Source organism: Candoia aspera, chromosome 1, assembly GCF_035149785.1.
Source record: "Candoia aspera isolate rCanAsp1 chromosome 1, rCanAsp1.hap2, whole genome shotgun sequence".
Lineage (NCBI taxonomy): Eukaryota > Metazoa > Chordata > Lepidosauria > Squamata > Boidae > Candoia > Candoia aspera.
Window position 1 is genome coordinate 333,155,258 of NC_086153.1, and position 288,358 is coordinate 333,443,615.

The following is a 288,358-nucleotide window of genomic DNA, read 5'->3' on the forward strand; positions in this document are numbered from 1 at the left end:
GCCAGGAGGATGCTAAGAGAAGGTTCTGCAGGCATAATTTGGGGGATTCCAGCCCTAAGACCACACCTTGAGGAAACTGCACAGTTACACACCCCAGCAGGACCCTCACCCGCACCACAGACCCCCTCCTGCCACCATCACTGTCCAGTCTTCAAGGGCAGAGATGGATATCAGCATAACTCAGCCGCATAATCACAGAGTTTGCTTGACAGCCCAAGACATCTTGAGTCATGTGCATGTTTAGAAGACAAATCCATGGTGAGCGGAGGTTGACCCACAGATGTCCACCGTGATAGATTAGTGGAGCTTCCTTGTCTAGTACAAACAACAAGGGAAAGATTGTTTATTTCTACACAAAAACTGTACTTGCACCCTATTTCTGGGTTTTCTGGAAACATCTCACTGGCCTGGCCACTCATAGAAACCAGATCTTGGAGGATTGAGGCCATAGCATGACCCAGCTTGCCTTAATGTATTTCCAGCCCCTCCTCCTCCTCCTCTTCCTCCTCCTCTTCTTCTCCTCTTCTACCTCCTTCTACCTCCTTCTCCCTCTTCTCCTCCTTTTCTTCCTCCTCCTCCTCCTCCTTCTCTTTCTCTCCTCCTCCTCTTCCCCTCCTCCTCCTTGTCCTCCTCTTCCTCCTCTTCCTGCTCTTCCTCCTTCCTCCTCATCCTCTTCCTTCTCCTTTCTCCTTCTCCTCTTCTTCCTCCTTCTTCTCCTCCTTTTCCTTTTCCTTCTTCCTCCTTCTCTTCTACTTCTTCTCCTCCTCCTCCTCTTCTCCTCCTCCTCCTTCTTCCTCCTCCCCCTCCTCCTCCCACTTCTCTGTCAAAAGTCACAAGCTTCCAATGGAGTGGGAGGCCGAGAGGAGAGAGTGGTGCCTGTTATCTGGTGCCTCTTTCTTTTCAGAGCCAGTCAGACAGATCCTTTAAATAGATCTGAAGGAGTCCCAGCGCCTGGGGTGAATCGATCGTCCGCACTTGATAGAAGATCGTTTCCAGCCACATACAGGAGATGCACCAGTCGGGCGAGAGCCACTTTCGCCTCTACTCTGCATTCATCACACGTTGCTCTCGTTTTAGTGATTTCTTCATCCTTTCCACACTTCCATCTTATTTTCATCCCCCACTTCTTCCTTCTGACAGCCAAAAGGGTCCTTCCCCAAAATTGGCTGGATGGAATCTTAAGATATTATTGTACCATATTTCTGTGAGTTTTTTTTTTACATTTCATGTATGCGAAGGCGTCAAAACATCAAATCAAGCAATGCACCATTTTCATTAGATTGCCTTAATTGGGTATGTGGATATGTTCAAGCATTTTCTGTTGCGTCATTGTCAATGTTGCTGTCTTTATTATCTAATAAACATGATATAGAATGCTTTATAATATGCAGGTGTATATAGAACAATTCACTCTGATTATTTTAAGCATATATAACCCATCCATCTGATCTGATACTTCAGAAGAACCCAGCATTCGATACATAGATTTGCATTCTGTTTGCTTTCTTTAATTTCCATGTAAGAGCTATCTTTTACCATTGTTGCACAATCCAGAATGCTTGTTCCTTTTGTCCTCTTATTCTCTCGTGCAAAATGTTTCTTTTGTCATTTGCCATACAATCGTCTTTCTGCATCTCAAATGGTTCAAAAAGAGCAGGTGGGTAGGAACAGGCTTCAAATCTGCATTGAAATGTAACATGTCCATTGGACATCTTTGTACTGGTCATTACAACTCATCCTAACCTACCTAACAGGGCTGTTGTGAAGATAAAAGTAGGGAATTGTGTACTCTGCCTTAAACTCAAGGAAGGAGAGAAAGAAGGGTAGAACAATGGGATTTTATACATGATTTCCTTTCTTTCCCATCTTTGGTCATGAGTTGTGCAAAATTTTTCAAAGCCAGATCAGCATTAGCTTGACACAAGAGAAAGGCTTGTCAAAGCCACAGATTAATAGGAACAAAGACTGTGCCCAAAGAAGGCTAATTCGTTGTTTCTGAAGATAGAAAACCAGGTGAGAGGGAATTGTAATGGAATATCCAGGAAAGGAACATGGTTTGATGGCTAAAATCCTGAGCAGAAGCAAGTTCAGGTGTATGCATGTACGTAAATATAGGTGGACAGACAGACAGACAGATGTCCTTCTTCATCCTTGTCTGGGTTGATATACTTCTTTTGCTGTATTTAGGCACTCTTGAATTGAAGACAATCATGAAAAAGATAAAGCAGAAAGAAAAAGCAGTGTTCATCTCCTCTGTCAAAGGATCATAGAGTTGAAAGGTATCTTAGAGGTCATCCAGTCCAACCCCACGTTTGGTGGAGGATCTGCTAAACCAGTTTGAACAAATGGCTCTCCAGCTTCTCTTTGAAAACCTTGAGTGAAGGTGAATATGCCACTCACAAAACAGCCTGCTCCATTGGTTTACAACTCTTATTGTCAGGAAATTCCTCAAAGTATCTGACCTAAATCTACTTCCCTGTGGTTTCAACTAATTGGATGTGGTGTTGCACTCCAGGACAACAGAGAGCAAATACATTATTTCCTTTTCACCAATTTATTTTTGGCTTAGCTACTGTACAGAATGAACTTCTCTGACACCAGTTTTTACTTGGAAATGCTGCAGTTCTGTAGAGCCAGGGGATGGAAACTCATACCTCAATCCTCTTCCAGGGTCCTGTGCTTCTGCCATCCCAGTAAGTCCTGTAAGGGGAATGATATCTTGACAGCTCTGCAGCTCCCTCTCATAACCCAGTTGAAACAGCTCTGGTCAAAGTACACATCTCTTTTCTCAATCATGTAGATTGGGGAGATTTGTCTTGCTGCAGATTGATGAAAACTCAGGACAGGTAAATGATTATTTGGATGATTATCTTTTCCTTGCTTTTGGTGCTATTTAGTCAGAAGCAGTGAAGACAACTATGGTTTATTTTCCAATCATTTTGGAAAATCTAGTTGGAGTGGAAACAGGGTTAATTTAGATGTGCTTGTATTCTCAGCAGATCAAAGCCAACCCTCACACATTCAAGGTAAATTATTTGAAAAAAAATCTCCTCTTTTTAGGTAAATATGATAATAATTATGTGGAATACTGATATTAAAATTACAGAAATGCTATTACTTCATGATAATAATGTCAGTGATAGGCTAGTGTCCAAATTCCACTAAAAGAAAGCAAGTAGCAGCCCATTATGCTTGATTCCACCTTGATGGTCTTCAGAACTTCTAGAGAAGGTTTTTGTTTTCTGCCCTCCCAATCACTTTTCCTCTCCTGTTATGACTTTCTAAGAATTATTTATTTGTTTGTTTAAATGTATTAGCCATCCAACTCCAATGAACTCTAGAATGTTAATTGGTTGTTTCTAGAGATTCTAACTTTGAGAGCAAAACCTGTGTGTGGATATGTGAATATAACATCCAAATGTTAAGCAATGGATTTGGATCCATATGGAGGTCAGCTTAAATCTCCATCTCAGTTCTGCATCCTGTTGTTCACTCTTTAGCCTCTGATACTCAGAAGTATATTGCTTCAAAAAATGGTTCTAAAATTGGTTTTAAAAAAGGTTTTAACCATCTTGTATACTATGTAATCTTGGCAACCTTCTTTTTTAATTTATCCTTTTACTTAATGCTACTATATACACTGTATGTTTCCCCCCTTTCCTCATTTTGTGTACAGGCTACTTTTAAAAAAAAAGAATATCCCTCTTCATACTACATTTTCTAACATTACATCAATTACCCTTGGATATTTGCAACTATTAAGTAGGTTTCCTTGCTTAACCATAACAGCTCTGTAAATTGTTAAGCTGTCTTCAAGAACATGGCACAAGGAATCTGACCATTTTAATATGCATAACAGACACATAAATGCTGCCGCTTCCACAGAGCGATGTATTTGGGAACTGAGACCATATTCCCTGGAAAATCTGGAGTAAATCACTCTGTCAACCCAGCCTACCTTGCCAAGCTGTTGAAAGCATGCCTGCATGTACTGTATGCCTCAGAGAGAAGGGAATGTGCCTTTTTAAAATGAATGCTCACACAAAAGTCTTCAATATACTTCATTTTTCCCTTAAATGGAATATTTCAGTGCCAGTATCTCTGGGGGTTTCATTCTCTTGCAATATTGTTGTTGCTGTTATCGTGGTCATTATTATTTCTACTTGGTATGGCATTCGCAGGGTTCCCAGACTTCCATCCTCCCCCCCCCCACAACTCCAATGTGCACCTGTCATCATGGCTTCTCAACAACCTTCCCTTTCATCCCCCCCCCCCACTTCCTTCATACAACTTGCGAGCTGAGCGGATCAATACATTTTTATGTTACATTAAAGGGAGGGGGGGAATGAGGTGCATGGCTGCGTTGAGCAACAGACCAATTGCCGATAATTGCTTCCAAATATCTTTGGCTCAGATTTTTTTTTTTCAAAACTCCTTTGTCTCATGGCCCAGTCGCACAATCCCTCGATCACTCAGTGGCATGAAAACACCAGGATCTCTTTGCTCTTGTTCTGGTTACAGTTGTCATGTAGGGTCCCTGTGCACCAGCTGGAGAACTTTCTCCAGACATCCCTCTTTCTATTTTCTAACTCTCTGCAGAAACAGCACATGCCCTCATCCAGACATGTATATGTGCATGCACCCACTCCACACACACTCACACACACATACACTGTATATTTCCTTTTTCTCATCCTCTCCATCCATAGAGGCACTACTTTACACCCCTCTCTCCTGTATTGATCTGGCTTTGCTTCACAGACGAGCCAGGAGAGGTTCAGTACAGAAAGGAAGATGTACCCCCATTGTATTCAAGGTCAAAGCCTTCTATTTTTTTTTTTTTGTAAAAATCTTGATGCTGAGGTGGGGGGTGGGGGTGGCAGTTAATGGGAAGGAAAGTGCTGCTTTTGAAAGGCACTTGCTAAATGCAGGTAATCATCCCAGCATCTGGGATTAGACAAGCCTGGCTGGTTGTGTGTGTGTGTGTGTGTGTGGGTCTAATTTTACTACTCTCCCTCCGCCTCAGTAGATGGGGATGAACATCAAATCTCTCAACATGAATGTGATGTCGGTGATATCTGGTTGTGAACTGGGAGCTTCAGCTTCTGAAACTGGGACATTATGGAGAAACCAGACTGGGGTGTAGAGCAGACTTTGGCACCAGTGCCGAAGACAGACGGGAATGACTGCAAATGGTTGACAAGAAGAGGTTACTGCATTTGCCAGGTTTAGAATAAATAACCCAGATCTGTTCAGATCAGTTCCAAAATTCCCATTTTGCCCAGGTCAGGTCCTGTGCATCCTCTTGTTTATTAAGTTCGTCTGATTTTAGGGGAAGGATTAATTAAGGTGCTTTTTTTCCCCTCCCAAGTATAGACACATCCTGGGCTTTAATTTCAGTGGCTCAATTTACTCTCCCCAAATGTTGCATGTCTCTGAAGAGATTATTTCAAGGACAATGGCCATGGGTCTTCTCGGGGGTTGGCCCCTAACTCACGAGGGGCAAAGGTAGGGCCAAATCAACCAACAGATATTGGTGTTCACCAATAAGAATAATGACACAGAGATAGTGGGTATCACCTCACTTAATTATGCCATAGAAATGATGGTTCATATGCAAGAGCTTGGAACTCCAGTAAGATTTGCAATAAATGCTTAGACCCAGAATTCTTTAATTCTAGGACTGCATTCACAGGGAGAAAGAAGATAAGTGACATCATATGTCTCATGATATTATTGCATAAATGAATTGCATCATTGTAGCTCCCACCAGACCTCTGCTGGCCTCAGACAACCAGACACTGAGCCATTTTGGGGTTGGTTCAGAATGGGATCCTATAGTGGTCGACTCGGCCTTCCATCCTTCCAAGGTTGGTAAAATGAGTACCCGGCTTGCTGGGGAAGGTGACGACTGGGGACGGCAATGGCAAACCACCCCGCTCTATAGTCTGCCAAGAAAACATCGCAAAAGCAGCATCCCCCAAAGAGTCAGAAAATCTCGGGGACCTTTTTTCTTCTTCTTCAATATGGGATCAGTGTATTGTGTAGTTATAACCCATGGCTGATGCCTTATTATTTCATGTAAACTCAGTCAGTTGTGGATTATTCAGTCAATCATGATTAGATCATACCATGGCTTGGGACAGAGGTAGGCAACTTTCTGCCAGCAGGGCACAGATTTCTATTCTTATTATTATTATTATTATTACTATTACTATTACTATTACTATTACTATTACTATTACTATTACTATTACTATTACTATTACTATTACTATTATCCCCATCATTTGCCTGAGAGCATGCATGGCCATATAAAGACGTAAAAACAAAAATTGTGAGCTCTCATTGTTAAAGGTTTTGAAGGCCTGGAGATATGAATGTCAATGGCAAAAGTCTTACACAGTCATTTTCTATGATTTTCAGCAGAGCAAAACTGAATTTGGGCAGCAGTATCTTCGGATATTTTGGATTCTGTAGTCCGCTATATCCAGCCCTGCCTTTACATCATGTGTGAACACAGCCATTGTATTTCTGATATGAGGCGCCAATGGATGGAACTGAGCATTCTAATAAAAATGTCAACCCCACTAGGTAGACCAGACCAAAAAATCAATTCCTTAGGAAGACTAGAACTCTATTTGAGATGGGCTATAAACACAGAATCTTGTGAGCCTGATCGTGCTTTACCTCCTTCCCACTCTTATAATCCAGTGGATCAGGGAAGGATTTGCCTGAGCCACTTCTAAATATTATCTTGCTTCCTAGGACTTAGAGAATGTTTCCACCCTCTTTGCCTAGGCAATGTTCTTGCATATTTCTGCAAGGGTCATCTCCCTTACTCTCTACAAAAGAAAAAAGAAAAGAAAATAGGTAGATCCAAAGATTTCACACCTGTCAGAAGACCATTCTCAGTGGTCTCCTAAAATGTGATCTTGAGGTAAACAAGGCAGGGAAGGTTGCAGAACATAACAGCAACTCTGCTCTGGGTCATAAAACCAGGATGAAGGGTCTCTTAGAATGTTGCTGCCCAACTGCCTCTCCCATCAGGATATTTTTTCTGGATTTTTTTTCTCCACAGTCTCAGGCCTAATCCAGCCTATTTTGGAATCTGGTTTTTCTTTGACCAGCTTCTATAGCAATTTTGGTTCTATTCTGCTCAGTTTTCAGAGAGTTATCCTGCTGAAGGCCAGACCGAATCCTGAGCCTCGTTCCACATATAAGTAGGTTGCAGTTAGTGCAAGTTCAAACAGTGCAAAATTCAATTTAGTGCTGTTTATAAATTGATACCAGGTTGCGTTTAATGTGAGCCAAAATTCAGGTAGTGCGAGGCCAGTTGAGGCTAACGGATGTTCAGTTGCCATTGGGTCTCAGATGCAGCTAATCTTCATGTTCGTAAAATGGAGAAAAGGAAAGTCCCATTTGAGGAAAGCTCAAAAAAGAAGACACTCATTTTGAAGAACTACAGCAGAATACAGGAGACAGCAGGTGCGCTTTGCATAAGGATTTATCCTCTTCTACTGTTATACAGTATTTCATTAATAAATATGTAAACGTTTATGTTTAAATTTTTTAATTGCTTATTTCCATCAAGCTGGAACCAATTACTCGATTGTCCGTAGAAATATCACTTTGAATAGTGTGAATTCAAACAATGCAACCATTTGTGGAATTCATTAATCACACTAATCAAGACCTACCTGTATCCCACTGGGTTGGAAAGAATAAAAAGCATCAAGAGCCATTTGATTTTGAGGTTCTCCCTCAAAGGTTAGTGCCAGGCCCTTCCTCCCCAGGTTAATGGCTGGGTACCACAATCATGCTAAACTATAACAGGTTTTGTTTGATTTTGGCTCTGTAAACCATGCTTCAGAGCTTAGCAGGTTGTGTGAACTCAGCCAGTTGTGGTTTATCGAGCAAACCATAGTTAAACTGTTTTCACTGTGATATATATGAAGTGGTCATAATGTAAAACTATTTAAATGATAGTGTATCATTCTACATTTTTCTCTATATTAAATTACACTTGCCCTCTTTGGAATAATTTTGTTCTTTTTTTCCCCCCTCTTTCTGAGAAGCAATAGAAAGACATGAAGATTGCAAGTACAAGACCACAGTATCTTGATTTCAATGTTATGCACAGTAAAAGGGTCACCTGCAAAACTCAGAAGCAAAGAAGAAATTACCTGGAATTTTGGAGGGTTTTTTTTTTAATCGTATGGCATAGCAGTTCGGTGTTCATGCTGCTTTTTTTCTTGCTGGGAAATCCTTGTGCCGTCCAGCAGCCAGATGTGTAGACTATTTAGCTGTGACAGGTCATGTTGCCCAGGGTGCACCACAAGGAGGCTAGTCTGCATTGCACCGAGTTGGGCTGAGAGGGAGGAACTGGCCCAAGGTCACCCAGCTGGCTTTCATGCCTAAGGCAGGACTAGAACTCACAGACTCCTGATTTCTAGCCCAGAGCAAAAGAGATACAACCTCAAGTATAATTTGCCCATAATCTGTATCTTGAAAAATGACTGCATTCACCCGAGAGGCTTCACCAGATCAGCTGCAAAACCAGGACTTGCATTTGTTTTGTTGTTTATTCGTTCAGTCGCTTCCGACTCTTCGTGACTTCATGGACCAGCCCAAGCCAGAGCTTCCTGTCCGTCACCTTCCTGTCCGTCAACACCCCCAGCTCCCCCAGGGTCAAGTCCGTCACCTCTAGAATATCATCCATCCATCTTATCCTTGGTTGGCCCCTCTTCCTTTTGCCTTCCACTCTCCCTAGCATCAGCATCTTCTCCAGGGTATCCAGGACTTGCATTTGTACAGCAGTGCTAAGCCTGGTTTGGTTTAACTTTAGTTAGTTCTGGCTTAGTGTGTAGGATGAACCTGGGCCCTTTGGTGAGTTTATGGTTCAACCAATTGTGCAAATTCAGGGACCAGGTTCTACATGTTACCTGAACAAAGCCATCAGCTTCTCTGGAAAGTGCCATCTTTGAGTATATGTTATTTATTACCCGTTCCTTCTCTTCTCCCTTTCTCTTCTTTATTGCCCATTTCTAAAAAGTTTGCATGAGTTATTATGGGTCCCCAGAAGTTTGAATGAACCAGTGAACTTGCTTTCTTTCCTTCTGTAATATCAATGTGGGTTTTTCCCTTCCCTTCTTCTCTAGTCTTCCTCACACACACATACACACACAACCGCTTGTGGACAGACTCCAGGCTTCCTCCTCCCTTTTCTCCATTAAATGACATACCACAAACCCCTTCCAACCCTGAGACCCTCTGCAGGGAGCCGGTTTACAAGAAGAGCCCAACTGCTTTCCCAAACAAGGCACCCAAAGCACCACACATTTCCAGCTATACATAATCTAATATACGTTACCATAGCGCCAATCAATAACTCAGCAGGCCAATGCCGAAAATTTTTTCTCTTAAAGGAACAGCTTTCCTCAGCCAGCTTCCCAGCTTTTCCAAGCTGACTCTTGCAGAACAGCCCCAAGTACCTGGAGGGAACAAAACGGCAGCGTTTTCTGGTTGCTCATGGCCAACTCCAACCCAACGTCCTGTGACAGTGGATGGTGGCCTTTGGTGACTCTTCAAGCTGAGCATGAAAGCAAAACCCTTCTCCTGATATTCCTCCCAAGCATATCAAATCATAGAACGGTACAGCTGGAGAAGACCATGAGGATTATCTATTCCAGTGTTTTCCAAATTTGGCAAGGTTAAGATGTGTAGACTTCAACTCCCAGAATCCCCCAGCCAGCAGGGCTGGCTGGGGAATTCTGGGAGTTGAAGTCCACACATCTTAACCTTGCCAAGTTTGAAAAACACTGATCTAGTCCAACCCTCAGCAACAGACAGACAGTAACATAGAGATAGACTGCTCCTGTATCTGATCTGATTAGCTATTTAATTATTGAGACCTCTGGAATCAGAGCAAGGATCCATCTGCCTTTCACAGAGTCCTGCCAGACGCACGGGTGAAGTTGCAAGCTGGACAGGAGGCCTTGGAAAACATGGGAGATGCCAATGCATGAGAAGCCATTTTTTCTCCAGTAGCACCCGATTGGCTGCATCCTGTGAGAGCTGTGAAACATAAACACTTGTGCATTTCAGACATGCAAAGAGACTCCGCCGTAACAAAGGTTGAAAATTCCTTTTGCAGCTTCCAAGATTCTGTACTTCAATACTAGCATTAAAGACACCTTCTTAAAGCTGCTGCAGTTTTTGCCATTTTTGCTTCCTTGAACTTGTCCAGCTGGGTGGGGCTTGCTTGAGCCTTTCATCACACGGTCACTCATGCCCTGGTCATCTCCCATATAGACTAGGGCAATGTGCTCTATGTGGGGCTACCCTTGAAGAGTATCCAGAAGCTACAGCTGGTCCAAAATGCAGCCGTGAGGGCTATCCTTGGTGCCCCAAGATCAGCACACGTAACACCATTGCTTTATGAGCTGCGCTGGGTACCAGTTTGTTTCCAGGTCCAATTCAAGGTGTTGGTTATCACCTTTAAAGCCCTACATGGAATGGGGCCAGGCTACCTGAGGGACCGTCTCACACCCATTACATCGACCCATCCCACCCGATCATGCAGAGAGGGCATGTTGCAGGCCTCGTCTGTAAGAGAATTTCATCTGGTGGGGCCAGGAAGCGGGCCTTCTCTGCAGCAGCTCCTACGCTCTGGAATATCCTCTCCCCAGAGTTATGGCAGGCGCCATCTCTGGTGGCCTTCCAAAAACAACTGAAGACCTGGTTTTGCCAGCTCGCTTGGGGTGGGAGGGAAAGTAGTCACTCCTGGGGATGGCTGGTGCCCTAAGATGGCCTTAGAGATATATTAGCGGCATTAAAACTGTCATCGCCATCTGAATTTTATCTTATCTTTTTTACTCTGTATTTATATTTGTATTTGATACTTATTTGTGTATTATTATTATTATATTTTAATGTTTTGTTTTTATTGTAAACTGCCCAGAGTCCCCCCTTAGGGGGAGATGGGCGGTGGCAAAGTTTGACAGACAAATAAATAAATAAATCCAACCCATTTAACCCAATCAGCCATTAACCCAATTTTAGCTCCTTGTTATTGGCTCTGGCAGGACACTCACACTGACCAGATCAAGGATCATCTTTTGAGGAACAAGAGCCTGGTATCCCCTGAGCCCTTGTACCAGCTGAGTGCCAACCAGACACCATTATTTCAATCACCTTCCCCCTTTGGTCAAGTGAAGAGCAGTGTTTAATTCTTGTTGACTTATTCTATTTATTGTCGAATTTATACACCACCTTCCTTTTTATTCCAATATTCAAGGGGACTTACAGCAATTTAAAAAATACAAAGCACAATAATACAGAATGTCATGTAATTATAACCAAAATGAAAATGCTTTTGTTGATGTTGCTTATTATTAATGGGGGGGGGGGGTTTCCTTATGACTGTCAGGTTTTTAGACTGTCCTGTGGATGTTTTAACTGTTATTATTTATTCTATATAAGCCACTGAGAGTCTTTTTTGGAACTGCAGTGGGATAATGCAATTTGATAAATAAAATTAGAATGGCCCTTAAAATTTATAAAAGCTTGATGAAACAGCGATATTTTACCATCCTCCTAAATCAGTTTTTCTCAACCCTGGCAACTTTAAGATGTGTGGACTTCAACTCCCAGAATTCCTCAGCCAGCCATGCTGGTTGGGGAATTCTGGGAGTTGAAGTCCACACATCTTAAAGTTGCCAAGGTTGAGAAACACTGTCCTAAATACTGGCAGGATGGGATCTATAAACTGGAAGGCATATGAAAGACCCCACTTGGCTTCATGCCCAATAGTCAAGCTTCTGGTAGTGAGGGCAATTTCAGAAAGTCTTCTTCTGCTGATCCAAGTAACTGGGCAGGTTCATAGTGGGAAAGGTGGTTCCACAGATCATCCAGTATTAAGCCATGGAGAGCCTTAAAGGTGAACCTCAGCACCTTAAACTGTGCCTAGTGGGCTACTGCTCACCAGGGGAGAGCTTCCAATGCAAATACTATATGAACCCTGTGCTTTGTAACCCATGGCTGTCACATTTTGCACGAGTTGTGTTTGCTGACACTTTCCAAAGATAATCCCATGTAAAGGTAATTGCAGTAGTTATGGGTTGTAGATGTCATTAAGTCCAGCCAGCTCAGAAATGAATGGCTCTAATTAGGCAAGCTTCCAGCCTCCATCTCCAAAACTAGTGAGAATTGTGGGCCAAAAGGCACTCCACACTACCAACCTGTTTTTTCTGGGGCAGTGCAGGGCCACCCAGAACAAGATTTGCCTGAATCTTAGAGTCCACCTGTTTTTTTACCAACAGTACCTCCACCTTGTCTGGATTTAATTTCAGCTTCTTCTTCCTCATCAAGGTTGGAATCATCAGGAGGTCAACTCAGCATTGTCTGATACTATGTCTCAGGGTTTTTTTTCTAGTAAACACATCTCTATTGTGCTTGTGGGCTGTCACATGGGTCACCTGATTTCCACTTCCTCCTTCTTCTTGGATTTGGGGATTAACGATCTCCATTACCTTTTGCCACACCTGCAAGCAGGAGGTGCTGCAGAATGCAGCTCTCGTCCTTTCATCTCGCTTGCACGCAGACACTTCTATTTCCATAGAAAATGTCTACAAAGAACCAGGGATGAATAAGTGCTTTCTACTATGAAGCTACTTGTATCCAGATCTACTGAATAAATGTAAGCTACCTTCTTTTTCTCTTCTGTGTGAAGACTGAATTCTTTTCTGAACGTAATTAAGCTTAATGTGCAAGTTTCTTTTTTGGTTCACGCTTCTACTTTGCAAGATTGTTGTTTGATGCTTGGAACTCTTTTATTAACCTTTAAAAACTCCACTACTAAGATAGGACAACCTTCAAGAGTACCAATTGCTTTACTGGAGCTGGAAGATAGAGAGATTGATGGCATCCCACTCCAGAGCTCCCATGACTTGTTAAAGAAAACAGGAGACAAAATAAGACCCAGTGGAACACAAAAAGTCAATGTCAAATAGCACTCCTGCACCACCACCTTCTTTATATATCCCAACAGAAAGGACTGGAGCCACTGAAAAACAGTGACCCCCAGGTCCAACCCTGCCACAAGGATACCACAGTAGATAGTATCAAAGGCCACCGAAAAATTCAAGATAAGCAGTAGGGTCACGCTCCTTCGATCCAGTTTTCAGTGTATACCGAGATCACCAAAGCAGTCTCAGTTCCTTATCCTGGATGAAATTAACTACAATGGGTACAGAAACCCAGTTTTATCCAGATGGCTCTGGAGCTGTGGAGCCACCACCTTCTTAATTACCTTACTCCAGGATGGAATATAATTAGAAAGATCTTCTGTAATGAGGGAGAGGTTTTTCAATAAAGGTCGTATAACTGCCTGCCTCATGGGCCTGTTCTCTGCACAGTGGAAACAAAGAAGTAAAGAATAGGATTTGATATGGGTCTGAAAGCAAGCCCTGTTCTGTGCTTGGTCTGATTCATGGAGTTCTTCCATTTGGTCTCCCATCTTCTACCTATCCACTTCATCACTTTCAGTCTCCTGGTAAATCAAGGTGCCGATTGCTACAAGAAAGAGCAGACTTACAACTGATAGTGTCAACCACTCACCCTTTCTCTCTATTGCTGAGACTAGACTTCAGCAGCATCACCATGTTTTACAAGCTGAACTCTTAAGACCCTCTACTCCCAAGGCTGGGTTATACAGAATTGACATTCCCATTATAATAGAACTCTAAGACTGTACTAAAAAGGGAAAGGGGAGCCTTAAGAATCTGAATCTCAGTAAAATAAGAGAATTAGTAAAGTATTATATTTGCATCTTTCCAGGTACCAGGAATGAGCCAACAGTATTGCAGTGCCCTGTCTTATAAATGTTCACACCACATTATCATTCCATGCTCATAAGAGACATGCCATTACAGGTGGTTTTCAATTTTTCCAGCCCCCTCCAAACAACAGAGGCAGACTCCAATCCCTAAGGAGAATACAAGGCATCCAGAATTCAGCCCTGACTTTTATTCTAAAATCTCCATGTTTAAAGCAATCACTCACTTCATAGGTTTTACATTTTCTTCTCCATCCCATTTGAGAAAATAGGAGTGGAGTTACCAGACCTTGTCACATAAAATTATGACTATTCCATTTTCTTCTGATATTTCTGCATTCCAGGGGAAAAGTTGTATTCTGAACAACTCTGATTCTCTGGCTGGCTGGCTGGCTGGCTGGCAGATAGATGATAGATAGATAGATAGATAGATAGATAGATAGATAGATAGATAGATAGATAGATAGATAGATAGATAGATAGCCAACTTGGTCCCCTCCAATTGTATTGACTAGAACTTCAATCATCCCAACCCAATTGCCTGGGCAGGATGGGAGTTGTAGACTGCCAGATCTAATTCGAGAAAGCCATTCAAAATATATCTATACATGGACACACAAATTCCTTGACCAACTGGATGTACAACCCCACATGGCAGTCTTCCTAATATTTGTAAGAGATGAGGCAACTCTGCTCATGCTCAAGAACCCTCTTGTTATGCGTTCTGCTCCTCAGTTGTCTGGGGGCCTTTAAGTGAGGGTGTGGCCCAAACATAGTCCCATGCAGAGAGAGATGAGCACATAAGATGGGAAAGTGATATTTTGCTGGCTAATGGAAGTCCTTGCAAGGTGGATGGACTCTGTTACAGTGGCGATGGGGGCTCCATTGGAAGAGCTGAAGGACCAGGTAAGGAACAGATCATCATGGAGAAAATCTATCTATGTGGTCACTAAGAGTTGACAACGACTTGATGGCATGTAATCAATCAATCAATGGAAGTCTTCATGGTAACTACAGCTAACCCAGTTATGCTAGCATATGAAGAGGAACCCTCCAAGCACTTTCTCTCATCCATGGCAAGAATAATATAACAAACGGATGGGTGCACAAGGATACCCAATTTGATGGCCTGTAAGAACACCAAAATGACTCCTTCCACAGTAAAATGGAACAAGGTGTAGCAAGACTCATTCCCACAGTGAGGTCACTGTGGAAACCCCTCCTCGACGGCCCTGCATTATGATGCTACTGAGAGACAAGTACATTACACAACAATGTCACTGCACCTGCTCAGCTGCCCCCAAAGCACATCTTATTCTTTGCTTGCTGGCAAAAAACAGACCACCCAGACCAACTGGCTTGTTTTTGGCCTGTAATTGCCAATTACCAGCAAGAGCAGAGTGGCAGCATTCACTGCTGCTGGCCTGCATTTTTGCCAGCCAACGATAATAAAAGGACCATTTTAAAAAAAATGCCATCCTCTGTTTGATTATTTTTTTAAAGCTTTTCTGGGAATCAAGTTATGTCCACTGACTTCACTGGCCATAATGCAGGTGCCCCTCTTGAAATTGGTGGAGAAACGAATGTCTCCGTGTTTGGTTTGGCAGACCTCCTAGTTGGATTGGAAGTGGCCACATCTAAGTCCCACAGGAACCCCCTTGCCTCTTCATCCCAACATCCATGACTTCCATTAATTCGCTTCACACCCAGCGCATTGATCCTAACTATTCATCTCTCTCTGTCTCTCTCGCTCCCACTTCCTACCCCCGCCGTCCCTCACCACACCACAGCCCCCAGCCTTGCTGGCTTCTGTCCATGCAGTCTGCTTTGCCCAACGGACATCCCATCCTCCCTGCTGAATGATCCATGCAAACTCATTTACTCGAAGAAAATCGATGCTTGAGAAATAGCGCACGAGGCAAGGCAAGGAATCTGTCTGAGGATCGACCGGGCAGGCAAAGAGACGCAGAGAAACCACAGCAAGAATTGCCCTGACAGGCACCCCCATGGAGAGTGTGCGGATGGCAAAACAAGGAAAAGAAGTCCTTCGGAAGAAGAAGATACACAGAAGACAGAAATCCAGAGATCCCCTCATCTTTGCGATAATAAAAAAGTAGAATTAACATAGGTCTCAAAAGAAAGCATTTTCACATGCTGAGGATGGTTCACAGAGTTGTACTGTTTGGGGTGGTCCAGGAATCCTGTAAATGAATTAAATTGCACAGTAAACCCAGTGTAACAAGCCACAAATACCAGCATGTTGTGCCCAAGCAAATAAACCATGGCTTAACAGGATCAGCTGGTTCTCACAGCATGCTGAGACAACGGCTTGGATTCCTGTAATTAGGCAGAACAACAAACTGCCTAACCCCAGTTCCTGGCATTCTAATGTTGTAAAAACCCAAGCAGGGAAACCTGTGGAACTCAGGGCCACAGGATCAGTGGTAGCACATCCTGCTTTCCTTTCAGCTGAAGACTTGTCCCAGAGTCCCCAGATATAATAGAAGTTCAGGTGGAATGTGATGGGAAGGACTGAATAACAGAGCTGCAGCCAGAAGAAACAGAATGGGACTGCAGGGACCAAGAGTAAGGTAGCTGTCAGTGTTTCTATAGAGATTCAAAATATTTATGGAATCACAGAATTGTAGAGTTGGAAGGGACCACAAGGATCATCTAGTCCAATCCTCTGCATTGTGCAGGAAAATCAATTAAATCATCCATCAGAGGTGGCTGTCCCAGCTCCTCAAAAATTTCCAGTGATGGAAAACCCACAAGCTCCATATAGACTGTTCAACTGCTGTACAGACCTTTCCCATAGTCCATTCTATTGACAGCTGCTCCCACTTCTGCTGGTGTTGGCACAATCTTTGCTCAGGAGCCAGCAACTGCTACTGGACCTACTCTTAACATGCCATCTTCTTATTTGTGTTAGCTCCCAGTACTAAGTTCAGCCTAGTTCTGGTGCCCTGTAAGGTATGGTTAGAAGAGGCCATGGAGAGGGGTCCTCTGCTTAGCACAGGAATCCAAATCAAGGGATCCTTCACAGATGGCTTCCTGCTTCTGCTTGAAGCCATCTAGTGAAGGGCATTTGCTATCTCCTTCACTAAGTGGTCCCATTAAATGAACTCCTCTTGCAGTAAAAAAATTTCAGCTAACTTCCCACCAGGAATACAGGACACATCAGTCAAGCACACAAACTACAGCCCCAAAATGCAAGTGCAGTTTTAATATTATTTCTGCTACAAATTTACTATATGCTGATTTTAGGCAAGCTGAAAATCAGGTAGGAAAACTGGCTCTCCAAATGTTGTGAGATCCCAATTTCTCTCGGCCTTAACCAATACCACCAGCATGCCAGATGACTTGCTGTGTTCTTGCTGTGGAGAAAGGTCATTTGGGCATGCAGCTTAGCAAGAGACAGAGCTGGGCGAGACCAAAGGCCATCCTGTTCTGATTATAGTTGACCAGAATTCAGTTCTTACAGTAGGAACTGAATGTTGCCTCTCAGCTCTCCTGAGGAATAACAAGATCGTTCCTAAGAAGAAGTCTTGCTGAAGGAACCAGAGGCAGAGCATGGTTGCTGATCTTCAGAGTTAGACTGCCCCAGGATGTGGTCAAGAGACATGGAGGGACTGTTGTGCAGGGACCCGGGGAAAACCAGACCAGCTCAAATGTTTGATTGGCCTAAGGAGACCTGGCCCAGATCTCTGAACTCCTTCACCTTTGACCAACCGTTTCAGAATCGCAGCTTTGTAAGGAAGTCCACCTCAAATCCCTCAACCCCTCTCTCCATTTGCTTTCTCTTACCAAGCTGTCGGGCCTTTTCCTTTGCTTCCTTCCACGTATGCATAGGCCCATCGATCCGAGTTCTGCAGTGACCTTTTTCATTTGAATGCAATCAATTGACCTTTCTGAACCCTGGCAGGGAAAAGGTCTCTTCTGAGTATCAGAGGTCACTAAGATGCTGACCAGCTCCCGTTGCCAAGGCAACCTCCATCCATTTCCCCCCTTGTACTCCTGAATCAGGAGCTGTGGAGAGAAGCCATCAGGACTGACCAACATGTCAGGGGCTCTTGAGCAGCAAACCACAGAGACCCTTCCTCATAATGTTGTAGTTATAGACTACCTTGGTGACTTTAGATACCTTTCTCTCTCGCTCACCCTGAATCAGTTGCTCCATCTATAATATGGGGATAACTGTCTTGAAAACATCTCTTCAACTGTGCCAGTTTAGCAATCCCCCTTCAGTGCAATTTGCCCAAGATGGCTTACCTCTTTTATTTCAGACATTTATATATTGCCCTACATAACATTTATCTCAGAGCATTTTGTCAGCACCAAGGGAAGGCCATTTTTTAACTGCATAATTAAGATCATCCAAGTTATGAAGCAAAGGAACCCTCCACCCATCTAAACTACCATTGCACAGAACAGCCTGGATGAAGACCCCATCTTGACATAAAACATGCCCAGATGCAATTCTGCAGAATGATGTATGAAACTATTTGGAAACAGCATGCACCGATCTGATTGTCCCGTCTCCCAAAAGATACTGCAGAGCTGGGAAAAATGCAAAGAAAGGCAACCCAATTAATTAGAGAAGCAAGGTGCCCCTAATTAAAGGCATTTTTCCTCATTAATAGAGACTCCCAGATAAATCTTTGACTGTGCATTCTCCCCCCACCCCCGTTCATAGAATTGCCTGGGCCAGGATGATAACTTAGTGCAAGCAGGAAACAGCATGCCTCCTCACGCTGATTTCCTTGTATATACTTTTAATTTTGACAAATGCTGTAGAAAGCTGGCACACTACAAAGCAGAACACCAACCATTAACCTCATCTTTCTTTCCAAGGGTATCTTTGGGCCCCACACGGACCCCACAGACATTCACAGAAAAAAATGGAAAATACTAAATTGCTATAGATCTATATTCTGTTGGAAGTGTGCCTACCTACCTATGTATCTAATGTAACAAAACACAAGTTGGTAGAAAGCATTGCAAGACAAAGGAATGGGGACCCCCCTCCCCCTCCCCCCCACAAGTTTGCTTTCTGGGAAAACAAATGTTTTATAAAGGACCTTGCCCACTCTACCAGCCATTTTGTGAAAAGACAAAATGTGGCAGCCATTTTGTGTGTGCATCCCTGCCCTCCATCAGTACCCTAAATATCTCAAAACATTTGTCTACCCTTTTCCTGGGTTCTCAATATGTTGTCCTCTATTTGTGACCCTCCCCTGTTTCCTCAGCCCTGTTTCTGACTTTTTTTTCCAGCTAGTGAAGAAAACCCCCTGGAGCCCAAAAAAACCAGAATGATGCAATGCATTTTGATGAGTTTTGATGATAGAAACCATGAGTCTCAGTGCAAGCAAAGTGAGCATTCACTGGATATTTGAGGAGAGCTCAGAGATCAAGGGAGATCTGTTTATGGAAAGATCCTGCTTTCTCCCACAAATGGTGCTCCAGTAGAGGTGGGATCAAGAATCAGGTTCTTTGAGAAGGTCCAGGAGAGATCGAATGCAGCTGGGAAGCCAATTTTCTAGAGCAGTATTTCTCAACCTTTCCAAAGCTGGAAGGACATATTGGATTATCTCTAGAACAGTATTTCTCAACCTTGGCAATGTTAAGATGTACGAACTTCAACTCCTGGAATTCCCCAGCCAGCTTGAATGTGTGGACTTCAACTCCCAGAATTCCCCAGCCAGCTTGCTGGTTGGGAATTCTGGGAGTTGAAGTCCACATATTCAAGTTGCAGTTGAGAAACACTGGTCTAGAGGTTCTCCAATATGCCCTTCCAGTTTTGGAAACCATGCCAAGCCAGATGTGGAAACATTTCTTCTCCTTCAATATTGGAACAATGGGAAGAACAAAAGAAGCCCCCCAATTTCTTACCACGACCCCAATCCTGACCAATGCAGGTTTAAATTTTTCCCACCAAGAGGGAAGACCATTCAGGGCTCTGACGGAGCAAATTCATTTTCTGTTTCTCCAGCTGGAAGGAGCAAAACCAGCAGGTCCAGAGACAAGGAAAAAAATTAAGAGGCAGTATTCTCTACTAGAGAAGAGACAGTGAGATAATAATGATACATTAAACTTGTACACCACCTGATTCTGGATGACTGGGTGGGTTATAACAATTTAAACAAAGACATTACTATAAAATCAATATAGGTAATCCTTGTTTAGTGACCACAGTTGGGACTGGCAACTTGGTCATAAAGCAAAGCAGTCACTAAATGAGACTGTGACTGTCCTTACGATCTTACTTCAGCTTTCCTTTGCTTTACAGGCCTGCGAAGGTCGTAAATGCGAGGATTGGTCAAAAAGTTACTTTTTCATCACCATCATAACTGAATAGTCACTAAACAAGGTAGTCGCTAAAAGAGGACTACCTGTAAAACATAAAAAATGAAGATAAAAGATATAAAATATAAAATGTGCCCTGGAAAAGGGTAATCTCTCCTTCTTTGCACATTAAGCTGAGGCTAGGTAGCTGTTTTAAGCACTAGAAAGGGCTGGATTAGATGGAGTCTGAGATCCCTTCCATTTCTATTTATTTTATTTATTTTATTTATCATATTTCTACCCTGCCCATCTCATATTACAACGACTCTTTTCTGTTATTGCAGCTAAAGCTTAGGAGGGATGAATGACAGAGGTTTGTAAAATGATGGTAAGGAGTTTTAAGTAAAGTGTCAGACTAGATCAGGTTAAAATTTTTCACAGAGGAAGGTACCAAGACAATCACCTTCTTCTAATCTCACCCTCCCCACAGGCAAGGGAAAAACTATATACACTGCCTCGAACTCCCTGGAAGAAAGATGGGATATGACTGTAATGGAAAATGTGGGTGAGGAGTGAACAGAGAGAAGATTAATGACATCTTTTTGAACACTGAGTTGATGATAATATGCAGCCCCAGATCCATAACAGAGAAAGGAAAGCAGTTCCTCACACTGCGCAGGATTAATCTGTGGAACTCACCGCCACAGGATGCAATGGTTGCCCCTAATCTAGATGGCTTTCTAAAGCAAGATCAGAAAAAAGACTAGATCTACCAATGACTATCAGTCAGGATAGCAAAACTCTACTCCCATATCCAGTGGCAGTAGGGTCGTGAACACCTGGATTCACTTTGCAAGTATTCCAACATCTGTTCTCTCATAAAAGTCTACACCAGCATTTTAGTGACTTGCTCCCATTTTACAGATGGGGAAGGAAACTAAGGCTGGAAGGAAGAGTTTAGCAAAGGGAATCTAAGGCCACTTAATTTCTGGCTAAAGTTAGGTTTTAAATTCTGTTCTACAAGTTTGAATCAATTATGCTGCGGATCCTTTTAAAATATGCCCATTTTAATTTGCTGAATTTCATAAACAATGGTGCCACATCGGCAGGTATTCCTTCTCACAGAGCAGCGGCTTTTGCGTTGCCAAAGAAGGGGACAAAGGAAGAGAATGACTTTGCAGTTGTGCATGCTGATTTAAACTCACAGAAGTCGACGGAGGACTATGTAATGTCTAATCTAACTAAGTAAATGGCTAATCTAAAAGTAATAGAAAGAAATCTCACGCTGCTGGGGGAGAAAGGGACCAGTTGAGCTGTGTGACCATCTGCACGCTATGCGCTCTTTAGGATGGGTCAGCATCCTCAATGCCTCTGCTGACCTCCCTTTTTAGACCTCCCCACACACCCACAAACCTACTTCCCAAAATTATGGAGGGTTTTTACATCTGCGGTTGGATCCAGGAGACTACGCTGCTGCGCCCTCTAGTGTTGAATGGGTGCAGTATCCCTTAACATCCCTAGCCTCCATGAAACAGCCCCAAAGGTTCGCATTCAGCGCCCTTCTTTCAAGAGCGTCTCAGCAGAGGCCTCCAGGATGTTTGCAAGGGAGGCCTGAAGGCGGTTTGGTTGTTTGCTCACAGTAGTCAGAGGCAGACTGCCCCTGCCCATGGAGGATCCATTTGGCTATCAAGTTCCACTAACCGTCATCCTGCTAAAGTAGCTTCTGCTAAACACTACTTATGGATGCACACAAACTTCCTCTCCTACACTTCCCACCAGTGTTTCTTTGAAATAAAAAATCAGAAGGGATGAAGCCAGGTGGAAAACTATACTCTGCATCCTTCCAGCATCGACCAACACCAGCTCTAAACATCTCAGAAATGAGGTGTTTGCAAGTTCAAGGCCAGAACTTGACTGCAATCGTGCCATTTGGCCCTTTGGCCCATTGCACGCTCACACTTTTTACATTTCAGCCCTGTCGCACAGCCCCTTTCCCTCGCTCAAAAGCTCTCCCCAGACACATCCTACGGGTCATTTTTAAAGAATGAGATCTAGAAGCTCAAAGGGGGAAACGGGTTTTCCATGAATACCATGAAGGGTTCTTGATCTTTGGCCTGAAAAAAACTCTGGGTGGGGATCACAGGCCACAGCGCATCTTCAAGGGACAGACCAGTTCCACCTCTGAAGTCCTGCTGCTTGAAATGGTGCCTTGCAAACAAAGCAGACCCCTCTTTTCCTCAGGGTCTACATGCAGACTCGTGCACACTCTCCACGTGGCTTCTCCCCCCCACCCCCACCCCCAACAACTTGCTGGCATCTGGCATCCTCCCATGTCACCACCTCTGACCTTTCAGCCTGACCTCCCTGGTGACCTTGCCATTCAGACCCTTGCTCCTTTCGGAAATCAGATGCTCCAAAGGGGTCATTTAGAAGGAAGTAATTCAGCCACCGTTTTCAGGCACGAGGCCATGTTCGCCTGCAGGGCGTGGGCCGGGGGAGGGAGGGGAGAGAAGAAGTCAGAAATGGCTGAAATGGAGGCCTGAGGAGGGTCCCAGACATCGGTGAGGTTGTGCAGCTCTCCTTGAGTCACAGTGCCACCTAGCCAACCGGAACATGGCATCTCTTTCTTTCTGTTTAGCCCTAGGAACGGGCAGAGCCATCTCAGCCACAATACGTGAAGTCCCACATCCTGTCTTTGGGTCTCCAGTTTGCAGCAGGAGAAAAGAAAGCACTCGTATCTGAACATTTTCTTCTCCAACTCAAGGTTCTCTGCATCAGCCTATGGCTGGGAAACTGTCAGCCTTCTCAAGTAGACCAGACAGGAAACACAACTACATTAGCTCATTCTACTGTATTGCAAAGCTGCATTGACAGCATCTTGCAAGTCTGAAAGGACAAGTCTCCCGCTGTCTCCTTTACAGCCTGGGAAGCTAGGGAGGGTCCCTTCTGATCCTCTTTCTCCATCCATTATGCAGCTGCGGGCTCTGCCCTCTCTTATCTGGCCTAGGCAGCTTCTCTTCACCCCGTCGCTCAAGGTCTTTCTCACATACCATTACAGAAACAGGGTAGGACAAAATGTATAATGGCTGCATTCTCACTACACACTCTGTGTCTTTGCTGAATTACCCTCTTTTCTCAGTTTGCCCAAGACATTAAGCCAGGAATAACTAACCAAGATTTACCCTAAGCAGGTTTTGCATGTTGTGAGACCGCCATCTGCTACACCTGACTTGGTTAAGAGTGGTGTGTAAAGTGGAATCTGTGTTTAGGGCTTGGAGGGAACAAGCCTGGATGTCCAGACAGAGGGGCTTGGGGTGTTCACTGGGTCCCTGGGATGCAATTCCCTACAGGTTCAATTCTTTCCAATAGAAAGAGTCAAAACAATGGCCTGCAGCTACTCTGTGTGAGTTCCTGCTCTGGATTAACTTCTTTCCTATCAAGGGGTCCAGGTAATTCATGTATGTACAGCTGATGGGTTTGACCCTTTCCCTGACATACTCCCAAAGGCCATATTCACACAACAAGCCTGGTTCAGTTACGTACCAACTGCTGCACAGGGAGTATCATAGAATCACAGGGTTGGAAGGACCTTGAAGGTCTTCTAGTCCAACCCAGGGCCGCAACTAGGGTCTGTGTCACCCGGGGCAAACATGGATTCCACGCCCATTTTGGTGCCCCCCCCAGCACTCTTTTTGGCGCCCCCCCACCACTCATTTTGGCGCCCCCCCCCCCAGTGCGGCGCCCAGGAAGGCTATCATTTCCCTGTGTCCCTACCCACACCCCTTTAAAAAAAATCCATAATGGGCAAATCACAGTGTATCACTGCTTACTTACCCCCACTGTAGCCACAGGCAGGTAATTTATTAAAATTGCAACAGGCAGGAGTGTCTGTGTGTGTGTGTGTGTGTGTGTGTGTGAGAGAGAGAGAGAAGTCAATTTGACTGTCACAACCATGTGATCAAAGCCTCCCTCCTTTTTTATGCTGCAATTCATTTTTAAACTATGTTAAATTGTTTTAATTGTATTATATTGTTTTATAATTGCTTATTTGATTGTTTTATTGTACACTGCCCAGAGTTATGTACGTGAGATGGGCAGCTATATAAATTTTATTATTATTATTAATAATAATAATAATAATAATAATAATAATAGGGCAGGGCTTGAATCACACAGTTTCAATTGGCATCTTAACTTTTTTGACCCCACCTACGGAGATCCCTGGCAACAGCTCCCTTTTTGCAAGAACTTGTCTAAGAGGAGGAATTCACTCTGACTATGCTATTCACACAACATGCTAATCGTCAAAATTACTTTCACCTCAAAAGCCTCCTGGGTTATTTCAGGCTAAACGTATTCCTCTCTGGAATAGTGGTCTGGACTGGCTGCCTGGGTTTGGGTGTCCAGATGGCATTCCAAGCCCTCTCTATGACTCAGTTAAGCGTGGCCTGCAAACAGGGCCAAACAGAACTTTTACAACTAAAATTGCAGAGTGTCCTTTCATGTTTCTTTGGTGGTCGGCTGAAGAGTGTGCATCTTCTCTTAAAACTCACAATCTGAATCCAACACAGGAGTTTACGCTTTGGGGAGTTTTATTTGCCCCCTAAGATCTGTGGTAGGTAATTAGAGCAGCAAGGAGTTAAGGAAAATCACTCCAGCACCTATTAGTTTTAACCCTAATTGATCAATTGTGTGCCATCAAGATGTTCTTGACTCCTAGCGCCCACATTGATAGATTTTCTCCCCTAACTTTTCTTTCAGGTCTCTTAAACCTAATGCCTTCTTAAATTTCTTGGTAGCCATTGCCACCTTGTGGCAAGGCTATGCACCTTGTTTTCCATAGTTTTACCCCCAGATACAAGTTACTGCACAGCAGTGTTTCTCAACCTTGACAACTTTAAGATGTGAGGACTTCAACTGCCAGAATTCCCCAGCCAGCCATGCTGGCTGGGGAATTCTGGCAGTTGAAGTCCTCACATCTTAAAGTTGTCAAGGCTGAGACACACTGCTGTGCAGTATTGAACCTCACCTCTTCTTGCAGAAAAAAAAAATCAAACAAGCTTATTGTGCAATTAACAAGTCATTCTTTCTCAATCCAACCTACCTTACAGGGATGCTGGGGGTATAGGGCGGGGAGCATTATGTACAATACCATGAGTTCCTGAACAACAGATAGAATATACATCTAATAAATAAATCTTTCTTAAATGTGGTTTCAGACTAGGTGGTTGCAGCAGCCACTGCCTGAAAAGGAAGATACTTTTTAAAAGGTAGACTATTTTTTGCAGTCATTTGCTAGCTGCAAGATTTAATTTATTGATCAACAATTTAATGATAGGATTCAGTCTTCCAGAGTTGAGAGTAATGTAACGGGAATTTCTTCTGAGTGGATAATCAGAAAACTGCAGTCTAAACATTTTTGGTCAATTAAAAAGATGGCCTGACCACAGTTTTTTTAGGTGACCAGCAATATTTATCTTTGAAAACGTTACAGTCTATGTTTACTCAGAACTAAGTTCTATTAATTCCTTGGGACTTATTTGAAGGGAAACTAAATATAATATTCACCTAATATTTGTGTGTTTGTGCGTGCGCACATGCCTCCAAGTCAGTGTTGACCTCCAGCAACTGCCTGCCCTGCAATTTGATCTAGGCTAAATGGGATTAGGTAGTTTGTAATTTGGAATATTGTGAATATCCATCCTTGGCCTTAGCAAGTTGTGTAAATCAGGCCATCGCCTTAAGCTATGATATGATCTCTTTATTTGGGCATAGCAGCTTAAATGAAGTGCTTCGTTCACCTGGGTTTTGGATTTAGCAAGTTTTGGGTATCAAGCCAGCAGGTAAGGAATTCAGTGAGTTCAAAATAAGTACTTATCAAACATCTTATTAAACTTAATGCTAACCAAGCTTCCTTAGCATTTTGGGCAAGTGCATCTTCTACGTCCTTATCCGTCCTGGGTTAAACATGTGGTGTGAACACAGCCAATGTAAAATAGTTAGAATTCGTTTAGAAATGGATAAACAGTAGATAAAATCATCATCAATCCCACTGAAAGGTTTTGCTGAAAAGGAAGACCTAAACACGGAAGGAGGTGGAATCAATGGAAGGGAAAGGAAAAGGGCTGCACTCAATGTGAAGTGCTGCCATCCAAGGAATCACAAATGGTTGGGAGGAGCATGGGAAACATGGGAGGTTTTTTTCCCTGCACTGTTCACACCCCACCCCACACTCCACCCCTTCTGAACACTCCACCGTCAGAATGTTCCACCAGCCTCTTGGAACACTTTTTATCTTGAGTTCCACCAACCTAATGGGGCTTTAGCTAAGCCTATGAGCCCTCAACCAGAACATTCAAAAACAGAAGACCTTTGGGTTTCGTTTTACTTGAACCAGGGGAAGATGCATGAAAAGTTGCTAATGGAAGCTGTTTTGGGGAAAGCTGAGAAGATCCTTTTCCATAGAGGGATGGAAGTACAAGTTAGAATAAGAAGGTATGGATTTATCCTGAGTTTCCCCTAACCACATCTCAAACACGCCTTGGTACCTTTTCCTATTACGTGTCTTCATCTCATGCACAGCCCACACTGAGGCAGCTTAAAGATATCTTTTGACGTTCCTGGTTGAAAGGATTGTTTCCTCTTGTCTTCCAATACGATTTCTGCCATGGATACGATTTGGCATGATTCACCATCAGGATGGTGTCTGAGGTTACCAAGGGTTGGGATCTGCTAAGCTCTTAATGGCCACCTTAGGCTGCTACAGGCATGCCCCCTTCCCTCCTGCCACCGGGCACTGCCTTCTATGGCTATGTACCGCAGGAGAGACTGGGCACCTGGCTTCTACAGAGACATTTGCCCATGCGAAACCTGGCCGGTTCTTTCTGAAGTGTTTGTCAGGTCGTATGAAGCCTCCTTATATACATACGTACATGTTTGACACTTTTTTGAAATAGCACTAGGTCTGTTTTTTCAACATGGTTTAGCAGTTGCTATCCTGACACATCAGAAGAGCTGCCAGGCCATGCTTCTCCTCTGCACCCTGCCAGCCAAGCTATATTTGCATGTTGGTTTAGCACTCTTAGAAGAACGTTAGACTTGAATTCAGAATTAGCATCTCCACACCTGTGACCTGCTTCTCAGGCGACTTGACAAGTGGCTAAATCTATCATTTAAAGCCCCTGCCTAAACCACCCAGCCCATCCTAGCCCTATCATGCATTAAGGATACATGTACACCTCACTTAACAACTGCCCTAGTGACTATTCAAAGTTACAACAGCACTGAAAAAGCACATTTACGATCAGTCCTCACATTTATGACCATCGCAGCATTCCCTGCATCCCCTGATTGAGATTCCAGTGCTTTGCAACTGGCAGCATTTACCACGGTTGCAGCATCCCTGTGATCGCCATTTGTGCGCTTCACAGCCAGCTCCAAACAAGCAGAGTCAAAGGAGAAGTCAGCAGTAAAATTGCAAATTGCATTCATATAAGATGTCTTGCTTAATGACCTGTGGTGACTCACTTAACAACCAAATGGGAAGTGACATCATAAGTCCATCGCAGTCACTTGATGTTTCGCTTAGCGACTGGGTTGCTCAGCGACTGAGTTGCCAGTCCCAACTGTGGTCGCTAAGCAAGGACTGCCTGTACTGATGAGTGTTTGTTTGGGGGAGGGGAAATGAAGCCAGGGAAATCTACCAATCACTTTCTCTTAAGTTGCCTGACTTCAGAACTGTAAAGACTGGAGCACTCGCTATCCTAGTTACTGACACAGCACAGGGATCAGCCATCAGGCAGCAAATGTTATGCTGGCATATATTTTTCTGCCAGCTCAAGGACTGGTGGATTGCACTTTAACACAGCCATCTGCTGTACCCAGAGGGAAATCCTATCAGCTAACATCCGTAGTTAGCTAATAACTTTATTTAAACAAGATAAAGATGCCCTTCGGTCAAAGCGGGCTCCTGGTTACAGCATCCTGCTTTCTTGGCAGCACAGTCCTGGCTGTTTTATCCTGGAAGTTGTTAGGCACGGGCATTAAGGCAGGGAGGCGAGCAATGACACGTGAGCCATTATGCAAACAACGCGTCTTTGAAACTTGTATCGAACACCGTAACACAAGTACATAATTGTATCGCTGGTGTGAGAATGACATTTTGACACTATTATGGCTTGTTACTGGCACAGCTAGTCTTAGGACCAACCCAACTAGCACAAAGGAGTTTTGTTGTCAGCCCTGTGAGGTAGGCCAGGCCAAGAAACAGATACTGCAAGAATTCCAGGAATGCTACTTTTTTGTTGTAAGGTACAGTATAGGAACCTTGAGAGTCTGTCCAAATTCTTCTCTGTGGCAACTTATATTAAACATAATCAAGGCGGGGTTATTTTGAGTCTTTTTCTCACACTAGCTTCAATCTCTGGACCAGTGTTTCTCAACCTTGGCAACTTGAAGATGTGTGGACTTTAACTCCCAAAATTCTGGCTGGGGAATTCTGGGAGTTGAAGTCCACACAGCTTCAAGTTGCCAAGGTTGAGAAACACTTTTCTGGACTGTGCAATCACTTCTCCAATTCCTCCTTAATGCCTCTCTCCTTCCTTCCTTCCTTCCTTCCTTCCTTCCTTCCTTCCTTCCTTCCCTCCCTCCTTCCCTCCCTCCTCAAGGTCAGCTCTGAATTCCTTTACATTTCCAGAACTCTTCATCAGGCAAGAGGTTATTAAAAATAGGTGAGAGGAAGTAGCACACCAGAATCCATAGGGTGGGTCAAAAAAGTCAAGATGGTGGTTGAAACCACACAATAAAAGCCCCTTCCTCTTTTGCTATGTATTGTTACAAAGGACAGAGCTTTGATCACATGGTTGTGATGTCATCTTGACGTTTTAGACCCCCCTTCCCATGGATGCTCCTGAAGCAGCAAGCCAAAATCTAGGCCAGGTGTTTTGACTGTAAGGTCTGCAGATAGTCGTCAGTCCCGAGATGATTGGTGATAGCGAACTGAATGCAAACTTAGAATTAGCCATACGGGAATCTGGTTCCTTCTAACATTCAGGGACATAGAAGAGAGTTGTTTTCCCCATCCCTTGTTAGTTTTTTTACATGTTTTGCCTGATGAGAATAGCGGAAGAACTGCACCACCCTTTTGTGCCATTTGAGTTGATAAAGTATTATCCTCCATTGTGAATTTTGGATTTCTCCCTCTTGTGAACAGCTATGATGGTTTCCCCTCAGTTGAAAAGGGCATCATTTCTCATCATGGCCAGCAGGGGGAACCCCAAGCCTTCTCAGACATCAAGAGGTCTAGATTCATTTGTCCATCGGTCGGTGCAGGAGGTCCTAAAAGACAATTCTCTTGAGATGCCCCTTCATCTGCCCTAAATAAATGGATATTTAGCATATAGATTAAGTTTTCTGCCTGTTTCTTCCTTGTTTAAGCCCCACTTTTTCACAAAGGGGTTGAGGCCCAGGGCCTTTTGATTTATTTATTAACTAGGGTCATAAGGCCAGCCAACTCAAAGGATATGACTCTGAATGGCATACAACAATAACAAACATTAATACACCGAAAAATCCACTTTGCTGTACATTAAAGCAGGTGCAATATATAAATACATGATAGAGGCAGTTTGGTCTAGTGGTTAAGGTGCTGGGCTAGAAACTGGGAGTCTGTGAGTTCCAGTCCCACCTTAGGCATGAAAGCCAGCTGGGTGACCTTGGGCCAGTCCCTCTTTCTCAGCCCAACTCATCTCACAGGGTTGTTGTTGCGGGGAAAATAGGAGGAGGAGGAGGGAGTATTGGGTATGTTCTCCGCCTTGAGTTATTTATAAAAATAATAAAGGTGGGATAAAAATTAAATACATAAATACATAAATAAATTTTGACAGATTGGGTCCCTTTAGTGGTCCTTTGGAGCCTGAGGTGTCCACAGGGTGTGGTCAAAAAGGTCAAGATGGCAGCCAGAGAACAACTGAAGCTGCACCTGCTTTATATATGGTTTGCATGTGCAGGCAATAAATAAATAAATAAAGCACATAAAACAGGAACGAGAAGGCTTTTTTGACCCTACCCCATGAATATCCCTGCATGGAGCCAACCCTGGCCCACTTAGAGGTATTGGCACTACTGCTAGCCCACATTTTTTCTCTTTCAAAAGGCTGCTCCTCTCTCCCCAAATGGCAGTTGTGATTGTCTTCATCCCAACAGAAAAGAAAAAGTTGATTAGAGTGAGGTTTGGTGAGAATTGAGGTGACTTCAAACTTCTAGTGCAGGGAATTCTGGGAGTTGAAGTCCACACAACTTAAAGTTCTGGAGTTTGAGAAACACTGTTCTAGTGTTTCTAAACCTTGGCAACTTTAAGATGTGTGGACTTCAACTCCCAGAATTCCCCAGCCAGCAATCAGCAATTTTTGTAGAATTTGTCAGGTCTTAGGCAGCTCCACATAACCATGGGCATACAGGTAGTCCTCGCTTAATGACCACAATTGGGACCAGAATTTTGGTTGCTAGGCGAAGCGGTCATTAAGCAAATCTGACCCAATTTTACGACCTTTTTGCAGCAGTTGTTAAATGAATCATTGTGGGCATTAAGCGAATCATGTGGTTGTTAAGTGAATCATGCAGTTCCCTGTTGATTTTGCTTGCCAGAAGCCAGCTGGGAAGGTCAAAAATGGTGATCATGTGACCATGAGACACTGCGACGGTCATAAATGTGAAACTGGTTGCCAAGGGCCCAAATCGTGATCATGTGACTGTGGGGATGTTGCAACGATCGTAAGTGTGAGGACTGGTCATAAATCGGTTTTTTCAGCACTGTCGTAAGCCCGAACCAGCACTAAATGAATGGCTTTTAAGCAAGGACTACCTGTAGCGTGCTTTCAAAAGAGCACTAGACTGATACAGGAGATGGCACAAAATCTGATGCACTGAAGCTCGATGGGAAAGACAGCTGGGTTCTGCCAGCTGTGCACTGTTGGAATGGACTACAATTTCTCCACTGCTTATGTGGGCCAAGGATTTTGTAGGGCCAGATTTAGCATTGTTTTTATGACTGCTGACCCCACTCTAGGTTGGCAGTGTTAGCTGCCCTCAGAACACAAAGCCTGAACTGGACACCTTCATCACTCACGGCCGATACGGCCATACTTTTGCATCCCTGGTTGGGTACAGAGTTTGCTGGTTGTCACTGTTGTCTTCTTCTCCCTTTTTAGAAAACTTTCACTGTTCTTTCATTCAATCCAAGAAGACTTATCCTCAGTGTCAGGATTAGTTTAGCAGTCTCTTCAGACTAAGCCTTCAGACTAAGCATCATTATCCAACTTCATTTGAGCACACGAGAATCCCAGAATAATATCTTCTCGGAGATCTTGGGTCAGAACATCAAGATCACATGACATCTATCTACCAAGGGTTTGGTGTCCTCCTCTATGATCTCACAAGATTTGGCTATCAGGTGTTTTTTTATTATTATTATTATTATTAGTTAGTTGTGGTCCTTGAATATTATCTATGGATGATGCAGGAACCTCTTCTCAGCAGTTGCCATGTGGCCCAGCTCTGATAAAATCCTTCAGTCTGCTTCACACTTTTATCTGCTCTATTATTATGGTCGTCTAATATTAGTCATTAGCACTGCATTGCATTTTATTGTATTAGATTGATTTATAGCCTACGTTGGCCGGCCTTCCTTCCTTCCTTCCTTCCTTCCTTCCTTCCTCCCTTGGATGTATATGGTTGCCCAACTTGAACAATTGTAACACTGCGCAGCATATAATCAGTAAACAGCTAAACAAAATACAGTTAAAAATAACAACCAAAATTAGTAGGCAGTTGGAACCCCAAATTCTATTAGAGCTCTGCAGGTGGCAATGACAATAAAAGTGGCACTGGTGAAGGCCAGCAGGATTAGGCCAACTTTATATCCTCCATTTGTAATGTGACCCAAACACCTTGAACCAGCCCATCTGGATGGCAGCAGGGCAGAGAAGCTAATCTCAGTTGATTAGCTTTAGAAGGCATAAACTCTGGTCACAAAACCTTGAGAAATATATAGTAGAGAAGGGAGACATGCTAGTAAGCGTGGTCATATGAGCATCCACAGGATCTTGCTACTTCCATCAAAATTATTAAAGGATCTTTGCACCATGGTTAAGCGAGCTTCACCCCTTTTGTACATACATACATACATGGCATGATGTGTGTACAAAAGGCACAGGGTTTACTTCACAATGGTATAATCCTGCTTTCATCATTCTATCTCCCCTCCCCTTCTTTCTGTGTGGTTGTCACTAGGCGGCCTAAATTACTATGAGCCTAGAACATATTTCTTGAGAAGCAAAATTAAAATGTTTGTGGGGGAACATGATAGAGGTATACAAAATTAAACACGTCAGGGAAAATGCAGACAGAAAAATATTGCTCTTCCTTTCTCCCAATGTTAATTTTTTTTCATCTATTCAGCCTAAACGGTGGGAAATTTAGGAGCTGTTTCTTTACACAACATATATCCAGGGGAAATCTTGATTTACCGGATCTGGACAGAACCAGCTTCATAGGCAACACACCACATTTCCATTGTGGTTTACATCATTTGTGTAATACTGCCCTCAAATAAATAATATAAATTGACACAGATGGCATAAATTGATGTAAATCTCTGTTATAACATTCTGTCTGATTTACTGGACACTTGTGAATAATGGACCCTGCCTCCCTCCATTTAGTTCAATGAAACAGGCATGAGGCGGTTTGGCAGCAGTCTGAAACCAAAAGTGATTCTTTCTGAGCAAGATTCTCACCAAGTTCTCTTTAACAAGATTTATTGAGATGAAAGGGGTAGAGTTACAAGAATTCCAGCAACTGAAGTATTTCCTTTTTAGAACCAACATGTCTCCTTGCATATTAGGATAGAGACATTCTGATTTCTTTTCTATCCGCCTTCCTATGATCCAACTAGAAGGTGGGTTTCTTTGTTATTAATTAGAAAGTCTTCAGAACCATTATCAGCCTGGGAAATGACTCTTACAACGAAGTGTTAATGGATTGTATTCACTGCCTCCAGATATGGAGAAGGCCACCGATTTACATGGCAGCAGGCTGCCGCCTTCCAGATGTTCTGGCCAGAAATTCAAGTGTTTGAGTCACAATACATGGGGGATACTATGTTGGGAAAGCCAATAGAGATGATAAATTTACTTTAGTGCAATGCAATACAATGCAAAAGACTGAGTTTCCCAAACTGGGATGTATACCAACTTTGGGGAGGTGTAGACAGAGCCCAGGGGAGGTGTGAAGAACCTTTGCTTTCACTGTATTGCTTTCATTGTTCATTTGTGTTCATTTGGTGTTTGCATTTTTAGGGGAGGTGTGATGGCAAAAAGTTTAGGAACCCCTGGCTTAGATGGTTTGAAAGCGAGCGAGATGTATTCATGGAGGATCAGGCCATCTTGATCTTGGCTGAAACAAAGAGACATACTTTAAATCAGGGTTTCTCAGCCTGGGCCACTTTAACATGTGTGGACTGCAACTCCCAGAATTCCCCCAGGCAGCAACGCTGGCTGGGGAATTCTGGGAGTTGAAGTCTAAACCTCTTGAAGTGGCCCAGGTTGAGAAACCCTGATTTAAATACAAGCTGCTAGGAAGTGACAGCGGAAGAGGGCAATTACTCATCTGACCTGTTTAAATCCACCCCACTGGTCACTGTAGCACACAGAATGCTGGACTAGATAGACTTGTTCCTCTAAATGCAAAGGTTTCTCTGGATCTTTTAAAGAAGAGTGTGTGCTCATGACATCTATAAAACGACAATTTTTCTCCCCAATAAATAAATACATGCATCTCAGATGTTCCCAGGTGCACCCTTCAGTGGAACGAGGTTGCAAGAAATAAGTGTTTTGGGCTGTGTCTCAAAAAGGCTGCTGCAAATCAGTCTCAAGAGTATCAGGCTGGATGGATCAAGACTCTGGCTTGTCTTGCTGTGTCCCCTGAGGCTGCAACTGTGGAATTAGTTATAATCCATGCATGGGATTAGGGAAGAGTTTGAGGTGGCTCTAACCTTCACGCCCAACATTTTTGATGCAGTTCTAGGTTGGGATAAGGGGGCTGAGGGAAGAGATGGGGGCAAAGAAGAGTCATAGAGTGAGGAAGGCGGCCATCGCGTCCTCCGCTTTGGGACCCATTGTTTGGCAAGCCATCTTTTCAGCTGGTTTGTCACACTATGTTATTTCCACTACACCAACCCCAACTGCAACCTTCAGAGAGACAGATGCTTGTATGATGGGTAGAGGGGAGGAGAAACTTTAACTGAGTTTGACAACAACAGAAAACCTGATGGTAGGGAACAAGGGAGGATGGGTGGAGGGTGGAGAGTTATGTTTGTTGGTTTCCTGCTCCTTCTAGTAAAAAAAAATCAGGAGGAGTCGGGTAGCACCTTTTCCGACTGACCAATTTTATTAAAAGGCATCAGCTTCCATGTGCTGTGGCTCACTTCATCAGGTGCATCCGTGCATCTTTTGCATAGATCTATGCATCAGATTTATGACATCACCACCTACCACAGTGTTTCTCATCTTAGCAACTTTAAGATGTGTGGACTTCAACTCCCAGAATTCCCCAACCAGCCATGCTCCTTACAGCTATCAATCCACATCCAGTAAGGTTTCAATTCATGCTGGAACAAGCTCAGTCTTCCAACTTCTTGAAAGCTTCCTTCCCTTGCAAAAAAAAAGGTCCCTATTGTTAAACCCCGCTCTCAGGGTGTTTTGGAATTTCTTCTGAATGTTTCTGGATGGTGTCTTTGAGTTGACTTTATCGTTGGTGACACCAGAGGGTGCTACTTCACATGCTTTGTTTTCTGCTACACACCTTTCCATTCCTTAGGGGCCTCCCTAGGAGCAAACACTTCCCAGACTGAAAACTTCCCTGGGGAAATGCGTAGTGATGGTTTCCTCTGGAATTTAATGGCAGCATGAGAAGCCAGGGAGACTGTAGGCTACTGGGGAGAAATGGATACAGTAAGAGGCAGATCACAGATGGACACCCGTTCTTAGCTAAAGAAGTTCCAGAACAATAGACTCCATCCATAGAATTCATTCAACACTCGTTTCTCCTTTGAAGGAGATCTTCAAAAGCAAATCCTCTTTCATCAGACTGAGAACTGTTAGAAAAAAATGTGTAAGAGATTTTTTTATTTCAGGGCCCTAGTTTCAATAACACCATTGTGCAGTATGAAACATGAATTGCCTCCAACCACAGACTAGAGCAGTGTTTCTCAACCTTGGCCAATTTAAGACATGTGGACTTCAACTCCCAGAATTCCCTGGCCAGCATGGTTGGCTGGGGTACTCTGGTAGTGGAAGTCCACATGTCTTAAAGTGGCCAAGGTTGAGAAACACTGGACTACAGAGTGAATTAAGCATGGGCACCCACCAGGGAGGGCCCAAAAAGTGAAGAGAGAGGCTACAACTGTGCTATCAAAGCTCCAGCTCTTTTTTACATGTGTTGCATGCACAACACACTTAAAAAACAGGCAGAGCTTTGTGCAGTTGTGGCCAACATCTTGACATTTGGACTCTTCCCTCTGTGGATGCCCCTGGAATTAATCCATTTTCTGTGTTCTCAGAATGCGCTGAGATATATATACATATATACATATATACACACACACACACACACACACACACTGTACACTATACGCCAAGCCATACACACACAGACAAAACTGACTGAGGTTAACTCTAACCAAGCTTAGCATGCCATGCACAGGCCGCTGTTGGGACTAACTTGCCTGGTTAAGCATACTGTAGGATCGCAACTGTAAGGTTTCTGTGAAAAGAAGGACTCCCTGAAAGGAAATGGGGTTTGTCCATTTCTGCTCCCCTGCTACACTGCCATCTGCTTGGGGGCAGATTGAACAGCACTCTCTTGAACAACCCTTTCTTTGAAAAAAGCCAAGAAAAAGGATTTGCTCCTGTTCTCCTTGCCAGCAAAGCTCATGAATGACTCTTCTCTTTCTCTGCCATATACTTGGAAGCCCCTCCTGTATCTCTGTAAAAGATTCTGACGTTTTTCACCAAGGACTAGCACCCCAGGGTGCTTAGCATTTGCTACAGCATGGAGAACCTCTAGCCAAGGGTTTGTTCCATCAGAACTGGAACCCAAGACCCTTTATTGGAAACCAGCTGCCTCGGCCAGGCTCCTCCCCGTTTTGGAAATGTGGAGAACCTTAATGGGTTAATTGCTCTGGTCTGGAGAGTCTGCAGTCCACTGTTCAATGTGGGTTGCTGCTTTGTTGTTTGAACTGGTGGGCTAATCTGGGGACTTCAAGGCAGTGGATGGAGGTTGATCTAATCCCTTGTGAGAACTTGGCCAGAAGTTACTGACTCTCCAGCTCAAGGATTCTGCTGATGGGTATCTACACCAGCTTCCTGATGGTTCCCAAGTTGGGCTGAATACATCTTGCCCCTGCAGCTAGTTCCTTTGTTACAGCTGCTGCTCAGGGTCCGACCCCTGATACCTTCCTCTCTAGCTGCCTCTTATGCCTGCAGTTTTCTCCCTCCAAGTCTGTAGATATCTCCATTCTTGGTTGCTGTTGCTAAAAATCTCTACATACAAAGCATGCCTTTTCCAAGAAGCCACGGCCTTCCTGTTAAAGACAAAAAGCCTTGGGTGCGGTTCTCCATGGGAATCTCAAGACCTGAGTTCTGGAAAGGTATTGAAAACATATGGAGCACCAGAAAGGGGAGCAACAGATACCCTAGCAGTAGGATAATGTTCGGAACGTGGATTACCGAGAGAACTGCAAGGAATTGATGAAATTGGGGAGAGTTCTAGGCATCACAGGCATCCTTCAAGATGCAGATTTCTGGAGCATACAGAACAAGAAGGATTTTTAAGTGTAAGGAGCAGTGAAGAGAAGTGTTTGGGAGAATTAGAGGCAAGGCCTCTGGAAGAAATGGCCAGCTGTATCAGGCCACAAAAACGGAAGAAGCAATATCATTTACACAAATGGGAGACTTGAGGACCATAATATTGGAAAGGTGAAGGCCAAGAACTTCAGGGCAAATTTTTCTATTGTCCAGAAACTAGCCATTGTGCATATATCTAACCATCCATCCATCCATTCTACATTTTTGTCATTAGGATGGTTCAGAGGGAGCATCATCTGTGGAGCAGGAAGGAGAAGAAAATGGAGGACATCAAGACAAGAACTCAGCTGAAGACTCCCCTTCTTCATTGTCTTCCTCTTCTTTCGCTCTCTTTCTTTAATCTCCCCCTCTGCCTTGGAAAAACACTGCAGCAAAAAAAAAAAAATTAGCAGCACTGCAATCATTAATATGCAAAAATGCAAATGAAGAGGTAATTAAGCCACCGTCCTCAGGAGGATATTTCCATCATAATGAATTCTATTGTCAGGGAAAAGCAGCCAGGCGCACTGATGGTAGCTTGGAGGAATATAAACTACAAAGATCCAAACAGGGTGCCCTCAACCCCCATTTTTGGAAATGGGCTGGAAGCCGGGATGAGGGGCTGAGACTGTGTGGGGGCACTACTGTTTCATTCCCTACCGCAAGGATGGTTTGCCTCCTGGGCCAGGGGGGCAGTACAGGCAAAAAAGGTTGGGGGTGCTCCTAAAACAGGATGAGAAAAACAGAGCACTCTGCCCCCTCCCTGCAGCTAGGCGCCATATCTCTGCCACTCATATACAAGAAAGCTCACATATGGGGAACATCTTCATGCTGGCATGCATGGCGCACTGGTGCAACATTCCAGCGAGGGTTTTGCAGGGCACAGCAACATGTGAGAAAATGTGGGACCTTTCTGCTAACCTGGCCAGGATGAGCATCGCAGGAAGCTCAGTTACCCCAGATGTCCTTCCAGCTTTTCACGCATTGACACTGGAGCCAGGGCCATATCTGTGCGAAGGGGGTTCCAAATGGCCGTTGGTTCAAAAGCTGGACAAAACAGTGTAAATCAAAGACACACCATATTTCCTGGAGATCTTTGGTGTAGGTTGAAGGGAACCCCTAGAAACATGAGAGGGGGGTGCTGCCCCCCTTTCTCAAGAGGCCATCCTTGGACCCAACAGTGTTGGACAACTTTGGCTCAGTCTGCAACCTTCCCTTTTTCAGGGAAGATTGTCCAGACAGTGGTTGGCACAAGCTGCAGAGGGTCTTGGATGAAGTGGATCATCTGAATGCTTTTCAGCCTGGGTTCAGGCTGGGGTTCAGTACTGAGATGGCATTGGTGGTGCTTGCTGATGACCTTTGGAGGGCTCAGGATGGGGGTGGTGCAACCGTCCTGGCCCTCCTGGATCTCTGGCAGCTTTCAATACCATCACGGTATCCTTCTGGACTGGCTCCAGGGGTTGGGAGTAGGAGGCACTGTTCACAGTTTTTCTCCTTTCTCTGTGGCCGGTTCCAGGCAGTGTTGTTGGGGAGAGGTTGAGCCCTAGGCCTTTGCAATGTGGGGTGCCTCAGGGTCTCTCTTGAGTCTCTCACCTCTCCTCTTTAACAACTGCATGTAACAGCTGGGTGAAGTCATCCGATGGCCCAGAGCGCAGTATCATTGGTATGTTGACGATACCCAGTTATACATCTCCACCATGGGCCAGGCGATGCTGGCAAGATGGAGTGGCTTTGGGTTTTTGGCTCCCCCAGGATATGGTGATATGTCACCTTTGCCTCTAGATCAGTGTTTCTGAACCTTGGCAACTTTAAGCTGTGTGGACTTCAACGTTTTCAGGCTGCTGTTGAAGGAGATGAGAACAGTGTCCACCTGGACAACATAAGAATTGAAATTTTAAGATTTGGTTCCAGGGTCTGCTTTTTCCTTTCCCCCCCCCCCTCCATTTTTCCTTTCGTGTCATAATTATAATCCTGCATGGACAGAGGCTATCTTATTTAATATTCTGTAGAAGCCCCAAGTTCTTTTTCAGCTAAAGAGCAGGTTAAAAACTCTTCCAAGAGGGGCCTGATACTGAATAATATACAGCCATCATAGCAGGATGGCTGTAGATGTCTTTTCCATCAGTATGTCTGACCCCTTTGAAAATTCAAAAATCACTAGAAGTTGCTTTATTCTAACTATGTAAATATAGAAATACAACACAGATAAAATGAAAATTTGAAAACTGAATCTGCTATGGATCCTGCTAAGAACAGATTTAGAAAATTCACTGTAGTAGATCCATGGTAGGTTAAATACTAACGAGAACTAAGTCCAGTTAATGTTTGTCCTTTCTCAGAAAATATTTGGGAAGAGAGAAGAAGTAACACATTTTAAACGTTATGAGGTGGCTGAGATGTTTCTTCTCTTTGAAAAAAGAAACTGTTGCAAACCTCAGTGCACTTAAAACAGTCCTAAATTCTTTGAAGTGTAAAGATTTCCTCTCTGACGTTTCCAGAGTTGGTCACATGATCATGCAAAACTGTGTCCTTTTTTGCAATTACTTTTCTTAAAGATGAAATAGGCTGTTTGGGGCAACATGTCAGGATTAGGACACAAACACAATCTCCATCCAGCTCTGGGTCATTCTACCAAATTTTCCTAGGAATTCTTAACTTAAAAAAAAAGATTGCTGGATTAGAAATTTCTCCTCAAAAACACAGTGAAATAGAACTGATCTATCCCCTATTTGGGAATGATGCATGCTCAGTGGGCTTTTCCCCCACTTTAAATACCATTCAGTGGGGGGAAGAATCCGGGTTGAGAGGGAGGAAGCCATGATATGATTAATTTTCGCTTCACTCCAGGCTTCCTCTCACTTCTCTCTAAAAGAGGTCTTCTGCTGATATTTTGTCAATATGGTCTTTTCTTTTCTTTTCCATTAATTAATTGATTGACTGGGGGTTAGAGGTAGAGAATGATTCAGCTGAATGGCCCCTCGGTGGATAGTGGAACTCCATCCAGGATGCTCTTTCAGCTAAAGAGCAGGTTAAAAACTCTTTCAAGAGGTCCCCGATACTGAATAATACACACCCATCCTGATTAGCCAGGATGTCTATAGATGTCTTTTCCATCAGTAAGTCTGACCCCTCTGAAAATTCAAAAGTCACTGGGAGTTGCTTTGTTCTAAATATGTAAATATAGACATACAGATAAAATGAAAATCTATGGTTAGAGTTCCTGAAGATGCAGAAACAGTTTTACACTCCAAGGAGGGGACACATAAATCATTCCCCGGGCTGGGCAATTCTGGGAAGTTATGTATTCAGTTTCAACCATTTGGGGGGATGTTCACTTTTCATGGACTCTGACAGCCCTCAAATTTTTTAGCAGCTGTGTCAATAGGGACAGAGGGAGGGTAACATATATGATGTGTAGAGAAAGGAAGTGACAGGTGTGTGGCAAGGGGCCATGTGTGTATGTCTGTGTGTGTTGAGGTTAGTAAGTAGAAGTTTCTCTGTGATGCCCCCTACCCCCATCCCTTCCTTGGCCTCCTGCCACATCCAGTATAAAACCCCTGGTTATATTATTATTGCTATTTTTTATGGATTTTATATATGAGATGTTTAACCTGCACACCAACCCACCCCCAGGCCTGAATGCTGACTCTTCCCCCCCAACATTGCTGCCAAAGTGAAGTGGGAAATCCTTAAACTCCAGGAAGTAATCTTTAATTCATTTGATTCAACTTGTATTCCGTTGCTACTACTTAATGCAATCCAACAGGGTCATCCGTGGGGGGGAAGGGGGCAGAAAGTAAAGATGGTTACCACAACTGTGCAGTTGAAATCCTGCCTGTTTCTTATGGGTCTCATGACGCATGTAAAACAGGGTGGGCTCTGGCCACCATCTTGCCTTTTTTCACCCACTCCTTGCCCCCAAGGACACTCCCACAATCCGATGCCATTTCCCCCTCGGCCATAGCCACTCCATGTCTCACCCCATCCATTTTGGAAGGGCGCCCCGAAAGTCGTTCAAAGGTTCAGCTCTTGGTCAACAAAAAGTCATCCACCCTCCCTGGGTCCTTCCTGATTTTCCTTTTCCGCATCCCTCTATTTCCGATCTTCCCTTCCCTTCAATAATTCCTCCCATTGTATCTCTGTTATTTTGAAATGGGTACTCACGCCTCAACATTTATTTATTAGCTGCTGAGCTTGCTGATCGGAAGGTCGGCGGTTCAAATCTGCGTGACGGGGTGAACTCCTGTTGCTAGTCCCAGCTCCTGCCAACTTAGCAGTTCGAAAACATGCAAATGTGAGTAGATTAATAGGTACTGCTTTGGCGGGCAGGTAACGGCATTCCGTTTAGTCATGCCAGCCACATGACCATGGAAGTGTCTACAGACAAACACCGGCTCTTCGGCTTTGAAACAGAGATGAGCACCACCCCCTAGAATCGGACACGATTGGACTTAATTTCAAGGAAACCTTTACCTTTACCTTTTCCATAACTTAGATCAATGTTTCTTAACCTGGGGTAGGTTATGGATAGGTTAGAAGAAACACAGAAGTAAAGTGAATGGGGTGCTTAAGTAATGTATGTGATAAAACAAGAAGAGAGCAGGTCAAGAGCGGATGGGCGCTGAATGAATGTGGGATGCAAACAAATGTGAGGGGCCTACAGACAGGGTTTTCTGTAGGATATAGTCAAAAAAGGTCAACATGGTGGCCTCAATGGTGCAATCAAAGCTCCACCCCCTTTTCATGTACATCGTGATGTGATCATATAGAGCAGTGCTTCTCAACCTTGGCAACTTTGGCTGGCTGGGGAATTCTGGGAGTTGAAGTCCACACACCTTAAAGCCTCCAGGGTTGAGAAACACTGGCTTAGATCCTACTCAAATTACATAAACTCTGGGCAGTTTGCATATATGATAATACCATAGAGCAATAATTTTAAAGGCCCACAATAAAAACCCTAATTAAAAGTGGTCCCACAAGTCAAAGATCTCAGGTCCCAAATGCTCAGCAGAAAAGCAAGACCCACACCACCTTCCTGAATATTAGTAAGGTAAGAGCCATCTAGATTTCTGGGGAGTCAGCTGTTCCAGAGAACTGGTGATGCCACAGAGAAAGCCCATTTCCAGGTACCTCTAACCTGCTGAGGAGAGGGGTCCCAGAGCATCCCTTCCCAGGCAGAAAGAGATGGTACCCAAAGGTAGGCATAATCCACGACAAAAAGGGCTTTCTAGGTGAGAACCAAAACTTGGTTCTGATGGTATTGGCAACCACTGCATGTATTGGCATGCAGTATTGGCATGTATTGGCAACCAGTGCAGCATCCATAATAAAAGTGTCTCATGGCTGAAGTGACTTTTGCCTACCAGCATACAGTCTGCACTAATTGATGGTTCTGGGTAGTCTTCAAGGGCAGCCCCATGAAGAGCTTGTTGCAGTAATTCAGTCTCAAGGTAATGAAGGCATGAATCGTTGTCATTAGGGCCTCCACCCTCCCTGCAAAGAGTCCCAACCAGCATAAGGGCTTCTCTGCCCATTAAGTCTATCAAATAATCAACTAGGAGCCATGAATCCAGAGGAACAGTCAAGTCTAAACCAAGGGGGGACATGATCCCCTCCAGAGGCAGCATAAGAGCCCCTGGAATGCCAGATGGTTTTTGTATACACCATTTTCCTGGGATGCAATTTCAACTTGCTTTGACCCTCCAATTGCATGGAGTCTTCAGATATTAAGTAAGGACATCTCCTGCATCTCCTGCTCAGCTTGGGATGGAGGTATGTAATTGGGTACATTCAGCAAACAAAGGACATCTCTCAGTGGTTTCACATAAGAAATTTCCTGTTTGCATGCAACAATCTTTCCATTCTCCCATTCTGTCCCTTCCAGCCTTTCTCAACCTTTTGACCCTGGAGGAACCCTTGAAATATTTTCCTGGCCTCGGGGAACCCCTGTGCATTCAGGCTCAAATAGAGGCCAGAAGTTACAAAATTATTATATTCATTTCATGTGTAGGCCTGTCTATAGGCATTAACAGTGTTCTTAAACTAAAAATAAAGAATGAAACCTACCTCTTTAATGTGAAGTTGTCCAAATTTGGAGTAAATTTTAAAATAAATCGTGATCTCCCAGGGAACCCCTAGTGACCTCTCACAGAACCCTGATCTAGACTCTCCCCAGGCCCTCCGTAGATACACTTGTCACTTAAATGATTCCTCCTCCCTCCATGCTGGCACTAATGCCCAACACCCCTCCCAAAGTCTCAGAGTATCCCATTGACCTAAAATGTTCCTCCTCTCACCCATCCCCTTATTGGGACAGACCCCTCTCAAAGCTTCGTTAGATGATTCTCCTCTTCCTGCTGTTGCTTTCCTTTATGGCTAGGCTGACCAGATGTCCAGTTTTGAACAGGACAGTCCCGTTTTTTTTAACATTTCCAGACCGTCCTGTCATTTTAATATAAATGTCCATTTTGTCCCATTTTCTTAAAAACCTTTCTTAAAAATTTGAAAGTTCCCACAAACCTGTCAGAATGCAGTCTGACTTTGAGAGGAAGGAGGGGGAGCTCAGCAGAAATGGCAGAGAAAAAGCCGCAGAGCTCAACCCAGCGGGAAACCTAAAAAGGAAAAAACAGGACCAGCTGATAGGCGGTGATCAAAGGGCGAGCCGATTGGCTCCTGCCTTGAAATGGCGGGAAGAAAAGAACGTAAAAGCACAGCCAGAGGAGGAACGGCTTGTTGGGGACAACCATTCACTAGACTCTCCAGCCCAGCCTTGCTCTTGCAAATGAAGGAATCCGAAGATTCCCAGCCCGAGAAAACCGGAGAAGTTCCTGCCTGCCGATCCAGCCCGTCGCCCAGCCCTGCCCCGTTTTGCCATCCCAATGTCCCGTTTTTGTCTCAAGGAAATATGATCAGCCTACTTATGGTAGAACCTGTCCTACAAGACTCATGTGCTACCTTTATTTCTTTTTCTCAACCTTTCTTCACATCCTTCCTCCACACTTGCCATTTCCTATCATTACAATTCTTTCCACCTTCTGATTCTTGAAACAATCCCACAAGAACAGGTAACTTCTTCAACAGGTCTTCAACAGGTAACTGAGAATCTGTAAGCACCAATGGTGCCATTTAGGAAAGAGAGAAAGGGCAGGGAAGGGGGAAAGTTGCAGAGAAAAAGAGAGAGAGGAGGGGAGGTTAAAACTTTTTTTAAAAAACTACCACAGCTTTTAGTTAATGGGAAGGCTAAATATGCCTCCTTCATGGCTTTGGGTACTTGTTGGAAGAACCCAAAGAAGCTGCCTGCAGGAATGAGTGCTGAAGAAAGATGTGCAGGCAGATTGTGTCCTACTAAAGGAGGCAGGAACATGGATGACAAAAGCTATGGCTGCAAGGAAGGAAGTAAATTGGAGTGAGGAAGACTGATGCAATTTTATTGAACTCATTGAACTAGGACTGCCTGCCTTGGGCAGGGGGTTGGACTAGAAGACCTCCAAGGTCCCTTCCAACCCTAAGGTTCTAAGATTCTAAGGTTCTAAGGTTCTAAGATTCTAAGGTTCTAAGGTTCTAAGGTTCTAAGATTCTAAGATTCTAAGATTCTAAGATTCTAAGAATCTAAGGTTCTAAGGTTCTAAGATTCTAAGATTCTAAGATTCTATCTAAGATTCTAAGGTTCTAAGGTTCTAAGGTTCTAAGGTTCTAAGGTTCTAAGATTCTAAGATTCTAAGATTCTAAGAATCTAAGAATCTAAGATTCTAAGTTTCTAAGATTCTAAGAATCTAAGATTCTAAGATTCTAAGAATCTAAGATTCTAAGATTCTAAGAAGATTCTGAGACTATAGCTCAGTGTTTCTCAACCTCAACAACTTTAAGATGTGTGGACTTCAACTCCCAGAATTCCCCCGTTACCATAGCTGGCTGGGGAATTCTGGGAGTTTAAGTCCACACATCTTGAAGTTGCTGAGGTTGAGAAACACTGCTCTACACTCCTATTTGTAAAAATATTCTCTCAGTGGCAAGACATGAAGTAGAGCCTCTTTTTGACAATCCAAACACATAAACAACAACAGCCTCCCCTTCAGATGTGTAGACTTCAGAATTCCCAGCAACAGCTATTGACTGGGGAATGCTTGGAATTAGAGAGCGAGCTCTGTTTAGGGAGAGCTGGGCAAGACAATATGGAAAGCGGCATTTCTTCAGGTAGGTAAGACCAAAGCCATTTAAGGCTTCAAGGTACGGCTTTTAAGACTTGGTAGCAAAGAAGTCACCAATGGAATTCCTTCAGAATGGGTGTTGAGTTCTAACCCAAATTTAGAAGCAAAGCCCTGTTGTACTTGCAGTGTCAAAATTGTTGCCAAGAACTGCCCAGAAATCAAGACACTACAGTAAAGCAGAGACCCTCAAGGGTTTGGGGACTAGTGGGTGTATTTAAAGGAAGGGGCATTTCATGATCATTTTTCCCAAACGGTTGCTGTGATGAGTGCTTCAGTCCCAAAACACCTCCTTGTCAACCTGTTATTATTTGCCAGATTTATATCTCACCCTTCCCAAATAAAACCATCCAGTCAGATGCATTGGGTTGAGGCAGAATTATTGGTCCCCAGATCATCTATTGAGCTTCTGGAGCTGAGGGTGGACTTGAACCCAACCCTTCCTTGGTGCTAGTCTAAAACCTTAACCATTAGACTACTCTGCCATTGAGTCTTCTCCTCAAGTCCATCAGGGTCCTTCCTAGCAGCACTTGCATTACCTTTGTCCAAGACCTATTCTCCCTGCTATCTATAAGTAGCCAATTTTACTTTGTAAGAGCAGAATTTCTCAACCTTGGCAACTTTAAGACACAGGGACTTCAACTCCCAGAATTCCCCAGTCAGCCAGAATGGGAGAATGAATTCTGGGAGTTGAAATCCATGCATCTTAAAGTTGTCAAGGTTGAGAAACTCTGGTAAGAGTGTCCAAAGTCATATTAGGAAACAAACATGATCTGTCAGGTCAATATTTTTTTTTGCTACAGAGCACAGTCTCGTTCGTTCATTCATTCATTCATTCATTCATTCATTCATTCATTCATTCATTCATTCAAAACAATATATTTTCTTAAAAGGCAGGTAGGGCATGGGATTTGATGGATGACAAGGGAACTTTCTGGGTATGTAGGGGCCCATGGGTGCCATGTTGGGGATCTTAACAGTAATCCAGTTTGGTTGGAAATTACATGATGTTGCAGAAATCGATTGCCATATATGTAGAAATCATCCCCTCTCTGTGTATTCTCCTACTTTGACAAGGCATCAGTCTTAGAACAGAATTGATCAGATACAAGATTGACTCTGGCACATACATGTGTGTGTAAATACACATACACACAAAGAGCTCTTCCTGATGTGTACAGAAGTGAGGAAGCAGATAAGAAAAATGGAGAAGGATCTCCTATTATAGTACACCATTGAGCCAGGCTGGGGTTTCTTCTTTTGAAAGGCTGAGGGACTAGCAACTTAAGATTGCTGCTGGTTTTAGGTTGAACATCGATTCCCAGATTCGGCCTCAGTTGAATATTCCCTTTTTGCTTTCCATCTCCGCTGAAAAGCAAAGCCTCACTCAAAATGAACGGGGTTGGCTTGATGCCACCTTGCAGCTGGTGTCTCGCATCTTAAGCCTGTCGTTTTTCAAATGTCAGCCAGCGAGAGAACCCAGGCAAGGGTTGTGAGGGTGCCTCAGCCCTGGGATGGGGGGGGGGGATGAAAAATCACACTTGAGGGAGGAAGAAAGGGGGGGCAAAGAAGGGAAATGGTGTGGTGAGGGGGGGGAACTCCATGAGTCTGCAGCTGTTACCAGCAGAGGTGGCAAGGGGGGCCAGTGGGGGTGGGGGAAGTATCAGCGAGAAGCAAGGGCTCGGAGACCCCCTCCATTTTCTTAGCACTTTTGTGGTCATTAAGCAAGAGAAGAGCTGGAGACGGAAGAGCTAAACAGTTGCTTCTACAGTTCTTGTCCCCCCCCCTCCATCGTGCTACAACCATGCTTGATCTCGCCCAGCACGCGTTCCAGCTGTCCCAATACAAGAGGGAAGGCCCCTTCTTTTGTGGAACTCATCCCTGTTCAAACTCTGCCCTTATTTTCTTTGGGGGCAAAGCCTTCAAAAGCAACAACAACAACAAAAAAGGTTCATATGCATGCGAGGCGGCCTAACATTTGCATCCGCTCCACCCAATCTCTAGTGGTTCAATCTTGGGTGCGAAAAGGTGTAAGGCCTCTTGATTGAGCCAAAGAGGGCATGCAAAACTTTTGGGGGCTAGTTTTTCAATGGCAGGCTGGGGCTGCCCTCCACAAGAACTGGGGGGGGGGGCAAGAAAGCAGGAGAGGTTTAATGGAGGTCCCAGGGTACGGAAGGGAGAAACGGGAGACGCTCTGCAGGGTTTCGAGTGCAAGTGTCAACTCTACGAGGTAGCAAGAGAAAACGGAGTAGTCTGCTCCTGAGTTATAGTTTCCCCACAGGGCAAAATAAAAGGTAATAAACATGCCTATTGCCAGTGAGGTAGTGAACTGAGGCTGAATGCATTGCAATGATCTACAAATCTTCTGTCTGAATCAGGCACACCTTGCTATTTAATGAGATGTTGAGTAAGACTAAATGCTCTACTTTTAGGAAACTGTTCTGTGCTGTTTCCCAACATGTTCCTTGCTTCAGAAGCTGATGCTGCACAACAGGTGGGGAAACTCCAACAGTCTCCCGGATCACTAGGTCTGCCCCTATTTTTGTCCATGAAATATTGAAGGATATATACACAATAAGTAAAGGAATGAAGGGGGAGGAAACTAGATCTAAACAACAGCCAACAGTGCTAGCAAAATCCATCACTTGTGGTAGCTGCAGACTTCTGGGGAAGAAATGGCAAACTGAAGATGGGTCCCCTAAAAGTGGAGCCAATGACTGTGGCAGAATAAAGAGGCGGCAAGTAGACCAGCTCTTCATAATTCCTCTCCAGACAAGGAGAGGACTTGAGATCGCCTACAAGTGCTCCATACAGTTGCTCCTCATAAGGAGACCACAAGACAGCAGTCTCCAGTGAGTTTAGAGCTCTGAGAGGTGAGATGCTACACTGGACATACAAACGAAACCGGCTGATGTCTCAATAATTAAAAGAGATATACAAATAACAAGCCAAAAGAGTGACCTGGATAACTTTCCTATATTGGATTTACAAAAGAGACTTGTTAAAGCTTTGAAGAATTTTGTGAGAAGGGACAAAGAAAAAATGAAAAGAAATCAAGTTCTAGGACATTATCTGACTAAAGACCAAGATTGTTAAAAGTAAAAGGAAGGAATATAAAGTTGGTTTATTTGATCAAGGTTAAAATACATATGTTGTTATCTCTGGTAACCCTTAACGGACTTTTGCTGATCAGAACTGAACAACAAGGCTTTAAGGATTTGTTTGTAGATAAGAGATGGGATACAGGAAGAAGAGATCATTTGTTGTATTTTAAGAGAAGGTGATAAGTTGCTAAAATTGTTTATACTTGTTGTGATGAAAGGGGAAGCCATTTCTTCATTTCTTTTCTTTTTCTTTACTATATTCTTATTCTTTCTTTTCCATTTTTCTATTTTTTCTTTTTTTAGTTTTTATTAGTTTTTACCTTTTTCATTGTAATTTTTAATAAAATAAAAATAAAAAAACCTAGTGGTAGCTGCAGATTTAAAGGGAAACTTTCCTGTATTGAGGCTCCTCCTCTTTCTTGTAAAACTTCTCCTACTATTGCCCAAACTCCTCCTCTTCTGGTGAAACTATGTAAATTAGAATGGTGGTAGCCTTGAAGAAGATTTGGAAAACATGAATGTAGCCTAGAAAAATGGCATGGGTTGAGGAAGAAACTCAAGATTGACTCATCTCGACTCTCTTTGGTATAAAAGGGAGGAAGGGAGGGAAAGAGAAAGAGAGAGTTCTGTCCAGCTTTCAAGATACTGTTATGATACCTTATAACAGTGTTTCTCAACCATGGCAACTTTAAGATATGTGGACTTCAATGCTGGCTGAGGAATTCTGGGAGTTGAAGTCCACATATCTGAACATGGCCGAGGTTGAGAAACACTGCCTTATAGCAATAAAGTTCCAGCTGTTCATCTGGTGTCTGCTTCCTGACCTGGCCTATCTCAAAGGGCTGATAAACTCCTTCCATGTCTACCACAATCTCTTCAGAAACCTTTTCCTGTGTCTCCTTCATAGGCTAAACATCCCAGTTCCTTTAACCTTCCTTTTAGGCTTGGCTGTCAGACATCTCATCAAGCTGGTAGCCCTTGTCTGCACTTGGGCCTCTTCCCATTTTTCCCCACAACAGCAACCATGTGAAGTAGGTTGGGCAGGGAGAGACAGCAATTGTCCCCAAATCACCCAGTGAGATGATTCTCTGGCTTCTGTGTATGAGGGGAATAGACCCCAGGTCTTTCTGCTCCTAGTCCATCACTTTCATCACTACCCTGGACTGGCTCTTAGGCTGAAAGAGAGGGGCTGGCCCAAAGTCCCCCAGGGAGCTCCTGTGGGTGAGGGGAGACTAGAACCTGGTCTCCCCATTCCTAGTCCAATGCCCTAACATGACACCCCACTGGTTTATGGATGACCCACCCAGCACCCTAGCAAATCATCCATATGAGGTTAAACCACCATTTCAGTTTTAAACCTAGTAACTTGCTTTTGGAAGAAAATAACTAGAATTGGTTGTGATAAGACTTGAATGGTGAGGAGCAAGGGCCTCCAACTAGCAGCCAAGCTTTGCACACACACAGACACAGACACAAGCACACCCCATGTACAGGAAATTCTGTTCCCTCAAAGATCCTACTTTGTATTAATTACATATTTTTGAAGCTTACTTCTAAAGCCATGAGGCCTAGAGACTTGCTTTTTAAAAGGAAGGAAGAGCATAAAGGGGTAATCTTGTATGTAATATCAGAGGAAAAATGCTGGAGGAAGATTCCATGGTTGTTATTGGTGAATCTCACCCTGCAGGATAGAGGCCCACCCTTAGTCTCCAGCTACAGCTACAGAAGAAGGTCACAGATGATGCCCCTTGTGCAGGATGATGGTCCTGCATCTATGTCTATTTAAAATGCATCTGTGTCTATTTAAAATGGGTGAAATGACACATCAGCAGTAGCCAAAAAGGACTTGGAGAAAAGGAGAGCTGGGATGGATCCATAAAGAGCAGAGACAGCTTTGGAGCCGTGGATAAAAACATTTGCAGTCTTGCAATGAATGAATCTGTTCTTATTCTGAGGCAGATCATCCTCTCATTCTTTTGCAGATCAATCAGAGGTAGACTTTTCTTTCTCATGGGACTTAATTCCAGTATTTGGTTCAGACAGCATTTGATCACTGACATGTGATATTCTTCACCGCCTTGGTCTGTAGCATTTAACAGGAACCCACAGTGACCAACAACAGCCTCTAATATTAGTATTACAGAAACAGGAATAAAAATATGTTAAAATCAACAGACTATGAACTCTCAAATCACCTTACATAATGTATAAAGCAAATGAGCTTTCATATTTGTCAGCTGGTGAGACCTTTGGCTTGATAGTACAAATGGCGAAGCACATCAACACATTGAAAACAAGATTTTTAAAATAAATATGAAGTGCCCTATGCAGATTTCAAAGTTGGGATTCCACAATTCCCTTCTGAGTATTTGTTTTGGTTACCCCCAACTGGCGAACAAGCTAAAGAGAAAGAGCTACCCATCTTCTCCATCAGCATCCTGACCTGCTTCTTCTTTCCTTTCGGGTGAAGTAGAACCTACTGCAAAGTAGGTTACCCACACCTAAATTTAGAGTTAGCCCTGTGCCGTTGGTCCCCTCACCCACCACCCCATGCAACCCCACTCCCCCATTCCTGAAACAGCAGAGAAGCGAAACAGATGGGCCGGGGGGAACTAGTAGAAGCTGCCCTTGCCACCTGCAAAGGGTTGTGGGATTTCTAATTACAGCTGGCCCATCTTTACCCACAAGGAGAATGTTGTTTCCATTCTGGGCTAACCACAGCGCTACCTCTCCCCGCTTTGCCTTCAGCAGAGTTTGAGTTCCCCCCGCCCTCTGACAACACAAACCTGCACCCTTGTAACTTGTGCGTTCAGAGGCCAGAAAGACCTACATTGGACTTGGGGGAGGGGGATGAGCAATTTTGAACAATTTATTCTATGTTAGGAAGGAAGGAAGGAAGGAAGGAAGGAAGGAAGGAAGGAAGGAAGGAAGGAAGGAAGGAAGGAAGGAAGGAAGGAAAAACAAGGACATTTACAAAATGTTTTCCTCATAAGCACAAAGGCAGAGCACTTTCCTCTCTGCCCAAGCTACAGGTCTGGAATTAGGCAGCTGGGCTTTGCCAGGTTTCCAAAACCTTTGACTATAACCATTAGTCATAGCTGCCCTTGTGCAGGGTAGCATTCCCAGTGCAATTTGGGGTCAGATCCAAATGTGTCATCCTTGGCCAAGGAGGCTAAGAAAACAGGGGCATTGCCAGGGCTGGCCCATTCCAGTAAGTATTTCAGCCTGGCTTTCAAGCAGGACCTAGAAAAGATGAACCTGCTTTGGTGGATGTCCCTTTACAAATCCACCAATGTCAGGAACAGGACCTGGGAGATTCAGGTAGAAATCTTCACACAGGTTTGCAGGGGATTTCGGGCTAGTCAGTCTTTTTCAGCCTGACCGGCCTTGTCGCTATGGAAGAGAGACCCTACTTCTAAGCTGCCTTGAGCTCTCGAGAGTTTTTTTAAAAATTAACTTGACAAATAAATAAATAACAAGCAGCTTGGAGGGAGCAGGGACAGGGCCCACCAATCATGATAATACACCAAAACGGTCCTTCTCAGCACAGACTCCTTCACTTCTTGTATCTAATCTTAGTAAAACTCTGAGCCAAGTTTTTGGTATGAGGAGGAGGCACCTGGGGTACCTTTTACTCATGCCCAACTGGTACCTGGGCTCCTGTCTCCCTTTATGTATCTCTTAGGAACAGCTTTGTCCAGCATGGTGCCCTCCAAATGGATCGCACTCAACCCACCAACCCACCCATTTCAGACTAGGCTGAAATGATGTTGGGTCGTCTGGGACCCAATTAGTGTGCTATGCGGATCAAGCCACCAAACCGAGCTGTAATACGGTTTCTTTGTTGGAGCATAATGTGATATATGAACACGGGGATTATAGTGTGTTCAGTGAGGATTTAACACATTGTGTGAAACCAGCCAAAGAGCTGGAAGGACCGTTTAAACCAACTTCCTGCTGAAGAAAGGAATCTAGAACAATAGCATCCTTGACAGGTGGCCGCCCAGCTTTTGTTTGAACATATCCAGCAAACAAAACCTTTCCCTAGAGCAGTGTTTCTCAACCTCAGCAACTTTAAGATGTGTGGACTTCAGCTCCCACAATTCCCCAGCCAGCACGCTGGCTGCGGAATTGTGGGAGCTGAAGTCCACACATCTTAAAGTTGCTGAGGTTGAGAAACACTGCCCTGGAGATTGGGTTCCACTTGCTGAGTTATCGTCACTGTCCAGATTTTTTTGCCCTAACTTTGACACCGAACCCGCCTGCTTGTAATGAAAGAGTGCTATTCTGTGTCCTGCATCCTGGGGCAACAAAGAAGAGGTTCCAATCTCCTGTATCACACCCTTTCAGAGACTTATTGTGATGTGTGTTTGTGTGTATTCATAAAAGTTATTAGTGGGGTCTGCAGCAAAATATTACCAAATGAAGTATTTAGAACGCTAGCCATTCCATACCCACATCTGGAATTCTCGCCAATCATACTGTGGCCACAAGGGAAGTTCAAACCTCATTTAGTCATTTGGTGATATTTATTTATTTATTTATTATTCAAATTTTGTTACCGCCCATCTCCCACAAAACAGGGACTCTTGCCCCCTCTGATTTTTTCCCCCTAAATATGCTTTTGTACATATGTAAATTTTGGGGCTCTCCCAAGCCTGTGGCTACCCTCTTCTTGTGTGCAGATGGTGCCACGTTTCCACCCTGTGTGATCAGTGTCCCGAGCTAAACATTAGAATGAGAAGAAATGAATGTATTTCACCTTGTCGTTATACAACACTCGGTTTGTTCAACACATTAGCCACCATGTTAGTGCATGATGTGAAACCCACCCCAAGGGTGTGAGGGATGTGGGGTTGTAGTTAGATGTGTTAAATTCTGCAGTACACATGTATATCTGTCCAAAGGGCATGCAGTCCAGGGACAACAATCACCAGGGGACCAAAAGCAGATCCATCACAATGTTTGTGAATTTGAAGGAGGGGGTGGTTGTAAGAGCGGGCAACAGAGCCAACTCTCCTGGGAAAGCCAAGTTTGAAAGGGCAGGGCCCATTTCTGTGGCGTGATAACAGTCAGCCTTCTGTGTCTCTTTGTGTGTTAGGAGTTTCTCTCGTTTTTCAATTTTCCATTGAGAGGGCAATCCCCCGTTCACTGCACTCATACAGCAAAGTACAAAAGGTTTCCTGAGTCTGTAGGCGGATTCTATATTCAGCGTGCCTGCAGAAAGGGGAGTGCCACCTGAAACTAACAGCAAAGGGTTCCCTTCTCTCTTCTTTAAAGAGAGAAACTTTCCAGCCAATCACCGGTGAGGCTTCCCCATTTCCTCCGAACACCATCTACGCTTTCTACGCTCACCCTTATGCCACCCATCCAGAGAGGGCTCTGAAATTATTGCCATCCACATTTCTTTGTGGATTAATTCCCAGTTAACTAGTCTTGCCTCCATTGGCTAACAGGCACATTTTTAATGGAATGCTCTGCTGTGCTCTAATTGTAATATTCAGAAGCTTTCCAGCCCCAATCCTGCCTTGGTGTCTTTTACAACCACTTTTAACAACAAAAAACTATTTTTAAGCAGGCCTTTTAAATTATACTTGGAGTTCTTGATGTTCTCTGAGCTTGGTTGTTTGCTTGTCGACATTTCATGGCCCAATTAGGCAACATCGTCACTGCAAATCTTCAAGCAAACAACCAAGCTCAGAGAGCACCAAGAACTCCACAGTTCAACCCTGAGCAACTTATATTCTTTTCTATCAAAAATTGTGCTTGGCTGAGCTTGTTTAAGCTTGGAAGCTAAGCAGGGTTGGATGTGGGGAATACCTGGATGGGAGACCTCCAGGGAATTTTAGGGCTGTAGGGAAGTCAAAAACCATTCCGGAAGAAGGGAATGGAGATCCTTGTTGCCAGGATCAGAGCTTGACTCAAGGGAGTCCACTTTCCAAGTCTGCACAAGTGGGAAAAGGTGAATAGGCTCAACCAGATTCACTTTATGGGGAAAAAAAACATCCTGGAAGCCTGTAATGAGAACTCGTTTCTATTTTACTGCCAAGGAAAATACATAGATGTATCCATGCCAGGAGATGAGCTCAACTGGAAGGAGATTTTACCTTAATAATAATTTTATTATTTTTTTAAAAAGTGGGAGAGCTTTAATGTTGTGATCTGGTTCTCTGGAGAAGGCTCTGATGCTGGGAAATGTGGAAGGAAAGAGAAGAAGAGGATGACCAGCAGCGAGGTGGGGTGGACTCAGTTACAGCTGTGATGGGTGTACTGTTAGAAGACCTGAAGGACCAGGTTGGGTACAGGTTGCCCTGGAGGAGGTCTATGGGTTGCTAAGAATCAACACCAACTTGATGGCACATAATCAGTCAAAATCTCCAGGAACTCCATATGGTCAGAAAGGCTGGAGGATTTTAGTGGGGAGATAATCTCCCCTTGGGGGAGATGGGCGGTGACAGAAATTTGAAATATAAATAAATAAATAAATAAATTGTTGCTGTTGTTGTTGGTTGCACAGTCAGCCAGATGTTTAGACTGCATTTGGCATTGTTGTCCACCTATTGAGTCCTTCCCAAGGACCTGGGATAGGCACATGTTGTTGTTCAATAATATTAAAGGTACTGTTGCAGAGTGTAAGCTATTTCGAGTAAAGCTGATGGTGATTTTGTCAATGCTGATGTTGTTGTTGTTATTTACTGCTATTACTATTTTGTCTGAAAATCCACTTTTTATGGCCTTCTTCCATGTAAATAATTTATTTTTCCTTACTTCAAATAACTGGAAATTGCCTTTAAGTGTTAAGGCTCTCTTTGTATCAAGAGGGTCTCAAGTTAAATTCCGTTGCATCTTCAGCTACAGGAGAATCTTCTGTAATAAGAGACAGAAAAGGCTCTGACTGAGATGGCAGAAAGCAGCTGCCATCCAAACAAATAATGCAGGCTAAGTGTCTGGTTCATTTAGGACCTTTTTTTGTGCAGTTGAACAGGCCTTGTTAACATTTGATGGGAAGTGTCACAACTATTCAAAATAAACAGTAAAGGAGGTAGCCACCTTCAGCTGATCTTGAGAAGCTAAGCAGAGTCAGATCTAGCTAGTCCTTGGGAAATCATCAGGAAATCTAGGGCTGTAAATTAGACTGGAAAGTCAAAAAGAATCTTGAAGATTTCTTTGTGTGTCCAAGAAAACTACGTGGATGTTCTCATGTAGTCACCAGGAGTCAAGCTTGACTCAAAGGGATATATTTCATTTTTGTTTAACTGGCACCACATTGTGTTTAAATAGCAGTCATTTTCTGCATTTGCACAAGATATAAAACTATATAGTAGTCCAGTGTTTCTCAACCTTGGCCACTTTAAGGTATGTAGACTTCAGGTCCCAAAATTCCCCAGCCAGCTTCTAGGAGTTGAAGTCCATACATCTGAAAGTTGCTAAGGTTAAGAAACATTGGACTAGTCAAATAAGCTGGGTTCACATAATGTGCTAAACCACAAAGAAATGACAGTTTAATGTTTGCCAGGCTTAGCATGTTATACAAATGCAGCTATGTGGTCTTTACCTATCCATGTTAATCATCCTGTGTGAACACAGCCAATACAAGGCAACAGACACTTCTGCACTGGTGGTAGAAGACCTCCTTTGTGAGGAGAATTTCAATCCTAGCATCTCCTGTGAGAGGCCCTTCTTTCTTAGAAGAATGTTGGTTGCTGGAGAAGGTAAGGACCTTTTCCTGGAGGTCTTCAGAAGCGCCATCACTCTGAGAAGACTTGGCTAGATGGAGAGACAGCCAGATTCCAAATAAAGCTGGCTACAATCCTTGGCTAGAGCTACTATATTTGGGTGGCAGAAATCCAGATGGCCACTTCTTGCAGTAGGCAGGAGGTGGGACTAGATGGTCTCCAAATCTCACATTCTATCTTAGATGGCAGCAAAAGATGCAGAACACTGTAACTCTGGGCTGCCATTCAGTGATGGTCTGGATTTTTCCATCCCAGATCTGGAAGCATTATCTTTAATGGAGTTGTGTTCTTATTAAGAATTGGGCCATTAGGTATTTGTAGTAAAAAAAAATTTTTCCCACACCTTTGGTTACAAATTAGTGCCACACTTTAACAAAAGTCAGCAGCAGAGTTTCTCTCTCTTGTTTGGCTTCCCCCCAACCCCAGAGTCCCTGTGCTGAAACAAAGCTATTGGAGACAACAGTTTGGTTTTGCAGCACAAAGTCAAGGAGAAGGAGAAGGAGGAGGAGAAGGAGGAGGAGGAGGGGGAGGGGGAACAACAACAACAACAACAACAACCAGGGCTCAAGCCTATTAAACAGATGCAGAGAGAAGGAGCAGAGAAGTTGGGTTGGGTTCACAGCATATACTAAACTCTCAAACCAAGTGAATAAAAGCCCATTGCTCTGTTTGCATAACATGCAATACCCAAATGACACCAAAATATGGATTCTAAAATGTGACAGGCTCCCACTGGGGAAGAGAGACACAGAAAAAATGACATAGTAGGGAAAGGAAGAGTGTCAGAAGGAGAGGAATGGGGGTTGGTGTTGAAAAGAGTATAAGGCTGTTCATGTAACACACGAAGTCCACAGCCTCTGCCTTCATCTAGAATGTTATTCCCAAATGATAGTATGGCTGAACACAATAACCCAGTTGAGGAGGTCTGAAAGGAGGGTCAAAAAAATCAGAGTAGTGGCCCCAACCATGTGTTCTAAGTCCTGCCCCTTTTTAACATGCGATGCACATGTTTAAACAGGTGGGGCTTTGATCGCATGATTGTGGTCACCCTGTTGATTTTTTTTACCACTCCTGCATGTCCCCCCAAGCCAGTTCCTTCAACAAAGACAATGACTGTATTTCCACAACACAGACACCCACAGCTATTCCACCCTGTTTTAGTCTACTCTACAGGTTTTGTGAACCAAGAAGGGGAAAGCGAGACCAGGATAGCAGAGAAACTGGAAGGGATGGAAAATCTCAGCCATGGGAAGAAGGCTTTCCACTCTGCCTTGATGCCCTCACAACTTAGAAGGTTCAGGGTTACTTGTTTGCATGTTTTCTTGATCATCAGGTGGATACATAGAGGTGGAGGAGATGGGAGCAAAGGGAGGTCTGCATTCCACAGAAGTGGCCAGCTTAGCAGCAATTCCAGCCAAGTGGAGTAGCACCTTCAGAAGTCATCTCCTTGGCAGGCAGATGCATAGCTTGCTTGTTGGCTTCCTCCTTGCAGTTTCCATCTGCAGATGTCAAAGATGGGACCACCTGCATGCAGAGCAACCGTTCTGCAAGATGCCTTGCTCCGATTTCTGGGCATCTCCAGTGATGGCTGAAACCCAAGGGAAGTCCTGCTGCCAGAAGGAATAAGGTCAGAGCTCATTGCTTGGCATTTGACAAGGCGCTTGTAGCTCATTGGCTTGTGTGTCTAGTTCAGCCTTTCTCAACCTTTTGATCCTGGAGGAACCCTTGAAATATTTTTCAGGCCTCAGGGAACCCCTGCACATTCAGGCTCAAATACAGGCCAGAAGTTACAAAATGATTATATTCATTTCATGGGTAGGCCTGTCTATATGCATTCACAGTGTTCTTAAACTATAAAGAATGAAACTTACCTCTTTAATGTGAAGTTGCCTGAATTTGAAATAATTACTTAAATAAATCGTGATCTCCCCGGGAACCCCTACTGACCTCTCGTGGAACCCAAGGGTGCCCTGGAACCCTGGTTGAGAAACCCTGGTCTAGTTCAGTCCCAGGATGTCCAATGTAAAAGATCCAAAGGACCAAGGGAAGGCAGGCAGTGGCAGCGCACCTACGATAGGCTCAACCGGTTTGGCTAAAAACCTAGCAACTGACTAATGTTTTTGGACAGAGTTTGGTGTGGGTGTGTTACATGAACCCAGCCTGTTTTGCTAGTTAGCTTAAAGTCCTCCAGGGAATTTCTTTGGCTGAGGGGGAGTGGAACCTGGTCTCTCTGCTCCTAGTCCGGTGCCTTCACCAATACAACATCCTGGCTTTAAGGCTGAGGAGAAGGGACTGGCCAAAAATCTCCCTGGGAACTTTCTTAGCTGAGAGGGAGTTGAACCGATCTCTCCCCACCTCTAGTCGAACCTTTTTCTCACTACGCCGTTTGAGACCTCATGTATACCCGTCATGGAAAGCGGGTTATAGAATCTATGAACCCAGCAAATTACAGACCTGCAGCTCCATCCTTCCAGGACCTTTTCCCACCCCCAGCTCTTGCACAGTGGACCCCCTGGAATCACTCTGACATCTCTCTTAAAAACGCTTTATAACCTCTCACTTTCGATTGCAACGGCCATCATTCTGCCAGTTTCTCTTTCCAAAGGATCATTAATTTTGCTGGGTGGATGTTTCCTTTGGGGGCTATTCATTATCAACGACAGACACTGACAGGCTCTAGGAGCATTTTGAGGCAGCCTCGGCATGATTATAATTCTATCAGCTGAATTATGACAGTAAATATCTCCCTGTGGGGGAAAGGAGAGGACGGGGAGAACCGCAACTATTGATCCAAACAGAGTCCAGTTGTGCTTGGCTCGGCCGGGGTTCCTGTCGGAGAACGATCGCCAGCATTGCTCTTGCGAAATTAAGATGCATGCTGCCTGCCAGCAGAGCAATCAAGATGGGAAGACGCGCTCTGCAAGCCCATGGAGGACAGAGGCTGGAAACGAGGAAGATTGAGAGATACGAAGGCGCAGAAGAAGGACCACAGTACAAGGAGAACTGTGCTTCCTAGGGAAAAGTTTTCAGACTGGGCCCAGCCATCTCCCACTAAGCTAGTGGGAATCTTCCTGATTATATCCATAAGGGCAGATTAGGAAGCAAAGATCAGAATCCCCCAAAGTATAGCATTATAGAAGTGGAAGGGGGCACGGAGGGGCCCAACCCCCTCGATCAGTGCTGTAAATAATCCTATTGTAGGAGAGCCAGTTTGGTGTCATGGTTAAGGCACCAGGCCAGAAACCAGGAGTTCTAGTCCTGCCTTGGGCACAAAGCCAGCTGGGGGATTTGGGGCCAGTCACTCTCTCCCAGCCCTGGGAAGGAGGCAATGGCAAGATGCTTCTGAAAAACCTTGCCAAGAAAACTGCAGGGACAGTCCTGGCAGTCACCAGGAGTCAAAAACTGACTCGAAGGCACACAGAGAGAGAGAGAGAGATGACCTTGGAGAAACTATGCAGAAATGGTTACAGAAATAAAAGCATGTTTTCTCTGCATGGGAAACAGAGAAAGCATAAGAAAGAAGCTCAGGCTGGATCCACCCTCATTTCACTGGGTTATAAGAGGGAGGGAGGGAGGGAGGGAGGGAGAAACACAGTCAGGCTTTCAAGATTCGGGTATGATAACCTCTGTCAATAAAGTAGAGTTCCTGTCAAACTTGTAGAGTCTGTTTCCTGACCTGGCCTACCTTGAAGGGCTGACCCCTGTTGAAAACACACACACCCCAAAGATGGCAGGGCAGCCTCCTTTCGAACAAGGGGCATCTGTAGGAGAGCGGATCAAAAAAGTCAACTTGGCAGTCACAACCATGTGACTCGTTTTTAGTCCCCTGGTCAGTTTAGCTGTCCTACTTTGCACCTGTTCCCGTTTGTCTGACCCCTTTGTCATGCGTTCAGTGTCTTACATTTTCCAAGGAAGGAAGGAAGGAAAAAGGAGGGAGGGAGGGAGACTGGTTCTTTGTAGAAATGCAGATGCTGGGAACAACTGCAGCTTTACTCTATAATCCAGTGTTTCTCAACCTTGGCCACTTTAAGACGTGTGGACTTCTAACTCACAGAATTCCCCAACCAGCATGGCTGGCTGGGGAATTCTGGAAGTTGAAGTCCACACATCTTAAAGTGGCCAAGGCTGAGAAACCCTGCTATAATCGATCCAAAGAACAGGTGTCATCTTTGCTGCTTAGTACGAGATAAGATGAAGAAGACATTAGAGACAGAGAAATTGGGGATGGAAATTCTAAGGAGAAAACACAGTAAATCCTAAATCCAGTTTTTAAAAGAAGAGGTTTCCTGAGTACATGTAACATGCTCTGCCAGGAGCATCCAGAGTCAAAAAAGTCAGGATGGCAGCTGCAACCACATGATCAAATTCAAACTCCTGCCGTTTTCTATGTGTACTGTGTCCCTGTGCCTGCCTTAAAGAGTTGAGCCAAAAATGAATTATGGCTTAACATGATAACCTGGTTCACACTTCATGATATTTTGAAAAACAGGCTCATTCTCACAAAACACTGAACTACAAATCATATACAGGTAGTCCTCGCTTAATGATCACAACTGGGACCAGAATTTTGGTTGCTAAGCAAAGCAGTCATTAAGTGAATCTGACCTGATTTTACGACCTTTTTTGCAGCAGTTGTTAAGTGAATCACCACGGGCATTAGGTGAACCACATGGTCCTTAAGTGGTTCCTCATTGATTTTGCTTGCCAGAAGTCAGCTGCAAAAATGGCGATAGCGTGACCATGGGATGCTGCAACAGTCATAAATGCGAACTGGTTGCCAAGCACCTGAATTGTGATCATGTGACCGCGGGGATGCCATGGTGGTCATAAGTGTGAGGACCAGTCATAAGTCGTTTTTTTCAGCACCACTGTAAGTCAGAACCGTCACTAAACAAATGCTCATTAAGTGAGAACTACCTGTCATTGCATTTTAGCCTAGTCTAGCATATTCTGTGAACCTAGTCAGCGGCTGTATCCACACCAAATACTTCTCAGAGACCAAGGTGGTTGTGTTAGAAAGTGAAAATGAATGAACAATTGCAAAGTAAAGGGCAAACATTTAGAGCAAGTAGATAAATTTATGGTAGAATGCTTAGCAATGATGGGGAAATGGAGAAATAAGCAAAAGCTTCTAGAAAGGTGGAGGAAGTGTGCCATCTTTATGAGGAATGAATGTTGGAAGAAGTGAAAATGTTTGTGCATGAGAGCATGTTTCCGCTCACTTTGTTACCTGGAAGCCAGAGTATTTGGGGGGAAACAAAAGTAAGTAGAGATGGTAGAAATGTAGGAACGACGTGTGGTAAAATAAGGAAGAGATCAGGTCAAAAGAAAGGAATTTGGACAGAATACAAAAGTGAGCGGCCTGTACAGAAGAGCTACACTGAAGTGGTGTGCATATATTTGAAAAACAAATATAGAAAGGAAGAGAGAATGGTCAAAAGGAAGAGGAAGATTGAGGAAGTCATGGTGGGATGGAGTTGGTGAAGCTCTCAAAAGAGGCAGGCGAGAACTCTAATGAATGAAAGACAGTGGATGAAGCAGGAGGCGGATGTGATGGAAGCAAGTATGAAAAGATGAGAAATGAATGGTGTTGGTGTGAACTGAATTTTGCCTTATTTCCTTTTCTTTTGCTTATCACAGGCCTACGCGACACCCTATTCCCTTTCAGAGTAACAGCAAGTGAGGAAACGTGTAAGAAATACACCGAACCATAAACTAACCAAGCAAGTTGAGTTCACACAAGCTGCAAAGTCACAAGAAAACCTAACCAAAGTGAATGCTAACCAAGCTCAGCATATTGTGCAACTACATCCACTGAGTCTTGACCTGAACAGGCTGTGTTGTGTTGTTTGCACATAGGATTGGATAGGCTCAAAGACACCGTCCTGCCAGGACCCTTTCATACCTCGAAGTATTACTCTGAAGTGGTACTTTTCAAACAAAGTAGGACTGCTAGAATGCCTTCGGGGAATTGAAGTTCCAGAAACTTTTCAAAACCAAAATAATTACAGTACACAGTAGATTTTATTATTTTGTCATCCTAAGGTTGTCCTGTGGATATCCTATAATATTATTTTGTGTTGGTTTTTTTGGCCACCAAGACTCAGTTAACTGAGGTAGATACAGCCCTAATCAACAAAACGTCACTCGACAGAATGCTGGGGACGAATCTTTCTCACCCTGAGACAAGAGAGCCCTGCTGTTGAATGACTGAACCACCACAGGCCTGTAGTTCTACTTTATGGAGGCCAGCCCTCAGTTTGAAAGCATCAGAACTACAGTTCCCATTTAAAGACCAAGAAAGCGGAGAAGATAAGATACCACCAACAGTCTGAGACCCAGAGATCTCAGGGGGGATGTCGAAAATATGAAGATGGCAGCCATGACTACATAATTGAAGCCCCACACTTTTTATACATGCGTTGCATGTCAGAGGTCAAGGTTCACTCATGATGGCTGCATGGACACAATAGGGTAGTCTTCTTGCCCGCCCTATGAGATGTTTTCCAACTTCCCAGTATAATATATAATTCTCATACAACTATTAAGCAGCCCAAATAACCCTGCTTAGCTTCCAAGCCCAGATATATAAATTTCCCTTTTTTAATTTGATCCACTTCCTCTCTTGGACAATTTCTAAGGCACTAGTGGGTGATATCTAGATGATGATAATGATGACATTTCAAAAGACTCATAAATACCCATTGCACAATATCAGCCTTGCTTATGTGTCTTCCAAATGCGATGGACTTCATCTTCCCTAATTTCAAGTCATCCTTCTCTGCGGCTGTGATCTCTCTGCAGCCTGCCTCTGCTCAAATGATACCCACAAAATGATGGGAAAGAATGACAGGCGTCCAGCAGATCTGATCAGAAGGAGGCAATGCCAGAACAGAGGCCCAGACAGAGACAGGCAATTGCTCCTGAGAGTAGCTAACCCTTCTGCATCTATTCACTGGGAAGGAGCGCATGATCCAAATATATCTGATGTTAAGGAACAGCAGAATCGTTCATACTGAGTAGGCTATTTCAGAGCACTGAAACTGACTCACGCAGAGATGCCACAGAGAAGCTCCTTGCAAACTTATCCAGTTTGGGATATCTTTTGATCTTCAGACTTGGCTTTTTGGAACAGCTTCTGCACAGCCTTTGGCTTTTAAAGAACACAAAACATAAGAACCTAGATATTGTTTTTATATCCATTTAAGAAATAATTCAAGGAGTTTTTTTAAAAAATCCAGTTGGAGCTTTATTAGCCAAGATAAATGATGGTGTTAAGATTGAAGGGAAGTTTTTCCAATCGGGGGGTTCCACTAGATGTTTGAACTTAACTACCTTCACAAGTTGGACCATCATTCCGTGATCTGTCAACGCCCTGTCAATGCCACTGCTGTGGGGAAGAAGGCAAATTTCATGTTAGGAACTGTTAGAAAAAGGTTTGAAAATAAAGCATCCATTGCCATAATACCTCTGTTTAAAAACTATGGCGAGGCCACATTTCAACATACTGTGTAGGGTTCCAGATGCCCCTATTTTTTTCTTTTCTTTTTTTAAAAAAGTAGAACTGAGAAATTTGCAGGAAATAACCACCCCAAACAAGCCAACAGTCGGAAGAAACACCTTTCCTGGAGAAAATGCTTCTAGCAAGAGGTAGGATTTATAAAATGATGAATAGCAAGGAGCAAGTGATGAGTGAGAACTTTTCCCCCTTCCCAATAATTCTAGATCTCCAGAGATTCTTCAGTCTTGTATCCATAATGTACCTGGGAAGATAGTTCATGAAATAATGCATATTTTCTTTGGACCAGATGCTGCCAGAATAATGGAGCTGGCTGTAGATTCAGGGCGGACAAGAAAAAGCATTTCTTCACACAGTGGCTGCATTCACATGTCATGCTAAGCCAGCATTTATTCATGGTTTGCTGAATAAACCCTAGTGGCCTGATTCATATATCGCATAATGCTAAGCCATAATGAGCATGCTAACAACAATAGTTTAGTAGTATATGTGAATCCAGCCATAATGTGATTAACTTAAAATCATAAAATCATAGGGTTGGAAGGCACATTGGAGTTCTTCTAGTCCAACCCTTTCTCATCCCAAGATTCCTGCCCCGGGCAGAGGGTTGGACCAGAAGAACTTGATGGAGATTTATAAAAGTATACTTGTTGCTGTCTTTCTTAATGTTTGTTCTGCATGGCTGCAGAATCTGTGTTTCCTCTGCACTTGTCTAATTCTTACAGCAAAGCTCCCAATGCCTGATGTGATAAGTTTGCTTAATCAGCTAGCTTGTTACAGAGCCTGACACTGATTAGAGTTGAAATGGAATGACTGGCACAAGGTCACCTGGTGGCTTCCATGCCTAAAGGAGGACTAGAACCTGGCTCTCTCCTTTCTGAGTCTAGCACCTTCACCACTGAACCATCCTAGCTTTCCGATGAAAGCACACTTGATGTGCAGAATATTAGGTGTCCCTGTAATGGTATGTGGGAATGACCTTGGGAGACAGGGCAAGGAAACACAGCCAAGGGACTGGCCAGATAAAAGGCAACTTAGCCCACAGCAGGAATGTAGATGGGACAAGAGGCTCAGAAGAGACCCTCCCTAGTTTCTTGGGCTGTAAAGGGGACGGGGGGGGGGGGAGATGTATACTCCAGACTTGCAAGGTTCTGCTAACGTAAACTTAGAATAAAGTAGAATTAGTTCATCTGGCAGTGTTTCCTGGCAGTTCCTCCCCTTACTCACTACTGAAATCATTCCCAAGAAGACTTCAACACATACCACTCAAGGCAGTTTCTTCTCACCGTAAATAACATCTTAGGATATTCAGTTCCATCAGCATAGATCACTTTATAAGAGGTTGGACAAAGGAACAGAGATTAAGCCTAGCAATCTAGACATTCTCTTTCTCACATAATTAGCCTTCCCAGCCTGGCTCCATCCAGATGTGTCCGAACTGCAGTTCCAAGAATGTCCGACTAGCAGGACCAAAGGGATTCTGGGAGTTGCAGTTCCAACATACAGTATCTAGAGCAGTGTTTCTCAACCTTGGCAATTGGTGGGTGGGGAATTCTGGGAGTTGAAGTCCAGACACCTTAAAGTTGACAAGGTTGAGAAACACTGCTCTAGAGAAAGCCAAGTTGAAGAAGATGGGGAAAGATAAACATTTGAGGGGCGGGGGAGTGATTCTGATTAAGGAGGGGAACAGAAAGAAGGCCAAGAAGCAAAACAGAGGCCACCTGTGTCAAGAAGGGAGAAGTCAGTGCTGACATCTTTTGGCCACAAAAGTTTTGGGATGCCTGGCTCATTGTATAATCAATACTATATTATTATGCAGAGTTTCTGGAGAGGGAAGCTGGCATGCAAAAACTGAGCAGGGGATAAACCTCTTCTGCCATCCATGGTTTCAAAGTGGTCAGCTGCCTCTGAGAGACTATAAGGATGAATGTGAGTTTGCTTTATTATAGGAAGACCCTCAGACTTTTACATTCTCTTCTCCTTTTTCTTAACAATGACATCACAGTAGGTCAGCCAGTAGATTTAGGCATTGACTGTCATGAGTTTGGATGGGAGCCCCCTGCTCGCCATCCTTACTCATGACATCGACAGACATACTAAATCTCAGCTATTGACTCCTGAGTCTTTCAAACAAATAAACATCAAACGCTGTTGTTTTGCCATTCAAATGTTCTTGCAAATTTCCATCACAGATCAGCTGCTACATGTGCTAGACAGGTAACTAATAGCCAGATAAGGAGGTGGGCAGACAGATAGACACTTCCACCTCTTTTAACTAGACTGAGCAAAATGTAGGGGAAGTTTCACCCTTTCCTGGTGGAATATCAATTGAAATAATTTTGCTCTGTTCTTGGAAAATATCTTGGCTGCCAGCTTGAGCTTCAGAGTTTCAGAAGAATGATTTCATGCTCATGTAGGAATTTGAATTGAATTGTCATTCAGCTTTTCACCGGTGAATTTCTGTTGTAGTTGCTGGGGTTCTTTTCAGTTTTAATTTAAAATGTTTGGGTGGGTGGATGGAGAGAGCCCCCACAAAATAGGTCAGATATGAACTGAATGAAACTGATTGATTGATTATGTGTCATCAAGTCATTGTCAACTCTTAGCGGCCGCATAGATAGATTTTCTCCATGGTGATCTATCTCTAAACTGTTCTTTCAGGTCTCCCAATGGTGCACCCATTGCGGCTGTAACTGAGTCCTGCCACCTTGCACAACAGAAATTCACTGGCATCTCTTTTTCCATGAAGGGCTCTAATCTGTGTTGGATGATCCTAAGCATTATTTTGCTAGCATGTGAAATTAAGGATATTGTATGAGAGCTTGCACATTCTGTTAAGTCTCCTCTTTTTGGGGGGGTGGAATTGGAATGTGGATTGACCTCTTCTTTCTCCTTGAAAATGCTGGGTGTATGTTCAAGATCATATCGTGGAAACTGACTGGCTTTCTTCTTCTTCCTTAGCTTAACTTGGAGCTTGGACATGAGCAGTTCATTAACTGTTTTACAGTCAGCACCTGGCCATGTCTTCGATGCTATAATTGAGCTTCTCCATTTCCTTTTAGCAATAAGGTAGTCCTCGCTTACTGACTGCCTTGTTTAGCGACCATTCAAAGTTACAATAGTTGGGAAAAAAACAGCTTTGCAACCAATCCTTGCATTTATGGCCACCACAGCATCCCATGGTCACCATTCAGGCACTTTGCAACTGGCAAGCATTTATGACATTGCAGTGTCCTGCGGTCACGTGATCACCAGTGTGAGCTTCACAAGCAGCTTCCAACAAGCAGAATTAATGAAGAATGTGGAAGTGAAATTACAAGTCATGCTCACTTGATGTCTCACTTAGCGACCACGGTGATTCATTTAACAATGGAAGTAGAAGTGAAGTTGTAAGTCTGGTGTGGTCATGTGATTTTTCACTTAGCAACCGCAGCACTTAGCGAGTTGCCAGTCCCAATTGTGATCAATAAGTGAGGACTACCTGTATAGTCAGTTTAATTTCTACATATTCTATATATTCCATCTGACCATGTCCATGTATAGAGGCATTGTTTTAGTTATTTGAAGGCATTGTTAGCTATGAAGAAATCACTGGAGTAGCAGAAATTGGTAAATCAGTTTCCTGCTTCATTTTGATGTCCTAACCCATACAGTCCAACTGCATTTCCCTTTTTCATGTTTCCAACTTTGGCATTCCAGTCTCCAATCACAAGCAGCATATCTAGCTTGCATGTTCTATCAATTTCAAACTGAACTTAATCATAAAAGTTATCAACTTCCTCTTCCTCTGCATCGGTGGTTGCAGCATCAACTTGAATGATCATCCCATTAAAGGGTTGTCCCCGAAGTCTAATCAATATTATCTGGTCATTGATTGCACTGTTCTTGCTATACCCTTCCTAGCTATAAAAGCAACACAGTTTCTTCTTCGTTTCTCAGGTCCTGAGTTATAAGCAGTGTGATCTTCTGACTAAAAGTATCTGATCCCAGTCCATCTCAATTTGCTGATGCCTAAGATGTCAGTTTGTAGTCGCTTCATCTTTCACTGTGTTGAGCTTTCCTATGTTCATGCTTCTTACATTCCATGTTCCTATTATAATTCTGTCTTTGCAGCTTCGGATTTTCTTTTCCTGTAGGGCAACATCAGCAACTAGACGTCATGAAGGTTTTAATCTAGCCACGTCGTAAACCCCATTAGTACTCCGAAAGATCCTCAGCTCTCCCTCAGTAGCACGGTGAGTGCCATCCGACCTGAGGGGCCCATCATCCGGCACTATATAGTCAACCGTTTCATATTGTCTATCCATGTGGTTTTCTTAGTAAAAATACAGGAGTGGTTTGTCATTGCTTTCTCCCGCACAGTGTGACATGATGCCTTTGCTGTTGCCACTAAAGTGATCATCTGCCTCCAGCATCTTCCTGTGTGGCTGCTGCCTGAAATAGGTGCCTGCCTGGTTTAGGTGGGCAGCTGGGATGACCTTCGTGCTGTGGGTGACCCTGCTGGGAATATATACTCTGGGCATACACACCCAACATTCTTCATTCATCCCTCCCAGGAACACACACACACACACACACACACACAGATACCCTGCCACAATGAGGCACCACAACAGGACTTGGGGGTTGGCGAATGAAACTAGATTTATATAAATATTTTTGTCAGTTATACGATGAAATTATTAACATGTAAGTCCGTTTACTTCAGAATGGGGAGGAAAAGGAAACTACCTTACAAACTAGTATATGCAAATCAGATTTCTAAATAACTCAGCAGTAAAATGCCTGTTCAAATATAGAAGTGAGGCCGGTTCCTCAATCATCATCTCCTCCTGCCATTCCCACTGGACTTTCATTTACAATAGCTTTATCGATGGTTTATTGCTGCCTGCCAGGGCTATGAATCACAGGATTGAGTTACACAGCTCCATCTCCACAGCAAGCGACAAAGGTCTTGCCGAAAGATGGATTTGGATTTGCATCCGTGAAATATCATTCCGTGCTCACGGCCTGAAGCCATCTCTTAATTCAAATAAATAAATAAAATAAATGAATAATTCAGGTTACTTAGGGGCATGGTGGGGGCTTCAGGTTAGAACCTTAACTCCTCCCCTGGATGGTACAGCCCGTGAGATCACTGCAAGTTAACCAATGGCAGCTTGGAGGGGCCATAAGCACCATGCATGGGAGCATAATTGAAACAAAGGCTTCATTTTGTTAGGCTTCCTTTTTTCGGCCCAGAGTAAGTCAGCCTCTTTTCAAAATGGTAGCTGAACAGCCTGGTGGGAACTTCTTCAAAGGAGTAGTAGGGGCAACTGGCTAGGCACTGATATCCTGAGGTGCTTTTTTGGCCCCAGGCCTGCACTCTGATATAGTAAACTCTACAGCAGAGAATATATCTTGCATTCCACCTCTCACTTTGCACTAGTTCTCCTTAGTCCTTGGTTAACGACAATAATTGGGACCAACAACTCCGTCACTAAGCAGTGCAGTCATAAAGTGGAAAATCACACGACTACGCCAACTTACAACAACAGTTCCGGTTGCGGTCACTATGCAAATTACACATGGTCGTTAAGCAAGATGTCACATGACCGCAACTTGCAACTTGCAACCTCCTGCCGGCTTCCCCATTGACTTTGCTTGTCGGAAGCCGGCTGTGAAGGTCACAAACGGCAATCACATGACCACGGGACACTGCAACCATCGTAAACGCGAGCCAGTTGCCAAGTGCCCAAATCGTGGTCACGTGACCGTGGGGATGCTGGAACAGCCACAACTTCAAGGGCTGGTCGTAAGCCGCCTCATTCAGTGCTGTCATAACTTTGAATGATCACTGAACAAGTGGTTGTTAAGCGAGGACTACCTGTATTTGATGAAAGTAGTGTCAAAGTACTTTCAAAGGAGAACATAATTTTAGAGAAATGGTTATAGGTGGAATGAGGTATTCTTTAACTTCTTTGGTTGTAAGGTAGCCCAGCTAGGGGTATGCATGAAAGTCATAGCAGAATTATCTGTCAACTTGCAGATTCCTTGCCTTCTCTCACTTCAATTGTGCCCCAAGGCAAAAAACTCTTCTTCTGGAGTGTTTTGAGTATAGATGGTCTTGGTATTCTTAAAGGGAGTCCTATCCTTGAGAAATACTTGGAGAATTTCTCCTTCATCTGGACAGTGTTGGAAGAGAGTCGTGTTAATCTATGGTAGCAAAAAATCAGAAGGAATCTGGTAGCACCTTTTTTTTATTAAAAGGCATGCATAAGCTTTTGTGAACTGCTGCTCAGGAAAGCTTCTGTCTTTTAATAAAACGTGCTAGTTGGAAAAAGTGGTACCAGACTCATCCTTCCCTGGAGAAATTCCAAAAAATTGTCTAATTTCTCTGCTCATAAAGGTTTGGGGAGAATTTCACCAAGTCATTTGCCCCCAACCTCCACTTTAAATAGTGTGGCGGGGAGAGAAAGGGAAGACAAAATGTGAATTATATAAATCTTGCCAGCTTGCAGTGAGCCTTCTGAGCAGGAGCAATCTATCTGATCAGTAGAGACTAGGCATTTCCAGAAACAGATCCATGATTCATCCTTAAGCTAGTTTTTTAGCTTAGGGGTGTGAGGGAAGTTGTATATTTCATGGCCTATGTTGGGAAAGTAGACTTAGGGGAAAAAAAGTTGACTGTCTTCTTTGGTCATAGGTAGAGGAACGATGACATGTTCAGCTCTAATGGGAACAGGACGTGAATAGGGGAATACCATAACTGTGCATTTAGCTCAGGAAGATACTTACTAAATGACCATGTTTCTAATCATATCCTAAAGTTTCAGAAGGGTTTGTCATGGGTGTGAGTGAAAACATTTTAAATATTTCTCAGGCGGTGCTCATCTAAAATCGAGATACTCTCGCTTCCCCCCTCTGTTCTGTGCCAAGGAAATGGAACTATAACAAAGTTAAAATTGGGGGTGGGGGGGAGAGAACAAGCCAGCCCATTAATTTTTCCGAATGAAGGCAGAGCCTTCAGTACTTAAAAAGAAAAACTCAGCTCTCCTCCCTTCCCTTTCACAGGGAAAGGGTAATTCAAAAGGAAATGCATCCTTCCAAGTTCCGTGTGAAATAAATGTAAGGAATAAATAGCAGGCATGAGGAAAGCAGCTTCTCCCTTTGGACGGCTGAACATTTTGACCTGCTTCTGATAAGGACATGGAGGCAATTCATTTCAGGCCTCTATTAGCTATTTCAGAGCATCAGAAACCTTAACTGCTTCTAACACAAGGTTGCCTGCAGTGGCTCCGGATGAGTTCCTGTCTGGTACGGCTGCATTCTACCAAAGGAGTCTAACGTCCTTTGCGTGCATCGGGTATGACTCCATTATTCAGGTGCTTCAGATGAGAGGATGGACCAGGATTATCAACCCTCGAAAGAGTTCTTTGCGGTTACCCTGTTGGATTCTCTTCCAAATCTTTCTTTGGAGAATGACCCTTTCCAGTCTCAATAGTTTACACATAAGAAGGGATGTGGAGGGCACCCAAATTCTTTTTCCTACCGATTCGAGAAATCCAGTTGGTCCCTGTGTCACTGTCTCTAGGAGTTCTCTAGTTGAGAACATGCCCCAGCAATCAGATATTTGGAAGAACTCAGATAAGAAAGCAGATCCAGTCCAAACTTTACACAACTCCCTCAGCTTTGAGGGACTATGTGCGTTTTTCTCTATAACCATGGCAGACTCTTTTTTGCAGCACAGAATCCCCAGCAATTCTAACTCTTCGTTAGTTCGAGAATCAACTATAGTAAAGTGTGGTTTGGGGATTTGAGGGGGTGGGAAATGCTACTACAACTTTAACAAACCTAGCTTCCCCTCCCCCTCTCTATTTTTCTCCAAAGTGATCCTATTTCTCCCCCCCTTTTTTTTTTCTTTCATTCTTTCTTTTCGCTCAACCACTGGTCTATGAATCAGCCCAGAAAAGCCAGACAGATTGATTTCTTGTTTGCTACTAGGAGCCTCGTAAAGAAAGAAGGGGTAGGGCAAGAGAGTAAACATTAAAACTTTTAAGCCGGTGGTTCAACGCTTATTTGCCCATAGGAACCATTAAACTCGGCCTTACTTCTGAGTAGACACCCTTAAGATGGGGTTGCAAGTCCTGTCCACTGCTTCCATGTAACAGGATGCCTATCCTACAAGCTTACAACAGCTCATAAGTTTGGAAAAAGTACGTAAGAATGCAATCCCCAGTCCAAGTCGCAATACATTTTGGGACTGGATTCTTAAATGGGGGGGACTAATTCTGTCCCATCCTGGCATCAGATGTGATTTAATAGTGCAAAGAGAAAACAAAGCTATCTCAATCCTGCATTTAAAAAAAGCCTATCATACCTTACTTTGCACATGCAATTCTAAATACTGGAATGCAAGCCAATTACAGAAGTGTATCAGTGGTTCAAGCTATTACAAAATACATGATGCCAGGAACCATCAGTGATTAAAAAAAAAACCCACCATACAGCTCTATAAAGACACTTTATATAAATGTTATTAGTAGCATAAGTCTATGCAGGTCTACCCAGAGAACCTGACTGAATTCAATGGGATTTACTCTAATATGGCAATCCTATGGTCCTTTCTTTAAAAGTCAAAGGCCCCATTAAATTTAATGCACCTTGCTTCTGAATAGTCGTATTTGCACTGTTACTTGCTTCTGAACACGTGTTTTGAACACTTCCTGAGGAATTGAAGTTTTAAAACACTTGTTAAATACTTTTTTAAAAGTATAAAAAAATCCCCGTTCTAAACGTATTTATTTACTTTTCATACCTCCATTACTTGTTTTAATAAGCAAGGTTTTAAACAAGAAAATAACCAAATAAAAGCAAAATTATGCCCATCTGTTTTAAACTATTATTTTAAAAAACATCACTCTCGTTTCAACACTTGTTTTACATTCGTTTCGTTTCAATTTCTCCTTCCCATTCTTATTTTAATAAGCAAAATTGCTAAACGAAAAAATTCACAAATATAACTCGGGCGAGACCCGTCAAACAAAACATCACGGCAGCTGCCTGCACGCCCTCCCCCTTGCTCAGTGGGCGAAAAAGGGCTCGCAGGGTTAGGCAGACAGTCAGATGGAGGGATGAAGAGGAAAGAGAGCGGAGGCTGGCTCTGATTGGTCAGTCTTCTTGCTACTCCACGGCATCGTGCCCTTCCATTGGATCCTACCCCGCGGCCTTATCATTCCATCTCTCCGGTGCTCCCATTTCGTCACGCTGCTCTCGTTTTCCTATTACAATTTACTTTGTGTCACTCCGCCTTGAAAAATAGTTCGTATTCGTCCACCTTCCGGCATGGCTCCTCCCAGTTCCACCCATTCCAGAGAAGCCCCTCCCACCCTACCTTTTCTCCGATGTGTTTTTGACATGTGTGTTGCTTCCACACGCTAATAATAATAAATATGTAAATATATGCCTCATAATGAACTGTATTTTGGTCAGAGAAAGTTATGCCACGAAGAATAATGTTAAGCATAGCAAAGCAAGTGTTGATTACAGTATAACAGAAAATTCCAAAATCTTCATTCAAATCTTGATTTGACCAACTCAATTTTTTTTTTTAAAAAGTGTTCAATTTCTCCAGAGTTTTTCATCAGGCAGAAGAAATAAAGCACAAAAAAATGGAATAAGGGAAAATGAAAAAACCTGCCTCATCTTCATGTTGCGGCAACTGCATTTAGATAAACAACTTGGAAGAACCTAGTTTTGAAAGACGTTATACATATGTTAAAATAAAAACTTCATAATCATAGACTGTAGATATTCAAATTAGGGTCAATAATAGAATTTAGAGCTTCTTTAAACAAAACACTTCGTATGTGCTCCAGAAAGGTCACATGGACGTATACACCTCAAATAGTAATATTTTTCCTTGTTTATTTCGATTATTTATTTGTGCAATTTACCTACCACCTCAGTAGTCTCACAGTCTCTAAGGTTAGGGGTCGTCAGCTTGTGGAACTCCTTGCTACAAGGTTAAACAGTCCAGATTTGAGAGTTTGTTTTTTTAACCAGACAAGAAGAAAGGGTTAATTCTGAGCCAGCAAGGAAACCCCCTGTTTTTAGAGCAGTGTTTCTCAACCTCAGCAACTTTCAGATGTGTGGACTTCAACTCCCAGAATTCCCCAGCCAGCCATGGCTGGGGAATTCTGGGAGTTGAAGTCCACACATCTGAAAGTTGCTGAGGTTGAGAAACACTGGTATAGAAACTGTTCAGCTTTGAAAGTGAGATGCTGTGGACCAACCGCCAAGGGATGGTGGACAACTTTAGTGCAGAGTGGAGGATCTGTCTGGTAGTTTTTAAAAATAAGACTTTGTTACTTGAGCCTTTGCTTTGACTGAGCTTAGATCTTATGCCTTCTTAACTAAAGAGAGCATCCATTGTCAGACACAGACAATTTTTAGGAGCACGGTGCGAGGATTAAGCAACAGAGGAAGGCTGAACCTCTGAACTTAGGTGTTGGTTACAGAGCAGTTTACTATTACTGCTGAGAGCAGCCAACAGGATTTTATCCTCTCAGGTCATTGGAGAATCCCATTTAATGGACTCAGAATCAAATCCTTACATTCTCCTTCCATCTCACTAGGCCTCCAGATGTAGCATCTGGAACACAGCAACTTGCAGCTGGGAAGTACTGGGTGCAAGGCTCCTCCTGATGTCATTCTGCAAATCATCCAGTGACATCACATGCCATTGTGATTAGTACTGGGTATCTGTGGGCTGTCGTCTAGGCTTGGGGCACTCCAGGGAGGCTGGTGGTGGGAGGTGCTTCAAAAATATCAAGATGGCGGCTTTAGGCAGGACTTCAATCAAGCAGAGGCAGAGCCACCTTGACGGTTTTGAACACACACACACACACACACACACACCCGCAGTTGCCTCTGGGCTCCATCTTTGATAAAACAGTATCAGTCTAAGAAACTGGACACAACAAATGGTTCACACATTGTGCTAAGCCACTGTTTGTTTACCCATGGTTTTATTGCAGTCTTCCCCAACCAGGGCCCTACCATGATATTGGTCTGTAATTCTCCCAATCTCCAGCTAGCACACTAGCTAATAATTCTAGGGCTGAGTTGACTGTTTCTGGAGGGCAACAGTTTGGGGATGTCTGATTCATGGACTCAGCTCCAATTAGTTGGTTTCATACCATGCACTAAGATATAAACCATGGTTCACACACCATCATGGGTAGATTCACACAATATGCTAAGCCAATACCAAATAAACCTCATTATGATTTAGTATAATATATAAATACGAGCCAGTTTGGTGTAGCGGTTAAGGCACCAGGCTAGAAACCAGGAAACCATGAGTTCCAGTCCTGCCTTAGGCACAAAGCCAGCTGGGTGACATTGGGCCAGTCACTCTCTCTCAACCCTAGGAAGGAGGCAATGGCAAACCACTTCTGAAAAACCTTGCCAAGAAAACTGCAGGGAATTGTCCAGGCAGCCTCTGAGAATCAGATACAATTGTATATTGGTGTGGGGTCCATTCAGTAATGATCAGATCTCCCCAAATAAGACAGTTTGACTGCTTGGTGGAGTGGGAGAACATTTGCTTATTGTTGTTTTAAAGATATCCTAACATTTCCTGCAAGTTGAGCCTGATTCCTGATGGTCTGTGGACACACATCCCAGCACTTTTCTTTGCAACAATGTGGAAGTGGTTTGCCAGCACTTTCTTCCAGAACCTTTTTGTGATTTCCCAGCCTAGCTCTGGGAGTCTCCTTTCCATCTGTGAGCAAGGTCCAACCCTGCTTAGCTTAAGAGTTCAGACAAGGACCTATAACAGGGTTTCTCAACCCTAGGGTTCTGTGGCACCCTAGGATTCCGTGAGAGGTCAGTAGGGGTTCCCTGGGAGATCATGATTTATTCAAAAACTAAATCAAATTATACTTCAAATTCAGGCAACTTCACATCAAAGAGGTAAGTTTCGTTCTTTATTTTCATTTTAAGAATACTGTTGATGCATATATACAGGCCTACCCATGAAACGAATATAATCATTTGGTAACTTCTGGCCTGTGTCTGAGCCTGAATGTGCAGGGGTTCCTGAGGCCTGAAAAATATTTCAAGGGTTCCTCCAGCGTCAAAGGTTGAGAAAGGCTGACCTATAAGATGGCTGAAGCCACTTCTTAAGATCAGTCAATTCCTCAAACTTAAGATGGTTCTATATTTTTGATGGGGGAGGGACAGATGCTGTGGTTTGCATATTTGCTGGATCACTAATGTGTTTTGCATGGGATTTTAATTGAATTGGACAGCCGGGCAATGACGTTTTCATTTCATAAAAAGAGGCAAGCAAGTTGGGGGGAAGCAGGAAGATGTGCTCTAGACCTGGGGCAGTGGTTGTGTGGAATAATGTGTTCATGAGACATGCCGTGCCCCCCAAATTATGGCATAACATGATGCTCTGGTTCATACATGTTAAAATAATTGCTGGGTTCCTATAACCTATCCATCCACAAACTAGCAACCCATTTATCCCAACATTTTGTTAATAATTATTTGGGGTGGGTCTTAATATTATTGGATCCCTACAAAAGCAACGGGGACCATCATTTGGCCACTGCCTTCCTTCCTCTGCCACACCCTGAGAATGGGGAGTGGTAGCTGTAATTCCTTGACTTTACACTATGAAACTATGAAAGCAACTTGGCTATTGGATCTGGGTTGCAAAAACTTCAGACTATCAGTGGAGGGCAGCAGAGTGCCTGGGGGCAGGGTGGGGGTGGGGTCTGAATCTCTCTGCTCCCATCTAAAGTTTGCCTGGAGTTTTGCAGGCAAGATCTACTAGTCGTAGACCACAGCCACTCAACATCCCCCACGCTTCTTTTCCACTTTCCCCCAAATATTTTTTTGTTGGTTGATTGTTAAATAAAATTAGGAAAAAACATTATCCCATTGGGAAGGATCCAGTGGGCTTCCCATTCTTTTCCCAACTACTTGGGAGCGCGGAAAGGAAAAGAGCCTTGTGGGCAAAATCAGCCGTCCTCCCTCCCTCCTTCCTCCACCCCCCCTCTTTTTGGGGGGACTTGTGCAGCTGGTAGTGATGGTGGCTGCTGCGGCGGAAGGATACGCCAGAGAAGGAGGGGGAAGGTCTTGATGCGTGTGTCTGTGTGTGTGCATGTGTGTGTGGATGTGTGGAAGCAAAGGAGGAGGAGAAGGCGGCGAAGGAGAAGGGGGCGCCCGTCCGCTGCCCCAGCGAGCAGGGGGGTGAAAAACGCAGAGAGAAAGAGCTCAGCTATCATGAGCCAGCGAAGCAAGCGCTAAGCGGGGTCCGGAGCCGGAGGATCAGAAGCACTTTTATCTTCCAGGCGCGGATGGAACGTTGAAGAGGCCACATCAAAAGCTCCTGGCGGGGGGCAAAACACCCGATCGAACGTCGGGACAAACATTCGATCGAACGTCGGGGCGGCCGAACGAACGGCCCGAGGGGCGCCGGCAGACCGAACGTTCGGGGAAGCGCCTTTTCCCCGTCCTCCCTAATTTATTTTCCCACTCTCGCTTTTTTTCTTTTCCTTTCCTTTTTTTAAAAAAGCCTCCCTCCCTCGTTTTGCTACATTGTAGCCATTTCCGTTGGCTTGGACATTGTTAAAGCTGCCTCCACCGTCTCCGTCGCCGCCGGGAGAACAATAGGAAGGCAGGAGGGGCGACCGGGGCGCCCACCCCGGCTGCGCCCCGGGAATCTTCAGCCATACTTGTGGATGTAACCCTCCCCCACCACAAAGCTGAGCAGGTAAGCCTAGGGAAGGGGGGTGGGTTAAGCAACTGGGGGAGGGCCTCTGCTTTTAATTTGGGGGGTTCGTTTTTGACTCCTCCCCCTCCACGGAACTATTTTATTTTCGGAGGGGGCAGATCTGACTTAGGTCTGAGTCTTTCTTCTCTTTCTGAGGGTCTGTAGATTTAACTTCGTTACTTTCCTCGGCTCTGTCCCTTACTTAGTAATTACTGTTTCTCTCTGTGTGTGTTTGTTATTATTTAGGTGTGTTTTTTTATTATAATTCTTTCCCCACACGAACGCACACTTGTCCTTTCTTTCTCTCTTTCTCCCCCCCCCCGGAAGTGGCATTAAACTTCATGGGGCGGGAAGTTGGCTGAAGCAGAGGGGGGGGGTCGAAGAAGGAGGTCTACTTAACTCCTCTTGTTTTGGGGGTGGGGGAGAAAGGCAACAAGCTTTTTACTGTATTGAGATTTCCCTTGGACCTGCTGGGGTGTTCAGCTTTTGGGGGTAATCTAATCCAAAAGGGAGCTGTCCTCTCTCCCCCCACCCCCCGCTCATTTTCTTGCCTCGTGAAGTTTACTGTCGTTAAAGAAAGAAACCCAGTTGCATTGGGAAGTGATGTTTTAATTTCCCACAGAGTACAGATGGGTCTTTCAATTGCATAGTTTGTCCATTTTATGGAAGGGACCCAGAATTCACTCATAGGTACACACACGTACAAGAGTCTGCACATACACACACACTTCTCCCTCCGATTATGGGAAGAGAGTTGCTGGGGAGATGGGCGGTGTAGAAATATGAGAAATAAATAAATAAATAAATAAAGTTTTTATCATGCCTCGTCTGGCACTAAAACTTGGTGTGTCGGCTATTGTTATGTAGTGTGCAAGGAACAAGACCGTCTGGATGAAGGCAGAGTCCAGAAGATGTTGGGGTGGGGGGGGGAGATTGTGTTCCAGACTGTCCCATTTTTGCAGGTGCCCTTTCTGAAGAGTTTTTAATGTTCTTTCTTCAGCACTTTCACTCCATCTCACTACAGAGAGGAAAGCGCACGCCAGTCTGATGCACACGATTACAGTGTAATCTCCCCCTTTAAATCCCAGTTTGCCATTCTTTTCCTTTCATCCCACTGCTGCCCACCATAATTTCTAATTTACCAGTATAGGGCCCTCCATTGCTTAAAAACCAAAAAAAAAAAAAAAGCCACACGAATGGAAGTGAGAAACTTTTAAAACTGGAATAGACAGTACTGGTATCACTGCTTGCCTGGATTATTCTTCTCCAGCCTCCATTTACAGATTCTCCCTCCCCCTCGCTAACCTCCATCCCTTTTGTAACTCATATTTCCACAGCAGGTTTGATGCACGAAACCCCATGTTTGCCACCCTCCTCCCCACTGCCTTATTATTAGATCTTCTGCACAAAGGAAACCGGGGAAATACAAGCTCTGGGCGATGGGTGAAATTGTGCAAAGGGTCGGATTAAACGCCTTGTTTGTTTGTTTGTTTGTTTGTTTCAGCGTCTTGGTTTTATTCAAGAGGGAGACACCCCCCCCTTCAGCAATTTGCTTGGGAAGTTTATTGTGATAGCAATCTGGGCCTACTTTTAAAATATCTCAGAGTTTAAGGGCAACCACTAGGTCTTTGGGGCTCTGTGGGGAGAACTCTTTGTGAGAACTTTGTCTACAGGCGACACTCTTTCTTCTGAGATTGGTGTCTGTATGTATAAAGCAGTTGTCTCAGTCTTGTTGGTTTGTCGTTGCTGTTTTCCCACTGAACGGGCATAAACCTCTGCTTTTTTATTTTGGAGAAAGATGACAAATAGCCCCAAAGTTCTTGTGCAAGTTTGGAATAATGCTTCAGTGAAACTGTTCCCTGGGCCTTAAATAAAATGAACCATTGTTTATGCTGAGTTGTATATGGATCTTATACTTACCTGTCTAGATGGTGTTTTCTTTGATTGTTTGTTCCTGTAGGTATATATATTACATGGGCAAAATCTATATGTTTATCTGTGTAAAACCATATTCTATATAGGTGTATATGTAATGTTCTCATGGCAACCCGTAGCAGCAGATAATATTAATTCTTATTGTGGAATATCTTGGGCAAGTTCTTCATGGCTGTAAAATATGTTAAGCCTCAATTACTGAAAGAGAAAGGGGGGACCCCAAGTACACCCTCAGATAGAGCATTTCTCCTCTAGTAATATGGGTGCTGCTGCATTTGAGGAGGGGGGTGAGGCCCCAGATGGCAGCTGCTTGCATATAAGAGATTCCTTGTCTGCTGCATTAAACCAAATTGGAAAGGGAGAAAACATAATGTGGATTTCCCCCCCCCCCCCAGTAGTTGAAAAAGAAATTCTAAAAAGCTGTGTGCGAATGTGTGAAGGAACTGCTGGGAACCTTTGTGTGTATTGCAAACTTTTCTTTTTAATGCACGAGGCAAGACCTCCCCCTCAATACACACACACACACACTTTGCTTTGTGTTAGATTTGTTTTCCCCTCGCTCTCCACCCCACACACCCCTCTGTCTTTTGATCTGTTTGTGACTGCATTAAGTTTCCTAAGATGGAAGACTTAGAAAGCAGAAGAGTTCTAGCGAATATCAATAAACCTGCCTGGATTTTTATTTTTATTTTTTTAGAATTTTTATGGTAATAGGGGAGGGGAGGAGGAGCAGGAGGAGGAGGGGCCTGGGGGATGGGGGAGGGTCCGGGCGAGCTGGTTTGAAGTCTTTGTCCTGCAGGAAAAAAAAGTGCTTCACTTCAGGCGAAAGGAGCCCCAAATGAGTCAGGTTGAAGGGCAGCGGGGTGGGGGAACCGTTTGGAATGGGGGAGCAGGTTGCGGGACGCCCATCAGCTGGGGAAGGCCACTTTCTCCTGCTGGGGCGGGGAGGGAAAATGTTTGGAGAATATTTTGGGGAGGGGAAAACTGAATGCGGCCTTGCCTGCCTGGAGTCCAGCCGCCTTAAATTTGCCCTTGTGGTCTGTTGGTGCATATCTTTGCTGGGTTGAGAGCAGGGAGGGCACCAGCCAACTTGCAGGGTTGAATCCCTGTCTCTCCTGGCATATCCACGTCTGGAGAGAGGACCCGGTTCATCGGCCGGATCTGCGGAGCGCTCCTACCGATAGCACGTGCAGGGATTCTGCTGTACCTTGGCTTGAGAATGGCAAGTGCCCTCAGCGGAGAAGGGCTGAAAAGCCCTTTAAGGGGGTGCTTTTTCACCCCCCCCATACACACACACACACACAAATGGAGCAGGTGGACGTTTCTGTAAAAAAAAGAAGAGATTGACGAAGGGGTGGATTGGTAGGTACCAATCCTTTCTACCACCCTTCTCTGTCCCTCACCCCACAGTACATCTTTTCAAGGAACTCTAGAGATACGCTACAGCTTTTGGCTTGTTTTTATTCCATTGCCACCGTTCCTCCAGGAGCACTGGACTCCAACACAGCAATCCCCTTTTTCCAGATTTTCTTCACAACAGTCCTGTGAGGTAGGCTGAGCTGAGAGGGCAAGACAGGCCCAATGAGTTTCCCTAACTGAGTGTGGAGTTGAATCTAGGTCTCCCTGGATGCAATCTGGCCTTCTGGGTGAATGATCCAAAGTTTTATTTTCCACCTTCGCATTTGGTCCTTATTACAAGGAGTTTCTGGAAACACGCTTAGCAACTTTCAGATAAAAAGTAATTGCCAGATAGTTTGCTGAAATTAAAGGCTCTATTGCACCATTACTCAATTGCCTTCACTAAGTTCATAGAGAAAGTGAGTGGGTGTGAGTCTTTTCCATTCTAAATTATAGACTGAGATGGATTTGCTCCACAATCTTGTAACCTCGTAGGGTTCAGTGGGCCTTACTACCCATTACATGGCGAAACCTGAAAGGTTTGGATTGCAATCTTAACTGTTTTCTGTGGAGTAAGTCCCATTGGCAATCATGAAGCTTACTCTCCAGTAGACATACCTAGAATGCCCCTGGAGTTTCTACCCACCCACCCACCTATCTAGCAGCAAAGATAAAGACTGCTGTTCCCAGTGTGTCTCTTATGTAATATCAACAATGAATATTCAAGGCATAGTTAAGAGTTTTTAATTTAGAGGGGGCAAGTGGGGGCTGGTGGGGGGGGCAGAAAAGGAAGAGAAGAACTGGTGAAGGAATCTCACAGGCAAACAGAGCAATTAAATTTGTTGAGCTGTCAAATGCCTGAGCAAGCATTATAGAAGGTGTGCTGTGGCGATTTGGGGTGAACCCCACTTCTGCAGTTCTCTGGGGGTCTCCTGTTTTCATCGAGCAGAAATATGAGCATTGGGCAGGAGAGTGGATGATTGGCTCTGTCCTTTCTTCCAAGTCTGTGATTCCGTGTAAGCGTATGTGCAAAGTGTCTTTCTGTTCACGAGCCTCCAAGAAATGAAGAATTCTAGCGTTTGTTTTGTGCCCTGACATGTCCCATTTGGGATCAAAGGGGTGTGTGGAAATTAAATCCCACTTTCGTGCTTAAGAAGTACTAAGAGATCTTTCATTTGTCCTCTTGTCTAATTTGAACTCCTTTTTTATATAATGAATGGCCCACGCCACATCTTGTGGCAGTGAGTTATACATCCTTTTGTTTGTTCTTTTCAGTGGTGGGTGACCATAAGCTCTAGTCTTATGAGGGGGATTTAAATAAAATATTCCTTATAGTAATAATTATGTGTTGCAGTTCCTGAGCCTTGAAGTTGCTCTGATCTGTAGCTTTTACCAACGAGCGAGATTAAACATGAGGACATCTCACATCACAGCACGAAATAATTTTTTCTGAAGACTGCAGATTTAAAGCTGTTATCTGACTGATTCCCCAGGCTGCATCCCCACTGATGGGATTCACACAACCAGGACCAAAAAAAAAATGCTTTACAAGCAGCCTTACCTTGTTGACTAGGGATCATGGAAGTTGTGGTTGTCACATCTGGGGCTCCAGATGCAGAAAACTGTTCTGTGCTAAGGTTGCTTAGGACTGTAGCAGGTTTACTCTGAAGTAGGTCCTACTGCGTTGTGTAATGTTTACTCACTTGCAAGTACAATAAGAACCAGTTTTCTCACAGTGCAAGTCTACAACTAGGTTCTTGCAACCTGCAAGTAATTTGGGTCTTAATTTTGTATTCTTGCACTGAGCAGGGGGTTGGACTTGATGACCTCTGTGGCCTCTTCCGAGGCAAGAAGCTGTTAGTAGCTGTTGTTTATTTTTCACATTTGCATGCCACCCACTCCCAAATGATTCTGGGCAGCTTGCAAAAAGACAGACATTAAAAACCACACAGTCAGCAGCATGTGGCAGGCGAAAGGAAATTAAGAAAGGCTCCCTGCCCCAAGGACACTACAGTCTATTTTTTTATGTGGGGAGGAAGAGACTGAAAGCTGGGAAGGGTTGGCGGTAATCAAATGAAGCTGTTGATGAGAGAGAACTTTTCCTGAGAGAGAACTTTTCCTCTTCAATACAACTAGCTCTTTCTCAGATAAAGCAAAGTCTCTTTGTTTGCAAGAGATGGCAATTTTTGTATTCACTGCTAACCTGAATTTTGGCACATAAGAAATGCTGTCTTGTATATTTCTGCCTAGAAGTTCAGGCAGATCAGCAGGGCTTATTCTCAGGTTAGCACTGTATGAGATTGCAACTTTAAGTATAACCGCCGTTTGGGGGTTGGGTCACATATTGATTTTTAGGTTTTAGAGACAGAATTCAAATTCAGAGTTTGATTAAGTATTTACTTCTTACTGTGTCTTTTAAGGGTGCAGGGAATGAAACTCTTGCTTCACTGTTTGCAAGAAAACAACAACAAATCCTCTAGCCCTGCATCAAGAAAACGAGAGCGGGGAATTGTGATTGATGGATTTGTAAATAAATGTAGCATTAGCATTAAGTGCAGAATTACTTTGGAAAACTTAAAATCAATGATCAGCAACTTTTCCAAGTGAAATTTAGATCGGGAACTGGAGCAACAGGTGATCTTGGAATAGAATGGGCTATAACCTTTAGATTTCTGCTGTCTCCCCATTCCTGCATTACTGGTAGATTTTTTATTTTATTTTAATTTTTGGTTTTGAAGTGGCTCCAAGTCAAGAAATTGGCACTTCAAGAAACTGTGTGTGCACGTGCCTGTGAGTGCAAGAGAGAGTTTTAACTACTGCTTGCTAGAGAGTTTTCACCCCGGAGGATTTATAATTCTGAGAAATACTTGCATATTGCATGGAACATTGAATAACATGAGTTTATTTTGAGGTGCTTCCATTCCATTTAAAAAAAAATCTTTCTCTTCTCCACTCCTCCAATCCCATTCCCTTTCTCTTTCATCTCTCCCCGCCCCCGCCCCCACCCCCACCCCCACCCCCATTTTCTTTTTCTAAAAAAGACAGACACCATTTGAATCGGTGGGAATATGAACCAGCAACAAAGAATGGCTGCGGCAGGAACGGATAAAGAACTAAGTGACCTCCTGGATTTCAGTATGGTAAGTGAGATGGCGGGGGCTTGGTGGGGCCCCGAATGTATGTATGTATGTATGTATGTATGTATGTATTCATTCATTCATTCATTCATTCATTCATTCATTCATTCATTCAATTTATATAGCCACCCATCTCAAACCAGTGACTCTGGTTTGGTTGTGTTTCGGGGGTGGGGGGAGATGTGTAAAAGAGCAGCAGCTCCATTTTGTTCCCAGCATGCTCTGGGCTGCAAGGGAGGGGTGGAGGAAACCCCTGGCAGCGGGGAGGGGGGTGTTAACTGGGAGTCACAAACTGCAGGCTTCAACTTGTTTGTTCTCTGTACTTAAGAGTATCAAGGGGGAGCAATAATTGCACAGTCTCCTTGTTGTGAAGGCTTAAGGAGGTAGTTGGCCGGGTGGGAAGAAAACAAAACAGGTAATCAGTCAGAGGTGTTCCACCCTTTACAGTTTTCCCCCAGCAGATAAAAGTGCAAGGTTCTCGTAACTGTGCAAAATGCTACCAAGATTAATTGTTTATTCGTCCTGAGCCCGCCCCTCCCTGGCCGTTTTCTGGCCAAGCCCAGAATTTTAATTTGTGTTTACTGTATGGGGAAGTAAGCCCTGCCGGCTGAATTTCTTGCGAAGGATCTGAAATTTCCAGTGAAGGCAGCATTGGGCAGATGGGGGCTCTTGGGGAGATGAATAGTGACGGTTGCCTGGAGCAGGAATTCAGAGGGATGTGTCGGAGCACACACGGAGCTCTGAAATGGGTGCTCTTTGGGTCTCCCCTCCTGCCCCGATATTTTTCATTCTTCCAAAGAGAGGGGCTATTAATTGATTGGGATGACTTCTCGGTTGCATTTTTCCATGGTGTTTTGGTTAATACCCGTATTAACCACAAAGTACCAAGGATGAGAGAAATAATTGAGGGCACTTCCTTTGCCCGAGATCAGCGTTTCTCAACCGTGGCAACTTGAAGATGGGTGGACTTCAACTCTCAGAATTCTCCAGCCAGCCAGTACCTCCCAGGAGGACCACTACCACCTCTTCCTCCTTCTCAAGGAAGGCACCTCTTTCGAGCCTTCACTGACAGGAATAGATGCAGCTGGAAAACTGTCATTCAAGTTGTACTTCAAGGGGAGGGAGACCTTGGCTTTTTAAGATAAGAGCCTTTTTAAGATAAGAGCCTCTCTGGAAGGAAGCTGGCAGAGACTCAGGACCACATCGTGGAGGGAGATAAAGAGATAACTGTAGAGCAAAGGATGACTACGGGCGATCCTTGCTCTTCTCCTGGTTGGTTTTTGGCCTGTTCAAATGGGGCATATCCAGGCGCTGCAGCACTGTCTCTTCTGCACACAGTGTATGGTTTCTTCTCCAATTTTTGTGGCCCACGGGAGGACCAGTGGGCAGATTGTGTATCTTCTGTTCTGGTTAGTTCCCTTTGCTGTATTAATGATTTGCTAGTACAGGTAGTCCTCACTTAGTGACCACAATGGGACTGGAATTTCATTCACTAAGCAATGTGGTTGTTAAACGAATCACATGATCGTTAAGTGAACCACATGGTTCCCCACTGATTTTGCTTGCCAGAAGCCAGCTGGGAAGGTCACAAATGGCGATCACGTGACCGTGGGATGCTGTGATGGTCATAAATGTGAATCAGTCGCCAAGTGACTGAATCATGTTTGTGTGACTGCAGGGACACTGTGACAGTCATAAGTGTGAGGACCATTCATAAGTCGTTTTTTTTAGTGTTATTGTCAGTCCAAACGGTCACTAAATGAATAGCCGTTAAGTGAGAACTGCCTGTATTCTCTCCCAGTTATGAATGGTTGGGGGCATCATGCAATGTATCACGGAGGGCGGTTGGCAAGGCCAGTTTGCTTCACTTGGAAGATTGTTTGTTTGTTTGTTTATTATTCAAATTTTGCTACCGCCAAAATGATTTATGATTGTTCCACATTGCCAGGAAAAAGTTTCTGCTTAAAAAGAGCTGCCACCCTCTTTGTGGTCCATCCTCATCCCTCATCTTTCTCATTCTCTAATTCTTATTCTATGCAAATCCCTTCCACTCCGCTTAACATGGTGGTGGGGGGAATACACATTTTCAGAGTCTTTTGAATTAACTATTTCCTACATTAATGTAGACAGCCAGTTTGGTGTTGTGGCTAAAAGCAGTGGACTAGAAGCAAGGAGACTGAGCTGTAAATCCTACCTTAGGCACAGAAGCCAGCTGGGAGACCTTGTGCCAAGCAGTCTTTCCCAGCCCTAGGAAGAAGGAAATGGCAAACCACTTCTGAAATCTTGCCAAGAAAACTGTAGGAACTTGTCCATGTAGTTACCAGGAATCGAGACTGCTTTGAAGGTATATAAATACATACATACGCTATATAATACACAGAAACACACACACACACACACTAATATATGAGTTTTTTGTGAGGACCAATCAAGCTTTAGGACTTAGAAACAACCTAGGGACTTTCCATCTTCAAGATGTGAAACTGGGTTAAGACTGAAATTTGGACTGTCACTCACTGTGCATCTAAGGGCTCAACTAGGGTGTGCAGAAGGTGAGGTGGTCCTGTATTCTCACTGGAATAGTGCTAAATTTTCCCAACCTGGGTTCCATCCATGCCCTTTGGATCAGCCCAGAACTCTGTAGCCTGTCGTCATCCCCACCGCACTCCCCCTCAGTGCACCTGCTAAAATGGCCCTGCCCCCTGGGCAACAGCTGACCCAACACAAGCCCCATCCAGACAATTCCCAGAAAAGAGCATTCTTCCATAGGAAGAGAGGAAGAACTCAACTTTCCTTTTAGAGAGGGTGGTTCCCTTAGAGCAGTGTTTCTGAACCTTGCCAACTTTAAGATGGGTAGACGTCAACTCCCAGAATTCCCCAGCCAGCCTTGGCTAGGAAATTCTGGGAGTTGAAAGTCCACCCATCTTAAAGTTGGCAAGGTTCAGAAACACTGTCTTAGAGCAACAGTATGAAGTGCCAGATGCCGGAAAACAACAGGGGAGGGTGGTTGTGTTCTTGCTCCCTTGTAAGCTTCTCAGAGGTTATTGTGAGAAAAAAGTGTCAGTGCCTCCCTGCTAAGGGACGCGGTGGCGCTGCGGGTTAAACCGCTGAGCTGCTGAGCTTGCCGATCGAAAGGTCGGTGGTTCGAATCCGCTCGGCGGGGTGAGCTCCCGTTGCTAGTCCCAGTTGCACACCAAGCAGTTCGAAAACATGCAAATGTGAGTAGATTAATTGGTACCGCTTCGGCGGGAAGGTAACGGCATTCCATGCAGTCATGCCGGCCACATGACCACGGACGGGTCCTTACGGACAACGCCGGCTCCAAGGCTTAGAAACGGAGATGAGCACCGCCCCCTAGAGTCAGACACGACTGGACTTTACGTCAAGGGAAACCTTTACCTTTACCTACCTCCCTGCTAGTGACCCTAACATTCATTGCAGAGAATGGTCTGGTTGGTAACGTACCACCTTCTGTTACAGTGTGGTATAAGTGTCCATCATCACAGCTATCCTGGACTGTATACAGTTGAGTTTGATCAAGCAGAGATTATCTGTCCTAAAACTAATAAGCCACAGAGAAAGCCACCTGGCATGTTAACTTTCTGCATGCAAGTTTCTCAATATTCCATCTCATGGTTTATACACAGAAGATCACATCTCGCATCTCCAGGGCTGGAGAAAAGTCTTGTCTGGAAGAGCAGTTGGTGGTTTGTGTAGACATATAGACCATCTTGGCTTGATGTATCTTTCTAGGCATCTTTTTTTTTCTCAATTGAAGGAGCATTCAGCTCCATGAGCTATCTCTAAAGTGGTCCACTCCAGTTAGACATTGGCCATCTCTGCAGGAACTAACCTCTATTCCCACAAGGTTTTTCCAGAGCCTTGGCTAATCCCTTCTCTGGATTGAGCGTACATCTTAAAATAGGATCCATCCTTCTTTACAAGTAGCAGGATTTTCTGACATAGGCTTCAAGATCTTATAAGCGGGCATTTTTACTGGCAGAGGAGCTCCTTGGCGGATAGGTGGCTTGAAAAGCAATCTACGTGGATGAAGCCCAGTGATGGGTACAGGCCTTACTGGAGCTGAATCAAAAGCCATAAATTGATAGCATGCAGCACAGTAGAACTGGGAAGCCAGTAATTGGATAAACAGATGTATCTAAGTAGCTCTTTTGGCATTTTGAAAGTAGTGTTCACCATCTCACTTGAAAGCAAGCAATAGCAGATACAAGATTGCTATTATAATAGCTGGCACTTGAAAACATACCGGCTTTTAATATATGTTATCAGTTTGGGACATAGATATAATTTTGTATATGTGATTTTATAAACATGTCTCTTTTGAAGCCTTCCCATTGCTGGATTGATGGGTATTTTCACAGGCCTTCCTGTGAGGTACAAGCAGGAAGATTTTTATTTGGAAGGAAGTTTCCAGCTGGAGTGATACTGTGAATGTGTGTTGAGCAAGGGTAAAATGAGTTTTTGGAGTGATAAATGTGGGGATCTTGCCACTTTTATGATCTTTTGCATCATGTAAATGTTTTTGAACTGGTCTGAGGTTTAATCTGCCTTCCTTCCTCTCTTTCCCTCTTGGCCCAAAAGAGAACATTTCCCAGACAGATGGGATTAATTTTGTCATGTTTTGCAGGTCACTGCAAGGGCTGGCTGTTTTACTGTTGCTATTGTTCTTAAGATTTGTCATTTGTTATCTTTTTTTCAGCGGCAGCCTGTCACATTTGAGGTTGAGCAGGAAATAGAACCCCCAAGGATTTTGTAGGGGTGGGGCTATGCAAATAAGGCCAAGATGGGTATTTGTTTTTTTTATCCATATGTTTATTGTTGAAATATTGAAATTCAAAGTAAGTTTAAAACAAAAAGCAAGATGATTCCTCCCCCCACAAAAAAAAGACTTCTACTTTTGAATTAAAATAGAAGGTCGGCGGTTCGAAACCGCACGGCAGGGTGAGCTCCCGTTGCTAGTCCCAGCTCCTGCTCACCTAGCAGTTCAAAAACATGCAAATGTGAGTAGATCAATAGGTACCGCTTCGGCGGGAAGGTAACGGCGTTCCGAGTCGTCATGCTGGCCACATGACCCGGAAGTGTCTATGACAATGCCGGCTCCAAGGCTTAGAAACGGAGATGAGCACCGCCCCCTAGAGTCGGATTCGACTGGACTTTACGTCAAGGGAAACCTTTACCTTTTATTGAGCAAAAAACCTCTATCTTCCCTTTCTAAACAAGAGCTAAGTTAGAGGCCTTAGTCAATCACTTCACTTGTTAGGCTAATTTTTTTTAAAGCAAGAAGCATCTTTCCTTTGTTTTATACATGAAGCACATGTATACTGCAGCCATCACTCTAAAAAGAGCATTCTCGCTTGCCCCACACTAAAAAATGATAAACTGCCCATATTCCCTATTCCTCAGAATACGTGGAAATACCTTTCAAAGAAGCATTCAATTTTTGAGAAGCAGAAAAGAAACTCTTAGATCAGAGGAGGCATTATGTGGGTGCCTGGCTGGAGCAAGACAGGAATGCTTAAGACAGGGCCTGACAACTTGCATTTTGCTGGTAATACTCATATTGAAAATGTGAGTAATACCTTGTAGCCCAGTTCCTTGGGGAGCATTTTTAATAGATTAAGCATTTTTCAGTGGAACCAGTTAATTGGACAGCTGTAGTCTTACCCTAAGTTTGTCTTTAGCTGTTGACTGGTTCAGAGTTAGCCCACAAAGTTGCTAATTGCTGACCCCTAATGCATACAGCTTTCAGAATTATCTTTAGTTCAGTTCCTGGCATGTCCATGTAAAAGTGTTAGAATTGCAGACGCTATTTCCCTCTAGCAGGATATTGGCCTCTAGCTGTCTTACGGAGAAGACAGAATAGTTGGGTTCACACAACATGCTCTCCCCTAAACCCAGCCTAACAAAACAAAGCACCATTTCTATGTTTCCATAATATATTATGTTGGAAGAAAAGAGCTATATATGGGCTTAATGTGGCCTGGTTTCAACAAAATGTTAAGCCAGAGACTACTCACCCCCCTTCTAACCTAGTTAAGTATGTTGTGTGAATCCAGTCTGCAGTCCTTCCAGATGTTTCCAGACTGCAACCCATATTATCCCTGGTCATTGGCCAGACTGGCTGGGAATAGAGGGATGGAAATTACAGTTGGATAGACCCAGAATGCTGAACAGAAATAGGCCATCAGGAGCATTCTTCCTTCAACCCAAGACCTTGGTGTGGCTTTCAGATTGGTCAGCCTTCCCCAGTCTGAAGCTCTTCAGATGTGCTGGGTCTCATCCTAACACATCTGGAGGGTACCTGGCAGGAGTGTTGTCTAGCAAGTCTGGTTTGTGCGAACCATTCCATTATTTTCTAGGATGGGGTGCTTCTCTGTTCGGCCTTTTGCAGGACGTGGTGGGCAGCACACTTAGAAGGGTGAAGAGGCTCCAAAGATGTCCACGCAGAAGGACCAATATAAGGCAGGCTGTATGGGAGGAGGGGTGAACACATACACACCCGCTGCTGGAAGTTATTTCTGAGCATGTCGGTCCTCCCGCCCTCTTCCCACTGCTCAGGTTACTCTGCCCCTTACCTGCTCAGGAACTGGTTGTCGCCTAATTTAGATAACATCCCTGATAGCAGGTTGGGGAAGGCTATGCTAACAGCTGTGCTGCCCGCTTCTACCTGTCCTTTGGACAAAATCTGCCTTGTACTTTCTGCAAGGATTCCTAAGTGAACATAGCTGAGTCTTTTTAGAAGTGCATTTTTAAGGTAACAGAAATGCATTTCTAAGTGTTCATCTACATTCCCTTCAGCACCTATTTCTTTAACTCATACGGGATCAGGCCTCCTCTGTCAAATGCCATCCCTAGAGATGCCCAACTGGCCCCTCTATTATGAAATTTTTGATACCAGGTGAAGACCTTTTTACTTCCTAGAAATTTTAAGAACCATTTCAGAATGTCAGAACCTTTGCTGCTTTACTCTGATTTTTATGCTGTAATTTACTGTCTTGATTATTGGTGCTCCTGGTTTTTATTTTATTAATGCATTGTTCTCTGGGTGGGTTTTTTGCATTCTGGTTTTTAATTAGCAAGCAGAACTGGGATAGGCGGACCAATAATCTAGCCCCGCATAAGATTAACTGCCTGTCCAGCAATTGCAAAAACAGCAGCAGTTTGAAGAGCTCACTGATCAAATATTAGAGATTTGTTTCATTTTGGATCTTGGCTAGATAGCTAAATCTGTGGTGTTATCTCTCAGAATGTTTTTAATTGCTGAATTTCTTTCCTTCCCCCCCACACCCCTTTTCTTCTGTGTTTAATCTTGTTATTGTTTGCTTTTTTTTTTCCTAGATGTTTCCCTTGCCAGTGACTAATGGAAAAAACAGACCCACAACTCTTGGTAGCACGCAGTTTGGTGGATCAGGTATTTCTCAACTTTCTCTTCCCTTTGAGGAGGAAAGGCCCAAGCTCTTTGATATATATATATAGGTGTAACATGTTTTCTGATATCAAGACCATGGTTAAAAATCTGTCCCAGTGACTTAGACCTCCCCTCCCCTCTCCCCTTCCCAGTCTTAACATCACCTTTTTTTTTTTTTTGCCTTGCTCTCATTTGCAGGGCTGTTGTTCACATAAAAGGCAATCTGGGGCAGGGCTCCACAAGGCGATTTCTCAGAGAAAAAGCTTGATGTTAAAAGGGGAAACCCATAAGTCTGTTTTTGATTGTCCTGCATCAAGCTGTGAATGGAGGGTCACATCTTGAGATTCTCTGCATCCCTCCCCTCAAAATCTCTGCATTGAACAAACTAGTATGCCAGGGAGGAGGCTTGTTAACCTGCTAGTTTTCAGTGTTTGGGGATTTTTCCATTTTTTTTTAATGGAGAAGGTGGCCATCATTTAAGTCCAATCCCGCTACAGGTAGTCCCTGACTTATGATCACAATTGGGACTGTAACTTCTGTTGCTAAGCAAGGCGGTTGTTAAGTAAGTCACACCTGATTTTATGACCTTTTTGCCATGGTCGTTAAGTGAATCACCATGGTCATTAAGCAAATCCGGCTTCCCCCATTGACTTTGCTTGTCAGAAGCCAGCTGGGAAGGCTGCAGATCGCAATCACATGACCCCGGAATGCTGTAATCATCGTAAGTGTGAGCCAGTTGCCAAGCACCTGAATTTTGATCATGACCTCAGGGACACTGCAACGGCCGGAGGTGCAAGGACTGGTTGTAAGTCACTTCTCCCAGCACCTTTGTAACTAAACAAATGGTCGTAAGTCAAGGACTACCTGTACTGTATATCTACAGCCTGAGGTAATGAAGTAGTTTGCTGATCTGGGGCTCTGTGGCCATGGTTTACCTCAGCTGTGTTTCCTTTGAAGCTTCTTGTTGCTGCACACAATGGTTTTAGAGGAAACCAAGGTTAACAAGGTGTGGAAAACTGTTATGCAACCCTGGTTTCAGTAGCACCATAGTTATGCTGGAGTAATACTGCCTTTTGTTCATACTGAAGAGGGAAGGGATTTAAGGAGAAAGATGACATCCTGGCATTTTGCCTGTGCTATGGTTTTTTTAAATGTTGGCTTTTTAAAAAATGCACTTACTCATTCAGCAAAGTGTTGGTTATATTTTATAGGCTAACTGACAGGCTTCTATTTTTTTGCCTTTTGCTTTTTAAAAGAAATTCTGAACATTTAAGTAAGTTTTTCTTAACCATGGCAACTTTAAGATGTGTGGACTTCAGCTTCCAGAATTCCATGCTGGCTGGGGAATTCTGGGAGTTGAAGTCCATACATCTTAAAGTGGCCAAGATTGAAAAACACTGATTTAAGCAATAAAGGAATCTGTCTGTCAGGTCTGTATATGCTATGCCAAGACTGGCAGGTTGGTACCTTCAGGAAACCAGAGTGCCACAGCTCTCAGCCCTGGCTTCCCAGCCAGGGGCAAGTGATTGGAGAGTCATAGTCCCAAACACCTGGAAGGTCCTCTCTGGTGAGTGAAGAGCCAAACAAAGTTCAAAGTGCAGGGAAATTCCCATCCTTTCTATTTCTTGGTGTATAAAGCTACAGAGTGCTCCCTTTTCTTCTTGGGCTTGTCCTTTCGCATGAAAGTGAAAAACCGAACTCCATTGTCAAAGGGAATTGCTTTGATTTGGGGCGTGTGTTCGAGAAACCTTTTTTTTCTGTCAGCGGGCGATACAAGTTTGTGCAAGTGTTGAATGCTGAAGCTACAGGCAGTAAGAACAAAGCAAAATTCCCTGCCACATGCCCTGTGCCTGAAGGTTGTTGTGTCTGCTGTGTTTCCCTCTTTTGATGCTCTTTTTAACAAAAAATGTTTCAAAGCGGAGATATTTGCAGCAGTAACCCTTATGGAATATATTTCCCTGGGGGAGGGGGTTGTTCTTTGGCTCCATACCCAAGGAGTCATGCTTGGGGAATGGGTCCATAAGTCTGCACTCCACCTCTGCCTGAGTACCATTCTCTAGGACTGGAGGAAAATCCACCTCTTTTGTGTCAGCTCCTTTTGACTCAGGCTGCCTGCTTTGTATTTAAAAGATGAGCAGGGTAAAATGGCGGGGATGTGTCTAAGGAAAAGAAGGGCAGAACTTTGGTCCATCTAGCCCAATATTGCCACAGGGTCTTTCTAGGGTCTCTGAAACAGTCAGCCTTCTTCCATCACCTGCTGTTTCCCAATCTTTTTGAACTGGAAGTGCCCAAGTGTTAAACTTAGGAAATTTTGCAGGCAAACTTGATGTTCCATCTCAGAGCAACTGTTTTGCTGATTTATCTCTGAATGATCCGCCCATCACTTACACCCATCCAGGCATGTTCCCAGGATTTCATATCAGTTCTGTGTGTGAATTCCAGAGGCCAGAAGCGTCAATCAGCCGCTCAAATCAGTTGTGCGGCCTGTAAATTGGCCCAGGCCGGCTCTGCCCCATCATTCAGTGGTTTTAATGTCCCCAATCATTATGGTGTTTTCTCCACCCTCCTCCTGCCAAGCCCATCAGCTACACCTTCGCACATGCAAGAAATGCCAACAGCAAGTATGGGATCTGCCATTCTGGAGAGAGCGTGTTACAGACCCAGAAGGATATTTTTCTCTCTTAAACAACAAGGCTGAGGTTTTGTTCATGCATTGTGCTAAGCCACGGTCTATTTTAACCATACTTTATTGAACAAGCCATACTTGCCCAAGTTTGCACAAGAAAGCAAGCTTTTGTTTGCTGGATACACACATCACACAAAACCCAAACCAATAATCTAATGAATTAGTGTGCTGTACTAGGAACCAGGTCTGACTCTTCACCTACCCTGTCCCAAGTTCTTTTATTTTTATTTTATTTTATTTTATTTTATTTATTTTATTTTATTTTATTTTATTTTATTTTATTTTATTTTATTTTATTTTATTTTATTTTATTTTATTTTATTTTATTTTATTTTATTTTATTTTATTTTATTTCTATAGCTATCCATCTCAACAAGTGACTCTGGGCGGCCTACAATCATAAAAACCCTAAAACAGTTAAAATAATTAAAAACAATTAAACAGTACAAAATAAATATATATTTCTGCTCTCTGGTGCTGCTTCAGAGCAATTCCAACCAATCACCTATACTATGGACATCTTGTCTAGATGCAGAGAAGTAAATTTGCAAAAATATCCTCTTTTCTAGGACTTACTTATTCAATGCCCTGTCCTCAGGATCCTCCCATTACCCCCTCCCAGCCTGGTTAGTGCTGGTAAGGATTGATGGGAGTTGTAGTCAAAAACTACCTTCATGTTAATCATGGCGTTGTAGTTTGGGCCAAATTTCACTATGAAGCTGGATGTCCTAGAAAAAGTTAGCAAAACTCAACTCCCTCCCAGAGTGCAAGATTTTTCCTTTCTCTGATGCACTGATGGGTGATGGATAATTTATAATCCCAGTTTAATTTGATTTTATGCCAGCGTTGTTATGGGTAGATTTGAGCTGCTGCCACTGCTGCTTTGAGAGTTTATACACACACACACCTTTTCTAACGGCATGCGATGACTATCCCATGTGTATATAATCTGTGTATAGGTAGATAGAGAAGAAGAAGGCGAGAGAAAGAGATCATGGGAGTCGGCGGGGAGGGGGGCAAAAGCCACAATGGTGGACACAGCTGCACAATCAGAACTCCTCCCCTTTTTATGTACATGTGGGATGCCCTGCAGAGAGTTAGGGTTCTAAGACAAAGTGGTGTCCTATGGAAAGTGCTGGACTAGGACTGGGGAAACCCAGGTTCACAATCCCTCCTCAGCTGTGGAAGCTCATTGGCTGATTTTGGGCCAGTCCCTCCCTCTCAGCCCAAGAGCCAATCAGGTCTAGTGGGGAAGGGGCTGGATTTGGAGAGAGGGAGACCCAGGTTCTAGTCCCTCCTTGGCCACAGAAGCTCATTGGCTGATTTTGGGCCAGTCCCTCCCTCTCAGCCCAAGAGCCAATCAGGTCTAGTGGGGAAGGGGCTGGATTTGGAGAGAGGGAGACCCAGGTTCTAGTCCCTCCTTGGCCACAGAAGCTCATTGGCTGATTTTGGGCCAGTCCCTCCCTCTCAGCCCAAGAACCAGTCAGCTGCAGTGGTAAAGGGACTGGACTAGGAGTGATGAGGCCTGGGTTCTAGTTCCGCAGCAGCCATGGAAGCATATTGGCTGACTTTGGGTCAGTCCGTTTTCTCAGTCCAACCTGGGAGGGTTGTTGTTGTGGGGAAAACTAGGAGGATGGTGCACTACATACGCTGCCTTGCACTTCTCTACAAAAGGCTGTATAGAACTCAAATAAATAAATAAATAAGAATTTTTATGGTGAAAACAGCTTGCTGTTCTAGAATGGCTCAGGACCTCCCAAATCATCTGAGATAAGAAATAGGGCTTCTTTTGTCTGTGCATGTGTGTGGGGGGTGGGGTGGGGATTTTGCAAAACATAGCTTTTGGCCTTTTTTTTTTTTTAAGCCTTTCCTCTGTATTTTTAAGGCAGCTTGCAGCAATATCAAAAACACAGCAGACATGACCTTTTTGAAAAGAAAGAGGGAGGGAGGAAAGCTTCAGTGTAATTGCTCACAGCATGGCAAAGAAGCTTCTACTGTGTTTTTAGCCTTAGTTTGGGGACATGGGGATGGAAGTGTGACATTTGTGGGCAAATGGGCTGCGTGGGTAGGATTTTGGAATGGCCCCAGAGGACAGCAGAAAAGTGTGTGGTCTGGCTTTGTTTTGGCAAGAGGCCTGCCCTTCTGTAGAGTCCCAGGTTGGACTGGCTGGCTGGCTGGAGAATTCTGGGAGTTGAAGCCCACCCATCTTAAAGTTGACAAGGCTAAGAAACACTGCCCTCTTCCATGGATAGAAAAGATGTCGTTCCATGGAGCGCCATCATCACAGAGGGGTTGCAGCCTCTGTTCTTCCATGTGAATTCTTGTCATGCTGGCTCTTGGAGATGCTGGCTGGGGTATCTTTGACCAGAGGTCAACTGATAACATTTCCAAAGCCTTGTGTATCCCCTCACCCTAAGCCTTCCACAGGTTGCCTCTGAATTGTGATTGTTTTTAAAGTGAGAAGGGGCAAGAAGATTAAATGCATGGGGATTAAATTTACCTGCATTTAGTTTATGTAATTAAATTATATCAACTCTATTATTTCCCCTGGCCTAACTTATTTATTTACTTATTTGGATCCCACTTCTGGTCTTTGGGGGGTATATCAGCCTATTGGCCCAAGAAAAGTGATGCCAAGCACAGTATAAAAATAATTTCTCCAGTGTCTTGCCTAAAAGTGAAAGCTTATGGTATGGCCCACATTTTACATGCACAAGGGCTGAGATTTAGTTCTTATTTCCCTTCTCTAGAAGGTTAAACTGGCAAATACCCGGGCCAGGTTACTGGTCAGAAGAAACAGTGGCCTGGTCCTCCCAACATGATAAACCATAATGTGGCTTGTTTGAGAGTTGTGTGAATCCAACCATCATGCTTTTTGAGCTACAGTTTATGATTTAGCAGAAGTCATAACCCAGCCAAGAAAGAAACATGGCTTGGTCCAATGAGCTAGACCAAGGTGGGAATCTAAGAAGACTTTATAAATCCTTTTTCTAAAAGGTCATCTGGTCTTTGTCTCTTCTGGTAGTGATTTGTCAAGTTGTGCTTCCCTTTTTGCCCTGATTCTTCAAGAAACCATTTTCTGGGGTAACTCCCACATTCTCCCCTCATGCAGATGTCCCTAAACTTGGGGCCTCCAGAGGTTTTTCTCACCACACCTGCAGAGTATCAGGTTGAGCAAAGCTGTGCTAACCTAGTGAGAGAGGAAAGGGGGAAAATGATGTATCTTCCCTGCTGTTTGCACAGAAGAGTTTATACCTTCATCAAGTCTGCCTGCTGCTTTAATGCCTGATGTTTTTGTTTTGTTTCTTTGGAAAGTTGGGAATCTGCTCTTTTTCCCATGGGTGTGTTGACAGTGCTCAGGGTCACCACGCCTCAATCTGGGGGTGTCTTGCTGGGTTTTCCTCTTGCATTCTCCCACCTTGTTTGGATTTGAGCACGCCCCCGACCTGGAGCATCTTCAACAGTAGCAGGCTGGGCCTCTTACAGCCTCCTGGAGCATCTGTGGCAGGTAGAATATGTGCTGAGATGGCACAAGAGCATGAGAAACATGGGACAGAATTCAACCTTTCATTTAGAAAAAAGAAGAAAAAGAATGAAGTCCCAAGTCTGTCTCAAAGTGTGTATGTAATGGATGGTTAAATAAGAATAGCAGCTATTAGGGATAATCTGTCTGTCTGTCTGTCAGTCAGTCATAAGGCCACCTGACTCCAGACAACCCTGGATGTCATACAGGAATAAAGTTTGCCAGTTAACAAAAGCCAATGGTTAACCCAGAGGGAATGCCCCATATTCTCTGAACAGAGTCACATTCTCAAGGAGCCCCACACCCCTATCCTTAGCCAGAGCCTGGGAGAAAACCTCTGGGGTGGGGGTGGGGATGCTGCTCCAGAGGCAGGTGCCACAACAGAGAAAACCCACTTCCTGGGTCCCCTCAGATTGCATTGTTTCATGGACGGGGCCCAGAGCATGCCATCTTCCTCTGACTGCACAGGTAGAGCCCTGTGTGGCTCCTAACCCACAGCCAGGGAAGCCACACTTCATCTGGAGAGAATAGGGAACAGTGTCCTGGTGCTTGTATCCCGTGTATGCATAGGTAAGAGTGTTCTTTCAGTTTAACTGAGTTTCCAAAGACACACACAGTCATTTGGGCAAGGAAGGTGGGGGTGCCTGAACTTTCACAGTCCAAAGCTTTCAGGTCTCTGGAGAAGGACTTTGATTTTAGGACAAGGTGCCAGCATTGAACAGCCCATTTTTCTCCTTGAGCTGGTGAGCCACTTTAGTTACGAGTTCTGCTATTTATTGCCCGTTATTTTCCAAGCTGTAGGACAGGGGTAGAGTCCCAGTCTTGCATACAGAAGATCCTAGGTTCAATTCCAAGTGGAAGAATAAGGCCTGAGACACTGGGGAGACAAGGAGTGGGTTCATAAAACATACTTACCTTTATTGCTAAATTAACTCATTTTTCTGGGTTTACATAACACATTGCAGTATAGACCAACCAAACAGGCTGGATTCATTCATGCATTCAAGTTAAGCCAAAAAAAAAAAAGGAGGCAGGTTGAACACTTAACCAGCCTTCAACACATTGCTCCAGTGCAGCCATTAGGTCTCTAAATGATCCAGTTTAAGTGACTTGTGTGAGTGTAGCTGCTGGTGGTTAGAACAGACAGTACTGAACTGGATGCATAAATGGCCTTACTTGCTGTAAATTAGCTTCCTATGTTTGTCTGTGATGCTAAACAGAAAATCAGAGGATATCCCAGTAAATGCCAGTATCCTTCCTCTCTTAAAAATAAAACAGCACATACGGTTGACAGGCACTGAATGAGTGCCAACGTGGTGCAGGGGTTAAGGAGCTGGACTGCGAGTGTGGAGACCTGGGATTTGGTTCCCCCCCTTGCAGCCATGGAAGCTCATTGGCTGACTTTGGGCCAGTCCTTCCCTCTCAGCCCAGGAGCCAATCAAGAGCAGTGAAGGGGATGAACTAGGAGCAGGAGAGCCAGGTTCTCATCCCCTCTCAGCCATGGAAGCTTATTGGTTGACTTTGGGCCAGTCTCTCCCTCTCAGCCCAACAGCCAACCAGGTGTAGCAGTAAGGAGCTGGACTAGGAGCAGGAGATCCAGGTTCTAGTCCCGCGTCAGCTATGGAAGTTCCCAGGACTGGTTGTTTGCTTTCAACCCAGTCTACCTCACAGGGTTGATGTGAGCAAGTGATACTATACACCGCCTTGTGCTCCTGGAAGAAAGGTGGGATATAAATCAATATGTAAACTTCCTTCCTGTCTTGGCATTCATGCTTTGGCAACTGCATGCACAAAGCTAAGCATGCAATTTTGGGGACAAGAGTGGCACCAGGGAGTGGGGGCATATTTTGAAAAGTAAACAGGGCTGGGAAAACAAGCCCTATGTAGGATCGGTTTTCTTGTGCACATCAATGTCATTAAAATTAAGCGGAGTGTGGTTTGCATGGTTAACTCTCTTAAAAATTAGAATGTGGTAGCCACTTTTGCAGTTTCTGGAACATCAGACTATACATTCCTGGCCTAGAGGAGGTATGTACATGGAAGGTGAAACTTGGATGCTCAACCACACATATTCGGCAGTGCCAGAGAAGGAGGTGTGAGACCCAGGACTCAGCTTCCCCCAATCTTTTTAAGTTCTTAGTCCTCAAGATTGAGACGATATCTCAAAAGAATGAGAGCTGAAGTCTCAGGGGGAAGTCTGAGAAAGCTTTCTAAAGGCTGGGGGTATGATGGCAGTGCATCATGTTCTTTCTTGGACCCTCCCTGTGCCCCATAACTCCTCCTGCCACACAGAATAGCAAGGGCAAAATAAGAGAAGATTGACAAAATTGGCTCAAGCTTCTAACATTTTTTGGGCGCAACTTTTAGAGGTTTCTGGGCACCACATCTGAGGCTTTAAGCTGCCCTAGGAAAACTAGGTTTTGAGGGATGAAATACAGTACAGATTTTAAAAATAAAGCTGTATATAGCCCTGGGCTGAAGTGTTGCTCATACCCCCATTGCGTGATTTCTGTGCTTCTCAAATATCTCCAGGCCCACCCAACCCATCTCCCAACTCTTGACCCAGTAATCCCCTAGCTGCCTTTTTAGCTACCTTTTTGGCAAAAAAAAAAGTATTGGGGACGGCTCTGAATTTTCTTCTTCATTGTTAACCTGGCATGCTTTGATCTCTTTCCAAAGGAGAAAGAAAGGAAGGTGTTGGCAGGGCTTCTGAGAGCTCAACGTCCCTGCAACAAGCCTCGCTCCCTCCTCCATCTCCCAAACAAAGAATCAAACTGCTAACCTGGATAGGAAAAAAAAAGTCTCCACCTTTTATTGTAGAGCCGAGGATGATACCAGCCTTTCTATTTACCTGCTTAAAATAAAAATTTGGCAGTGGTGTTTTGTAGAGCTGTCCCCCCTGGGTTTAAAGGAGTTCAAATTTCCGTGCAAGATTTTATAAAGAGATACACAAATGTCAAGGAAAGCTCTAATAAGCACAATATCTTTACATCCATGTTTTCCAACCCTGCCCGCAGCCTTTCTAGAACAAGGTGGCTAGCCGCTCTCAGAAACAAGGTGCCAGTCTAACAAATCCTTGGCTCAGTCTGGCAAAGCACTTTTGAGGCGCGTGATTCTTCTCAGTCTCTTCCAAGCCCAATAATGCAAGGTAAAATGAGATCTCCCCCAAAAAGCAGTCCTAACTTGCCTTCAGCAGTAAGATCCTCCACGCATTGCTGGTGCACCTTGTTTGACAGGCATCCAATTTGGATTTCAGCGCCTGCTGCAAGAGTGTGACACACACACACACACACACCATTTTTGCCCAGTAACCTTACTGGAAGTAAACAAGTTGTGGTTTTTTAACTGAGTGGTGCAAGGTGTCTGGAGGTTCTCCAGGTTGCTTTATCTCTTGTGCATACAGAAAACTTAAATTCCAGTTTCTGTCTTAATAGTTATACAAACCTCACCAACCTGCTCAATCTTGTGACAAAAGCCTTTGAATCCTGCTGCCCCAGGTTTTGAGGGTGGAGGTTAGTAGCAATTGGCACCATCAAAGCATCTGCTTCAGGTTCTAGCCAGGCTGTAGTGAAGTAATGTGGTGCGCATGACCAGAAAACAAAAAAGGAGCTGGATCTCATTTAAAACAATACCAAATCAAATGCTCTTGGCCCCTGGCTTGGCTTTGAAGGTGTTCCGGTGGCATGTCAGTCTTCTGAATTTCCCAGGTCTTCACCAGGAAATGTGCTACCTTTGTAACAATGGCTTTTAGACTTATTTCCCAATGGGTAATTCTGTGATCTGCTCCAGTGGAAGTAGCAAGGAATTCTGAGCAGTAATATCCAGAGAGCAGTGGAGAAGAAAATGTGCTTTGGATTCACAAATCACAGCCATTTCACCTAAATTGTCCTATTACTATAATGCCCTTGATACAGTTTCCAGTGAAGACTGACTAAATCCAGTAGCTGGGACAAAACCCTCTTGAGGGGTATGTATGTGTGTCAAAAATCAGAAGGAGTCCGATAGCACCTTTTCAGACCAACAAATTTTATTAGAAGGCATAACTCACTTTCATACGTTATGCCTTTTGATATAATTTGTTAGTCTGATAAAGTGCTGTTGGGCTCCTGAATTTTGGCCACACAGCTCTCTTATAATGTCTGTATCAAAAGATAGATCTTGGGTCAAACCCAGAATTATGCACCAAGGATGGGTCCTGTTTCCCCAAATTTATCCTTGTCTGCTATTTGTTCCCAAGGTAGAAACGAGAGCTCCAGCTTGCTTGCTTCTGCTAAAACCAGAATCGAAAAAAAGGAACTTTAAGTCTGTTAAATATTATATAAGGAAAAGAAATGGGTGTGTGTTTCTCTCTGGGTTTGCAAACCAGGGTATTAAAGACCATATATGATTACACTAAAGATGCACAGGTTAAGGCCACATGGCCTCCCTCCTTTAAAAGCTTTGAATGCAGCCCTAGACTTCCAAAAGCTGTTACCAAATTGTAATTTAAACATGACCTAAGGGGAAAATTATAAATACATGACTGGAGAGTAATCGCATTATAAGTATATAACGTTAATGAAACTAACATGTCATTGAGATTAAATTCAATTCGATTTTGCCCCACGTATTACATTTTGGTGTGTAACCCCCAACACATTACTCAAATGCCTTTGTAACCTTTGATCTTTCATATTCCTGTCTTATACACTGTACACCTTAATGAGGTTTGCCTGGTGTTTTACTTAGCGTAATGTGTGAGTCTTGCCACTGCAATTTTGTAAAGCATAGAGGAGGGCTTAGCATTATGTGTGAGTCGGGCTATTTTGGCTCATTCCACAAAACCAGAATTAAAACAAACCGTGGGTTAGCATGATGTCTGAATCCAGCCACAGTCAAGATCATGGCATTGGATGACTAGTTTGGCATAGTTGGAAAGTCAGATCTGAATTAGGGCCGTCCAATGTGGTGGCGGCGGCGGCGGTGAGTTCATTTTGTGACCAATGTTGGTTTGTGCGTGAAGTGAGTTGACTCTGCACTTGTGCCAGTCTGTGCAAGACACGGGCAAGAGAAAAGCAGTTGGCAACTGAGCTAAGAAATCTCTACCAATCTCTGAATTTGGCTGGCAAACTTAACTCTTCGTTTGCCTCTGGGTTCCTTCCTCTCCCCATCTTGTTTTCACGAATCCCCTGGGAGAGAGGACATTCCCAGAGAGAAAATCAGCCGGGGGGTGGTTGGCTGGGTGGGTGGGTGGTAAACTAGCTTCTCTCCTAAAAATCATGCCCTCCATTTGTGGGCCCCCCAAGGAAGGATTTGCCATCACAACTGTAGATTAACCCCTAGGCTTTTGGAAAATGGCATTTGGAAAATCCAAACCCTATCATTTGGGCAAGCAGAGAGCCTTGTGTTGAGGGTCCCTCTCTCTAGTTGAGGGACCCCTTCTTGCTGCTACTGCTTCTTCCTCCCACCCCCACCCAATGCTACTGGGAATGTGCTAATGGAAAAGGTTGGTGTCGCAGAGTGATCAGGGCTCCCTTTTTTCTCCAGCTCTTGCCAATCAATTTCCCCTTCTTTTTTCTTGACAATCACAGTGGTCTCCTTTCCAAAAGCTTGCAAATACCCTATTAACATTGTTATACGAAACAGCAGTACACCATTTAATTAGGAAAAATAAGAGCTAACCCCCACCATATGTTATGCTTCTGTCGGTATTTGCATTTGAAAGTCCAACTGCATTTCAGAGCGGAGCTGGGATTTTCGCCATATGAGCAGCCTCCAAGTTTGGGTTGCTATGGGGGAGAGAGAAGGAGGGGGGAATTCAGTGTACTTTCCTGATGGAATTGGAATCTGTTTATTTTTCTGGAGTGCGTTTTCCTTTTTTAAGAGGTGAAAGATTTTTTTTCCCTTTTCTTATAGAAGATGATCTCTTGTGCAAATTATCAGCAAAGAGTGGGTTTTGGCATATGTTTTTGTGCAAGGAAGGTCTTTCCAGTTGACTTAGCTTTTTAGAGCATAGTGAGATTAGAGTTCTTTTGGACTCAGGAGATGCAGGTTCAAATCCCTCTCACCTCCCAAAATGGCCATGGGAGACATTGGACTAATCAAATGACTTTCACTACCGGCATAGAGCTGCTGGAGGGATATTTATTTGTCAATGCATATATAGAGCCTTTCTTGCTCACTCACTCACCAACCTGTCCTGATAATTTGCCTTTAAAAAAAAAATTAAAGAGCTTCTTGTTATTAAGCTGTAGTGGGGAAGATGCTGGACAATGACCGGGAGACCTGGGTTCTACCCCCTCACCCCAAGTGACTTTGGGCCCTACCTCATAGGGTTCTTGTGGAGAAAAATGGCAGAGGAACACTGTTAAAGACAGGATATTATTATTATTATTATTATTATCATCATCATCATCATCATCAACAACAATGTGAGAGAGAGCCAGTTTGGTGTAGTGGTTAAGGCACCGGGCTAGAAACCAGGAGACTGTGAGTTCTAGTTCCGCCTTAGGCACAAAGCCAGCTGGGGGACCTCTGGCCAGTCACTTTCTCTCAGCCCTGGGAAGGAAGCAATGGCAAACCACTTCTCAAAAACCTTGTCAAGAAAACTGCAGGGACTTGTCCAGGCACTCTCCGAGAATCAGACATGATTGAATGAGTTAAAAAAAAGAAAGTGAGAATGAAGCATCTGTAGATGTAATTGAACCCAAATCCCACCAGCCGTTGCGGTTGGGGCTGATAAGAAGTGGAGTCTAAACACATCTGGAAGGTGGCGGGTGCCTCCAGCCCGGCTTAAAAGTTGGTAACTCCCTTTGGTCATTAATTTGGTGTGGCTTAGATTTGTTGGCCATGTATGCCACATCTTCCCCAGCTGACCAACAGGTCATTTGAAGCTGTGGCTTGGCCAAGCCAAGCATGCATCATCGCTCAAGCAAGTGAAACCTTTCCCCTGCTCTGGGTTTGCCCTCCGTTTCAAGAATGGTCTGCAAGGAGCCTGGGAAGATGGTTCATCCCTCCCGGAAGGTGTCCAGATCCTCCAGGATCTGTTTCCTAATCCTGGACAGCACTCTCTTCCCCAGGAGAGGCCAAGAAGATTTAAACTAAAGGCTCTCATAACTTCGCCACAGAGGAAGGCTTGCATAGTTAGCATGCCAGGTCTTTTATATCCCTGATGACAATTCCAGATCTGGGGAATAGCGCTTCAGGCCAGGAAGTGGGCCTGAAAAACTAATTTTAACTCCATTTGACATGCTATTTTAAATTGGCTTGGGAATTTCTTCTGTCTTGGCCTCTCTTTCCCTTCATCCTGGCTTCTCGATGGTGAAGGTCACTTTCCTGAGATTGTGATATTTCTCCTAGGAGAGCAGCACTGAGCCTTTGGCTTCAGCAGAAGGAGGATTTGGCTCAGACCCTCATTGATAAGTGGGGAGGGTGAGATCTTACCAGACTGGCTCAAGTTTGAATGAGTCTACCTTTTAACACTTTTGCAGTTCAGCAAACCATATTTGATTTTCTTTTAGGGTACTTTTAGGCTTTCGTGTAAGATTTGTTGTGTTTCTGGCCATGAGATGTCTCTGGACAGTGCTCAGGCAGAGCAGAAAGGCCTTACCCTTCTGCTGTTTACTGCTCAGTGGTAGACTGCCACTGTACATGGAGGCTGTTAGTTGTGGTGGCTGCTGGGCCTTCAGGAAAACCTACCCAACATAGACTGAGATCTGAGAATTAGAAAAATAGAAACTCTTTTATGCCGTTTCCTGTTGCTGTTTCTTATGGTATTAACTTCTACATTTTATACTTCGTGTGTGTGTGTGTGCACGTATGTGTGTATACACACACACACACACACTGTCATTTGCTGGAATTTTTATTATGAGAATGAGAAGAATGAAATCTTTCTTAAATGGTTGTACAGCCTGTGATTTAGATTTGTGTGTGTGGTGTGTGTGTAATTTTGAAATGCAGAATGATTATATAATCTGAATCCTACCTTTGCACATGGTTGTATCTGTGGTCTGGGCCACTGCTGTTCTGAGTTCCTGTGTCCTGTTTACTAGGTTTGTGTATTCTGAGATTCACTTACTGCATACAAGACATTGAGAACAAGTTTAGGGCTCACCCTGTTTGGTCTAGTGGTTAAGATGCTGGGCTAGAAACCAGGAGCCTGGGAGTTCTAGTCCCACCTTGGGCATGAAAGCTGGCTGGATGACCTTGGGCCAGTCCCTCTCTCTCAGCCCAACTCACCTCACAGGGTTGCTGTTGTGGGGATAATAGGAGGAGGAGGAAGGAGTATTAGGTATGTTGGCTGCCTTGAGTTATTTATAAAAATAATGAAGGTGGGATGGATGGATGGATGGATGGATGGATGGATGAAGTACAAAGGGCATTGAACCAGCTAAAATGCTTGCATTTTCCAAGTTAGTGTGGCATTTTCCAAGTTAGCGTGGCAGCACCACGACTTGGAGAGGCGGCAGGTGGTATCATAGCTACCAACTCACCTGGAATCACAGGATACAAGAGGGCTTACTCAAGTACAGCTGAACTAGAAATGTTCTAGAGTGCAAGTGTTAATTTGGCTTATCATTGATGAAAGCCAGCTTTTGGGCTGGATTCACAATATTGGTTGGTTTTATCCATGGTTTGTTGAAAATAGTGGCCTGATTCATACATCTCACTAAGCCATGAACCATGATTTATATCCCACAATTGCTCAGTTCACAGATCACCTGAACCCAAATGCAAGCAATCAACATTATGATTGTGCAATACACAAACCGGTCTTGCTTTCATCCAGCAAGATATTTGGGAGTCTCTTTCTAGATTACTTTTGAAGATTTGTTCTGTGGACCTCTTAATCTGGAAGATTTTGCCATCGTTTGATACAAGCTGATGCCACAACAAAGTTGCTTGAATATCCTGTTTTGGGGGTTTGATCCAAGTCAGTCAGGAATGGAATCTCTTAAGGCTTAGACTTGGAACACTGTGTGGCTGGTTTTCCTTACGCGAATTCTCCCGGTGACACTTGCAAAATACTTCGGCTGCTTTTCTTGTTGTTTTTTCTTGTTTGCTTTCTTGCTTTCTTTATTTTGACACAAGCTGCCCAAAGTCATTTTGAAGGTGGGCGGCCTCTAAAGCTCAGAAATAAATAAATAAATACATTCGAATAAAAGCAAAGAGCTTCTGAAAAACAGCATTAAGTTTTCCTGCCTCTGAAGGAAGTGCGTTGCACTCTAAACATGCGTCCATAGGTCCAGGACATGGGCTTATGCTTCCAGGCGTAGCAAGTAGGCTTTTAAACATTAGTTTAAAAAAAAACAAACAGGGTGTCCCCAAGAAAAGAAAGCAATCATTCCCTTTGTTGTGGCAACTGGAGTTGAAACAACAGCCTCTAACAAAAGGTTGCCAGCAGAAGGAGTTCCCCCCAGTTTTTAAAGCGGCAGGTGATGGTGCAGGAACACTTTGTTTTAAGGAAGAAGGGGGGGCATGATTGTTTGTTTTTTGGTACATAAAGAATTGTCCTGCCTTGAGCTGAACAATTCTTCTTATCTCTTTCCGGCACCGTGAGTCACTGTCTGGCTTGTGAGCAATTTACTTGCCGGAAGCGACCCTTGGATCATGACTCCTTCTTATATTTCCTGAGCCCTTACTTGCTCTCTAGTGCTGAAAAATAAGATGGATGCTGGGCCATGTGTTACACATTTTCTTGCATCCAGGTTCATCGCCTGAGACTATCCTGCTACAACTGTTGTTCATTGTTTTACTGCTTTATTATAACTGTTCCTTTAAGTTATTTTGGTTTGGAGCTGAAAGGGATTTTTTTTTTTTTTAAAGGAAAAGTTAATTTTTTATTGCAATTATTAGCTGGGGTTTATCCCAGCCTTCCTTCGAAGAACTTGCGGTGATACAAGAAAGCACCAGTCAGTTTATCCTTGCAAGCATAAGAACATAAGCATAGCCTTGCTGGATCAGAAGCCCTGGCCCATCTAGTCCAGCAGTCTGTTCTCATAGTGGCCCACCAACTGCACAAGGAAGCCCACTAGCCTCCCAGCAGATGACCCTTAGGGCCATCCCATAACCGTTTATGCCCATCACTTCCACGAAATAGTCCCAACACTTTTTTGAAGCTAGCCAAATGGGTAGCCAGCACCACATCTCGTGGTCACAAATCCCGAAGTTGAATTATTATTTGAATTAAATTATTGAAAAGTTGAATTTTGCAGTGTGTAAAACAGTATTGTCTGTTCTGATTCTTCCAGGATGGAATTTCATTGGGTGACCTCTAGTTCTTGTACCTGAGGAATGGGAAAATAGCTTCTCCTTGTCCACTTCATCCCCACCATGCATAATTTTGTGCACCTCAATCATGTCCTCTCTCGTTCACTCCCTTTCTAGACAAAAAAGGCCCAGGTGTCATAACCACTCCCCATAGGGAAGCTGTTCGAGCCCCTTAACAGTTGCCCCCTTTCCTCCATGTTTATTAGGCTGAGAGGAAGTGACTGTTCTGTGGTCGCTTTAAGATTCTCACTGCTGAGCAGGGATTTGAACCCAGGATAGAAATTTAACACCTTCAAATCTCACATCTCACATCCAACAGATGTCTCCTTTCTGAATTTTATGTATTTCATCAGTTTTCACTGCTGTGGCACAGTATGAATTAGTAAAATGGACTGGAATGCTCTATAGATTTAAGCAAACAAAAAATTATTGTTTAATAGAACACTTACTTTTCTCTTAGCCTGGGTTAACACAGCATGTTAAACCTGGGTGAACCTAATCCAATTCCTGCGTTCATGTAATTTGCTGTGCCTGAACAAATAAACCGCATCATGACATAATATGAAACCTGATTCACACACCCACTATCCACCCCCTTTTAGTCCAGCGCAGTGTTTCTCAACCTTGGCAACTTTAAGATAGGTGGACTTCAACTCCCAGAATTCCCCAGCCAGCATGACTGGCTGGGGAATTCTGGGAGTTGAAGTCCACCTATCTGAAAGTTGCCATGGTTGAGGAACACTGGTTTAGCATGTTGTGCAATCTCAATATCAGAATATCTGCTGCTCCCAAGATGTGAGCTAATGCAGTACGGTCCTGATAACTGGGTTACAATCAGGCAAGTGAACCTCAACGTATACTAGCGCCTTGCATCCATGAATTTGCACGTATTTAATGTTGGAAGATCCGTTTCGTTGCCTCCATCCCTTGTAACAAAAATCTCTCCCACTGAAGACACTTGACCCAAGGAAGGGCTGATGAAACAAGAGGGAGGTTGGGAACTTTTGCCACTCTGACCATCTCTAGTTGCAAAACAAGCAGGTTGCAGAGGATGTCACAGCACCATCCATAATTGTCTGCGTGTTGCCCCGTACACATTTCATAGCTTGTTCTGCTTCAGTGTGTTATTTTAAAATCTGATTTTATTGTATGGACTCCCCTCCCTTTTTTTTTCCCCTCAGTGCTGTTCCTTTTGGACTCCTTTGTTTGCACAATTGTTTTTACAGCTGCCGGGAAGTGTTTAGGGCACTGGATTTACTTCTCCACTCTCCCCAGGTGCCGCTCTTCTCTCCTCCCCCCTCCCTAGCTGAATTGATTACATACATATTTTCTGTTTCTTCTGAAAATGTTCAAAGCCAGGTTCTCCCACCTCCTTGCCTCCACAAAATGCTTCTTTTGCTCCCTCCGGGATCAGCGAAAACGATCTTCTCCAGCCCGTCATCTTGCAGATATGTTCCACCACAGAACTCACTGCTCCCAGCCATGCTGCCCATATTGTTTGAGAGCGACGAAATCCATCCTCTACTACATCCAGACTGGAGCACCAGATTGGGAGGAGCTGCTCCAAAAATTTCTAGTATTCCAACCCCATTCAGGAAAGGCTCTAAAATGAGTTTGCAGCAGGACAGCAGTGTTTGTGGACTCTTAACAACTGTCTGTCTTGAGCATGAAAACTCAGCAGTATCTTGCAGCCATCTTGTCTGGATGGGCAAAAAGATGGCTCTCGTCCCCCATGTTTGTTTATTTATTAAAGAGATTTATAGGAGATTTAAAGGAGCCAGTTTGGCCTAGTGGTTAAGGTGCTGGGCTAGAAACCAGGAGGCTGTGAGTTCTAGTCCCGCCTCAGGCATGAAAGCCGGCTGGGTGACCTTGGGCCAGTCCCTCTCTCTCAGCCCAACCCACCTCACAGGGTTGCTGTTGTGGGGAAAATAGGAGGAGGAGGGAGTATTGGGTATGTTGGCCGCCTTGAGTTATTTATAAAAATAATAAAAGCAAGATATAAAATAAAATATAAATAAATAAATATGGCTGCTCAACTCACTCATGGTGACTCCAGGCAGCCTACAGAAATCCCCAAATACAAAACCCACTGCACCTCCACACCTCTGGCGGCAACAGTACATTCAAACAAACCACTTGATGGGCTCTGCATCAACCTGGGATCCCCAGGCCCACATATCTTCAGGGCCTTTCGGAAGAGTATGAAGGTGGGGGCCAATCTTATCTCTGCAGGGATGATGTTCCACAGGGAGGGAGCCACCATGGAGAAGGCCCATGTTCCTTTGCTTTGAGCAGGAAATAGCAGTGGCCGGTCTGACCCATGCTTTCTCTCCTTGACCGAAGGCCCTGTTCTCAAATCTGTACTTTGGTCCTCCAGGGCAGTGAGGTGATTCCCAATATGGCCTTTTGGTCTGCGGCATACTGTTTACTTGAGGCAAGGACGTCTAGGATGATAATTTCATTGCAGCAGGGTGCTGACTGGAGTGAAACAGTTGTAATTTGCGGCAGTTGCTGGACAATATTGAAAAATGAGCACAGCCAGAGGTTTAATGAAAGAATAAACAATTACGGCTAGGTGGTGGGGCCAACAGTGCAGTGGTGTTGGATGCTAAATGAGCAAGTGGTGAGAAAGGGGGGACAGTGGGAGGGGGTCTCTACATCTGTCCTTTTCATGAACTGGTCCCACAAACTTGGTGGGAAATCCCCTTTCACTCTCCCCTCTCCCCAACAGGATTTGGCCTACATGGGGGAACTACCCCTTCAAGCTTAAAAAAGCACTTCCTCTGCTCACAAATCCCCAGCCCCATGCGACATTGTCATGCAAGCGTGAGCCAAGATGTGTTGTGTCTGTGGCTGGGCATGCACGCAATATGCATAACATTAAGTGCATTCTGCAGAGCAGCTTCCACATCTTGGCATCATGGTAGAGCTCAAGATAGAGAATATAGAGAACAGAAATCAGACCTGTGGAGATCAATCCTTGGCCGATTCTGTCCAAGTTGATGTGACCAAATGTTTATTGAGATATAATGGGGGGGGAAATAACATAACTTTACTGCCTCTCCAAGTGAAATGACATGACAGCAGTCTTCCAGTACTTGAAGGGCTGCCCCAGGGAAGAGGGCATCGATGTATTCTCCATAGCTCTTGAGGGTAGGACAAGAAGCAATGGGTGGAAGCTCGTCAGAGGGAGATCCAACCTGGAAATGAGGAGGAATTTCCTGACAGTGGGAACTATTAAGCAGTGGAACAGCTTGCCTCCTGGAGTTGTGGGTTCTCCATCATGGGGGATTTTCAAGAAAAGATTGGACAACCATTTGTCTGAGATGGTCAGAGGAGTCCTGCCTTGGGCAAGGGGTTGGACTAGAAGACCTCCAAGGTCCCTTCCAACCCTATGATTCTATGAAATGGTCATGTTTAGCCTCCCCTCCTTTATTTCTCCAAGGAGTGTATCCCTTAGTCGTGCCTATAAAAGTACCTGATGTACTTCAAAAGTCAGTTTGCCAGACATCCACCCCCACCCCCCGCCCTGCATTCAGTCCTCTTCTCATGAGAGATCTATATTTCTCTTTGGCTGATCTACAGAAAAAAGGTGGTGTTTTTGCCTCAGTCAATAAGTAGCCTGTTGATATTATATGGAGTTTTCCTATCTGCATGTAAAAGATTGCCTCTTGCCTCAAAGTACAGTTATTTAGACAGGAAAACAGTTTCTCTGGCATTTGCCACACAGATGAAGTTTGATTTTCCTATCCATGGTGCTGGGCTGCAGAAAGTGATACATCATGGTGGTATCCTTGTATTGGCTGACTAGCTTATGTTAAACTCCCTCAGACTGTCTAGTCTACATTGTTCAACTAGGGAGGATGAATTGAATTTAAAAATAAAAAAGAAACGGCCAGTGAAAGAAACTAGAGGCAATTTTGAGGGTAGAAATCCAGTTTGGGGCTGATGACGTAGATCCCGGATGGAGGGATGAATCTGGTACGCAGAAGGCAGGGCCAGCAGAAAATTACATTTCCTGACTCTCCTGCATGTATATGCATGCACATACCTAGCACCAGCTATAAGGTTTATTCATTTCCAGTTTGGAGGCAGAAATATTTAACAGTCAGGTGAAGCACCTGATAATTCAATCCATCTGGATTTGTGAGCTGTTCGGTTTCTCCTCTTTCTTGCTCTTTCTTTTACATGCAACGCCCATTTACTTCTTCCACTGCGCTTTTTCCTTTAAAATGTTTTTTAGCTTGGATGAGTGAGATATATAGAAAAGTATCCTGGCCAAGATTTTGGTGGAAGGCACAGCAGTGGATGAGCCACAGCCGAAGGAAAGAACTCTGATTTTTCTTTTTTCTTTTTTTTAATTTCCCTTCCAGAAATTATGTCTTGGGAGATGTGACAGAAAATAGATTTGCCACCCTTAATGGCCTGGAAGATGCACCCACAGCTGGTGGATATTCTGGCCCCCTGCCCACCACCCTATACAGTCAACCAATCCTTCTGGAATATGTTTCTCCCGAGGGGTTTCCTCAAATATCTTAGCCTCAGCAGTTCCTAGATGCCATAAATCAAGAAAGAGAGGAAATGTTTCCTTAAAGGCTGTTCATTCTGGCTTATTCTATAGTAAGGCACTATATCTCTGTCGAGGCTGCGCTACTGCAGATGGTAGGAATGGATGGATTGCTTCGCTGTGATTATATTTAAACACCCAGTATATAAAAACAAATGTGCTTGTTTTCTGCATGCGGGAATTTTATCATGTGGAAGGACTCAGCCCTATGAGACTCTTCCCACATACTGAAATGAGACAGCACAGACTTAAATTGTCTGCCTCTGTATGAAGTCGGCTTATTTATTTAAATCAGCTTATTTATTTATTTGGGTCTGAACTGGTCGCCCATGGGCTTGCTCATAATCATGTTCCAGTTTATTTTCCAAGCAGACAGGGAGAAGTATCCACATTAGATAGGTAGGTAGGTGGACAGACAGACTCTTTTTAGAAGTACTGTATTTTATTCTCTTTTACAAGAATGTTCTTAAAAGGCACCACAAAAGCCTTTTAAGAGAAAAAAAAACCAAAATCTTGTGAGATTTCAGTTTTTTCACATGAGTTAGTTCAAGATCCATGGTCGAGATCACAACAAATCTCATGAGATTTGAGCATTTTAATTCATTAATTTGTTTGCTTAATACGTTTATGTCCCACTTTTTTTTTCAGGAGCTCCAAGTGTCATAAATAGCATTCCCTCCCCTTTTTCCTCACAGCCACCATCCTGTGAGGTAGATGGGCTGGAGAGGGACTGGCCCAATGTCAGCCAATGAGTTTCTGTGGCCAATGGGGGGACTTGAAGCTGGGTCTCTCTGCTCCTATTCCAGCATCTTCACCAGTACCCTACACTGTACTTTAAGACTGCACAATGGCACCCAGTCCCTGGAAAAAAAATTTGATACACCCACGACGCCCATGGATGTCCCTGTGCTCTGCCCAAACTGTCTTACAAGGTTCTTCTGCAAATAAAATAAGAAACCCTCATGTGCACTCCCTTGAGCTAGAAAAGGCAGGACATAATTTCACAAATAAGTAAATAAAGTCATAATAAATAAACTATAAGTCAAACCCATCACATTATGGGTTAACCCAGGGGGGCAACCTGCAGAGTGGTTGAGACCGACATTTGGGGCCCATTTGGGGAGTGTTTTGAAAGGGCGAAAGAGGTACCTTAGGCATTACCAAGGCTTAAGGGACACGTTTCACCCTTAAAAAGCCCCAACCCACCACTACCGCTTTTCAACAATTTTCAAAACATTTGGGAATTTTAAACTGGGTTTTGTTTCTTAAAACACCCTCAGTCTCTGTCCCATCAAAATATAGGTAGAAATGTTTGACCACCCTCTCCAATTACATCATGGCACCACTAATTGTATCCCCATGACCCTCAGACACCCCTTTAAAAACTGGCCAATCAAAAATTGCCCTTCCCTAGCTTATCACAGGTTGAACCCCAGTCTGTAGAGGTGATAGTCGCATGTTTGGCCTGCAGTTCAGTAACACTGAGGCCTGAGCCTGGATATAGAAGTACCACTTTTCATTGATCATAGGGAGTTTTAAAAATATACTTTATATGTTGAAGTGCTTTAAATGTAGGCTATCCTTTTAATTCTGTTCTTGGTTATCTTGTTGACCGCTAGGGATCCTTTTTAAATAGAAAAGTGGGGTAAACAGGTTTAAACTAAATAAATGTGAGCAAACAGCATGAAGCAGCTGCAATAAAAGCTTATGCTCCATTAAAAGCATAATATCCAGATCAGAGGAATTAAACACAGCAGAGGCATCTCACCTCTAAATTCTCCCTCTGCAAAGAGTCTCTCTGTGGTGTTCCCACCCCACCCCACCCTTCACCAAAAGATTGAAAGGAGCAGAACCAGTTGGAAAACCATTTGTGTATATGTATGTATGCACACATGTACATCTGTGTTCATTTTTCAGGTGTGGATTAGTAGCAGATACTATAGTAGTGGATTAGCATGTGCAGATGCTCTCTCTGCAAGGCCTCCAAATTCATGTCCCTACAATGGAAACAGGCATGAATATTCACAGCATGGAAGAGGGTAATTTGAGCCTCCTGGCTGCAAGTCTTCACATCTTCTCACTCCCGGCTTTGATTTGAAAGATATTTTCCAGTGTTCTATAAGTATCTAGTATTTATTTAGATATTATTTCACCCTATATGCCACTCCATTTCCAAGGATTCCAGGCAGCTTAGAATTAACATCATAAAATTTAGGTATAGAATCAATAGCAAGGTGTCTCTGACATGTCACCATTCAGGCCTCAAAATCTTATGGCTTAGACTGGGATTCTTATTTTACTGCTTTTGAATTTCTGCATACTGCCTTGGTGGTTCTCAGAAAGCCCTGATAAAAATATACCTACCAAGAAGTTTAAAAGCAGGGGGGAATTTACTCCCCGTCTGTGTGCCCGTAATCGGATGTGTTTTCCTCTTTTGCAAAGCATGGTTCAGAGGAATAGTTATCCTTAGCTATCTGTGGAAAAATGACATTCCTATTGTGAGCCGGGTAGCTAGTGGGAAAACAACTTTGCCATGATCATTAAAGCTAATTATCAGTCAACTAATTTCATTGATTTTCCAAATCTCATTCAGCAGTCTGCTTGTCCCAGCCCAATTCTCAGGCTGATTAGGCAGCAAAAGCGGCTTATTATGAAAGTGTTTATCGTGGCAGCCGTCTGCCACCTCTTTTTCAAATCAAATTACTGCATTAGCAATTCTACCCCCTTACCCACTCCCCAAGAAGGGGCTAGGTAGTGCATCCTGACACCAGAAGGATACTAATATTGGGTCTCATCTCCTCCCTTCCGTGAGCATTTAAGGTGTGGCTTCTGGTTTTGTAACATCCAAGCACATCATGTTTTGCATGCTGAGTTTGGGTGTGCACGCATAGGGAAAATGAGTGAAAAACTGCACTTCCTTCTCCCCAAGAGGTAAAGGATTTTGAGACACCAGCACAGACTTGGGTGCTGCTAGGTTTCATGGGTTGTTTTGCTCAGGTGGAGTGGAATGGGGACAAATAGCTAGAAGAGCATTTGACCTTTGCGGGAGGCAAGAATCAGAAAGGATGGTCCATGATGGAGCAATGATGCAAAATGGGCCTCCTATGTGAAATTGGGATTTCTAAGGAGGCCTTCTCTTCCCCTTCCTTCCTTCCTTCCTTCCTTCCTTCCTTCCTTCCTTCCTTCCTTCCCCCTTCCTTCTTCCTCCTCCTCCTCCTCCTCTTCCTCCTCCTCCTCTTCTTCCTTCTCCTTCTCCTTCTCCTCCTTCTCCTTCTCCTTCTCCCTTTTCTTTTTCTCTCAAGTCTCCTTTATAGATTAATTAAAAATATTCAAATTATTTTTAAAAAGTCTCCTTTATAGTTTATTCAGCCAATTTTGTGCATTTCCTTCGCCCAAAGGCAAGAAAACCTCACCCCTGGTGTTCAATCAGTGAGGGTTCTTGGGAGATTTGGGGCCACTTAAAGTTGTGGGGCTTCAAGTTTTATGCCTCTGGCTCCCTGGTCACCCTGTTTATGATGGTTCACAGTTGGGGGGTGGGTTGGGGGGGTAGGCAGCTGGTTTACTGTAGCAGCCTGCTTTCTTACATGTCTGAGTAACCAACTTGCATCCTCTCTGCCTCCCTGTGCAGTTGGGTGCCACCTCTTGGGTTCCGTGCAAGTAGACTGGTTGAATCAGTCTACCATCTGAACTTTGAAAAACGACCAAAATCAAGGATGGAGAATGAAGTGTTCTCCCTCCCTCAGAGTCACCAAACCTTACTTTGTACAGTTCATTTTCATTTTGTTGCAAATTTTAGCAGAGGAACTGTATCATGTGAAACAGGTTTTCTCTGTGGCTGCAAATAGTGACAACCACTTGACCCTGATCCTTTCTGTGGGATCACAGGCAGCTACTACTCCTTTTATTTTTTAAAAATAGCGTGTGCGTGTGCGTGCACATTTGCCTACTGCCTACATTTTCCTAGTCGCCCTGCCTAAAAATGTTGGTAATGTTGAACTTTGGTGAAGTGTTTTTATCTGTGCAGTGGGCCACTGGGTAAAGTTAAGTCAGTGTGTGTACGCGTCCACTCCAGCATAAAAATCCTTAAGTGAAGTTGGTGGTGGCAGCCAGTGGTGATGGTGGGAATATTCTCTCTTTCTAACAGCTACATCTTATACTATTAGTATATTTTAATTAGAACATGAGCACAGAATGCTTCATGAATATTCATGATTGGGGTTATTAAAATGCATAATTAATCTATAGAGTTTCTATCTCCACCCCCCATTTTAATAACTCTATTAATGGAATGGGGATGTGCGAGGCCAGGGGCAGAGAGAGAAACGGAGTATTTTCTTATCCCTTCCAGGCTGGGAAATAACATGTGATATTGGGAAGTTTTGGCAAGCTAAAAGCATTATCTGCTGCTTATTTTCCTGTTTCTTTTATTTTTATTCCAGTTAATGCTCTCCTTTTCCTCCCTATATAAGCATTGCCCCCAATCATTTCTGAGCTTCATGACTAAATGAGAATTTGAATGTAAATCTCCTGTTTTTAATCTAGTACTCTAATCTGTCGTCCATCTTGATGTGTTTCAGATATGTTAAACCACAGTTGAACATGTCTGTGCTGGCTAAGGATGATGGAAAGTGTAGTAAAATAAGCCTAGAGGTTGGGAAAAGCTTCTGTAACTGGAAAAATATATGTGTATATTATGTGTGTTGCATTATATTACATTAATTGCATTAGATATTGCATTGAATTGCATGAAGATACAATGTGTGTATGTATGTGGCTGCATAGAGTGTACATAGCAGCACATATGTTTTTAGTCTATTTAGGGCTTGGAGGGCTCTTTGTGAACATCTCCCCATTGGGCCCTATAGTACAGGGGGGGCTGTTTTTTTTTTTTAATGAAGGGGCGCCCACAAAACATCAAACCATTTTGGAATGGATTGAGTTCTCAGGCCCCAGTCTAATGGGACAAACCATCTCCTTCAGCTGGTGCTCTTCCCTCCTGAACTGTGAAATTTGAACAGTATATTTTACACTTCAATATCGTTGGCCATCCTAAGAAGTGGAAATGGCACAATTTAAGGCAGTTTAAATTTAAGGAAGAATTTATTTAATTTTAAATAAAGATTTTTATTTAAATTTAAGGAAGATTTTATTTTAAGGAAACTTATTATAAGGGGAAACAGCCATGAAATGGTTCTGAATTTATTTGAGATGACCATTTAGATCTGGCTCTACCCACCAGGTGCATCCATGTTATTTGTGACTTTGTAAGTCCTCCAGGGGGCACCAGGTTGGGGAACAGTGATTTATGGTAATCAAAAGAAGAGTAGGTTTATTCACTGTTGAAAAGTTCAGTAGGAGTGTGGAGATCTTGGCCTTCACCAGACATGCCCCCATAATACCTGGCCACCTGTCTACTTTCAGTTATGCTTATGCTTTCCAGCAGTGTTTCTCAACCTCGGCAACTTTAAGATGTGTGGACTTCAACTCCCAGAATTCCCCAGCCAGCCATGCTGGCTGGGGAATTCTGGGAGTTGAAGTCCACACATCTTAAAGTTGCCAGGGTTGAGAAACACTGCTTTGCTGGGACAGGTTGATATTTCTAACATGGGAGAAGTCAGTCGCCTGGGCTTAGATTCATAAGGAGTCTCCACTGATGCCAAGAATCAACCTCTTCTCCTTGCAGAAGAACCCTGCATTAACTCCTAGTTAGCTCCTACGTATTTTTCACTTAAAAAAAAAGTTAAGTGAATATAAAAATGGGCTTTTGTGTTCTTTTTAAACATCCCCTCTTAGGTTTCCCTAGGCATTGTGTTACATTGTTTTTAAACTTGAGTACTTCATTTGTAAGAGCCTCACGTGGCGCAGAGGGGTAGGCGGCAGTATTGCAACCGAAACTCTCCCCGCGACCCGAGTTCGATCCCAGCGGAAGCTGGATTCCCAGGTAGCCGGCTCAGCTCGACTCGGCCTCCCATCCTTCCGAGGTCGGTAAAATGAGCACCCGGCTTGCTGGGGAAGGTGGCGACTGGGGAAGGCAATGGCAAACCACCCCGCTCTATAGTCTGCCAAGAAAACGTTGTGAAAGTGGCGTCCCCCCAAAGGGTCAGGCATGACTCGGTGCTGGCACAGGGCACCTTTCGCCTTTCACCGCTTCGTTTGTACACAGTGGCTAATTATACATTCATTCTGTAAAAAGTTATCTGGATCACAGCTGCCCCTTCCTTTCTTGTGACTTTCATTTCTGTATTTCCTCCCCGTGCTGCGAACTTTGCAACTCCTTGGGGCAGGGTCCTTTTGCTAACAGAAGACCCAGGCAGGTGGGAAAGTAATAAATAATTTTGCAAACTGTCTTTGAACGCTATAACCTTTTCTGCCTTTTAAATTTTGTCTTTATGTGTGTGCCACATGCTTGGGTTTGATCCCCCTCCTCACTACCAGTTCCAGAAAATACAGCTGAAATTATTCTGGAAAGGAGAGGAAGGGAGGAAAGCCGCGAAACATTAGTAAAGCAAAAGCTACAGTACTGTATTGTCAACACTGGAAAGAATAGGTAGTGCTTTAGTGTTATTCTGAGTTGCATTGAGCATCTCATCCCACCACCACCGTCAATTCTGCAACGTAATCACATCGGAAAATTTTTTATTAGAAAACAAATTCTAAATAAGAGTTATGAATATTCATTAGGAGTGGAGATTAATATGCATAATTATGCAAATTAGACAGCAATTAAACACCAATTCTCTGGGGAAATGATTAACACAAAAGGCTTTGGAATGGAAGCATGTAATTTTGAAAGAAATTTCTGGTTAAATGAACAGTAGGGAGAGGGAAAGGGAGACAAAGATGGTGTGTTTCTCATAATAATATGCTTTAAAAAATACACGTATACAAACATAGTAGAGTTGGACTTAACAGCCTCCTTGTTATGATAGAGCTCTAGTTACTATCTGAGCATGAGATGGAAATCAAGGAATCGTTTCAAGATGAACACAAGCCCCAAATGAAACTGGTTTGCCATCTTGGTCTTGGCTGATTTCCAGATCCCATTCCAGCATCAGTCAAAGAGTGGAAATATCCTACTGGAAATGAAAGATATCTTCACACACACACGACGTTGCCTGCCAGGAATCTTTTGGACACGGAAGGGGACAGTCTTGATTCCAGGCACTGTTGATTTGCAGTCCTCTCGGAGCAGGACTGAAAATGGTCCTTCTGAGATACTCTGAAATGGCTGCAGCTGTTCAAAGGGAGGAGACCAGCGAAGGGTTGCCGTGCTATTTTTTAGTGGCTTTGTTTGTTTATTTGCAGAATTTATCCTGCTCCCATACAAGAACACTGGGCAGCTTGATGGTGGGGGGCTAATCTAAGGACACCAAAAAATGGTGGAAAAGCTTCTCCAAAAGGCAGTTAGCTCATCTCAAGCCATCTTCCTCTGCAGGGAAGCCAGGCGTACATTCTTGAACCTTCTTGTACTTTATGTCAGTATGTGAGTTGGACCTTCCCCAACTTGGCAGTCTCAAGATGCGTTGGGACTAACATTCCCAGAATTTTCAGTTGGAATGGACAATTCATAGTGTTCATGAATGTATATGATACAACAGTGGGACCTACTAAGTGGATGTCCATAACCATTTCCCAGAATCTCTAATCTGCAGCTGTACTGCTACTTCCATAACAAACACCAGGAACTAAATCTCCATATGGATGAGAAATAAAGAAATCTATTTTGCTGCAACATTTCTTCAGACTTCTGGGGAAGGAGATTTGCATTTTGCAGTCCTCATTCCCTGCCTGGGAGCAGGTGAAGTTCAGTCCGTGCTTAAATGGAATGGAGATGTCAACAAAAGAGGAAGTCTTTCTTCTTTCTGATGCCCCCTTTTGGCTTCTTTTTTTCTTTTTAGAACACAAGTGGTGGACAAGTTAGGTTTGGCTAAGAGGGGAAAGTAATTGATTTCATTAACTGTTTCCTCCCCACCCCACCCCCCACTTCACAGTTTGAGCACACTGTTTCTTTCCCCCCTCTGGTCCTGTAATGTTCTCCTGGCCATAGCAGCCACGGGGAAGATAAGTCGTGCGTGCTACAGCTCCCTTGAGATGTTCCCAACATTAAATAAAACTTGCCCTCTTACGGTTCTGCCAAACATATCAACTGAGGTTCCTTTGAAGCTGAATCGGTGTGGAAAATTTGCAAAACAGGAAAGGTCAGTGTTGGTTTGGGATTTTCATCCAAATATTTTTGTATTTGTGAAAGGAAGAGTTAACTTTGAGAAAGCCTGTCTTTTGAAGATCCTGTGGATCAAAGTAATCTTTCTTTCTTTCTTCTTTCTCTCCCCTTTCCATGGAAGGTTTGGATGAGCGACCAACCTCAGGTTCTTGGGCAACAGGAGATCAGAACAACTCCACGTTTGACCAAGTCAGGGTAAGGATTGGGAAGATCTGTTCACTGCGAGATGCAAATGGATCTTCGGGGGGGTTGTCCCCACATGTATCTTTTGAGATGGGAAGGTGAACAACCCTTTTTCCTGAAACCATAGGAAAAGTAGCCTTCCTCTTACCCTAGTTCTTACTGAGCTATTTAATTTTGAGGAATCTGTACACCTTGCCAGTTATTCTTCAGAGAGCATCCAGTCAGATGTCCTCTTAGGAAACCCATCCACAAGCAGGGGGTGAAAACAACAACAGCCTTCCCATTCTTACATGCTTAGCAGGTCATGTTCAAAGGATTTTTACCTTACTCTTCAGCTCCAAAAGCTCCCAGATCTGCTTACATACAATAATGCAAGATCAGTGCTGCTCCTTCAGGCTTATAGTCTAACACAATAAAAAAAGGATGAAGAAGGAAGTGGGAATTGACAGGCTCGAGCATCAGTTCTTAAAGTTCTATGGTAGTTCAGCTCATCAAATCAAATCAAATCTTGTATTACGGTCAAAGACTGGCACAAAGGTCATAAAATGGTCTGCTGGAATGGAAATAGTTGAGAGAGAAGAAGACCCTGATGGAACTGGTATTTTAACAGAGCTGAGGGATATTCCATGGAGCCTAACGGAATGGCTGATGCCCTCTAAGAGATAGTCCGTGGGCATTAAGGTTCTGCTTAGTTGAATGAGTTAATAATTGTTTGGTCATCTTGCTTTTGAATCTGATCTGTCTCCCAACATTAACCATCCATTGTTTGGAGCTACACTAGACTTCTTTTCTTCCCCAAGATAACAGCAGGTGAAGAGAATGGTTTAACCAGCCTCTTCTGGAGAGTACCAGATTGGGTTCTATCTCCTATGATGGAGACTTGCTGCATGTGCTGAGTTGCTGGAGCTGTTGTGATTTCCTCACCTCCCTCCATAACCCAAGTGCAGCACGGCTTCGGGGAAGAGTGTTTATTCATTGAACTTTTGTTCACTTCAGTTACAGGAGACTTGAAGCAATATGTAAGAATTTCAGCACTTCTGCTGAACTGGCTGAATCTGAGATGGACTAAAAAAGCCATCCTGGCACACATCTTTGAAAATTTACTTGTTGCAAGCCTTTGTCTACATTTACTTGGAAAATGAGGGTATAGGAATGGTTTGATGGTCAGCTGGAGTCGATCTGACCCACCCCAAGATAGCTACTCTTTACAAGACCCAACTAAATTAGATTTTGAAGGTGTATTTTGATTAGAAAATGGTTGGTTCTGGGATGCCTACCCCTTAGCCTGGTTGGTTGAGATGGGAGTGGATAGGCAGTGTGCTTCATAACTTTGTGCATATGGATGCTATTTTTTTTCCTTGTAGCAGGGTTATGGCGAAGGTTCACACTACAGTGAACACAGGGACCTGCCATCCCATAACAGCATATCTTCGTCATCATTCCTGGGGTCTGGAATAGTAGGTAAGTGTCACTGTTTGGAACAAATTTTGATGTTGTAAAATGTTGCTCATCTAGAGCTCTACCCACCTGCTGTAGTTTGGTGGGGCAGGCCCAGTTTGACTTTAGTGGAGAGAACAGATGATAGCAGAAATTACCTGAATTCTTCCTTGGTAATCTCATCAGCCTTCTGATGATGCTTTCTCAGCCTCCTCTGTTGTTGGCTCTTCTTTGACTTGTCTCTCAGCCATAACCATTTCTTAAATTTTTTTTTATCCTGCCTTTATTATTTTTATAAATAACTCAAGGCCCTAATATTCCTTCCTCCTCCTATTTTCCCCACAACAACAACCCTGTGAGGTGGGTTGGGCTGAGAGAGAGGGACTGGCCCAAGGTCACCCAGCCGGCTTTCGTGCCTCAGGCGGGACTAGAACTCTCATACTGCGCCTGATTGGCTCTTGGGCTGAGAGGGAGGGACTGGCCCAAGGTCACCCAGCCGTCTTTCATGCCTGTGGCAGGCCTAGAACTCATGGCCTCCTGGTGTCTAGCATGGAGCTTTCACCACTAGACCAAACTGGCTCTTTTCCCAATTTCCTTGTCTCATGTGTGGGAAGAAGGGAATAAGTAGGTCTTGCTCTGGGTCAAGAGAATCCTTATATTCTTAGGAATTGTTGCAGGGCTTTTTAACAAGACTGGGTGCTTCCCCCCTGCCCCCAGTGGCCTGACTGAATGGAACCAGGCAGCATCACTTTTCTTGCAGGGCTATTTCTCAAGGTCTTGTTTTTTGCTCTATTTATTGTTGTTTTAATATTTTTTATTATTATTCTTGCCCTTCTATCTCCTCCCCTCTCCCATCCATCATCGAATCCACTCCTGCATTGGTGGGCTTCAGCAAGTCGGTGGTGGTCCTCAACACCCTTTCCCTTTCATAGAAACCCAAGCCTGATCTTGTAGGTTTTTGGGGCTAAAAAAAAAAAAAGTTCTACAGGTCAGAGAGGATCATAATCTACCAAATAAATGGTAGGACTGGAGAAGAATGTACAGGTAGTCCTCGCTTAATGACCACATTTGGGACCAGAATTTTGGTTGCTAAGTGAAGTGGTCATTAAGCGAATCACTGTAGGCATTAAGCAAACCACGTGGTTGTTATGCGAATCAGGCAGCTCCCCATTGATTTTGCTTGCCAGAAGCTGGCCGGGAAGGTAAAAAATGGCGATCACTTTATAGAATTCTGGGAGTTGAAGTCCACACATCTTAAAGTTGCCAAGGTTGAGAAACACTAATATAAGGCAACATGGTGCACATTTTTGAGGTACAGTAACTGATTTTTCTCCCCCACATCTCCTAAGAGCATTTGTGAATTAATCAGTAGTAAGGAAGGAAAGCAAAGGGGTTGGTGGGAATTATTTAACTGTTAGGAAGGAAACTGAACTGCCTGAGTAGATCTCTTTCAAGTAATTATTTCTAGCAATTAACTCCTTTTCAGGGCTAAGCTTGCTAATCTAGCCAGCATTGTAACTGGTGAGCATCCTGGACAATGGTTTTTAATCTGTTCACAGTGTTCTGCTCCTCCCTCCCAACTGCCTTTAATCTCAACATGTTATCTTTCCTCCTCTGTTCCCTGGCTAGGAATTATATACTTAATAGAATGATTGGTTTTGAAAATCTCATTTTTCTCGCATATGCCATAGTCAAAAGGAAACCCTTTGTGTTCCTTGAACCATAGCCTTAAATATTCAGATGTTCGTGTTGGGCCCCAAGCTGAGTCATGTTAGCCATTTGGGGGGCAGGAGGTACAAAAGTTAACATTGCATCTTTTCTCCTGACTCTGCCAATCTTGCTGCCCTGGGGTGATCTGGCATTGTTTCTGGAAGTTAATCCTCTGAACCGGAAGCTGTTTGGGGTGTTCAGGCAAGGTCTGGCCTCTGTCCAGAATATTCAATCCTGGAATGTTGGGTTTTGCTCATGCCTATTATTACATTGGCTGTGTCCTCGCATAATGCTAAGCCAGAATTTTTCAAACATTGTATGTTGAAAGATCCAGAGTGCCTTCATTGACACAGCATGCTAAATAATAGATAGGTTCATCGATCATGGAAAGCCAAGTGCCAACCAAATAACATTTTGTGTAGATGAGCCAATGAATGCCAAACATAGTTAAACATTCTACAGGTAGTCTTCGACTTACAACCATTCGTTTAGTGACCTTTTGAAGTTACGACGGTGCTGGGAAAAGTGACTTTTGACCAGTCCTCACACTTACGATCATTGCAGAGTCCCCACAGTCATGTGTTCAAAATTTGGGCACTTGGCAACCGGCATGTATTTATGATGGTTGCGGTGTCCCGGGGTCACGTGATCACCCTTTGCAATCTTCCCAGCTGGCTTCCAACAAGCAAAAGCAATGTGGGGAGCTGAATTCACTTAATGACCATGTGATTCATTTAATGACCATGGCAAAAAGGTAGAAAATTGGGCATGGTCAAGTGATGCCTCACTTAACAACCGCTTTGCTTAGTGACCAAAGTTCCAGTCCCAGTTGTGGTCGTAAGTCAAGGTTTGCCTATTTTGACTTTTGAAAAATCCCCACGCATAATCTCCTCTCTGATGGAGAGCTAATAAGTTGTATCTTTGCATACATAGTCTTTAGTGTGAGCAGCGTACTGGGCAGAGCAAGCTAAACCATAGTTTCCATGATACATTTAAAGCTTTACCTTAGGGTAAAGGCAACAAAACCATGGTTATTGCTAACCCAAATTAAGCTTCTGTTTGGATAGTGACTCTACTTTTGCTGGAGTTAGACCAAAAAGTTCACAAATGTATGTCTGCGCAAGGCCTGTGATGAGTAGATCTGGAATTCTTAGTTTTTCCAACCTACTTATTGGATTAATTGCCTTCTCTCCTCCCCCCCACCCCCACAACCAATCTGTCCCCTTATTAAGAATTCTTAACCCTTTCAGAAACTGACATCCTTTAGTTTAGAGATGCAATCAAGATTCAGCATTGCCTTCTTCCTGCTAAGGCAACCTGCTTCCAAGCCAAAATGCAGTGTTTCTCAACCTTGGCCACTTTAAGATGTGTGGACTTCAACTCCCAGAGTTCCCCAGCCAGCCTTGGGGAACACTGCCATAATGTGTTAGTTCCATGCACAGAGCCAAACACATTTTCCGTTTTATGCGTACCTCTTACTGACCACCCTTACAGGCCTAGCAGCGTAGAGTTCATCATACTTCCCTGAAGTTGCTGTAGCAGCGGTGCATTTAAAATTAAATGGGCAAATATAAGAGTTGCCTGATGGGAAGAAAGATACTGGGACTGTACCAGTATTCCAGAACAAGCTGGTTGCGGGGGGGGGGGGGCGGCAAGGAAGGAAGAATGGCTGCAGTTCTCTCCTCCCACCATCCCCACTTCATGTCTAAGCCGCAGCCCTGATTTAAAGGCATCCGTGTGTGAACTCCCAGTGGGCGTAGCAAATTGCCTGTGCTGAGCACACCTGTTCTCCACTGATGAAATCCATTGTCAAATGGAGGAAGATCCTAAAGCTCTGCTGTCATTGGTGTTTCTATCTGCAGCTTTACTTTAATTTGGTCCATTGGTTGCAGCTCCAAATGTTTTGTGTGTATGTGTGTGCAAGCATGCATGCATGCAGCTAGGGCCATTACCTCGATCGTATTGCAACTCTGCAGAAACGATTCGTGGCAATTCATCGTTGCCGTGTGCCAAAATCAAGAAATGCCTACATGCAAAGCCCCATAGAATTTCCATTTTGACTGCCTCTTTGTAATAATGACCCAGCTATGATCCGTCATTTGCATCCTAATGGCCCTTACATGGTTCAGATTTCTTATTTAACAACGATCAGTCGTTGGGCTAGCCCTTTGTTATTTCCGTTTCATTTCTATTTGAAAAAATAAATATATTTGTATTTTAATTCAGCTCCCAAAGGCTTTGAAAAGGAGCCAAAGGTACTAATGAGAGAATCTGACAATTTCCATTTCGCTCAGCTGTTTATTTTCCCAGTCTTAAGATTATTTTGCCTGGTTTCCTCCCCAGTTTATGAATTTTCAAGAGAATCTGCATAAAAATTTGCATGCATTTTGTGCAGTTTTTCCTCATATATCTACTTTTGTATGCAATTTTCCAATACGTGCATTCTTTAGGAGCGATTTCTCACTAAGGGTTGGCTTTACCCAAATAGCCCAATTTTTTAAATTCACAATTTCAGTGTGTGATTGTTGTCTAGTTTGTACAGAACTTAAAGATGTAAGAATTATATAATCCTTTTATATAATGCAGTTGATTATATAATTCTATTAACTCAGTTAAAATGTTTGCCATACAAATGTTCTTCCCCATTTCCAGCCAAAAGAGAACTTATGAGACCCAATGGGCATAAGGTTGTGGGTAGATTATGGGCATCCCCTCCCCATGTTGTAGCCGCAGGGAGTCACCAAAATTGTACTTCTGAAATTGGGCTGCAAAAACATTGATTTTCAGGGATACAAAGTGCCCTCTCCTTTTTTTTTTCCTTTTTGCTAAAATACGGGGTGAAATGAGTACATTTGAAGTACTTGGTGTATCTGTTTTGTCTCCCCAAACTGGGTGAACATTTCACCTTCACTCCTTTCAGGAACATCATTCAGTCACCCACCATGTCCCCTGCAGCACTCGGAGGCCAAGGGGGAAAAAATAACATTAAATTAAAAATTAAAGTACAAATGCCCAGCCAGAAAGATAATATTAACTTGGACTTACTAGCAAATACATGCCAATTTATTTTTTTAAAAAATGGACTCGCTCCGAGCCAGGAACTAATTTCTAAAGTGCTTTATTTCCTGGGCTAGGAGAGTTGAGAAAGAGGAATATTTTCCCCCGCTCATTTTCTGCCACTCTTATCCTGATCTTGTCAGGATTAGTTCCTGCGCACAGCTAAAGAAACACCAGCCTGGAAGGAAGAATGTTTCCATTTGCTTTTCGAATGCTCCTGAACTTCTCTGTTGTGTTTTTACCCCAGTCAGCAGAGTGGCAAAAACCACCAGGGCTATTTTTGTGCTGGGAGGGGGGGAGGAGAATGAGGGCAGTCATATGGCAAAATTAGTTCCTAAACCGCTTTTAAAAAATTAGGTCAGTTAAAAGATTTCGCCCTACAACCTTTTGACCTCCCATTTACTTAAAGCTAAGCCTCTCAAATGAATGGGAATGTGGGTGGCATAATGCCCTTTGGTTGATGAATAGCGTCCTACCACCCCCGGGTCTTCCAACCAGCACGTTTTGGGAAAGGCACTTTCAGCCTTGATGGCAGGGTGACTGCTCTGAAGACCATCTTCTGCGACACTGGTGGGCTTCCTGGTGCAGCTGGTGGGCCATGGTGAGAACACGCTGCTGGACAAGATGGGCCAGGGGTCCAGTCCAGCAGAGCACCATTTAGGTCTACGTGAATGACATCTATTTTAGTGTGAGTTTTCAACATGGGAGAAGTAGCTGGAATCATCTGAGCTCCAAGACATGTCGTTGGTCATGTGTAAAAGTCCAACAGCCTCTAAGTCTTGAAACAAATGCCATGAAGCTGGGGGGAAAGGTGCAGAAAGCAGGTCCTGAAAGACAGAGTGGTCTTCCCCAAGGCTCTGATAATTCAATGGAACCTCCTCTATGAAGGCAGTTAAGAGAGTTAGTTGCTCCTGCTCTGGCAGGAGCAACCAGTGAAGGTTGGGTCCTGCTTCTGAGCCCCCTCTCCCCACCAACACAGGCTGGCTCTCCATGAAAAACAAACTTTGAATTAGATGGAATGAAGGGGTTCAGCCAGCAAATGGTTAGGAGATTGCAATGTACAGTAATAGCAAGATCATCGGACAGGGAAAAAGCTGGGTTTGAATCCTTATGATATCTTTGGCCAGCACTCCATCTTACCCTGATTAGATTACTTGGAGGATCAAAACCTTAGAAGTGGGGAGAGATATCAACTACTGCAGCCTAATTTGTGGGGGGGGGGAGTGGGAGACTAACAAGCAAAAAAGAAGGCAGATCCTGTGAAGATTTTGGAAAGTGGTGAAAGCAGTCTCTGAGCTGTCCTGACTTTCTTGCCTTTTAAAGATGGTAACTGACACTAAACTTCTTGATTCTTATCTCCATATGTTAGAAGTGCAATCTGAGGTTTGTACCTGTGTGTATACATCAGTGAGAGTGTGATTTCGGCATGCACTCTTTCCTGTGGGTGTAAAATGGATGTTTAATGTTACATCTATGCCCTGTAAATACCCTGTCTGTGTAGAAAACATCGCTCCTGTTTCTAGAATAAAGGGGCCCACAGAAAGATGTTTTATTTCATTTCCTTACAAGATTTGGCATAGAAGGAACTGGGAGTTTTTAGCAGAGGGAGTAAGTGTGGTTATAGATGCTTCATCCATGTCTCAAATAAGGTTTAGCCCAGGGCCACAGAAATAATAATACTTTATTGATGCAATATGCAGTAGCACAGAAGAGTTCTCAGAAGAAATGGAGAAGATGGGGTCTTCTCAGCTAGAATATGGAAAAGGGGTCTTTTCTGCTAAAGTCTGGAGAAGATGGGGTCTTCTCAGCTAGAATATGGAAAAGGGGTCTTTTCTGCTAAAGTCTGGAGAAGATGGGGTCTTCTCAGCTAGAATATGGAAAAGGGGTCTTTTCTGCTAAAGTCTGGAGAAGATGGGGTCTTCTCAGCTAGAATATGGAAAAGGGGTCTTTTCTGCTAAAGTCTGGAGAAGATGGGGTCTTCTCAGCTAGAAATTTGTACTGTAGGAATAAAGGTGTTACCTCTTGTGTGTTCCTGGAATATGGTTAGAAAGCACCCTTAATGCTGGTTTGAGAAGGTCTGTTTTGGTTGTTGGTAGGGAAGTGCAATTATTTGGATCCAGAACTGAAAAGGTGCCACAGATATACGGCTGCTACACATACCAGCACCTCCTCTCAGAAGCTGTGTCTTTTTCTGGGCTCACGTAGAGCCAGGAAAATACCCTTTTGAGTTATGGAGGCGCCCAGATGATGCAACAAGCTGCTCCAGAGCAGGCAGGGGTGTGCTATTGATACCTCCTTAACTCAAATGTATATTTTCCTGCAATCCTGCAGCAACAACGCAAGCCTGTGAAAATGTGGACTTCTTTAAGGATGCGCCAACTGTTGCAATGCTCCCACCTCCATAGCAGCTTTCTGGCTTCAGATCCAAAGGGTTTTGCATCCCTCGATGCTGGTGTTCCAACAAGATTATCACACGTCTTCCCTGCAGGGCCGCAGCAGATGAGCAAATTCTTTGTTTTCTTACTGTATTCTGACTTACGTGGCCATTTGTGATAATTTTCCCCCAGCACTTCCCATTTCCTCCCAGCAGATTGGACGTGAAAATAAATGCAGAATTCTCCTTATCAGCACCTGTTGGGAAACTATTGGGGAACCCCCGTGTACATAAATAGGCTGCCTTGAGGTATTCTTGAATTATGTCTATTTTTAACCCTGACTTGAGTTTTAGAACGTTGCATTTGGTTTTGAGAGTGTCTGATTAAAAAGATGCAACAGAATTGGAAGATGCTTTCAAGGACGCTTAGTCCCCCCACAAGGAGACACATGTGCTGCCAGTTTTGGGATACAACTATCCTAATATTTCCCCAGACAGACTTTTTTCCCTTGTTTCTTGATCTCTAGGAAAAGGTACAGAAAGAGGCACCTACCCATTTGGAAGAGATGCCGGCATGCCAGCTATCAATCAGGTAAGCAGTGCTACTTATTTATCTTAATTAATTAATTAATTAATTAATTAATTTCAAACATGTTTCAATAAAAGATTTATTCTGCAAAGTTTTGATCTCTTAGAGCTCACAAGCAGAACAAGGAAGCTTCACTTTTCCTCTATGGTGCATTATAAACTTATGAATTGGAAAGGACCTTATAGGTCATCTAGTCCAACCCCCTGCTCATTTTGGAAAACACCACGGGAGGCTATTTAACCCCCATTTGAAAAGGGGGAGTCACTATCCAAGCCTCCTACAAGGGGGAATCCACCATTCACCTGTTGGCTGTCCAGCTTTCAAATCTAGACTAGCTCTGGCCTTCCACACTGTTTATCCAAGAGAAATCTGCTAGACCAGACCAAGTCCAGCTAATCCAGCATCCATTTTTCTCAACTCTGATCAGGATCTGGGGAGTTTCACAAGCAGGATCTGAAGGGAACAGCCCTTATTTTGACTGTCCTGAGATCTGCTACTAGTTTATACTGTCCCTGCAAATGGAGTTTGCATTACATTCTCATGTCCGAATACCTTTGGGCTTCACTTCTTTGTGTTTGCCTGCCCCTCCTTTAAAAAGCGAGTCTCTTTTGCTGCAGCATAAAAATGCAATGAGAGCCAGTTTGGTGTTAAGGTACCAGGGTAGAAACCAGGAGACTGTGAGTTCTAGTCCTGCCTTAGGAACGAAGCCAGCTGGGTGATCACTCTCTCTCAGCCCCAGGAAGGAGGCAATGGCAAACCACTTTGGAAAAACCTTGCCAAGAAAACTTCAGGGACTCGTCCAGGCAGAATCAGACACGATTTAACGGATTAAATAAATAAATATGCAATAAATAAAATTAAAATATGCGTATCAAGCTGCTAGCCATCCCAGCCAGACAAAGAGTGCATAAATTAATTGTGTTGAAAGAATGATTTCATCTTGAAAGAATTTTGTATTTAGCTCGATTGAGCTTCTGTGTTCAAGAGCTGTCTGTCTCTGAGCATTGTAAGCTGGTACCTCCTTGGTCTCCTTGTGGGTTTCTTACAGTCAGCCCAGGGTGCTGGGTTAAATGAACCTGGAGACTCACCCTTCATGGTTTATGTTACAATCTGTGGACACAGGGATGAGGTTCAGGCAAAAGACTTGTTGAAAGGATCGGGCGCTACACTAGTAATTATTTGCAACTTGATGTTCTCTAAATATTTTGGGTGATAACTCTCATCATTCCCAATGGGTATGTCAGCTGGGAATTACAGCTGTTATCCCCAACCAACACATTTGGCGGGTGCTAGGTTGGGGAAGGGAGTCTGCGGTGAGTAATGGCTCCATTTTATACACATCAGCTTCTTGCTCTCCCATCTCATCCCCACCTGTTCCTGTCTGAGCAGAGCTGTGCGGCAGGCAGACACGCTTGCATCTAAATCCTTCCTTTCTTCTAAAGGAAAAATCAGTTAACATCATAAAATGGTGGCAGGAGAAAGAAGAGGGTTTTTCAAAATGTTAGACCAATTTTTCCAAAACTTCTGAGACAGGAGGATTTTTTTTTTTTTTTTTTTGGCTTCTGCATTTCAAAGCAGATGTGCGAGGACCGCTATGAGTGCCAAAGTGGAAATAATTTTAAAAACAGAACAGGAGACTTGCCAGCCGGCCATGTGTTTAAATAGTGTGGGCTTGGAGTTGCCTTTTTTTTTTTTTAATTCGTTTTCTGGTAGGAGGAGAGAGGCATAATTGAAAGGGTGACGTCATGAATGGAATAGTCAGTGGGGAAAGCAAAGCTCTTGCTGGGCTGCAATGATGCAGACCATAAATCAGGGCCAAGGAACCATAGTGTAAGTTGCTTAGGCGAATGGTCTGCCAAGTCCAACATTATTGGCGAGACACAGTATAAACATCTGCAGCATCAGCTCCTCAATGGTAGACTGCTTCTGAACAGGGAGTTTTCATCCCCCCCCCTTACTGGTTACTGGTCATGTAAGAACTGATAGAGGTAAGCATTCTGATGAGACCAACCGGGTGTCTCTCAGATTGTCCTCAAGCAAGACACTAAAAAGGAACAGTTGCCCTTTACTGTTTGTCTCCCAATTTCTAACATTTAGAGTAGAAATGAGCCCCTGGCATCCTATTTGTGACATTCCAAGGCCTTGCTGCCAAATCTTAAGTAATGCCTTTTTTTCTTTTTCGAAATTAAAAGAGGAAGTCCCACCTCTTGCTTGCTTGCTTATGTATTTATTTGGAAAACTTATATGGCTACCTGTCTTATGCATGATAACCCTAGGTAGCTCACATCAACATGCAATAAAAAGAAAACCCCACCAGAGACATTATACTTCCCACCACAGTCCCACAAGATCCCCCCAAATCTACATTTGAGCTCACTTCTATCCTAGACCAGTGCTTGGGTGAAAAGCCAGGTCTTCATGACCCTCTGGATGGCTAAGATAGTGGGAACCCTCTGAACCTTTAATTGCCCCCATCAATTCCTTCCTTCCTTCCTTCCTTCCTTCCTTCCTTCCTTCCTTCCTTCCTTCCTTCCTTCCTTCCTTCCTTCCTTCCTATGTACCTACATGACAGCAGACAATCTCTAAACCATTTACATTTCCTCTTAAGCCCTCCCCCACCCCAAAAAAATACAGCCTGGCCTTTGGCAGAGGGTTTCCTGTGGCTTTCTGGATGGTCAAGTTGTATCTGAACACCACAAAAGATACCTATCCTGGTTTGGAGAACTGCTGTGCCAGCGGAACAGGGAGGTGCCACACTTAAGTAGCACGGCTAAGAAGGCTATCAGAAAAGCCGAGTTGCTGTAACCAAGCAGATTTGTCTAGCCCGATATTCTGTTTCCAGGAGGGGCTGGATAAGATACCCAAGGGGTTCAAGATGTGGTGATCAGGTTCAGCACCACTGAGTATGGAATGTGCACTTTCTAATCATACCAGTTTTGTATCTGAGCTCTGAAAATACAGTAAATGTAATAAGCCACTTTTTTGAGGAAAGACTAAAGGCCCATTTGGCTTGGTGTCCTGTCTCCAGCCCCACCAGGCCAAATGTCTTGGGAAGCATCATAAACAGAGCAAAGATTTAGTTGCTGTTCTGTTTGTTCCCAGCATCTGGTAAACAAGACTTTTGCAGCTAATACACAAATCAGTGGAACCTCCATGTTCAGAGGCATCTAACTGAGGCCACTCTTCAGACAAGCTGTATGTTTGGTCAGAACTAGCAAGGTTCAGCCATATCTGTTTTACATGGGTCTGCAAATGAATGGTCCTCACCAGCCACAGAAGTTTTCCTTTTTAACTTCTCTTTAGCTATAAAAGCCAGACTCTGGAGACTATAGTGGTAGGAATTATAGTCCCCAAGCTGGAGAGTACCATTTGTCCAAAGGTGAGGAACCTGTGGCCTACCAGATGTTGCTAAACTACAACTGCCAGCATCCTTTCCTATTGGCCATGCTGGATGGGACTGTATGTCTTGGACTGCAACCCCTGTGCTCCTGCAGAGGTTGAGTCCATCATACCTGGAGGCTATGATTGGGGAAGGTTGCTATGGATTTCTGCCAAATTAGCAAAGGTGTGAAAGCACTAGACTAGCCAAACAGGAATATAAACCTAGCAATGTCTCTCACATGTGTCCACACCTGGCGCTTGGCTTCTCCTCGTTTTGAAAAACCATGTTCTGCAGGAGATTTGGGTTTTGTTCAGGCTGTGATGGTGCACTCTCATTTTTCTTGTTTCTGCAGCCTGGCTTTCTGCCTAGTGAAATGGGGATTTCGAGTCCCAGCACGCTTTCCCCAACGGGGGTGAAGGGAAGCTCGCAATACTACCCATATACCAACAACCCTCGCAGGAGAGTTGCAGACAGCAACATAGGTATGTGGCCTTGGTGGAGGGTGTTGGCTGGAGCAGTTGCCCTTGTGGGGTGTGCATTGCAGAAGCTTTTAGTTGCAAGGGAGGAAGGCAACACATGCCTTCTGCCAGGGTCTCACTGCAGCCCTTCCATAAAATGCCTTTGTGGTTTAACATGTAGCGTGAAAACCCAACCACAGGAACATCTGCAGGATGGGGTAGTGGTGGTGGGATGGTCAAAAAAGTCAAGATAACGTCCACGACCATGTGGTTGCAGCCCCATCCCTTTTTTGAAAAAGGGCAGAGCATGGATTGCACAGATGTAGCCACCACCTTGAGTCCCCCCCAGACATGTGTGTGGCTGCTATGCTTGGTGGACGACATGCTGAAATGCCGTCTTCTCTGCGCTAACTTGGCATTCCCCAGCCTGGGAGTCGAAAGAAAGTCGGCTGTCTCAGGATAAGCCTTGGCTGCACAGAAGAAACATTGCCAGCATGATAATGCCCCCTGCTTTTGCTGGGCTTTTGGTGGGACGGTGCAGAGCTCCTCAAAGACCCACAGCTTCCCTGCCCTACAGAACAGCAGCTCCTCCCAGCCTGTAGGACCCTGTAGAAGAGAGTTTGCATTCCACATCCAAGTGACCAGAGAAAATTGTGTCTTAAAAGAATTTGGTAAAGGATGCTTTTGGCTTGAAACATCTTGTGCTGGCTGGGGTGCACTTTTACCTAAGGGGAGCAGTGATCCCAGTGCAGTGGATGAGGGCAGAAGGGCCTTTATAAAGTTCCTTCCCACAACTTGTATGCAAGGGTACGTTACCTCTAGACAATGAGCCTCCTTTGAATCCTTGTGGCCGAGAGCCATGAATAGACCAAAGTATGAATTTGTCTAGTCACTTTTTAAAGCCAGTGGACAGTGAGTTCCCATAATATCATTAGAAGCTGTATTGAGACGTTGGGGATATATTCTCTTTCAGATGATTGTTTTGCTGCCATTGGATGACCCAAGGTTCTAATATTTTGAGACAGAGAGAGAGAGAAAAATATATTCACACTGTAGATCAGCTCTCCCCAAACTGGTGTCCCTCTCGATGTGCTGTGACCACAAGTCTTAAGAAAGTGAAGGTCATGCTGGTTGGGAATTTGGGGAGTTAGGGCCCCGACACACCTGGAGAGGTACCAGTATAGAAAGAAAGGCTCTAACCAGTTTGGTGATGCTAACTTGTAGGGTCTGTGTCCCAAACCCTACAAGGTATGTTTCCCTGTCCAGTGATTCTACCAGGTATGGTCCTGGGTCTCCAAAACAGGTGTTGCCTTACCACTGAGGCATGGCGTGTCATTGATGCTATGTAATAACAGCAGCAGCAGCAATATTTATTTTACAGAGGGAAATAGCCATGTACACTTGTTAAAACAGAAACAATCATTTTGTGACCCTGTAAAGCAGGGTTTCCTAAACTGTGAGGTGCAGACAGAGTCCAGGGGAGGTGTGAAGAACCTTTTAGTATATTGTTGCTCTAAATCCACCTTTCCGAGTTTCATTGCTTTGTTTCCATTGTTGGTTTGTGTTCATTTTGGTGTTTGGAATTTTAGGGGAGGTGTATACATTAAGATTACACTAAAGGGAGGTGCGATGGCAAAAGGTTTAGAAACCCCTGCTGTAAAGTTTTCAGTGGAATCCATGAGTCCCAGAAACCTTTGCCTTATTAAAGAGTAACAACATTATTGTCATTTTAACAACAGTACTACTGTACAATGAAAACACAGTAGTCCAAATGTCATTATTACTACATCCCATCTTTCCCATCAAGAAACTGAAGCTGGCAGGTATGGTCCCTCCTTCCAGTTTTATTCACCTACTGGCTTTGCAAGGTGGGTTCTGCTGAGAGAAGGGGGCCATCGTAAGGCAGTACACAGAGCTTTACTAATCAAGATGGGATTTGAATCCAGATCTCTTCATATTCCTCCATCCACTTCATCATGCGGGGCATGAAACAAATGGAGAGGGCCAGAAGATAAGTGAGCTGGGTGGGACCACTTCCTGAAAGAAACATCTTCAGGTGCTCTGGGCTTTGGGAAGCTCAGCCAGCTGCCTGGAATCCTGCAGCCCCATTGCTTTGAGGTCAGTCCCCAAGAAAGCTACAAGCAACATCAACTAGAGAAGCTTGACTTGACAAAAAATGAATTGGAGTCTCATAGGAATGTTTTGAGAGACCTTCCAGCAGACCCAAGTCCAAGCTCCATGTAAATATTCCCTTTGTTCTCCCCCACCTGCTGGATGGGTGCCTTGGCCGATTCAGCCACGCACAGGGCGGGTGCTTGGAGATCTTTCTTTAAAAAGCCAACCTCCCAAATCTTTTCAAGCCCCCCGCCTGCTCTTTATGAGGTGGAATGGAGGTAGTTGCTCGGTTTTGCCTTCAGGAGAACTCGGACATCTGGCATTCATTGATGGAAAAGAATCTCAGGAATGGAGACCTTTTAGTGAATGCAGCCGTGTGGCTTTCTCTCCGCCACTCAGCTGCAAGGGCCAAAGGTGGGGGAGAAATCAGGCGTTTGCAGTCATTATTAATGTATATAATGCTGTCTGGGTAGGTGGTGTTTCTCAAAGAGCAGGTGTGCAAGTCCCTAACCCCTCCCCCTGGGCATACCATTTAAAATGGACCCAGGAAACAGAGATGGAAATGGGAGAAATGGAGACAGGAGCAGGCAGCAGCAGAGTGCAAGGCCATACTAGCCAGGGATGAAGATGGACTGGAAGGATGAAAACCTTAATTACCATGACAGTGAAAAACTAATAATTAGAGGTGTGCAGGAATCTGGCCCAAAGAGGGAGCAATGTTTCAGATCTGGCATAAGCATGATAAACAAGTGCACCCATCCTAGATCCAAACCACCTTTCCTGCTTCAGATCTGCATGCTTTGAATAATTATTATTATAATAATCCAGTCCAAATCCTGCTTCAGTCTGAGCCTTTTAGGGAGATTGCTAGTCAGCCTTTTAAGCCTTATGCTTGCCTCCTTTGGAGAGTATATTCTCAGCATCGGGCCCCAAGAACATTCAGAAAATAAAGAATCTGAGATTCTGAGAGCGTGGAGTCCTGAGCCTCACAGCTCATCAGTGATATTTGTGTGACACACCCAACCAGGATAAACAATCCCCCCAAGTAAAGGCTTATCTGCATTCATTAGCATTGCGTACTCACTGATTTTTTTTGTCACTGATTTTGCAAATCCACTTTAGGACTCTGCATCTATTCCTGCAGCATAGAAAAAAGCCTTCTCAACCCAGTCTGGATGACACAACTAACCCTTGCACTGTCTTGGTTGCCATGTTTGCACACATGTTAGCACTCCCTTTGATACAGCTTGTTCTATGAGCTTGTTCCTTCTAGGGAATTGCAAAATATGCCTGGTTCTGCAGATGATTTTTCATCTCTCATCCATCTGGGGGGATGGTGTTCCAAAGGGTGAGTGCCATGGTAGAAAATGCTCTCATCCTGGGTCCCATCAGATGAAACTCCTTAGTAGACAGGACCTGTAACATGCCCCTTCTGTTGGATCTGATGGGACAGTAGATGAATATAACTCTTGATGGCTAACAACCATCGAACAACTATGAACATGCAAAAAAATAAAAACCAGGAACCCCCCACCATTTTTTAAAATGCGTCAAATCACAGAGTAACAGAATCATAGAGTTAGAAGGTATCTTTGAGAATGTCTAGTCCAATCCCCTGCTCAGTACAGGATCCTTCAAAGTGTCTCTGTCAGATGACCCTCCATCCTTGGTTTGAAGACCTCCATGGAAGGAGAACTTGCCACTTCTGGGGGCTCATACAGTCAAGAAGTTCCGCCTGAGATCTTTCTTTGTAGCTTCAACCCACTGGATCTGGTGCTGCTCTCCCCACCCCCCACTTTAAGGGCAGCGGGGGGAATGGAAGCAGAAGGATTTGTCCAGGTAAACCTCTTCCATTTGCACGTTTAACCACCACCACCCACCCATCCATGTGATTTTCTAGGCCAGAAGATCCCAGTCTCAGGGCCCAAAGTAGCACATTGCCCCCAAAGCCATAGGGGCAGTTTTCAGAGACTTTCCAACTTTCACTACAGTACCAAACTGGGGAATTATCAAATATATAGGATTAGAAAACTATCATTTATCGTATGTGGTTTTTGTGCCCCTGAAATTCAGAAGCTAAATGGTGAAATTTCACTGTTAGATCATTTAAAGAGTTGAATGGGGGGGGGGGTTGGAGGGGGGGTCACTTAGGAGGTAAACCTCTCCTATTTCCTCCCTCAGAGCCCCTCTCCCAATGTGGAAAATCGTGAAGCTGAATTTTGGCAACCAAATTCAAGCCACGTTATTTCACGCGCTTTAAGGGGGCATTCAAAGGGGTTCACTTTCTGGAGGCCGCCTGCTCCCATTTCTAGCTTATCTCCATACTCCCATCTCCCCAAAGGTCCAGGGAACTCTGTTCCGCCCCTTCTCATGGGGAGATCAGCTCCCTGGAAGGCCTCCTGTGGTCTTGGGGAGGTGAGATGCAGCCCCCAGCCCACAAAAGTCTGCCTACCCCCACTTTCACCTAACTGGTGGCATCTGTTTGCTGGCTGTTCTGATGGCAGAACAGGCCAGATGGGGCCAGCCTGTTCTTCACTTAATATAAAGCTAAGGAAGCATGATGTGAAAAACAGCCAAGGAGGGACTTTCTCTTTTGCACTATAAAAATGAAATGTTTACCTCCAGTATGCAGGTATAACAGGTGAGTTGAATTGGGGGTCAGAATATTTCCCCCCAGTTAGAAATTTGATAAAAAGTTATCTTGAAGGTTTGGAAGTTAACAAATGCCCAAAGGTGAACAGTTTAGTCTGAAAGAGCAAGGGGAGGGTCAGGATGACCCACCACCACCATATTCTTCTCTTTTCCTCTCTTCCTGCAGAATAGATCTTTTAAAAGAGCTGTTTTCTTGCTTCTGAGAAAAACCCCAAAAGGAGAACCATGTTTTAAACCTAAAAAGGTTTAGGTCATAATATTCACCCTTATTCTTCTGTTTTTGCCGGTGGGGTAGAGGCAAAAGTAGCCTTGCACAAGTGAGTTAAACCCTAGCAATTTTTTTCCTTGATCAGTTTTTCTTTCCTCTTCATTTATGAAGATACTTGGGAAAAAAATGCTTGCTTCATTCAGTGATTCAATTTGTTCCTCTTATTTGCATGTCACCAATGTTCTCACGTAGAAAATATCCTCAATGAGCATTCAGAAGTCCTCTTCAGCCCAGTGCTCTCTAGGTACACTGAATTACAAAAGCCAACATCCTTAGCTAGGGAGTTACAAAAGTGTAGTCCAGCAGATTTTGGAATTGCTGAGTAGAGGACAATGAGCCTAGAAGGTTTGAAAGAATATATCACGATTGCAAAGGCAGTTCATATTTTATGAACATTTAAGACAGACACGTCTGTCTCCTGTCGTGACTGCCTTATACAATTGAACAGAGCTGGCATGCTTTGAGTCTCAGTCCCATTAATTAACAGAGCCACACCGGGCCCCAGAGAGTGGACCTTCTCTGTCACAGCATCTGCCCTCTAGCACAGTATCTACAGTGGTTCAAATGGTCCCTAACCTGACCTTGTTTAAGCAAGTCTTGAAGAACTGGTTCTTCCCCCAGTCCATGGGTTAGGGAGTACATCAATCCCCTTTTAGGAATATGTGGGGGCAAGGGTTACAGTTTTACTGCTCTCCCTGGATGTCTATTATTATTTTTGCTGGCTATAATGGTTTTCCATTGCTTTTAATATCGTACGTGGCTCAGAGTCATTATGGAGTCAGGTGGCTTTAGAAATTTAACAAATAAGTATCACTGGAAGTGCAAGCTTCACAAATAATGGTATGTAATAACAAGAACGAAAGGAAGACGAAACGGTGTGAAACTGTGAATGCCAAAAATACATACCCCATAGATCTCAAAACGTCAAGTTCGGCAGTCATAAGCAGAGCCCTGTTAGATAGCCCAGTATTCTGTCCTTAGTAAGGGTGTGAAAAGAGTGAAAAGATGGAATCACTCCTTTGTTACTTTTTTCTTCCAGGAGTTAAGGATGGACCCTGTTTAGCTGCCCCTGGCTGATGAATGCTGATAGGTGGTCCAATTCTCCTTGATGAGTTTGTCTTGCCCCATTTTAGAGCCATCTAAATCTGTGGCTTAAAATCAATAGGCTCCTTGTGCTTCCTTGGATGAACTTCTTTATTGGTTCCAAATTTTCTGCGTCTTGATTTCATGGGAACTCCACTTCTGCTTCCCTTTTGGCTGTGAAACCCATCAGTGCAGACCAGAGTCCCAACAGGCATAGGGTTGGTCTTTCGAGTTGAAGTCAAGGAGACTAGGATTCCAATCCTTGCTGAGCGACCCTGGCTGAGCTGAGATTTCTCATGTTAACCTTCCATACAAGACTGTTGTCAGGATGGTGTGTGTGTTGTGGGGAGCATATATGCTGTCCTAAGCTTTATGGAAGAAGGTGAAAAATAAACATGAAACCAAAATTTACATTGATGCAGGGTTATTTCATTTCTCTGTTTTAGTTGAGTTTTATTTCCCCAAAAATGGATTTACAAGGTGGAAAAATGCATCGATTTATTTTAAAGTTGGTGATTTTTACCAGCAGTTATTCCAAATGCTTTCAGTTGCATATTTTGAGGGTGATTTTTTTTTTAAAAAAATTCTCCATTCACATAGAAGGGTACGGCGCTGTACAAATTCTTAAATAAATGCGGCTATTGTTGTTGTCGGGCTTTTTTTTAAGCTCTGCTGATAGAAAATACATTTCTCTGGTTAAGCATCCAATACAGTACAAATAAAACCATGGCGCTCTCATTTTACAGTTGAGAAAAACAAGGTAACTATCCTGCAAAGTGAGTTCTGAAATCTGGATCTAAATCTTCCTACTATACAGTACTGTTCCTAACGCTCTCTCTAACTAGCTTTGTGTTTGTTTGTTTGTTTGTTTGTTTGTTTGTTATTTTTTTATCTCCTTCCACTCCAAATTCAGATGGACAGCCGAAAAAAGTTCGAAAGGTGCCTCCCGGTCTCCCCTCTTCAGTAAGTCACTGTTTTCTCTACCCACCTATCAGAGCTGATAAGGAACCCAGCTGTTATTACATTGAAGGAAGATCCTGATCTTTTCCTCTTTCCTATTGGTGGAACTTCTGTGATGTCAGAGAACGTTTGAGAGCCACTGGTGGGAAGAAGGCTGCTGGCAGAGTGCCAAAATGGTTTGCAACTAGTATAAGCAGAGCACAAGGCCAGTTTAGCTGTAAGAGGTTCCTTGCACCAGCCCTAGACTTCAGAAGAGCCCGTGAGTGATTTAGGTAAAGGGGAGGAAGCTTGTGGTATGGGGAGGAAGGGGCCAGAATTGGGTGTGGATGAGTCAATAAAAAAGCGGTGGGAGGATATGAGGGAGTGTGGGAAAGGGAACAACTTCACTCAGCAATACACTGTAATGAGGCAGAGAGTGGAGGTGGAGGACAGCAGATGGAATCAGAGAGGTGGGGGGCATCTTAAAAATCATCTAGCTCAGCCCGTTGCCAGGGCAGAAAGTCTACTAGAAAATATTGGATAGGTGTCCACGCAATCCCTGGTTTAAAGAGTTTTAACCAAGAACAGCCAAGCAGCTTTTTATATCAGGGGCTGGATGGGGGTGGAGGCCAGGATCCTGAATACAGATTATAGACGGGGTTATAATCATTTCAGCTCTATTCTTGATCGAGCCAGGTCAAATTTTTTGGGATACCTGTATTTGCGTAACCATACTTTGCATCATTCTGGCAGTCCACACGTGTGTGATCATTTGCTCATGGTACCTCTGTTTCAACTACAAATAAGTGGCGACAGAGCCGAGGGGAAGAACCCCTGAGCCGTTCTGATGATGGGGGTGGTAGTCCAACAGACCCAAAGTACTGGTGTTCAGAGAAAGCAGCTTTGGAAAAGCCTTCTAATGCTGCCTGGGAATTTATGTGCCTCTGCTTATATAAGAGGCTGGAATAAGAAAAGTTGTATTCCATCAGGATATGAATCACTGCCTTCTCACTCTAACCAAATCAAAGGCTTGTAATGGAATCATTTTTATTATTGCGTTGTTGTGTTACACATCCTTTTGATGCAAGTTCCTTGGGTTATTTATTTTTTAGGAGGAAAATGGGTTATAATATTAAACTAAAGTTTTCCACCTGTCTGTTTTGTTGCCTCCAGTAAGCCAGTTGCAGTCCCCAAGCTTCTAAAATCCTGCAACAGCTGAATTCCCTGCCTACATGAAGTTACACAGATATGACCCTCTTATTAACATGTTCTTCTGGTTAAGGTGGAGGCTAAGAGTTGTCATCTGGACTGCCCACTTCTGTTCCTCTGCTCAACTACTAGAGCTGTTTTCCAGCTGCCCCTTTAGCTCCCCGTTGTGCATTACCATATCTGTTTCTGAGGTGTATCCATAATCATCAGGACTAGTAACTTTTAGATTAAACTGAGATTTTGAGATAATAGAATCCCACATGCCTCTGTTGTTGTTTTTCTATGACTTCTAGAATCCATGGGGCTTGGGCTTGTCAGGAAAAGCACTACAGGTAGTCCTCGACTTACAACCATTCATTTAGCGATCATTCAGAGTTCCAACGGCACTGAAAAAAGTGACTTTATGACCTGTTCTGGCACTTACGACTGTCACAGCATCCCTGCGGTCACATGATCAAAATTCAGGCACTTGGCAACCAGCTCACAAATAACAATGGGTACAGCATTCCAGGGTCACGTGATCACCATTTGTAACCTTCCCAGCCAGCTTCCGACAAGCAAAGTCAATGTGGGAAGCCGGATTCACTTGACCACGGTGATTCGCTTAACAACTGCGGCAAAAATGGTTGTAAAATCAGGTGTGACTCACTTAACAACCACCTCGCTTAGCAATGGAGGTTCCAGTCCCAATTGTGGTCGCAAGTCGAGAACTGCCTGTATAAAAGCAGTACTGTTCATAAAACTGATAATGCATTGCCGTGAAAATCTTGCTTCCTGAATCAGACTTTCCAATTATTGGTAGCCTCTCTTGTACCCAATATTTATGTTCTTTTTCCTCCAACCTTCCCTCTTATATTTTGGGGCAGGAAGACTCTTCCTCTTCTCCCCCCCCCCCCCCCGCCTCTTCCCACACCATTCTCTTGCTCCAAAGGTCCTGCTTTTTGCTGCAGGATCTTTTTCGCTCCCTAGATGCGAATGCCCTGACCTGATAATGTTTTCCCATTTCCCTAGTGAGGGTTGTGCATTTACACCCAGATGGAGGCAGCCAACTGAGGGGGTGCATAAAATTTTAGATGCAAGCTGACTTTCTTTTTTTTTTAAGGGTGTGTGTGGTTTGTGAGGTGGGACAGCCCTTCCCGTTCTCTGCTCTTCAGATGAGTAGTTTTTAACGGCAGGCAGGAATCTTGTCTGCAAAACCTGGAGGTGTCTCCACTTCCTCCTCCCCCTCCTTCTTGCTGACAGAGGCATAAAGTCTGAGTTGGAGAGGATGGGTGGGTCTGTGGGGGGTGGGGGGAATAGGGGTGGGATTGAATAACACTCACCCAGGGGAGATAGACTTTGATTTAGTGTTTCCTGTTTGGGTAAGATTCTGTCCTTGCCCCTTTTCAGAAGTGGATCTGGCTAAGGAAACACTCCCCTTCTGCACCCGCTCTGCATCTGATGTTTTGGGGTTCAGTCTGTGGCCCCCATTCCTTAGTTTCACTCCAGAGGGAAGAAGGCAGACATGGCATGCTTTTTCCTGGGATTCACTCTTTCTCTCCACTCTTTGATAGTAGCGCAAACCCCATGTTTTATTTGGCACTCCTGTATCATCTTCCCATCTCAGGCTGATTGATGGAGGTTTTAATTCATAGATCGGGAGTGTGTGTGTGTTGGGGGGAGAACTTAAGATTTTTCACACCAGTCCCAGACCTTCTCTGCACGCCCATAAATTAGATGTGCGCTTGGAAATCCTATCAGGGATTAGAAAAATTCTTTAATTGAGAAAGTGCATAGATGAGAATCAAGATTTCCTATCTCTTTCGGTTATATTTTATTATTTTACCTTACAACAAATCTGTTGTTTGCTGCTTTTTTCATATTTTTCAGACTGACCTTTTTTTTTCATACCGGACATATTTTTCATACCCAACTTTTTTAAAAAATATATACACTTAAGTATATACGCTGGCCAATCATCATTTTTATGCATGAGTTCGTTCTCTCTGTTTCTTTCTTTCTCTTTTCATTTTCCTTCTCTTTTTTATTGTTATTTAAAGTCACCACCACCGCCGCCGCCAGCTCCTCCCTTGCTTTGCAAATAAAGCCTTGATAGAAATAAGGTGGCAGAAAACTCTGTTTGGGTGGATTGGTGCTAGAGATTGGAGCACACTGCTGTCAGTAAATGAAGGGCTTCAGACTTCAAATGTTTTTGAGGAAAGGTGGTGGTGGGGAGAATGTTTGATGCAACTCACAAACTTTCCTATCTCAGATGAACCCCCAGTTTTAGCCACCTTCCCCACAGATGGTTGTTAAAGAGGCTGGTGCAGAAGTAAGGAACTTGCTCCCCCCCTCCCTGTTTTCCAATATGAGAAGTTGGAAATGCCTTGAATTTTAAGCTGCATTTCCCCCTTCCCTGCCCCCACCTTCCTTCCTTTCTTTCTTTCTTTCTTTTTTTTTTTTTTTGTCTCTCCTCCCCTCCTCCCAACCCAGCACCACACAGCTGCCTGCAGAACTGGCCAGGTGCCAGGCACTGGCAGATGGCGCACGGCTATTATTCCTCCTTCGCTTGAGAGTCCCAGTCCCAGCTCCTGCTATTTAATCAAATTATAGGAAAAGGCAATTTACTGGATTTCTTATTCTTTGCAGCGAGTTTCATTCCCCCGCATTGCCTTCCCCAAGTCTCTCCAGTGCTTTTCTTCTCCCCCCCCAACTCCCCTGCTTTGTTTCCCACCCCCACCTCTTGCTTTAGTATACATCTCTCTCTCTCCCCTACACACACACACACACACACACACACACACACGGAGACGTGCACACTGCAGAAGGTAAAGATTTGAAATTGTCAGTGAAGTTGGTTTCTTCGATCCAATCCTTCCACCTTTGATAGTATGTTGGAAGAGATAATTCAAGGGGCTTTAAGATGTACAAGCCAACATATGGGGAGAAAAATCCTTGAAAAATACGTGGCCCAAACACACTGCCCCTGTGATATGCAAATGAAGCAGAAATCCACACCATTTTTTTTAAAAGCCTGAGAATCTTTCGAGAGGCCTAATTTTGCAAGTCGTGCTCATTCTGAAACTCCCTGACCAGTATCAAGAGAGGGCACAAGTGATGCTTGCTTTTTTTTTTCATTCCTTTGATTAGTCATATTTATGCTCAGGGCTGATCCCCTGGTTCCAGTGCCCCAGCTAAGCCTTAAAATGGCATCACATGACATTACTGCCTTATATCATGGGATAGGTTGGACAGCAGCCGCCATCATCCTTCTCCACCATGCTGATGGAGGATGTTGTGGAATCAGGCCAGCGTATCTGAAGAGTGCCAGATATTGAGAGACCGGTATCTTGAGCCGTGTTTCTCAACCTCTGCAACTTTAAGCTGTGTGGACTTCAACTCCCAGAATTCCCTCAGCCAGCTGGGAATTGAAGTCCGCATGGCTTAAAGTTGTAGAGGTTGAGAAATACTGTCCCTGAGCGTGAGCAACTTTCCAAGGTATCCTTCCCCAGTGAGATGCCCGCCAGATACGTATGTCAGAATTGCAAACCCCATAATTCCCATCATGGTTGGGGAATTCTGGGAGTATGTCCCCACAGAAGGCTAGTAAGCTTGCCCACAGCTTTTCAGCTCAGGGTGGTAAGCTTCAGATTTTCAGGTGGAAAATCAGTTTCCAGTTCCTGGTGGATTAGAGATAGAAAAACAGTAATAAAAATGTGTGGCCAGTGGGCAGTGATGCCTGGAAGTGTCATTCAACGTATCTGGGGGATGCTCTAGGGTTTTAAGCAGAGAGAGGTCTTCCCCACTGCACTAGAAATGCACAGACTGATGCAGAAACTCTTGTACCCAAATCAGATGACCCTTTTGAGATTAGTATTCCAGCCAAAAGTCCAGCTTTTTCTCTACCTAGAAGCAATTCTGCAAGAAATTCACCAGTTCCTGCTGTCTAGTCGAGTTGCCTGCTGCTCACTCCACCCCCATCTCCCCATCTCTTGATGTTGAGTGTTTTTGACTGTGCCTCCGAGCGAACCAAAGCCTTGCCTTTTACTTGCCATTTTCAGCACAGGCTTACTCTGTTCTTAAAAGACAAGTTACAGTATTTATTTAACTGACATGATTTGAATCTTGCTTAACTACTTGGGCATTTCATCAGGGCAAGGATGCCTCTCCTGAATTTTCAAGGTTTTTTAGCTGCCATCTTAATTTCTTCAGGGAAGGAAGGAAAAGATGCTAGAATCAAGCTGGTAGGATACTACTTCCTGCTAAGCTTGAATATTGATGGCTACTAGCTTCACGTAACAGTGATGGGGATCTTCAGAGGTCTAAATTTTTTAAAACACACTCACACACTCATCCATCACAAAAAGGTTGCCTGCCTTTGCTGTTTGCAGAATCAAACCAAAAGCCAATCTAGTCTCTGATCCTGCTTCCAACCACCCCCTTGCCAGTCTTTGGAGCAATGGCCACAATTGCCAGCTGTTACCTGGCTCTCTTACATTAGAGCCAAGTTGTGTGTAACCCCTGTATTTCTTTTTCTGCATCTGCTGGAGTCTGCTCCGACCAGAACTGCCAAAAATTGACATCACGGGTTCCTGTCATTTTGAATTGTTAGACACAAAAGCCTAAAATAGATTTAATCCAGCTAAACAAAGACTCATGCACACACACACACACACACACACAGAAAACCCAGAGGGTGAAAAACAACAAAGTTTTGACCTGCCTACCTTGCATCATTGGTCCTGCCCACTCAGTCCTTGCCTTCCCAAAAAATGTTGATTGGCTCTTAGCCATCAAAAGTTGCCTACTCTGTCTTACATGATCGTAGCCAGTTGTACATTGTATAGAACAAGCCTTTTTCCTTATCAAGATGACTGCTCCTGCCCCCACCCCCACCCCCAAAAGGGGAATTCCAGCATTTACACCAGGAAAGCTAGACGTGGCAATTTGAATGCATTGCCCCTGTACGTTTGCCTGTATTTGCAAATGAAACACGAATTTAAAATGTTTTCAGCTTTTTACCCTTCAGAGGCTAAAAACTATAATTGTAGCTCCACAGATAAAATCTCTCCCAAACACATAGATGCAGCAGCACCCAAAACAGAACAGGGGAGACACCCTGTTACAGAGGTGTGCCACTCCTTCAAACCAGCCAGAATGAAGAGATTAAACAAGAACATCGTCTTGTGAAATTTTGATGTGGGGGGGAGATAACGTTTGTTTTGACCTGATACCCAATGTCCAAGGAGGGTGGTGTGAGTTTTGTCCCCTTTGGCAGGAAGACACAGAAATGTAGTTTCCCAGCAACCGGGAACATGCAAGTCTCTCTCTATCCTTGAGGACTAGAAAGTTGAGTTATAAAACAGGAACCAGCATTTTCCCGCTGTAAAAGTTTGTGTGCTCAGCTCTGTCTTTAGGCATTGTTGCAGTTTGGTACTCGATAGCTGGATTGGAAGCTATTAAAGGGTAATTTCCTTGATATGGTGGGAGGGCTCAGTAGTCTAATGAACCTCAGAGCAGCATTGATTGGGACCCCTGATAGAATCACTCTTGCCAATGGGATCAAGAAGGAAGGGGGGAGACTAAGAGAGCATTACTCAAACCTGGTTGGGTGAGGGCAACAACATTGCACTCTCAGAGATCTAACCATCTTGGTTTGGGATCTTGCATCAGCTACAATCCCAGGATGGTGTGGAAGAGTGGTGATGGTCCTCAGAGGAAGTTTGGTGACTAAGGACCCTGCTTCAGAGGTGGTGGGCTGTGAATGTCTATATGTGTCCTTGGGCTGCAGAGACATGCTAGGGCAGCGTCTCAACCTTGGCCACTTTAAGACGTGTGGACATGGCTGGCTGGGGAATTCTGGGAGTTGAAGTCCACACGTCTTAAAGTGGCCAAGGTTGAGAAACACTTTTTTAGGGATTCTGCTTATATAACATCCAGCTTTCCTCAACTCCTGGGCCTCAGTTCAGGGCTGGTTTTGGAGTCTCCCTGGCTTATCGTGTTGGGGTACTTTGATTTCCATGCCTTTGGGTGGGATCCTGAGAAAACTCAGGAATTCAGTTTCCGTGGCAGCCATGAACGTGTCCCCTGAACTTCTCCTCGGAGCAGTTGGTATGTACTCTAAAGATGGAGGACATTTCAGTGAGACTTTGCTGTGATTGGATCCCTTCCTGGTTCACCTGAGATTAGTCACTGTCCCTGACCCTTGCAGGATAGAAGACGCTTAAAAGTTGGCTTGCCCCAGGAGGCTTATGGATCTGAGCAGATCCCAGCAAGTGCAAGGATAGCTCCCAGAAATTCGGGAGGCAATTCTACCAAGCACCTGGTCCAGCTCTGGAATATGGAAGTGACCACAGTGCTTGGTAAGGTGATCGTGATCAGCCTTTCCCTGCTTGCTGATCCTGAGGAATTTGTGGAGATGAAGTAGCAAAGAGACACCTCAAGCATTGTTGGAGGAAGACCAGAAGGGAACTTGTATGAACTCATGCTTGAGTCTATACTGTGGCAATAAAGGTGGTGAAGCACTTGAATTTCTCCAGTGTTGTTGGGTTGGTAGACTGTGCCCCAGTAGCTTGTTGGGAGTAACCTACCCTGTTGCATAGTGAGTCAGCAAGATCTGCCAACAGGCCTCTGTGAGGTTTTAGGGCAACAATTTGCCAGTAAATTTGCTCAGTTTCACCCAAGTGTGAACTCCACGTGGGTTGCATTGGTGGAGATGACTGAGTTCCCATGGGAAGACCTCTCTTCATCAAAGCTGATCTATTGCTTCCATTGGGCTTTACTGAATAATCCACAATTGGCTGGACTCACACAGCACCCTAAACAAAGCATATTATGGGACAGTGCATTGAGTAAACCCAGAGTCAAGCTGTGTGGTTTTCATTGCTTAATCAACAGGTAGTGTTTTACACAGAGGGACTTCAGATGAATGATCCATGTGTTTGGGGAAGAGTATTTAGGTTATTTTGTTTTCAGTGGGTCAATTGATAACAAGGAATGGAGAGCAAGTGCAGAGTTCTAGGTTTATCAAGTTATCTGTCAGCTAAAGCTCACTGGGAGCCCTTCAGATTTGTTGAGACTCCTTTACATTTGGTCAACATGGCTGATGGTCAGAGATGATGGGAAACAGAGGTCTAAAATACCTGCAGGAACCTTGATGTGACAGACTGGATCAAGCAGTTGGCTGTAAATCTGCTAATTAGTCCTAACATGCTTCCACTTTTAATATCTTTCTTTCTTTCTTTCTTTCTTTCTTTCTTTCTTTCTTTCTTTCTTTCTTTCTTTTTTATTTATTTATTTATTTTCTATCCCAGCTTTATTTTTATAAATAACTCAAGGTGGCGAACATACCTACAGTAATACTCCTTCCTCCTCCTCTTTTCCCCACAGCAACAACCCCGTGAGGTGGGTTGGGCTGAGAGAGAGCGACTGGCCCAAGGTCACCCAGCCGGCTTTCATGCCTAAGGCGGGACTAGAACTCTCAGTCTCCTGGTTTCTAGCCCAGCACCTTAACCACTAGACCAGACTGGCTCTAGCTTTCATATGTAAAGAAGATCTCTAACACTTTTAAATGTTGTACTGATTTTGGGCATAGGGAGGGATCTCTTGAATTTATAACCACCTCATTGTTCATCTTTCTTGGAATGGAAAGATGGACTGTAAGGGCTTTAAATAAAGAAACCAGAGAAACCAGAAGGAAGCAGCCCTCCTTAAAAAAACAAAAACGAAAAGGAACAAACTACTGGAAACAACATAATTTGGAAAAAGGTAATTCTCCTTTCTCTTCCTGTATTCCCCCCAGGTGTATCCACCCAACTCAGGTGACGAATACAGCAGGGAATCAGCCAGCTACGCACCCTCCAAGCCTCCCAGCACTGTCTACCCTGGAGCCTTCTACATGCCAGGTCAGCAACCTAGAGCAAAACAGTTCAACTGTTGCAGCCATCCCCAGCCTGCATGTCCTCCAGAGGGGTTGACCGGCTGCCAGAATTCTCCACAATGGCCATGCTAGCTGGGGAATTCTGGGATTTGGAATTGATAGCTCTGGAGAGGGCTGGGTTGGAAAAAGCTGGGCTTTTGGGAAAGTAGGGTGGGGAGGGATTTTTTGTAATTTTTGTCAGGCAGCAGTCACCTTTATGCAACATCTCACCATATGATAGGTACTTAAAAATAAATAATTAAAACCATCGCTGGTGAATTCTGAGAGTTGCAGTCCAGCATGACTGGTGGGTTCCAGATTGGGGAAGACTACCCAAAGGGCTTCTGATGGAAAAGAAGATGCTGGACTGAAGGTTCAGCTGAACGATCCTCAGCTGAACCCACGTCAGCATTTCTTTTGGCTTCCTGGCTACCGGAAGGCTTTGAACATCTTCTCTTGGGCTTTGAGATCTCTGGTGCCTGTGTGTCCAAAAGTGGATTTATGGATTCCAGCTATGAAAACTTCCCTTACCTGCAAGGGTGTTAGGTGGAATGGGAAGCTGACTCCTTTTCTTCCACCCCAAAATCACCGAAGTTTCTGATTCTCATCTTCCTGCCTTGCAGATGGGCTTCACAACTCAGCAGATCTGTGGAGTTCCTCCAGCAGCATGAGCCAGTCCAATTATGGGGCCATCCTGGGTGCTTCTTCCTCCCCGCTTCCCCAGTCCAGCAACTTCAGCAGTCTTCACCAGCATGAGCGCATGGTAAGAGAGGCCACGTCTCTGGCATGTTATGGGTACATGTAGAAATTGGTAGATTCTATGCAGGCACATGTAACTACCCAAAATTAAGGATGTGTGATTTTTTTTACAAAAAACTTTACGCTTTCATGTTATTTTTTTACTTTCTTATTGTGTCTGGAATCACAACAGTTTACAACATACAGGTAATCCTTGCTTAATGACCATTCGTTTAACGTTGGTTTGGAGATACGATGAGGCTAAAAAAGTTACTTGCAACCTGTCCTCGATATTACGACCGTTGAACCACCCCCATGGTCACCCAGTTGCAGTGTCCTGTGGTCACGTGATCATGATTTGCAACCTTCCCAGCTGGCTTCCAACAAGCCAAATCAATAGGGAACCATTGATCCGCTTAATAGCCAGCACAATTCACTTAACCACGTGATTTGCTTAACGGCAACAGTAAAAATGGTCATAAAATCGGGTCCAGTCACGTGATGCCTTGCTTATCGACTGCATCACTTAGCGACTGAAATTCCAGTCCCAGTTGCAGTTATTAAGTGAGGACTACCTGTAAAATAAAACAAATACACAATTAAAATTGTCCATCGAGGGCAACAAAAAACAATAAAATCGGTAAATAACAACTAAGTTGCCGATGCAGTTAATTGCAGCCACATAACATCAGATCGTAAATGCCTTGCAAAAGAGTCCTTTTGGAACCACAGTTTTCAGTTCACCCTCAGCTGGGATGAGCACACAGCATGGCTTCGTTCTGCCTTTAGAAACAGTCCTGAAGATACTTGAGAGCGAAGCCATTTAGGGCTTGAAAATGTAGAAATAGCAGTTTTGAGTTGTACTTGGAAACTTACTGGAAGCCAAGGCTGGGCCCTCAGTATAGGCGTTAGATATCTGTAGTCGCTTTTACCTGCCGCATGTGGGCTGCTGCATTCTGCACAAATTGCAGTTTTTAAATAGTCTTCAAAGGCAGCCCCACGTACAGCACATTGCAGTAGTCCAGTCTGGTGGTGATGAAGGCATACAGTACTGTTTCCATAGCTGCCTGCTTTAAGTCAGGCCACATCTGGCACACCAGCCACAGCTGGTGAAGCTCTCCCCCCCTCAACTCCATCTGCAAATCCTGCAGTAGCTGTGAGTTCCTTTTTTATTATTTTTTAATATAATTGTTATTGACAGTTTTAACAACAATAATAAGAACTAATACGAAGTAAAATAGAATGAAAAAGAAGAAGGAGAAAGGAAGAAATAAAATAAAAAGCTAAAAGGGCAAAAAGAAGAAAAGTAGAAAAAAAGAAGTGGCTTCCTATCTTCTTCACAGCAATTATGCTTTAACCTCTCTCTCTAAAGTTACATCAAGATTCTCTTTCTATCATCTATCCCGTCTAGTGATCAAAACCATAAATCGCAAGTTCGTTGACCTCTCAGCAGCATTCTGGTCCTAGTTGACCTCTCAGCAGCATTCTGTACCACTGGCTGTGGCATTTTTCTTGACTGCCTGGGAGGGCTGGGGATTGAAGGCAAGGTTCGTAATGATTCCACTCGCTCCTGGGCACAATCAGGAGGTGATATGGGAGAGGTGAAGTGCTCTGGGGGATGCTCCCTTTGGGTCCCACAGGGAATGGTCCTCTCCCCACTGATTTTTAACAACTACATGAGATCACTGGAAGAAGTTATACATCAGTTTGAAGTGAGGTACCATCAATATGCTGATGACATCTCTTGGCCTCCACCCTGAATGGGGTGAGAAATTCTTGGATAAACATACAGTATTGAATGGAGAGGAACAGCAGCCTTTGGAGCAGAGGAACAGCCCCCCTCCCCCCCCAGCAGAGTGTTTGCAGCCTGATTTCCCAGGAGACGCTCATAAGCTCAGTAGCTGAAAGCATTTATTCTTTACCACTGACATCTTCAGACATACATTGGCCCAGAAAAGTTTCATTTAGCCAGAACTGTTAACAGGCATACAGTAGAGGTAGTTCTCGCTTAACAACCATTTGTTTAGCGAAGGTTCGGACTTATGACGGTGCTGAAAAAAATTATTTACAACCGGTCCTCACACTTAAGACTGTTGCAGCATCCCCGCAGTCACATGATCAAAATCCAGACACTTGGCATGTATTTACAATGGTTGCAGCATCCTGAGGTCATATGATCACCATTTGCAACCTTCCCAGCCAGCTTCTGACGAGCAACGTCAATGGGGAACCCCGTGAATCACTTAATGACCACATGCTTCACTTAATGGTCAGAGTGATTCGCTTAACAGCCTTCGCCAAAAATGTCATAAAATAGGGGGTGGTCACATGACGGTTTGCTTAACAACCGCACTGCTTAACAGTGATTTTTCGGTTCCTATTGTGGTCGAAGTTGAGGACTACCTGTAATCCACTTCCTCTAGGCACTCTGTAGGTGAAACTCCACCACCTTCTCAACAACTTTCTTTAGACAGAGAAAGTTGAAGACAGGTTGTCCAATATAGCCAGATCCAAGGAAGACCCTTCAGAAATAGCTGCACTTTGTTAAAGGTATCTGGTGCAGTCCCCTCAAAGAGGCATTGACCACTTCCCAGATTCAGCTATTCACACTGCACCCACCCTTTGAAGAAGCTACAAAAGGCTTGGTTCTAAGTCATAGGTGATGGAGCTCATGCCAGGGAGCATCTATCCACTTCATCTGAGCTGAAATGAATCACTTATACTACATTTCATTGCCCTAATCACTGCTTCAGACTCCACCCATGAAGAGTCAAGACTCTGGCAAATTTGAGCAACTTTATCAACAAAATGTAGTATAAATGCATCACTGAGGCCCACCAACAGGACTTTGCACTCTTTTCTTCCCAGCAGGGAGTGGTTGCTTTAAACAGGGTTTTGGAAGACAACCTGCTGATGCAATAAAGATAGAGAAGTACTGGCGCTTCACCTCCCTTGAGGCTAAAACATGAGCTCATACCTGTGCTTGGTCAAGTTCATTTCAGTTTCCATCTTCCTCACCAATACTCCAGGTGTTGCTTCCTGGACAATCACATCAAAAGCACTGGCCATCTCCTGGTTCCCCAGTTCGACCAGGCATTCGATAGTATTGCCTGTCTGGTCACTGGGAAAGTCTCCCAGCATTCATTGGATTCCATCAGGCTCCATAAGGCACCTGAGTGGATCATCTAATCAGTCCTCCCATCCTGTTGAGGTCCCAGGTGGTGATCAAGCTCATCTCAACCAGGAAGTGATCTGGCCACAGCAACAGACTCAGAGGAACGTCCTCCATCTTTAGATCAAACGTCAACTGCTCTGGGGCAAAAGGAAGGTCCAGCATGTGCCTACCTGTTTGCATCAGACCAGAGATACCTGAGATAAGCACACGGTTGCCATGAAGGCTATGAACTTCCGAGCCTGCCTAGACCTTGCCCACAGGACGTGGAAGATGACCATGTGCGAAAGCAACTGAATGAATACAAAATTACTTATTCGTGTGTAACGGAGGTGATTGTTTGGAGTTCACGGGGGCTAGGGAAAAGTTAAAACACCTCGCACAACTGGAACAGTTCTGAAATGCGCAGAGATTCCAGGGGAGATAACCCATTCTGTCAAAAGTTTATTGATAATTTGTGCCCACTGGTGAGGAGCAAATCACCACCACTCTTGTATGCACATAGAGTTCCCACTTCCCGGCAAAATATCTTCTTATCTTAGTTACCCAGTTCTCCACTGATAATGAAAAGAACAGGTGCTGCAAGTAGAAAAAATGTGATTTTATCAAATGAATAATAAACAAATGGGACAGTGTAACAAAAACAAAGGAAATAATGGTTTGGAGAGAATGTTCTTTCCCAACTCAGAGAGAAAAAGAGAAGGAAATGGTGCCTGGGCAGGATTAGAATTGCTCGGTCTTTGCATAAGATGAATCAGTTCTGTACAAACTTGAAGGGTATTGTAATGAGCAGAAGGGATAAGCCTGAGGAACAGAAGGGGGTGCTGCAATCAAAATAACATTCAGATAAGAGAAACCTGAGTCCAGGGCAGAAACGTAATCTGAGAAAACGTCTCAGACAAGCCCCTCCCTAGTTCTTGTGAAGATAAAGGGGAGTGGGGGGGACAGGGGAAGTGCATTCAGACTTGCAAGATTCTGTAACTATAGCCTTATAATAAAAGTAGTATTAGCATGTATATCTTTAGTTTCCAAGTCCGTTCTACCTTGGAGGGCTGACACGCATTTTGCCCCAACCTCCTCCTCTTTCCAGTTCCTCTTTTAAGAGCTGGTTTAGATGTTCACAGGAAGTGGGAACCAAGTTGTTCCTAGGGACCAGTAGTCTACGGAGTAGAAGGACGTGTGAGGATGTGCTTCAGTACTCCTTTCTCCCTTTTCCCAGAAAAACTGAATCAAGAGGGAACATACCATTTTGCTCTGATGTGGTAGTTTGGCACTTGTGCCAGGGATGGGTTTGGTGTTCAGGCTTTAGGAGGTGGCTGGCAGGGTGGAATGTTCTGGCAAGAAAACTAGTATGGCAGGAAGATTCCCCCCCCCCGCCCCCCATGATGGGCCATGACCTGTTTCTCTGCCATCATAAGGAGATCATACCAGCTTCCTGAGGTTCATGTTGGGAGTTGAAAGAATAAGTCAAGAAGTTTTGTCCCCTAAAATTCTAAAGTGAGTTTGAAAGAGTGAATGTGAATGGAAGATCCTCACCACGTACACCCTTCCTCCCTTTGTAAATGGCTTTCTTTGTTCCCTACCACCCCTTCTAGAATTATCAGATGCATTCGGGCGAAGTCAATGGTGGGCTCCCAGCTGTCCCTGGATTTTCTTCAGCCTCCACTCAGTATGGAGTGTCCAGCCACACACCCCCAATTGGTGGGACAGAAAATGTTATGGGTAAGTATTTTGTCTTTTTCTCCAAAGCCATGAAAACACATTTAAGTGCTTTTTTTTTCATTTTAAGGGTAGAGGTGCCACAGGAACTTGCAAAGTTTGGGAATCCAGATTGGAGATTTCTACAAAGACTGGATATTTTCAAGAGCAGATAGCTAGCCAAAACCCCCACCCCACCTCTCTGATTTAAGCCAAGGGTGCTTAATAAAATATGTCTTGATATTTTGATTTCTTGATCTCTGTTTAATTTCATGGCAGATGGGGTGGGAGGGGTCAAAATAGCAGCCGCAACCATGTGTTGGAAGCCAACATCTTGACTTTTTGAACCCATCACCACCTCTGGAAACATACTTGGTCACAAACCTACTTACGATTGAAAGCAGTAGTTCCAATAAGATTAAAAGAAGTATACCAGGTTTTTTTTCCGTGATCTTTATGCAAAACACAACAGGGACACCTATTTTTCCCATTCTTTAAGTCACAGTGAATGAAACAAAGTCTGTGTGTGTGAAAATTTCACCTTCTCCCACTCTGGTGATTTCACTAGCCATGTTCCTTTCTTCCAGATGGGGCACAAAGGTGATGTGTAGTTCCCAAGGAAAACAATTTTGCCCACCTCTGTGGTAGAGGTTGAGGTTTTTGATAGTCCTGCTGTCTCCAAAATCAGAGGAAGTGTACTTCCAAAGGATCAGCAGCAGGGGAAGACTGTTACAGTCATGTCAGCTTGTGATTAACCCACTAGGGCACCTCATTGGCCTCTAGGGCAGCAGGTGCTGGAGCAGCAAGATGTTTCAGCTGCTCTGACAGAGCCTTCTGTCCCTTACCCCATCCAACTTGTGGGTTTTCACAGAGACGAGACAGACCTGGGCATGTTCTTAAGTGAGACTGTTGAAGTCCATAGGAGTTCCAAGCACTTGAGTGGATTTAAGCACTTAGAAGCATGCTGTGGGGCACCAACTGTGGCAGGAGGGAGAAGGATGGGGCAGGCGTAACTGTGGGCATGTCTGCCTCCTAATCTTACTCCCACATAACCTGCTTTGGGTGCTCTGCCACCCTCCTAATGCAGCGTCCTCCCCTTCTCGTGTCTTCCTGGCACATGAAGGTTAATCCCTGGGGAGTGGCTTGGGTCCATGGGAGCCAAGCAGGCGGAAATAGATCTGTTTAGCTTTAAGCCCCTGTCTGGGGAAGTACTCAGTAATGCCCCCATCTTTGACAGCCAGACCGAGACTTCATCCCTCACACGTCTATTACATGTAGACTTGGAGCCTTTTTTTTTTATCCTCCTGCCCTCCCCCACATACTGCTGCTCAGGGAGGGGAGGGAAGAGACAAAATCTCGCCTAGATTCATCCACAAGATAACTCAAAATCGTTTTTACACAGGGCGGTGGAAGTTGCTTTACTTTAAGGGAGCACACTTTTTTAATTTAATCAACTTCAGCCATGGAGGTACATCGAATCATAGAGGCAACGAGGTGGCACAAATACAGAGGTCCCTGGGAGTTGCTCTTACTAAACAAGGATTAGAAAGTGGGGATAATGAGGATCAGGGGAGAGGAGCCGGGATGGGGGGGCGGTATGGTGGTTTCAGATCCAGGTGGGAAAAAGCTGGGGGCTCAGGTTGAATCCAGCACTCTAGTCGCCTCATGCTCTCGAGAACCTGTTACAAACCCTTTTTCTTAGGGTTAATTTCCCAGCAATCAAGTTAAATCAAGAACTGCAATTCCTTTGAAACAGTCTCAAACTCCTACAGATTTTGGGAAAGCCGGTGGTGGAAAGTCAGTGAGGGCTTGTAGGTCATCAGTTTGCCTGGAAAAGTGATTTGGCACTGGGTGCTAAGTCACCAAGCATCATTGGCACCCCCTCACACATCCTGTCCACCCTGGTCATTGAATCCGAGCAGAAAGGGGCCAGTTCGAGCATCATCCAGCTCCTTGTACAGGAAGGAGGTTTTAGCTAAAGAATGAAAAAGAGCACATTTCTCTCATGTTTTGCCTAAGGCATTTGCACCCATCCCTGTTAATATGTTTTCTACTACAGATTAAGGTTACTATGGTAACTAATCATTTTGGCCGGGTGAAGAGGTTGAATTTACTTGTCCCCTTTTCACGTGTTAATGGTTGCATTGCCTAAGGGAGGAACTTGCCTGAACTTGTTTTAGTTTCAGTTTCCCTTCTGTGTAGGCTTGCAGAGAGTATGCAGCTGAGAGAAATCTCTCCCCTCAGCAAACAGCCTTTAAATGTGTTTTGCTTTCTGTAAATAAAATTATTTTTATAGAAATGCCTGGTGTGTGACTTTTCTGATCTCTCCTGGGCCAAAGGCTTTCTAGCACTCTGCCAACAATCCCATCCCAGCACACAATAACTACGTAAGTTAGGAGGGCATATAACTGACAGAAATGCCTGTAGGTTTTTGGGGTGATAAGCAGGCACTTCCTGTGCATCTTTGCAGTCATTAGGACTAGCAATTTAGTTATGTTTGAATGCCACTGAAGTTCTTGTGAAGCTGAATCCTTGTCCCTATGTCGCATGAGAACACTCCTAGCTTTCTGCCACTTGAGGGGGCAAAAGGACAGCCTGAACTTGAGGCATGGAATTGATCGCAAATACTTCCTCATTCAACGTTTTAGGGATACAGGTAGTGCTCTCTTACCAACCATTCGTTCAGCGACTGTTCAAAGTTACGATGGGGCTGGAAAAATAACTTTGCGGCCCGTTTATGACCATTTACAACCGTAGCAGCATCCCTCAGTCACATGATCGCCATTACAGTCAGTATGTGTTGTCTTGGGCCTGACCTGTGGTTTTTTTTCTTCCCCACCACCCCACCCTGCAGAGCAGATTGACGGGAGAGAAAGGAATTGCAAGAAAGTAAGCTGCTTGCTCTTCTACCCATTGAGAGCAATGAGATCTCACTGGCAGCCTGGGACTGGGAGCCACAGGCGTGCTGCGTAAACAGCTTACAGTACCCTTGAAATCTCTTCCTCTCCAATCTCTCTGCTCTGCAGGGGGTGGGAGGAAGCAAGTGATAACTGTAGGCAATCTCTCCTTTGCCTGACCCTTGGGACAAAACACTTCCCAACTTTTGGATAAAATAGAACATTTGAGTGTACTTTCTTATATAAAAATGGGAGCTTGAAACAAGTCTTGGCCCTTAAAGTTATTTCCTTTAGTCATAATGTTTGGGAGTTGGTAGTCAATGCTACATAACACTCAACTTATAAAAACCTATAAAAAATGGAATACAGTAATACTTAGTTTTTAAAAAGTTAAAATTCCCAGCAGGAGCAACAATTAAGCCAAAATGTACTTTTTGCATCCTACCTTAACGATGTTTTGTGTTTCTTTATAAATTAAAAATAATTTCTTTGGTAAGTTTTTCTGTATGTTGGGTGATAGGTAGCACTCAATGTCTACTTTGGCATACCTTCAACAAGAATGGATGATCAAAGGGCTTCTTTAAAATTCTGCATGCAGAATACTCAGCATGTTTCTAGTACCAACAAAACAAATTTATTCCTGAGGTTTTTAAAGAAACTTTCCAGCGGGGATGTTCCAAACTTAGAATTTCTCTTTGCTGTTTCATTCATAGTTCTAACATTTCTGGGTTTGATATTCCATTTGTTTATTCTTCCTTCCTGATTTCATATTTTCTTCCTTCAGGTAATCGAGGAACCACCGCTGGCAGTTCAGGGGATGCACTTGGAAAAGCATTAGCTTCAGTGAGTCTCACTATAATTTCTCATTCTAAAAACCACTGATTTTAGCTGCAGGTCTTTGTACATCCTTTAGGGAAGACTACCACAATTAGCTTTTATTTAGATTGGTTGGAACTACAGCTACTAAAAGTGTTTGTTTATTATGCACTTCCACCTAAGGCAGTGTTTCTCAACCTTGGCAACTTGAAGCTGTGTGGACTTCAACTCCCAGAATTCCTCAGACAGCATGGCTGGCTGGGGAATTCTGGGAGTTAAAGTCCACACAGCTTCAAGTTGCCAAGGTTGAGAAACATTGATCTAAGAAGCTCAAGGCAGTTTTTAAAGGGTCCTCCCTCTTTCTATCGTCATAACAACAACTCTGTCAGATAGGGCGGACTGAGAGAAAGTGAGTCGCCTAAGTTCATTCAGTGTTTTGAAGTCCTGAGCCTGGGCCTTTCCATTCCCAGTCTAGTGTGTGAGCCACAAAATCCCACTGACCTTTCAGTGTTGGGAATACTGAAAGTTGATGTACAACCCATCTGGAAGGTACTTGTTTAAGGAAGCCTTCTTTACCATGAAGTCTCACTGTGAGGTGGGTGTGACAAGTGTGTACCCTGTTATCTCCCTATTCCCCCCTGCCCCAAAATAAAAGTGACAGAGGTTCAGGAACATGAGAAATGATTGCCTTGAACTTTGCTCTGTTTTTACCGGGGCTTTTCATCATGTCTCAGGGTCTTCAGGGGCAGCAGCAGGGATCATAAGCACCTATTGTGAATTATGGTGATTTAGGAGGGGACAGAGCCTCCTCCCAGAGGGTTTTGGCCTTGAAAGGGACCTGGCCCAAGTATTCTGGGCGTGGTGAGGTTAGGTCATTTCCAGAATGCTCCGAATGATCTATTTTGGAATCAGACTGCCCTGTGAGAGAACATTGTGCCAACTTATAATAAATAAAAATGACTTCTGTTAAAATGTCTAGAAAGAATTCAACCTCCAACATCCATTTGGGATATGGATTCATGGCTAGATATTTCTTGTCTTTCAACATCAAGCAAAGAAGAGGGCTTTGTTTTTTCAGGAGTGTTTAGGTGCTATATTTTCCCCTCTGTTCCCTTCTCCCAAACACTTTTTTTTCCCTTCCCTCCAGATCTACTCTCCAGATCATTCTAGCAATAATTTCTCTTCGAACCCATCCACTCCGGTGGGCTCCCCTCAGGGAATAACAGGTAAGCCGTAAAACTGCCTGTGGAAAAGCGGTACAAATCAAGCACGTGCAAACTGGGTGCAGAAGTCTCAGAGGAGGAGCTGGAGGGGTTGACATTTCAGCAATGAGTCCTTCAAGACAGACAACCTTTCTGCTTCTGAACTCAGCCCAGTGGTAGTCCCGTGATCAGATTTGGGGCCTGTAACAGGCACAATATGGGGCTGTCCATGAACAGGTAGTCCTCACTTAATGACCATTCATTTAGTAATAGTTCAGAGTTACAACAGTGCTGAAGAAAACAGCTTATAACTGGTGCTCACGCTTACGGCCATTGCAGAGTCCCTATGGTCACATGATCACAATTTGGGCACTTGGCAACTGGTTCGCATTTATGACCATTGCAGGATCCCATGGTCACATGATTGCCATTTTCAACCTTCCCAGCCGGCTTCTGGCAAGCAAAATGAATGGGGAACGACGTGATTTGCTTAACAACCACGTGGTCTGCTTAACTACCGTGGTGATTCACTTAATGACCACCACAAAAGGTCGTAAAATTGGTTCAGATTCGCTTAATGACCGCTTTGCTTAGCAACCAAACTTCTGATCTCCGTTGTGGTCATTATGCAAGGACTACCTGTAGACAGTTTAAAATCTCCATCTGTGCCAAATGTCTGGATACAGCAGAGTGAGGGAAGTGTTCCATTTGAAGATCACCCCTTACAGGCTATTGAGCAAGATCTAGATCAGTGTTTTTCCAACTTGGCAACTTTTAAGATGTTGGCTGGGGAATTCTGGGACTCGAAGTGCACAGATCTTAAAGTTGCCAAGTTGGAAAAACACTGGTCTAGAGACTCACTTGGTTCCTCTGGGTTACAATTGAGATAGGATTCTGTTGGGGCCAATATATGTACACTGTGTGAGCATCCTGAAGGCTGCATCCCACCCCGCAAAGATCACACCGCCACAATCCAGCACCGAAATGGCTGGATTTCAGCATTACTAATATTGTTGTGGCTGCAAATTAAGAATCAGACAGGGAGTGGGAAGCTTCTGGGAACAGACCGTGCCTGCTCCTATCCTAAACCCCCACCTGAAAAAGAAAAAAAAAACTGCTGAAATTGTGCCAATGAAATGTAGCCATTTGGGCACCAAACATGGATATGATTTGGGGGCCATTTTTTAAAAAGTTTGTTTGTTTGTTTATTAAACCAGTTTATGTAGCCGCCCATCTCACAAACAAGACTCTGGACAGCGTACAGCAAAGCTAAAAATAGTCAATAAATACATTAAAAGGTATTAAAAAACCAAACTAAAACGAAGAATAGTAGACAAAGGGATGTTTAAAAATAACAAAAAAAAGCGTGCTTTGTTTTAGCATGTTTAATAACAAGAATAGAAACATTTTGCTTCAGAAGCCTCCCACCTTTGTCCCCCAGAAATGCAAAAAACTGGAGGGGGGTGAAGATTGGCCTGCCCCTTCCTGGGCGATCATCATGCCTTTCATAGCCCCAAGAAAGGTTGGGAGGCCAAACTATGGTATCCATATTACTCTCAGCTTAAGCATTTTAATACGATTTTCTGTTCCATTCTGCTCGGTTATATGCTGCTTCAGGGGGGTTTACTCTTAAAATAGGGTTGGGCAACAGGGTCTCCCATTCCTGCAAAGTTGTGAAGTGTTCTGCGAATACATCCAAGTCTTGTGATTTATTTTTTTTTAAAAAACAGGAGAAAACTCCCAGGCCATTATGTGAGATTACACAAGGTCCTCGGGGTTGGGAATGATCTGCCCTAAGAAGGAATTTGGAATGTTTAATAAAATAACATGCTGCAGTTAAAATCCATCTTTTCCCATTCCCCCCAAAGTGTTAGTGGTCCAAACTTCAGCCAAATGTCTACCCACCCGAGCTGGTCACCTATGAATTTCTCTTTCCTCTTCCTTAAGATATGGTGAAAAATATGCTCTTTAATTCTTTTGCATATGAATAGGACTCAGAAGAGGTAGGAATAACACAGATAAGTTCTTGTGGGTTTAACTAAGGCTAACAGAAGATTTTGCTGAGAATGATTTAAAATTCTTGCTTTTGTACTGGGCTGAAAAGTGTTGTGTGGAAATACAGTTTTCTATACTGCCAATTTCCCTATTTCCAAAGACTCAAGGTGATGTGTAATAACTACAACAGAAGAGTAAAACACCAATGAATTTTCTTCAGAACTATTAGCTAAAGGCAGCCCTTTCTCCACAAAATGTCCTGTTAACCTGAGACTGAGACATCCTTAACTTGAGATTTATTAAGGCTTTGTTGCTCTGTCACAGTTAGAGCTCCAAGGCTTATGTGTGAATCAACAGATCTGAAGTTTGTGAATTGTTGGCCCCACCTGGTGTCAGGTGGAAGAGCTGCATGTAAACAAACTGCAAGGCAGGTTCAGACACAACAGTCTTCACTAAGCATTGTAGCTTGGGGCTGCATCAGATGCTCCTGTTTCAGTTTGTGGAAACTGATACCTAAGAGGCTCCATCTTTATCCTCTTCCCTGCCCAATTTTTTTTTGTCCAGACTTTTTAATGGTAGATTAAAGTAAGGCTACAGTGCAAAAAAGTGGGTAGTTTGGGACTCACAAAAAAGGCATTGTTAAAACATGAAATGGGTTGCCAAGGTGTTGTGATGCCTCCTTGTTGCACGTCTGTAACAGGAGTGAGCACATTCCTTGTGGAAGGAAAGGTCTATAATGGCATTTCTCAACCTCAGTAAATTGAAGATGTGTGGACCTCAACTCTCAGAATTCCCCAGCCAACATGCTGGCTAGGGAATTCTGGGAGTTGAAGTCCACACATCTTCAAGTTGCCAAGTTTGAAAAACACTGGCCTATGAGGAGTGATCGATCCTGATGGAACTGAGGGTTACACCTTGCTTTTGATGTGCCCGGAAAGTGTGGAGTTCTTGGTGCTCTCTGAGCTTGGTTGTTTGCTTGCAATGCGCTGATGATGTTACCTAGTTGGGTAATGAAACGTTGTGAGCAAAGAGAGCACCAAGAACTCCACACTTCAGCCCTGAGCTGTAGATATTCTGTTCTGTTGTCCTGAAAGTACTTCCTGGCAGTTGTGAAGAGAAAGGTTGTCTGTGTTATCTATCCTATCACACGTATATGCTAATGGGCAAAATGTCCCCTCTCTGTCTTCTACCCAGGTTCTTCGCAGTGGCCCCGGACAGGTGGACAGGGTGCCTTATCCCCAAGCTACGAGGGCACCCTCCATACCTTGGTAAGGATCCCTCAACCTCACACTTGCCATTGCTTTTTGCAGTAAATCAGTAAATTCCTAGCAGACAGCACTGGACCTGGCAACCTTAGTAGCCAGCAGAGTTTTGATTGTCCACCAATCTATGCTCTTCTGCCTGTAAAATGGGCACAGGAACGACCTACCTGATCAGTTCTTTTGTCAGGGAAAACAGAAAAGAAAGTCTTGTGTCCCGTCTTCAAACTTTGCCCGTATTTAAATTTTTCCCCCCTTCTTGCTTGGTTTGGTGCCTGAATCTCAAATGTTGGCATGCAGCCCCACCACCTCCACGCAATTGTCGTGGTGGGCCCTGTTTCACATTCTTTCCCTCTCTTCCGTCCTTCAAGCAAAACAAAATGGAAGACCACTTGGACGAAGCCATCCATGTGCTGAGGAGCCACGCAGTGGGCCAGAGCAACCACAGGGACATTCACGACTTGTTGGCATCCGCTTCTGCGCACAGCACTTCTGTGGGCAGCCTTAGCCAGTCTTTCTCCCCGGCTTCTGTCTTGCCAATTGCTAGTCGGCATGCAAACTTGGTAAGATAGGAATGGGGGGTTTCAGATGTGCTCTACTATTCAAACCTTTGGGACATCTCCTTTCAAGGAGCATTCTAAAGATCCATTTGCATGACTTCTCTATTGATCCACCTGAGCCAGACATTTTGGTCCACAGATCCTATAATTTATTGCCATTGGGCATACTGGCTGGGGTTGGTGGGACTTGGTTGGTCCAAAGCATCTGAAGAGTTGAAGTTATCTGTGACTAATCTAGCTTAGTATAACTGGCAATGGAAAGTTTTCATATCACCTTTTCCTTGGAGATGCTGGAGATTGGGGTTAGCATCTTGTGTCCTCCACTGAGCTATGGTCTGTCCCTGTTAAAAATGTTTCTTGCAGGCCATGTAACATTCTGCATAGGAAGTGTGTGCTCTCCTACCACACTTATACCCTTTCCCTGTGGGATGGGACTTTGCTGTATCAGTCAAGAGGCAGAACCTCTTGACTGATACAAGGTCATGGCTGAGGGACGCAGGGAGGACATCTTGATAGCAAAAGGCAGTTTCCAATGGCCCCCACATTAAGCAACATAATTCTATCCTAACTTTCTCTTACAGCTTTAAGAGTTTCATAGCTGGGTGGGATTTTCTTCTCTTCCAAGTTTTGGTTGCATCCTACAAAATGTCAAGGTGGTTATTCAGAACTTGGTTGTAGAGAACTGCCTAATATATAGTCTGGGTGAAATGTTTTTTTTTTCCCAGCCTCATCAGTCAAATATCAGCTTTTGTGACTGAAATATTTTTATGAAGATATATGATGAACATGCAGAGAAAAAGAGTTTCTTCAGATACCCTCTGCTCAGAATCAAGGGAAGAGAAAAGAATTGGTAGATCAGCTGCTCAGTGAAAAAGTCAGAAAGCTAACAAGTTTAAAAAAAACTCATCCCTCTCTTGCCTTGCTCTAATCTAGCAAGAGGGTCTGGATTCCCCTAGATCAGTGTCTCTCAACCTTGGAATTCTGGGAATTGAAGTCCACGCCTCTTAAAGTGGCCAAGGCTGAGAAATACTGCCCTAGATAATTGCAAAGGGCAGGACTGAAGTTGGAGACCAAAAGAAATGCATTCGGGGAATATCTACTTTGAATTAGATTTCAGGCCAAATGAATGGCATTTTAGGATATTGGATTTGCTGATGTGTGGCTGAATCCGTATGCATTGTCTTTGAGAAATCCTGAAGAACAGGGCAGTGCCAACCCTCCATGAAAGTACCTTTCGAATGTTGTCATTGAGGGCTTGTCTGTGAAACAGGTTCAGAGAAGGGCAACATGGAGGATCAGGGGACTAGACACTTAAGTCCTGTGAAGAGCAGTTAAAGGAATTGGGGGTGTTTAGCCTCAAGAAGAGAAGATGGAAATTGTAATAGCACTCTTCAAATACCTGAAAGGATGCTACACCAAAATACAGGTAGTCCTCGCTTAACAACCACAATTGGGACCAGATTTTCAGTTGCTAAGCAAAACAGTCACGAAGCGAATCTGACCCAATTTTATGATCTTTTTTGCATTGGTTGTTAAGTGAATCACTGTGGGCTTTAAGCAAACCACATGGTCATTAAGCAAATCATGTGGTTCCCCATTGATTTTGCTGCCAGAAGCCATCCAGGAAGGTCGAAAATGGCAATCATGTGACCATGGGATGCTGCAAAGGTCATAAATGCAAACTGGTTGCCAAGCACCCAAATTGTGATCATGTGACTGCGGGGACACTGTGACAGTCATACGTGTGAGGACCGATCATAAGTCGTTTTTTTCAGCACCGTTGTAAGTCCAAACTGTCACTAAATGAATGGTTGTTAAGTGAGGACTATCTGTAGGGGAAGATTTTGTTCTCCATATTTCCAGAGTGCAGGATGTGGAATGGTGGAAGGGAGTTTTGGCAGAAAGAATAATGGAAAGGAGATTCCAATGGAATGTTAGACAAAACTTCCCAACAATAAGATCAAATCAACAAGGATCCAGTGACCTAGGACGGTGGTGGTGGGCTTCCCTTCACACAGGGGTGTCTGCTGGATGTGGTCATAAAAGGCAAGATGACAACCATGAGAGTGAATCAAACTCTGCTTGTTTTTTACGTGCTTCGTGGCACACCTAAAACCAGGTGGAGCTTCAATAGCAATTCTCTGGCTGCCATTTTGCCCTTTTTGGCCATCCCTTGCAGACGCCCTACCTTCATTGGAGTGTTCAAGGGAAGGCTAGACTGCCTGTTTCACGGATACTTTAATTTGGACTCCTGCAGTGAGCAGAAAGTTGGGCTTGATAGTCAAACTGCATCCTTGTGATTCTATGAAAGGGCTGCTGCATCTAAAATCCTGCCTAGAGGCCTGGTTCGCACATTATGAGTCCTAATGTAGGAATACTGGAATGCTGGCTTAGCATTACGTTCAAATCTGAATTCTGTTGTTTGATTAACAACCAGTACTTACCAATAGAAGAGAATCTCTGTAGCTCAGGTTGAACTGTGGAGTCCGTGGTGCTCTCTGAGCTCGGTGGTTTGCTTGCAGACGTTTCATCGCCCGACTAGGTACCATCTTCAGGGTTGAAGCAACTACATGTTACCTAGTTGGGTAACAAAATGTCTGCAAGCAAACCACCCAGCTCAGAGAGCACCAAGGACTCCACAATCAGTACTTAAAATAATCCAGGTGTATTATTAGACGAGATCACCATTTGCACCTGAGTTATTTGCGATGGTTAACTAATGAAAATGGAGGCTCTAAAATAGGGGCTGATACACCCATTTCAGCCCTCTACACTCGTTCACTGTGGCCGCATAATGGCTTCTCTTGACCTTGTTGGTGTTCTTTCTGGCAGGTGGGGGGAGGTCACCCTGAAGACAGCCTGCCTAGCAATCCTGGTCTCCTCCACAACCATGTGGCCCTCCCTGCCCAGACCAGCTCGCTTCCTGACCTCAGCAGAGGCCAGTCTTCAGATGCCTTTAGCGGTAAGGCTGAGTTGTGCAATTTAAATGCTGAAGCTCCAAATTTATTTGTTTGTTTGTTTTTCAAATTTCTGTTGCCGCCCATCTCCCCCAAAAAGGGGGACTCTGGGCAGTTTACAGTAAAATCAACAATTAAAACCATAAAAATATAAATTACAGTATAAACAAACCAATACATAAGAATAAAATAGATACAAAATCCGAGGGGCGAAGATCTTATTTGTGAGGGAGGGATCTATGGTGCCAGCCACCCCCAAGAAGAACTGTTGCCCCTCCCCCCCAATCCTAGTCTCTTGGTTATATTGTCATTTTTTGTGCAGAAAATCTGGACAGATCATAATGGTAAGACTTGGGATCATGCGCTGAAACTGGCAAAGCCTCTCCTGCATGAATGTTTCTAACTCTCACTGCAAGCTTTCCAAAGTGGTGTGTCTGTTACCAACATGCTCGGACAGCGTATTTCACAAGGGAAATAGCAGCCTCTTGCAGAATTATCGTCTATGTCAGTGTTTCACAACCTTTGCAGCTTGAAGATGTCAAAAATTATGCTGAAGATCTTCAGCTTAGATTAGGTTGTAGGGGAGGAAAAAGAGTGATTTTCCTACATTTCTTATTTCCTCCTTGGATCAATTTGGTTGGGTTTCATTGCAGGCTTGACCGGGGGCCTGGGAAGGGCCAGCGTCTCGTCCGGCACCAGCGAGATCAAGCGGGAGGACAAGGAGGATGATGAAAACACGTCCGTGGCTGATAATTCAGAAGAGGAGAAAAAGGAACTGAAGCCATCTCGAAACAGAACAAGGTGCTCACTGAACAGGTCTCAACCTTTCTCTGTTCCCTTTGGAGGCTAACCAGGCAGGATAGAATCCTGACCTTCAGAGAGGAAAGCCTAAGGCAGAATAGCATCCTCCAGAGCCTTTCCCTGTTGGAGGGAATCCACCCACAGTTTTCAAACTTCTAGGAACCTACCACAAATATTAAAGGGCCAGCCTCTTTGCAAAAGTGGTGCAGGACGTCTTGTGGGAGAAATGGATCAGGAGGAAACTCCATCTAATTTTCCAGCTCAGGCAATTAGTTTGGCTGGCTAATTTTAAGAAGATAAACGATATTGGTGTTTTTCCAATTACCTTTAGTTTTATCGGGTATATGCGTATTTTCAAATTCTGCTCCTCTTCCCTGAGAAATTGTGGAGGAGCAGAATGCTTTATTCCATTCTAGCCAGATGGCTGAGCTCGTGGCTTTCAGTTCTACCTATCTTCCCCAATCCTTTGCCCATCTGCCATTTCCCTGCAAAGGCCCTGGGTGGAGGAGGAAGTCATGGCATGGCTCACATGCTAGAGCCTCTCCTTTACCCCACACAAATGTAGAATGTGCTCTAGAACAGTCAACCCAATTTTTGTTCAAGGAATATGGCTTCATTAAGAACATATTTGGGCCATGTCAGGCATACATTTAGTAAATGTTGACCAAAGGTGGGAAAACAGATTAATTTCTACCCTTCCATTGCAATGATCTTTTGAAAAAACAAATGTTGTGTTATGTTTGTTTTCTGTTGCGTGTGCATGAATATGGGTGCGCACATGGTTGTATTGTATGTATTACAGTTTTCCTTTTTTTGTGAACAAATTCCGGTGCTGAGGTGTGCACACAAGAAAAATGTCCCCCCTTCTCCTTGTTTCATTCTTATTTCAAATTATCAGTCAAGATGAGGATGAGGAAGACGACCTTCTTCCCCCAGAGCAAAAAGCCGAGCGAGAGAAAGAGAGGCGGGTGGCCAATAATGCTCGGGAGCGCCTGCGGGTCCGCGACATCAACGAGGCCTTTAAAGAGCTTGGGCGCATGTGCCAGCTACACCTTAACAGCGAAAAACCACAGACCAAACTGCTAATCCTACATCAGGCTGTGTCGGTTATTCTGAATCTGGAACAACAAGTTAGAGGTCAGTGGAGGCTTCCGATGTGGTGACGTTTCGGAACGGCATGGGGCTGTCTGTCTGATCCTTCCAACCTTGCCCCAGCCTGCAGTCGTGGGCAGGCCTGCCCGATGCTCTCCATCCCGCTGACGTTTCCCTGCATCCTTTTTTATGATGATGCCTTAGTTTGGTTTTGTGTTTTACTTCTCTGTTCCGTTTTTTTTTTTTTTTTGCATCCCCTGTTATTCCTGTGTTGCATTTGGAATAAGAAATAAGCTGCACTTTCTGCATGCCAGCCAGCCTCGTGCCTGTGCGGGGACTCTGCTTTCCTCTGCCTTCTTCCCTGCTCTGCTACACAGCGCCGTAAGGGCAGCCCCCTTGAACCCGAGTGCTTCATGGCTATGTATCGGGAGAGGGCGGCTTCTGGGAGATCCAGTTTCTCACGCATACCAAGGATAAGTTCGCAACAGATTCATCTATATCATATCATTCTTCTTGATGGGGACTCCCTTGTCATTCTTTCCCTCTCCAGCCCCTGCCGACTGGAGCCTTTTCTTACACACCTCTCTTCAGTAGTAAACTGTAGGGCTAGTGTTTGGGAAATCCTCGACACTGAAAACAAATGGTACCATTCCTTCAGACTTACGATCTCTGCTTCCCCGTTCGAGATCTTGTTTTTAAGAAACATTGGTGGGAGCATTTCTCACCCTGTGGTGAAAGTTCCCTGTGAAAAATACATTTCTTTAAAGCCCTCTGCCTAGTATAGCCTCAGGACAGGCGTTTTGTAGGCTGTGGTGTAGCTCTCGAGGGGGTCGCTCTCTGCCCATCATCAGGAATGACTGAATTTGGAGCACGAGTGAGATACCTTGACAAGGAGGCGTACAAAGCGAAGAATAGGGAACATATGCCTGGGAGACACGGTGGGTCCAAGCTTGTGGTAGTTTTAAGATCTGGTACTAGCACCTGAAGCAGTGGAAGATGCAAAGAAAACGTGGGATTTTACTTAACGTCGAAATGCATGAGGTCCTGACTCCGAAGGCCATTTTCTGCCTATCGCCCAAGTCTCCCAACCCCACCATGGTTCCAGATCCCAATTTCACCTCAGGAGTCATCACACCTGCAGAGATAGGATTCAAGGGCCACAGCCCAAGCCAGGGGATTCTAGGATGCAGAAGGGCCCCTGATGCAGGGAGGGAAGGGAATTTGAAATGGGTCTCTGCAGCTACCCTAGAGGGGAGGCAGACTCCCACCAAGTGTAGCTGGGCTAACTTTTCTGCTGGGAATGCCTGCAAACGCTTGGCTGTGCATGTGAGCATTTAACCTTCCTTTCTTGGAACCCACCCCGTGGGGGCAACTTGGGAGGGTTGACTCTTTCCTCCTCCTCCTCCTCCTCAAGAGAGGCAGCTGTATTTGCCATCAAGATTCACAGCCTGTTTGTACTCTGCTGTCATGTTGCAATGCTGGAATTCATTTATGCTCCTCTCTCTTTCTCTCTCTCTCTCTCTTTCACTTTTTTTGTTTTCCTTTTTGCCTGTCATAACATGTATAACTTTTATTTTCCTCGTCCAATGTTTTCCTGTTCTTCTCCCTTTCTTCCCCATCCTTCACCTGCTTTCCTACAGACAGTCCCCAGCCGTGACCTCTCGGTGGTTCCCACCCTCTACCTTGTACTTGCTGCTTGCTCAAAGAGAGGAAAAACAGGAACGGGGAAGTGGGTTGGTGAGGTCTGCAAGTGGAAGAGTGGGCGCGTGGTCCTCTCATCCGGATTTCTTGCTCTTTGTTTTTGATATCAAAATATATATATTGTTTCATCTGGGGTAGAAGATTAGTGAAGCGGTGCCTTGACTAATCAACAGTTGGCATTCGTACGTTTAATCCACCTGAAAAAGTATTTTCCAATTGGATGTTTTTGATCCCTTGGGCATTTTGATCAGAGAGCTTAAGAAGGGAGAGGATCCATCAGATGAGGTTCATATTTCTGAGAGTTGACATCTGTTGTCCTAGAAAAGGCAGCCTGTAACATTTGCTCCAGCAGAAACTCAGTGAAGATTGAGGAAGTTAGAATTGGATCCTTGCTAAACACAAGCATCTCCTTCTTATAGTACATTGGATGGGTTTTTTGCATGATTTTCTCTCCCTCCTTTCAATCCCCTCAATTACCAAGAACTTACTATGTTGTTATCCTTTTGAGACTACACTACCTTATTTTATAAAGGCCAAGACACTGCGGAACATCGGGCTGGTCTTACTCGGGCAACACAACAACTGATAGCTATTCTACTGAGTATAGCTACTCTGATATAGTTAAGTTTGCTTTGGGATAAGAGCAAGCTTGCACAGGATTACTATAGCACATGAAAGGATAGGATTCCTTCTGTGACAGGGGCCACTGAGCCAAAGAGTTAAATGCAACCCCAAGAGTTTGGACATTGCTTCAAGAATGTTCCAAATGCTTCCATTTTCTTTGCTATAGTCCTCAATTTATACTTCTTCAAATCACAGTTAACCATTACCATTCCTGTTGGATTTGGGTACATACTGGGTTTATTTTTAAATTGAATCTGACAACCCTTCAAAGTAATCATTAACTTAAAATGTGGCCCTTACTTGGACGTAAGTCCTATTGCATTCCATGGGACTTGCTTCTAAGCTGTATTGAGAACTCCCAAGCAGGTATAACAAAGTGGCCTGGTTTCCATTTAACCAGACCATGGTTATTATTGGCATAACAACAGTCAACTTGGTTAATTTCAAAGCTGGTTACTTCTTCTGTGGCTTAGTGTGTTGTGAATACAGTTTGCTTGAATAATTGGTAGTTCAGAGTATTATGTGTTAATTCTGGGATCGTGGGTTTAGTTCCATAACTCAGATTAGTAAACTGTGTGAAGCTATACTTTGCCTGATTTTTTAAGACATATCAGAAAGGGATGGCACTTAAGTCATTAAAAAAGCCCTACATTTTTAGCCTCAATTCTTAAACCATTGGATCAAAAATTCATTCTGGATTTAGGCTGAATTCCCAGGCACGTTCTTATGAGAATCCAGATTGTCATTTAATAGTGAAGCCTACACCAGAAGGGCTGTTTTAAGAGGGAAGTTTGCTAAAGTTAGTGGATCGCTGAAAAGATAAAGTAGCTGGCAAGTTTGTCTTGGGTGGTTCTGGATATTAAAAATCAAGAGATAACAATTACCAGGATTGTTTTTTATAGCTTAGAAGGCTGGAAATGAAGAGCAGACAGAAATACACCCTAACTCTGCTTTGCTGGTTGTATAAGAAAAGGGTTGCTTAATTCCAGGCTATGTGGGTCCTAGAATTGTGCCTTCACACACTATTTCAATAGGAAATCTTTTCTTTTCTTTTTTTTTCATGTGCAAAATGGTTGCCTGTGTCCTCAGTTCACTGGGGACATATAAGACAATTATACCTATCTTTTCAAGGTTTTCTTTTCTTTTTGTTTCTTTTTTTGCTCTGGGGAAAAAGGCTGTCCCTGTACAAAAACAAGGGTCTTGGATGTGATGGGGACATTGGGGAGGGGAAAAGGACTCCCTCAGTCCAATTACGCCAAGAGTATAAGGTGCTGCCAATGCTCATAACTGCCTTAGACAGGATCAGACTTGATGCCAAGTTTGGCTGTACCTGGGATCTGTGTACTTTTGCCTGATTTGGTGGCTTGGGGGAAGAGGGAGAACATTTCAGACAAGCTAGCTGTGTTTTTTAGATGGAGATCCTTCCAGAGCTAGTAGCAAAATCTACAGGGATGCTTTGCAGACCAGGGAACCTTTGCAGTGTTCTGAGGTACGTCAAGGAAGCTCAACATGCTGTTCAACATGCTGAACAAATCATTTGAGACACAGGAATGTATGGAGATCGGGGTATCAGAATTGGTGGAAGACTCATTAACCACCTGCGATATGCAGATGATGCAACTTTGCTTGTTGGAAGTGAAGAAGACTTGAAGTACTTGCTGATGAAGATCAAAGATTGTGGTCAGCAATACAGACTACACCTGAAGTGAAGAAGACGAAGATACTCACAAATGGACCAATAAATGGAGAAGAAACTGAAGTCGTCAACAATTTCATTCTACTCAGATCAACGATCAATGCCAAGAGAAGTAGTAATCAAGAAATCAAACGACGTATCACGCTGGGAAAATCTGCCATCAAAGACCTGTCTAAAGTTTTCAGAAGTAAAGAGGTCAGTTTAAAAACGAAGGTGCATCTGACTCACGCCATGGTCTTCTCAATTGCCGCATATGCCTGTAAAAGTTGGACATTAAAAAAGGAAGAGAGAAAAAGAATTGATGCATTCGAATTGTGGTGTTGGCGAAGATTGCTGAAAATACCATGGACTGCCAGAAGAACAAACAAATCAGTTTTAGAAGAAATGCAACCAGAATGTTCCCTAGAGGCGAAGATAACCAGGCTTAGACTCTCATACTTTGGGCACATCGTCAGGAAAGACCAATCGCTTGAAAAGGACATTGTGTTTGGTAGCCGAGGGCCAGCGGAAAAGAGGAAGACCTTCAATGCGATGGAGTGATACAATTACCGCAACAACGGATGCAAACATTGGAACAGTCAGGCACATGGCACAAGACCAAACAGCATTTCGTTCTGTTATACAGAGGGTCACCATGAGTTATAAATGACTTGACGGCAACTAACAACAACAACACACTCCTTTTAAATCATCTTTTTGTCTAAACATGCAAACAACTGTATCGCCAAAGTACACAATCTGAGGATGCTCTGGAGGCCACAAAATGGTATGGGGGCTCCAGGCTGTGGACTTCCCACCATTTTTACAACCAGTTTTTTTTTAATGCCTCAATTTGGGTTTTACTTTTTTTCCTTCCTTTCTAAGGCAGAGAGAAAGGCATTGCAAGTTTGATTTTTAATTCCCTAAGAAAAAATCACAAATGCACAATACAGACTCCTAATGTTTAAGGCTTAATTCTTTACTATAGCAGTGGGGAACCCATTGTTCTGCAGATACTGCTCAACTGTGATTCCCACCAGCCACAATCTTGGGGTGGGGATGCCAGAAGTTCCCCACCTTTGCATTACTGATTGGTTTGTTGTTTGTAAACTGTGATTCTCTCAAGTTGCAAAGGGGAGCCATAACTTTAGCTTCAAGTGTTACGGTTTCATCCGATGAAGGAAGGAATTAATTTCATGTCAAGTTTTCTATTTCTTTAAGTAATAATTCAAAAAGTCTAGGCCAGTTTCTCAGCCTTGGCAACTTGAAGATGTGTGGACTTCAACTCCCAGCACGCTGGCGGGGGAATTCTGGGAGGTGAAGTCCACACATCTTCAAGTTGCCAAGATTGAGAAACACTGGTCTAGGAAACAAAGGGCACAAGGACATTAATCCTGCCCCAGAGTCTTTGGCAGCTTCTTATCTCTGAGGTATAATTCAAGGGTTCTCCTACAATCAATTGGCCTGGCCCGTCTTGGCTTGTAGTTGCTGTGGACATTTTTCCACCACACCTTGGCACCGTCCCCATCTCTCTTCCCCACCCCGATTCCCGAGTCACTTTTTGCTCCCTGACTAACCCCTGTGGTGCTGTGTGAACCCAGCAGTACGGATGAGGCGCTATCACTGGAGGACAAAGATCTGAGGGACCGGGAGAGGCGGATGGCCAATAATGCCAGGGAGAGGGTGCGCGTACGGGACATTAACGAGGCCTTTAAAGAGCTGGGACGCATGTGCCAGATGCACTTAAAAACAGACAAAGCACAGACCAAACTCATCATCCTTCAGCAAGCAGTGCAAGTCATTCTAGGCTTGGAGCAGCAAGTACGAGGTACGGCGCGAGGGGTCTCCCCCACCCTGAGGTCATTCTCTTGCATGGGCGGGAGGCTGTCTTTTTCTGGGATGTCCCCGACATGCCCTTATTCGCATGAGTGTGTTCTATGCCTGTCCCTTCTTCCCTCCTTTGCTCTGGGCGCTCAGTTGAGTGATTTTGGTTGGAATGCGTCCTTTGGTTTTGCTTTGCTTTCCTGCTCCGTTGGCTGCAAATTGACCACAGCAGAAACGATCCCCAAAGGGTTGAGGATCATTCTTCGTCAACACCATCTGCTAAACAGCCTGTGACTTTTCAGAGGTGGGAGTACACAGAGTCTAAGTCTGTCCATCCAAACTGTCCAGGGCACTGTTGCCTGCTTACAGGGCTATAAAAAAGGCTGATCACTAGGGGGCAGCAAAGCATGATAATTTTCTGTTTCTCTTTGCTGCCCTCTGGTGATCATCTGCATTGTTAGCAGCCCAGACCTGGTACTTGTAGCCTTGGGTTACTGCAGCTCCCCACAAAACTGGGACACTCTCTCTCACTTGTGCAGCATGTACATTCATTCATTCTCTGTTTTTTCACTCTTACGCTTCTTGGGGAGGACGGCAGAAAGAATGTGGTCACTGCGAGATATTTGCCCTGTCTCTAGGTTTTCTCCTCCTTCCCATAGCATGTGTCTTTTCTCTTTGTCTCAGAACGCAATCTGAACCCTAAAGCAGCTTGCTTGAAACGTCGTGAAGAGGAGAAAGTGTCCGGAGTGGTGGGCGATCCCCAGATGGCACTTTCAGCATCTCATGCAGGTTTAGGAGATGGGCACAACCCCGTGGGACATATGTAAAGGTACTGTCTCCTGGGACCTGTTCTGGGGCTTTTCTGGAAGGGACAAAATGGAATGTGTAGCTCCTTCACGTGTGGTATGTGCATTCCTTTCATGAGTACATTGCTCATGACCTGATCCCTGACATGGGGGGGAAGGGGAGGGGGCAAAATCCATCAGGAATTTCTGTTGTTGGACATCATTTAAATCAATGGGTGGTTACCTCCAGGTATGGTGGAACTGCAGAATTCTTTTTTTTAAATAAAGCTTTATCAATTTTTTTCAACATATACATAAAATACATGCATTTATTACTGCCCAGAGTCCCTCTTTTGGGGGAGATAGGCGGTAATAAAATTTGAATAATAAACAAATAAATAAAAACTAAAAAGAATGAAACGAAGAATACTATAAGAAAAAAGAGAACTAAAAAAGTGTGAAAATACAGAGAAGACTCTTACATGGTGGCTTCCAGCTTTCTACAACAAACATACATGTAACTCATTATCAATCTCTTACTCTTACTCCTTAAGTTAAAACTAAGATAAATATTTTTTCTATAAAGCATTTCCATCTCTGTATGACATTCTTCTCTAAAACAAACTATCTCTCCCCCTTAAAAAATTGTAAAAAAACCTTTTCTAACATAATTATTCTCCTAATAAGCAAATATTCAAATATTTACCCTACTTCACTAAAATTTTACTCCTCTCTGCCTACTAAAATAACAAAAAATAAATTACCTACATCTGGTTAATGTCTTTTTACCCAAGGTAAAATCATTATCCCCCAAACAAAAACATCAGTCTAAACCTTTAAGAGACCATCCTGATAAACGCATTTAAACAATTATCCAACTTCAAAATAGACTAAGGCACTTAGGTATCTCTCTGTTACACACACAGCTTTCCCCTTACGAGTCTCAAATTCAGCAGCCAGCCTTGATTCTTGATCCTGATTTTCCAGGAACAAAGCCGGTCGTCTCTCTCCCTTTGCGCCTGAAACTTCTTTCTTCAGAGTCAAAGTTCACTCTGCACAGTCCAATGTTCCTCCCTTCACTTTTTGACTTGGAAACGTTAATCCTCATTTTCTTCTTTAAAGAAGGAGCACTACTCTCAAAGTAGCTTTCACTCTTGTCTTCTTTCCCAAGTTGCTGATAAGCCTCAGGCTCCACAAGTTCTAAGAGACAATCCAGGGCTTGGGTGATGTCAAGATGTCTTTAAAGATCCCTTTCATTCCTTCCATGTGTCTCCACAGCGTGTTATCAGGAGAAAAAGAGATGTGAACAAGAGCTGTTCTCACAGGAAAGCAGAGGCAGGTAGCTCAAAATTCAACTCTGCCGATTCAAACAAGTAGATAAATCTTTTATAATCCTCAAAGCATTAAGAAAATGGCGACAAAACAGCAAAAATCTTTAAATCCCAATATTAGAATTTAAATATTAAAAAGGCCAACTTTCCAAATGAGTAAATTCCAAAAATAACGAAAATCACCAAGAGCTTTGCATTTGTTTGTTACAAAAGGCCTCTCTTCAGTAACAAATAAACAAAACAAAAAAAAACCCCTTGGTGTTTTAGAAATGGGGTGGCAAGTTTTGGTGTCCGTTTTACAGCTTTGGTGCAGTCCCGAACTTGATGACATCCGTACCTCCCAGCATTTTCAATCACGGACTGATCGCAGGGACTCTGTCCTAACAGTCAGGAATCACGCTGAGACGAGGAGTAGGTCTCTAGTGTTTATTACTGCTGCATAAGACAGAAAATCCTAACAAACTGAGGAAGTGTGGGAAAAACCCAGACAGATAAACCCCAAAGGTTAAGGCGGGTCTGACCTGTGTCTCTTTGAATGGCTGCTCAACTCCTCAGAACTACGCATGCGTTTTCCCCCCTGGACAGGGGCCCCCTCCTGCTCGCCATCAGTGCTCATGACAGACTCCGTTCTATGACCCCCCCCTCAAGAAAATGCTGCCAGGAGAACAAAAGGGACGATTTCCTGGATTCTCCTTACCTGGAGAATTCTTCAGGCTGCAGGAACCCAGCCTGTGCCCAGAAATGCTGCGCTGTCGGCACTGCTTAAAAAAGCAGTACCGCTCGGTCTGCCGTTCCCGCCGGAAGCCCGGAACTGCAGAATTCTAAGCCAGCATGACCATGAAGTCCACGGGATAACCTTGAGAAGGGCCACGTTCTCTTAGTCTTGGTTGCCTCGTAGCAGTGCTGTGTGGGTGAAAATGGAAAGTGTGACTTATCTTTGGAAACTTACAGTCTGCTTTTCCACCCACTGTTCCTCAAACCGTTAGTATGGTTACTTAGACTTAATACCATAAAATATAAAGAGGGCTGTTGTGAGAGAGCAAACGTCAGTCAGTCTACACAAGAGATTATTCACTTAAAAAACAGAATTCTCAAACAAGAGCCAACACAGAGAAGCCTTTTGTTTCTATGAATCCTTATTTTCAAGAAACCCTGGAAAAGGGCCTGTCGAGTCAGATCTTAATGCATGAGCAGGGTTCTTGGGAGCAAGAATCACTGCTCAGGCTGCCCTGTCTCCCTCAGGGCATTAGCTGAAGATACATGACAAGTCTTCTGTGCCAAGATGGAAAAATACTTGAGAATGACCACATATGGGGACATAAAAGTAACAAATGATTTACCATAGCACAGTGGTGGAACTGAAAGCTTTCCATACTCAAGGCCCCTGATATTTTGGTTTTAAAAGATAACAAGTGATGGGAAGGATCCTTCTGCACTTCACTTTGGAGATTGCCGCCAGTCAGTATAGACAGCTGACTCCTTGATTGGGTTTATTTACTCCCAGATCCAGAAACAACTCCCAGTGTTTTACATCATGAACACCAATAGAAACACAACTCTACCATAGCACAATAGGTGGAGTGGTGCCCATTCAGTCCCACAAAACCCCTCCAGAGCAGCTCTGTGTCTGGAAGGTCACCCGCTGTGAGGGTGACAACCTAATTTCCAGAAGGGGATCTCTTCTATAATGTGGGGGCTGCAGCTGAAAAATAGCCTGCAAGCTCTGGCCTTGCTCACCTTCTGCAGCGAGTCCATCTTGGACAAGATGGGCAGAGAAGGCTGTTTTGTACATACCTCGACTCCAGGTCAGGTAGGGTGCAGTACTATGACGGAAGGACCCACAGTCTAGTGGAAAGCAGCTTATAACTATAGAACAGTGTTTGTCAACCGTGGCAACTTTAAGATGTGTGGACTTCCAGAATTCCCCAGCCAGCATATATAATTTCTATTAAAGATCTTTAAAAAGGAAGGTAAAAACTAATACAAACTAATATAAAGTAAGGAAAAGAAAAGAAAAAGAAACAAGTCAAACAGAAAGCTAAAAGTGCAAGAAAGGAAAACAGAGTAAAAGAAAAGTAGAAAAGAAAGAAAAAAAAGATACAAAGAAGTAGCTTCCGATCTTCTTTACAGCAGTTATAAGGACAATTATAAATTTGCCTCTTATGCTATGATTACAACATAACTCTCTTCTTTCTATAAGCTATCCTGTCTGATCATCAAAACCATAAAGTTCATTTTTTTTTCTGTTTCATGCAAAAAGTCTCTTAAGGGGTTTCCAGTCAGCAATAAACATAGATACTGTCTTTTCTCTGATCAAAAAAGTCAATTAGCCATCTCAGCAAGTTCCACCATCTTCACCAACCATTCCTCCATTGTGGGTAGTGCCGAATCTTTCCGTCTTTGTGCATGCAATAATCTCGCTGCAGTTATCAGGTACAAAAACATTGTTCCATGATTTTTTTCCAACTGTTTGTCCATCAATCCCAAAAGAAAAACCTCTGGTCTCAGTTGTTTATAAATCTTTAAAATCCTCTGAACCAGTGTGTGTATTTGAATCCAGAATTTTCTAGCTTTTTACATGTCCACCAAACATGATAAATTGTCCCTTCTTGTTGTTTTCCAACATAATTTTGAAGTGCCTTTATACATTCTAGATAATTTCTCTGGTGAGATATACCAACAGTACATCATTTTATAACAATGCTCCTTTAAGGTTATATACACAGTGTGAATTTCAGTCCTTTCAGCCACATATTTTTCCATTGTTCCATCTGTATATTATAACCAAAGTTTTTAGCCCACTTTATTATATTCTTTCACTTGCTCTTCTGTTTCAAATTTCAACAAAAGTTTATACATTTTAGCAATTATATGTTCATCATTTGTACACAATTCTGTTTCAAACTCAGTCTTACATTGTTCAAAACCATAAACTCTTTTGTCTACTTCAAATCTTTCTATTAACTGTAAATAGGAGAACCATTGACAACTATATCCCTCTGCCACCAGTTCTTCTCTTGATTTTATTTTACATTCCCCTTGACAAAATTCTAGTAACTCATGCTAAGTTAGCCATTTGTGTTTGCCTATTATTTCTTGTCTATAAAATGCTTCTTGTGCTGAGAGCCAGAAAGGTGTTTTTGGGCACAACCTGGCTTTGTATCTATTCCCTATGTCTAACATAATGGTTTTTAAAATGCACATTAAACTTGACTTTGTCATACCACAAATATCCATGCCACCCAAATCTCAGGGCATGTCCTCCTAACTCCAAGAGCCTTCTATTTCTCAGCAGCACCCACTCTTTCATCCAAACCAAACAGCAAGCTGCAAAATACAATTTCAAATCAGGTAGACCCAATCCTCCTCTTTCCGTTGCATCTTATTAACACCTTATATTTAACTCTTGGCTTTTCCCCCTGCCACACAAATTTAGATATATCCTTCTGCCACTGTTTAAATAGTGCATCAGTTGTCAAAACAGGTATTGCCTGAAACAAAAACATCATTCTAGGCAAAACATTCATTTTTATCACAGAAGTTCTCCCCAGCAATGACAGTTGTAGTTTCTCCCACCTTAACATATCTTTTTTAACTTCATTCCATGTCTTAACATAGTTATTTTGAAATAACATACAGTTCATATTTGTCAAAGTGATGCCCAGATATTTTACTTCTTCTCAATCTTAAAACCTGTTTTATTCATCAATTGTGTTTGATCTTCTATTTTTCATATTTTTGTTAACATCGGCTTCTGTTTAGTAATCTTGAAACCTGCTAATGCACCAAATTCTTTTAATTTGCCCGTTAATGTTTCAATTCCCTTTAAAGGATCTTCCAAAACCAACACCAAATCATCAGCAAAGGCCCTTAACTTATAATCTTTACTTCCACAATCTTGACTTATATCTCTATTCAGTATTTCAGGAGCCAAAATAAACAAGAGAGGAGACAGTGGGCATCCCTGTCTTGTTCCTTTTTGTATCTCCCAGGGTTTTGTTAGATCTCCATTAACAATTATTTGTGCTTTCTGTGAGGTGTAAATTGATCTTACCCATTTTATAAAGTTCTCTCCAAAATTCCTATCTTCCAAAACCTTGAAAAAAGAATGCCAAGTTCAAATTATCTCCCCCTTTTCGGGGGAGATGGGTGGTGATAGAAAATTTAAATCTATCTATCTATCTATCTATCTATCTATCTATCTATCTATCTATCTATCTAAAAAATCAAAGGCCTTCTCTGCATCTAAGAAAATCAGTGTGGCTTGTTTTTCATTACGTTGCTCCAAATATTCCAAAATGTCCAACACATTTCTAACATTGTCCTTTAATTGTCTTTTAGGTAAAAACCCACATTGATCCTCATGAATAAATTCTTGCAAAATTATTTTCAGTCTACCAGCTAGAATTGTTGTGAACAACTTGTAGTCGTTATTCAATAATGATATCGGCCTATAGTTTCTTGTTAAAGTCGAATCTTGTTTCTCTTTAGGTACTAGTGCTATATTGGCTTCTTTTGGCTTCTTTCCAACTCTCTGGCCTCTTTCCTCCCTGTAAGACAGAGTTGATCGTGTTTTGTAAGGGTTGTAAAAGTTTGTCCTCAAAACATTTATAACAGGAACCTGATCATCCGTCTGGTCCAGGCACCTTTCAAGTTTAATCCTTTTATAGCTTCAGAAACTTCCCTTTCTGAAGGGAAGTTTCTGAAAAGGGAAGTCCACACATATTAAAGTTGCCACGGTTGAGAAACACTGGTGTAAAATAAAATTAGGATGCTGAAGACAAAAGTTCTTTTGTAGGACCTAGCAGGTTGCTTCTGCTGTTTCTTATAAAGTGATCTGTGTAGCACAATGTTTCACCACCTCAGCAACTTTGAGTTGTGTGGACTTCAACTCCCAGAATTCTGGGAATTGGGAGTCCACACATCTCAAAGTTGCAGAGGCCGAGAAATACTGGTGTAGAACGTCAGGCTTTCTATAGCTTTTCCTCTTGTCTCTTTACAGATGATTTCTTTCCTTGACCTGGAAGCAGATGTCTGTAGGAAGAAAGGACTGTATCATTCACACACCCCTGCTGGGTGTCCACGCCAGAAACTGCAGTCTTGTTGAAATACTGACATGGCAATGGAAATTCAGTGTGCTCGAAGGAACTTTTCTTTTCCTCCACCAGAAAGGAAAAGCAACAACTTTATCCAAAAAACAGACAGACAAACCCAACAGCAAAGATTGCCTTAACTGTATATTCTGGAGCTGTCAATGCATATCCTTCGGTGGGAGGTGGGGGGGAGAGTTATAAGTGGCTTGTGTTCACAAAAGGCCAGCAGAAGAAATTGTGCCTATGCGTTTCTTTTTCTTTCTTTTTTCCTTCTTTTTTTAAAAGAACATTAGTTACAGTAATTTTTTTTAAATGTAGAACAAACATAGTAATGCCTTTTTTTGTTTTTTTTAAAAGCTTCTTTTGCATCTCTGTTTTGTAAGCAACAACAAAAAAAAATGTAAAAAGAGAGAGAGAGAGAGAGAGAGAGAGACTTGACTGATTCCCCCATGCCTTTTTCTGCTGCTGTTTCTATAGTTAATGTTGCATATTATTTTTTAAATAAGATCAACCAGAAATATTAAAAGTTTGTATTAAGAGACTGGATGTTTTTTAAGAAAAAGAAAAGAAACAAAAGAAGAGATTGGTACAAGTGAGATGGCATGTGGGCTCTGAGAAAGTCACGTGCATCTAGCTAGGCGGGTTAATAAAATCTTCACTTGGCTATGATTAAAATGGAGAGAGAGAGAGAATCTGCTGATATCACCTCACTTCCTTTTTGCCACTTGGAGTATAGAAGGGGTTGGAGGGAGATGGCAAATGGATCCATCAGCTGCTAGTCTGTGTGTCGTTGAGGCTTTTGTCTTTCCTCCAAAGGATGCACCCGATAGCAATTCTCGGAAGCTTTCTGCTGCGTCCTGCCCGCTCCCATCTTCCCTGCCACCCAAAGTATTTACAGTCCCTTCTAACAAAAGACAAAGAACTACACATAGCATTTCTGAACATTTGCCGGAAAACGTGGATTTGAGTCGGAGGGCAGCATCCGGGAGCTCGCAGAAGGAATCCTCCGCAGGCCCAAAGGAGATGGATAACCACTTGCCTTTTTTAAGCACCGGCATAAATTGATGTGGAACAAAAGGAAGCAAAAGATTCTGGCAGGTTACAGTCAGAACAAAGACCTCATGGGATTAAAGGAACAAGGAAGCCTCATCCAGCAAAGAAATATATATACATAGATACAGTATATAGCCGGAGGGGGAGAGGGAGACACGTGGCGTGCAGAGCCCAAGTCGCTGTTGTGAAAACACACCCAGACACACAGTCGTGCACACACCAAAGAAGATGCATCAATGAACTCTCAGACACAGCATGGCAATGCTCCACATGTATTCAGAAGACACTGCCATCGCCGTTGCATTTCGGCAGCCCAGAATATGCTGGTGGGGCTGATCAAACTCTCCCTGCTCCCTGCGTGCCCGCGTGGAAGATCTCCCCCGTTTTTCATGGACAGAAAAGGAGAATGTTGACGTCTCCCTGATTCCAGAGAAGTCCCTGTAGGTCTTCCCCACACCTGGGGAGGGGCAGAGGAAGAAAGGCGTCCTGTGGCCCACCTGCAGGGGGTCCACATCACACCTGACGTGTAGCTAAAACACTGCCTTGGGTTACTTGGTATTTGGAGCTAGCTGAAGGGAGTGCGGTCTGAAAATGTGGGCCATGACATTCTCACCGCATGTCACCTTTTATGATTGGAGAAGAGGAGGTAGCATCTGCTGGATAGTTCAGGGTGACCCTGTGGCCGCTTCTCTTTCCTCTAATGCCACGGAGGGGGGGTTGCCATAAAGGGGTCTGTGGGGGTGGCCCTCCCTGCTGAATCTGTGAAATGTCTGCCTCAACCCCTCTGTGAAAAAAGAGAAAAGGCCACACGTAACCTCCTCTTACGAAGGACATGCTGTAGACCTGGCCAGGCAAAGCTGGCAGTTGTCTCCTCTGTCTTTCATCTCCTTTGAGCTAATTGCAGAGTTCCTGTTTTCTGACCGCAGGAGTGGGCATGTATTCAGTGCGGCACTTCTGCACAAAACTGGAAAGAGGAGGAAAGTTCTCAAGGAAGTAGGAGAGGGAAAGCTCTGTGCCAGCCTGGCAAAAGTCATCCAGAGAAACCCCACCCTCCCCTGCTCCCTCTTTCTGCTCCAGGGGCAAATTTGGAAACCAGGATGGGTCCAAACGGCTTTGCGCAGACGGAGCGTGCAGAATGGCATGTGCAATCCCACAGGGGAAAGCCCCGTGTGGCTGCCACTAGGCTTGTGGTTCTGCAAAGCAGACAGGGTGGCAATGTCCTTCTAGTGCCAGATCTCCCCAAATCTCTTTCTAGTCCACCAGCATGAAACAAGCTTTTCCTTTAATTATGTTTTGTTTTGTTTTGTTTTGATTGCTTAAAAGTATTTCTGTTGAAAGGGGAGCACCTTTCCAAGGGTATGTCTACAGTACAAGCTTTAAGCCAGTTTCAGACCAGTTTAACAGTCTGGAGCAGTGTTTCTCAACCTTGGCAACTTTAAGGTGGGTGGACTTCAACTCCCAGAATTCTAGGAGTTGAAGTCCACACAACTTAACTGGCTGGGGAATTCTGGGAGTTGAAGGCCACCCACCTTAAAGTTGCCAAGGTTGAGAAACACTGGTCTGGAGGAATCCTGCAGCTTGATAAGGATGCTGAGAGTTCTTGGCTCATGAATGTCCTCATTCCCAACGCGACCCTCTTCTTAGGACTACATTCTGCAGATGCCATTTATTTGGGAGCTGCTGTAGCTAGAAACGGGTTTGAAACCAGTTTAGGTTTGTAATATAGATGTGTCCCAAAGTCTCTTGGGATATTTATTTTTCTGGGGGAGGGGGGAATTTGGGGTTTTAGGAGACAAAAAGGGACAAGCAGAAAAATTTAGTTGTGGGGCAAAACAATGTCATGGGAAAATGTAACATGTTTTGTTAACAAAAATAGGGGTTCAAGCAATGCAGAGAACAAAATGTAACTTGATTCCCATTAAGATATATTTTTTTAGAAGGGGTGGGGATGGCTGTGTATTTTTCAGCCCTTGTAGATTGTTTTAAGGGTTCTTTTGTTATTACAGCTTGTTTTTTATATTAAAAAATGAATTTTTTTTTTTTGCTTTTGGGGGGTAGCCCCAAGCCAGATACAGTTAAACATGGCAATGTCTTATGGAAATAAATGGACTAACTTGAGTCCTGCAGAGGAACTTAAGTTTTATCTAACTGTATTTGGGTGGGAGCCTTGGTGTTTGCTGCCTATGTGTAAAAATCCAGCTGTACGTAACTGGCTGAGATCCTTGTTATTAAATCAGATACACATTATAGTTTTTAAAGATATATATATATATAGTATAAATAAATAAATATATATATATATATGCCTAACACCAATAAAGAAGGGAAAAAGGAAAAGAAGTATTGGGGGGAGGGAAAGGGGCAAGATAGTTTAAAAAATAATTTTTTTGGACTGATTCAGAATTTCTGGGATGGGGAGCACGGGGGTTAAAGTTGTGTTTCTGAGTGCCTCAAGATATGGATTGTGTTCATTTTTTAAATATATATATATATATATAATAATTTTATACAAGTGTCAAGAAAAAAAACAGCTGGCTGGATTATTTGGAATTTTTAAATAATCCTTAACTTTTTTAAAAGTAGAATTTTGAGAACTGTCCTGTATATAACAGTAATGTAGCAATAAATGTGACATTTTATAACAATATTACCTTTCCCCCCCCTCCCCATATCTGTCTTTCAGATGTTGTATACCTATCAATGAAAAAAAAAGTTGTAATAAAGGTTTTACCTTGTACTAAAACTGCTTCTGGTTGTCCCAGTGTTTGTTTCCATCACATGGCTGGGTTGAATTTTGGAAACAGGGGATGTTGCAACTGGAACACTGTTTCTGCTTGTTCTTTTCCCTATAAGCCATGCCCCTTAAGATCATAACACAGAACAAAATGGAGGTGCATTTTTATAGGAAAAAATGTTCATCGTGGAGGGAAAACAAGCGACACTGCATTGGCATACTTCTATCTTGCCCTCTGTAAAAAATAAAACTTGAGACTAGAATCCCCACTTATGCGTCAGGCAAGAGTCAGATTAATGAAAAAACACTATTTTTTTAAAATTGTTACTTGTTTATTAAACTTATGAAGCTGCCCATCTCACATAGGGGACTCTGGGCAGCACACACAAGTAAAATAACAAAAATTGAACAAAAAAATTAAACCATTAAAATACAAGTCAAAACAGTTTAAAAACTATAAATAGAACAAAAAACACAGAAGAGTGCATTCCAAAACGGACGAACAGTGTAACCTCTTCACAGGCTCTATCCCTCCATGGGATTCCCCAGGCTTGCTGAAAAAGCCATGCTTTAAGGGATTTTCAGAAGGTTACAAGGATCGGGGCCCATCTCACCTCGAGTGGGGGATGATGTTCCAAAGGGCGGGTGCCACAGCAGAAAAGGCTCCCCTCCTGGGTCCTGGCAGGTGAGGCTCCTTAGCAGACAGGACCTGCAGCATGCCCCTCCTGCCGGAGCTGATAAGTTGGGTAGACATCACTGGGGAGAGGTGGTCCCTCAACCCACCCCCTGCCCTGTAGGGCTTCAAAGGTTATAACCAGCACCTTGAATTGAACCTGGAAGCAGACAGGCAACCAATGCTCATGGAGCATAGGTATGACATGGGCACACACAACTGCCCACACTGCCACATTTTGCATCAGCTGAAGCTTCCAGGTGCTCTTCAAGGGCAGCCCCATGTAGAGTGCATTACTATGGTCTAGCTGGGAGGTGATGAGTGCCTGAGTATGGCCTCCTGATCCAGGAACAGGCGCAACTGGCACACAACACAACGTTGTACAATTGATACCTGCTGGATGTCAGTCCCTTTAGCTACAGGTAAAACATAGCCATTCTTTCCAATCCTGGATTTTCATAGTCTCCATTTCTCAGCCCCCAAAACACACTTATACTATACTTATACATCTAAATATGCCTGTGACTTCTGCACCATATCTAAAAAGTTAGGCATGTACTCAGTTATTAATAGGCAACATCAGTTTGAGTCCAACTCCTGGTAACCTCATGGACAACTGCCCATTGCCCTGACTTGTCTTCAGTAATAAGCTCATAGCTCTGCAAGGACATTCTAGAGATCTCTCTGATCCCAGCCACTCACCGTTATCTCCCTGAAGTGGATGTAGTTCAAGTGGTCTAGATAATGCTTTCCAGTCTGGTCTGGAACACCATGTCTGTTCAAGTGTTCAGTATCCCCTTTGTTTCTATCCCAGATTGGAACCTGGAGCATCTTATGTCTCATCCTTTTCCATTCTTTTCACCATCTCCTCTTTATCTGTACACAACCCCTTTCCTAAATTGCCAGATGCAAACAGTTCTCTTTTCTTGATATTTAATAAACCTCCCAGCTTCCTCTTTAGGATCAGCTCCTTGGCCACCACATTCCCACATCACCCAGATACCACTTTTGATTCAAAAGCCACCTGGTAGTACGTGATATCAAATCAGTATCAGGGAATAGAAGTTTCCAAAATTAGGGCTGCAAAGTCTGGGTGCAGAATCTGAAAAGCCTCTAGTTAGTAGTAAAGCGGTTTAGGCCCATGTCATCTGCATTTCACCCAGGATCTCTTAGCCCTACACAAACTAGGAATGAAAGGAAAACAAAACAAAACAGTTTAAAAGAGGGGATGGTAGTGTACCAACCAAACAAGGAAGATACCAGGGAGATCCTTGGAATTTTTGCATAGCTCCTAGCTGGGAAAAGAGACTAAGTTTGCCAGAAAACTGAGAGTGACATAAGATAGAAAGAACACATCCTGCTTTTGATTAGAGCTGAACTTGGAATGCTTAACAATTGTGGCTTGTTTGGGTTCATTTCATTATGATATATGTTTGGGATCATAATGAAATTTAACCAAGTTTCCACAACCTGCTCTCCTCCAAAGGTGTTAGAACTACATGCCCTATCATCCCACCCAGCATAGTGGCATGCCGAGCAGGAATAATGTGAGTTTATTGTCCAAACACTGAGAGCCAATTTGGTGTAGTGGTTAAGGCATGGGGCTAGAAACCCAGAGTCCATGAGTTCTAGTCCTGCCTTAAGCACAAAGCCAGCTCAGTGACCTTGGGCCAGTCACTCTCTCTCAGCCAGAGGAGGAAGGCAATGGCAAACCACCTCCAAAAATCTCTCCAAGAAAACTGCAGGGATTTGCTCATGTAGTTTCCAAGATTGAACGGATTAAAAAAAAAGTTGTCCAAACATCTGAGAACAGCAAGTTGGAAGCACATGTAGTCACCCTCCCTCCCCCTTAAAAAAAACAAACTTGTGCAGTAACTCTATTAAGATTTCCATTATGGTGCTTCAATTTGAACCCTAAGCACAGTTTGTATTTATTTATTTACAAGTTTAGATAAGGTTTGAATGCTTTTAACAAATAGTCTTTATAATAATATATAATCTTTAGTTCTGGTTTGGCCAGAACTAAAGATTATATGGAAAAATGGGGATTTCTCCCTGAGGGCAAGGATATTTGCTGCAAATGCGGCAATATTCAAACAACTACCCATCTTTTACAGTGCCCTTTGGGACCGATATGCACACATATGGCTGCGAGAGCTGGACCATAAGGAAGGCTGAGAGAAGGAAGATTGATGCTTTTGAACTGTGGTGTTGGAGGAATATTCTGAGAGTGCCTTGGACTGCAAGAAGATCAAGCCAGTCCATCCTCCAGGAAATAAAGCCAGACTGCTCACTTGAGAGAATGATATTAAAGGCGAAACTGAAATACTTTGGCCACATAATGAGAAGACAGGACACCCTGGAGAAGATGCTGATGCTAGGGAGAGTGGAGGGCAAAAGGAAGAGGGGCCGACCAAGGGCAAGGTGGACGGATGATATTCTAGAGGTGACGGACTTGTCCCTGGGGGAGCTGGGGGTGTCGACGACCGACAGGAAGCTCTGGCGTGGGCTGGTCCATGAAGTCACGAAGAGTCGGAAGCGACTAAACGAATAAACAACAACAATGCACACAGAGTGACTTATTGGTTGCAAACACCTCTGCCATCAATGTGGCCTGGTATTGGGCTACAGACATATAAATTTCATACTTTTATTAAATGTTTTTAACTTTTTAACTTTTAATTAATATTTTCCCCCGATTTCCTGAATTTCTGACACGAAACGGGACGAGAACAAATAGCCTAGTCCCTATTTGTTAAGTGTAATCGTACTTACAATTCTGACTAAAATGTCTCTGGTTGATTGTTGCAAGAGATTGAATTTCAGAACCGAACCCTTTACAGATGCACGCCACCTTTAAAAGGCACTGCGATAGACACCTAGTGCCCCCTTTCCACTAAAGCCCACCTTGTAGGGTCCTTGCTAGGGTAGGTAGTTCGCGAGCGCCGCGCATTGCATTGCGTCACAAAGAAGGCGGGGAAAGCTGGATAACATTGGAACTTAGACTTTCGTGTAGACTCGGAATCAGCTATTTCTATCAGATCAACGAGGGCTTTTTTAAACGAGCTGTCGCCTCTGTCTAGGTAAAAACATTAGCCCAGAGAGTTTACGCCTTTATGACTCCGTCGTTTGTGGGGATGTGTGGGCTTTGTTGCCTATGTGTAGACTTTAGACGACGTATCACCTAAAGCAGTGTTTCTCAACCTCAGGAACTTTAAGATGTCTGGACTTCAACTCCCAGAATTCCCCCAGCCAGCAAGCTTGACGTTGCATCTTGTCTATTCTAAAATTTCACCGAGGTTTGTTTTTTTCCCGAAATCTATCTACAGTATGTTTTCCACAAGTGAACTCAGAAATGAGCGCAGTATTGAAGACTACTTAGGTCTATAGACCGTTGAGTCGACATAACGGCGCTGCGCATGCGCCCCCGGGTTTGCGAAGAGAGGAGCTAGACGCGGGTGAGCGGGACGGGCGACCTTCAGACCGGCGGGAATGGCGCTTTTTAGGCTGAAGCCCAGCATGGTTGAGAGTCTGCGCAAACAGTGAGTCGGGGCGGAGGGGTGGTCCTGCCGTTTCACGTGCTAGGAAATGGGGTCCCTCCTGGAAATGCTCTCATTGCTCCTGCAGTTAATCCCACTCACCCCCTCCCCCCGTTTAAAGCAGCTTTCCTTAACTTGCCCTCCAGACGTACAGGGACTACATATCCCATCATTTCGAGCTACTTTGGCCAAGTTAATTCCGGGCCATGTAATCTCAGTTCTCCAGGACGGCAGCAGGTTGGGGAAATTGGTTTAAAAATGGAATCGCAAAACACCAATAAAATAAAATTAAAACGTAACCCTACAACGTTTCACCTGGAGAATCCTAACAACAAAACCGATACACCGCAAAAATTAAGAACGGTCCGATAAAACTACAGTAACCGTCTCTCCTTTGTTATAAACCAACCAGGAAAACCAAGAAAAAGGCATATTCTAGTAAAGGACAGCTTTCTGAAATAAAGGGCATTTATTTCAGAAAGCTGTCCTTTACTAGAATATGCCTTTTTCTAAAGTTTTTCTTGGTTTTTCTCTTATATTTTCCTTTGTAAAGCAAAGTTACAAATGTAATTAAACATTTTTATCCTTATGAACCTCTTTCAGATTTGCCCCCTTTTCAGGTTTGTCCTTTGTTTTTTCAAAAAAAATATGGCCACCGTAGATAAAACTCACTCAGAAAAAGGCCAAAATGAATAAATAGGTCTTAAGCGCATCCTCTAAAAATCACTGTGAAGAAATATAATGGATTCCAAGGAGCAAGTCATTCCATCCTCGATGGAGCTGCGCAGAATCTGAATTATTTCAAATGGTGCTAGACTCCAACACCCAGCAGTCACTGCTAGGACAGCCAGCGGGCTAGGATGTTAGTAGCTTTATTTCTTGTCCCTCCTATATATTAATAAAGAACTTGTCCTATCAGTCAGGAACCACGCTGAGATGAGGAATAAGTCTCTAGTGTTTTATTACTGCTACGTTAGACAGAAAATCCTAACAAACTGAAGAAGCGTGAGAAAACCCAGACAGATAAACCCCAAAAGTCAAGGTGGGTCTGTTCTGTGTCTCTTTGAATGGCTGCTCAACTCCTCACTACTATGCATGCGTTTTCCCCCCTGGATAGGGGCCCCCTCCTGCTCACCATCAGTGCTCATGACAGAACTTGATCCCAGATTGTACAGCTTTATGTAGGAAAAGGACATCATCCCAGCAAGAGAAAGTGATTAACAGGTCAGGGGCAATTGAAATTTTGCAGAAAAATGAAATGAGGTTAAATCCATGCAAACTGATACCATAACAGATTGGTTAGTATTTAAGGTTCTAGAAGACAATGATTGTTACCTACAACAGACTTAAACAAATCAGTTATACCTCTGAAGAAAAGCCCTGTCACACGGACATCGAAAACACCTACAGAAAAACATAAATTGCAAACATATTGCCGATGTTTTGTTCCTTGATTGTACAGATCAGTAAAGTTGGAAATACTTCAACTGTGTATCATACTAAATTGATTGATCAGTTAGTTGGTGTAGACCAGTGTTTCTCAACCATGGCCACTTTCAGATTGTGGACCTCAACTCCCAGAATTCCCCAGCCAACCAGGCTGGGGAATTCTGGGAGTTGAGGTCCACACATCTGAAAATGGCCAAGGTTGAAAAACACTGGTGTAGACTCTTAGCAACCACATAGATTTTCTCCAAGAAGACCCCCAGCCAGATCTTCCAATGATGCCCCCATCGCCACTGTAACTGAGCCTTCCCATCGTCTTGCTGGTCATTCTCCTCTTCTCTTTCCTTCCATCTTTCCCAGCATTATAGACATCTCTGGAGAGCTAGGTCTTTGGATAATGTGTCTGAACTCTGGACTGAGTTGTTCGATGATCCATTTTTTGTTTGTTTGTTTGTTTTCTTGGCTATCCATGGTATTTTCAGGAGGCTTCTCCAACACCAAATTTCAAAGGGTCAATTTTTTTCTATTCTGATTTTTCAAAATCCAACGTTTACTTCCATAGAGCGTCACAAGGAAAACGAATACCTGCACAATTCTGATTTTTGTAGGTATAGATGCATCAAGGCATCTGAAGATCTTTTCCAAGGCTTTCATTGCTAGTGTACCAAGTGCTAGTCTGTGGAGTATTTCTTGACTGCTGGTCTTTTACTGTTGATGTGAAAGGTGAAAGGTCCCCTGTGCAAGCACCGAGCCATGTCTGACCCTTTGGGGGGACGCCGCTTTCGCGATGTTTTCTTGGCAGACTATATTGGTTGATCATAAAAGGCAAAAACTATCTACCAATATCTTCACTGTTAATTCTAAGGCTGGTTGCTGTACCTGTTGTCATTAGTTTGATCTTTTTTATACTTTATCCTAGTCCTATTTTTTAATGTGCTTGACTTTCATTGCTAGAGCTTGCAGATAATTTGCATTCTCAACGATCTGAGTAGCGTTATGAGCAAAGCATAGGTTATGGATGTTTCTTCCTCCCATTTTAAAACCATGCCCATCTTCTTCCAATTCAGCTTCCTTCGATAAATGTTTGGCATATAGGTTGAATAAATAAGAGGAGAGTATACAGTATCGCCTTGTCTCACCACTTTGCCAACCTGGAGTCTGCCTGTTTCACCATGTCCTATCCAGACTGGTTTTCTGACCTGTGTATAGATTTCACATGAGAACAATGAGATGTTCTGGGATTCCCATTTTTCTAAGCACATTCCACAGCTTGACATGGTTGACACATTCAAAGACCTTTCTATAATCAATGAAGCACACAACTGATTTTGTTTTGGGTGGATATTTATTTATTTATTTATTATCCCGCCTTTATTATTTTTATAAATAAATACATAATTATTTAATTGCTGAAGTTAATGAATTTGATGGCACATAATCAAAGTACATATTAGTAGACCATTGCAAATGACCAATTTATGGTCAGAGATACAACTAGGGTCATTTTCCATGTTCTAGTAGTATTTATGTAATATATTTATATATGTAATATATTTATAGCCTATAATATATTTATAGCCTTGTATGGCTCAGAGAGGTAGGCGGCAGTATTGCAACCGAAACTCTCCCCACAACCCGAGTTCAATCCGAGTGGAAGCTGGATTCTCAGGTAGTGTCATGAGTACTGATGGCGAGCAGGAGGGGGCCTCTATCCAGGGGGGAAAACGCATGCGTAGTACTGAGGAGTTAAGCAGCCATTCAAAGAGACACAGATCAGACCCGCCTTAACTTTTGGGGTTTATCTGTCTGGGTTTTTCCCACGCTTCTTCAGTTTGTTAGAATTTTCTGTCTATGGAGCGGTAATAAAACACTAGAGACCTATTCCTTGTCTCAGTGTGGTTCCTGGCTGTTAGGACAGGTAGCCGGCTCAGGTCGACTCGGCCTTCCATCCTTCCGAGGTTGGTAAAATGAGTACCCAGCTTGCTGGGGAAGGTGACAACTGGGGAAGGCAATGGCAAGCCACCCCGCTCTATAGTCTGCCAAGAAAACGTGATGAAAGTGATGTCCCCCCAAAGGGTCAGACATGACTTGGTGCTTGCCCAGGGGACCTTTCACCTTTCCAAAATGAATTTAAAGTGAACTTACCAGTATTTTAAATGAACAAAATCCTTTGTTTATTTAAAATACTAGTAAGTTGTTTTTCTGCCAGACAACAAATCAACCTTTGTTCCTAAGCAGCTGGCATAAAATTTATTTTTAAAAATATATTTAAAATGCATGCCAAACATGAGAAGAAAACAGTACAGAAGGTAGTCCTTGACCTCACCTGAATTCATGACATTGAGGCAGCTGTTAAGCAACTTGCCGTTAATCCATGGGACATAATCGCTGTGGCCATTAAGTGAATCACATGGTTGTTGAGCGAATCTTGCAGATCCCCATTAATTTTGCTTGTCGGAAGCTGGCTGGGAAGGTCACAAATGGCAATCGCATGACCCTGTGGTGCTGCAAAATACATGCCAGTTGCCAAGCACCCGAATTTGGATCGTGTGACCATGGGGATGCTATGCCAGTCGTAACTCTAAGGACTGGTCTCAAGTCACTTTTTTCAGTGCTGTTGTAACTTCAAACAGTTGCTAGATGAATGGTCACAAGTTGAGGACTACCTGTTGTTTCAAAATGGCCTATTTGCAGTTTTGATAGTCTGCAGAGGATCTTTAAAGGTGAATGAAAGTTCACTACGAATTGGACCCATTAAATGTGAAAGTGTTTGTAACAAGAAATATGCTAGAGATCTTAAAACTTAAAATACTGCTATTCAAGTTACTCATTTTCTCCATCTTGCAGGAAGTATTTATATTCGCTCTGGAGCTCTACTCTTTTTGTAGGAGGTGTGTGGCTCACAGACTGGAGGCTGTTCCTTGATTATGTCCCATGGATTAACGGCAAGTTTAAGAAAGATGAGTGAGCACAGTCTTGTACTATGAGGTAAGATTTGTGATGTGTGAGGCTTCCCTTCTTCACATTGTACCCTTGTGGCAATGCCATCCTTGATTTGGGCTTCTTTTCCCCCCAAAATGATTGTACACCCCGCCCAGCTTCAACATGAAGAAGAGGAAGTAGTAGTTCCAAGGTCCAGTAGTACAAAATCACACCCCTTGGCAAGCATAACTTTTTGTCTCGCAGGAAGGCCACCAAATTTTTTTGAATCCTTAATCACTGAACTTATAATATAAATTACTTGCTTGATTCCTGCAACCAAAAGCATGGATATTTTCCCTGAATTAATACACAAAATATTTCTTGTGTACCTGCTTAGCTCTATCAACTCTTTCTGTCCTCCTCTCTCTTTTTCTACTTAATACTTGAGAAAGTGTAGGCTAGGTCAGTAGCCTTCGTTGTATCTGTTCCACAAACAGTGTTTTCTGCTATCAAGAACCTAATCCTGGTCAGTTTTTAAACATGTTGGACAATGTCACAAGGGTAACTAAATCCTGTTTTACCCAAATATATTCTTATTTATTTCTCCTATTTAGAACCCAACTCATTTCCAGTATATACAGTTACTTTGAATATTGCTAAATACTGCTATATTGCCTGTAGATTTTAAAAGGGGATACCTGCTTGACTAATTGCAAGAGTATAACCTCTGTGGTTTGTATTTATGTCAATCAGATGCTGTTTCAGTAGATTTTGCAAATTATGCACCGTATTTTATTCATATTATAGAATAAATGGGAGTCCCAATATACTAGAATAATTGACCCCTTTTGTTGTCATACGTTTAAAAGTTTTTAGTCTTGTAGTTTAGTTTTAATAGATTTTTGGTTCGGTTCATTTTTATAGATTAGGCTTTTATTTTTATTTATTTATTTATTAGAGATTTATATGGCCACCCAACTCATGGTGACTCTGGGTGGCTTACAAAAAATAGAACCCCAAATACAAAACCTGCTATAGGACTATAGGCCTAGTTTTATAGATTTTAGTCATATTTTATTTATATTTGTATGACTGCTTTATTGTACTGTTTTATATGCTGGTTATTGACCAAATAAAGTTTCTTCTTCATTCCTAGTAAAACTAGCTCCCATACAAGTTAGGATCTCTAGAGACTATTTTACAACCCAACATATTGTTCCTTGTATCTTACCAACTAGGAAGTATATGCAGTGTTCCAACACAGTGGGCATACAGCTGGTTTAAAATGTATTTAGTAGAGCTGCATAACCTTGGGGAGAAAAGAAAAGAAATCTGAGAAGGAAAATGCTAAGCAAAGATAACTGAAATTCTATTTAGGATACTCCTGACTCTGAGTATATTCTGGCATTTCTCCCAGGCCTTAGGGTAGGGTGGAGGAACCCCCTTGTTAGAGACGACTGATACTTAGTGTTTTTGTACTGATGTTGTCCAGACTACCATTACGTTATTTCTCGTATTGTACTTACGTTATTGTAGTTATATTCTGTTTTATACTGTGAGCCACCAGAGTCACTCTGGAGTCAGGAAGTGCCAAAATCAAATTAAATAAGCAACTTCTTCTTTGTATTTTTCTTCTTTCTCTCTCTCTTTCTCCTCCTGCAGGCCACGCTGCCTTGACTGGAGGGAAACAGCTCCCTCTGATGCTCCTGGTCCGAATCTCTGATGTCACCTTCCATGAAAGTGCATGATAGTTCCATTTTATCCTCAGCGAGCAGTTGCTACACGATGTCCTGTGAAACCAATAAATGTCTTAGCTCATGGGATCTATGAGGTGTTGTATTTATTTTGCCTTTCCCTCTCTGTGGTGGAAGTCATTGTATGAATTAATACAATCAAAGCATATTTTAAAAGTTTGCTTAATATTGAGCATATCTATATGCATGTGTAAATATTCACTTTATCTATCTTGGCTGTTCTGTAGTAGAAAAGTATTTAAGTCTATGAGTTTGAATCCCAGAAAACGGCATGCCTGGTTTTCCTTCTAGCATAATTTCAAACATATTGAAAAGATTTAGCCTATCCTACATCACTGCATTTCAGAGGATTTCAGTGGTTTTCCATTCAGCTTTGCATCCCTTCTCAGTTTCTCCTCCTTGTTAGAATATAATTTCCTTAATCCCTTTTATACAACCTTAGAGATCTTGCTTTAGTGAAGGATACTAAAACATCCTCAGACAAACGTTTCTACAAATCTTTTGGGTACAGCAGCTTCTAGACTGTAAGCTCAGACATGCTAAGCTAGTAAGAGAACGTTAACCTGAATCTTCCTTGTAAGCCCAGCAAATATCCTGTTATGGTGGCAACTCCTTGTTGCATCTTCTGCATGTATTACTTTTTAGTTTGCACATTTTCAAAGAAGCTTGTTTGGGGAAGTTGACTCAAGTGAACGAAGAAATGAGTTCTCTCTCTCTCTCTCTCTCTCTATATATATATATATATATATATACTGAGGGGTGGAGGTGAGTGGGAGCTAAACGATACCCTATTGAAAGTAAATAATTTGTCAGTACAAACTGTTCTTTTGGTTTGAACGTTGCAGTAAACATGGGCATAGATTCATGATTAGAATCTTGCAAAAAGGAAGATAATGTATTCCGCTGAGGATATGCAATGGGGTGGTTAATGATCCAAATCAGAAGCCAACTAATTTCTGTTGCCTGCTTCCCTTCAGCTTGCTGCCTTCCTCTACCCACTTTCAGTACCCAAGGCTGTAAATGTACTTTGTGATGGATTTTAAAAGGCAAAATTATTCTGACATTGAGTTGCAAGCCAATATGTAACTGATTATTAGTATCAATGTTAACAGTAATAATCAACACTAGGCAATTTGGGGGGCATAGGAAACATCTATAGTAATTGTTTCAATTCACTGCTAAAAGAGGGTAGAAAACAGACTTCTGAGGAGAACCCTCAGCTTAAATCCTTGTTAGCTAAATTTCTAATAACTGAAGAAAAAACAAATGACCATCAGCTAATTTGTAATCACGTGGCAGTCTTAATTTTTAAGACTTATGGTTTACTTCTTTTGTGCAATGCATGCGTATCAGAAGTATGTACCATTTGAGATTAAAAAACTCCAGAAACATTTTTCTAAACATTCTGAGAAACCAACAATAGCTACAATGATTAAGATACTTATTTATCAGGTTAATTTATTTTTATCAAATGCATTTAATACATAATATGCAAGTATTATTAAAACTGCAAATTAAGAGTGCCATTTTCTTGCTTCAAAATTATTTTTTGTATAATCAAGTAATTAACAAGACAGTAGAAAGGGTAAAAGAGACCTGATTGTAAGGGCATATGTATTATAGGTTGTATCCAGTTCTTCGTTAGTCAACTAAAAGTTGCTTCCCTCTCCTATTCACCCATTAAATTTATCAGATAATTTTTTGTAATTCTTATAAAGCAATTGGACTTTGAAGAAGCAGGATATGAAGAGTATTGACACCTTTGAACTTTGGTGTTGGAGAAGACACCTGAGAATACCGTGGACAGCCAAGAAAACAAATAAATGGATTATTGAACAAATCAATCTAGAGTTCTCACTAGAGGCACAAATGACCAGGCTCAGATTATCCTACTTTGGACACATTATGTGAAGGCCCGGCTCCCTGGAGAAGGCTCTAATGCTGGGAAAGGCGAAAGGAAAGAAGAGGATGACCAGCGGCAAGGTGGATGAACTCAGTTACAGTAGCAATGGGTGCACCCTTGGAAGAACGGGTTAGGGACAGATCATCATGGAGAATATCTATGCAGTCCCTAAGAGTTGATACCAACTTGGTGGCACATAATCATAAAGCAATACAAAATCAATAACCCCTTTCTAATGCTAATGTAAGAAAATGAAATTTGGATTCACAATGGTGATCAAATCTGTATCAGAATCGATGGCTAATATCTTGCATCCTTTCGCCTAAGCCTGAAGTTGTAAGAGGGCACAATGTCATTCTGCCCATTTGAGCCAAGGATTTTTATTTTTAGAAACTATCTTGACTACTGCAACGTGGGACCACACTTGAAACATAATTTGGAAACTACAACTGGTACAGAAGGCAGCAGCTAGACAATTAATTGGTGCAAAGTACAAGAACCACATCATGCCTATATTAGAGAGCCAGTTTGATCTAGTGGTTAAGGTTCTGGGCTAGAAACCAGGAGTCTATGAGTCCCACCTTAGGCATGAAAGCCGGCTGGGTGACCTTGGGCCAATCACTTTCTCTCAGCCCAACTCGGTGCAATGTAGACTAGCCTTGTGGTGCGCCCTGGGCAACGTGACTTGTCACGGCTAAATAGTCTACACATCTGGCTGCTGGACCTCAAGGATTTCCAGGCAAGAAAAAGCAGCATGAACACCGAACTGCTATGCCATAACGATTAAAAAAAAAGCCTATATTGAAAGATCTGCACTTGCCAGGCACAATGTAAGGTGCGATATTGACCTTTAAAGCCATAAATGGCTGGAGGTCTAAGGTAGTCCTCGCTTAGTGATCAGTTGGGACTGGAATTTCAGTTGCTAAGCAAGGTGGTCATTAAGCGAATCTGACCTGATTTTATAGCCTTTTTGCAGTGGTGGTAAAGTGAATCACCGCAGGCATTAAGCGAACCACGTGGTTGTTAAGCAAATCACATGGTTCCTCATTGATTTTGCTTGCCAGAAGCTGGCCTGGAAGGTCGAAAATGGCAACCATAGGATGCTGCAATGGTCATAAATGCAAACTGGTTGCCAAGCGCCTGAATCGTGATCATGACTGTGGGGGCGCTGCGAGAGTTGTAAGCGTGAGGACCGGTATAAGTCATTTTTTCCAGCACCATTGTAAGTCTGAACTGTCACTAAATGAATGGTTATTAAGTGAGGACTACCTGTATTTGAAGGACTACTCCTACCAGTGGCAGAACTAGAGCTCGCTAGGTCCCCAAGCAAAGCTTTCAGGTGGAGCTCCCTATCTCCACCTTAGTAGCTACTACATTTGAGGGAGCAAATCCGTTCTGGTGCCTGGGCTTGTTCACACAGGCTGCTTTTACCAAGAAACAGCAGTTGTGGCAGCTTGGGCTATTCTCTGAGCGGATAGGTGGAGTGGCAAAAGCAGGTTGCATCAGTCCTAGGACTCCCAGATACGGAGTGCAAACATCTGGATGACTAGCAGGTGGCAGCAAGGAATTGGGAATTTTCTGAAACTGCTGACGTCTATTGGTCACTCTCTGCTGCGCCCCCTTGTCACTCTGCTCCCACCCCTTGTCCACGCGCTGGTTGTGTTACAAACCATGACCAGATTGGGGAAAAAAAAAAATGAAGGCCCAGCTGGGGCATTTGTAGACTACAGGCCTCAAGGCTGGCTTGACTGTTTTTATGGCACTGTTGTCCGCAATGAAGCTGCCTATTTAATTAGGTCATTAGGAGAGGATATTCTCCCAGCCAGAAGTTCAACTATTGAGTACATGGTGATGGCCCTTCTCTTGTGCACCTCCTAAAGATATGGAAAACTCTCCCCAGGGAGCAGCATTTATCCACCCCCACCCCAGCCCAGTATTTAGGAACATGGCAAGATGCGTCGCTATCACTAAGGTTTCAATTGCTAACTGATTTTAATTGTGTTGTGTTGTTTTACATTTGTTTTATTGTTGTAAGCCAGCATGAATGCTTCTGTGAGCAAAAAAGGATAGAAATATAAATACTTGTTCTTTTCGCATTTTCTCTCCTCTTTTTGTGTTCATAAGATTGTTAACCTGCTAGCGGGGTACAGTGTTTGTTTTTGAAATCTCTTGAAACTGTTTAGGGGTAACACAAATTTTATAAATTCAATGTATGTATAAATTAGAGTCAGGAAAGCATCAAATACCATGACGAAAATATTACTCCCTCGGCCTACTTAAATGGACAAGAGAGGGCGGACAGTACGGACAGCGTTTTGCGAAAGGAGCGTTGCAGGCCTCACCTGTTGAACTCCATCCCGATTTAAAGGCACAGAAAAAGAAGAGCAAGCCCGACCGTCCCAATTCCAGGGTTATCGGGCGCAGGGCGAGAGCCACCCCGAGGTCGGAGCGAAAGGCCGCAGGGTGAAAAAGAGGCGGCCTTCACGTGCTCGCTGCCCCCTCCCATCCCCTGCGGGCTGGCCCGGCGGGGCGGGGCTTCTGGGGGCGAGAGGAGCGGGGGTCCTGGGCTTTGGGACCACGTGGCGGCCGCTGCACCGCCCGGGGAAGAGGAAGATGGCCAAGGCGCCGGGGGCACCCGGGGGGCCGAGAGGGGGCCCGCGCTGTCCTCCCTTGGGGTGAGCGCAAAGGCGGGGAGGGGGTGTGCCCGCGACGGGGTGAAGCCACGGACGAGGTTCGGGGCACGAGTCGAGGGGGTCGGCGGGCTAGAAGAGGGCACGGGGCAGGGGCGCCCGTAAAAGTGTGGGCGCCCGGAGGGGGATGGGGCGGGCAGAGGGGAGTTGCGAGGGCACGGGCCCGTGCATTTCCAGCGGGCAGAGGGGGGCCACACGGGGGGTGCTTAGGAGCACCGGGCGATGCGGGAACTGGACGGTCTGGAGCCCTTGGAGGGCGACTGGCGGGGAGGGGAAGTGTGAGGAACAGGCCGCGAGGAGGGGCTCGGGCCACCTCGGAGGTCGTCGGAGTGCGGCCCGTAGGGTTGCCGAAGAAAGCGGGTCGACGAGGCGCGCACTGTGGGGCGGGAGTTTTGAAGAGCGGGGAGGGTTGAGCAGTGGGGTGGAGGAAGGGGACGGGTTGCCGGCGGGGAGGGACGGAGGAAGGGCCTTGCTGGTGACGGAGGGGCTCGGAGACCCGGGGGGCGAGCGCGCCGCCTCGGGGGAGCCCCTGACGGGGAAGGCGGCCTTTGCGCACGGCCCCCTCGGCCCCGCGCGTCGTGGAACGTTGGAGCCCATTAAACGCCCGTCGAGAAGCACGAACAAACGGCCTATGCGGGGGGCAGCGGCTGAGGGGCAAAACGGGCTGGCGGGGGGCGGAGGCGCTGAAGGCACGTGTGTGGGAGGAGGGGGGGCAGAAGTGGGGGAGAAGCCGCGAGGGTTCCGTGGAGGTGGAAGGGGGCCCCTGGGACCTCTCCGGGCTGGGGAGCAATGGAGGCCATTGGGAGAAGGGGGCCCGCGAGCCTCCCACGGAGGACCAGGAGGTGGGGAGGGGAGTACAGAAAGCGGGGCAGGTGGGATTCGCTTAAATGAGCGCGTGCGGATCCGTCTGGGTTTGGATGCCGCCTTTTCGTGCTCGAGCTCAAGGCGGCCTGCAAGAGGCCGCGCTGCTCCTGGGGCGGCGTTCCCAGGGTTGGGGGCTACTTGAAGCCGGAGTCCAGGAGAAGATTCATGGGGAGCTAGAGAAGGGAGGTGGCTGGGGAAGTGGCCCGGGTTGAGGGTGCGAGGCGGCGTTCACAAGTGCCCAGCTGCCTCGTTGCGGGGCTCAACGGGAGAGCGAGCCACACCGCGAGGAAGTGATGGTTGAGCGTAGAAGCGGGGCCCGTCTGTTTATTTGTTTATCAATCAGAAAACCCCGAGGCCTCTGCAGAAGTCGAGATTTTTGACGGAGGGACAGATGTGTATACCGCACCCGTTCACGTGTATGCGGTTTGAAAAAAATCCCTGAGGGGGAACTATATTCATGCCGAAGCGGAGGGATACCATAGTGCTTTTTCAATTTGGCGGGATGGGAGGTGGACTTTTTTTCCTTCGGCTTGTCACCAATGGCTGCATGCGCTCACTCTACCTCCTTCCTTTGTGCGGCGGGAGGAAGTTGAGTGAATGGAACAGCCGCGGAGGGGAGGCACATGTGCGTGGTAAGGGAAAAAGCAAAGGGAATGAATGAGGAAGACCAGCGGGAGGGAAGGGAGCTCCTGAGAAGAGCTGATGATGCAAGCAGAGGCGCAGCGGTCGGGTAAAAGGAACAGCGCCCCCATCCAGCAGAAGAAGTGAGGGGTGGGAGGTGCGATTGACAGCTACTGAAAGGAACAGCCGCTGCGAACGTTCCAGTCCTAGCTGAGGGAGGCACTCTGGAAGAGCTTCGTCCTGGAAGCCAGAGTGGAGGTTGCAGTCGCCACCAGCTGCAACAGAAGCTAGCCAGCAAGTAGCAGCAAGCAAACCACCGCAGTCCTGGCTGGGCGGGACCTTGGAGCAAGCAGGCAGGCAGGAGCCAGAGGAGGAGGAGGCTGGCTCGAACCAGATCCAGACCCAGGCATCGTGGAAGCAATGGATCGGAAGAGGTGGGAGTGCTCAGCTCTCCCGCAGGGATGGAAAAGGGAAGAAGTGACCAGGAAATCGGGGCTCTCTGCTGGCAAGAGTGATGTCTATTATTATAGGTGAATGTGCCATGGCGGAGGGGCCTTGGGTAGGGAGGGTTGGCGGGAAGGGAGGAAGATGGAGGGGGTGGGGGGGGGGGCTGCTGCAGCCGCCACCACCTATCTATATCTTTAGTGCTTGCTTGCTGCTAGAAGACTGTCATTGCAAACATGCATACAAAGAGGGGAGTCTGTTTGCTCAGTCTGCATTTTCTGCATGGAAGAGATGCAGCTTGTCTTTCCTGTCCTCTGTTCGCAGCTACTGTGGAAAGTCTAGTTCTGTTGGGGGGGGGGGAGACTGGTTTCTGCATATGAAATAAGAAAGGAATGAACAGTTACTTCCAGCCTTTGCATGTGTGCTATGCTAGTCCTGTCCATTTCAGGACTGAGAGTGGCAGCTTTAGCATTTTTGAAGGGGTTGGTATAAACTACAGATGTTTCTTCTGTATTTAGCTAAAGGGTTGCTTGAAAGGGAGGGTTGCCAATGGCTTCCTCGGTGGGTCAGAGCAGTGGAATAAACTACAAACAATTCCACCACATCTTAAAAGTCTTGATGTGTACAGTATTCTCAACTGGAACTGATTTTAGATTACTACTTTTATATCGGAGTTGAAATGTGGACTTCAAATTGAGTGATTTCTCCCACTGAATTGTAGGGAGGTAGTGGATTATGTGCATGCTAAAGAATTACAATCCTGTTGCCATTGCAGGATATTCCTGCAGAGGCTTTACTGTTTGAGGGTAGAGGAGCTAAGTTACTGTGTGCCTTTTGTCGCCTCTGGAGCTATGAAAATATGATACCCCTCTCCAGTAACTTTGCATCTGGGTTTTGAGATACATCAATGTGGGGTGGCTCAGGAGCAAAATAGTCTTTTATATTGAATAGAGCAGTGGTTCTCAAACTAGTCTGCAGAGGCTAGGTGGCCTGCCACAGCTTCCCCACATTCACAAAGCAGAGCCTACCCACTACCTCAGCCCCCACTTCAAGTGGTAAATACTTAATTTCAGATTTCATTTTTTGGTACAAAATTTAACTTAAGGGTCTTAAAATGGAAGGGAGATGTATGTATGTCAGAAGAGATACACAGATACAACAATACCTTACTTGATGAAAAATGCTTTTAAAGAGGAAGACATTGCTTGGATTTTTCTAATATTTACTAAATGGCTCAGATTTGCAGAAAGTTTGAGAAAGATTGGCATAGAGGGAATGTGAGGGTTTAAAATAAAGAAAAGTTAAAGGTGCTCTGGGAATCACAGGGAAGGGCAACAGACCAGGTGGAAGAATGCAGGAGTTGGTATTTGTTGTGGGTGATAACTATCAGAAGCTGTGCCCTAACTGCAGTAGAGACTTGAGAGAGGAGGCAGGAGAAGTGGGTTTCTTTGCAAATGATGGGCAGCCCCAATTTGTAGGATAAGGAGCAATCCCAGCTGCTCTTCCTTTGCTGTACCACTGGACTAGGAGTACTGCAGGAAGCTGATCAAGAAGGAATAGAGGCAGCAGGGTAGAGAAAGAGCCATTCAAGGGTATGTGTCTGCCAAAAAAAACAATGGAGTAGTACTGTTGCTGTTGCCACCTTGGTTTCCTTTAGCTTGGTTACGTAGGCGAGGGCGTGATGCTCTCAAAATGCTACTATGTGGGTGTTTGGGGAACAAGGACTGCAGGGGAAGGGTTGGTAGAAGTTACAAGTCTAATACAAAGCAGCTTTTTCCCCTACCCTCTAACAATACAGCCACAATCTTTCTGCTGGTAAGGCTGTGTTAAATTATGGGGGGGGGGGAGGCACAGTCTTTTGCATAAAGACACTAATGACTATGGTCACATATTTGCCTAACCATGATTTGTTAAATAAGACTGAGTTCACACATCACACTAAGCAGGAACTAAACATATTACATTGTGGCTGAGTTCTGTCAATCTTGTCAGTGTGCTGATGGTGGTGGTGTGATACATCAAATTATGCCAGACTACCAACCATGAAAATTCTCCAGCATTCTAGCCTCATGGAAGAAGGATGTGAGATGGCATCTCATGTTTGCTCATTCAGGAAGCTGTGTAGGTGGGATTCAGGTTGTAGGACAGAGGAACACAGTACAATTATATATATATAAGCTTATAACTTGTCACAATTCGCCATACCCTTCAGGTACCAATTCACAGAATATGAGAAGAGAGGTAAATGAAGGCAGAACATGTAAATCCCAGGTATAATTAAGTGGACGTCTGATAATTTTAATACTAGTTAAAAAAAAAAACACCTGTAGCGGCCATATTTTGGTAGTAGAGTGACTGCTTTGGAATGTGTGTTCTTTTAACAGATACCTTTGAGAAATAAAGTCTACCATGATCCAGAGACTTGAGAATTGGTCTAGACCAGGCGTGCACAACATTGAAAGGGGAAAGGGTCACATGAATGAATTAAAAATAACCCTCAGCTGCAAAGGAATACCTGCGCACTGATCGGCTGTTTGGTGGCTCAGAGAAAGGCATCAGTGCTGGAGCTGGCGGCTTTGGAGACATGGCAGCTTGTCTCTCAGGATGGCGTCAGTGAATTTTAATGCTTTAAAAAATGCCGGCAAGCCACACAAGGCTGCTTGGTGGGCTGCCAGTTGTCCATACCTGGTCTAGACTTATCTGTATGTTTGTATGTTTTGATTATAGGATGATGTGCAGATCAGAGCAAAGTTTTAGTGCCAGTGCCCATGTAATCAATTAACGTTGTCTATTATACACATGATGCCTAATGATTTGGAGAATTTTACAAGTTCAGCAATAAAAACAGGGAGAACGCCAAAAATAGCTGACAGAAGACTGAACAATGCCATGGGCATGAGTGCTCAGCCACTTTTTGAGGTAGAAATAGAAACCAAAATACACACTCCTATGTAGGGATAGGATTTAAAGGTAAGCATTACTAGAAACATTCAGAATGATTCCTTCCATATCTGCAGTAAAAGGATAAAGTTAGCTGGCCTGATAGAGTAAACAATAATTATTACAAGCACTGAGTTGGGGAAATGTATCTGGGGTGCTTCTGAAAGTGTTCAGGATTTGTTTTTAAAGAAGTATCTTACAATTAAACAGTGAATAGGAAAGAGCTGTGGCATGGGATCTCTGAAGAAAGGAGTAAAATGTGGGTTTACATATTATAGTCAAGAAGTATGTGGTTTGTTTTTGTTTTACTGAGTTTCCAAGGGGGGCAGTTGGGCTGTTTGATTTCTGTATGAAAAATGCCTTGTGTGTAATATGGAGATATGTAAATGTTTTGGTTTATTTTGAGGTGGGATAGAGAATTAATGTTTATTTGGATTGATATTAAGGCTTGTATGACTTTATCTTTCTTTAATGGTTTGAATTAAGATTTACTGGATTGCTTTTCGATTTGTTTGATTTTTAAGATTTATAAGATGTAAGAATAAGTGTTTGGTTTTAGGTTTAATAGGTTTAAGATTGTTATAGTATTAATTATAAAAGTAAACAATTTAAATGTTTTTATAATTTGATTTCTATTATAGTGGACAGAAATATAGAATATTGGTAGGAAGGAAAAAATTAAAATTGGGGGGAGTTGATTTGGAGATTTATATATTTCTTTTTCTTTTAATATAAGGGGAAGGAGCATTTGTGTTTAATGATTTTTATAATGTGCTAATAGAACGATGTATAGAAATAATGTGATCTTGGTTTGATATAGAGTAAGGGATTGATTATGGGAATTGCTGTATATTCTTGTTGAAAGTCAGAAGTCACCTCTTTATCTAATCTTCAAAATTCTTTTTTCTTGTGTTTTACACTTAGTTTTTCTTTTTTCTTTTTTGTAATTTTTTTTTTTTTTTTTTGCTTTTCTGTAGGTTTTATCTTTATGTTTCAAACTTAATAAAATTCTTATAAAAAGTATGTGGACAGGAGCAGGAAGGAAAAATACATTCTGCACAAGAGTTCTGTCTTTCTAATCAAGGAAACATGGTGGCATCTCAATTCCCTGAAGTGATGTTTATTACTTGGATCCACTCTCCAGCTTTTGACTTGGATATGAGGAAAAAACAACCTTAGCCTGATAGATAATCTGAATCTGGAAATGCCCAACCATGATAATACTCCTGAATCTCTCAATTGTGCATCATGCCCTTGTCTAGTTAAAATAAGATTGAGACTGATAGGCAGGGTGTTAGTGGCTCCAATCCTTTATGGTAGGCCATACTCTGTGGCAATGGGAGATCTCTGTACCACTTGGTGTTTGCAGTATTAGATGATTCCATCTTGTCTCCTGTGCTTTTCAAAAATCAACATGAAACCTCTGAAGAGAGCAATTTAGAGGATTGGGTTAAAGTATAATGAGTATGTTACCGAGTTCGCAAACAACTCTGCCTCCCATTTCTGACCATCCCATGAAGACTAGAATTCTTGAACAGGTGTCTGGAGGCAGTTTCTTAAAAGCTGAGGATACACAAAATGAATTTCAGTGTGGGCAGATGGGATACAGTACTGGTGGGCAAGGCAGATGACCTTACGGAGTTGTCCAAATATTATAGTTTCATGCCCTCTGGGTTTTGTACTATCTGTGGAAGCACACAAGTGGCACTATAGCTTAAAAGTGCCTTTCACTGGCTTTGGATGCCTTATTTACATCTAAACTCTATTTGTTTATAAAATGTTTATTTGTTTATAACATACGTTATTTGTTTATAAAATGTTTATCCTGCTTTTCAACATTAAAGATTCCCAAATGTGATATATATGTGCTTGCCGTTGAGGATAATAGAGAAGCTTCAAATAGCATATAGCACAGCTGCTTGTATGCTGGCTGGTGCTAAATAATAGAGTGCATTCATCCAATCTTAATGCCTGTTTACTTCCTGGTCCTATTTGAAGTGTTGCTACTAAGCTCTTGAGCTCTAAATGTGAGCTAAGGTATAGTACTTCCCCCAGATAACCCTTTTTGTGAGATCACCTACAGACATATGTATGGATCAATAGATATGTTCAATTAGGTTGATTAGAAAATAAGGCTTTTTTGTGAGGGCCGTACCCAAAGAATTGCATGACCTTCCTAACAGATCCTAAAGATTTTTAATCCAAGCTACTTTGAGTAGGAAATTGGATTGGTTTATTGAAGTTTTCATTCTAATTCTGCTTAAAATAATTGATGGTGTTACAATGGTTGTCTACATCCACACTGCTTGAGTTCTTTAAGTACTTGATTGTTTTAGTGTAAGATTTTGGTGTTGTGTTTACATAAATGGATCTTGGGAAAGCAAGTGATGAACAAAATCTGTGTTTGAGCCTGGGGAATTACAGGGAATCAGAGCAAAGAATGCATTAATGATGATGATGTGACCTGGGCAAGATAGCTTATCATCTTCAGGAAAAGTGATTCAGTGGGAGAGGTGCTTTGCATACTGGGATCCGATGTTAAAGGAATGTATAAGTGATGGAGAAGAGTTTCTGCCTGCTTGACATCTGGGCATTCAATGCCAGGTAAAGCAGACAAATACTTTTGATATCAGTGACTTTCAGGTTATATTCTCTGATGTTCCTCTAACATTTAAGTCTGTCAGTGAAAAAATAAAGAATGGCAGCTTTATTTCTGGGGGGGAAAAAATGGAATACCCTTGGTATTGTCTGTTGTAGGAATCAGCTATGCAAGGACTTTGGTGTCCACTAAAATTGAGTCTGAATGTAAGTAATAAGGCTTGGTAGACTTTATGTTGTAAAAACCCTCTCAAGTACTCTGGATACCTAGCAGATGACTCAGTGAGAAAGGATGATCCCTGAAGGGAGAAAATTTGAAAACTACTGCTGCTTGTAATCCATAGTTACACCTTTTTGTTTTAATTAAGCTCCTTACTTTTCCTAGTTCTATGAGATGTCTGTGTGTGCTTTCCTGAAACTAGACAATAGAAGATGAAAATGAGGTTGCATGTATTTGGAACAAAGATACATTTTCCCTTGCAAAACAGACTATAAAAGAACGAGTCCAGGTTGCCTGTGCAGAGTAGACATCTGGAGGCTGTTCGACCCAGTTTGAATAGGTTGTGATGTATTCATCTTAAGTTCTCCCCTTTTCCTCTCCCCCCGCCCATGTATGTTCTCAAAAGTCTGTGAATTTCAAGTAACACTCTAAATAAAGGAGTGAAAGAAAAGCAGACAGCTTTTTTTTTGTAAACAGTGTCTGAAGGATACCATGGAAAACTTTACAATGCCAGCATACCTTAGGACAGGCAAGCGTGGAGAATTGGTTCCATCGCTTTGCAGCTGCTTTTTTATATTTGGTTGGATGAATGGAGGACCAGAAATGCTTTCTGCATACATTTTTTTTAAAGCATAATAACACACATGGGACACTTTCCTCACAGATGACTTGCAGGCCTTAAATCAGGAGGACATCATACCCATTGTCTAAAACCTTTTCTTAGCACATCTGTATCATACTGCTAAACTAGTAGTTTTTGAATTATTTCTGTTTGTGATAAGCATTTGCACAGGTCTCATATTTCCAGAAGAGCATGTATTTTCTTCTTAATTTAAGTTAAGGCTCTTTATCCCTCCCCTTTACAAAGCTTAACTTCAGCAGTAACTTCACCAGTGATCTACTATGTACATTGTATTGTCCACAGTGTCCTCAGCAGTAGGGAAAGTGACTTGCTGTTAACTAGCTTTGTTGCATCTGTGGTTACAGAGCTGGAGGGAGGGTTCCTGTTACCGCTGGAACAAAGCCATTACTGTTTTGTGGAGATAGGTGCAAAGCAGCCCAAAACTAATTGCTGCATTTGGGCTATAATTCTAACACATGCTGGCCAGAGTTCGAAAGCTGAATTTGTTCTTTCTTCCCTCCACCCACCCCCCAAATTCTGTCCATTTTGCAGTCCAAGTGGGAAGAAATTCCGCAGCAAGCCTCAGCTGGCACGTTACTTGGGCAACTCCATGGACTTGAGCACGTTTGACTTCCGAACAGGGAAGATGCTAATGAGCAAGGTGAACAAGAACCGGCAACGGATGCGCTATGATTGTTCAAGCCAAACCAAGGTGAGGTTGACCTTTTTCTCTTCTCTCTCTCTTTAAAACTTGGGTACTTGTTGGCTGTAGGGAAAGAATTAGAACTGAGCTCTGTGTGCACACAGAAATGTGGCTTATTAACTGTATTTACTTATTTTATCATTAATGCTCTTTCTTTAATAATTTGCACTTGAAGCAGATGGTGTTTAAAATAGATTTCACAACCAATGTTGCAAAGCAAGTGAGCAAATTCTAAAGCAACATCTCAGCGAATGGGAGACAAAAACTTATCTAAGATTCTTGATTCAAAACAAAATGTCTGGTTTAACCAAATGATCTTATTGTGTTGTAAACTGCCCAGAGTCCCCCTTTGAGGGAGATGGGTGGTGACAGAAATTTGAAATATAAATAAATAAAATAAATCTTTAAAACGTAACCAACTATAAACAAAGAGAGGTGGACTAGGGGAACTCCATTTTTAGATCTTTTCTGTAGTTTATTATTACTGGCCAAGTTACTGTTTTATGACAAAGCATGGAGGAGAAATGTGGGTGGGGGGTCCATGTTACATATTCCCAGGATAGAGGTGGACATTAGTTGTTAAATGTAGGTATTGGGGATTGAACCTGGAACCCTCTGTACACTAAGTAAACGCCCTATCTCAGCTAGGGCTTCTCCCTCTTTGTCTAAGAGAGCTAGACTTTGCCCTCAGTCATCAACCAAGCTGCATTGTGTATATGTTGTTTTTCATAGACATGAATGGGTGGCAGTTGTAGACTTAAGTAACAGCACTTAACTTTGTTGACTTCAGATATTATGAATTAAGGCTCCTATTATTTATTTTTAATGTTTATTTAGCACCTTCTATAGACCTCCCTAATATGACTGATTCTGTATGATACATACAAGCAAACTGATGTAGAATATCTCAACAATTAAAACTTTTTTAAAAAACTGCACCAAAAATCACAGTCATAATGGCAGTTACAAAAACAGATAAGTGCTTATAATCACCCTAGAGCTCAAAAACTTGCTGAAATAAAGCCAGGTTAAAGGCCTTCCTGAACACAAGGAAAGTATGGCTGATTGCACCTCCAGTTATAAAATCAGAATTGGATCTTAGAAGTCATCTGCTCTAACCTTCTGTTCAGTGTAGGATCCACTAGAGCACCTCTGACTGATAACCAGCCTTATACTCATAGAACTATACTAATTTGTAGGGTTTTTTAATCATTCTAACATGGACCAGAATGTTGTTGGTGTGGCTTTGCTGTATACTCATGCTCATAAAGTTGCCTTACATGAAGTCAAGCTGTTGATCTGTCTTGAACTAAGATGGGGCTAAAGAGTGTTCTGTGTACGTTTTAAAAAAAGGTGTATAGTGTTAGGAGGGGAAGCTGATAATTCATGATCAAAATAGACATGAAGGGAAAACAACTCTTCTATTGGATTTCTGACAAGAAAATCCACTATTGCTGCCAATGGAGAGAATTCTTTGCAGTCAAAAAAGTTTCTTTAATTGAGTGATTTTTCCAGAATCACAACATAAGGAAAGGGTTAATTCCCCTCTTCACATACTTCCCTACTGTGATACATGCATCTTTAAAAATCTGATATTTATAAAGACATATTTAACTTTGAGTAGACTTTAAATTCTAGGAGTCTTGAAAATGTTTAGAATCAAACCACTTCAAATGCAAAATTGCCAGCTTGAACCATTTTGAAACTGTTCCAACTCAAAATCAAATGTTTTTTGGTTAGAACTGTTTCTAGCTTTAAAATGTTCAGATAGCCCATTCACAGCTGATTCACATTTGAAACAGGGTGTTTCAGATTAGAAACAATTTGATTCAAAACATTTTTGCATCACCATTAATTCCATTATGTTATAGACAGAGATCTTAGTTTAATTTCTGAACAAAAACCTTTTTTTTTCTTTTATGGCTCCCTTTTCTCCTTTCTCATCCCCTAAAATCTTTAGGGTAAACCTGATCTAAACACAACGCTTCCTGTCAGGCAGACAGCTTCAATTTTTAAACAACCAGTCACTAAGATCACAAATCATCCCAGCAATAAAGTGAAGACTGACCCCCAAAAAGCAGTTGACCAACCCCGACAGGTAAGGGATGTGGTTGGGAGGTGGGAGGTCTGCCTTGAAATATTTGCCAAATGTTCTCATAGAAAGCTAGACTGAGAAGCAGAGACCTGATCAAGCAGTAATATGAACCTTGATCTCTACTTTGAAGTCAGTGTCCTCTCTCCATGATACCACACTAAGTTATTATTAAGATCATAAAAAGAGTCCTGCTAAATCAAGCCAAAGATCCACCTAATCCAGCATCCTGTTCCAGGAATGGTTAGCCAGATGTTGCAAGAATGTCTGCAAGAAGTACAAATCACCGGCCTTCTCCCCCTAACCCGCTTCAGACTGTCTCTGAACATGAAGTTAATGTTTCTGAATACTGATACGTTCCATCTTATTAGCACTTAGTGAGCTTGAGACTTTCCAAGGTTATCCCATAATCAGTGGGTTGCATGAAAGAACCTAGCTCAGGCAGGAAAGATTGCTCATACTGATTCTTTCTCCCTTTTCAGATTAATCTGAAGTAAAAGTGCAAAAAGTAGACCTTGGGGCTGCATGCAAGTTGCCAGCATCCCTTTTATAGCTCACAAAGCATCTTCTCCCAACCCAAGTGGATGGGGCCAAAAATGTCAGCCCGTTTTGCATTATTTGGGTATCTTGAGTACAGTTTGGGCGGGGGGAATCCTTGATGCCCTCTAAAACTGGATTCTGGCTTCATCCAGTTTTCAAGTGAAGCCTTCAAAAATTATACAATCTTTGTTTAAAAGATTCGGGGAAGTATGTTGCATGCAGAAGATCTCTGACATCGCCTGTCCAATAGAGAGGTGCAAAATTCTTCAGTCTGGGAGTGGGCCGTTCTGGTAAACTCCAGAAAGTGCCATTTCTCTCCCAAGGGAGATGCTTCAGCATATTCTAGAAATAAGACATCCAGACTGGGAATGCTTCAAGGTGTTCTGGACAAAATGGGCCTGGTTTGGGGCCAGACCACCCCTGGAACATCCCAAACCACTTCAAAAGAGTTACTTCTGGAAACTGCTGGAAGACCCACGCCCCCACCCTGCCCCCAGGAATGGTATGGTCTGGAGGGAAACGATATTCTGAATGTCTGGAATGCTGAATTCTCAAGTTGACAAATTTTGCACACCACTATTTTACAGGTTTAAAAATATTTTGGGTGGGAAGACTGGCCTATCTTCTGGAAAGCCACTGTGGGTACAATCCAATGTTCCACATAGTGCCTTCCCAGATAACTTGGACTACATCATTTCCAATCATTATTCATGCTGGCTTGTGCTGATGGGAGTTGTAATCCAAAACATAAATCCTCCAAACTCTACCTCCCTCAGCTCTCAACCAGCAGCCATTCTGTACAGTTAGAGAAGTGTGAGGAACGGAAAGCTGGGCCATTCCATTTGCTCAAGCTGGAAGCTGTTTGGTTTCCCCTCTCTGAGTTGTTTGCTCTCTTGCATTACTGTAAGAACTTGTTCCTGAATTTGTTTCCCTGCACCAGCTTTTCTCCCTTCATCCCTTTGTAACATGTCTTTTTAGAGGATAAACCTGAGGGCTGGGCTTCATTTGTACATTCAGCAATCTTCAAAGTCAAAGTGGGTTAAAATGCTTTTATGCTGCATAACATTATAAGGGATGCATACTGGGAAAGACTGGAATAAGACTGGAGTAAGATGGAAAAATTGACACATGCAGGCTACTTAAAGATTTGTAACAGTTTTTCCAGTATTAAAAGAGGGGAAACAAAACTTTACTTTCTCCTTCCCCACTTTTTTTACAAAAATTAATTATTTTTCTCTTTTTAGCTCTTCTGGGAAAAGAAACTAAGTGGCTTAAATGCCTTCGATATTGCAGAGGAGCTGGTGAAAACAATGGACCTTCCAAAGGGTTTGCAAGGTACTTTTCACAGCTGTTGGTAGAGAGCAGATCTGCTGGTGGCAGATCATGAAGCTGATTATTTTATTTGGGAACATTTTACATCCCACTTCTCCACTGTCAGAAGTTCTTCAGAGCATTTAACCATTATTTTAAAAATAGTGATGCTTTATAATCATGAATTTTTAAAACAAAGGTGATGTCAAACAAGTGAATGATACAATCATAAAAACAAATTTCCAGATAGGTCGGGTGCATAGAGCAGTCTTACTGTGATGCCAAAAATAAATCTTTACTTGTTGGATGCAAGAGTAAACCTTTTCCTAAGCTGGTGTGCCATCACAGAGAAGGTTAACATTTATGTTTATCCATATATTCATTTCAGCAATGAAAACTTTAAACCTCCCTCAAGTCACAATCCTTGAATTGTGTTGAAGAGCTTCTGGCTAGAATCTCCTCTTTTGGCCAGCCTTTTGTATACGTTGCTGTTTCCCAAGTTCCATTCCAGAAGTGATCCAGCCTTTTCAGATCCCAGTTAGTCAGATGCCTCACCATAATCACCCAGGTGATTAGCTGCCTGCACTGTTCGTTAAAAATGCATTTTTAAAAATCTCACTGTTCAGGTAGGATGCGTATACAGTAATACGCATGAGCTTGTTTTGTGCTCCCCTTTTTCTTATCCTCAGGAAAAAAACAGCGAGGGAAGGGAAGCTTGCTGATTCTGAATCTGCTGAAAAGGGAGACCATAGGAAAGAGTTAACTCTACCTCTTCTGCGTAGAAGGCAGGGCTTAAACTTTTTGGAAGCTAATCCTGCCTTCTCAATGTTAGCTCTGCCTTGTGCAGATGAGGAAAGGCTTTTCCCCTTAGCTGTGTTTTTAGGCCAAGAGGTTAAAAAGAAGAAACACTTAGAAAAAGAAAGGAGAGTACAAAAAGCTTTGTTGTGGAATAGGGATTTAAACTCAAATCTCAGCTTACCATTCTAGCTAGTACCAGATATTGCTGTCAGGATGTCATGGAGAATACTTGTGCCTTAAACCTGACAGTGCTGATCAGTAGGAATTTCCTAATAATACCTGGAAAAAGGCAGGAAGAAGCATTTATTAACTGTTCTGCTGCTGTACCTCTTTAGGTGTGGGACCTGGCTGTACTGATGAGACCCTCCTTTCAGCCATTGCCAGTGCCTTACATACCAGCACAATGCCCATCACTGGACAGCTTTCTGCTGCTGTTGAGAAAAACCCCGGGGTCTGGCTGAATACTTCTCAGCCTCTCTGCAAAGCCTTCATGGTGACCGATGAAGACATCAGGTAGTAAAACACGACTCTCAGGGCAGGAGGTGAATTTCTCCCCCAGGTGTTTTACATAGTGCCAGAATTTGTTAGATGCTTAAAAACATCTGATATTTCTGTCCTCAGAAAATTAAATTGTTGTTGTGAAATGCACATTATCTGCCTACAGTGGAGCCAAGACATTCCCTCTCAGTCCACTTTGCAGGCAGGGCTACAAGCATTTAATGTTGCTTCCAGCAGGAGCAGATATCCCTGCACCCAGTTTCTGCCCTCCCTTGCTCTAGAGAGCACACATGCCTACAAGTTCTGCAATCTGGCCACAATACTGTCAGTTGAGCTCTCTTCTCTTCTACTTAGTTTTTCTTTTCATAATTTTGGTAGGGGACTCATGACGAGCAAGCTCACCAACAGCAATCTGGTGTCTGTGGACACAGTGAAGGAACTCTCTGAATGTTGAGGGCAAGTAAGCATGCCAGCCTCTAGCAGTGACAATGTTCTGCATGCATCAGAAGGGAACCTGATCAGTGCTATGGTAGCCAGGAGCCAGATGCTGCTTTCAGCCCTGGCATGCTTGTTGCTGTCCTGAGGTCCTCAAGAATACATGTGTGATAGCTGGATGACTTGCTGATTTCATCCCCATCAGTCAAACGGGAAACAGAATGGACAGGTCTGAGATTTTGATTGGTAGGGAGAAGAGTGCCCAGCACACAACACCTGGGTGTAATCCTTAAACAGAAAGTAGCCCTGAAAATGTGTGGGTGGGAGGCTCGTTGTATAGGCCTCATAGCCCAGGGAGTCTGGACAGAAGAAGCAAGAGACCAGATAAGCCTGGAACTGCATAGTGTAGCTATTTCTGAGCTAGTTCTAGCCCTTCTAAAAGGCCAGCACATTCTCCTAATGAAAAAACAACCACCAAAACTCCATCTGGAGAGAGGGAAGCAGCAGATCCAGACAGCTAATAAAGGAAGCTTCTATACTGGCAAAAGAAGAAGTGCTGTTTCTCATGGCAGAGAACATCTAGGGAATCCACAATGTGGCAAACTGGGTCAGCCGCAGGAACCAAGTCCCAGGCAAAGAAAGCCTCAATCCCAGCGTACTTTTGATAGATCACAGGTTTCTAGAGGTTGGCATTGGATCTGTTGGCAATGCCCATCAGTTGCAAGATGGATTGTTTCAACTTTAATTTCCCCAAAAAAGAGAACAGGCATAACCCCCTTCATAGCCAGGTGGCCCAAAGAGCTGCTGTATGCCTTCCTGCCATTTCTACTAATCCCCTGCACAAAGTTGGGGAGAGGAGGTTATACTGGTAGCCTCCAACAGGCTCAGGAGATCCTGGTTCTCAGATGTAGTCATTCTGCTAGCATCCTGACCATGGAATCTCTCCAATGCTGTTCAGCAAAGGGGGATTCAGCTGCCTAGATGTAGCTGTTTACAGCTACATACCTGAAAATTGAGCAGAACAAGCTTACCAGCCTAGAATGTAACAGCAAAGCCATACAGACCATCCCAGCACCCTGCAGGGCCTCCACCGTCCACATAGATAAATTAAGGTGGTGAGCATTTTATAGATGTATCAAAAGGAGGAGAATTTTGCCATTGTCAGCCTTCACCCCCAAGTCTTCACTTTTCTACAGGCTGGCCTTGACAAAAGCATACAATCAAGCACCCTTTGCAAGCAGGTTGCATTTTCCTCAGTCCTAATACTGGAGAGTAGTAGATCTCTTTTGGCCTAGTGGCCATAACTTCAGTCAGGTGAGTGTCACAGATGAATTTTAGGAGCTATGTTGACAAACTGAACCATGTCCAGAAGAAAGCAACCAAGAAGGCTTGGAGAGAAAAACATTTGGAAGTGTTTGGTACTTTTAGACTGGAGCAGGCTGCAGATGATACCACTTTGATGGCTGAAAGCGAAGAGGAACTGAGGAGCCTTATGATGAAGGTGAAAGAAGAAAGTGCAAAAGCTGGCTTGCAGCTAAACCTCAAAACAACCAAGATTATGGCAACCAGCTTGGTTGATAACTGGCAAATAGAGGGAGAAAATGTAGAAGCAGTGAAAGACTTCGTATTTCTAGGTGCGAAGATTACTGCAGATGCTGACTGCAGTCAGGAAATCAGAAGACGCTTAATCCTTGGGAGAAGAGCAATGACAAATCTCGATAAAATAGTTAAGAGCAGAGACATCACACTGACAACAAAGGTCCGCATAGTTAAAGCAATGGTGTTCCCCGTAGTAACATATGGCTGCGAGAGCTGGACCATAAGGAAGGCCGAGCGAAGGAAGATAGATGCTTTGGAACTGTGGTGTTGGAGGAATATTCTGAGAGTGCCTTGGACTGCCAGAAGATCAAGCCAGTCCATCCTCCAGGAAATAAAGGCAGACTGCTCACTTGAGGGAACGATATTAAAGGCCAAACTGAAATACTTTGGCCACATAATGAGAAGACAGGACACCCTGGAGAAGATGCTGATGCTAGGGAGAGTGGAGGGCAAAAGGAAGAGGGGCCGACCAAGGGCAAGGTGGATGGATGATATTCTAGAGGTGACGGACTAGTCCCTGGGGGAGCTGGGGGTGTTGACCAACAGGAAGCTCTGGCGTGGGCTGGTCCATGAAGTCACGAAGAGTCGGAAGCGACTAAACGAATAAACAACAAGCTGCAGGAAGACATAATTGCTGTTGTCATGTATCCGAAGGGCCATCATCTGGACAACAGTTGAATTGTTCAGAGTTGTTCAAGAAGACAAGATTGGGTTTAAATTGTTAATCGATTTTAGTTGGATATCAGGAAGGATTACCTAACAATAAGTACTATTCAGCAAAGAACAGATAGCCTCACTTTTGTTGGAGGGGTTTAAACAGCATGGATGGCCATATCTTTAGGATGCTGGAGTGCTGGGTACCTGTCCTGACAGGGGTTTGAACTAGATCTCCAAGATCATTTCCAAGCCATACAATGTTTCTATGAATTTGGTCTTCTACCAGGTGAGGAAGCCATCTTTTCTTTCTTCTGCCCTAACCCTAAGATCCAACTAGAGGAGGACTGGCATAAACTAGATGTCAGATGGGCTACCAGGTTCTCTAAGAACTGACGAATTCATAGTCCCTGACAGTCTCCTAGTAGCCTTCTGATAACCCCACTTGGGCTAGAAAGCTTCAGTGACCATGATAACCATGTGGATCAAGGTCTCCATCAGGATACCTATAAGATACAGAACAAGCCTGTACTACAGGAAATTAGAGTGCTCTCCGCTAGGAGCTCAATTGCATTGGCTGTCTTTGAAACTAAGGCTCCCCCAGGAAGACATCTGTATAGTTCCTGCATGGTCCTCCATGCCTTCCTTAATGAAACATCTCTTAATGACACACCTCTTGCCCTGCTTGAGTCTTCCCAGAAATAGGTGGTCACCATGGGCTACAGTGTTCCAGCAGAAGCCCTGTTACGTTCTATCATCTTTATTGCATGTGAACCAGTGTGATTTAGTGGTTAAAGTGTTGGACCAGGAGCAGGGAGGCCCAAGTTCTAGTTCCCCTCAGCTATGAAGGCTCACTTTGTGCCTTTGAACCAGCCATTCTCTCTCATTCTGATCTTCTCTCATAAGATGGTGGTTGTGGAGAAAATAAAAGAGGAGGAAGCTCTGTCTATTCTACCTTCAGCTCCTGAATGAAACATGGGATATAAACGTGATAATGTTACTCTTCGACAATTTGCCCCTTCCCTGATAGCAGGATTTCTGCAGTTCTATTTGCTGCATGCAACAAAGGTATAGCTACAACACATGTTAAAATATTTATTTTATTTTTTCCCCTCCCCAGGAAGCAAGAAGAGCTGGTTCAGCAAGTGAGGAAGAGGCTAGAGGAAGCATTGATGGCTGACATGCTTGCTCACGTGGAAGAGATAGCAAGGGATGGCGAGACACCTGTAGTAAAGGGTAATGAAGAGGAGGAGGAAGAGGAGGAGGAGGAGGAGGAAGATGGTGATCATGATCATGGACAGGAGGTGGAGAATGTATAGTCCAGGTAGCATAGTTCAACACTAATGCCTTGTCTCCATCACCCGTATGTTTGCAGTGCCATAAGTTTGTGTTTTTCCCAACACTTGAAGAATTCCAGGGTTTCAAAGCTACTTTATTCTGTATTTCTTTATATTTATCATCAAGCTCAGTATTGTTTGCAATAACTGATAGCATTTTTCAAGGTTTTAAGCAAATATTTTTCCAATCATTTGTCCCATGTCCATTTTAACTAGGAGTGAGGGGATTTAAAGTGGGGCTTAGATAGTATTCTTAGTATGTTCTTGGTCCTGAGGCCAAGTTGGCTTGGCCCATTTTTTGAATGGTGTGGATATTCTCTGAAACTCTCCTGAGTGTTGAGCAGCAAGTGCAAATGGACTTTCAGAATAGGAAGAGGTTTCTTGAATGTAGAGATTATTTTGCAACCCGCCCATCCCCATAGCCACAGGTAGCTTGACCTTGCTTCATGCATACAGTGTCATGGTGTAGAGAGGGCTTCCTCGCCACTATTATTCTCTCACCCAACCCTGGTACCTTTTTGAGCTGTTAGCTTCCAGGCATTACAGCTGATCAAGTGTCTCTTTTCCTTCAAGGTGTTTCTCTCGAGAACTAGCCTGCACTCGGTCCACACAGAGGCAAGTGCATCTTCAGAATGTTGTGCACTAACTGTACCTGCGTGTGTGAACATGTTTGGCCTCCGTTCACAGGAAGCTGAAGGGACCAGTCAGACTCTGAGTAGTTTGAAGAAGGACTTACTGAACCCAGTTTTTTTTCCCCCTCGCCCCCCCTTTTTTTTAAAGCATCACAGGGCAATAGAGGAATCAGAAGGTATTCAAGAATTGTGAACATGATTCCTTCATCTTATTTCCAGACTAGCAATTGAAACAGGTTTCCCAAGTCTCTTTCTAATAGTGTCTGCACATGCCCTAAACCAATTATCTCTTGGCTTAACCCACAGAGATGACATGAAGAACTTCTTTCAACTTTTCCCTGCCTATTTGAAGTCACGTGTAACAAAATATATTTGGCAGTGTAGCTAATCCATTCCACTTGCAAAATCCTGCTGTGGGATCTTCATTTTCTTAAGTGGCTTTTGAATTTGGGTTAATTTGATCTGCTTTAAACAAAAAAATCCCATCAATAGAACGTGCCTTCCCATGTGGGGCTGGGAAACTGAGCCCCTGGAGCTATTATAGATCCAAATTTTGATGAAAATTTCCTCCTTCTGCATGAATATAACATGACATAGAACTATAATTTATGCAGAGCTTTATGAGCACAAACAATTGTAGAAATATTAAATGATTACATTAATTACCAATCAGAGAAAAAGGTGCTGTATGAGGTTTTTACAGCTATTGAAAGAAGGGATTACTTAGCGCTATTGACCTCCTGTTTGTTTTATAATTGATTTGGTTACTGGGGGGAAGGGCTGCCTTTGTCTCATCTGATAAATGCTTTTCAGAAGTAGTAGTATTGGATTGCTAACATCATTGAGGAGAAGCGAGCAAAACTAGCCAGTTGTGAATGACACAGAATTTGCCTTAATGTGTTCAGCCTCAGTTGGGAATGGGTTATCTTGAATACTAGAGGATAGAAACACAGTACCACCTTTGCCTCTTGCTTGCTTACATGTGTATCCTGTCTCTGAATAACTCTCATCAGCCAAGACATTAAATCTTCAGTACTGGATTTTAAATGTACTTGGTGGTATTGCACCGCAGCTTCTAACATTCATTCAGCAGTTTCAGGATTGTGCTACATCTCTTTTTTTTAAAAAGCCAGGGCTGATGGAAACCCAGGTCATGAATCCTGGCTAGATTTTATGTATTTTGGAAATGTGGGGTGTATCTTCCTTTTTAATCCCCAAAGTTAGAAAATGTGATCTTGGAGCCTGTAACTAGGGCCTAAAATAGCTCTTCTCATTTTGGACTTTACAAAAGAAATGCAGGATTATGGTCCAGTAGTCTTCTTTTAATTATTTTCAAATTTTTGAGTATTTGGTTGAAGTCCATCATGTTTATCTCTCTTCTGCTCTTGCATGCACATAAGAGTTAGTCCCTGGTTGGTTACTTTTCTTTGCTAATTTGGAGCAACTTCTCAGCATATAATTCCTAGTAAGTATCACAAATGGTTTCTTTAAGCTTTTTATGCTGCAAAATCATGTTGCAAACTTAAGTCATGCTGGAATGAAACTGCAATTAGTGCACAAATGTGTAAAGCCCTGTTGAAAAGGAAACACAATCTGGCTGTATATCCTCAAGCCAGCTTGATGCATTTCTTTCCTTTTTAAAAGAAACAAATGATTTGATAGTGTGGTGTTCAGTCAGTTTTTAGAAAATTCTTAAATCCTTTGTCTTTCAAATACACACTCATCACCACTGTCGCCACCTTACCACTAATATGTACCTTAACTGTAACAGTATCTTAATGTACAGTCTTGTTGGGGAATATTAGTTTTGTAATAAAATGTTTTTCATACATTTAATGTTTGCTGAGAAAATATAGTGAAATATGGACAGCATGTCTTCTCAAGTAATGTTACTCCCAATAATGGAGATGGAAGAGGGGTGAGGAAAAAAAAATGTATTATATAGCAGTCATCCAACGAAAGAGATTCAAAGCAGGTAGAAGAACACTATAGGGAATTGGGAATTCCTTGCTGAAAGATGGGTAATTTTAAAAATAATTTTATTAAAGATTTTTAAAAAGTAAAAACTAATACAAACTAATATATAGTAATGAAAATGAAAGAAAGAGAAAGAAATCAAAGAAAGCTAAAAGTCCAAGAAAGGGGGGAAAAGTAAAAGAAAAATAGAAAAGAAAGAAAAAAGATACGAAGAAGTAGCTTCTGGTTTTCTTTACAGCAACGATAAGTACAATTGTAAGTTTACCTCTTACTCTGTGGTTACAACATAGCTGTCTTCCCTCTATAATCTCTTCTGTCTAATCACCAAAACCGTAAATCATAAGTTCATTTTTTCTGTTTCACTCAAAAGGTCCATAAAGGGTTTCCAGTCAGCAATAAATGTAGATATTGTCTTTTCTCTGATCAAAAAAGCCAATTTAGCCATCTCAGCAAGTTCTATCATTTTTATCAACCATTCCTTCATTGTGGGTATCTTTCCATCTTTGTGCATACGATGATCTCGCTGCAGTTACCACGTACAAAAACATGGTTCCATTACTTTTTTCTAACTGTTTGTCCATCAATCCCAAAAGAAGAACCTGGTTTCAATTGCATATTAATCTTTAAAATCCTCTGAATTAGTGTATGTATTTGAATCCAGAATTTTTTGGCTTTTTTACACATCCACCAAACATGATAAAAAGTCCCTTCTTGTTCACACTTCCAACATAAATTTGAAGTGCCTTTATACATTCTGGGTAACGATGGTCACTAGATCAGATGATGGATTGAGGTCTGGTATTTGTGCATTCGTGAGCAGAGGCAGTCCACGGAATAGTTGCATGGAAGCAACAGAGGAGGAAAGTTCTGGTTTTCATTCCCTGCTTTGGAGTATTTTAGAGCCCCAGATGGTCAAAGGTCCTTCCCTGCGAGGCAACGTTACAATTGGTGGGAGTGCTTAGTTGTTTTTTTTAATCTGAGTAAAAAGAGCATAGAGGGCCAGGTTGGTGTAATGGTTAAGGCACCAGGCTAGAAAGCAGAAGGCCGTGAGTTTTGGTCCTGCCTTGGGCACAAAACCAGTTGGGTACTTAGGCCAGTCCCTCTCTCAGCCCTAGAAGTAGAAGGCAGTGGCAAACTACTTAACAAAAACTTGCCAAGAAAACTGCAGGGACTGGGCCAGACAGTCATCAGGGGTCAGCACTCAAAGCATAACTAACATGTAAAGTTATGCCAGTTAACTGGCGGAAGTCATTTCATAGAGGACATTGATGAAGCTGTGGAATGACTGCCAATGGCTTCTGTTCGGGCAGGATGGAGACCAGTTGTGATGGATATATACAGGTAGTCCTCGACTTGCGACCATTTGTTTAGTGATCGTTCAAAGTTATGATGGCATTAGGAAAAGTGACTTGCAACTGGTCCTTGCACTTACGACCGTTGCAGCATCCCTGCAGTCACATGATCAAAGTTTGGGCACTTGGCAACCTGCATGTATTTAAAACGGTCGCAGCATCCCAGGGTCACGTGGTAACAATGTGCTACCATCCCAGCCGGCTTCCAACAAAATCAATGGGAAACCGCATGATTTGCTTAACAGCCACGTGATTCACTTAACGACTGTGACTTGTTTAACTACCGCCGCAAAAAATGTAAAATCGGATGCAGTCATGTGATGCCTCGCTAAACAACTGCACCACTTAATAAATTTTCTGGTCCCTATCCGAGGAGTGCCTGTATTTCCAGGATCGACAAACCTATTATTGTCTGTGGGGCGACCTGAGTCGGGGGAAGCCACTGTGTCACGCTCTGTCTATAGGTTTCTCATAGTCAGGTAGCTGGGAGTTCATAGGTCGCTGGTCTGATTCAGCATTGCCATGGTGCAAGAAAAGCAGCCGTTTACGAGATCTGGGATAGGCCACGATGCTGAAGTTGTGCCTCTTGTCCAGTGAAAATGTAGCAGAGCAGGGATCAAAAAGAAAACTCCTAAAAGGGATGCTTTCCCATCCCATAAAAATGAAAAAGCAAACTCTTTGTAGTTGCGGCTCTGTACTGTGCATGGAAAGCACCACGTTTCCAACTCGAGCATGTCACGGCCCAGTTGGACAAAGGGATATATGATGTGGGTTTTCCTGTTTGAATTCTGATTACAAATATCTCCATATGAAATCACACCAAAAATACTCATTAAGAAAAGGACAAGATGCTTGTTTGTAAAGAACGCCGAAATTACTTGAGGATCATTTTGCTTTCATGGAAGTTAGCATGTGCGTAAAAATAAGGAAAACCAACATTTCTCCACCCTCGAGCCGGCACAAAAGCATTCTCAGGTTCAAAGTACTTCCTTGGCTTGCGCAGAAGGAGGGGCCGCTCTTCCGTGCTGACGCATTCTGCCTGTCAAAAGGGCCCGGAGGAGCAAATCCGGGTAACATTCAGTGGTGGGCCTACATCAGTGTTCCCTGACAACTGGAGCAGTGCCACCTTGAGCACCAAGCTTTGTAGAGCTATTACCACAAAGTGGGAAATCTGAATTGCTCTTCAGTATCTGAAGCATTTGGGGGAGGGCAATCTGCCATATAACAAGCTAATAGCACTTTATCCACCTGAAGGTTTCCCTGGCACAGACCTAAATGACCATGGTATGAACAACTCTGGCCTTCTGTGCAGCAGCGGGCAAGAGTCGTAATCTGAACATGCTTCATTGGGTGTGGTAGGAAGGGAGAGCTACATCTCTCATCCCAAAGTCTACAGGTGGTTTAGTTCATACATGGTGTTAATAGCTTGTTTATTACGTTGAAACTGGCTGGGCCATAATCCCCTGCTGTAAAAAATGCAGTGGTTGGGTTCATAAACCTCTGGGGTACACACAAAAGTGTAAGACACATTACACCCTCCTGGTTGCTTAATATAAATGCATGTGCCAGACCCTCCCTCTTCTACATGGTTCCCTAGATACAGTCTAGTGGCTTTTCTAGGATAAGTACCTGAATCCAGAGCAGTGAATACTTTCCATTTACTCAAGTGGAAGTGGCAGCTGTTCCCATTCTGGATGATACATTTAATATCTTTTAAAAGCTCCCAACAGTAGTGAACTATGTAGTAAGGAAGCAACATTCATATGAACCAGCCCAGTGGCTTACCATGCGCGAATGCGTTCCATGTTTTAGTGATGTGTAAATTCATCCACAGAATTACCAGAAGCAGGAGGTGCTGCTAGTATGTGCCCAAAGGGATTTTGAAATTTCAAGGAAGTGCAATGAAAATAGGAAAAATTAATCTAGCCTTCTCCACCCTGGTGCTGGAGATAACTTGCATACCAATTCCTATAATCCTCAAATCATCATGGATTTCTCTATGCTGACTGGAGAATATGGGAATCCACCTGTAGGAAGCACCAGGTTGGAGACGCCTACTTTAGATTACATTACCAGGGTCCACACCTTGTGCTAAACCATGATTTGTCAAGTACTGACTATAGTTGGGTTCACATGTACTAAACCATAAATGTTGGATTATGATTGTGACCCTCTCCAGAGAGAATGGGCCCCCAAATGATGTCTTTTTTGCACTAGGAAGAAGGGGCAAAATGAATGCCTGAAGTTTGACAGATGCTTATGGCATCCATTTTACCCTTGTAAACATACAGGCCCCCCTGCCCGGCCAAATTGACAAAAAGTTGCTCTAGTATCTTAGGCAGAGAAGATCCTGACCCTAATTTTATCTGGAGGCCAGGATTAAAACTTGACTCTTGGTTCTCTACCTTTCAACTACTGTCTTTCAACAAAGGAGGGTAGTGGGAAGGCTCCCCCTTTACAAATTGGACTTGAAGCAGGCTGATGTAATAAGGGTGTTCACGCTTAGGTCTGCAAATGTTTTGTTCTGTCATGGATGGAGAGGAACCGTGGGCGACAGTCAAAATCATGAAAAGATACAACTTGCCACAGGTAAGTAAACTTGCATCTTTTCAGATACGGTTAGTATTTGGTTATGAATTAATACTGAAAGAACATTTATACTAGCATCACTCATCTTTTAGACACCTTCCAAAGTATCAAAGTGACAAAGATGTTGAACAAACTACACCCATTGTATAAAACAATACAGTAAAAGTAAACTTACAGAATGAAACGGAGGAAAAAGGTATTTTGAAAAATCAGGATTACATTTAAATCCATAAAGTCATTTCTGTGATATAATGGGTTTGGGGTTGAGAATTCTCCTGCACAATTTCTACTCACATTAAATGTGTTCTTACCTGGCCCTGAAACATTTGCAAACTTAACAATTCTCTGCACAATTACATATTTTAGGGCAAATCCAGAAAAAAAATTGCACATTTTTGCATCTTAAGATAGAATGGAATAAATACCAGACAATTTCCAGCCAAAATTAAGCATTTCACTCATTCTAAAGGAAGAAAAAAAATATGGGCTTAATTTTGATAGCTTAAATGTTCTTCTAAATGTTCTTGCATGTTAAATCTTTCCTTTGAATATCAAAATATTTCTACATATCAAAATACTAGTACTTTTGTAATCTTATATATGAGTATTACATATTCATATAGTACCTGCCCTTAAGACAGTCACTCATGCCCTAGTCACCTTGCAGCTTGACTACTGCAATGCACTCTACATGGGGCTGCCCTTGAAGACCACCCAGAAGCTTCAGCTGGTCCAGAATGCAGCGGTGATGGGCATGCCTCAGTACCTATGAAACCCTACATGGCACAGGGCCTGGTTACTTGAGGGGCCACCTGTCTCCCATAGTATCTGCCCAGCCAGTTCGATCTCACAGGGCTGGCGTGCTCCGGCATCTCTTGGGACCCCAGAGGCATACCTTCTCTCTGGCAGCACCTGCCCTCTGGAATGAGGCTCCAGAGTGGATGCCCCCATTCTGCTGTTCACAGGAGCTGCTCTTCACCCCGGCCTTTGGTGAGGGAGAGGGAGACCCCTCACTTCATCATGCTTGCCCTCATGTATCTTTTATTGGTATTATTGTAATTTCTTTAATGTTGTGAACTGTCCAGTTGTTGAGAGTTGGGTAGCATATAATTTTCATAAACTATTATACAATATTCATAATTCAACACTTCATGGGTATTCAGAAATGATTCCCAGTGGCGGTATTTTCAGCTAAAGGTCAGTTATCGCATCTTCCTCCAATTATTAGTTGGTGTCACTAATAATCACAAGAAGATAACCCCCCATAGAAAAAGATCGGTGGCTTCATTCATAGAATATAAATATTAGTGCCTTATTTTTCTCAAAGCAGCATAATAATCATTTTACTATGTGCACAGATATGGGATGTAAGAAAATAAGGACAGATAATCATACTCTCTTCTCTTACTCTCTTTACATTTGTCCAACCTTTATTATATTACTGAAGGCTTATTCTTTGTTACAGTTAATAGTTTACAAATAAAATACCAGGACAATAACGCACTCCACTTTGTTGGGTATATTATGTTCGTTCATTCTTTTCTCTGAAATCTTAGTATCTGCATTTGTATTTTTTAATGGGACACTTGGTTATTTTTTTTAATATTTGTTAAATTCTTTTTAAAAATTAATTTTAATTTAATTTCATCAAATGACCTCCAAAGTGATTTAAAGATAGATGGGGGAATGAAAAGCAGTTAAATCTTCGGGGTTATTTACATTGGAGATGTGAATAGTTCCAACTGAGGAAGAAGCACATGTCTTCCTCCTTTGACTCATTCGAGAGCTCGTATGCTGCCTCAAAAGATCAGAAGTCACTGGTTTTCCCCGTTACACTATGGAAACAAAAGTTGGACTTGAAGAAGCAGGATAGGAAGAGTATTGATGCTTTTGAACTCTGGTGTTGGAGAAGGCTCCTGAGAATACCACGGACGGCCAAGAAAACAAACAAACGGATCATCGAACAAATCAACCCAGAGTTCTCACTCGAGACACAAATGACCAGGCTCAATTTTGGATACATGATGCAAAGACCTGGCTCCTTGAGAAGTCCATAATGTTGGGGAAAGTGGGAGGAAAAAGAGGACAGCCACAGAAAGTTGGATGGACTTGATTGCAGCTGCGATGGGTGCCCACTGGAAGCCCCCAAGGCCCAGCTTGGGGACAGTTCGCCAAGAGTCAACCCCAACTGACTTGCCATTAATCAATCACAAGCCAGAGCTCAGACTGATAGGTCTGCATTCCTGGCTGTGTAAGAAGGGGAGACGGGCGTAGTTGGGCAGGGGGACATGAAATTCAAAGGTAGCTTGTTCTTAAGCCTGAAGGTTTACCTCTAAATTGAGAGGAGATTCCTTTGGCAGAGAAGGTAGAAGGTGGTCAAGGCTGCGGCTGTATTGGAATGGGAAGGTTAGCTTTACCCTATTGTCCGAATTCCAGGGTTTTGCACAATACACTAAATCCTAATCTGATCGCCCTCACTGGCTTCCTAAACAATAAGTTAAAATATGATTCAGTAACTGCATTCACACAACACTCCTAATGTAGTTTCTTTATTAACTCATTGTCTGAGTTGAGACAATAATTAAACCAAATGGGGGTGGGGTGGAGGTGGGGAAAGGTAACATTAGCCAAGCATAGCGTTTTGTGCAAAATCGCCGATTAGGTTCTTTACTGACCTAAATAAACATGCCACGTCCACAGGAGCTGACAGCTGACAGCCAAGCAGGATCTGGTTAACGCTGGGATGGTAGGCCACGAGGAAATCCCAGGGCTGTAAGCTAGACGGGGACGTCGAAAAGCAATTCCTCCAAAGGCGGCCGAGGTAAATCGTTTTTGCACTCGGAACATCCCCAGGAGCTTGACTTGAAGCGAGTTCCTTTTTTCCTTTTTAGCGCACCTCTTTTAAGAGTACCTTTTTTTTCTTTCAGTGCCCCATGCGACTCCAGCCACCATGCATGCATAACTACAAGGACAGCGCATGAAATTGGGTTGGGAGGAGGCGTCCCTACCATCCCAAATCAGTCCCAATTTTCCCAGGCCAGAAGTTGGAAGGCGCCGTGGCCGCGCTTTCACCCCCGAGCCTTTTCAGCGCGTGGGTGGGGGCGGAGCTACCCTGGGGGGTGAAGAAGGGTGGGGGAAAGGCTTCCCCCGCGCATGCGCCCTCCCCTTCCCCCCCTTTCATTGTTGGGCTGGAGGTGACGTCCTCTTTCTGGGTGGGACAGAGGCGCGGCGAGGCGCCAGCGGGTGGGGGGTGCTGCCGGCAGCCTCCGCTCGGGCTCCCCGCCCCGTCCAACCCCCCTCCCCCCTCTCCGGGCCGGGCTGTCGGATGAAGGCGGCGGCAGCGCCAGCGCCAGCAAACAAAGGAGGAGGAGGAGGAGAAGGCAGCGGGCGGGATCCTAGGCGAGCGGAGCCGATCTGGGGGCGGTGCGGCGGCGGCGGCGGCCCGAGAGAGCGCCCCGGAGCCGAAGGCAGGCAGCCCGTCCCAGGCTGGGGGGGCAGCAGGAGGAGGAGGAGGAGGAAGAGGCGGAGGGGGAGCTGCAGGCAGCCATGCCCAGCGCCATCTACCAGCTGGATGGAGAAGCCTCCCGCTGCTGCCCCCCGCCTGGGTTGGGCGGGCTGCTGAACCCCCAGATCGCGCAGCAGCCGGCTTGTTCCGGCAGCAGCTTCGCCCTGCCGGCCGGCCCGGAGCCGCCCAGCCTGGAGCCGCCCTCCCCGCCTCTCTTGCAAGAAGCCGAGGCGCCCCGAGACCCCGCGGCGGAGCTTTCCTTGGCCTTGGAGCAGCTTTCCATCTTAGGGCTGGCGGCGGCGGAGGAGGAGGAGGAGGAAGAGGAAGGAGAAGAAGGCGGGAGAGAAGAAGCGGAGGAGGAGGCGGCGGCGGCCAAGGAGGATGGAGGAGGAGGAGGAGGAGGAGGACCACGACCCGAGGGCGACCTGATGGAGGCAGGTGATCCAGGAGGGCTGGACCCCTTCAGCTACCACGGGGTGCCCCCCCTGGCAGCAGCGCCGCCCGCGGGTGGGGGCCTGGTCCTGCTGGACTCGGATGGCAGCCCGCCTGCCTCCAACTCCGTCTCCCCCGTGGAGATCCTCGGGGCCTTCCCGCCCCATCTGGGACACCACCCTCCGCCACAGCACCCCCTGCTGGCCGGGCAGCTGGGCATCATTGGCAGCCGCAAGAAAAGTGTCAACATGACTGAATGCGTTTCGGTGCCCAGTTCGGAACATGTGGCAGAAATCGTGGGCCGTCAAGGTAAGACCTTAAAAGAATGAAAGAAGAGTTAAGAGTTGGTTGGCTTTGCCCCCGGGCCCACCTGAAGTTAACCCATCGGTATAAAAGGGTGTGTCCACCATTCTTAGTTTTTGCCCCCCACCTGCACCTAGATTGTCTCCCCCTCCCCAATTACTCAGCAATCCCCTTCCGAGCTTTCTAAAATTCTTGGGAGTGTTGCATTTTAAATGGACTTGTCTCTTTCTATTTAATTTATGTTAGGGTGAAAAGAGCTTTCTTTCATTTTTTTAAAGCATCATCCATAGTACCATCCCATATTTGGGGGAAATAAAGCAAACTGCTGATCGTATGTTTTTCTTTTTTTAAAACAAAACTTTGGAAGGGGAGGTAACCATACTTAGGGATGAAATATTTGCAGAGACTCCAGTCCAAGTTGTTTTATGTAAGCATTAAAAAATGCTGCATTTTTCCCCAGATGTAGCTTGGTAAATGTGAAAATGTTAAGTGAGGGACTTAACCTCTCTGGGCCCCAATACCAACTTTTCCAGCTTTTGTGTGGCTAAATCCAGCCATATTTGGCTTTGTGTTTCTCTTCCCTTATTCAAACTTTACTGAAATCCAGAAAGCCAAGGAACGCCTAATTTCTGGGCCTGTTCCATTTGGCTCTGGGGAGACTTTAAAAGCTTCTTTGTTCTTTTGTGTCATAGAAATGTGGAGAGGAAGGAAGGAAGGGAAGCAAAAAAACTTTCGACATTTACAGTTGGAAAAATTATTCCAGAAATAATAATATTCCATTTCCACCTACTTTCCCTTGTTGTGGGAGAACTGAGTGAGCATCTTTATAAATTGTATTTAAAGATAATCCTTGTTTTGAAGAGACAAGGTGCCACATACATGGGGGAAATTCGTTCAAGCGCAAGTCTAGATGTTTGATGTTCTTCTGGATGAAATGGCTATAACAAGTTGGCAAACTCGATCTGCCTTCTGGAATCCGTGCAAAATGGGTGTAATCTGTGCCCCATTTTTCAGATCCCACTTCTTTCTGGACCCAGGTCGTTACCTTTTGTGAATTGCTCACTCAGCATATTTCTGATTATTCGTGTTCTTCCCTTCTTTCTCTACATTTTTAAATTTTGATTTATAAAACCCATTTTTCTTAGCAGCAAAGGTATAAAGGGAGTGAGCAGGTCTCAGGTGGCAAAGATTGGCCATGCAGTGTGTGGTGGGCCAGATCGTAAACTGGTGGTCTCCTTTCTTCATTTACTTGTTTTGTATTTGAGAGTTTACCATAATAAATGCCAAAATATATTGCACAAAAATTTACCCTTCCTTCTTCAAGCAATGAAAGCTGGGACGTTTTAAGGCATTCTGCAAGCATCTGAATACGGTTTACTCTACCTCTCCATTTATAACTGGCCTAAGTTGCTGTATAACATTTTTGTATTTTTAAAGTTTTTAATTTTTGGATCTGTATCAGTCTTTCCCCCTTGTCAATGGGGCAGATATCTGCCCTATTGTTCGCTTTGTTAGCTGAGACCATGCTGTGTTGAGCACGGTGACATCACGCTCCTTGTATCCTATTGGATAATTCTGGAAGTACCCTACCACCACCACAATTTGGCCACGCCCAATTTATATTAGGCCATGCAGCTCTCCTTCCAACTTTTTTTCTGCTTCTCCTATCTTAGCAGAAATCAAGGTTTAATTTCTAAAGAAGGCAGTGTGAGGTTTGTACTTTCCAATCGGGTAAACCTTCTCACTCTCTCTAGCCCATAGAGTGTGATTGGTTAGTGGTGGATCAAAACACACTCAGTGTTTGCTTAGATAGATAGATAGATAGATAGATAGATAGATAGATAGATAGATAGATAGATAGATAGATAGATAGATAGATAGATATCTGATCCTGTCTTGCATGATTCAGAGGTTTACACTGCTTGTAAATAGTGATGTTAAAGCAATATTGCCTCAAAAGTTAGAAAACTTTAGGAACTCTTATGCAATTCCATTGAAAATATGTTTTGTGATGCACCTGCATCTCTTTTTTTAAAGTTATTGCTAGCACATATCCAACAAAAAGTTTGGTAGAAGAAAGTGGTTCATTATCTGATAAATAAAGTTTAGTTGTGCAGTGCAAAACATACAATTTAAACAAATAAACAATAACACTTTTGCATTTCCTTGTATATTTTTTTAGGCGAAAGATTTCTCAGGTAGCTGAGTTTAGCTGTTTACTCTTCTTTCTTCAGAATGCACGTAGATCCTCTGTTCAGCTTCAAGCTTCTAGTTCTCGTCATGGTACAATGTTTCCATCGTCTGTCCTTTGCGACCTGAAATTCAAATTTCACTTCAGTTATGAACCCAGATTCGCCAAGCGTGTTTAGCCAACGTGCTTTGTTCTAAACGAGAAGGCAGTGAGGGAGACGACAAGGCACACGCCTCCTAAAGTTTCACCGGCAGGGCAGGTGTTGAGCCAGAAATTCTTTTAGCATCACTTTCTTCTGATGGCTTTTTTTATTTTTAAAGATGACATCTTGCATTTTTTCATCTGAAGGGCCTAAATGTCTCATGCCAGCCCAGAAAAGGCTGCTGTTGGAAAGAATGAAGCATCGTCTGTATAATGGTCAATTTTTTTTCATCGTTTTCAGCCAAGGTAGTTGAAAAGGACTTCCAAGACTAGATCTGAACCCATTTAAGTCAGGCAAAATAATAGGAGTGCACCTGCTTTGCCCATTTTCAGGGATTATCTGCTCCAAAAATGTGCTGGGCGAAGGGATTCATTCCTGTTCTTTCTTCTGGATCTCTTGATGGTTTTTAGTCCAGTGGATTGCGATGCCTTCTGGACCAGTGTTTCTCAACCTTGGCTGAGGAATTCTGGGAGTTGAAGTCAAAACAGCTTAAAGCGGCCAAGGTTGAGAAACACTGTTCTGGACTGACTGGTGGGATTGGGTCTTGGAGACTCTTGTCTTGCAAAGTCCCCTATCTATCATTTGGGGACTAAATAGTGATGCCTGAGGAATACTGTATGATACCATGGCCATTACCCTGTGCTGCCCACAGGTGACATGGCATCTGTGGGCACCAAGGTATATGGTAACATCTCCCTAGATGCCTACCTTCTTCTTTCCCCTCAGATCTTAAAAGAAACAATGAAAGGCTAAGCATGCTGTAAAGCAAAGCACCGGACATTATTTGCAAGGATTGCTGGGTCCCCCTGTGGAGGACAGAGGCATTCTTAGAAGATAAAATTGTGTGGGTGGCTGCAGCGCCATGCTTGGTTGGGCTCTGTGCCCATCTGGCCAAAAATAAGACAGAAATGGCAGAAAGCATCCTCAGAGACCTGAAGAGGTGGTGGATAGTAATGTCTCCATTGCGGGGTTGCGGGGTGGATTGGCCATGCCCTCCAAGGCAGCCATTTTGTGAGAGTGCCTACAACACGCTATCCTGCCAGGACTGGTCTTATCCCCTTATGGGTTGAATTAGATTTGCCATTACTGGATCTCATATTTTATATTTGTATTTATTGATTATTGATATTATTTATGTTTTTACTGAATTTTAAACTGTTTTTATTGTGAACTGCCCAGGGTCCCACGTGTGGGGGAGATGGGCGGTGATAAAAATATGATAAATAAAATAAATAAAGTTCCAGAGGTACCCTCCAACCCATGTGCTGCCAACAGGCTGTGGCCTTCAGCATTGTACCTCTTTGCCACTTAACTATTGAGCTGTCAATAGTCTTGCTTAAGTTCATTAATGGACTGCATGATGGTGAACAAAGCCATTGATTGGATTGGTTCGAATTGAAATGAATGAATGGTCCATGGGTCAATAACAGATTGAGCCTTTGTTCTATGAAGGGCTGCATTCCCTCTAAAAGATCACACTCCAAGCTCTTCCTTGCTTTTTTGGTATCCCTGGATCTTCGCAAGGTAGAAAGGCCAAGTGCTTTTGCAGGACAATGTATGATGCCTTGGCGCTTTTGGCTCCAGCTTGAAGATTCCAGGAATTGAACCCAGGACCTTCACAAGCAAAGGAAATGCTTTGCTGTTCAACTATGAGTTCCCAGGCTGTCTCTTTCACCCAGGTGTTGGCCAGACCCACCCAGTCAAGTCACATTTCTATGAATTGTGTTTCTAGGGGTCAGAAATAATCCACCTAGTCAGAATTTAACCAATCTTCTTGGGAGTTTAATCCCGTGGCTTGTGGGCAGAAGGGGAGGGAAATTCCAGCCAATAAGTGCTTTGCTTGTGATTACAGATGTGTGAGCTGCTCTAGAAGCATATACATGTCAAGGCATTGCACAGAGGATCCTTCCAGGTCTAAATATATGAAGTGCCTGTGGAATCTTCCCCAGAAAGGCAGCTAGAGCTTTTCAGACCATTGGGGGGGGAAAGAAACTGGACAATTAGCCTTTTGCAGCTAGGCTTTCCATAAATTGTGTGCTTTTTTTTTTAAGCTTTTATTCTGTGCCTTCTGTAACATGGCTAAGAGCAAATTTCCTTTTTCATAAGATTGTCCTCAGGATCATCCATTTAATAGGGATAGGGAGGGCAGCAATTTCCTGGCCCATATCAGTGTTGCCTGTATTCAGTCCTAAGTCTCCTCTGTCCGATTTTCTCTTCAGTCTCCCAAAAAATGCCAATTTAGTTCTGCACGTATTTTTTTCTGGCATACATATTGTTGTTTGTTTGTTTTTTTGCATGTAACTTTCTTGGATGTGGACAAACCAAAGATCACAGTGTCCTAATCCATGGCTTCATCGAGGAAGTGCAAGGTAGAGTCAGTTTATTTGATAAGGCAGACCATATGAAATTCTTCCCCCATCCCCACCAATAAAATATTGGGCAGTCAATTCAGAAGAGAGGGAAATATATCAAATAGAAATTAAGCAGGTGGTAAGTAAATAAATCAAATAAGTGCATTATTTATTTATTTATTATTTACAAATACAAAGTCTAAAATACAAAATATAGAGTATAGAATATACAATTCAAGATGGGAAGCTTTTAATCTTGGCACCCACACAGGGCCAACCACCCCCATGAATGGCTGTCCCCTCTCCCAGGCCAGGCCAGGCGGCATTGCCATGTTTTTAATCCCTTCCAAAAGGCTGGAAGAGTGGGGGCCTGTCTTACCCCCAGGGGTAGCTTGTTCCAAAGGGCCGGTGCTATGGCAGAGAAGGCCCGCTTCCTGGACCCTGCCAGTTGGCAGTCCCTCATGGACAGGGTCCGTAGCATGCCCTCAATGTAACTGGGGTGAGGCGGTCCCTCAGGTAACCTGGACCCATGCCATGGAAGGCTTTAAAGGTGATAACCAACACCTTGAATTGGACCCAGAAGCAAACCAGCACCCAATGCAGCTCATGCAGCAACGGTGTTATATGTGCCCTTCTAGGGGTTCCTAAAACTGCTCATGCAGCCGCATTATAAATAATGGCATCCATTAGGACGATCCGCTGAAGCAGAAGGATGCATGATTAGGGGCGGGTCAAAGGAAGGAGTTTGCAGGACACGGTTAAACTTTGGAACTCATTTACACAGCATGGAGCAGTGGATGCCAACTTGGGTAGCATTAAGAGGAGGCCAGACCAATTTTGTGAGTTTCAGCGGCTAACCCCTGTGCCGATTACCTGTCATTTCCTGTAGGAGAGGCAGCATAGGAGCGTCTTCGTTGACAGGTGTATCAGCAGGACGGTGGGATGCTCCTGGTGTTCCCTCCTGAGGTTTCCAGTTAGTTTTGTGAAGGCAGAATATGAGGATAAAGAGGCTGTTGGTCACGTTAGTGATTGCAAAAGCATTTTCCCTAATCTGAATGGGTGAAAAGTGCCCTCTGTCCATTTTTATAATGGTTTTGTTTTAGCTGTGCTTTTTTAGGATAAATGAACATCTGGAGGCTTAGCATTTTATGTGGGCATCTTTGTGTTATTTATGAGCAATAAATATTCATTGTATTGACAGTTAAGTGGAGCTTCTGTGTACAGGAGCAATATACCTCTCAATACCAGATCCCAAAGATGAACAGCAAAGCAGGGGAAGGGTTTTCTTTCTAACCTCTTCCAAATTTCCTTGAGGCATCTAACCAGTTGGTCTGATCTCTGCAAGCTAGACATTTGTTTTTCTTGAAACAGCTCCACTGACTTGCCTGGGTCACAGCCTTAAAATCCAGCTGCATTCTTTTCTAATGCCAAGTGCTCAAAAAGAGCTTTAAAGATAAATAATTACAAACAGATAGGGGGAGGGGGCAAGAAAAGATAGATTCTGTAAAAATAGTCCATGCTCACCTGCAGTCTATGTTCTAGGGAGAAAGGGAGGCAGCACATTTGTTAGCAGAGATGCTTCCTTGAACCATCCAGGAATCTTTTAAAAATGAGCTTTAAATCAAATAAAAATCTAGTTTCTGTAGGGGTGGGAAGATGTACATCTCTGCATGCTGCTGAACCACCACTCCCACCATTCTTCCCACTGGCTGTAATCATTAAAGCTGCAGTTTAACAGCATCTGTAGGGGCCCATATTTCTCACCCCATTCCATACAACCTGTGGCTGTTACATTAACATTTTTGCACTTGTATTTCCCCCTGGTTTCAGCGTCGGTGTGTAAACCTTAGTTCTTCAGAAAGACAGGATATTCAGCAGCAAGCACACACTTCACTTCCCTAAGAATCTCTCCTTCTGTTAAAATGGAACAGAAAGTTTCTAGTCCCTGCTGTTTCAAAAAGAAGTACTTGAACAATAGGGTTATTTAGCCAATGGGTCATCAGATCCCTGGAGGCAGAGAAGCTACTGCCTAAAATTTCTAGTGGGTTGTGAGTTATATTCAACTTCTCCTTGTTCAGAAGTAGGTTTGTTATGGGAAAAGTGATAAATTTTAAGTATATGAAAAACTGCGTTGCTAACCACCCACCTTCCTGGATGGTCATCTTAGGAGGAAATATCTGTGATACTATGCTGGCAGAGACAAAGGCTCAGTGGGTCTCCCCCCATTTTTGTGGCCTGCTTCTGGGCTTCATGGAATCACACAATGGGCCACTAGACTAGGTGGGCATGATATGTGTTCCATGGGAATAACAAAGAAAAAATGAATTGTGTCATCCTGATTTTCAGGATGACTGTTTTAACGAAAAGTTTGAGATGGAGCAATGTGGTCAGGAGCAGTCTATCTGGCTGTGTTGTCAAAGGGAAAATGACTGGGGAGAATTATAATAATTCTGCCTGGTTCTCCAAGTGATACCAGATGTCTAGGACGAGCTACCAATTAAATGTCCCATCCTGCCCCAGAGTGATGCTGTGCCAGGGAAATTGGGAAATGAAGTCCAGGTTCAGCCATTTGCTTTGTAAGTCACCTAGGGCCCATTTCAAAAGCCATACAAGAACCAGTATCTTGGAGAGAACCCCCAGCTAGTTTCAAAGACTTAACAATTTTGAAACTGAGCAGGGGGGAAATACCAGGTGCTTCCCCAGGTGGGAGCCGCAACTGAGAAAACCATGTCTTTCTCCCGCTCACCTGAAATTGTAGCTTGACCTGAGAGAGAATGTCCACTTAGATCAAGGTGGGCAATCCTGTGGGAATAATAGGACTGGGGGCAGGGGGTGGAATTTGGGGTTTTTAGGAGGTGCCTTAAAAATCTATATTTTGCCCTTAACCTCCCCAGCCATGCTAAATACTAGACAGAGCAGAAAGATTTGGTCCTGCCTCCCCTGAGGGTTGTAATAGCCACAAATGGAGTGCTCTGGGGCAGGGGAAAATGTGAGCTCCAGAGTTCCTGGTGGGGGGGGGGGATTCTGGGAGTTGAGGGTGCAATACCTCTGAAAGGACCAGGTTGGGAGAGGCCGACTTTGGCCATAGAAATTCTACTTGTTGTTATGGAAAGCTGTTTTTTGGCAGGGCCGAGTGCAATTTCTTATGCAGTGATATATTTCTAACCAAGAATAAGATTTATAAATAGGGTTCTCCACTAGCTAACATGTCCCTTTTGTTCTTCTCGTCTTCGATATTTCTGTCTTTCAGGCTGCAAGATCAAAGCCCTGAGAGCAAAAACTAACACTTATATAAAAACACCAGTGAGAGGGGAGGAACCTGTTTTTATTGTGACGGGGCGGAAAGAAGACGTGGAGATGGCCAAGCGAGAGATCCTCTCAGCCGCCGAGCACTTCTCCATAATCCGGGCCTCTCGCAACAAAGTCAGCGGCGTGGCTGGCTCCGTTCTGGGTCCTCCCAACCTCCCTGGGCAGACCACCATTCAGGTGCGTGTCCCGTATCGCGTGGTCGGGCTGGTGGTTGGCCCAAAGGGAGCCACCATCAAGCGAATCCAGCAACAGACGCACACCTACATTGTGACCCCGAGTCGGGACAAGGAACCGGTCTTCGAGGTGACGGGCATGCCGGAGAATGTGGACCGGGCTCGGGAGGAGATCGAAGCGCACATCACCACGAGGACGGGCTCCTTCGTCGACATCAACATCAACAACGACTTTCATTCCAACGGCACCGACGTCTGCCTCGACTTGATGGGTGGCAATCCGTCCAGCCTCTGGTCGAAAGCGCCTCACCCAGCCCGCCGGCCTTTACCCAGCTTACGCAATGATAGCCTTGGTTCCTCGGGTAGCGCCACCTCGGCCACGGAGCCTTACTTCGGGGGCCACGTGGCCGAAGCGCCCCCCACTGGCTCCTTCATTTCCAGCAACAGCAGCTACTCTTTCAGCGAACCCCCAGCCCCTGGACTGGGCTCCGATGACGGTGATTTTGGGTTTGACTTCTTGGCCTTGGACCTCACCACGCCAACCACCATCTGGTCCCCATTTGAGACCCCCAACAGCCCACTCCAGGTCTTCAGCAATTCTTCCACCTCCTCTATGAATGGCAGTGCCCAGAGACGCAACAGCGCGCTCAGCACCACTGCCACGCCTCGGCATTCGCCAACCCTTCCAGAGCCTGGTGTGGCTCTGGAGCATCCGTTGGCCCGGCGCATCCAGAGCGATCCAGCCAGTGCCCTGTCCTGGCTGCCGGCCCAAGGCTCCATATCATCTTTCTCGAACAGCACTGACTACTCATCCCCTTCACCTTTACCAAGCAGCATTTCCGCCACTTCAGGCTCACCAACCGATTCCAACAGTTCGGAAAGGGCTCGCAAGAATTCCCGCGAGTGCATGGTGTGTTTTGAGAGCGAAGTGATTGCCGCCCTCGTGCCCTGTGGCCATAACCTCTTCTGCATGGAGTGTGCCATGCGCATCTGTGGCCGAGTTGAGCCAGAATGCCCTGCCTGCCACGTGCCAGCCACACAAGCCATCCATATTTTCTCATAGCCACAGGGTGGGTGGGATTCGTCATTCATTTCCTGCCCCCACATACACACTTCCTTTCCCTCCAAAACAAACCAACAACAACAACAAAAAGAACACGGCTTTTTTCAAATGTCTGATTGTTTATATCAACTTTTTTTTTTTTTTTTAGAACATGTGAAAGAACGTGGAGGGGTGGAAAGGAAAATGGAATATGTCTTTTGGGTCTTGTCTGGTAAAAGGAGATATATGGATGTGGAGTAGAGAGGGGGGAAATCAGGCTGGCGGTGGGAGTCTTACAGAACCTTCACCGCCTCGGACAGCTTTCAGATGTGTTGATTTCAACTCTCAGGATTCTCTGTCATGGGTGGGTATTGCTGAGGGTTCCGTGGCTTGAAGTCCACACACCTGGAAGCTGAATTGTATTTTGTGCTTGGCAAGAGGACAAAACACAGGTGAACAGAGCCAGCTTCCGGAGCTGGGCAAAAAAAAAAAAAAAATCAGTTAAAATATTGTTTACAGAATAGCTTTAACTCTCAACCCCACGAGCACAGGCTGGGTTGGGTTAAATGTTTGCTGTTCCTCATGCCCTTTTTCCCCAAACAGTATTTCGTTTTGCAAAGATAAATCAAGCAAAAGTCCATGTGCACTTTTAAGGTTTCCCTCCCCTCCCCTCCCCTCCCCTTCCCTTCCCTTCCCTTCCATGTTAAAAATTATTCTTCCTTTACCTTTTTTGTATGCAGTTCTCAGAGAAAGCGTGAATGTGATTTTTCATTGTTGGCAAGTCAAGTGTTATCTGTATTTGGCTGGTCCCCCAAATTATATAAATTGAGATTAACTCTTAAGGGGACAGATATGCTGGAGGGGAGAAGTCAGGCAGGCTCCCTTGGGGAGGGCAAGGAAGGAAAAATAAATATCAGCATAATACGCACACGCAAAAAAGTCTCTTTTTTATGTTGGACTTTTTTAAGTTTATTTTTTACCTCTCTGTGTATATGTAGGGAATTTCTAGGAAAATAATTACTTTATTGAATAAATTTTAAGAACTAAAATATATTTTATTTTTTAAGAGAAGGGGCTTGGCAGTGGGTGGGGGCAAGGACCAGACCTTTAACCATCCAATGGCTAATGTTCTGAGATATATATATATATATATATTTGTTGATCTGACTTGACAGTTATGAAAATTGTATCCAGAGTTTTATTTTTTTTTTAAACTTCAAAGGCTTCTTAATGATGATGATGATGATGATAATAATAATAATAATAATAATAAAAGACTTTTTACTATCTGACAATATGTCCTGGTAATCTAGTAATGTAACTCTTGAGAATTACAGTTTGCAAGTTTTGTTTGTTTTATATCCTGCCTATAACCCTGCAAGGTAAGGTAGGTTGGGCCGAGTGGTCGGGGCTGGCCCAAGGTCAGCCAGTGAGCTTCTGTGGCTGAGGGGGGACTTGAACCTGGTCTCGCTGCTCCTAGTCCAGCCCCTTCCCCACTGCACCTGATTCGCTGTTGGGCTGAGAGGGAGGGGCTGGCTCTCCCTTCTACCAGGCCACCACCTTAGTCACTGCACTACCCTGGCTGTTAGGCTAGAGGAAAGGACCAGGCCCAAGTCCTCCAGGGAGTCCCCTTGGATGAGGGGGAAGTTGAACCTGGGTCTCCCCAGTTTCAGTTGAGCACGGAAACTGCCATACCACACTAATTCTCTGTTGTTTTTTTCAATTCTGTTATTTTACAGAGTTCTTCCTGCAAGCACATTATCTGCTTGAGAAAATGTAGCAGCTTATTTTGGAAATTAGTTTTTCATCTGCTCAGTTTTTTAAAAAAGGTTGTTTCCTCCCCATATCTCTAGAGAGGCCTGTCTCTGCCTGCACCCACTGGCTTAAACTGTACCTAGCTGTCATATTCTGGCTTCTTTCCCTTGTATAAGCCACAGAATCATAAGGTTGGTAGGGACCTTGGAGGTCCTCTAGTCTGACCTCCTGCCCAGTGCAGAAATCCTTACACCATCCCAGACAAATGGCTGTCCAATCTTTATTTGAAAAATTCCAGTGATGGAGCCCCCACAGCTTCAGGAGGCAGGCTGTTCCATTCCTGTTCTCTCATCCTTTACCTGGCCAGGAGGGTACCTGGAGTTCAGCAGAGGACGATGGGAATATTGGACTGGATATGGAGCCTTGAACATTCTGTGGTCTCTTCCTGTCAATCTTCTAAGGCTTTTTGCTCATTCTCTAATTGGGCTGCTCAGCAATCTATGTTCCATTTCTTTGCCATTTAAAAGTGAGGGAGGATATTGTTATTTTCTCCAATCTGGCAAAATTTCCCTATATTATACGAGATCCCTGATTAGGTACATCAACTTTTCTCTTACTCACGGAAGACAGAGCAAGGAACAACACGTGTTTCTGAAGCCCCTGAACATCTTAACCCAGTTTGCAAGTGAATGTTTTCCAAACACATCCTTTCAACCTTAGGAACCAGAAACTTGATTTGTGCTGTTTTGAAATATGCAATAGATCCTCAAGCCCTGAATTTGGTATTACTGATGTTTTGTATTCTATCACAGTGACATACAACCCTGGCCTAGTGTGTGGGGCCTTCACAAGAACTCTCTGTTACTTGCTACAGCTTTTCCATAAGCCAGAGGTGGGTGACCTGCTACTCGAGGACCACATGCAGTTCTTGGCCTAATTTAATACAGCTCTATTGCAGGGTTGCTGATTGGTCTCTTCCCTGCAGCTTCCTCCTTGGGAGACAGAAAAGAGAATGCCAGAGAGAATAGAGGATGAGAATCAAATAGCAGAGGGATATTCCTATTCACTTTTGGCTTCAACCCTTCTCTGCCTGAGGCTGTTGTGCAAAGCCAGGCAATCAGTTTGTTAATTCTAATTTGCATACCACCAGATCCAAACCAACAACTGTTTATGAAGCATTGAAAAAAAAATCAACAGTTAAAACAACCACAGTATGTATAATCAAAAATGAATCAAGGTTACAACAGGATAAATAATAGTGATCATAAAAAGCAGAATTAAATAACACCAATTAAGTCACTATAAGGAACTCAGAGTGAAATAAATGGAGGGAAGTGGTAAATGATTCAACCAACATTCTTTGGAAAAGTTCCATTGCTTCCGGAACATTAGAAGGGATGCAGCAAATCTTATTTCTTGGGGGAGAATATTCTACAAGGCTGGAGCTGCAACTGAGAAATCGTTTTGAGAAATTAATCTCCCTTTCCCCTACTTCACAAATGTGGGGTATGACCAAGAGATTCCACACATACCATGTGGGCCAGATTAGGTAAGGTGGACCTGCAGTTAGCCAGGTGCCAGATCATAGGTGTTTTATAGATAACAACCAGAGTCTTGAATTATACCTGGAAACCTAGTGGTAACCAGCTAGGGACCATAGCACAGGTGTCATGTGCTCTTGGCAGGTAACACCCATCAAACTGGGCTGCTACGTTTTGCACTAATAGCAAAAATTCAGAGAACTGGGTTTTAATGTGTTGTGCAATCCCAGCTAGCTTCTGACCCAGTGGCTGCATTCACACAACCAGTTACTGAATCGTTTGTACTATATGCAAACAATATCCTAACTAAACAGGCCAGGTTCAGATGTATCAAGGTTAGCATGCTATGTGAATTCAACTGACAAGTTTATATCTGACCTGGTTAAGTATATCATGTAGCAAGAATGGTTTGCTCAAATAAGCCATCACTGATTTATGCCAATAGGATAGCATCACTGTTTATGCATATGTACATATGTGTACATGTGTGTGTGTGTTTATGTGCTAAAACATGAACCTACAGTGGTTGAGTTCACATAGCACATAGCTAAACCCCAACACTGGTTACTCATAGAGTTTTGGACACAAGGCTTGACGGGGACCTTGGTTATCATTTGTCCAACCCCCCTGCTCCTGTTGCAGCATCTCTGACAGATGGCCATCCAGCCAGTGTTCAAATGCTTCTGAGGTCTACCATCTGGCATGTTAGGCTGTTCTATTGTCAGACAGCTGGTAGGTCTTACCTGCCAAGAGCACATGACACTTGTGGTTTGGTCCCTCCATTAGGAATGTATTCTTGAGGACCAACTGAAATCTGCTGGGTTGTAATGTAAACCCACCATTTTTTATACGCTCTTCTGGAGAAACTCGGAACAATTATGCCTGCCTTCTTCATAAGCCCTTCAAATATGTGAAAAAGAATTCTGAAGTTTACCCCATAGACTTCTCCAGACTGGACACCATATTCTAGGCCAGTGTTTCTTGACCATGGCTGGCTGGGGAATTCTGGGAGTTGAAGTCCACATGTCTTAAAGTTGCCGAGGGCGAGAAACACCGTTCTAGGCACTGCATGAGCAACATGGTACTGAGAGGAATGCTACTGTTTAACCTACGACCCATCATTGGGGTGGGGGGGTGGGGGACATCTTCACTGGTGATTTAGCATGGCTAAGAATGGGTAGCATGCACCTCAGATAAAATACAGCATGTGCAAACAATCCCATTCTTTCTAATGATGGTGTTATTTAATGGAGACAGTGCTCCATTAATTTTAATTTGGTGGGTGCACTGAAACATTTAAAAGCACAAAAATGTTTGTTGCAGTCCAATGGGTCACAAGGCACCAATTGGCTAGGATGGAGCCATTTCAAACAACTGCCCTATTTCTTTATTTATGCAACCTATTTCTTTCCTGCCTTTCAAGACCATAGTTGACAGAACAGTCTTCTTTCTGCACAGGAGAAAAAATTTGGTGCAGAAATCCCAACGTTTCAGCACACCTTCAACCTTCGCTATTAACCAGGCGCTCCATTTGCAAGCCTGCTGTGAGCTGCTTTCTCTAATGGCTCCCCCAGCCATTCCCCACATCCTTAAACCCAAATTGCAATAGAGGAATCTTAGGGAGGGGTGTAGGCTGTCCTTGAGGACTGTCAAATTCAAACTGACAACCTGGATTCTCCAGAGGTCTGGTAAAAGGAGATATATGGATGTGGAGTAGAGAGGGGGGAAATCAGGCTGGCGGTGGGAGTCTTACAGAACCTTCACCGCCTCGGACAGCTTTCAGATGTGTTGATTTCAACTCTCAGGATTCTCTGTCATGGGTGGGTATTGCTGAGGGTTCCGTGGCTTGAAGTCCACACACCTGGAAGCTGAATTGTATTTTGTGCTTGGCAAGAGGACAAAACACAAATGAACAGAGCCAGCTTCCGGAGCTGGGCAAAAAAAAAAAAAAAAATCAGTTAAAATATTGTTTACAGAATAGCTTTAACTCTCAACCCCACGAGCACAGGCTGGGTTGGGTTAAATGTTTGCTGTTCCTCATGCCCTTTTTCCCCAAACAGTATTTCGTTTTGCAAAGATAAATCAAGCAAAAGTCCATGTGCACTTTTAAGGTTTCCCTCCCCTCCCCTCCCCTTCCCTTCCCTTCCCTTCCATGTTAAAAATTATTCTTCCTTTACCTTTTTTGTATGCAGTTCTCAGAGAAAGCATGAACATGATTTTTCATTGTTGGCAAGTCAAGTGTTATCTGTATTTGGCTGGTCCCCCAAATTATATAAATTGAGATTAACTCTCAAGTTAATCTCAATTTATATAATTGAGAAGTCAGGCAGGCTCCCTTGGGGAGGGCAAGGAAGGAAAAATAAATATCAGCATAATACGCACACGCAAAAAAGTCTCTTTTTTTGTGTTGGACTTTTTAAAGTTTATTTTTTATCTCTGTGTATGTAGGGAATTTCTAGGAAAATAATTACTTTATTGAATAAATTTTAAGAACTAAAATATATTTTATTTTTTAAAAGAAGGGGCTTGGCAGTGGGTGGGGGCAAGGACCAGACCTTTAACCATCCAACTGCTAAAGTTCTGATGATAGATAGATAGATGATAGATAGATAGATAGATAGATAGATAGATAGATAGATAGATAGATAGATGGATGATAGAGATAGATGATAGAGATGGATGGATGGATGGATGGATGGATATTTGTTGATCTGACTTGACAGTTATGAAAATTGTATCCAGAGTTTTATTTTTTTTAAACTTCAAAGCCTTAATGATGATGATGATGATAACGATGATGATAATAAAATACTTTTTACATCTAATTTTAGGGCTCACCCATTATTTTTTTACTCCCCAATACAGTACAGAACTTTTATTGCCTTGTATCCCTCTTGCTTTGGAGATGCACCCTGGCTTTGACCTTGGCAATCTGAAAAAAAATTAAAAACTTTCTCTCCTCTCCTAATATTAAGTAAAGTCGAATGAATCTACTTGCTGGACTTTGTTCTACCAGCTCTGCCTTTGCTACCAATGGTCCAGCTTTCTCCCTTTCAAAACCAGTAGGATTATCAGCCTCTCACTGTATTCACACAATACTCAGATAGCAGGTCAGGTAAAGGCTTAGCAGATTAATTTGCTTAATATGCTAATGTTGGTTAGTATTAACCTTTGTTTGTTTTGGGATGGCTTTGTATGTTATGTGAAGCCAAAAGTGGGTTAATTCAATTACTGGATTGTGTGCTGTGTGCTCCAGTTTGTTGGCTGTCTTAAAGAAGGTTCACACAATGTGCTGGAATAAACTGTGGTTAGCTGAACCATGGTTCTGTACTGAGCAGTTCCAACTGGGGTGGGCAGTTTAGGGTTCAGTAAGTTATATTTTAAAGTAGGTTAGTTCAGTAAATCATGGTTCAGTTACTTGTATGTTAGAATGGTGTGAACGCAGAGCTTTTGAACCATACAGCAGCAAGGGATCTCCAAGGGGCCTTAGTCCAATCCCATTCTCACTCAGGAAACCTGCTATGTCACCCCCACTTAGAAGAGGTAAAAATAAAATTATTGATTCATCTTAGTGCCTTTGCTTTTTAAAAGATTTTTTGCTTGTCTTCTGTCAAGCTGAAATTCAAACAAGCTTAGAGAAAACAGAGTGGAGACAATAAGACTAACTCAGAATAAAACCAAATTGAAGTGCTATGTGGATATAAGGAAGCCACAGTCTTGCACCAGAGTCAGTTTGATGTAGCTGTTGAGGCACCAGGCTAGCAACCAGGAGAGCGTACGTTCTGCCTTGGGCATGAAACCAGCTGGTGACTTAGGACCAGTCAAAACTTACTCTGTGGGGTTATTTTTAGGGAGCTAAAATATCCTTCCGAGGTCGGTAAAATGAGCACCCGGCTTGCTGGGGAAGGTGGCGACTGGGGAAGGCAATGGCAAACCACCCCGATATAGTCTGCCAAGAAAACGTCGCGAAAGCGGCATCCCCCCAAAGGGTCAGGCATGACTCGATGCTTGCACAGGGGACCTTTCACCTTTCCAAAATGAGGGGAGAGAGTCTGGTGTAGGAGAGCCAGTCTGGTGTAGTGGTTAAATAAGGCATTGGACTAGAAACCGGGAGGCCGTGGGTTCCAGTCCTGCCTTAGGCAGGAAGCCAGCTGGGTGACCTTGGGCCAGTCACTCTCTCTTGGCCCCAGGAAGCAGGCAATGGCAAACCACTTCCAAAAAACCTTGCCAAGAAAACTGCATGGACTAAACCAGGCAGTTGCCAGGAGTCAAAACTGACTCAAAGGTACATACAAAAAAGTTGTCTTGCACAATAGCTAAGATGTATCATAAGTAAAATGATGTGTGTGCGTATATCTTAAATAAAGAATGAGTTTGTACCAAATTTGTATACTTGCTGAGCTTTACATTACAGTACTCTGAAATAAACTCTACTTTTTCAACAGAGCAAACTCCCTAGAATAGATTATCTCAGGTTTGGACACTTAAAATGTGTTGGGATTTTAGCTTGTCTGTGTCTTTCAATCAGTTTTGACACCTGTATGGACAACTATAGGAACAAGTCTCTGAAGTTTTCTTGGCAACATTTTCAGAAGTGGTTTCCAATTGCCTTCTTATTCCAAGAGGGGGGGGGGGGAGAGAGAGCATGCGCTGCACAAGTTCACATTTTTGGTGGAAAGAATTCAAGTTTAGATTGAGATAATTTTTTAAAAGATCTTTTGTTCACATTAGCCAAGGTTTGTTTTTTTATATCCTGCAATTGCGATCTAGAGAAGTTCATCCACCACAAATCATAGAGACACATTCATCGAAAACAAAGGCAGTTCAGCGCTTAAGGGCAAAGGACCATTTCCTTCTCTGTAACAATTGTCATCCAAGACGAGAACAGAAACAATGTCCCTTTTCAGACTGATGGACAACAAACTGTCTTATTTACAAGCTTTTGCTAATAGTGATTGATTGATTATTGTCTTACCAATATGCGTGGGGCTGTAAGTTTTCTACAGATAATAAATTAATTGACACAGGGAAATTGCAGTCTAAATATTGACACAAGGAAAATAATGTGGATAGGAAATTGGGGATTCAAAAAGGGTGAGGAAAGTGTTAAGAGTTGCCGGCCGCCCCCCCAACCCCGTCCCGCACATCCTTAATCCTAGGAAGGACGAAGCTGATGCTCTTTCGGGCCAGCAGATGGCGCTAATCAACAACAAACAGGGCTTTGATCAACTTTTCATAAGAGAAAGAGCAGAAAAAACTAAACTCCATATTAAGCATGGATTTTGGCCAACTCAAGATATGAAAGATTAGGACAATTCATGGCCTGCCATTTTTCATGCTTACAAGAACTATCAGGCAAAGAAATTTGCAATGAAAAAAACAGAGAAAAGAATCAGGATAGGGTGGCTTTGACAGGAACAATAAATTGGCCACATTAAGGGGAAAGACGTACTTACTAAGACATATAGTAATCAAGACAAGGTTAGGAATGTTGCAGGTTTTGATGCACTTCCTGGCCAACTTTCCAGCCATTTTGCCTCTCCCATTTGTTGTTCCCCCTTCATCAGCATTAAATGTTCACAGAATATGCTGGCCATCATCATCCATACATCAAAGTTGGCTGTGGTGTTAAATGTGGAGTGGAGAACATATTCCTTTGTTCTTTCCTTATGGAACATGATATTGCTTGCTTGAGTCATCTCCATTTGTCTTTGCTGGAGGGCACCAGTTTGGGGAAGGTAGCTTTGAAAGAAAGGACTATCCTGAAAACATCACCCAGGGTGGCAGCATATAGGTGGCTAAGAATGAACTTGAAAATGCTGCCTAATAATCGGATGGGAGACCACAAGGAAATGCCAGGGCTGGAGGTTAAACTGGGAAATTTAAAAAAAAATTACAGAAGATGGCAACAGCAAACCAGTTTGGTGTAATGGTTAAGGTACTGGACCAGAAACAAGGAGACTGCGAGTTCTAGTCTTCCCTTAAGCATGAAAGCCAGCTGGGTGACTTTGAACCAGCTGCTTCCTCTTAGCCCAACCCACCTCACAAGGTTGTTGTTGTGGGGAAAACAGGAGGAGGAAGGAGTATTAGGTATGTTTGCCACCTTGAGTTATTTATAAAAACAATACAGGCGGGATAAAAAATATAAAATAAAAAAAAATCTTGTTGCTGCTTAGAGAACTCCGCTCCCCTCGAGGGCATCTTTACCTTTTATTCGGCAAAACAGGACGCCGGGTTCTCGGGGAGGGCGAGGTCTCAATGGCAGCTTGCGAACCCCTCTGGCCATCCATTCCCCCTGCCCCCCCCCCAGCTTCCTCTCTCCATGACTATTCCTGCTGGTGTTCCAGTAACCTGCTTTGGAGGAGCTGAGCTGGGCAGGAAAGGTTTTGAAGACACCCCCAGCTGGATGTCAATCCTAGTTGTCCTGTTAAGGCTTGGCCTACCAGCGTTTGTTCCCGCTGCGCATTTATGTAACAAAATTGAGTAGCAAAGCAGCTGGGGTGCTGGTGAATGCAACTGGAGGGGGGGGAGAGAAGAAATAATGTGGATAATTGAAGTCATTTGGGGAAGATGGGATGGAGTGAGGGGGCTGCCTCATCTCCCACCTCCCACTTCCTTTTTCCACAGCAACTCTCTAATTGTCCACAGTCACTGATGGCCATTGATGGAACCTGGTTGCCCTGGCAATGGATGAATAGAACCCCCCCCCCTCCAGATTGTACCACACCAGAAGAAGAGAGAGAGGGGGAAAGGCCATCAGCAGCAACAGAAACAGCAACAAAAATATAATTTTGTTGTTGTTGTCCAGGAAATTAAGCAGTTTGCAACCAAATAATAGAGGTCTGAATGGAACAGGGGCCGGTCGTCCTGCTTCACCGTCAGGGGAGGAGGCTGGATTGCGGAGACGAAGAACAGACGCTTAATGTAGCACCGAGGTTGGGATGCTGAAGAAAAAGAGCATCGTTTATTGGTCCAAGAATTAGATGCTGTAACTCTGTTCCCCCCCAAGACGCACACCTTTCTTTTTAATGCGTAGAGCAAGTTTTATGCCTTTTATGTAGAAAGTGTGTCAGGGCAAATGAATAAATAAACACATGCCTTTAAGTTTTTTTTTTCCTGTAGGAAGCCCCCTCTTCAGTGGCAGTTTACCTCTTCAGAAGCACCCACATCAGGAATAAGTGATAGAACTTGACCCTTGTCCACTTTGTGCCCTGCTGGCGACATCTTGAAAACTGGCAGCACTTGGTAACAGAAAGTCCAAATGTGCTCCAACATGGATAAGTGGGTCTTCCTAAGGAAAGATGCTAGACGTGACAGTTGGGTGGAACTTCCATCTTCAGGGGCAGTAAACCTTCAGTGACAGAGACAACTAAGGCAATAACTGGTGAATTTCCAGAGATCTCTCCCCTAGCCATGGTTAGAAGATCCTGGTCTAATCCAAACTTCTGTATCTACTCTGTTGCTCATGCCTGACTGTTCAAAGGAGACAAATTCATTCAGACAGATCCCCCACTTTTCGGCTGGCCTTTTATTTCCTTTGCTGATTTTGATAGAAAATGGCTGCCGGGAACCCACCAAGGGACGTGGGGCATGGCAAGATGGCGGCTGAGTGGCCGCCCATTTGCCTGTGGAGTTTTATTTCTCTGCTCTAAATTTGCCTTGGTGCCTCTGCAAAAGTGGGGATTTCTAAGCATTTGTCTGCAACATCCTTCTCTCCACTTTCTTGCATTTTTTCTTGAGGCTCATCCCCCAAACTTGCCCCCCACTCCAGGCCAAACAGAAAAGCCTGCTCAGATGTTGCTCTCCGCCCTGATCTGTCAGCCACAGCCCTTGCTTTCGGACTTTCCCCTCCTGTAAACTGATTGCTTTTGACTAGCCCTGGCTGGGCAAGGGCACTCCTCCGCCTTCCTCCAAGCAGCTCAGCAAAGCAGCAGGGTCACCATGCTTTTGTGCCAGGCGAGGATGCCCTAATGCATCCTGACAGGAGCTTCCTTCACCATCCCCACCACCATTCCTAGTTCCCGCACTGCAGGCTCAGCGTGAGGCTGGGGATCCGGGCCAAAGCTCCCGAGCCGCTTGCAATATTCGGAAAAGAAACACGGGCCGTAAGCTTCCGAGCGCATCTAAGCTCCCTGCCGCCCACCCTCCTGGCTGTAATGTTCACGCCTGTTAAAACATTGCATCATGGAAGAGAGAGGGCTGTTCTGTTCCTATTGCAGTGTCTTTTTAATAATTTAGAAACCTCTATAAACTGCTTTGGGTATAGTTTGATTTTATAAGATGGTATGGAAATAAATGAATAAATAAAATGCCATGGGAATTGGGGTGGACGTGAGCGTCTGATCTTCAACAAACAGGAAAAGGATGTGATTGGCACGGAGATAAATCAAAGTAGAGCATTGGGTCGAAGCACATATTTGTTGATAGGAATGTAAGAAAAGAGATTTTTTTTCCCCATTGCAGCAGCAGCAGCAGCAGCAGCTCCATCAGATTATTTTTATTCTGGTACACTCAGGGCTATTAAACCATCTTCACCAATATTTTATATGTGAAAAATCAGGGATATGCTTGCAAAGTGCAATCTAGGCCCCACTTTGCAATTATTACACCAAAGTCAGTCCGGCATCCAGTGCCAACATTTCTGCTTCATCTTCCAATTCTCCTTTCATCCATGATCCATTTTCTACTCATCTAAAAGCCAGATGCTTTTTATTCAGCTTAAAGATGTGATTAAAAAAAACCCATAATGGTCTCTGTAGTAGTTGAGCAAGGACCCCTTCAAATCGTTTTTCAGCAGTCTGGGTAACATATTTTGTCTTTAAAAGGCAAAAAAGTCTCAAAACAGTGTAGTTTTTTGATGAATTGTTTCACTCAATGGATTTTTCATGTGATTGGGTGGGGGGAAGTGGCTGGTAACCAATACGAAAGGGATAAACAGTAGGTATTTATGTGTGTGGTTGTGTATGTATGTGATGTTGAGTAGAAGATGGATTAACATCTGATATTTAGAAATATTCTATGTGTAAATGCTCATATTTGAAATTCCTGTCCTTTTTACCTGTTTCTAAGATGTGGGGGAAAAAATCACAACACACTTTGCCAGCAATTAAAAATATGTACTCCAGAAAAGACTTTCCTAAAATGCACACATATTCTTGAAAAATAACTTACAAAGATTCATGATACAACAGAAGTTTATTTCTAAAACAAAACAAAACTGTATGCTGAGCAAAATTGCAAGGCAAATAAATGCCTATATTTGGAGAAATGTGCACTAAAATGCATGCAAAATATAGTGCAGATTTATAGTGCAAAAACCCTCTCAAGTTGGATAAACTGAATTTGACATAGTCACAAAAATGAGATACTGAGAGAAACTAAAACTGACAGATTCACCCATCCTTAAAAGAGACGCTTGCCTTTGTCCACCTCAGCATCTCATGGTGATTCATACCATTTACTCAACCTAATAAAGTCCTAGTTTCTTTTCAACCCTCATTTCCTCTTTATCATTTTTCCTCCAAGTTCTCCGTTCATAATATGTTTTTGTTTCCATACGAGGGAACTAAATGCTAGGCATCCAGAAGAAGCCATTGTGCAAGTGTCACAAATTATTTCTGACATTTACGAGATGATGTCATGATGATGTCACTTGCCCCTCTGGTGTCCCACCCCATTTTCAGATACCCATGAAATAAGGCAAAACTCCTAAGAAAAGAATCTCATGGAGCAAGAACTGGAAATCAATACAAGGCCACCAGATATTTTGCTTGGTGAATAGGTCAGCAAATAGCATCCCACTGCCGCACATCAAACACCTCTACCCAAAGCAAGGCAAGTTATCTGGCCCTTGAGGCAAATTCCTCAAAATGCTTGCTAAAACAAAACAATAAATTAAATAAATAAATATCATTTTATGATACACCAAGTTAGCAGCTTAAGAGGCAGTGCGGGGGGGGGGGGTGGAGCGTGCCCCAGCTTTTCCTGGAGGCAGATGAGGAAAATAATTTATTTTACATTTTAATCTTGAACGATTCATATTTTGATCTCTAATACACATTTTCTGAACCAACACATACACTAGTACATCATGATTCTTTGAAAGAATGGTACACTTTTTCCGAATTCTCACCCATCAGAAAGTGAACACAAAGAGGCTTTTATTAAGGGAAGGTATACAGATAACTGCATACATTCATGAAAATAATGCAAAAATAGCAATTACATCAGGGAGATTGTATAGTTCAATAAAAATGCATGCCACAGTGTATATACTGTGGACATGGCCACAAAGATATGACTTAAAATTTTGTGGGGACTTTAAAAATAATTTGTGAACTGATGCAGAAAGTCCCAAGTCAATGGAACAACAGAAAAATTCAGAAATGAGCAAAAGTGAGCTTGACAGATTCACTCACCCTGCTAAGGCTAAGCTCACGACATAACCTTTTCTTTTTTGATTGCCTGTCCTTTACATGATTAAAAATGGACTTCAAATTTAAAATATATTTAAATCCATTCCAGTATTGCTGGAAACCTTCTATAATGCCTCTTTGAGATATGGAACAGTGTTTAAGATGAATTATTAAATTGTAATAAAAAGCAAGTGTTTCTTGTTAGGAAACCATCTTTGAACAATTTTTTTTCTCTGTCCAGGGCTCACGATAGTCAGAATCAACAACCATTTAAAAAATGAAAGAAAATTGTAAAAATCCTTAACGGGTATCAAAATAAATAGGTTTTCATAGTATAAATGCATCTTCAGCCTGGAAAAGGAATGGGGTCTCCGTGACAAAGAGCCACTAACAAGAAAATGCATGAGAGGGTTATCAAGGGAGAAACTGAAGTATAACCAAAATAAAGAGATTTGTATTTATTTATTTGTTTGTTTTATTAAATTTTTACACCACCCTACTTCCAGCAACTCTTAGTGAGTTGTTATATGTTTGACTCACACATTTAAACTCTCTTGAGCTGAGGGTAAAGGGGAGACATTAATGATCCCCTTTTTTAGCAAAAAAGAAAGAAAGGAGAAATTTCAGGAAAATTTATTTAATATAGTTTGATTTAAATTGTCACATTTCTAGGTTGCCCAACCCCCAAATGACTCTGGGCAACTTAGAATCTAGCAATGTCTATTTTATTAGACTTTTCACCCTCATTCCAAAAACTACGGTTTGTTGTGGTTTATTCATTTAGTCGCTTCCGACTCTTCATGACTTCATGGACCAGCCCACGCCAGAGCTTCCTCTCGGTCGTCACCACCCCCAGCTCCCCCAGGGACGAGTCCGTCACCTCTAGAATATCATCCATCCATCTTGCCCTTGGTTGGCCCCTCTTTCTTTTGCCCTCCACTCTCCCTAGCATCAGCATCTTCTCCAGGGTGTCCTGTCTTCTCATTATGTGGCCAAAGTATTTCAGTTTTGCCTTTAATATCATTCCCTCAAGTGAGCAGTCTGGCTTTATTTCCTGGAGGATGGACTGGTTGGATCTTCTTGCAGTCCAAGGCACTCTCAGAATTTTCCTCCAACACCACAGCTCCAAAGCATCTATCTTCCTTCTCTCAGCCTTCCTTATGGTCCAGCTCTCGCAGCCGTATGTTACTACAGGGAACACCATTGCTTTAACTATGCGGGCCTTTGTTGTCAGTGTGATGTCTCTGCTCTGGACTATTTTACTGAGATTTGTCATTGCTCTTCTCCCAAGGATTAAGCGTCTTCTGATTTCCTGACTGCAGTCAGCATCTGCAGTAATCTTTGCACCTAGAAATTTAAAGTCTTTCACTGCCTCTGTGTTTTCTCCCTCTATTTGCCAGTTATCAATCAAGCTGGTTGCCATAATCTTGGTTTTTTTGAGGTTTAACTGCAACCCAGCTTTTGCACTTTCTTCTTTCACCTTCATCATAAGGCTCCTCAGTTCCTCCTCAATTTCAGCCATCAAAGTGGTATCATCAGCATATCTGAGATTGTTAATGTTTCTTCCAGTGATTTTCACCCCAGCCTTGGATTCTTCAAGCCCAGCACGTCGCATGATGTGTTCTGCATACAAGTTGAATAGGTAGGGTGAGAGTATACAACCCTGCTGTACTCCTTTCCCAATCTTAAACCAGTCTGTTGTTCCGTGGTCTGTTCTTACCATTGCTACTTGGTAGTTGTACAGATTCCTCAGGAGGCAGACAAGATGACTTGGTATCCCCATGCCGCTAAGAACCTGCCACAGTTTGTTGTGGTCTACCCAGTCAAAGGCTTTAGAATAGTCAATAAAACAGAAACAGATGTTTTTCTGAAACTCCCTGGCTTTTTCCATTATCCAGTGGATATTGGCAATTTGGTCCCGAGTTCCTCTGCCTTTTCTAAACCCAGCTTGTACATCTGGCAATTCTCACTCCATGAATTGCTGAAGTCTACCTTGCAGGATCTTGAGCATTACCTTACTGGAATGTGAAATTGTCCTAACAACCAGGAAACACACTGAGACAATGAACTGGTCTCTAATATTTATTGCTAGTACTTAACAGGAATCCTAACAAACTGAAGAAGCGTGGGAAAAACCCAGACATATAACCCCCAAGGGTTAAGGCGGTCTCGATCTGTGTCTCTTTGAATGGCTGAACAATTCATCAGTGCTACGCATGCGCTTGACAGTCTGGATGGGAGCCCCCTGCTCGCCATCCTTACTCATGACAGAAATAAGTGCCACTGTTCGATAGTTTGAACATTCTTTAGTGTTTCCCTTTTTTGGTATGGGGATATAAGTTGATTTTTTTTTTTTTCAATCTGATGGCCATTCTTGTGTTTTCCAAATTTGATGGCATATGGCATGCATTCTTCAGCAAAGGATCGTTACCTTGTCGTGGTGCTGAAGCTTGAGCACCTCAATGATGCCATGAGCTAAACCGTGAAGGGCCACCCAAGACGGGAAGGTCATGACAGAGACGTCAGACTAAATGCGATCCCTGGGGAAGGTAATGGCAACCCACCCTAGTATTCTTGCCATGAAAACTAAATGGATCAGTACAACCAGAGATATGTCGGTATACCATCAGAAGATGAGACCCCCAGGTCGGAAGATGGTCAAAATGCTACTGGGGAGGAACAGAGGATGAGCTCAACTAGCCCCAGACGTGATGACGCAGCTAGCTCAAAGCCGAAAGGACGGCTAGCGGCCGACGGTGCTGGTGGTGAACGGCGAATCCGATGTTCTAAGGATCAACACACCATTGGAACCTGGAATGTAAGATCTATGAGCCAGGGCAAATTGGATGTGGTTATTGGGGAGATGTCAAGATTAAAGATAGACATTCTGGGCGTCAGTGAACTGAAATGGACTGGAATGGGCCACTTCACATCAAATGACCACCAGATCTACTACTGTGGACAAGAGGACCACAGAAGGAATGGAGTAGCCTTCATAATTAATAGTCAAGTGGCTAAAGCAGTGCTTGGATACAACCCAAAAAACGACAGAATGATCTCAATTCGAATTCAGGGCAAGCCATCTAACATCACAGTGATCCAAATATACGCCCCAACCACAAATGCTGAAGAAGCTGAAGTAGAGCAGTTCTATGAGGATCTGCAGCACCTACTGGACAACACGCCTAAAAGAGATGTTATTTTCATCACAGGAGACTGGAATGCTAAGGTGGGCAGTCAAATGACACCTCGAATTACAGGTAAGTATGGCCTGGGAGAACAAAATGAAGCAGGACATAGGCTGATAGAATTTTGCCAAGACAATTCACTCTGCATAACAAACACTCTCTTCCAACAACCTAAGAGACGGCTTTATACATGGACTTCACCAGATGGACAACACCGAAATCAGACTGACTACATCCTTTGCAGCCAAAGGTGGCAGACATCTGTACAGTCGGTAAAAACAAGGCCTGGAGCTGACTGTAGTTCCGATCACGAACTTCTTCTTGCACAATTTAGGATCAGACTAAAGAGATTAGGGAAGACCCACAGATCAGCTAGATATGAGCTCACTAATATTCCTAAGGAATATCCAGTGGAGGTGAAGAATAGATTTAAGGGACTGGACTTAGTAGATAGGGTCCCGGAAGAACTATGGACAGAAGTTCGCAACATTGTTCAGGAGGCGGCAACAAAATACATCCCAAAGAAAGAGAAAACCAAGAAGGCAAAATGGCTGTCTGCTGAGACACTAGAAGTAGCCCAAGAAAGAAGGAAAGCAAAAGGCAACAGTGATAGGGGGAGATATGCCCAATTAAATGCAAAATTCCAGAGGTTAGCCAGAAGAGATAAGGAATTATTTTTAAACAAGCAATGCGCGGAAGTGGAAGAAGACAATAGAATAGGAAGGACAAGAGACCTCTTCCAGAAAATTAGAAACATTGGAGGTAAATTCCAGGCAAAAATGGGCATGATCAAAAACAAAGATGGCAAGGACCTAACAGAAGAAGAAGAGATCAAGAAAAGGTGGCAAGAATATACAGAAGACCTGTATAGGAAGGATAACAATATTGGGGATAGCTTTGACGGTGTGGTCAGTGAGCTAGAGCCAGACATCCTGAAGAGTGAGGTTGAGTGGGCCTTAAGAAGCATTGCTAATAACAAGGCAGCAGGAGACGACGTCATCCCAGCTGAACTGTTCAAAATCTTGCAATATGTTGCTGTCAAGGTAATGCATGCTATATGCCAGCAAATTTGGAAAACACAAGAATGGCCATCAGATTGGAAAAAATCAATTTATATCCCCATACCAAAAAAGGGAAACACTAAAGAATGTTCAGACTATCGAACAGTGGCACTCATTTCACATGCCAGTAAGGTAATGCTCAAGATCCTGCAAGGTAGACTTCAGCAGTTCATGGAGCGAGAATTGCCAGATGTACAAGCTGGGTTTAGAAAAGGCAGAGGAACTAAAGACCAAATTGCCAATATCCGCTGGATAATGGAAAAAGCCAGGGAGTTTCAGAAAAACATCTATTTCTGTTTTATTGACTATTCTAAAGCCTTTGACTGTGTGGACCACAACAAATTGTGGCAAGTTCTTAGTGGTATGGGGATACCAAGTCATCTTGTATGCCTCCTGAAGAATCTGTATAACGACCAAGTAGCAACAGTAAGAAAAGACCACGGAACAACGGACTGGTTTAGGATTGGGAAAGGAGTACGGCAGGGCTGTATACTCTCACCCTACCTATTCAACTTGTATGCAGAACACATCATGCAACAAGCTGGGCTTGAGGAATCCAAGGCTGGAGTTAAAATCTCTGGAAGAAACATTAACAATCTCAGATATGCAGATGATACCACTTTGATGACTGAAAGTGAAGAGGAACTGAGGAGCCTTATGATGAAGGTGAAAGAAGAAAGTGCAAAAGCTGGTTTGCAGCTAAACCTCAAAAAAACCAAGATTATGGCAACCAGCTTGATTGATAACTGGCAAATAGAGGGAGAAAATGTAGAAGCAGTGAAAGACTTTGTATTCCTAGGTGCAAAGATTACTGCAGATGCTGACTGCAGTCAGGAAATCAGAAGACGCTTAATCCTTGGGAGAAGAGCAATGACAAATCTCAGTAAAATAGTCCAGAGCAGAGACATCACACTGACAACAAAGGCCCGCATAGTTAAAGCAATGGTGTTCCCTGTAGTAACATATGGCTGCGAGAGCTGGACCATAAGGAAGGCTGAGAGAAGGAAGATCGATGCTTTTGAACTGTGGTGTTGGAGGAAAATTCTGAGAGTGCCTTGGACTGCAAGAAGATCCAACCAGTCCATCCTCCAGGAAATAAAGCCAGACTGCTCACTTGAGGGAATGATATTAAAGGCAAAACTGAAATACTTTGGCCACATAATGAGAAGACAGGACACCCTGGAGAAGATGCTAATGCTAGGGAGAGTGGAGGGCAAAAGGAAGAGGGGCCGACCAAGGGCAAGATGGATAGATGATATTCTAGAGGTGACGGACTCGTCCCTGGGGGAGCTGGGGGTGGTGACGACCGACAGGAAGCTCTGGCGTGGGCTGGTCCATGAAGTCACGAAGAGTCGGAAGCGACTAAACGAATAAACAACAATGGCATGCATTACCTTGACAGCATCATCTTGCAAGATTTTGAACAGTTCAGCTGGGATGCCGTCGTCTCCTGCTGCCTTGTTATTAGCAATGCTTCTTAAGGCCCACTCAACCTCACTCTTCAGGATGTCTGGCTCTAACTCACTGACCACACTGTCAAAGCTATCCCCGATATTGTTATCCTTCCTATACAGATCGTCCGTATATTCTTGCCACCTTTTCTTGATCTCTTCTTCTTCTATTAGGTCCTTGCCATCTTTGTTTTTGATCATACCCATTTTGGCCTGGAATTTACCTCCGATGTTTCTAATTTTCTGGAAGAGGTCTCTTGTCCTTCCTATTCTATTGTCTTCTTCCACTTCCACGCATTGCTTGTTTAAAAATAATTTCTTATCTCTTCTGGCTAACCTCTGGAATTTTGCATTTAATTGGGCATATCTCCCCCTGTCACTGTTGCCTTTTGCTTTCCTTCTTTCTTGGGCTACTTCTAGTGTCTCAGCAGACAACCATTTTGCCTTCTTGGTTTTCTTTTTCTTTGGGATGTATTTTGTTGCCGCCTCCTGAACAATGTTGCAAACTTCTGTCCATAGTTCTTCCAGGACCCTATCTACTAAGTCCAGTCCCTTAAATCTATTCTTCACCTCCACTGCATATTCCTTAGGAATATTAGTGAGCTCATATCTAACTGATCTGTGGTTTTCCCAAATGTCTTTAGTCAGATCCTAAATTGTGCAATAAGGAGTTCGTGATCTGAACTACAGTCAGCTCCAGGTCTTGTTTTTACCGACTGTATAGACGTCCGCCACCTTTGGCTGCAAAGGATGTAAATCTGATTTCAGTGTTGTTCATCTGGTGGAGTCCATGTATAAAGCCATCTCTTAGGCTGTTGGAAGAGAGTGTTTGTTATGCAGAGTGAGTTGTCTTGGCAAAATTCTATCAGCCTATGTCCTGCTTCATTTTGTTCTCCCAGGCCATGCTTACCTGTAATTCCAGGTGTCATCTGACTGCCCACCTTAGCATTCCAGTCTCCTGTGATGAAAATAACATCTCTTTTAGGCGTGTTGTCCAGTAGGTGCTGCAGATCCTCATAGAACTGCTCTACTTCAGTTTCTTCAGCATCTGTGATTGGGGCGTATATTTGGATCACTGTGATGTTAGATGGCTTGCCCTGAATTTGAATTGAGATCATTCTATCGTTTTTTGGATTGTATCCAAGCACTGCTTTAGCCACTTGACTATTAATTATGAAGGCTACTCCATTCCTTCTGTGGTCCTCTTGTCCACAGTAGTAGATCTGGTGGTCATTTGATGTGAAGTGGCCCATTCCAGTCCATTTCAGTTCACTGACGCCCAGAATGTCTATCTTTAATCTTGACATCTCCCCAATAACCACATCCAATTTGCCCTGGCTCATAGATCTTACATTCCAGGTTCCAATGGTGTGTTGATCCTTAGAACATCGGATTCGCCGTTCACCACCAGCACCGTCGGCCGCTAGCCGTCCTTTCGGCTTTGAGCTAGCTGCGTCATCACGTCTGGGGCTAGTTGAGCTCATCCTCTGTTCCTCCCCAGTAGCATTTTGACCATCTTCCGACCTGGGGGTCTCATCTTCTGATGGTATACCGACATATCTCTGGTTGTACTGATCCATTTAGTTTTCACGGCAAGAATACTAGGGTGGGTTGCCATTACCTTCCCCAGGGATCGCATTTAGTCTGACCTCTCTGTCATGACCTTTCCGTCTTGGGTGGCCCTTCACAGTTTAGCTCATGGTGTCACTGAGGTGCTCAAGCTCCAGCATGACAAGGTAACGATCCTTTGCTGAAGAAAAACTAGAGTGGATTTAAAAAAAAAACTAGGGTGGATTTTTAAAATTATTATTATCCCTTTCTTTATTCAATACTTCTTCCAGGGAGTCTCTAGCAGCATCCTTAGCTCATGTTAATTCATAATGATCTTGCACTGAGCTTTGCAGCTGAATAGATATAAAATGGAGTTTTTCTGGTTCTACATCAGATTAATCAGTTCTACAACATCAGTATATCAGCTTCTAATTAAGAAGAGAAATGTAAACTTAGGAGTTAGATTACTACATTTCTATTAAATCAGTGAGCATTATAGCAATTTATATATGCTTGTTCAGTTTATTTCACCTATTTGAATACCAGCCCAATCAGACCGACTCTGAGCAGTGCACAAAAAAGCAAAACAGAATTATCTCCACAACTGAAAAACATGTATATTGTATTTATGCTACTATATCCATACAGCACAGGAGAGGGTTGAAAGGCCTCCACACACATTATTATAGCAGTCCTTCAACCACCTTGAGAAGCACAGTAGGTGGTGTTCTCTCTCTTGTAATAATTTGAGCAGTGTTTCTCAGCCTTAGCAACTTTTAGATGTATGGACTTCAACTCCCAGAATTCCCTAGCCAGCAAGAATTCTAGGAGTTGAAATCCATACATCTTAAAGCTGCCAAGATTGGGAAACAATGAATTAAACCATTGGACTGTGCACCAGAGAAGTTCCCTGTGGGCTTTGGGGCCAGTGAAAGAACCAGTTTGGTGCAGTGGTGAAGGTGCTGAATTAGGAGGGGGGAGCCCCATGTTCTAGTTCCCTTTCAGCTATAGAGGTTCCCTGGAGGATTCTGGGCCAGTCAGTCTCAGCCTAACAGCCAGGGTGGTGCAACGTTTAAGAGGTTGGACTAGGAGTGGGAAAACTCCAGTTCTAGTCCCCGCTCAGAAAGGGAAGCTCATTGGCTGGCTTTGGGCCAGTCCCTCCCTCTCAGTTCAGTCACGTTCTCTCAGCTCAAACTACCTTGCAAATGTGTTGTTGTGGGAAAAGGAGGAGGAGGAGGAAGAGGAGGGGGAGGTTGCATCATCTCTGTGTACCTATGATCACCAAGGCAAATGGTGAAAGATAGATAAGGGGGACCTTTTCCCAAGCTGGCCCTGAGTTTGCCTCTCACCCAGCCTGTTAGTAAAATGACCCTCAACAATTAAGAGGCAGAGAGAACGTCCTTCCTTCCTTCCCCCCTCCCTCTCCCCTCATTTGTTGTTTAGACAGAAGTGAGGCTTTCCTACTCTATGTATTTCCTAATGAATCCACCCTTTGCTTCAACTGTCACGAATGTGTCTGTTAGCATTTATTGACAGCTGGGCTATGCCTATGCCCTGAATCCAACAGCTACATTACAAGCATTTTTTTCCTTTCTGAAAGGGACCTCTGCTACTGAATCCCTTGGTATTTTTCAGCACTCTACCTTTGCTTGGGAGCATGCCCTCCCACAAGGGCTCCTGTTGAATTCAAATCTCCAACCAATAACAACAACAATAATAATCATGCATTTTGAAAAGAAATCTAATGCTTGGTCAGGGGTTTTGGCCTTTTTCTACATTGCCTCACTCCCTTTCCCGCTGCCTCTCACTGTACTTGCAAGCTTAAGTAGCTCGTGATGGGGAAGGTCTAGGGTGGAGACGTCACATTTGCTTGCAGGGAATGGGAGTGGGGGGTGGGCAGCGCAAAAAAGGGTGGAAAAGCTCCTCTCAACGCTAAAAAGCTCTTTGCTAGCCTCTCATCCCTAATGGAAAAGTCATGTTGGATTAGCCCAGTCACAGTGAAGGTCCTTCTGCCTGCTTGTGGGCTGGCCCACGGGAAGACTCTGGCAGGGCAGCCATGTGGAATGGCAGATTTGGGCCAGTGTGCCAAGGCGGAGCCGCCCAGCTCGACCCAACCACTGCAAAGGGGGAGCAGCACATCTCCAGTTAAGGGAGGGCAACTCAGTCTTGTCAGCTAAGCAGGTTTGAGCCCAACCCCTCTTGATTTTAAGAATAATAACACAGCTCACCTAACAATGCCAAACGGCTGAATGTCTACTGCCCCTGCCAATTAGGGCAAAAAACCCCACAACCCTCTTTGATCCCCTCATCCTTGCTCCTCCAGCAGGCCATAAATGAAAGGAGAGATGATCATAGGTGCTTCTGTTTCCACATCCTGCTCAAATGCGCCGGGTGTGCAATTAGCAGATGGTTGACTCTTCTGAGAGATTGTTCTTCTGCAGAAGGGTTTTAGGAAACTAGAGACGGACACTAAATAAATAAAAGCGAATATTGTACAGGGTAGTCCTCGCTTAATGACCACAACTGGGACCAGAATTTTGGTTGCTAAGCGAAGTGGTCATTAAGCGAATATGACCCAATTTTACAAACTTTTCTGCAGTGGTTGTTAAGCGAATCACAGTGGGTGTTAAGCAGACCCTTTATTATTTATTTATTTATGTGTTTATGTATTTATTTGTTTATTTGTTTGTTTGTTTGTTTATTTATTTATTTATTATCCCACCTTTATTATTTTTATAAATGACTCAAGGCAGTGAACATACCTAATACTCCTTCCCCCTCCTATTTTCCCCACAACAACAACCCTGTGAGATGAGTTGGGCTGAGAAAGAGTGGGCCCAAGGTCACCCAGCCAACTTTCATGCCTAAGATGGGCCTAGAACTCACAGTCTCCTGGTTTCTAGCCCGTTGCCTTAACCACTAGACCAAACTGGCTCAATTAAGGAAATCATGCGGTTCCCCGTTGATTTTGCTTGCCAGAAGCCAGCCAGGAAGATCAAAAATGGTGATCACATGACCACGGCATGCTGCAACAGTCATAAATGCAAACCGGTTGCCAAGCACCCAAATCGTGACCATGTGATTGGGAGACACCACAACAGTCGTAAGTGTGAGGATCAGCCGCAAGTCATTTTTTCCAGCACCATTGTAAGTCTGAACCATCACTAAACGAATGGTTGTTAAGCAAGGACTACCTGTAAGTGGGTTCTAAACCTATTATGCTTAGGGTGTAGCAGTATTGGATTGCTACCAATCTTATCACTGTTATTTATATAGTAGGACAGTTATTACCCAACTATCTCAGATGGAGTTCTCATTTTAACAAAGGGACGTGAATCCTAAATCTCCAACCTGGCCCAGATTCTGGGAATTTAGGTTGTAATCTCCTTGAACAGAGACTGCCACTTCTTCCTTTCCCCTCCCCTCCCCTCCCCTCCCCTCCCCTTTCCCCTTTAATTTATATTACATCTTTTTCCTTTTTTCTTTCGTGTTATATCTAGGCTGACCGTACATCCCATTTTGAATGGGACAGTCCCATTTTTTTTTAACATTTCCAGTCTGTCCCATCATTTTAATATAAATGTCCATTTTGTCCCATTTTCTTAAAAACCTTACTTAAAAATTTGAAAGTTCCCATGAACCTGTCAGAATGCAGTCTGACTTTGAGGGGAAGGAGGGGGAGCTCAGCAGAAACGGCGGGAAAAAATAGATACTGTAAATTGGTTGGAGAACAAAGATGGGGGAACTCAGAAATTAAATATTTATCTATATTGTTTTTAGGGGTGTTTTTTCTCTTTTTCTCTTTTTACCCCTTATAAATGATAATATGGTGGAGATTTTGCTATTAAGCCCTTTCATATTTCCTTTTTTTAATATCATGGAAACAACTCAATGTACTCTTCTTGGTATCTCTTATTAATGTTGTATTGAGCATTAATTGTATAACTGCAATAATTATCTGCCCATCTATAGATATTATATATCTTTTTTGGAATTATATCTCTGTTTTAAATTTTTTTAAAAGAAGATCACTGCATCTTAAGCCTGCTACTTTTTTTTATATGTCAAGGTGCACCAAAAAGTTACGTGGCTTGATTGCGCAGTTGCAGCTATTTTGAAATAACCCTCGCCCAATGGACACAGCTGGGTATATTGCATCAGAGCAGAGGTGTTCAGGCATAATGGGCTTTTTCAGCACCCACCACAAAGCTGTTTGAATTTCAAGATTTTGGGTTTGATGGCCCAACCGTCAGACAGGTTCAAAGGCAAAAAAATATGTTTCATAATTAGGCTGGAAAGAAATTACAATAATCAAGGCTGACCATTCCATGCTTGTCATTTTATCATCTTCCTCTTCTGCTTCATCATTGGCTGAGGCTGCTGTGATGGCATGAAAAAGAGGATGAAAGCACAGCTCTGGCATGTTAACAGTGTGGTAGCTTTTATCTTTGCTTAAACTTAATAAAATTCTTATTAAAAAAAAAACAGTGTGTACAAACTTTGGTAAAGGTCATTTTGGAAAGAAAAAAGGAAAAATTCCACTGGGATTTGGAATAGGAAAGGGTGCGATTGCATTCTCAGACTTTCCTGATTATTAATTTAAACCCATTTCCTGGGTTTACCCAGTCCACTGAACTATAAACTAACCAAACAGGCTGGATTTGATCAACATGTTAAGCCACAAAAAACAAACCACAGTTAACATCAGCCAAGAGACTAGTTTCTGCAAATGCAGGCAGTATGTTAAGTGACCTGGTTTTGTTATTCTGCAAGCACAGCCTCAGTGGTCTTGTGGTTCACTTATTCATGATTAACTGAACTATGATTTATTCACTTAACCCAATTTCCTGTGTTGGCTTGGCACAATGAACCATAAATCACATAGGCTAGGTTCACACAATAAACCAGATTGAAATGAGATCAGTTAAGCATAGAACAATGTTCTCACAATTACGCAGAAATCTTATATGCACTGGTGCGTCCATTTACCAAACTCTGGCATGATGCAATGATGCTCAGATGTCCCTGCCCTTAGGTAATGGTAAGCAGGGGAGCTGTCCAGCAGAACAATGAATGAATAACTTCATGGTAGGATTGTGGAGATAGAAGGGGAGCTGTCCATCCAAAATCCAGGGTCCAGAAACAAGGTGCTAGTACAAAGAGTTCTGGTGCCAACTACCACTGGATAGCATCTGATCTAACTACCACTGGATAGCTGCTTCCACTGTCCCACCCCTCCTTAGAACATCAGCAGAACCTCTGCTTCATCCACCTATGTAAGGCTCCAAGGGGTGAAGTCTTCTGCTGTCAAAACGTCACTGTGTCTTGTGTTCTGGACTTCAGCTTGGCTCAGTACTGTCTCTACTCCTTAAGTTCCACGGGCATGACTGTGGGCCAGATGCAGTCAAAACACATCGGGTCTCCTCATTTTGCAGATCTTCTAAATAGGAAGGCTCTGAAAAATGACAGCGTTGCTGTTTTTGTCCTGCCATCCTAAAGGCCTCCTCTTTAGAGGAAGATGTGGAATTTCAGGAACAAAAAGGCCATGCAAGGAAGTTTCTCCTGGAGACCTTAGTCCTGGTCCCTTGAAAGAAAGTCTTGACCTAAACATTCAAGAAGGATGAACATTGTGAATTTAAGAAATAGAATTGAGCCACTGGGTAACCCTTGAAAGTTCAGGCTTAGTTTATGGCCCAGGAAAGAAATGCCAATCCAATAAGCCAAAAATGAGAGTCATCATCAGTAAGGGACTACTCAGAGCAGAATACTCTACTTTGCTGATGGTCTGCCATCAGTTTCAAATAGAACTCTGTTTCAGGAAGTCACTGCTGGATATTTGATGTTGGCATTGCAAAACAGGCTGAGCTTTGATTACAGTGTTGTGGCCACCATCTTGACTTTTTTGACAACACTCTGCAGATACCCCTGCCCATTAGCTTGCTTCTATTCTATTTTGCTGCCTGATTCTTGCAAACTGAGCTTTGGAGTTCATTTGGATACTGTTTGGGGATAAACCTTACAATCTGTACTGATCTTGTGTTGGCCTCTTTCTACCTGTCCAGCTCGTAGTTCCCAACTGGGGAGAGGCTCACAACATGACAACCAGAGTTTGCAGGCTGTATTTGGTGCCTATATATCTATACATTGGTATATCCTATACACTACTCATGGCTTCCTCCTTGGAGATATTCACCAGTTCTGACATCAGGGTGGCCCTGAGCAGATGATAGCCAGGGAAGATGAATTCCTTCATGAACAAATGTGCACATCCTACTGGGACAGTCTGTGCATTGTCAAAATTTTATGACAGCCTGTTCACACTAAGGCACTGTTCTTGACGCATCCATCCTGCTCTTTCTAATGCTTATTAAAAATGTATTATCACGATTGAGAAACATTTCAATGTCCCCCCTCACTCTGTGGTTCTCTGCCTGCATGTAATGAGTACTGATGGTGGAAAGGAGGGGGCCCCTGTCCAGGGGGGAAAACGCATGCGTAGTACTGAGGAATTAAGCAGCCATTCAAAGAGACACAGATCAGACCCGCCTTAACTTTTGGGGTTTATCTCTCTGGGTTTTCCCACGTTTCTTCAGTTTGTTAGGATTTTCTGTCTTATGTAGCAGTAATAAACACTAGAGACCTATTCCTCGTCTCAGTGAGATTCCTGACTGTTAGGACACTACAAGCCCTTCGCATCTCACTGTAAGACTATGAAGGAAGCCATAATGTTCATTTAGCCCTTTTTCATGACACACGTTGTTGCAGGCATCCAGGGTGGCCAGCCTCAGCTGCACAAACCCAAGTTGTGGAGGCCCCTAACTACAGCGATCAACCGGAGTACCTATTCTAATTTTCTTCTGAAGCCAGGCATTTTTATCTTTCCAAGTTCTGTAAACCACAGCATGGCTTTAATCTTGTTTAGCTCCATGGACCTTTATCCCTCTGTTCTCTTTTTCAAAGCATCCAGGGCTGTGGTTTTCTTTGTTTTCCTTTAGTTTTAATTGTTTGGTTTCATTGGCTTGCACGTCCATGCTTTTATATGTGGGTTTGTTTCTGAAATGTGCTTACTTTTATGTTGTAATCTTTTGAGAGAACTTTGGTTTTAGGTTGGCATATAAATAATGTAAGTCAGAAAACCTAATTCTGCTTCTCTCTGTTTTCTGACCATGCCTTTTCCTTGTTTCTTTCAGTTGAAAGGAACAAGAGCATTCCTAAAGAAACAGCATCATATCAGAGTGGATGACCACCAGCTTGGCATTCAGACATTCAGAAATGCAGTGGTACCTCTTTTGAACCATGCTGGGGGTCAGGGAGCAGAATTTATTTTTATGCAAAGATACTTAAACATTTTCCCTTGGATTTTGCAGTTGTGCAGTCAACCTGATCTTATTTCCAACATGGAATTAATGCATTAGAAATCTCTGTTGGTTCAAGACTTGTTTTTAGAGATCGTTGTTTTTAGAGTGCTTAGCATATTTATTATTTATTTGTTTATTAAATTTATACGCCGCCCATCTCACTCTCAGCTTACAAATAAAGAAGTCATAAAAACCATTATAAAAATACAAAAAAACAAAATCCAAAAGATAGAAGATAAAAGAGGAAGACTAAAAGGTGGAGAGAGCAGCTTCAAACCATCAACCATCCCCAGGCCTGCCTACCAGTCTTAGATCCCCAAGCTAGCTCGCAGACCCAGGTCTTGACACTCTTCCTGAAGGCCAGAAGAGGGAGGCCAACTTTACCACAGGGGCAAGATGTTCCACACTCTCCTCCTTGATCCCATCGGTCGAAATTCTTTAGCTGACAGGGTCCATAACATGCCCTTCCTGCCAGACCAGGTAGGATGGGTTGATGTGATTGGGACGAGACGGTTCCTCAGGTAACCTGGAATTAATGCATTAGAAATCTCTGTTGATTCAAGACTTGTTTTTAGAGATCATTGTTTTTAGCGTGCTTAGTATATTTATTTATTTATTAAATTTATATACCTCCCATCTCACTCTAAAAGTGAAAAATGCCATAGAGGGCTGTAAAGATGATAACCAACACCTTGAATTGGACCCAGAAGCACACCGGCACCCAATGCAGCTTGCGCAGCAGAGGTGTTACATGCGCAGCCCTAGAGATGCCCATAACTGCCTGCGCCACCACATTCTACACCAACTGCAGCTTCCGGATACTTTTCAAGGGTAGCCCCATGTAAAGCGCATTGCAGTAGTCCATCTGGGAGACGACCAGGACATGAGTGATTGAGAGAAGGGCTTCCTGATATTGCGGCCTCCATGTCTTTCTTGCTCTCCCATGTGACTGAAATGCACAAGGCTGATGCAAATCTTTTAGGGGCCCAAACAGAGCACTAAGTAGTGATCCTCAAGAGAAATGCAAGGTCTGAGAAGTCTTGTTGTGCAATTTAAAAGCAGCGCTTGCCTTTGTTTTGCAACCTGCTTCAGTCTGCCACATTGCAGGACTAACCCTGGATGTACATACGTTCCCTGACAAAACACTAGAAAAATAAATGTTCATGGAGTGATGTACAGTATATCTTTGCAAAAAGATGCAAACTCTTGCCCTGTGCTGCCCAATTAAACAGGGCTTAAACTGCAAGAAAGGAGATGTTGATTGAACGTAAGGAGAAACACATTGACCACAACTGAAATGTGGTCCCTGGAGATCCTCAGGCAGAGCAGAGGCTAACTAAATATCTGTAAGGGAAACTTTAGATCTGGATTCTTAGAGAACTGTGCTGGTGGGCCCACAAGAAGAGTTGGCAGCGTGTGGCCCAGGGGCATCAACACACATGTTGATATTACCTCTGGATATTATCCATGGAACTCCAAAATTAAATACAGATAACATAAATGGCTCAAAATAGTACAGGTACTACAGGGTGTACAGATAGTCCTTGCTTAATGACCATTTGTTTGGTGATGGTTCAGATTTACAAAGGTACTGAAAAAATTGACTTGCGGCCAGTCCTTATGCTTACAGCTGTCTCGGTATCCCCACAGTCATGTGATTGTGATTTGGGTGCTTGGCAACCGGTTCGCATTTATGACCATTGCAGCGTCCCATGGTCATGTGATCATGATTTTCTACCTTCCTGGCCAGCTTCTGGCAAACAAAATAAACAGGGAACCACATGATTTGCTTAACAACCACATGGTCCACTTATGCCTGTGGTTATTCACTTAATGACCACCACAAAAAAGGTCATAATATCAGGTCAGATTCACTTAATGACCACTTTGCTTAGCAACCAAAATTCCAGTCCCAGTTGTGGTTGTTAAGCAAGGACTACCTGTAATATAAGATTTCAGCTGTTATTGAAATCTGATACCTGACAATTTTACCAACTCCTGGTCTCTAAGCCTTTCCCACTCTATCATTCTTTTATTCTTTGGGAGGTACCGCTTTCCCAATGTGCAGAGAGCATTAATAAATCAATTGAAAAAGAATATGGATCCAACAGTACGTACAGTTTAACCAACGTTGCTAGTAGGGGGAAGAGGTGAGTTTCATCAGTGCAACATTGAGAATATTGAGAACTGAAATGGAAGGGAGATGTCTGAAGGAATCCAGAGATGAAGATGAGGAGTACAGACAGAGCCTGGTTTCATTCCAAAGATTTCTCTACTGAACTTAAGATGAACTTAAGGATGTAGGCAAGGCTTCCTCTTTTTTTGATTTTGAACTTTCCTTTTTCCTAAGCATCATTTACTTCTGATCAGGTGTCAGAAGCCAGAAAAGGGCTATGTGATGGTTATGGTATTGAACTGGAAGTGAAGAGACTCAAGTTCAAGTCTACCATCAGCCATGGAAGCTCCTTGGGTGACTTGGGGCCAGTCTGTTCCTCTCAGCAAAACATACCTCACAAGATGTTTGCTGTGGGACAAAATTGGATGAAGACCCACTATATATGCCATCCTGAGCTACTAGAGGAAAGATGGGATACAAAGGGAGGGAGAGAGGGAAAGAGGAAGGAAGGAAGGAAGGAAGGAAGGAAGGAAGGAAGGAAGGAAGGAAGGAAGGAAGGAAGGAAGGAAGGCAGGCAGGCAGGCAGGGCCCAGTTCTACAAATGATGACATTAAATTTGCTGATCCACTAATCCAAAAGAATAATCCTAAAACCAAAGTGGGAAGGGTTAGCTTAAAAATAAGTGATATATCTAAAGGCCCAAGAATGTAATGCGTTGAAAGACCCCAATAATCAGCAATTGTCAGGAAGGAGGCGAAGAATCAACGCTGAGTCAGGAATGAAGCTCTAGTCTTTATTGTTTCTACCCTATAACAGAATCTTACCAAAACTAAGTAGAACTAGCAAACTCGAAGGGGAAAACCCCAGAAACTCTAAGGCGGGTCCTGTCTGATCCTCTTGGCCGGGTGCCCAAGGCATTCTACACTGTGCGTGTGTTTTTCCCCATGGGTGGGGCCCCCTCCTTCCTTTCCAGCTATCTCCATAACAGCAATACTCAAGTGAAATAAAATAAATTTAAATAAATTTAAAATGAGCCTTCCTGATTGTGTGGCTTGCACGGGGATAAAAGATGGAAACAAAGATGCCCGAGCAACAGTGAATCACTACTTTACTGGTTTTCTAGTCTTCTCCTTCTTATGAAGAGAAACAGAACATCTTCAAAACATCAAGGATAAAACAAATCAGAGTGAGAAAAAGGAAAACAACAAAAGCACCCAGTTTTTTAAAAAAAACATTTTGGGACTTTGTGTGTGTTTCTATCTACTCAGACATTCTATGTAGACTAAATGATGGAAGGGAAGAGGGACTGAGGTTAAGAAGCACAGGTTTTTTTAAGTTATGGTGCTGTCTAGGGATAAAGGGGGTTGAGCAATTTGTGACCCAACATCCTGTGAAAACTCAGCAATTGTCTTAGCATGTTGTATGAACCAGGCCATCCTGTTAAGCCATATATGGATTTCTCCCAGCAGGTTACAACTGCTTCTCTATGTTAGAAGCCTGATGTGCTGCCTTGGAAAGACCTTCATTGAGCATGTGCAGTGTGCCTTTTCTTCAGGGTTGGAACCATTATGTTTCTATTGTGTTTATAAAACACAGAACCTGCAGTCCACTTCAAGAAGGTGAGGATGGCCTTGAGAGGGTTTTGCCCTAAGCAAATCCACATTTTTTCTCATGGAATAATTATAAGGCAAATTAAAGCTAAGCAAATATTATTCCCTGCCTACCTCTAAGCAGAAGACAGGTAAGCTATTACTGCTGTCTTTTATTTCCCCCAAGTCAGCCAAAGTTAACTATTAAAATCATGTTTTATTGTCTTTGGATGTTGCACTTGGAGATATGGCTCATAAAAGAAGATTATGAGCAGCTTTTACAAGCAGAATTAAAACTCAGTTTATCCTAAAATGTTCCACTTCATACATGGTGGAAAAAGTGAGTGTGCAGTCAAAATTCTGTAAGCTGCCCGGAGTCACCGTGTGTGAGTTGGGTGGCCTTATAAATCTGCTAAATCAATCAATAAATAAATAAAATCCATAGTCCAGTCTGGATCCCACGCATGATTCCCTCTTCCTGACAAAAGATATGCAATTTGATGGCAATATTTATATAATGGTGCTGAGTTTAGGCAGCAGTCTTTTTAGAACATTAGGTCTTCCTCAGTGTAAATAGAAATAAAAGTTAATTACAAGATCCTGAGCGTATTTATACAGAAATAATGTTTTCAGTGGGATTTACTTTCTGCTCACTAATCAGATAGAGCTCCCCTTGCCTCCAAGAAGCTCAAGATAGCTAGAGATGTCCCCAGGGCATAGTAAGAAAACCAAGATGGCGCCTATGATCAAAGGTCCCCCCGTTTTAATGGTGTCGCGGCCACCATCTTGACTTTTTTTGACCACAGCCAAAATATGTAATATGTCAGCATTATCTCCAACACACTTTTGAGGTAGATTAGACTTAGAAATATTGTTTTTAAGTACCAGCCATTATCCTAATAATACTTCCATCAGCGCAATCTTCGTTGGAGATTTCTGTTTATACCATTGTTAATAATACGACAAACGTGGAAGTAACTGGTCGATTGGACAAGGGGCATAAAATGGCTTGTACAATAGCATTCATTGCTTTTTATTTTCACACAAAGCTTTGATTGCAGCATCTCCCACTGGAGGGTCTCAGACTAAAGCAGTGTTTCTCAACCTCGGCAACTTTAAGATGCGTGGACTTCAACTCCCAGAATTAAAGTTGCCGAGGTTGAGAAACACTGGACTAGACTGTTGAAATAAAGCTATTCATATGCACCCCTTTACTGTAAGCCAGCAACTTTGTATGGGTATTATTATTCCATATTGAAGATGGAGGGACTAAGGTTGAGAGAGAGAGCAACCAACTTGCTGAAGGCCACAGTTAATTCTTGACAAGATTTGTATCCGGCATATTTTGATTTGGAGTTCAGGTTGCAGTCTTAAACTCCCCTACCTCCGAGTAAATCTCACTGAACTTAATGGGAGTTCTTGTAGTGTAGAATTATGTAAGATGTACTACTCATGCCTTGTAATCCTGATCAATTTGGGTTAAAGATTTGCTTTGGGACAATCACTAGATGGGAGCAGAGAGCTAGAGTTTTCTAAATCTTGCTTCTGTCATTTAAGGATTGTCCAATTTTACAGCCTGGATATAATAGCTCTAAACGACTTAATCTAGTTTTCATAAATTTGAAGACCTGCACGATTCCCTAAATTTGCTAGCATTACAGGGGCATTCATAATGGAGTTAAAAGACACAGGATGTTGGCCACAACTGTATAATCGAAGCCCCAGGCCTTTTTTACGTGCTCCTACAAAAGGTTGTGGTTGCCATCTTGACTTTTTTGACCTCTGGCCTGCAGACACTTCGCAGCATTCCATACCATTTCTGTTGCCTACAACTCTTCATGCACTAGGTTCTGACTCTAAAGAAAGGAGTCCAAATTTTTAAACAGGAGGGGGATGACCTACGGCTACCCTATTGTCAAGGATCTACAACTGCCAGCAGCCTCAGCCAGCATGGCTAGGTTAGTCATAAGGGATTCTGGGAATTGTAGTTCAACAAGACATTCCCTGTCTCTGAGGTTAACAAAAGGGTTCTGCAACAAAATGTTGCACTGTTGCACCATGAACATAAGCTTTTCCAGAATATTCTGTTTCCTTCCTCCATCCTTCCTCAATTTTCTGCCCTCCTTTAAAAGCCTGAGGGTTGTTTTTTTTTTTATCTCTTCTATATTTTCTTGGGAGAAAGGGAAGAAATTAGACACCCAGAGTCATTGTACACGAGATGGGCAGCAAAGAAATTTAATAAACAAACAAACAAACAAAATTCTCATTGGGTTATTTTATTTTATTTTTTATTTTATTTATTTATCAAATTTGTCACCGCCCATCTCCTCTCACCAGAGGGATTCTGGGCAATTCTGGTTTTTATTTTTTATTTTATTTATTCTATTTTTAAACTTGGGGAGAGGTGGTTCCAGACTGCTGTTCTGGTTGCTTGTTTTGTTTCTGCTAGAGACATGCAAAATTTTTTCAACTCTGAAACATTTCAAGTGTGAAATGCCCAGATTCAGGTTTCGAGTTCCATTCCAGAATCATTCTGAGCTTCACACAAACCCATGTGAAGCTCAAAACCTTCAGAACGATCAGAAGGACATTGGGGGACCTCTAGTAATAACTAGTTTTGTGCAACTTGTAAGGTCTCTTTGCTTTGAGCCTGCCAGTGTGGCTGCATAAAACTTGATGTCCAATAATTGAGTTTAGCATTAGCACCTTGGTTCTCACTGTGGCCATGTGGAATCATTGAACCGTCTCCTCTTGTTCAAAGACATCATCTGTTTGGTTGCCCAGAGAATGATCTGACCCAAAGGAAGACCATGAAGATTATGTGGAGAAAGTAAACTTCTGAAGTGTCCTCCACGGCACAGGTAAGGACTTCTCATCTATGAAGAGACCCTCAGGGCTCCTTGGTGGCCCTGCAACTTGGAAGAGGTGATGTTTGCTAGCCAAGAATTCTCCCATCACACCACCTTTGCCATGAGCAATTGGCTAGTAGGACAACCTTCTAGCAGAAAACATGGGAGTGAGATAGGCAGGCAGACAGATAGACCAGTGTTTCTCAACCTCAGCAACTTGAAGATGTGTGGACTTCAACTCCCAGAATTCCCCAGCCATCATGATGGCTGGGGAATTCTGGGAGTTGAAGTCCACACATCTTCAAGTTGCTGAGGTTGAGAAACATTGAGATAAACAGATAAGTAGCTGGCTAGGTATCTGGGTAGGTAAAGAGAGGGAGAGCTAACCAAACTATTTTTGGAGTTTGGTATTAGCAGCTCAAGTAGGATTAATTCCCAGTAATACGCAGCTCAGCCTCTGTTTAGAACATGCAGGTAAGGACATTGGATGTTCGCAGTGCTCAGAGCAGGAAGGGGACAGAGACATGTCAGGGGGAAATATTTTGACACTTGTAAGTTTGGGATGAGCAACACAGAGGGCCATGGGTACCTTTTCCCACCCGGGTATCTGAGAGTTTAATCCTGCTCTTCTTTCAGAGGTATAGGCTAACTGAGCAGCCTTCCCCAGCCTGGTGCCCTCCAGTTAAAGCCCAATTCAATTCTCTAAATAACTGGTCAGGGAAGCCATGGACTGGGATTTTGGGAGCTGCAGTTGAGCACATTCAAGCACATCAGACTGGGGAAAGGTGTGAAAGCAAATAGGAATACAAACAATAACAACAGCAGAGGAGGTCACCTTCTATATCTCTGTTTGAGTCACTGATCTGGGTATTTGTCTTGATAGGGAGGAAATAAAGCAATGCTTCATGCAGGGCTACAACAGAACCCTTCTTCTGTAGGTTTCTCTCCCTATTTGTTTCTGATTGCATTTGCACAACATGCTTAACTTGGTTCCTGAGCTAAGCCATGTCTCTGGTTTGCCCACTAATAAGGTTATAAACTAAACAAGCAAGCTCAGTTTGTGCAAAAGCCCAGGCAACAACAACAAAAACTAACCAAGGTTAAAATTAATATTAGGTCTTACCTGGTTAAAGGTGTTATGCAAATATAGGTAGTGTCTGGGTAAATTTATGCTAAGCCAAAATGTGACTTGTTTGGTTCTGGCTTTCTGCAATGTCTGAATTAATCTACTATGGTTACTAAAAAGTTTAGCAATATCTCTGAACCCAGACATTATGGCTTATTTGATGTAACACTTAAAACAAACTGTAGCTTAGTGCAGTGTTTCTCAACCTTGTCAGCCTGAAGATGTGTGAACCAACTCCCAGAATTCCCCAGAATTCCCCAGAATTCCCCAGAAATAAGATCATTTCTTATTTTATGTCAAAATGTTGCTCACCAGAGTTTAGATGTTTAGAGTGCCCAGTTTAAATCCTGCCTAGAGAAAAGGTGCATTTTCAGTGACCAGTATTAACAATTATGATTATGTTTAACTTTTTCACCCTTCAGTCTACCTCATTCCACTTCAACGCATCCAGGAAATATTCAATTGACCCTCTGGGCTGTTGAGATTTTGGCCAACCCTTTTAATTGTAAGAAACTTTTTCTTTTAATGAAAGCTAACGTTCTCAGGAAATAGAATTCCGTGGCACCATTTCTGTGCTGTGTTTTGCATCCATCCCTCTATGTATGCAGCCAGAGAGCTCTTTTGCACAAGCCCCTTTCCCAGACGCACATCCCAAAGCAGAAACAAGCCATTTTGCCCACCAGCACCCAATTCCCTTTGCCCTTTGTGTTTCTTCAGCACTGCTACCCCCGCTCATCAACAGAGCAATGCCCTTATTTAGGCAGAGCAGAAAGCTGCATAACCCAGAGATGGCAAATTACATAAGCTCCTAATAGGCTTATAAACACAAGCTGCTGTTTGCATTCTTATTATCGTCCTTTGCCACCGCCACCTCGGCTCACAAACCGGGCAGCCGGGAAAGTACATTATAAAATTCTTATTATAGGCCTCTGTGCTGGTACAGCAAATACTTTAAAATTTGCAATTGGGGTCAACGCAGCAATTGCAGAAGAAGCATTCCCATTGGACCCAATCAATATCTTTTATAACTATTTCCTTAGTGTGTTCTACTCCCTCAGATTTCTCAAAACTTATATATTTCTCTCAGGGTTAGGCCGTCGTGTGCTGATACATGTCTGTTGCCAAAAGCAACACGTGATCAGAATGTCATAGGAATAAATGTACAGCCGGTTTGGGCTTAGGTTGATGTTGTTGTGTGAGCTCTCAGAATACCTCCATAGGATGCCTTCCTTCAGAAAATCTTAACGCTGGCGTTGCTGTAAGTTGAGCTTTCTCTAAGGAGAATTGAGAGCTGTGAGTGTTTTCGGTGGCCTATAAAGAGAGCTGGGATAACAACAGTGTTTCTTAAACTATGTTTCATGGACCGTTGAGATACTCAAAACATGCTGAGGGTATTCTACAAACTGTTCCCAAGATCCAAGAGAAGGTCTTTCATAGGGGCAGGGTCTTTTCCATTTCATTCACTGTGTGAACAAAGAGCAGATGTTGACAAGTATCTCCTCAGAAACCGTCTTGGTACAGCTGGAAAAAAAATTCAGTGGAAGACTTTGGGGAGAAAACTCACACCGAAGGCATTAGCATGTGAAGTTGGGCCTGTTTAATTCTTGGATCGGAGAACATCAGGCAATCCTAAAGCTTTAGGATAAATTGGGAAATTGTGGAAAGCTCCAAAAATACGGTGGAAAACCACTTCTGAACTGTTGCCAAGAAAACTGTGGCCGTATCATCACCAAGAGCTAAGTTTGACTTAAAGACACCTTCACCTATTTTTTCTTTTCTTTAAATCGTAAGGAATATGTGCTTGTAAGTGGAAAAAGAAGTTCTACTAACATGTCCTTCCACATAAGTTTGTGACAAGTGACTCTTCAGCATTTACCGCAACCAAGGCCAAATGTTAGGCCAACTCCAAGCCTTCTTTAACAAACCTTGATGAAACATCATGTACCTACGTCTCATTATGATCTATATCAATGTATTCCGCGCAAGGGGAAATAAAGAACAATATTAAAACTTGTGATGTTCCAAGATTCCATTTATTTATTTCAAGAAAGGGACATAGACGTTCTTCATTTAAAAAAATGTATTGGCATCTTGTGGTCTTGAAAATTTTTAAGGAATATTGGGGTAGAAGATGGTATATCTTCTCCCCAGTAGAAGAGTAATGTGCATGTGTGGATAGCACTGGGCCTTCAACTAACTGGCAAACCTCCCCAATTCCTCCAAATGTCACTGGCAAATTTTGACAGATGGGGAAACTTATTAAATGTGTGGAGAATAATAATATATCATGCCTTTAATTAATGCAGTTTAATATTAATTCAACTGAATTAGGTTGAAACTTGATTTGTTTTTTGGTGGCTTAAGGTGTGGTTTGCAAATGCAAACTGTTTGATAAGTTTAGAGCAAGCCTATTTTTATTTAATGACTGTGGCTCCAAAAAAGGACTGAACGTTACTGCCTCTCCCTGCTAATGACATAATCAGATTACTGGCTTGCTACCTGCATCTGTCTGTCTGAGAAATATCAAAAAATGAAACCATCAGCAAAGAGTGTGCATGGGAGGGGGTCAAAAAAGTCAAGATGGCAATCACAGTTTATTATTCAAATTTAACTACCTCCCATCTCCCCCAAAAGAGGGACTCTGGGCGGTGCAACAAAGCCTTGCCAATGCATGTAAAAGGGGTGGGGCTTTGATTGCATGATTGTGGATGCAATCTTGACCTTTTTGCCCCCCACGGACACCTCTGTTCCAAGCTATAAAATAGTTCCCAACCCATACAGTTCATATGTTCTTAACTAGTAAATGGCAAAAAACAAAACTAACCCTTTGTTTTTTGCTTTTTTACCAACTTTCGACACCTCTGTCAGAACTAATGTGGAAGTGATTTTGTTCTGTTAAATAAATCTACTCCAGCTGTGAGGGGGGTCCACATGGGGGGGTCAAAAAAGTCAAGATGGTGGCTACAATATGCAGTTGAAGCTCTGCCTGTTCTTTACATGGTGTGTTAAGACAATGATTCGGTATCCAGGCACTAATCCCTCAGGGAGGCTAAGAATTAAAACAGTATAAGACTCAAAATGTATTTAAAACATATTTATTTAAAATTCGAATAAGCCTTAGTTTGTACAGTAAGAGCAAGCTGTAGGAGGCAGATCTTAACCAGTTAACAAAAGCCTGTCAAAGAGGATGCCAACTGATTTCTTGAGGTGGGGAGTTCCATAGCTTAGATGCAGGCCACGAGAAAGCCTCTCCTCTCATCCTTCCCAATTGAGACTTCGTTTTCCTGTGTTTTAATGGCATGGTTAGCCAAGCTGGTCAAAGCCCCAGTCAGTACAATCACATGCCATCCTAAGCTTGCTTAATCGTGGCTGAATTTTGCATGGCTTCATGCCTTGTGTGAACTCAGTCAATTGGTAAGTTTGTGATTTCTTGTATTGTGTGAATCTTCAAAAAGGGTTAACCAGGTTGGGTAGAAACACAGCCAAAGAAAGGGTCTCTCCATCAGGATGGCATGAAAGGAAGTGATCTATAAAGTATTTTGCACTTCAGGCCTTCAGGGTTTTAAGATCTTCAGGATTATTTTGAGTTGTGGAGAAAAGAAACCAGCAACGGAGGCAGCCTTTACGTGAACCTCCATCTGGGCAGCAAAATATCCTTGACTGGCCCAGGAAGAGACTAAGAGATGAACCTTAATTGGGCGAGATGAAGAGATGTAAGATTTTCAGAAAGTTAGGTTCGGATCATTGAAATGGATAAAACTGTAAAGAGGGAGGGAAGAGAGGGGATCAAATGTTTGATTCAGTCAAAATTATACAGAAGAGATAGAGACCCTCCCACCCATCTTTCTTTTTTTTATCTCTTGAGGAATCAACAAGCAAGAAATATTCTACTGATTCTCCTCCCCCTTTTCCAGCTCTCATTCCTTAATTATTACACCAGAGAATTTGTCAGAGCTATTTATCATGAGTCTGAAATAGAGAAATACATACAGACTTGGGGGGGGGGGGACCCCACAACCCTCCACCATGTTTTTGCATAGAGATTCTTGGTAATTTAAAATACTGTCACTGGGATTTTTTTTTTCATGTTGTATATTGTCCAAAGAATATATTATCAAGCTGGAAAACATACCAAAAAGTACAACCAAATATTAGACCAATCTACACATTTGGGTTGTCTTAATATAGGAAAAAAAAAAGAATGCTAAGGGAAATAGCTCTGAGGTTATAAATTTACATATGGTCAGGAGAAAATGGGGAAATGACTCTCATAAATTACAACATAGAAAACATCCCATGAAATCAACTGGTAGGACTGAGACACCAGCCTCTCTTTATCCAATCTGATGTTTCTAAATGTCTTGCAGGAGGAAGCCATAGATCTGTGGTAGAGTCACGCTGTATCTGCCGAAGGTCCAATCCTGGTATCTCCACTTAAAGAAAGGCCACAGCAGGTGGGAGAGTGATATGAAGACAGTGGGGACATCTTGTCTATGTAGTCAGGGAAGATCTGGGAATTTCTGCTAGGGAGACTTTTTTAAAGGGTTTCCAAATACACATTAAGCCAAGCTGAGGCTCTTCAGTATGCTTGTAGGGTTTCCTGCCACCAATCTTCAGCAGTTGTGACCCAATAGGGCTATAAAATCCATAAAAAGATGGGATGTGGTCAAAAAAGTCAAGATGCTGGCCACAGTGGTACAATTGAAGCTTTGACTTTTTTCTATGTGCACCCACATAAAGACAGGTGGATTGATTGCCCAATTGTGGCTGCCATCTTGATTCTTTTCACCATACCTGCAGACAACCCCAGGTCCAAGTGTGGCTTTGATACTGCTGGTTGCCCAACCATGGCTTCGTATAAATTATTTCTCTTCCTTGACTACCCAGATGCTCCCTCCAAATCAGTTTCCCATTTCAGAAGCCCACCAGAACTTCTTTTCAGAGCTGTTGTCACAAGCCAGTTCCTGTCAGGCTGCCTCTCCGTCATCCCAATTCTTTTCTTACAAAATGACTTTGCTAGAGGCCTTTGTTACCAGCCCAGACCTGGAATTAGCAAACAATCCTTCCCTGCTGCCAATTGATAGAAGTTGGTCTATGTTCCCTCCTCAATCTTGGTCTTCTATCTTCCTTTTCACCATTGTTTGTTTGCTTCTGAACAAGCAGCTGTTGCGAAAGTGTTATCGGTGCACTGCGATTCTGCTCAAAGTAGGTTAGTGGGCCAGGATGCTATGAAATGTTGCCTGCTTCCTTGTCCTGCTCTGCATTTCCACTTCAGCTGAGCTATGCGGACTTGCGATTCACCTCTTTCCTGCTTCCACTCCCCCTTCCAGACCATCTTCCTTTCAGGTCTGCATCAGGGGCTTCGAACATTCACAGGCCAAGAAGATATAGTCCAAATTTCAGTGTTGGCTTCAGGGTAAGGGAGCTGAGTTCCCTAAAAACAGGATGAGCTGATTTCTCCCTTCAGTTCTCAAACTCAGAGCAACCCCTGGATTTTGTTTAGTATAAGATAGAGACATTTGGGCAGGCTTTCAAGGTTGATGTCAGTCTTTTGAGGAAGTCCAGATCAAGAAACAGACTCAGACAGGATTCCAGAAATGCTACTTCCTTCTTATAGGGTACAGTAACAGAATCTTGAAAGCTGTCCAAGTTCCTCTCTGTCCCATCTTAAAGGTAAAGGTAAAGGTTTCCCTTGACGTAAAGTCCAGTCGTGTCCGACTCTAGGGGGCGGTGCTCATCTCCGTTTCAAAGCCTTGGAGCCGGCGTTGTCCATAGGACACTTCCGGGTCATGTGGCCAGCATGACTCACGGAACGCCGTTACCTTCCCGCCGAAGCGGTACCAATTAATCTACTCACATTTGCATGTTTTCGAACTGCTTGGTGTGCAGAAGCTGGGACGAGCAACGGGAGCTCACCCCGCCGCGCGGTTTCGAACCGCCGACCTTCCGATCGACAGCTCAGCGGTTTAACCCGCAGCGCCACCGCGTCCCTCCTGTCCCATCTTACATTAAACAAAATCAAGGCAGAGCTATTTTGAGTTTCTTCCTCATGCTTGCTTGGGGCCGGAATGTTGGTTGCTAAGCAAAGCAGTCAGTAAGCAAATCCAACCCAATCTAACAACCTTTTCTAAAGTGGTTGTTAAGTGAATCACTATGGGTGTTAAGTGAATCAAGTGGTCGTTTAGCGAATCACATGGTTCCTCATTGATTTTTCATGCCAGAAGCTGACCAGGAAGATCGAAAATGGTGATCATGTGACCACGGGACACTGAGATGGTCATAAATCATGGGACGCTGCGACAGTCATAAATGCAAACCGCTTGCCAAGCACCCAAATTTTGATCATGTGACTGCGGGGATGCTGCAATGGTCATAAGTGTGAGGACTGGTCATAGTTGTTTTTTTCAGCACCAAGTCTGAACCATCACTAAACAAATGGTTGTTAAGCGAGGACTACCTGCATCTCTGGACTGTGTGATCTCTTATCCAAGTCCCTTCTTAACAGTTTTCTCATACTTTCCCCAAGGTGAGCTCTAATCTCCTTTACATAGGCTGATGTAAAGGAGAATCTCTGATGTTCTCTGATGTTCTCTCCCACACCAATCCCACCCACCATTTCTTGTTTCTCCTAATCCTTGAGCTGCTATGATATTCAAACCACGGTGTCTCTTTACATTCTCCTAAAAGATGAAATTCAAACATGATCCAAAATCCATAGCCCAAGGAAGGTCATATGGTGTCCTCCAGGAGCTGGGGACTGCACCTCCCATCAATCCCGATCATCTCCTACCTCTGCTAACAAGGCGTTGCGAGAGCTGCAGCTGAAAATATCAGAAGAGCACTAGGTTACCTATTCTCGTTGTATTCTAGTAGGAGGTCTGAGAGTTCGTTCTAGTGGCAAAGGTGCTGGATTAGACACCAGGAGACCATGAATTCTAGTCCTTCCTTAGGCATGGAAGCTGGCTGGGTGACTGTGGGCCGGTCATGCTTTCTCAGCCCAACCCACCTCACAGGGCATTTGTTGTGGGGAGAAGAGGAGACAGGAGCATGAGGTATGTACACTGCCTTGAGCTGACTAAAAATAAAGGCAAGATAAAAATCTAACAAATATAATAAAATTGGTGAAAGCCTAGTACCCAGTGTCTGGGTTAGAATTCCAACTCCCAAAATTCATAGTGTGCACAAAATCTTATATATATAAATTCCCTTCTCCCCCCCATGGGTGGCATGTGTCTTCCTCAACCCTGGGTCCTCCACCAGAGGCCTGGGAGTTTGAGGGTTCTGCACAGGATCTTAGCTGTTCCTAGCACTGCACTCTTCTGGACGGAGAGCTCTGATGTTGCTCCTGGGATCTGTTGGAGCCCCTCTCCCTGACTCTGACACATCATTGGGAAAAACTGTGTTAGCCCATGCTGGTTTGTGATTGACAGAAGATGGATTTCAAGAATAAGAGGAAGACCACAGCTTTGCCAGTTCTGCAGCTCTACAGCTCTGCTGTAATCTACTCTCTGTCCCACTCCATGTTCGCAAATCTCCCTGCACCTCAATGTATCACTCCCAATTTTTACCTGGTTGGTTGTCAGCCATCAGAATCAGATCCAGCATTAAAGTCCACATTTGCTGTTATGAAAAAAAAACCCACCCCCAGAGAAGCTGAGGCATCTGAGGAAAAAGTAATACAATCCCAGATGTCTTTTCATCCTGATGTTTACTTACCAGCCTTTGGAAAAGTACATATTAAACTCTGGCCTTTTTCTTAAAGAGCTGGTAAAATTGTTACTGGACCTATATTACTTTAGGACTATTGGCAGGGATGAATAGGACAAACACCTTCTCACAGCACTTTCAAAATCCATGCATATAGAATAGTTGCATGTTAAGAGAAATCTGTTCCAGAATACGCAGAGAAGTTGCTTATTGTAGTGGGGGGGCATTTCTTCCTTCCTTGTCTAAAGCCTCCAAACAGGTTGGTAACCTAAGTAGAACAAAGCTCATGGCATCAGAATATTGGAAAGCATCTTAGAAATCATTACTACCAATTCCATTCTCCATGGAGGCCCTGCAAGGCTGAACCCAAGCGCAGCAGCATCTCTGACAGATTGCAGTGTAGCTACTACTTAAATATCTCACCCAAGGGGAACCCACCACTTCCTGTGCCAGGATGTTCCATAGTTATTGCCAGGTAGGGAGCCTAGCCTAAAGTTTGTGTTGTCTCCCCATGACACAGTTCTGCAACGATGAAGGCATCGCAAAATGCAGAGAGGCTATTTAGTTGGGCTTTTATGATAGCACCCTCCCAGATTTTATGAGGGTCTGGTTTGAAATGCATATATTTTTACAGTACCGGTCCTGTGTCTGGGTGGACCAACTACGTTTACTTTGATTGTTCTCCTCTGTGTAATTACATGATACAGGGATTTATAACCTTGTCAAGGGCGTGTTCCCTATCACCTCCTAGACAAAAATGACAGTTAGTGTAGATTTTGTGTTTTAAGTGCAAGAATTCAACAAGATTTCTAATTAACACGTATTTATTACTGTTCATACCCACATCCTCACTGCTCATGAAAGAGGGAGAGGAAGATAGGAGAAAATGAAAACTTGTCAGTAAGACATGATCTCTCCTCCTCCTCTCTCTTCCCTCCTCCCTCCCTCCCTCCCTCCCTCCCTCCTTCCTCCTTCCTTCCTTCCTTCCTTCCTTCCTTCCTTCCTTCCCTTCCTCTCAGCTCCTCATCTAACAAAGAGAAGGAGACAGAGTAATGCTCCTAGCTCCTTTCTGCTCCTTAAGCCAGATTTCCCCAATAATATTCTTTTTTTTTCCAGAGAAGTATGAAGTGTTTTTAATAGACGTTGGCTGCTTTATTCACTGAGTCATTGATGATTAAATATTATACTCTGCCCTTCAATCATGGTTCCAGGGCAGCTGACGGTAAAATACTTTGTGTGTGTGTGCGCGCACGCGCCTTCCAGTCAGCCTTGACTCCTGGTGACCACCTGGACCAGTCCCTGCAGTTTTCATGGTAAGATTTCAGAAGTAGTTTGCCACTGCCTCCTTCCTAGGGCTGAGAGAGAGTGACTGGCCCAAGATCACCCAGCCAGCTTTGTGCTTAAGGCGGCAGATGCTTGTCTGTTTGAATTCTGAAGTCCCAGAGCACTTTAGCTTTTTCATTTTCTATTAGTTTGTCTGTTTTGTGGTCCCACAGTTCTTGCTTGCAGGCAAGTGGTATTTCTTGCAAATATTCCAATGCACCATTGTTGCTACTTTGTCATGCCATTGTTTGTAATCAGTCGGTGCGATCTTCTTTCAGCAGCTAACTACAGTACGTGGGCCACTGTTTATTCAGCTTCTTTGCAGAGACGGCATTTGCTGTCTGTTGCTGTCTTCTCAATTCTGGCTTTATATACTTTTGTTCTGCTTGGTCTTGTGCAGCCAGAATTAGCCCCTCTGTCTCTTTCTTCAACTTTCCTACTTTTAGCCATTATTATTATTATTACTATTATTAGTTAAAGTAGTATTTATTAAATTATATTCATATAATAAATGTTGGGGGGTTGATGAACAATCTGAAACTTCATGAAGGGGTCGAAGAGCTGAAGAGTTTGGGGACCTCTGATCAAAATAACAGCCCCTGTGATATAGGAGGGAAGGGATGCAGAAGACCCGGGTTCAAATCCACCTTCAGTCATGCTGGTTCATTGGGCAATTTGGGGGCCGATCACTCCTTCTGAACCCAGCCTACCTTACAGGGCTGTTGTTCTGGGGATTTCATGAAGAGAAATTCCTCTGTTGGCTCTCTTAAACTCATCAAGAAAAGGAGTCAGATCTAACAAAGAAGATGGAAGAAGTGGTAATCCCACCAACCTGGAGGGGGACACCGATTTGGGGAAGCCTGCCCTATTTCCAGCCAATCTCTTTTCTTCTGCTTTCCCTTCTTTTAGAGTCTTTTTCCCTAGAGATGCTTGAGAGCTTTTGGGGCCTTTCTGCATTGCTCCATCAACTGAGCAATGGTGGAAGCTAAAACAGGATCTGCCTACCCCCGCCCCACCCTTTGACAGATAACAAGGCTTTTCCTCGTAAAATACCTCCCAGGGTATTATTCGTAGCCTCTTGGTTTTGAATCTCAGTTTAAGGTGTCCTCTGTTACCATGATATAAACCCATCATTTCTTTGTATTTGTTAGTTTGCCGGGCTTTTAAGCTGCATTAAAAATGGCTGTACATATATTCCTTATTTTACGAAGCCAGCTTATATACTTCTTTATAAAGACAGAATTTAAATCTATCAAAGTGTGCATGTGTGAATGAGTGTCAGCATGCACATAAGTGGATGTGTGCATGGGGAATTGCACACAGCTGGTTCATGTGTGTATCCATGCATCCTTGTTTTATTTTTCTCCAGCTCCTCTCTGTGCATTATCATGATGGACAATTTGATAAGAACAAGAACAATTCATAACTTCCTGTATAAAATGGATCTGCACGTGATGCATCAAATGTTGAATTTCTGTTTTTGTTTTGTTTTGTTTTGTTTTGTTTTGTTTTTGATAGGCACTAACAACTTCATATATTCTAGAGGTGGCGGACTCGTCCCTGGGGGAGCTGGGGGTGTTGACGACCGACAGGAAGCTCTGGCGTGGGCTGGTCCATGAAGTCACGAAGAGTCGGAAGCGACTAAACGAATAAACAACAACAACAACAACTTCATATGTTACGTGGGTATCTGGAGGAGATGCATTAGAATCGATTTGAGTTCTGGGCAGGAAACCCCTCCCTTCCCCCACAGGCAGAATATGTGGGAAAGGAGGCAGAAACTAAAACTTGTTACTAGCAATTGTCCAGCTACTAAGACTACCATATCTGGGTTAGCAAAATTCAACAGTTTTTTCTCTGCTGCAATCTAGCAGTCATTCTGATTTCTGCAGCCTGGCTACAGTAAAAATTGTGGATCCCAGAGCTAGCTAGATTCCATATTGGAGCAGAATTGCCAGATGGGGACTGTTAGTTTCAATACTTTTTATGTGCTGTTGTCTTTTGCTAAATTTGGTCTGTGGATGACTGCAGGTCTCACCTATTGCTCTGTGTTTCCTTCCCAGTCAGCAGTTCTTGGCAGTGATTTCCGATTTCAAAACCATGTTTGGAAGGGCTGGTGTTAGTGCTCCTGAAAGCAGGCCTTGGCTTGTTAATTACCTTTGATCCATCATGTGATCCTATGGCCCATGTTATTCACTGTAGTACTGGGTGTCTATGAGGTTGTGGGAATGCATGTCAAACCTAAGAGCAGCTCCTTCTTAATTTCACTGCAGCTGCCCCTAGTCCATAAGGAATCTAGAAGAAGTGGTCTTGGTCTATTGACCTGGCCCAAAATTCGACTGGTCAAAATGAAAAATCAAATTCTATGAATAATTATTCCACTGCTCAGATAAATTCTTCATGAGAGCAATGGAATGTAGAAATATCAGGTGTATTAACTGCAGAGTAGATAGTTTATAGCCAACAAGAAAAAACATTCAAGTTTCTAAGAATTAGTGAATATACAGGTAGTCCTCACTTAACGACCATAATTGGGACCAGAATTTCAGTTACTAAGCAAAGTGGTCATTAAGCAAATCCAACCCCATTTCATGACATTTTTTGCAGCGGTTGTTAAGTGAATCACTGTGGGCGTTAAGCGAGTCACACGGTTCCTAAGCTGGCCAGAAGGTCAAAAATGGCGATCACGTGACCACGGGATGCTGAAACAGTCATAAATATGAACCAGTTGCCAAGCACCCAAATAGTGATCACATGACTGCAGGGACACTGCAATGGTTATAAGTGTGAGGACCAGTCATACGTTTTCTCAGCACCGTTGTAAGTCTGAATTGACACTAAATGAATGGTTGTTAAGCGAGGACTACCTATACTTTACCCAGATATTTCTACATGGATAGCAAGAAATATTGCTTTCCATCTTTTAGTTTATTGGGGCAAGGAATATCTTCTTTCAGTTCTTCCCTTTAGCCAAAATTAATGGTTCTGCTAGTCACAAGAAGATGCTGGTTGCCCATTTGAAAGCTTTCCAACTAACCTGGATAACAGCTGAAAGAATGTCATCAATTGCAGGCATGACATAGAACATTTTGAAGTCTATGACTTTCCAAATGGCTGTGGGGTTATTTTTTCTCCCACTAGGTGGCACTATGGGGGTTTAAAATAAAAGATCCAACTTCTGCTCACTTAAGTTGCTGCCTCTGATTCCACAGGCTTAGTTTTGGGGCTTGCAAGGTGCTAGTCCTCTTGAAGAAAAGATTTGAAAGAATAACCTACCTCCCAGCTCAAAACAAAAAAAGAGTGCTTTAAAAGGTGCAGAGAAGGTTAAGTAACATTGCTAAAGTGTAGGATTTCTTTCTCTTTTTACTTCAGGAATACAATGAGAAAGAGTGTGATAAAAAAATACATATGGGGTGGTGACAAAGTGAAGAGAGATTACATTCCCCCCCATGCAAGAATGGAGGAGATGCAATTCTACTCTCCCCAAATGATAAAATCAGCAAAAGTTTAGAACTGTCACTGGCCTTGAAGGTGTTTTAAAAAGGAATTAAACTAAGCAATGGAGACATTTTAGCAAGGGAGAATATACTTAATGATGCAATTTCCTACAGAGGAACATTATAGGTAGTCCTTACTTAACAACCATTCATTTAATGATGGTTCGGACTATGACAATGCTAAAAAAACCGACTTACGACCATTACAGCATTTGGCTGGGGAATTCTGGGAGTTGAAGTCCACACATCTTAAAGTTGCTAAGGTTGAGAAACACTGCGTTAGTATATGGAAGTCATCACCACAAGATACAGATCTTGGCTTTGCATAAGGAATATCCTAGCATATTTACTCAGAAGTGCAAGCCAAATAGGTCTGTTTGTAAGATGATAGCTTATATTTTTCCCAATGTGTACATTCCTCTAGTGATGATGATCTGTTGTTATACGATTATGCTTCTTTACCAGCAGCTTACCTTATCTAAATACAATGCAGCTGCAGTTTATAAGCAGGGCCTTTGCTGCAGTAGCCTCTCCTACTCCGGAATGCTATTCCGGAACAGATTAAATAGGCACCAATTCTGATACTATGTTAAAACCTTCTTGCATTTGGAAAAAATGTTCTACATAGCAATGGTCTTAGTTCAATTGCTTTTTTAGTTTGGTTTCTGTTTTTTAATCAGTCTGTCACTGTATGTTAACACTGTGT

General features: G+C 43.5%; 3 protein-coding genes and 2 long non-coding RNA genes across 10 annotated transcripts; 4 read left to right on the forward strand and 1 right to left on the reverse strand.

Moving 5' to 3' along the window:
* Nucleotides 1-76,724: 76,724 nt before the first annotated feature.
* On the forward strand, nucleotides 76,725-185,873 carry TCF3 (transcription factor 3). Of its 4 annotated transcripts, none has more exons than XM_063290772.1 (20): nucleotides 76,725-77,357; nucleotides 83,732-83,830; nucleotides 91,187-91,259; nucleotides 120,626-120,699; nucleotides 122,052-122,148; nucleotides 129,793-129,857; nucleotides 133,589-133,718; nucleotides 140,726-140,775; nucleotides 149,741-149,843; nucleotides 150,481-150,620; nucleotides 155,363-155,489; nucleotides 159,147-159,205; nucleotides 160,326-160,404; nucleotides 163,570-163,643; nucleotides 164,006-164,197; nucleotides 167,027-167,156; nucleotides 167,805-167,967; nucleotides 174,646-174,872; nucleotides 175,553-175,697; nucleotides 181,987-185,873. In XM_063290772.1, exons 2-19 carry the CDS (start codon nucleotides 83,759-83,761, stop codon nucleotides 175,693-175,695), a joined length of 1,998 nt encoding a protein of 665 aa, XP_063146842.1. In that variant the 5' UTR covers nucleotides 76,725-77,357; nucleotides 83,732-83,758; the 3' UTR covers nucleotides 175,696-175,697; nucleotides 181,987-185,873. The 4 variants fall into 4 exon arrangements, with proteins under 4 accessions (XP_063146842.1, XP_063146844.1, XP_063146843.1 ...); XM_063290774.1 differs by having other exon boundaries at nucleotides 76,726-77,357; nucleotides 167,805-167,952; XM_063290773.1 differs by lacking the exon at nucleotides 174,646-174,872 and adding an exon at nucleotides 168,851-169,089 and having other exon boundaries at nucleotides 76,727-77,357; nucleotides 167,805-167,952.
* On the reverse strand, nucleotides 179,150-189,398 carry LOC134488378 (uncharacterized). Its single transcript, XR_010066965.1, has 3 exons — nucleotides 189,313-189,398; nucleotides 185,862-186,099; nucleotides 179,150-181,534 (listed from the first exon to the last, which is right to left on the reverse strand). It is a non-coding gene; the product is annotated as an uncharacterized LOC134488378 (long non-coding RNA).
* Nucleotides 189,399-189,943: 545 nt separating this feature from the next.
* LOC134488369 (uncharacterized) lies at nucleotides 189,944-197,931 on the forward strand. Its single transcript, XR_010066964.1, has 4 exons — nucleotides 189,944-190,079; nucleotides 194,370-194,510; nucleotides 196,107-196,275; nucleotides 197,917-197,931. It is a non-coding gene; the product is annotated as an uncharacterized LOC134488369 (long non-coding RNA).
* Nucleotides 197,932-200,668: 2,737 nt separating this feature from the next.
* MBD3 (methyl-CpG binding domain protein 3) lies at nucleotides 200,669-221,528 on the forward strand. Of its 3 annotated transcripts, none has more exons than XM_063290763.1 (6): nucleotides 200,669-200,776; nucleotides 209,653-209,812; nucleotides 211,764-211,901; nucleotides 213,680-213,770; nucleotides 214,880-215,057; nucleotides 218,851-221,528. In XM_063290763.1, exons 1-6 carry the CDS (start codon nucleotides 200,715-200,717, stop codon nucleotides 219,047-219,049), a joined length of 828 nt encoding a protein of 275 aa, XP_063146833.1. In that variant the 5' UTR covers nucleotides 200,669-200,714; the 3' UTR covers nucleotides 219,050-221,528. The 3 variants fall into 3 exon arrangements, with proteins under 3 accessions (XP_063146833.1, XP_063146832.1, XP_063146834.1); XM_063290762.1 differs by lacking the exon at nucleotides 200,669-200,776 and adding an exon at nucleotides 202,033-202,806; XM_063290764.1 differs by lacking the exon at nucleotides 200,669-200,776 and adding an exon at nucleotides 202,041-202,710.
* A 7,450-nt stretch (nucleotides 221,529-228,978) lies between these two features.
* Nucleotides 228,979-239,284, forward strand: MEX3D (mex-3 RNA binding family member D). The gene is made up of 2 exons (XM_063290765.1): nucleotides 228,979-229,863; nucleotides 237,852-239,284. Exons 1-2 carry the CDS (start codon nucleotides 229,164-229,166, stop codon nucleotides 239,144-239,146), a joined length of 1,995 nt encoding a protein of 664 aa, XP_063146835.1. The 5' UTR covers nucleotides 228,979-229,163; the 3' UTR covers nucleotides 239,147-239,284.
* Nucleotides 239,285-288,358: the final 49,074 nt, after the last annotated feature.

Excerpts from the sequence above, each read along its gene's own strand:
- TCF3 (XM_063290772.1), top strand. The coding sequence starts at position 83,759 with ATGAACCAGCAACAAAGAATGGCTGCGGCAGGAACGGATAAAGAACTA. Across the intron at positions 120,700-122,051 it reads CCACGTTTGACCAAGTCAGG|CAGGGTTATGGCGAAGGTTC; the intron begins GTAAGGATTGGG and ends TTTTCCTTGTAG. Across the intron at positions 160,405-163,569 it reads CTCCCCTCAGGGAATAACAG|GTTCTTCGCAGTGGCCCCGG; the intron begins GTAAGCCGTAAA and ends TCTTCTACCCAG.
- MBD3 (XM_063290762.1), top strand. The coding sequence starts at position 202,697 with ATGGATCGGAAGAGGTGGGAGTGCTCAGCTCTCCCGCAGGGATGGAAA. Across the intron at positions 202,807-209,652 it reads AGTGATGTCTATTATTATAG|TCCAAGTGGGAAGAAATTCC; the intron begins GTGAATGTGCCA and ends TCCATTTTGCAG. Across the intron at positions 209,813-211,763 it reads ATTGTTCAAGCCAAACCAAG|GGTAAACCTGATCTAAACAC; the intron begins GTGAGGTTGACC and ends TAAAATCTTTAG.
- MEX3D (XM_063290765.1), top strand. The coding sequence starts at position 229,164 with ATGCCCAGCGCCATCTACCAGCTGGATGGAGAAGCCTCCCGCTGCTGC. Across the intron at positions 229,864-237,851 it reads AGAAATCGTGGGCCGTCAAG|GCTGCAAGATCAAAGCCCTG; the intron begins GTAAGACCTTAA and ends TCTGTCTTTCAG.